The 226,677-nt window shown below is 45.1% G+C and overlaps 5 protein-coding genes, 1 long non-coding RNA gene, 2 other non-coding genes and 1 pseudogene across 25 annotated transcripts in view; 3 read left to right on the top strand and 6 right to left on the bottom strand.

Moving 5' to 3' along the window:
• Window positions 1-7,695: 7,695 nt before the first annotated feature.
• GOLGA3 (golgin A3) lies at window positions 7,696-53,946 on the bottom strand. 6 transcript variants are annotated; one of them, XM_043488268.1, is made up of 24 exons: window positions 53,723-53,946; window positions 47,464-47,783; window positions 44,968-45,207; window positions 42,680-42,792; window positions 37,219-37,877; window positions 36,498-36,609; window positions 31,344-31,650; window positions 28,789-28,991; window positions 26,597-26,734; window positions 24,834-24,995; window positions 24,226-24,594; window positions 23,389-23,466; window positions 22,326-22,589; window positions 21,088-21,182; window positions 20,161-20,377; window positions 18,406-18,549; window positions 17,584-17,781; window positions 16,669-16,785; window positions 14,492-14,631; window positions 13,769-13,901; window positions 13,432-13,554; window positions 12,524-12,688; window positions 11,571-11,734; window positions 7,696-11,025 (listed from the first exon to the last, which is right to left on the bottom strand). In XM_043488268.1, exons 2-24 carry the CDS (start codon window positions 47,594-47,596, stop codon window positions 10,809-10,811), a joined length of 4,491 nt encoding a protein of 1,496 aa, XP_043344203.1. In that variant the 5' UTR covers window positions 47,597-47,783; window positions 53,723-53,946; the 3' UTR covers window positions 7,696-10,808. The 6 variants fall into 6 exon arrangements, with proteins under 6 accessions (XP_043344203.1, XP_043344249.1, XP_043344211.1 ...); XM_043488314.1 differs by having other exon boundaries at window positions 45,088-45,207; window positions 53,723-53,945; XM_043488276.1 differs by having other exon boundaries at window positions 53,642-53,892.
• On the bottom strand, window positions 33,799-33,905 carry LOC122425057. The gene has a single exon (XR_006264671.1). It is a non-coding gene; the product is annotated as a U6 spliceosomal RNA (small nuclear RNA).
• An 11,997-nt stretch (window positions 53,947-65,943) lies between the features above and the next one.
• Window positions 65,944-92,110, bottom strand: CHFR (checkpoint with forkhead and ring finger domains). 2 transcript variants are annotated; one of them, XM_043488250.1, is made up of 17 exons: window positions 91,815-91,951; window positions 91,517-91,660; window positions 87,273-87,372; window positions 84,515-84,624; window positions 83,557-83,616; window positions 83,192-83,410; window positions 82,637-82,804; window positions 77,724-77,880; window positions 76,523-76,840; window positions 74,590-74,732; window positions 73,451-73,567; window positions 72,849-72,932; window positions 72,005-72,075; window positions 70,598-70,685; window positions 68,724-68,831; window positions 68,219-68,291; window positions 65,944-67,005 (listed from the first exon to the last, which is right to left on the bottom strand). In XM_043488250.1, the coding sequence occupies exons 2-17, from the start codon at window positions 91,647-91,649 to the stop codon at window positions 66,963-66,965; spliced, it is 1,992 nt and encodes a 663-aa protein (XP_043344185.1). In that variant the 5' UTR covers window positions 91,650-91,660; window positions 91,815-91,951; the 3' UTR covers window positions 65,944-66,962. The 2 variants fall into 2 exon arrangements, with proteins under 2 accessions (XP_043344185.1, XP_043344179.1); XM_043488244.1 differs by lacking the exon at window positions 87,273-87,372 and having other exon boundaries at window positions 91,815-92,110.
• Window positions 92,111-92,235: 125 nt separating this feature from the next.
• LOC122453925 lies at window positions 92,236-121,353 on the top strand. The gene is made up of 3 exons (XR_006273229.1): window positions 92,236-92,372; window positions 102,851-102,931; window positions 119,524-121,353. It is a non-coding gene; the product is annotated as an uncharacterized LOC122453925 (long non-coding RNA).
• A 15,560-nt stretch (window positions 121,354-136,913) lies between these two features.
• Window positions 136,914-175,926, top strand: ANHX (anomalous homeobox). Of its 10 annotated transcripts, XM_043488171.1 has the most exons (13): window positions 136,914-137,080; window positions 141,344-141,405; window positions 158,614-158,847; window positions 159,164-159,308; window positions 160,497-160,766; window positions 162,976-163,103; window positions 165,835-165,958; window positions 166,728-166,944; window positions 167,332-167,452; window positions 168,594-168,886; window positions 172,367-172,514; window positions 174,959-175,043; window positions 175,314-175,926. In XM_043488171.1, exons 5-13 carry the CDS (start codon window positions 160,518-160,520, stop codon window positions 175,398-175,400), a joined length of 1,452 nt encoding a protein of 483 aa, XP_043344106.1. In that variant the 5' UTR covers window positions 136,914-137,080; window positions 141,344-141,405; window positions 158,614-158,847; window positions 159,164-159,308; window positions 160,497-160,517; the 3' UTR covers window positions 175,401-175,926. The 10 variants fall into 10 exon arrangements, 9 of the variants coding, with proteins under 9 accessions (XP_043344106.1, XP_043344123.1, XP_043344113.1 ...); XM_043488188.1 differs by lacking the exon at window positions 141,344-141,405; XM_043488178.1 differs by lacking the exon at window positions 141,344-141,405 and having other exon boundaries at window positions 136,914-138,789.
• Window positions 175,927-180,760: 4,834 nt separating this feature from the next.
• Window positions 180,761-180,867, bottom strand: LOC122425117. The gene has a single exon (XR_006264705.1). It is a non-coding gene; the product is annotated as a U6 spliceosomal RNA (small nuclear RNA).
• A 3,641-nt stretch (window positions 180,868-184,508) lies between these two features.
• LOC122439984 lies at window positions 184,509-187,140 on the top strand (annotated as a pseudogene).
• A 5,200-nt stretch (window positions 187,141-192,340) lies between these two features.
• MBD3L1 (methyl-CpG binding domain protein 3 like 1) lies at window positions 192,341-201,635 on the bottom strand. Its single transcript, XM_043488161.1, has 2 exons — window positions 201,524-201,635; window positions 192,341-192,946 (listed from the first exon to the last, which is right to left on the bottom strand). The coding sequence occupies exon 2, from the start codon at window positions 192,926-192,928 to the stop codon at window positions 192,341-192,343; it is 588 nt and encodes a 195-aa protein (XP_043344096.1). The 5' UTR covers window positions 192,929-192,946; window positions 201,524-201,635.
• A 12,745-nt stretch (window positions 201,636-214,380) lies between these two features.
• LOC122453792 (zinc finger protein 268-like) overlaps window positions 214,381-226,677 on the bottom strand; it is a 46,134-nt gene continuing 33,837 nt past the window's right edge. For all 3 annotated transcript variants that reach the window (XM_043487991.1, XM_043487981.1, XM_043488002.1), the window contains exons 4-6: window positions 221,472-221,598; window positions 221,104-221,190; window positions 214,381-217,351 (exon numbers count right to left, since the gene is read on the bottom strand). In XM_043487991.1, coding sequence (XP_043343926.1) covers window positions 214,875-217,351; window positions 221,104-221,190; window positions 221,472-221,598 — 2,691 coding nt within the window. In that variant the 3' untranslated portion in view covers window positions 214,381-214,874. The remainder of the gene's footprint in view (window positions 217,352-221,103; window positions 221,191-221,471; window positions 221,599-226,677) is intronic.

Below are 226,677 nucleotides of genomic sequence, written 5' to 3'. Positions count from 1 at the left end.
CTAAAGTCAAAAGGCAGAATAGAGAGGGAGAGATGATTAGGAAGTAAAAAGGGCCAGAGATACAAAACATCTCTGAAAATGGCCAGTCTTTGGAAGGGATGTGTTAATCTCTCTTGCAGCCATGCGCAGGTGGGCAGGGTCAGACTCTCTCTCTCTGAGCTGAACAAACCCACTTTAACAGTCAGGCAGAGGAGCAGGGCCCTTTGAGGCGTGCCATTTATGTATGATTATAATAACAGCAACGAAAAGCAAGTCAAAGAAACAGTTCCAGCATGGAGTCAGAATTGGTTCTTCTGTGCAACAATTCCTTTTAACTTGGCAGCAGACTCATGTCTGCATTTGGCTTGTCTAGCTTATCTGACTCGCCTTACTTTCTTAGCCAGTGTAGGTTACTTTCTCACCATCCTATCCCTGGAGACACCCATGGCTTCCCAGACACAATGGACAGATGTACCTGAGGTGACCAGATGACCCCATTCACTGGACTTCCACGCAGATGGACAGGCAGGGGAGTGATTGCTGCAGGCAGGGGAAGGGCTGACTATACAGTGGCTTAGGCAATTTTAGCGACTGGTGGAAGCATCTGTCTTAATAGTGATGGGGTCACACAACTACGCTTGTCAAAACTCTCAGGCATGTACAATACAAAGGCGAATTTTACTGTGTAATTTATACATTTACTTTTTAAATAGAAAAAAACCCTAAAGAAATAAAATTGACTTCCTTGGTTAAAAAAATTAATTGGACAGTACTAACAGTCAATTCCTCTTTCACTTTCATCAAGTGGCTTTTTAGTTCCTCTTCACAGGTCAGGCAGATAATCTGACTCTGCCCATCTGAAGAGGAACTAAAAAGCCTCTTGATGAAAGTGAAAGAGGAGAGTGAAAAAATTGGCTTAAAGCTCAACATTCAGAAAACTAAGATCATGGCATCTGGTCCCATCACTTCATGGGAAGTAGATGGGGAAACAGTGGAAACACTGTCAGGCTTTATTTTGGGGGCTCCAAAATCACTGCAGATGGTGATTGCAGCCATGAAATTAAAAGATGCTTACTCCTTGGAAGGAAAGTGATGACCAACCTAGATGGCATATTAAAAAGCAGAGACATTACTTTGCCAACAAAGGTCTGTCTAGTCAAGGCTATGGTTTTTCCAGTGGTCATGTATGGATGTGAGAGTTGGACTGTGAAGAAAGCTAAGCGCCGAAAAATTGATGCTTTTGAACTGTGGTGTTGGAGAAGACTCTTGAGAGTCCCTTGGACTGCAAGGAGATCCAGCCAGTCCATCCTAAAGGAGATCAGTCCTGGGTGTTCATTGGAAGGTCTGATGCTGAAGCTGAAATTCCGGTACTTTGGCCACCTCATGTAAAGAGTTGACTCATTGGAAAAGACCCTGATGCTGGGAGGGAATGGGGGCAGGAGGAGAAGGAGACGACAGAGGATGAGATGGCTGGATGGCATCATCGACTCGACGGACATGAGTTTGAATAAACTCTGGGAGTTGGTGATGGACAGGGAGGCCTGGCGTGCTGCGATTCATGGGGTCACAAAAAGTCGGACATGACTGAGCGACTGGACTGAACTGGACTGAACTGAACTGAACTGAACAGTCAATTGAGCACAACAATTGAAGAGTCAGTGAATTTGAGAATGCGTGAAGTCCAAATCAAACCCACAGTGATATTGCTTTCTACCCACCAGGAATGGTTAAAATTAGAAGACTGACAGTATCAAATATTTGTGAGGATGTGGGGCTGTGTTAGAATTCTCATACACTACTGGTAGGAGTGTAAAATGAATCAACCACTTTGAAAACCACGAAGCAGTTTCTAGTGAAGTTAAATGTATGCCTCCCTGTGGTTCAGCAGTGCGGGCCCGGGTATTAAAAATGAAAGTTCTCAGAATGTTCACAGCAGCTTTATTCAGAATAGCCAGGCAAGAAACACCCAGGTTGTTTGGGTAAACCCCAGAAGAACGGATAAACAAATTTAGAATCGTCATATGATAATCCTGCACAGAGGTTTATTATTAGCTACAAGGTGGCTGAATCAAAACCTTGCTGAGAACGCCACACAAAAACAATACTGCATACTTTCATTTATAAGAGGCTCAAGCTCAAGGCAAAGCTTCTGGTGATAGAAGTCGGACCAGGGGTTGCCTCTGAGTGGGGTGGTGAACTGGGAGGGACATGAGGGACTTCCACTGAGTGAAGCGCTCTGCATCTTACTTGCATTGATAGGAATACCAGTACACATTCGATTAACATTTGTCAAAACTCACCAAAATATACACTTAAAATCTGTGCCTATTTTAGCATAAGTTTTGTCTACATTTAAAAAGGAATAGGGACTTCCCTGGTGGTTCAGTAGTTAAGACTGTGCTTCTACTGCAGAGTGCTGGTTTGATCCCTAGTAAGGGAACTAGGAAGGAAAGTGATGACTAACCTAGATAGCATATTAAAAAGCAGAGACATTACTTTGCCAACAAAGGTCCGTCTGGTCAAGGCTATGGTTTTTCCAGTGGTCATGTATGGATGTGAGAGTTGGTCTGTGAAGAAAGCTGAGCGCCGAAAAATTGATGCTTTTGAACTATGGTGTTGGAGAAGACTCTTGAGAGTCCCTTGGACTGCAAGGAGATCCAGCCAGTCCATCCTAAAGGAGATCAGTCCTGGGTGTTCATTGGAAGGTCTGATGCTGAAGCTGAAACTCCATCCAGTACTTTGGCCACCTCATGCGAAGAGTTGACTCATTGGAAAAGACCCTGATGCTGGGAGGGATTGGGGGCAGGAGGAGAAAGGGACAACAGAGGATGAGATGGCTGGATGGCATCACCGACTAAATGGGCATGAGTTTGAGTAAACTCCGGGAGTTGGTGATGGACAGGGAGGCCTGGCGTGCTGCGATTCATGGGGTAGCAAAGAGTCGGACACGACTGAGCAACTGAACTGAACTGAACTGAAGGGAACTAGGATTCCACATGCCACAGGGTGCAGACAATAAAATAACCACATTTGAAAAGGGATAAAGAGCACTCTGTTAGGTGAGATCTTACCTTATATTCTCTTTAATTTCTAAGTACTTGAGGATGGATCTCTATCCCCAGCCTCTCCTCAGACTTGACATTTCTGAGTCTGTGCCATTGTTCAGTGATGAGAGCTCCAAGCACTGGGTCAGACCGCCCCTGCCTGCCAGGTAACTTTAGGTGAATTCTTTAATTTCCCTGTGTTGTGGTTTTTTTTCAGGGATAAAATAGAATGATAATTGCACTGTCTCAGAGATGAGGATTAATATGTGCCAGGCTCTTGCTACAGTGCAAGACTTTATAAACATTAGCTGTTACTACCACGTCTATACTTTTTAAAAATTATAAAAGTTATATATATGACTTTAAGGGCTTCCCCAATGACTAAGTGGTAAAGAATCTACTTGCAACGCAGGAGGCATGAGACCAAGGGTTTGAACCCTGGGTAGGGATGATCCCCTGGAGAATTGGCAACCCACTCCAGTATTCTTGCCTGAAAAATCCCATGGACAGAAGAGCCAGTCCATGGAGTCAAAAAGAGTTGGACATGACTGAGCAATTGAGCATGCACACAAGCAGTAGCAGCATCAGCCTCCTTTGTGAGGGATTTTGTTATAGTAATCATAAGTCCCAGTGATTCAGAGCCGAGAGGACTGATCTGAGAGATTGTATATGGTGATAGAGGCTGTTGCCAGTAGCATCCATTCTTTTAATAACAGAAGTCCCAGCTGGAGCTGGACACACTGTTGTCCAGCTAAACACACATCCTATGGCCCAGTGACTAAGTGGAGGCAACAGACAGTGTACACTGCTAGGGAGCGGTACCCTTGGATGAGGGTATGCAACATGTCTTCCTTTTGAGAAATGCAGACAGGAAGTGGGACCTGGAGCAGCTATCCTAGACCACAGGTGGGGCTGGAGGTTAGAAGGCACTAGAAGCTGCCCTTATCAGTTCTGTTTTACTGCTCGGGCTGTTTCATGAAAGAGAAACTTCTCCCATTTAAGCCACTAAATTTCAGGGTCTCATAGCAGCTTTACCAGCCTAACAAGTATCTTAATACCAGGATTTTCTGTGAAATCCAACTAACAATAGGAACCCTATTATGGCTGGATCCTCCTAACTGCCATCTAATGCAGTCTACGGTCCATTAAACAACACTGGGATGGTGTGGGGGTGGTGGTGGTGATGCACAATTCCACTGTTAAAAGAAGCCAACACTGTATTGGCCACTATTCACCTTTGAGGTAGAAATGAATTTGAGATGTAAATCCCTGTAGGTAGAAGTGGATTTCTACAAATGAAGAGAAAATTAAGTTTAAGAGACTTGACGGTCTTTTGGGAGAGAAGCTGGTTTAATCTAATTCATGATTGCAGTTTGTCTCCCACCCTGATCCCTACCTCCATTTTTCTTTTTTTAAAAAAGATTTATTTCTTTTGTTGTTGGCTGTGCTGGGTGTTCATTGCTGCATGGACTTTTCTCTAGTTGCGGTGCTCGGACTTCTCATTGCAGTGACTTTTGTGAGCATGGGCTCTACGCACTTGGGCTTTAGGAGTTGCAGTGCATGGCCTCAGCGGTTGCAGTTCCTGGGCTCTAAGAGCACAGGCTCAAAAGTTGTGGTGCAAGGGCTTAGTTGTTTCATAGCACGTAGGACCTGGACCAGAGATCAAACCTGTGCCTCCTGCATTGGCAAGTGGACTCTTTACCACTGACCGCCCCCGCCCCCCGCCCCCCGCCCCCAGCCAGGGAAGGTTTTACAAAAGCTGACCCGGGTCTATTTTCTGCTTACCTGTCCCATCACGAGGGGACAGCCTGGTGTGCCAGTCTCCCGTGACCGCCCACAACCCTCCCCAGCTCCAGTGACTTCCCAGTGGTCGTGTCCCATCTGCCCCAGTGGGGTTCTTAGACCTCATCAGATGCTAGGCATCAGGCTTCTTCCTCCTGCAGAGCTGGTTTTTTTTTTTTTTTTAAATTTTTTTATTTTTTTGGCATGTGGGATCTTAGTTCCCTGACCAGGGATTGAACCTGTGCCCTCGGCGTTGGGAGCACCGAGTTCTAACCACCTGACTACCAGGGACGTCCCCAGAGCTGGTTTTGAATAGCTCTGGGAAGTGGGTGACTGCCCAACCTGACCTGTGGTTACTGATCAAAAGGCAAGGCGGCGGCAGTTAGCTACAAAGGGAGAGGGCGAGTTGTCCAAGCAAGGCCCAGGGCACTCTGGCCTGTTGTGGGCACTTGGACTGGCCAGGACAGGCTAGGTCATGTCACCCCAGTCTCCAGGGGCTTGAGAGAACAGGTTCACTGTTGCTGCCACCTGCCACCCATTGTGGGTCAGCTGCTGGCACCGTCACTCAGGTGTTCACGCCGACTGGGAGTACCACCCAAGGATGAGGCTGTCACCTTGGGGAAAGATTTGCAGCAGGCGGCCGATGCTGTGCACCCTCTCTCCGGCTCAGGGAGCTAAGCCTGCCAACTTGCCGTGTGCGTGTCTAGGGAGGCAGAGAACAGCACTGGTGAGGGCTCTGGATGGAGTTCAGTCAAACAAAGCTCCACCGAGAAGTGAGAGAGGCCAATCAGGGTCATGTGTATAGAACTTAGTCCTGCAGGGTAGCAGGCCACCTGCAGGACCAGCAAGCATGTGTTCCGGGCAGCAGAGCGAGGAGGATGCCTCTGAAGGCCTGGACACCGTCACAGGGCTGGGTCTATAGCTAAGCCAGGTTCCAAGCTGATGCGGAGAAGGAAGGGGGCATGAAGCAGAGACCTGGGCTGTGAAGGAGCTGTGGGCTGGGCCAGACCAGCAATGAGACCCTGAGGGTTAGGAGGTCAGGGGGACTATCACTGTAAGTCAGTCAGTCAAGGGAAGGGGCCATTTTCTGGATGAAGGCGAGCCCTTTGGCTTTCAACACACCAAGGCTGAAGTATAGGAAAATCACTTTGAAATGTCCATCAGGTATTTAGAAATGCACACTGAAAGCTCACAAACAAAATGAAGGTCCTGTGAGAACTCACGAGCCCAGAAATGTTCCTGTATCATGTTCTGACCTGCAGATTATGTGTAAAAACCCCGTGGGTCACTTCCTCCAGCAACTCCCAGACCAGGTGAAGGAAGGCTGACTTGATGAGAACTTCTAGGTGCTTCCACCTCCAGATGCCACAGTGATCCACACGTTTCCAGTTCCAACCCGGCCCAGAAGCATGCTGCTTGGGGCAGAGGCTGCTCTGAGCTCCTGGAGGCGCCCACTCAGCACACGGACGGGCTGGGATGGGAGAAGAGGCCTGGCATAGGCGTGCAGCCGCCGCCCCCCCACAACAGGCAGACAAAAGGATCAGCAATACAGTTTAACACCTCCTTTGTTTCCAGGAAAAAGGCACTGCCAAAGATAACTTTTTTTTTTTTTACCAGAAGCTGCAACATTCTTCCTTAAGTGAAACAGGCATTAAGCAAGCAGAATTCCAATAAATGTTGCTTCTGGTTTGGGCCGCTGCTGATAACTAAGAATTCTGCCTCATCTAAGGGGAAGGCTTGGAGACTCTTCCAACAGCTACCATGCTTATCCACGACACTGGGCACCATGGCCAGTAATCCTCTCTCTACTCCCAACCTAGTCTGCATGACGACAGAGGAGCCTGGAGGACTCAGCGCCACATCCTCGATCCCGCACTCAGCACGTGTTTCTGCTGGTACTCAGGCCCCCCTGGAGACAGGAAGCAGATGCCCATAAATCTTCACTTGGACCACTCCTGTAACACCCACTGTACGACTGTTAGGAGGGTACAGCAGAGAACCTCTATGTGATGAAGGAGATACAGCTTAAAAATACATCCATCAACTCATTTGTTCAGGGCCTGCAAATGTGTAGCAGCTTTACAGGAAAAGGAAAAAGTTAATACCTATGATCACCCCCTTCATGACTATTGTAGAGATGAGAATTTGCATCGCAATGTTTCAGGAAGTTAAGGTCACAAAAGGAGGCAGTCAGAGCAGTTTCATTTAGGTCTGGGTGGTACACAGAATGCCTGACCCTGAATTGCTCATAGACACTAATGAGGCAGAGGCACAAGAAAACATTTATCTGTCCCATCACAAAATCAAATTCTGTGATCACTGATTAACTTCTCATTTTCTGTACATTTTTTTACCATGCTGATATGATAACATTTAACTGAAGAATGATAACATTTAAGTGAAGAATCTACATCCGGTTTACTCTCATTGATTGAAAACAAAGTGTGAATGAAAAAGACGGGTGAGACTGGGGACCCACAAGGCTGAGACTGCGGTGGGCAAGGGATGGTCAGCAGAGGCCGGGGCTGGACAACACTCCAGGCCAGGAAGCACGTGTGCGGCGCGTCCGCAGCCTTGAGTGGTTTATTCAGAAGTGTCTCCCCTGTGAAGGAGTGTTACTCTGTGAACGCTTCCCACCTCTATGATCACAGCACATGGAGATGAGTGAAGCTACAAAAAGAAAGAAGAGATATGGGCCAGGTGCTGCTCTTCTGCTTGGTCAAAAGCAGTCACAAGAAGCTAGATTTCACAGCCATCTGAAGCTTTGGCAGAATAAAATTTTTTTAAGTGTTTGAACAGAGTTGGTTAATAAAATGAGGTAAAAGTTACTCCCAGATATGACAAAATGTATAGCTGAAAATGAAGCCACCCCCAATGAAATATAAAAATCTTTAACAAAAAATAGTTTATTGCACAAAATTCAAGGAATTCCCAAGCACACTTAAATTTATAAAAAAATCAACATGCTTTTTAAAGTTACAATTTGTTGTGCATGGTGACACCTTTCCCCTGAACAGCCCCAACTTGAGGACTCCCTTTTAATGAGGAAATTTTTAATAGACACGAATAACTTAACACCACCGAGTTTTCTAGATCCTCTAAACCATGACCCTCAAGGATCTGATCATAACCTGAGACCACCATATGCTGAGAATCGCCTGGCATGGGAGTGAGTGACTTGTTTGAGTAAGGCTCAGAGTGTCTCACACGTCCCTGCACTATGCACGTCATGGGCCCTTGGGGAGGCTCCGGGACGTTTCTCTTTCAGATCCGCTGGTCCCTTTCACTACTAGCAGTCTTTACATGACATTTAATTTTTGTTAAAAAAATACTCATAGGATTATATGTCCTGATGACTCTGCAGGCCCATGGCTTTAGCAGTATCCTTAAGACCAAGAAAAGTCTTTAAACTGAGGAAGAGTTTAATGAGAATCTTCCTAACACAGCCTTCCACGGGCTGTCTTCTTCAAGGCCCATCTTGGTACCTGGACCCCAGGCCAGAGAATGAGCCAGTTTCACATCCTACCAAAAACAATGCCTGTTACACCTCACGAATAGTAGAACAAAGGCATGTAAATCCGTGGCATCTATGTGATGGGTACCGTGGAAAAATCAATGATAACCGCCTTGCGATGAGTTATTTTTGGAACATAAGAAAATCAAGTCATAACATCATGAAGTGTCCAAGCTGACACGCCCTCTAGTGAGGACACGAGGTACAAGATTAACAACATACACAAATGCAACGTGACGACGAATGTGTTTCTACAAGTACTCCAGAGTTGACTGTTGCTTTCCATGAGGAAATTCCTAATTCCCACTTCTGCCCACGGAAGAAGAATATTTCAAATGCTGGGAGGCAGGAGTGCCAGTAAAGTCCCTCAGAGGAAAAAAAAGCCTTAACAAACCAAGAGCAGGTGACTTCAGTCCAACTGCCTCCTTCAGGATGATCTGTTAAGGAAGCCTGGACACAAGGGCCCCAGCTCGGGAACTGCAGGCCAGACACGACGGCACAAGGGGCACACAGGACAGGGCAGGGGGCGGGGGCATCCAGAGCGCTGGGGCCAGAGGCAGGCCAGGCTGGCACAGAACTACGGATGGGGCTGGTGCAGGAGGTTGGCAGGAGCCCCAAGGGGGTGCTGCTGCTGAAACAGGGTGATTCCACAAAGGAAAAGGGGTGAAAGACAGACACTGGCTTTCTCTTGACAGACACACTCAAGATTCGCTCATCGTTTCCTAAGGAAGAAGATGCACGATATTCTAGAAAACCTTAGCAAGGAGCGAGAAAGCAGCTACAAAGTGAGGCTAAGTGACTTCTTGGCTCTAAAATTAAAGGATAACGCAGCCAAAATAAATAAGAACGTAAATTACCATTTTTCTTTTCCAATGGTACAAAATCAGTTTTTTCAAAAATGATTTCCAACTTAGAAGGAAAAGTAGAATATATTTATAATGAAGTTTCAAGTATAATTTCCAAGAATAACCCTGTACAAATGATATACGTATTTTAGAAGTTCCAATACTTGCTGGAGAACTTTTTAAAATGCTAAACATCTTTCTGGTTAGTGCTATTTTAACCTTACTGGTTAACCTTCTAACAGCATATTGTGAGAGAATGCAAGCAGCTTAAAAACACCACGCTGTTTTCTCCACAAGAGACCCAGGTGATGAGGTCACACGAGCGTGTCTGGCCTGATCAGTAACACCGCAGGCTTCATCTTCAGACCAGTCGCCCTGCATGGGGGGCACACAGACCCACTCTCTCTCTCTTAACTTGGAACAATAACATTATTTGACATCATCTTAGCAAACTAGTGACAGATTTTCAAACCTCGAGTCTCAGTCATTCTAGGTGGGACCTCACACACTTGGGGTGTCTGGTTTCCAATAAGGGGTCCCACATGGGAGGCTCCAGAGACCCTCTTCTGCTGACCTGCCCCTTTCAGAAACCTTGCTGCTCTGTAGATGAGAGGGGAAGGCCCTTCTGAAGGCTGTCACACACAGAGGCTGGCAAATCTCTTGATGACCACACAGGTACTGATGGACACTTCCACACAAAGGCAAAGTGGGAGGCCTGGGGAAGCCTTGCTTCCATTTTGGGAGCCTGCAGGCAGCCCTACCTTCTTCTCCTCACCTCCCCTCCTCTCTTCTCCTGAAGCCCCTCCCCACACCTCACGCGTCAGGTCAGCACCTGCTGACCGTGGTATCTGTGTGGCATCCTGGTGGTCATCAGGCCTGCCCAGGGGTTGGCTGGGGTGAGCGAGGCCATGCAGGACCAGGGCTCGAACAGGTGAGCGTTGTGCACTCATGACAAGGAAAGACCCTCAAAATAAAGTGAAACTAAAATAACAAAGAACTTCTGTCTAAGAATATTTGGCTTTGGGAGGTAAATACATTTCTTAAAATATAATTTTCTGACATTCCTAAATCCTACATGTACATTATTTCCTAACAGCAGATTTTCAAAAGGCAATCAATAAAAAGACAATTCGGATCATTCTTAAATAATATAAGGATATACTTTTTAAAGTTTAGATTATGATTTTCAGTATTTATATACATATCCTATGGAGAGATGGCTTTTGAAATCAAAATAAAATAAAATAAAAACCAAAGGTGCAAATGAAGCCTCACTCCTGCAGGGTAGTAAAACTTACTGAATCAGGCAGGAAAGTGAGAAATCGGACTCAGCTGTGCGACGTCTCTACCAGCGACCGTCCGAGAGCAGCGTCTATGGCCGTGCCTAGATACCTCCTTCTACACATACGCTTCAGACACATCCAAAAATGTCTCACTGAGACCTAAATTAGGTTTTTAAGATTTGGTCACTTCATGGGAAAAGCTGGTTGTGATCTGCAAATGATTATTTCTCAATCCTTGGCTCCTGTTTTGTTATTTTACTCCTTGAAAAGGCAAACGCAAAACTTAAATTTCACCTCTTAGAAAAACATAGAGCACACAGTCAAATAAATAACATTGATGAGAGAACACTCCTCGGGGTAGTTACAAACACTGGGGGTGGGGATGCTCGGCGGTCACTGTTCCAAGCCCTTCTCGCGGGGCCCTGCCCTGACCATGCTGCTGTGTGTCTCCTCTAGGGTTGGCGTGATCTCCCGGCAGTGAGGGGCTGGCAGGGTCCCCCTGAGTCCATGAGGACAGCGACTCATGCACAGTGACTGCGTGTGCCTCCATCTGGCGCTGCAGGCTGTCCATCTCCTGCCTGGGGAGACAGGGGAGGGAAAGGAAGGGACGCGGTCAAAGGAGAGCCAGGGAGGGCGCTGCTACTCCCCTAGAGACAGCCCATCACCTGGGACTCAGCCCTAACGAGCCTCAACTGGACGGCAGGTGCTCACACTCAGGACTCATTGAACCTCTCTACTGGGACCAGCAAACTGATTGGGTCACAGAACAAAAAGGACTCTGGGCATTTTCCTCCGCCCACAGGCCAGGCAGCTCTGCACACACCGGCCGCTGCTCGGGGAGAATGTGGGCAAGACAGAGCTGAGTCTGTCCTTCCTGGCTTCTTCGGGGTCAAAAACAATACCTGCCCACACTCTCCAGACACGGGCTTCCTGCTGCCTGGCCACTGAGGGTCATTTAGCTCAGGACAGCTCCCACCTTAGAGACCCCATGTTCCCCTCCCACCCCCCACCCCCAGAGCTGCTCAGCCTCTGCTGGACAAGGGGTGCTGTAACAGGAAAGATTCTTCCAAGTTAAGCAGTTTATCTGTAAAGAGTAAGCCGCGGAGCCCAGTGTGGGTCGTACTTGAGCTGCTGGAGGCAGCTGTTGAGGTTCTTCAGGGGTTCCTTGCTCACGGCAGGTGGGGGCCGCAGCAGCTCCTCCAGCAGCGAGGCCGGGACAGGGCAGTCAGGGATCTTCACCGGTGTCACAGGGCTGGAAGAGCTGGCTTCTCCTTTTGGCTCCTTTCTCTGTTTTTCAAAGCACATGGCTAGTTTCCCACTTGGAGGCTTACCCCCCAACCCCTTCCCCAAGGGTCCCTGCCATCACACGGGGGGTTCAGGAAATGTCTGCTCAATAGAAAATCTTCTTCCTAACCATGTAACAAATACTACAGTCCTGCCTCTTCAGGGGCATGGACCTGACCGGAAGCCCCCTAATGACAGCTCACAGGTGGGGCTTTCCAGAGAGACCAAGGCCTTGACTCTGAGTCTCCCTGAGAAATTAAGTCAATTTTCCAACTTGTAAGACTCTCCTTCCTTGGACTCCCAACTTTTTCCACAGATAACCAAACCATGCTAAATAAACCTCTGAATCTGAGTGAGTTCTTTGTACCAGCTAAGTATTTACATAGGTTGAGGAGAAAAATAAATTGTGAGTAAACAGATAATTTGAAAGAGCTCATGACAGCAGTTTCAGGGGTTCCTGGGCCCCCGAGCCTGTTCTGGCAGCTGTGTGTCCCAGCTGGGCTCACCTAGAAGGCCCGGGACTCTTGTTAACACAAGCAAACCATGCCCTCATTTGGTTTGTAAAGCATATTACAATAAAATGGCATCTGAATTCATAGAAAGAGGCCAACGTTCTGTTAGAAAAAGCACTAAATTAAAAAGATTTGGCCGGTGATCCAGAAAGAATATGCCATCATCACCTCACATGGTAGCAGCCCAACGCTGGTTAAATGTAACTTTATGACTGGATGCCTGCCGACCATCAGCCAACACATCTACAACGGCCTGCTGATGGCCTGGGCGGCCTCATACCGTCTTAGCTGCTCCTCGCCGCAGGTCCAGCTTGAGCTGCTGGTTTTGCTGGAGCAGTGTCTTCATGTTGTTCTTCAGTTCTGACACTTTAGCTTGAAGCATAAATTTATCTTTCTGGGTCATGGACAGGTCTTCCCGCACCATCTCCAGCTCAGATTTAATATTCTAAAGAAAGTGGAGTCATAGATTTTCAAAAACTGAAAGATCTTAAGCACCCTGCACAAATCTTAGTTTGTATGTCACAATTCTAAGGGGCTGGGGCTACTAGCCTGGCTTTGTACACCAAAGCTTTCATGTGACACTCCCCTCCCACCAACACACCTCTCTAGGAGTCTACACTGAAGAGAATCCAGTTACAATTCTGTCCTCAACCTTCCCATGCAAACTTTGGAGCTTCTGTCAAGGAACCAGTAACATTCCCACAACCACATTTGACAATGAACCCAATCCTTGTTTAAATTCCAAGGTCAGCTACTAGAATAAGCTTAACTGTTCCCGGGACAGAAGACAAGGCAGTTCTGATGATTACTCAAGCTGTCCATCCACATGTAGGAATCTCAGTCAGAGTCACCCCCCACCCCACTACCCCGATCCCATCCTTGAGCAGTCAAGAGTATATGTACATAGGCTTCTTCTCAGAGAAGCTCATCACACACTGCTGAATGGCACTCTCATATACTGGACTCAATGAGATCTCGTTCCTGGGACAATTGCACAGCTCAGCCCAGGGGCTCTGGTCTCTGCTCGGTGTCCCTCAGCTGCCTGATCTGGGCTGCTTTCTGAAACATGAACGATCTGGTGAGAGGACTCAATCCATCAAAAACTCTTGCTGTGCATGTAGCAGGGTGCTTGGCACGGTACTGGGAAGAGCTGGGGGAGTGCTGCTGGGGCCCTGACACGACCTGTACCTGCAACGACTGCTGTATTCCATCCAACTCCTGTTTACTCTGGTGTTCGGTCAAGTCCAGCTGCTGCTTCAAGGACTGGATTTCTCTCTCTTTCTGATCCACCTCCCATTTGAGATTTTCCATCTAGAGACAGAAAATCATCACATGACCCAAAGAATTTTAAAATGGCTTTCTTGCATTATAAAATTGCTGTAACTCTATCTCTTCGTATCATTTAATACACTTAGAAAAAAAAAATTCCCTTTCCAAGAAGACAGGGAATGAAATGAATGTGTCAAGCAGAGTCTTGCTCTGTAAGCCCTGTTAACTGGGGAGGGAAAGCTGCCCAGTGAGTCACCTCTTGGTTTCCTACGGGCTCTTTGCTCAGCTGCTCATCCAGCTGTTTCTGCAGCAGCTGGAGCTGGGTCCGGGCCTCTGCCAGCTCCGCCTGGAATTCTGCTATTTCCTGCGAGTGCTTCCCCTCCTGTATTCTAGCACAAAAAACAAGAAGGAATAAAATTACACAGTTCTTCCAACGACCTTCCCACTCAAAAACGCTTTCAGTTGACTGTTAGATGTCCCAGGTGACATTCATAAGGACAAAACTCGCATGTCGCACCCCCTGGATGGGGACTGTTTAAGGAGTTGTGAATGAACTCACTCAACTAACGCTCACAACCCCTGGGAGGGCTTCTCCATGAGCGCCCAATCATAGATTACAACGGGAGGGAAAGTGTCGCAGAGTTCAATGCATGTGCACTGCCCAACACATGTGCGCTTACACATGTTCGAGCCGAGGCCCCCCAGTGGGAGCCCACAGTGAGCATCGCTGGTGGGCACAGCCCCCAGGGCTGTCTGTCCTCACAGAAGGACCAGCAAGGCACAGAGTGGGAGCACACAGCATCAGGGCTAAAGTCTCAGTGTTAAGCTGCAGGCATTCTGAGATAGCAATTGGATGTGTTTCTCCTCCTTAGATCTACCTCCAGAGATCTGCCCAGCAATTTGCTCAAACGTAGGGGACCCTGGTGTACTGAAGGTGCTAACTGGAGATGAGATGGTGGCGGCACCCACTCCCACTTACTGGAGCCCGTCGGCCTCTGCCTGTAGCCTCTGCACCTCCTGCTCCTTGGCCTGCAGCTCCTTCTTCACCTCGCTCAGCTCTAGGGTGGCAGCCTTAAAGTGGCGGCGGTTGTGGCCCGCTTCTGCCTTGGCTGCAGCAACCTAAAACAAAAAACATTAGCACTGTCAAGGACAGAGGCAGAACCTCGCAGCACGTTTGGAGGCAGTTGCCCCAACCGCCCACCTCCTAGCCGCTCTTGCAGGCCTTCTTTCCACAGCTTTTCAAGGTGCCTGTCAAGGATGAAAGTACTGAACACACACTTGGCCTGAAAGCATGCAACATGGCAGCAGCACCTGCTGAGCAAACAGTTAAGTTCAACTTTCTTGGCCTCAGTGGTTCTTACAGTCTTTCTCAAGTGTATCTGCTTATTTCTTGTTACTTTTGTTCATAATTCATGTACTGAGGAAGAATCTACCTTTCCATCAGACCGTCTAAGTGTAATAATGCTACTGCTCATTTTCCTTTTAGGATGTAACTAGCTTTTTCATGGTTACCAACATTTTATCTCAAGGTTTCTGAGAAGATAAGCAAATTCTCAGAATATAACAACATTTTTCATTTGCCTTTCCAATATTTTAGTTTTCTTGTCTAACTACACTAGCAAGTACTTCATGTAAAAGAAGTTTAATAAAAATATTTATAGTATATGACAAATGAATATAGAAAGAACTCATATATACCTGGAAAAAACTCCAATAGAGGGTATTAGCAGTGGTTGTCACTAGGTAGAGATTCAAGATACTTTAATCTCCACACACACTAAAAATTTTTGCTAGTATGTACTATTTTTACAATGAGGACTATCAGACCAAATGTACTTGGAAAAATAAATAGGCATCATGTACAACTACTGCCCTTAAAAAAAGAAATCAAAGTCAAATATACATCATCCCCCCAGCACTTCCAGTTAAAAATTGCCTAGTTACAACTTCTTTAAGGTGAGAATAAAACTATCAAGTGATACCTGAGTACAGATCAAAAGACAGGAAGGTGAGGGACAGAAAAGCAGGGAGTGTTGCTGATTCAGTTTAGAACCACCAGATGTGCAGCAACTGCAAGCAAGGATTAAATATGGCAAACGAGGCACATGTGGGTGAAGAAGCAGCTCATAATTGATCACATTACAATATTCTTAACGTATCTTAAAACTAGTACTACTTGAAAAGGATGTCTGGGGACTTCCTTGGCAATCCAATGGTTAAGACCCTGTACTTCCAATGCAGGCGGCATGGGTTCAGATCCCTACTTGGGGAACTAGATCCCACATGCTGTGCAGTGCAGCCAAAAAATATTTTATAAAATAATAAAAAAATAAATAAAAGAATGTCTTACTGTCTCACTCATGAAATAAAAAAAGCTATTTCCTTCTATCTCCAGTACATTATCATGGAGAAATGTAAAAGTGGCAAAGCCCAGGTGACATGCACCTACACACACAGGAGTGTGCCCACGACAAACGTGTTCTGCCATCTGTTCTGAGAAGGCGCTGGGGACACGACGGCCAACAAGCCACAGACCCTGTCCCAGGATGCTGATGTTCTCATGAGGAAAGAGCTACACAGAAACCACAGATGACACATCATGATGGTAAAGCTTTAAGTCTACAGCCTGAGGTCCACTCTGCTTGTCGGGTGGCTGGGGCAGGCCTATCTGTGGGTTGAGCCAACTGATGCAGTGGTGAACATCTGAGCGTGGAAGGCGGCAGCCAGGAAAACTGCTCGAGATGTCGAGAATGGCACACATCTCCAGAACCACTGTTCTTGGATGCTTCTTCAACACAAATGGGGTCATCATATACTGTTCTTCAGTTTGCTTTTCAGCTCCACACCACATGCAGGGCATTTTTCCCAGCAAAGACACAGCTGTGGAGCTCTGTGCACACATCTTAGACCCGCACGACTGCTCCTTGATCTAAGCCCTTTCTTCCACTGATGAGTACGGAGACTCCCTTCAGGCTCTGTCACCAACCCTATGACGACACCCAGTCCTTGGACCCACTAGCCAAGGTATTCACAGAGAAGCTCCTGGAATGGAACTGATGGGTCAAGGGTACTAATGCTGAGTTTTTAGACATTTACAAGTTACATTCCAAAAGGCGCTGGGAGGCTGCAGTCTGATACCAGCTGGAAGCCACACACCTGCTCCTCGAGGCTGTGCACCATCACCTTTTCCTTCTGTAGTGCGGCCTGCAAGGCCTGGACAAGCTGCTTCATCTGGCGGTCCTCTTCTTCCTTGCGCTGCAAAACTGCCTGCACCTACAGCACATTCCAAGAGGGTTAAGGAAGGAAGGACATCAAATTTCCAAAGCCTGAAGAGCCCTGGGAGAAAGCACAGGCCACTCTGATCAGGGTCACGTGAGGGAATCAAGCATCACATGGGAACAAGACATCATGACATGTTATCAACAAAGGCACAAGCCAGGAAAGGAGTGAGATTTCTACTTCTGGAGAACACTGTTCTCAAAACTGAAATCTCAGATCACATGAGCACAATCATACGATCATATTCAAACATAGGGTTAGGAGCCCAAAAGATGCATATAAATCAATGCAGTTGTCTTCATGGCGAGGCAGGTAACTCAGATGGTGGGTACCAGCACACAGGAAAAACTGGAAGCTCTTTAAAGTCTGGATTATTCAAGGCAGGGGCGGGGCTGGGCTGGGCTGGTAAAAAACCCAGAGGGGCTGCAGAGCTGAGGAACTGACAGTGGGCTCTGTAGGGTGACATCCACCACAGTTCGAACCCCAGTGCTGAATCACAGGAGGCCCTCAGGTTGGAGCTAGGAAAGGGTCTCCTCTGCACCCCCAGAGTCGCCCACCCCCAGGGAACCTTAGGGACTGAGTCTAGTTCCTTTACAGCTCAGCTCCCCTGCTCCACCCCTACCTCAGGACAGGCAGAGGGGCTGAGGCTCCAGCAGATCCTCTGGGCCTCCGTCTCCACGCCTCTACTCTGCAGGTGTCTGTGATGAAGCACAGACGATGCAGCCAAGGCCCTGAGAGTCTGCCTGGCCTGCAGCAGGTCTCCTCCTGCTTCTGGCAAATGAGTTCCAATACCTGAAGGTTCAGCTGAACTAGGTCTGCTTCCCTCTTGGCTAATGCTGTCTCTAAGATGCTGTTGTGCTCCCTCAAGGCCGCATTGGACTGCCCAAGGCCTGTGAGCTTCCCTCTCTCGTGCTCCAGTTCCAAAGCTAGCTTCTTATTTGACTCCTCAAGGCGCTTTATCTTCCTCCTGAAGCCTCTGGACTCTTGAAGCTGAAACAAAGCAAAGTTGCCAGTTTGTGGAGCCACTGCACTCCAGGCACAGAATGATTAATACCACAATGCAACAACACACAGCTGAGCACCAGATGCAGCGGACCCTCGCTCCACAGCTGGCAAGGCTGCCATGGCCATGCCTGCTTCTCTCCTAGACCCACAGCCGACAGCCAGTCCTCTCCTGTGGACTTCTGGATAAGCACATCTAGGTTGGAGCCCAGGCGGGCCCGGAGCTGAGTGTGGCAGAGATGACCATGAACTGTGCATGCAGCCTGCAGCTCCCGACAGTCACCTTGGGACTCTGTGCAGAACCCAGGGGACATTACCATGCTGCAGCGTGTGGTATCACCTGAAGCCACAACGTCTCTGAGTCTGAGGGTTATATGGAGATCTTCCGGGCTGGGTTTCTTATTTGCCACACTGCAGCGAGAGCAGGCACAGCAGGCCTCACTGAACTGCATGCAGGGTGTCCAGCAGTGCAGGTGGTCAGACCCAGGGGAGCGGTTGGACAGCCCCCAGAAGCACAGAGTGGAGGCCAAGCACTCAGGCTGGGCTGCGCCCCGACCCTGCACATGGGGCGGCGCTCGTCCCTGGGCAGTGCAACAGCAGGGCTTGGCCTACCTCATCCTCCAGCTCCAGCACCTTCTCCCGCTGCTCCTCCAGCTCCTGGCCGGTCAGCGAGATGACCTCCTGCAGCTCCCTCTCCAGCATCATCTTGCTGTGGCCGACAGCCTGCAGCTCCGCCTCCAGCGCCTGGACCCGCTCCTGATAGCCGGGACGGAAGGTGCGTTTGGTCAGGGTTTCACCAAAGCCCCCCATGTAGCCCAGCTTCCCACCAACGGCGTGAGCCTGCCAACCACATGAGACAGGCAACAGGCTCTCTATAGCCTTCCCTCTCCTTCAAGAGACGCAATCAAGTACCAGGTGTCACAGAGTAATCACTCATAAACTAACTTTTTCAGTTAATGCTTTGAAAATACAGAAAAGTAACAGCTATAAATTATTGTCTTTGGCAAATAAGTGAGTAGATTAAACAGACAGATACTTTAAAACAAAAAAGAAACTGCAAGTAAGTTCTCCTCCTGATACTGTATAAAGTAAGCATGTGAGAGGGAATACTGAATTTATGTATTTTGGCAAGAGAATAACACACTATGCTACAGTGTCCTCCAACTCAGGATTTCTCAAATTGAGAGACGAGAAAAACAAAATATGAGAAAAAAAAATACAATTACTAAGCTTAAGTGAAATGACTCAAATCTGTGGGTAATAAATGAAATGCAAATTAGCTGAGGCAGAGTTTCATACCTACGAGCGGGTGTGAAGGGAGGTGGTAGGCTCACATTGCCGGGATCTGGGGAACCAGGGCACTTGTGACTGACAGACTGACAGTGCAGCACCCAAGGGAAACCCGAGAGCCTTCACATGTGAACACACCACACACAAGACACACACACACACACACACACACGACAAGCACGCCTGTCCTGCTGCCCTGTCCTACACACACACACACAACAGGCACGCCTGCCCTGCTGCCCTGTCCTCCACCCTAAAGGCTCTCCCTCAGGATGCTGGAGTAGGAAGAGAGGTTCCAGAGGACTCAGCCCTCGACCCTTGCCATGTGCACATTCCCTGCTCCTTCTGACCCCAAGCGTTTCATAGCCACTTCCATCCACTATGCTGCACATGCTATCTGTCCCATGGGCTTGTCTCCAGCACCACCCCCACCCCCATCCCCCTGGGGCTGGCTTCCGCGAGGCCTCCCCATCAGCTCCTGCTGTTACCATCCTGCCACCTCCACTCAGCTCCCAGCACCTCAGGTACCATTACTACCCCTGCCCGCCCCCGCCCCCACCTGGGGCTTTCCGACAGGGCAGTGGTCAGGTCTCAGCCTGCTCTGTCTCATGTAAGAGCCAGTCCAAACTACCCCTAGAGCCAGACACCCACCCAGCCCCCCAGACCCAGCGCACAGCACAGCTGGCACAGGAGCACCCCTCTGCTGAGATGCCCCCTTTCACTGAAGACGAGTTCAGATGTCACCTTTCCCAAAAGCTTTTCTGGACTCCCCAACCCTCACCCTGAACCCTTGCATGCCACACTCGTGTGCTCACAGAACTTTACCTACTTACAGAGCCTCTTCCCCACAATGAGGCAGAGGAGGACTGGAGTGAGCAGGGGGCACTCCACTCGCTTCATCAGGGTCCCTGGTCATATCACGACCACAAGCTATTTTAGAAAAACACTGCCCACATGCTTGCCCCACACTGCTTTTTTTCTAGACCCTCTTAAGAGGGTTTCGGAGGGGAGTTGCCTATAAACGTCATGCCCCTACACCAAGTCTCTGCAAGTGGGCGAAGCAAACGAGTTACTCACATGCAAGGTGAGGTCGCTGCCGCCGGCGGCCGCCTGGGCTCTCAGCTGGCTGAGCTCGGCCTCGGCCGCCTCCTTGGCTGTGAGCGCCTCCTGCAGGCGGCGGCTGAGGATGCCCACTGCGCTCTCGTAGGCCTTATGCTTGGTCTTCATCTCCTTCTGTGCGCTGGTCAGGTCCGAACCCAGGCGCTTCATCCTCTGCTTCTGCTCGGTGATGGCCCTGGGGCGGGCAGATGGAAGGAGGTCTCAGCTCACCTCTGAACTCACATGCCACACCAAGCAAGCGCGAGCACATGTGCATCCAAGCCCCATTCCTCCTCCTCCAGGGCTCTGCAGGGAGACTGTCTCGGCTCCACCCTGTCCAGATCTGCCTCCCTAGGACGTGGCTGGTGGGTGCCCCTGAGGAGCCCAGCACTACATTTCAACTGCCCTGCTCCCCTTTTGGAGCTGTTTAAATGATTTGGTGGAGGCAGAAAGAGTCCTCTCCTACCAAAAAGAAAGGCTTCCAGCGATCCTCCTGATCAGCAGCAAGAAACTCAACATTCAGGCTCACAGTAAAGCAGCGGCTGACCAGAGCAGAGCGCTGTGGGACACGCCTTGGGAGTGGAAGGGCCTGGAGTGGGCTGAGGGGGACCAACACAAGCGTCCACCCTGGGCAGGGAGCTGGGGCAGGAAGGGCACTGCAACAAGTTCTTGACACAGAAAAGTAACAAAAACAAAAACAGACAGGAGTATTTGTGAAAGGATATGTTAGCACATCCATGTATAACTGTCAAGTCTGGACGGAATCACTTTTGCAGCTTTAAATCTGGACTCTGACATCTAGGCCTCCCAGGGAAGACCAGTGAGGGCTGGACACAGAGTGCTGGGGTACCCTGCATGGCTCATAACCCCGCCCGGCCTCCCCCAGGACACACCCCACCCGCATACTTCGTGGCTTCTTGCTGCAGCTCTTCTATCTGTTTCTTAAGTACCTCGTTGGCCTCCGTCAGAGCAACCATCTGCTCTTTATCAAACTGCAAAGACTTCAAATAAAGACAGGAAAAGACAAAATGAGGAGCGTTAGGCCCTCGACCCGAAGCCCCAGTGTTGGGACCGGCTTCCTCGAGGGTAAACGGCGCCCTCTCAGGGCTGCCTTACAGGACATGGGTTTTAAGGAAGATTTGGACAGAGGGTCCTGAAGTAAGTGACCACTTTAACAAAGGTTAGGAGCACCCTGAGTTGCCTGTGCCAAGGACTGCGGTGGAAACAAGTGAGAAGAACTGGCCAGGGGGAAAACCTCTGGCCTCCAGATCCCACCTGGGGGCCGCACTGGACTCCCTGACAGAGCCCCCAGGCCCCTCCCTGGTTTCTCCCAGCACTCTCGTGGACTTGTGCCCACTCCTGGCCTCACCCACTGCCCTGTCTCCTCCTGTGCAGTGAGCACCAGCCCCCAGGCCCAGCTCGTCCCTCACAGACCGAGCCCCTCAGTGAGCCCCGCGCTCCCATAGCTCCCAGCTCTCTTGTCCTGCCAGCACCCTCACAGCTCTCAGCTGTGGCCTCCGGCCCACCTGCCCCCCTAGACCCTGCCTGGCCTGCTTGTGGGATTTCTGACACATCACATGTAAGACCAAGCCCTTGGTCTGACTCCCCACTGCTCTCCCCAGGTCTACTGTCTGCCTCAGTTTCTCACACTTGACATGCTCCTCAGCTGCAGGAATCTGGCCTGAGGTCGCCCTCTCCCTGTCCCGTTCCAGAGACCCTCTCTGACACTGCCACCACCATCTCTCATGGGCTCCCGCCTCCACGCTTGCCTCCCCTCGACCACAGGGGCCTTCGGGCACGCACAGCAAATCCGGCTGCACCACACTTAAAACCCAGAGCACAAACCAGCGTATTCCTCACGCACCCTGCCACCCGCACAGAACTCTCTGCCATCCCACACCCAGCAGCTCCCTGGCTTTCTGCTGACTCTCCAGCTCTCAGACGCTGGTTCCAGGCCTGTCTCAGTAGCTCCCTCACAGCTGTATCTCTGCCTGGACCACCCCTCCCAACCCCCCACCATCTGAGCTCCAGGAGAACCTTTTCCAGGCTACTTTTCTAAAAATCTGTTCATGTGTCCCTGCCCACCCACCATACAGCCCCAGGCACGTTCGGCTGAACCCTCACACATCAAAGACGCCCCAAACCTGTAACTGCGTCTCCATCTCATCACGCTCCCTCTGTGCGGACTGCAGATGCCCTTCGAGATCCACCACCTGCTGCCGGACCTGCGACATCTCCTTCTGCAGGCGTGAGTGCTCCACCTCCACGGACTTCTTCTCCCCTTGAAGTTTCACCAGCTCCTGCCGCAACTCCTTCACCTCCGAGTCAAGCCTCTTCTTCGTGGCCTTCAGCTCACTGATGAGCTGGTCTTTGGAGGTGGCATCGCGGCGGTAGGCCTCCACCATCACCTGCCCAACGAGACAGAAGCTGCAGCCAGGGTGGTGGCACTTCCAAGGGGTGGAATGGCGTAAACAAAAACACTCACCGCTTACATCTACAACACTTTTGGGGAGCTAAAGATAATGTATTTCACCAAGTGCAAGATACCACCCACTGAGACGTCACAATTTTACACTCCTCAACAGGTCTGGGTGAGTAACATAGCAACTACGCCAGCCGCTGGGGGTCCTGACCATATCACCTTCTTGGGGGAATATGGCCATTCCTTCTCCCTCTACTTGCCCTGCCTGACTTAAGGCACCCCGCTTGCATCTCAGTGATAAAATCCCCCACCACTTATAACATTCTCAGTCGCCCTTCCTCAGACCCTTGGTGACACTCTGTGTTCACTCCTCCAGAGCAGAACTGGCTTCACTAACGTGTAACACCTTATTTCAATGCTAGACTGTGGTGTGACTGTTATCAAAGACACGTTGAACAGGACGCTTGGGGCTCTTTGGAAGCAACATGTGCTCATGCTACGTGATGGTAGGGTACACGATCCGTGAGATACAGATGCCAAGCCCACCCTGAACACGATCCGTGAGATACAGATGCCAAGCCCACACTGAAAATGCACCTGACTTCAGAGATATAAAAATGGGAGGGGTGAGATGCATGTTTTAGAATCAGTGAAGTGCCTTAAAAAACCTGGAGCCAAGATGTTACATTCCTCTTGAGTGATTTCTTTCCAGTGAAAAGATTAAATATATAGGATTTTCTTCACGCACTTGTTTCATGGCAAGAAAACTAACCACGCGTTCTTACCTTTTGTTGAAGAAACTGTTCCTTTATTTTCTGTGTCTGCTTTTTCAGAGCGCCAGCTTCCTGCTGCAGGTGCTCCACCTATGAGGGACATGAGTGCAGATGTTACACTGATGGCTCCAGGAGGGCCCTGTGTCTCAGGGGGACACATGTGCACAGAGGCATCAACAACTTGCCTCCAAGCATCCTGTCCTAGAAGGTAACAGTCAATCAGTGTCTTCAGAAAAAGTGCACCTACTCCCTGGAGAGAAAACATGTCACTGACTTCCTTTTGATGCTCATGAAACAGGATTTGAAGACAACATTGTTCCCGACACTAATTCTGCTTCCTCCACACCCTACAGCTTTCTTGTTTGGCATTCGTTTACTGGTTGCTTGCATCACAGCACGGCAGCTCCCAGGTGTGGGACCATCAGGCCATCTCCCCACCCTCACCCACTCTGTCGATGTGTCCGGGAGGTCACACTAAAGTCAAGCAGCCAGGAAGGAAAAAAAATTGAAGTTCTATGTGGCTTTTCCCAAGTCTGAGCTCCTCATTGTACGTAGACTGAAACCAGCATTTCTTGGCAGATTACTTTCAAAGCCTCAAACAACTCAGTTTTCTAGTTCCCAGCCATCTCCACACCCAGCCGCTGACCCAGGACTGGAAGCACCACACTAGAGGCTATGGACCCTTTCCCCACTGAGCCCTGGGCCCTGCCCTGCAAGTGTTCCTCCATGTTTACAAAGCAAGGTGTTCCAAAACAGGACCAAAGAAATAAAACGAATGGCCAGACAATGAGCATTACTTCTCGTATGCATGATTTCCATTCATAACAAACTGACAACAAACTGCATTACCTGGCTGGACTTGATGGCTAATTCTTGTCTCAACTGCTCTAAAGTGTCCGAGGTGTCCTGGGCTCCCTCTTCCAGGCGCTTCGCCCCTCTATCGAATTCCTCCCTGCTGCTCTGGGCTGCCTGCAGAGCCACCTCCAAGACGATCTTCTCGTTCTGCAGGGCCTGGATGGCGTCTTCTCTGGAGGCAGCCTCCCCCTGCAGCTCGTCCAGCCTGGCCTGCAGCTCATCGTAGCGCACCTGCAGGTCCCCGAGGGACTGCTCCCTGGTCTGCAGAGTCTCCTGCGTTGAGGTGAACTGCTTCAACAGGTCCAGGTGCTCCTGCTGCAAAGCCTCCAGCTGCTGGTCTCGTTGATGCAAAGTCAACTTCACCTGAAAAGGAACCAAAGTCAATGTGACTGCTCTTGAGCACACAAAAACACTGTGTGCTCCAAGAGTTTACTTTTTCTGTGCTCAGGTTTTAAACAATCTGGATGGATGCTCTGGAGACAGCCTTCTGTGTAAAGCTGTGGCACAGAACATGAGTAGAAGATGGACAGACCAGCACAAATGAGCACCGTGAGGACTGCCGTGGCACCGGGGCAGTGACGAGAGCCCCAGCGGGTGCTTGCCTGCTCCAGTTGCTGCTCCAGCACCGCCGCCGAGGCCACCATCTTTTGCAGCCGCTCCTTCTCATCTTCAAACTCCTCCAGCCTCCTCTGCAGGTCCTCCTCCACCATCGTCTTCGCCTCTTGAATCTGCACAAAGGCAGCTTCCTGGTCCAACATGTCAGCCTGGGCCCGGAAGAAAGAGCATTTCTTAAAAAGAAGGACTTGGACTTCCCTGGTGGTCCAGAGGTAAAGAATCCGCCTGCGAATGTAGGGGACATAGGTTTGATTTTGGGGCCTGGAAGATTCCATATGCCTCAGAGCAGCTGAGCCCGTGTGCCACAACTACTGTGCTCTGAAGCCCAGGAACTGCAACTACTGAAGCCAGTGCACCCCAGGGCCCATGCCTCACAAGAGAAGCCACGGCAATGAGAAGCTAGTGCACTGCAACAAAGAGCAGCCCCCACTTCCCACAGTTAGAGAAAGCCTACGTGTACCAAGGAAAACCCAGCATAGTCAAAATAAAGAGGTGTTTTTTAAAAAGTGAGATAACCTGATGGCTACAGATTCAGCAGACAAACCAATCATCCTGGAGAGAAGCCCTGGTCTCCATCACCAACCTGTCCATGACCCACAGACAGAGAGCCCAAAGATGACAAGAGGGCAGAAAGCTGGTGCCCTCCTGCTGCCCATGAGACAGGCTAGCTGTTTACTCCTCTACCTACAATTCCCCTGCTGACACTTGCCCTGACCCGGCTGAAGAGAGAAGCAAGCAGTCCACCCGGTTTTAAGAACTAGGATAAAGTGATGAATAAAACCGTCATGACGACCACTTGTGTGAAGACAGGCTGTACAGCGCGTCCCCACTTTGGGGTGTGATACATGGCACACTTTCTTCCACAAGATTATTTCCTGATGCCACTTCGTAAAACTAGAGATCAGGGCCAATGGGGCAAATACGGCAGTCATCACGACTATGTAGGTAAGACTGCACACCTGGGTGTTTTCTTAGGGAAAAAAACATGAGCTTATAACTTAAAATCTTCTCAGTTCTTTGACATTGAGCCTTTGAAACATATGTTTGACAATACATGACTGTCTTTTAATATCCACATCATCTGTGAGGACAAAGGAGCACGTGGGGAGACAGGGACCACCCTTGTCACAGGATGCCAACCTTCCACATGCTCCTAAAAGACCACTGATGTTCTCGGCATAAAACTGCCCTGAATACACTGCCGAGATGCCGTAGACCCTTGCTCTTCTTTACTTTTCCAACAAGCCTATTAAGCAGGTATTATTATCCATATTTAATATAAAGAGAACAAAACCCAGAGAGGTTAAGATATTAAGTCCAGGGCCTCAGAGCTGACAAAGAGCACAGTTCAAAGCCTCTGCATCTCCTTCCCTGGGAGTAATCCATGGAGATGTCTGAACATGGTCCTAACTACTCCTCGTGGCTGCTGGAGGGTGAAATGTTAATGCAGGCTGAGGGCTGAACTAGGCTGGCCTGGATGGCGGCTCAGAGAAGGGCCACAGGTTACCACTAACAACTCAAGAGACAAGAGACGGGATGGGCATAGAGTGAACATGAGGGACAGAATCCCGAAACCTTAGATCACTGCAGATGGTTCAAAAAGGACATTTTAAAAGATATACGGACATACATACATATATAGTACTAATGTTTACATATATGTGTGTGTATTGTTTTATTTTCTTGATCAACGTAAAGGAAAAATACCCAAACCCCAAGACAACATTGACCCAGAAGCAGCTTGGCCCACCTCAATGCCCTGGAGCTGGGCAGCAATGCGCTCCTTCTCCTTGATGGACCTCTGCTGGGTTTCAGTCAGCTGGTGGGACAGGGACACGTTCTCAAGCTTCAGGTGCTCCAGAAGGCCTGCCTGGCTCATCTGTCCAACCTTCAAAGAAAAACAACACAAAGTTTCAGGTTGCTAGACTCCAAACACAAGCCCAGCCCAGTCCAGCCCCTCACTCTGGTGGCCTCAGGGTCTCTGCACAGTGCTGGCACCCAGGAGGGCCGTTCCCCAGGACCCCTCCATGCAGGGCCTCGCTGCTGGCAGCCACTGTGACCCTTGGGCCATCCGGCTTCTGTGTGCCTAAGAGGGGCTAGCCGGCAGCCCAGACTCAGTGCTCATCACCCCACGACGGTGCAGTCTGTTGCAAGACCTGCACAACTGTTTCCACTGAAGGTGCATCCCTGAGCCCCTCAGGTGAGGGGCCTCATCGGGGCAGCAGGGACAGCCAGGAATCTACTCATCAAATGAACTGACCTATGGGGAGACACATCTTGGGCCCTGCCCTCTCAATGTCTGACTATCCTGGACATATCAGGCTGACCCTGGCCATTCCCAGGAAGAGGCACCGGCCATCCGCTGTGTCTGACCCAGACCTTCAAGCACAACCCTTCCAGAGCCAACGTGAACACTACAAGACTTGTAAGGTGCCAGGTGCGGCCAGACATTGTGAGCTTCAGGGTCTAAAATGGAAGGTGCCCAGAGCAAGGGAAAGCATCATTCGCTGGGATTTTATTTCAATGTAACAAAAGAATAAAGACCACCCTGCATTCTCCTCTCCCCTGAGCATTCCTGGGACACATCTATGCTACTGGGAAAAGAGGGCAAAAACTTATTACACACCCTAATTAAGGAATACTGAACTTGGGTGCCAAAGGTATTTGAATAAAGCAGCTATGGTTCTCAAACTGCCATTCCCTTGGAATCTTCCTTTTTTGTCTTCCAAATGCCATTTCTGACTTATGTCAGGACACATAAATCTGGCTTCTTTAAATTTTTTTATGCATCAAAAAATCCACAATAGCTTCAAAATTGCATTGATTTGCAATGATTTATTTTCACCTACACTGTACGCAAACAAATGCTTATCTATATGGTCCTCTTTTAAACAGCGCATGTTGAATCACATTCTGTGCTACTGTTTTATAATTGTTCTCATTTAGCAATATATTTTGATAACTTTTTCTGATTGAAAATTAATTTTTGTGTTAGAAAACTTATGAAAATAAAAATGACCCGAAAGGGTACTGCCAAAAAAACATAAATTTTAAAAAACAGATTTTATATTTGTAGATTACAGATTTTTTTAAAAAGGAGTTTTTGGAGGAGTAAGTACTTCATATCCTCCACATAAGAAATAAAGTTTCAATGTTTTAAAAAGTTAAATTACAATATTTAATCTGGACCCCCCCAAAAAAAGGGAGGCTATAAAACCCACAGCAAAATTCAAAGAGAAGACAGGCTGACCAGGGCACCATCAGCACCTTCACAATTGGTCCAAACCCTGAGATTTGGGGCAAAGTGTATTATAGCAATTTGCTACTACTCCCAAGTGCGTCCAGAGCACCTGGCAGACCTCGACCCACAACTGCTCCCACTGACGCAGAATCAGGGGCCAACACACTTGCACCCTAACAACACGGAAAGACAGAGTGGGAAGTGTTTCCTCTGGGGTCTGGGAAATGAATGCTTTCTGGAAGGATCTGGTGATCACGCAGCTGGAGGGAGGAGCAGCTCTGCTGGGAAGCAGCATGTACCGTGCTCTCTGCACATGAGAAACACGAGACAGGAGGTAGTGATAGGTGAGAGAGCCAGGGTATAAGAGGTCCAGGACCCCAGCAGGCATGGATTTGACAGCTGGGTTCAGACACCAGGCGCCCCCCCAGAGAGGGGATGGGATGGACTAGTCAGAGCCAGGAACACAAGACATCCCAGAAGAGGGGGACTTTACAATTTAAAATGCTCTAGCAGAAGCTGTGTCAGAAGATCACAGAAGGCAGTGACTACACGTCATGGGGTGTGAGCTAGATGGGTGGTCAGCAGATTTTAACAAAACCTCTCTGTGAAATATAAACTCAGAAGTCTTTTCAATATGGAGGAAAAGCAAGTGTTCCACGTGAGCATGCAGTGTGGCCCTCTGACCATGGTGGGGGCCGTACCTGGATGTGGGCCATCTCGCCCTGCAGCCTGACCCGGGCCTCCTGGGCCAGGGCGAGCTGCTGCTGGTACCACTGCCGGACACTCTGCAGGGATGCAATCTCAGCCTGGGACGCCTTCAGCTTGCTGGTGAGTGTGGCACGCTCCAGCTGCACCTGCTGTAGCTGGCTCTGCAAGGCTGTCATCTGCTGCCGCAGGTTGTGCACTGAAACAGGCAAGCACAGCACTCAGGCCGCCGCATGGCCTGGGAAGCCCGGCCTTCGCAGAGAGCGGGGACCCGCTGGTTCTCCTCTTTAGCAGCGACGTCTTAAGTGCAAGCGAGGGCACTTAACCCTGGAGCAGGGCCATCCAGGTTGGGGTCTGGTCAGTTCTCATCAACTAGTAACACAAAACCTTGTTTTACATGGGCTTCTGTTGAAAGACACCTGACTTCACTTTCTGTGGATTCATTAACACTGAACTGACAGCCGACAGCACCCAACCTCTGCCTGGATGAAGCTTGTCTAACATAAGGATTTTCTCTGAAAAGCGCACCAAAACCATCCTGCACTTAGGAACACCACACAGTGTTGGGGTTTATTGTAAATAGCAAAACCACCCCCAAAAGCACAAAAATGCAAAAACAAACAAAAAATGGCACTAAATCGACCACAAAAGGGCACTTGGGGAACAAGAAGTGACCTGGGCAAACTGAGCCTCATACATTAGGCAACCCCCACAGTTGTCTGCTCTGCACCTGTCTGTAAACAACCGGAAAGAGCTCTGAGTAGATTAAATTCAGTGAGTCAGTGAATTCACAACTAGGGAATCTGCAAACAGGGAGAGCGACTGTGTGTCTGGGAGCTTTCTGGCTTGAGACTTTGGCCTGATGAAGTCTGTGAGTCATTCAGCAAACTCAGGAACGGTATCCACAAGAAACTCCACTGGTTTGCTGATATGGTCAACTCTTAACACGGATGACGGCAGGGGGAGCAGACAGGAAATCACAGCACAAACCCAAATCATAGTCCAAACAAAACCAGTCAAATATTTAAAAAATAAATTTCACCAAACACTTAAGAAAAAACTTAAATTTTAAATTCTAAAAATTTAAGATGAAACAAAAAAAATGACAGGATTCATGACCCCTAACCTTGGGAAATCCAACCTCTGCTCTTGAAATCCTTGGGAACGGATGTGCCTCAAAGTTCAGCATGGCAGGGCTTTAGGAAGGCAACTGGAGCATTCCCCCTGCACCCCAAATCCCCCACCCAGCTGGTGCTGCACTGGGTGCAGGCCACTGTTGACCTGCTCCAGTCAGGCCAGACCTTGCAACCCGAGCAACACACAACTTTTTGAACATTATATTAATAATTTTCTTAAGGGACTGGGTATCATAAGATGTCCAGAAACCAGAAACAGTCGGCTGTTATATTTCTCAGCTGGTGCTCCCCGCCTCTCCCCTGCTCCCCCAGTATCAGGATAAAGCTCTTGGGACAGCAGTTTGTCACTCTTTCTTTTATGTTATTAGATCCGAAACCTAGTCTCACAAGTCTTACGACCAAGACTCCACGTGGGCAGACCTGGTCCCTCACAGCCACCCCGCTGCACCACTCCCCATCCTCAGGCTCCCCGAGCTCAAGGATGAGGGTGTCATCTATCCAGGCTTCTGGAGGACCAGGATCTGGGCTGACACGCCCCTGGGCTCTGAGTGCCCTTCTCTGCATCCCCAACCCCTCACCCTTCTCCTGCCCGCAGTGCACAGGGAGATGTTGAGCCCACAGACCAGGTTCTTGGTGCCTGGACGTGTGTGGCTCATGGACTCTGGGAATGGAGTGTGCATCCCCAGGATGAGCAGAGAGCACGAGGGAAGGATTCCACAAGTCCTTCACTTACCACTAAGGCTCCCCGACTCCACTGTTTCATTTGTCTATCATTCCAAAGGGGGCTCCCTTATGGACCCAGCTAGACCCAAAATCTGAACTTATGGAGGAAAAAGAAGTATTTACTAGTCACTGGTCTCAGTGTTGCTTTTAAATATTCCAAACAGCATCTGCAATGCTGGAATAAGCAGGCAGATCTAGCCCTCCAAGCAACAAACAACCGTGGAGGCAGAAAGAGTGGAAACAATTACATCTAACCATCAAGGGTCCAAAGTCCATTTCTAAGACCTAAGCCACGCCTTGATGCACATGCAAAAACATGCAGAAGTCCACAAGTTCAACCAAAGATAACACTCCATTAGGCAAGTGGACACTTCATGTACAAATTAGAAAGGACAATAACCCCTCAGCACATTGAATTGACAGTAGGTCAGTTCCTAGAGCAGACAGGGAGAAGGGGATGACAGAGGATGAGATAGTTGGATGGCATCACCAACTCAATGGACGTGAGTGTGAGCAAGCTCTGGGAGATGGTGAAGGACAGGGAAGCCTGGCGTGCTGCAGTCCATGGGGTCGCAAAGAGTCAGACATGACTGAGCAACTGAACAACAACCAGAGCAGATGAGACGAAACCTCCAGTGGCATAGCCCCTGGGCACCTGCATACAACTAAGGGGCAAACGCGGGACCACTCACCTGTGTTGTCCTTACTGAGGATGCTTCTCTGCATCTCCTCCACTTTGGCCATTAGTCTCTGATATTGCTCCTCTGCCACCCGCAGGTCACTGTTAGAGGATGCCAGGCTGGCATTTTTGGCTTCCAGCATGTTCTGCAGGTCAGTCATTGCTTGCTCGAGGTCCCAGCAGGACTGCTTCAAGGTGTCCACCTCTGAGCTAAGCGAGTCTTGCCTCTGCTGGCTGCTGTGGCTGTGCTCCAGCTGCGCCTGCAGCCTCGTGTGCAGAGCGGCCAGCTGCGCCTGCAGCTCGGCCTTTTCTTTAAGTGCCTGGAGAGACCCACAAACAGCCACACTGACTCTTGGAAAAATAAGTCACTTCCGCCCTGCCTAATAAGAGCTGCCAAAACTCAGCCAGTGAGACAAAGAAAGGTGTCCAACAGGTGGCCTTTACAGGAAAGCACCACACTGTACAAAATATTCAGGAACTCCAGCATTACAGCTATCCCCAAAGAAGGGGTTTCTCCAACCAGGCCCAGCAGGCAGGTAGGTGGGATGAAGACAGAATGTGCTCGTTTTCTGCACCTGAGCAGGCCAGCATGGGGGGAAGGCTCTGCGATCACCTTCTCATCCACAAGGATGTTGGAAAACATGTTTGTTCAAAAAAGAAAAAAGCGCACAAGCATGTACACACACACACACACACACTAAACATGTTTGTTCAAAAAAGAAAAAAGCGCACAAGCATGTACACACACACACACACACACACACACACACACACTACCTGAGAGCTGAGGGATCTCTAATAGATGAAGAGCAGCCAGATCCAAGTTTGGGGAAAACCAAACCCACAGAACATATCAGCCGGGAAAGGGCACCATTACATGAGGCCTTGAGGGCTGCAGCCAGGGGCATACAGCAGCCTGAGGCACCATCTGTGCTAGGTGGCAGGACCACAGGGACCCCTGTCTGATGGACACGGCAGGAAGTGACAGGAAAGGTGGGGCCAGCAGAAGGTCCAGGCGCCTGGAGCACCAGAGAAGAGACAGGGAGCAAAGGGCACAGTCCCTGCCCATCAGCATCTCTCACCCACCCTAAAGTCAGCCTATCAGGACGTGCATGTACAGCAATTTCAAAATGCAAAAAGGAGCAGACAGCTGTACCTCAACATACAATAGGAGAAAAACAACTTTGCCAAGACAAACAACAGATACAACAAACAGAAGAACAAATACCCCAAGAAAAGCTAACTGAGCAGATGCAGTAAGATTTTGTAGTAAAAGTATAATTAGTGTCTTCACAGAAATGCCAGCAAGTTTTGCACCCCTAACAATCCACAAAGATCTTGGCTTGGACACAGCCGAACAGCAAACCAAATTCCAGGAGGATCAGTTCAGTTCAGTCGTTCAGTTGTGTCCAACTCTTTGTGACCCATGGACTATGGCACATGAGGCTTCCCTGTCCATCACCAACTTCCGGAGATTGCTCAAACTCATGTCCATTGAGTCGGTGATGCCATCCAACCACCTCATCCATCTTCTGCCATCCCCTTCTCCTCCTGCCTTCAATCTTTCCTAGCGTAAGGGTCTTATCCAGTGAGTCAGTTATTCACATCAGGTGGCCAAAATACTGGAGCTTCAGCTTCTGCATCAGTCCTTCCAATGAATATTCAGGACTGATTTCCTTTAGGATGGGTTGGTTTGATCTCCTTGTAGTCCAAAGGCCTCTCAAGAGTCTTCAACACAACAGTTCAAAAGCATCAATTCTTCAGCACTCGGCTTTCTTTTTCTTTTTTTTTTTTTCTCATAGTTTCTTCTTTTTTTTTTTTATTATTATTATTATTTTTTTCCAGTGGGTTTTGTCATACATTGATATGAATCAGCCATGGATTTACATGTATTCCCAATCCCGATCCCCCCTCCCACCTCCCTCTCCACCCGATTCCTCTGGGTCTTCCCAGTGCACCAGGCCGGAGCACTTGTCTCATGCATCCCACCTGGGCTGGTGATCTGTTTCACCATAGATAGTATACATGCTGTTCTTTTGAAATATCCCACCCTCACATTCTCCCACAGAGTTCAAAAGTCTGTTCTGTATTTCTGTGTCTCTTTTTCTGTTTTGCATATAGGGTTATCGTTATCACCTTTCTAAATTCCATATATATGTGTTAGTATGCTGTAATGTTCTTTATCTTTCTGGCTTACTTCACTCTGTAAAATGGGCTCCAGCTTCATCCATCTCATTAGGACTGGTTCAAATGAATTCTTTTTAATGGCTGAGTAATATTCCATGGTGTATATGTACCACAGCTTCCTTATCCATTCATCTGCTGCTGGGCATCTAGGTTGCTTCCATGTCCTGGCTATTATAAACAGTGCTGCCATGAACATTGGGGTGCACGTGTCTCTTTCAGATCTGGTTTCCTCAGTGTGTATGCCCAGAAGTGGGATTGCTGGGTCATATGGCAGTTCTATTAAAAATATGGAACGCTTCACGAATTTGCGTGTCATCCTTGCGCAGGGGCCACGCTAATCTACTCTGTATCGTTCCAATTTTAGTATATGTGCTGCCGAAGCGAGCACAGCACTCAGCTTTCTTTATAGTCCAACTCTCACATCCATACATGACTACTGGAAAAACCACAGCTTTGACTAGATGGACCTTTGTTGGTAAATTAACACCTCTGCTTTTTAATATACTGTCTAGGTTGGTCATAGCTTTTCTTCCAAGGAGCAAGTGTCTTTTAATTTCAAGGCTGCAGTCACCATCTGCAGTGATTTGGGAGTCCAAGAAAATAAAGTCTATCACTGTTACCATTGTTTTCCCATCTATTTGACATGACGGGATGGGACCAGATGCCATGATCTTCATTTTTTGAATGTTGAGGTTTAAGGCAGCTTTTACACTCTCTTCTTTCACTTTTATCAAGAGGCTCTTTAGTTCCTCTTCACTTTCTGCCATAAGGGTGGTGTCATCTGCATATTTGAGGTTACTGATATTTCTCCTGGCAATCTTGATTCCAGCTTGTGCTTCATCCAGCCCAGCATTTTGCATGATGTACTCTGCATATAAGTCAAATAAAGAGGGTGACAATATACAGCCTTCAAGTACTCCTTTCCCAATTTGGAACCAGTCAATTGTTCCATGTCTGGTTCTAACTGCTGCTTCTTAACCTGCGTACAGATTTCTCAGGAGGCAGGTAAGGTGGTCTGGTATTCATTCCCATCTGTTGAAGAATTTTCCACAGTTTGTTGTGATCTACAGTCAAAGGCTTTGGCATAGTCAATAAAGCAGAAGTAGATGTTTTTCTGGAACTCTCTTGCTTTTTCGATGATCCAACAGATGTTGACAATTTGATCTCTGGCTCCTCTGCCTTTTCTAAATCCAGCTTGAACATATGGAAGTTCTCAATTCATGTACTGGTGAAGACTTACTTGGAGAATTTTGAGCATTACTTTGCTAGCATGTGAGATGAGTACAATTGTGTGGTCGTTTGAACATTCTTTTGCATTGCTTTTCTTTGGGATTGGAATGAAAACTGACCTTTTCCAGTCCTGTGGCCACCGCTGAGTTTTCCATATTTGCTGGCATATTGAGTGCAGCACTTTCACACCATCATCTTTTAGGATTTGAAATAGCTCAGCTGGAATTCCATCACCTCCACTAGCTTTGTTCATAGTGAAGCTTACTAAGGCCCACTTGACATCACTTTCCAGGATGTCTGACTCTAGGTGAGTGTCACCCCATCATGGTTATCTGGGTCATAAAGATCTTTCTAATTTTCTTGAAGAGATCTCCAGTCTTTCCCATTCTATTGTTTTCCTCTATTTCTTTGCATTGATCACTTAGGAAGGCTTTCTTATCTCTCCTTGCTATTCTTTGGAAGTCTGCATTCAAATGGGTATATCTTTCCTTTTCTCCTTTGCCTTTAGCTTCTCTTTTCTCAGCTATGTGTAAGGCCTCCTCAGACAGCCATTTTGCCTTTTTGCATTTCTTTTTCTTGGGGATGGCCTTCATCACTGCTTCCTGTACAATGTCTCAAATCTCCATCCATAGTTCTTCAGGCACTCTGTCTACTTGTCACTTGAATCTATTTGTCACTTCCACTGTACAATCATGAGGGATTTGATTTAGGTCATACCTGAATGGTCTAGTGGTTTTCCCTACTTTCTTCAATTTAAGACTAAATTTTGCAATAAGGAGTTCATGATCTGAGCCACAGTCAGCTCCTAGTCTTGTTTTTGCTGACTATATAGAGTTTCTCCATCCTTGGCTGCAAAGAACATAATCAATCTGATTTTGGTATTGACCATCTGGTGATGTCCATGTGTAGTCTTTTCTTGTGTTGTTGAAAGAGGGTGTTTGCTATGACAAGTGTGTTCTCTTGGCAAAACTCTGTTAGCCTTTGCCCTGCTTAATTTTGTACTCCAAGGCCAAACTTGCCTATAACTCCAGGTATCACTTATGTTCCACAGGAGGACAAAGTGAAAACCATGTACAACCAAAAGGAACCTTGAAACCTTGGTAATCACCTCTTCAGTCTGGAGTTTATGCAGCAGAGCAAGCATTCTAGTGTGGGTGCCCTCCCCACATCCCCACAGCACAGGTTACTCAGGAGACAGCCCCCACCCCCTACCCCACTGCCTTGACCGGATACCTCCCAGGCCCTTGCCGTCTCCCTGCCAAGTGCAGAGGGTCAAAGGCAGCTGAACTGATTTACTCTGATTGTTGATAGGAATGCTGAAAATTAAGGGATGGAAAATGATTTTTCAGGCATATGCTAACCAGATAAAGCAAAATTCATATCAGAAAAAGCAAAAACTACTAAAGGGACAAAGATGACAATTTCACTGGGCCAGAAAAAGGTGAAATCCACTCCAAAGATTGAACTGTTATGGACTGTTGGGTCTCTAATAGCAGAGCTAGGAGGTGTCCAAGGCAGATCCTGACAGATACAGGGAGAAATCCCACAGTCAGAGTGGGAAACTAGCATACCTCTTTCCAAGGCTGACAAATAGAACACAGAAAAATAAATGGCTACAGAGGACAAGGCTGCTAATGATGATAAAGCTTCTTCTTAAAGACATGTGTAAAACTTGGTGTGTAGTGAATAGGAAATTGCACATTCTTTCCAAAGACATGACACATTAATACATCCATCAAATTTCAATTACCTGACTAGCTTCTAATGATAAAGCTTCCAGCTGTCCTTCGAGTCTCATTTTTTCTTTAAGAACCTGCAACATTTCATCATGAGTTTCAGCAACAGAACTTTCCATGGACACACTAGAGGATAAAGACAAAAGGATCAGGTGTTGGGAATATAATTGATCATTATCTTCCTTTATGCTGTCCATACACTCCAGATTTCACACCCCTCTGGCTACTCTCCCCTAACTAAAAAAATTTTTTTTTCCTTGTGGTACAGGCTTCTCTCTAGTTGCAGCACTTGGGCTTAGTTGGTCCGAGGCATATGTGACCTTAGTTCCCTGCCAGGGATCAAACCTGTATCCCCTGCTTTGGAACATGAATTCTTAACCATCTTTTCTAATCTTTAAAACTAGGTCAAGTCCTTAGGTTTAAGCCCTTTCCCTAATTTTTTTTAAAAACAGCTAAGTAAAAAGATTTTGGTAGACAGTTAAAGCTCAAACTCTTGCCCACAGTAGGGCCTTTACAGCCAGCACAGGGCCAGAACACCTTTATGGAGATGTTGAGTCCATGTCACATCAATGCAACATATCCTGGAAAGCAGATACCTTAACATTGCAAGTGAGCACTCATCAGACCCAGTTCCTTTTCTAACAAAGCAACAGAGAGTGTATAAATGAAATGTTAAGTACTGAGTGTGGAACTCTGAGGGGAAGCTGGTGTCTCGTGGGCTCCAGCGTCACCCACCTGCTGCAAATGCTATTGGTCCGGCTCCGCGTCTCCCCGTTGACCTCCTGCCTCTGCTCTTGGTGCTCGGCTGCTGCAGCCTGCAGGACATCTGAGATGGAGGGGAACTGGCCCAGGGCTCCAACAGCGATCTCCCTGCCGCTGACCACATAGGGGGCCTCACGCGCACCCCCCATGTTCGCTGGGATGCCTGGTGTCCCTCGGGTGGAGATGCTGCTGTAGGAGGAGCTATCGCTCTCAGTTCCGTCAGCCTCGGACACGTTGTCTCCAGTCAGGGATGCATTCTCCAGGCGGTCGTCGGCCTCGGGGCTCAGGCTAACCTCAGACACCACTGATGTCCCGCTGCCTCGGTTCTGCTTCAGGGAGCCCCTGGTAGAGTCCGGAACTGGAACATTTCCACCAGAATTCCGAACGTCTGAATCTTCAGTTCTGTAATCAGCCAGAGACCGAATTTTGCTTGATTTGGAACTTTTTTTCTCCTTAGGATGTGCCAGGAGCCCTAAGCTGCCCACCTTCGGCCCCCGAGGGACACTGGTGCGCAGGAAGGAATATTCTTTTGTCATAGCCACGGCACTGGCCCGCGGTAAGGTTTCTGGGTTCAACATGAGTTCAGGATCAAGTGTGCTAAAAAGTCTCGTTTTAGTTACAGGTTGACTGGACTGAGGAGGAAAAAAAAGTACAAAAATTATGTTTAAAATTGACAAGCAGCATTCAAAAATCGCCACCCAGAAAGGCCATACCTTACATAAACAGAGCTCCCTCCCGCCATGCTCCCATGTCACGGGCCTTTCATTCTTAACTTCACTCCTCCATGTCCATCCCAGGGAAGGTCCAAGCACAGGCCTGTCATGACTGTGACCTGATGACATCTTAGAACACCTATTAGAGCAAGTCCTTCCTCATTACACTTCCTTCACAGAATTTCCCTGCCTATTCTCTCATTTATTCTTTTAGGTAAACTTTGAAATTTTTCTTCAAGTTAAAATATTAGTTCTGTTGAATTAGAATTACCATAAATTTATAATTACTTACGGGATAATGAGCAGTTTTTCTTCATTTATTCATATCTATTTGCATGATCGTCAACAGAGAAACTTATGCAGTGTTTTATCTAGATTCTAAACCACTTTTGTTGCCATTTTGATACTTAGAAATCATTTTGTTGATACTGTAAATATTATTTTTTCGCTCTAATTTTATAACTGGTCATACTAGGATACCTACTTTTCATATCTGTATTTTAAACTGACAATTTCTGAACCCCAATTATTTTATAGTATTTTTATGAATTTATAATAACAATTTTCAGTTGATTCGCCAGCATTTTGCTAAGGTGTTACCAGCACCTGCAAAAAACAATGTCATTTCTCTATTTTTTCCTTTTTCTAAAAAATAATTTTGTTTATATTTTTTGCTGCACTAGGTCTTTGTTGCTGCACAGGCTTTTCTCTAGTTGAGGCAAGTAGGGGCTTCTCACTGTGCTGGCTTCTCTTGTTGCTGAACACAGGCTCTGGGGCACGTGGGCTTCAGCAGGTGCAGCATGTGGGCTCAGGAGTTGCAGCTCTTGGGCTCTAGAGCATGAGCTCTATAGCTGTGGCACATGGGCGTCTGTGCTCCACAGCACGTGGGATCTTCCGAGACCAGGGATCGGACCCATGTCTCCCACACTGGCAGGCAGAATTCTTCACCACTGAGCACCAGGGAAGCCCTCTCCTATTTTGTAATACTTATAGCTCTCATTTCTTTTTCTTTTTTTTTTTCATTTCTTTTTCTTATATCATTGTGTTAGCTAGAACTTCCCAACTGGCCTTGAATGAAGCTGAGGATGTGGGAAGATAACATTCCTTGATGCTAAATCAACATGACTTTCTTCTACAAATTAACGTTCAGCTCATGTTATTCTATAAAGTCAGTGCAGTCCCAAAGTGATGAGGGACAAGGTGGGTGAGGATCATCTTGGAACGATGCTAGGACACAGCAGCAAGGATAAGTGGGTCAGAGCAGCGAGGAAGAGTAAGGGATGTGGGGCGACAGACTGGCCAGGCCTCCCAGACAGTTACACGCACTATAAAGCTGCCATAATTAGAGCCACAGAGACCATGAAAAGCAGCAGACGGACTGATGACACAGAACACAGCCCAAGAACTGGCCCAAGTATTGGTGGCGTCTATAGATATTAAGAGAGAACGCCAAAGAGGGAAAAGACAGACTACAAAATAAGCAATCTGAGATAACTGACCAGCAGTCCACAAAGAGGCTCATTCCTACCTCTCGCCTCCATCCAAGCAAGTGGATTAGATCTACATAATAAAATAAAAAATGTAACTTATAGAAACTTTTTAGATTATCTCTTACTTTTAGTATAAAAAAAGAGATGAATTTATGTCCTTCAAATGGGGAGATCTTAAAGTTGTATTTCATCAGAAATCTGTTCAAGCCCATTCTTTGTTTCAAACATCTTACTAAGCATTTTCTTCGTGTAGTTTCACATATGTATATATGAGTATATATATTTTTTAATGTCACAGTTATTGATATATGTGGTTGTTTTAAGTATCTTTTTTGCCTTTTTTTGTCTTTTATGTCTTTTTCAAGATAAAAAAATAAACCTTTAGTTTCTAACTAAAAAAAAAAAAAAGAAGAAAAAAAAAGAGGTGAATTTATGTCCTTCAAATGGGGAGATCTTAAATATGACATAAACCCTCAAAGAAGTTAACAGCAAAGACTGAAAGTTCTGACTGTAAACATTCAAATCCGATGTGCAGGGTCTTCCCTGGTGGTCCAGAGGTTAGGACTCTGAGCTTCCACTGCAGGGGGCTCAGGTTCAATCCCTTAAGATTCTGCCAGCCAAGCAGCCAAGCCAAAATGAACAAAAACAAAAAGCTGATGTGCAGCAAAAAATATACCAGAAAAGAAGTCATGGAAAATTAAGAAAAAATTATTTGCAAAAATACTAAAAGGGAATAATTTCCTCACATATAGTACCAACATAGCAAAAAGACAAACTGAAAAACAGACGAAGGCTAACAAAGACACTCAGTCAATGTGTAAAAAGGTGCTTATGGTTAGGAAGTACTTTTTTCTCAGCTATCAGAGAACAAAGAATCAATTTTTATTATTTCTAATGCTCCCAAAGATGAGAAGTCTAGCAGTCTTATAGATTGCTAAATGGAATGTAAACCAGTCATTATCAACTAACAAATACATAAAACCTTTTACCCAATAATTCAACAGTTAAGGATTTACCCACAAAAATATACCAAGACACAAAACATTCACTGCAGCATTGTTTGCAATTTCAAAAAATTAGAAACAACCTAACATGTTGATTAATTCGGGCTGGTTAATGCAATGCTGGTATGTACGCATGGTTACAAAGGATGAGGAGGGTCTCTACCATGCTGAGGCAGGACAGATACGTGAGAAAGGTCCCGTGAAGAACAGCACAGAAAAGGTGCTCCCCCTGCATACAATCTTCACCTCTACATGAAGGACCCTTGTAGTGATGCTCTCAAAGTATCTACCACACTACAAAACAGGGGGACTTTCACTCATCCTCTCTACCCTTTAAACATGAAGTATGAACTATACTCCTATTCTTAGTTTGGGCTTCCCTGGTGGCTCAGACGGTAAAGAATCCTCCTGCAATGCGGGAGACCTGGGTTTGATCCCTGGGTTGGGAAGATCCCCTGGAGGAGGACATGGCAACCCACACCAGTATTCTTGCCTGGGGAATCCCCATGAACAGAGACGCTTGGTGGGCTACAGTCCATGGGTGTGTAAAGAGTCAGACATGACTGATCGACTAAGCACATTTTTAGTGTAACTGTTTTTGCTTGCTTGTTTTGTTTTGTTTTTTAATTTGCTGCATTGGGTCTTAGTGGCACATGAGATCTTTGGTCGCATCCTGCAGGACTTTTGTTGCAGTGCACAGACTCTCTAGTTGTGGTACGTGGGCTCTATAGTTGCAGCTCAGGGGCTTAGTTGCCTGAAAGCACATGGGATCTTATTTGCCTGAACAGGGATCAAACCTACGTCCTCCGCACTGCAAGGTGGATTCTAAACCACCAGACCGCCAGGGAAATCCCATGTACATATAATTTTTAAAGATGGGAAATGATGTTAAATTTCACCCTGAACTCCTGACACATTAATTGCCTAATGTTGGATGACCCAGGCAGAGCTTGGACTTGCGATGCAAACCTGAGAAGCAGGTTGTGGACAGGACGGGGCATATGTACATTGGCTGGTCTGTATCTTGGTTCTGCTACTTTACTGCTAAGTAACCTCTGGCAAGTTCCTTACCTGCCCGAGTCTCACTAAAAATCTGTGGGGAAATTAACATTGCCTGGTGCACATAACTCCTGACTACTGACTGTCACTGTAAGGTTTTCTGACAGGCCATCTGGACAGATGCCTGAATGCCCCTGACTGGGTGGGAGCCTCAGTCAGTTCAGAGCCTGGTGCTGGCTCTTCCAGTCTGTTTACATTGGCTTCAGAGCAGTGACACTTGAAGAGCCAAGGTCCTCTCTTGGGAAAACAAATGGTCAACCCTGATGAGGACTTGTCACAACTAAATCATTCACTGAAAGTGTTTTTTTAAAATGTGTATTTTGTTAGTTCATTTAGTTTCAAATTCCTTTAATTTGAAATTTCTCAAGTTCACGATAAACTTGGATTAAGACTGAAGTGAACCTTCACACATGCCTTTCCTAGATTCACTTGACTGATTAAAAATACTGTTTTCATTAGTATCCTAGTGAGGATTTCATAACTGAATAAAACCGATTTTAGCAAAGCTTATGTACATACTTCGGAGAAGGCAATGGCAACCCACTCCAGTACTCTTGCCTGGAAAATCCCATGGACAGAGGAGCCTGGTGGGCTGCCGTCTATGGGGTCGCACAGAGTCAGACACAACTGAAGCGACTTAGCAGCAGCAGCAGCATGCACATACTTTGGAAAAGGAAATGGCAATCCACTCCAGTATTTTTGTTTTGAGAATCCTATGGATAGAGGAGTCCATGCGGTCACAAAGAGTTGGACATGACTGAGTGACTAACACACATGCACATACTTATCATGTGTGTGACATGCCACACAGTCTAATACCGTACAGCAAAGCTCAGCAGAAACTCTATCACTTACACAATAAACAAGTCAAACCCAGGACCGGCTGCTCAAGTACAGAGAGCAGTTACACCCACATGTTCGCTGCCTCTGCTTTTCTAATGGCAGATTTAGACATAAAACATGCCTGTCTGGAGGGAAGAAGGACCAGAAGGGTGGGAACCAGAGCCCGTGGAATCTCCTCAAAGGGTGGGAACTACATGAGAAAGATGACCTTTGTAGAGACACACACAAGCCCATCCCAGCAAAGAGAAATAAACAGCAGATCCTAGAATTATGTCTGACTGTCTGCTGTTTTTTCCATTAGCTGGTTCGAAAGAGGGAGACTCACTCTTTCCTGCTGGCGTTTCACCCTGTACTGTTTGAGCTGTTCTTCCAGTCGCTTCCGAGCCTGCAGTCGGACCTGCTCCTCCTTCTCCAGGGGCAGCGAAGCCTCTGTTGAGCCTGAGGTGGGGAAACGGCCATTTAGAAACTCACAACACAACAGCGGACAGAAGACAAATCAGAACAGCAGCTTGGCTGTCTTGGGTTTTATTACCGATATGATTTAGCTTTAAATAACACATGGCTGTCTAGTTTGAAAGAACTGTTTGCAGATGGAGAGAGAACTGTAAGCCTTGGACAGTGACCACAGACAGGACCCACCTGGGGGCAGACACAATGGCCCAGCACAGGGGTGGTGCCTCCGCCAGCAGCGCACTGCCACCTATGGGCATCCCGCCAGTAAAACAGGACGCGCGCAACATGCTCCTTTTAGTAATTAAAGAACTGAACTTGAAGTTGGTGCCAGTGTGAGTGTTCTGAGGCTCCCACCAAGCTCTAACTCTGCTTCCTTACATTACAGAGGAACATGAACAGCAATCCTGATGGAATGACAGGCAGCAGCGGCGAACAGGAACATGCTACCAAACTTGCCTTCTTTACTCAGTAACATCCCAGCAGATTACCTCAGTTTTCTACCCGAGGCGACTCCAGTCCAGAGGCCATGCTCAAGGACAAGAGGGGGACTACTCTGACAACTTTCGGGCAATTGACAAAATTTAAAATATCTAAAACCCAAAGTTTCACTTTGGGTATAAAAAAAGCTGAACAGTGAGTGAAAAGTAGGCAAGACCCAGGTCTCCCAGCTCAGGGCCAAGGGGCTGCTGAGAGCAGAGAAATGCCGTAACTGAGCCCCTTCCTGGGCAGCAGCATCCTCAATTATGAATTCTGGGAGGTAAGCTGCTGTTGTTTTAAATAATCCCTAAAACCTGAGCAGTCGCCAAGAATTTCACTAGGAATTCACCAGCATTGTTACTGACTGTGCACTCATACTCTTCATGCAAGTTTCATATGAAAGAGCTTACATACTTTTCACATCACTAAGTGGTCCAGATGGCAGAGACCACCAGAGGCATGGCCTCAGGGCTGGGCACATTCCTGGGAGGGGCAGGCAGGGGAAAAGCAGGAGAACCTGGTGCCAGAGCTCACAAATCCCTCAGGTCAGGACCCAGGATTTCACACAGCATCCGCTGACATGCTAACAGTTTGTTTACAGAAATGTTTAAAGTATACTATGACCCTAACAGCATAATGAAATTATTCCTGTGAACACCCTCTAGTGAGCATGAGAGTACAAGTTGCAAATGAAAGCATCAAGGCGGCATTGCTGCACACCCAGCAGACTGGTGAAGACCAAAAGGAAAAGCATCTTTGTCCTCTCACAGGGCATCAGCACCCTTGCAATGTGACCACCCATGATGGAGATAGACACACCCACTGCTTCTGACCAAGAGTTCTGCCCCTGGGATGGAGGGCATAGAAATGAAAACACCAGTGCTGCAACATGCATGGAGAGATGCTCACTGCAGCACTGGTCCCCTGGCCCTGACCCGGCCACACTCGGGGCTCCTCCAGCCTTTAAAGAATGGACATGGAGCTGCACCAGCTGACGCGGGGCAATCGCCAGGCGACAGCGCGGGGTGAGAAGAGCATGCAGCGATGTGAAGGACACGGGCCCACTTTAAGAACAATGATCGTCCAAACCTGGCTGTTTTCAGAGGCCTGTAAGGGACCATGTGAGAAGGTGGCTGACCCAGAGGGGAGGGGAGGAAGTATCCAAGCGGGGACGAGGTGTAACAACAGCAGCTGTGAACTGACCCCATTAGGTAAGATTACACAAGTCTGTGTGTGAAAACTTGCGTGTTAGAAAAGCCTGGAGGCTTCAGGGCTCTCAGGCTGACAGTTCACAACTTGGTCGCCCCTGAATCCCCAGGGATTAGCACAAAATAAAGGCTGATTAAAGTAACTCATAAAAGAAAGCCTTCAAGCTGTAACTATTAAGATCAAATCCCCACTGCTGCTTGCTCACCAGCCCTGGTGACGGAAGACATGCACGCACAGGCCCTTCAAACTTGGGCCTCAAGCGCCGCTGTCACCATCAGGCTGTGACAAAGCGTATCTTCCCTCTGAAATGGAGCTATTTGTTAAACGCACAACCCACCATGGTGATAAAACAGCAACGGCGGAGAGGCAAGCCCTTCAGGACCTGTACCTATCAAGGACAGTGAGTGACAGGGGCCCGGCGGGGTGGGATGCGGGATGAGGGGGTGGGGGAGAGCCCGGCAGGAAGATGCTTACACAGTTGCGTTTCTTGCATAGGAAGACTGAGTCTGAGGGACTGCAAAGCTTCTTTTCTAACAATGCCCTCAGCACTAGTCCCCTGAGACTTCCTTAGGTTGTCATGGAAACCAGCCACACCTGGAGACGCATCAGGACTCGCTGGCGAGGGAGGCTCTGGGAACTGTGGTGTCGGCCCATTCAGACAGGTGTCCCCCTGGTGTCCTTCATCTGAAGTTCTGTTTACCTTGGCACTGGCACCTGGAAAAGAGGGTGTGTTTTAACAACTAAAATAGGACAAGAGGGAATCTAGACATGGGAGCACTCTCCACATCCCAGGAACCTGCTCACTCTTCAAGGACAGCAAGCCTGTCCTTCTGAAGGGCAGGTGATGTGGGACAAGTGACTCAACCTCGCAGAGTAATACCCTCACCTGCAGGACGCCCTCCTCACCTTCCGCACTACAGCTGTAGAATTTCAGTAGTCATGTTTTCTTTTCATTTAAACAAGACCAGTAAGAAATCTTATGAAACTCTGTTTTTAAAAAAATAGCAAAAAAAACTTCCACAAATCCTTAAAACGTGGCCAACAATGTTTCTAATGAGCATTGTTAACAGCAGTACTAACCAGTGTCACAGCCTCACATTTACAAAGGGCTGATTCCAAAGTTATTTCAAGGCATAAGTTTATCATCCAAAATGAGATATCAAAGGTGAAGAGTTAGAACAGCTGATGAGAATGATTACCCCAAAGCTGAGGAGAGACCCAGAGTCTATGCTTCTGACTGACAAACACCTAACAGGTAAAAACCCAAGTTAACCAGTGATGACTATTCACCTGCGTATCAAGCTCAGTCTCCTCTACTAACATTATTGCAAGTTACTTACACACTAACTGAAACCTACTTTTGTATCAAAAGGAAAGTGCTCTCCCCCGATGGGCAGCCAGTTGGCAGCCAACGAGTCGAGGAGATACCTGGAGGGGCTCCCAGGCACATTCCGGGGGCTCCCAAGCACTGCAGTGCCCCAGGTCTCCATAAGATTAGCACCACTTGGATCTCATGATGTACCCAGTATGCAACTAGGAAATTCCCTCTGTACCCAAGCAAACTGAAAATGGGTTTCTGTCACTTGAAATGTGAGTCCCAACTAACGTAGCCACTTACTGTCAGGCCTCCCTGAAAGGAAAACTAGAATACAAAGTAGGGGGAAGGGGGCAGACATAAAACAGAGTGGGAGGACCCCACCACAGCTCTGACACAACCATCTGTTCTCTTACACAAACAGCTGAGGTGAGGGGTGGGGTGGGAGTGGGGAGGAAATCGTGGGGAGGAAATCGTGGGGAGGAAATCGTGCATTTCAGATGCAAGTTAATCAGGTCAATATCATTTCCTGATGGGCTTATCAAATCTGGGAGAGTCTCTAAAGCATCCTGCTTACATATGAAAGTAATTATTTGAGTGTCACACTGCACTTTAAAAAAAATCTAAAAGAAGGCCTAATAAATAATAAGACTTGATTGTTTCCAAACACAAGTCTCATTATGAATAAACAAATAATGATGACATAAAAATTGGCCAGCTCCACCTCCTGGGTGCTTCCCAAGTGCTCACATTTCACATGGGCCTTCACCACCACCCTAAGATGCAGGGTGGAGAAGAAAATGGTAACCTACTCCAATACTCTTGCCTGGAGAATCCCTTGGACAGAGGAGCCTGGAGCGCTACAGTCTATGGGGTCACAGAGTCGGACATGACTGAGTGAGTGACACACACAAGATGCAGGGACCATTCATCTTTCCATTTTCCCAGTAAGAGAGCAAGGCGGAAATAAATTAAGGATCATGGTTAAGGGCTCATTCCTGTTAGCGGCAGACCTAGGAGTTGTTCCAGTTGCAGAACCCTTGATCCTGGGCCAAGCCGCATCGGCCTCACCTGGCACTTAAGGAACAGGAAGCAGCAAAGCCATTTCAGGTGCCTGAGCACTGTTTTCCCAGAAGGGAAACGCAGTTTCTGCTAGTAAATCAGTGCATACACATGTTACAATGTTAAAGCACACACTGCCCAGGAAGGGGCATGAGGAAGCAGTCATTTATTCTGTGCTTCCAACACACGAATAACCCACTAGCTAACATGGAAATGTGATCCCGTAATCCTCAGATCACTAGTGGCACACTTTCCAGTTAGTAGAAATCTGACAACCAACCAACCAAAAAGGTAGAATGTTAGGCACGGGACAGTGATGTGTCAGTGAAGATCTGCATGAGCTTTATGGGTAAACCATGCTGCTCGGTCCCTCTGGAGCAGAAAGCCCCAGAAAGTTCCCATTTCATTTAACACGCATGGTGTTTGAATAAAGGTTGGCCTCAACTAAAAAAAAATACATAAGAACATACTCTGAATGAATTATAAAGTTCATTAAGCTCTTAGACGCCACTGTCTTCTTCCAAAGGCAAGACAACCTGTTCTCCTGTTTAAAGGTAAGGTGTGAGCAGAACACAGAGTAACTGGCAACTTACACTGGGCTTCGTCCCACTGATCCAGCGGCGCCAGTGAGCCAGGGGGCCTTGGGGGGCCCTCAGGTTGACCCGAGGTGCCACTGCCGGATCTGTCCTCCACCAGGCCCTCCCGCACAGCCGCCGCACCGTCCATGGTCAGGGTGACACGGGCTGGGCTGACACTCAGAGGCTACAAGTGAACTGGGAGCGAGTTCAGTTTCTGCCATCAGCAACGGCCAAAAGCTCCTGGGACGGACCACACTAGGTTTGCCATTTTGGGGAAGAGATTTACAGTCTCACAGATGGCCTGAAATCAAACCGGGTGATATCATGCATGATACCTGACAGGAATAAAAAGAGAAAGAAGGTATTATGAATCTTCATTTGTCAGATTTGAAGTAACAAGTCCAAGACTAACATTTGGTTCCCAACATGCATCTGTATAATAAATGTATTCATACAACAAATAATCTTTGAGCACCTACAGCATCCTATTTTTTGAGGATAAAAAACTGACCCAAACCCATCTGGCCCATCCCTGAAGGCCATCTGCACTGATGACTGCTGAAAACTATCCCCCACCAGGGTGAGAAGCTCCTCCATCAACAATGTAATCCGCAGAGCTGGGAGTGGGGCTTGGATGACTGAGGAGCCGAGTCTTTATTTATTTAAACTTAACTGACTTGTATGTAAACAGCGCATGTGGCCAGTGGCTTTAGTATTGGACACAGAGGCCCACATGCTCACAGGGGTCAAAGGGTGAGCTCCTCTCCCAGGAGACCCGGCATGTCACAGCCCAGGCCATGCCTCAGAACCAGAGGTCAACAAGGAAGATGTAACAGCATGGAGCATGGTAAACTGGACACTAACGGAGGAAGCATGGGGGGACAAGGACACAGGGAAAACAGCCACTGGGGTATGGGGGGCAGAGAAAGGACCTCACGCAGGTGACCAGACACATTCTTCATTTCTCACAAGATCTGCTATCTTTCAGCTTGTTCTGCCAAGCTGAATTGAAGGGAGCCCAAAGCCTGGCAACTGGTTACTGCTTTTGAAGTGTAATGAGGATATTATCACCTCGTTTCCTCCTCAACAGATATGGTGCTGCTGTTATTCTGCAGAAATGGTAGCATTTACTTCCTTGAAGATAAGACTTCATATTATCCTATGTACTGTTTGGTGTTTCACAGGTTCCGGGACAAAAATTTACAGGACTTTTCTCCACGGCTTCCAAATGTCACATAGATGTTTTTGAAAAGAGCCTAAGCAACAGCTGGACTCTCACTGGACGATACTGTTTCTCCACAGTTCTCTGTCTCCCTGTCACCCATGAACAGGCAGCCCTTAGTGGCTGGCACAACATGTGAACACCTAGTGATGGGAACCCAGCAGTGTTTGGCCTGCAGCTTCAATCATCCACACATTTTCCTCTGCTGTCTAGCACCTGACAGGCCAGCAACATCATGGATTAATAAGTGTTGTTATGAATATAAAAAGGCTATGCCGACTTTTTGGTGGCATCATGGCTTGCAGGATCTTAGTTCCCCAACCAGGGATTGAACCCAGGCCCTCAGCACTGAAAGTATGCAGGCCTAACCAGTGGACTGCTGGGGGATGTCCTATGTCTACTATTAAGTGCAGAGCTAGTACTAAGACTGTACTTGAAAGGACCAGAGATAGAATTGCGTGAAAACATGAATAGCTACAATCCAATGTAGTTAATCAATAAGTACCGGGTGCTGCTGGCTCATGGTGCCTGGTGTGAGGAAATATTTGAGGACTGAAATGATGTCTGAAGGGAGGTACCAAGGTCAACCAAATATGATCCTATGTGCAATGAGGTCTCAACTTAGTTTCTGTCTGTACAATATTCGGTAACCTCTTTCATCCACAGAGACACTTTCCAGGTTGCAGGGTGGGAAGACAAACAGGCCAGTCCACAGGTCCCTCTGAAAATCACCATCTCACAGGGACTTAGCTGCACATGACACCACTGTGACACCTGCTGAGCCTGCCCTCACTCCATGGGCACAGCTGGTGGTAAGCTGGCCAGCGTGACACCACAGAGGAGGTGATGCCCGCAAGGCCAGGCAAGGGCACACCCAGGCTGTCCCCTTACTGCAGGCTTCACTTCACAGACAGGTGACTACAGATGGTCAGGCTGGGACACACACAGTGGGCTGTGGAATCAACTGTCCCTGCCTATGGTGTACGGTATGTGCTGGCCATCCTAAGATGCTCCTTAACAAAGGAAGGCATCTGCATTTTGCTTTGAAATGTCTTTGTTTCTGTCTTGTGGGGGTGGGGTGAAGCTGCCTACATCATCACATGCTCCCTAAGATGCCTGCCTGAGAGGGTAACAACAGATAAGTGCTTTTCAGAGTTGGTCCCTTTGTTGCCAATGTCCTTTTCCCTTTGACCAGCAGGCAAATCCCCCTGGATCCTTCCATGTCTGCCATTAGGCACTGCTCTCAAGTCTCCTGGGTCTCAGGTAAAGCACTCCTCCCTGCCATCATGATACCCCTGCACGCATCAGTTCAGTTCAGTTGCTCAGTCGTGTCCAACTCTTTGCGACCCCATGAACCGCAGCACGGCAGGCCTCCCTGTCCATCACCAACTCCCGGAGTTTACCCAAACTCATGCCCATTGAGTCGGTGAATATCACTCCGCAATTGCGTGTGTGCCTATCTCTTCCATCACCCTGTAAGATCCTAGACACAGGAATCACCATTCCAGGTCTGCCCCTACCCCCTCGAACATCCCCTACACAGAGTGGTGATCAATGTAGGCTACTGACAAATAAGTCTCTGCCTCCACCACCAATAAGTCACTTGCCTCCACCAAGTCCTAGCCCTTAGCAACCAAGCTAGTGGTTCAAAAACAAAATGATACAGTATTTGCATCCTTGAATATCCACAATGCTTTGTCAAATATAGAATAACTCTACTACTCAATGCAGTTGGGAGTCACAGTTCTGGGAGGGCAAAGAACACCTGGGAGCTACAAACTGGGAGAGCAGCATGTAAATGGCCACAGGTCAGAGAAGCATCTAAGGAGCCACAGGGAATGTGTTACTGAGGCAAGCAGTGACAACACCTGACCCTGACACTATGCAGGAAAGAGAGCACTGGCCGAGATGTTTGTGTCCACTGAGGAAGGTACACCAAAGACAGAGAGAAATGTGTCAGGCTGTTTAAGCCTAATACCAATGCATAGTCCGTGCATTTGCTTGCCTTTATTTGGATTTCTTGCTAAACAAGAAGTCTTCTAATTCCCAAGGAGCCCTAACTGACCCCCCCAGCCCCACCCCTTGAGATGAATGGTGCAGCCCTGGAGACCCTGTGACTGTGACTTGTTCTGGTAACTTATGAAGGTGGCTCCTGTTCACACGCAGCTCTGCCAGAAGCCAGACAAGAGAGGGGATTCACAGAACACCAGAAGCAGTCTCTGGGGAAGGGACATGTCTCCCTATCCATAATACACTGGCATTCTCCAAGTATCCTCAGCCTCATGTGAATTTTACTTAGCATGACTCAGTCATCCAGGCTTCATTATTTCAGACTGCTGACAAAAACAGGACAAGGAGGGTTAGACAGCTGGGAGTACATCACAAGGAAGCTGTTATTAGTAACATGCACTCCATTTTGGGATTTAAAAAAACACAGATCAGTCTAATCACAGTACCATTTCTGACCACCTGCATTCTGTGTTTCCCGGAGGGAAGAGATAAGCAAAGGTATCACTTAGAACTTCAAAAAGTATGTAACTCTAGGTTCACTGCTGTCTGACATTAAGAGACTTCAGATTGAGAAACTACTATCTCAGGAAACTATGTGATCTCCAACTTCCCCCAGACAGCAGATTACTTAGATCTGGTATAAGCACATCAGCAGGTCCATCTACTCCATCTTAAGATGTTCCTACTGGCAATTTAGAAACATCAGAGCATGGGAATTCCATGGCAGTCCAGTGGTTAGGACTTTGCTCTTTCATTGCCGAGGTCATAGGTTTGATCCCTGGCTGGGGAACTAAGATCCCGCAAGCCATGCAGCACGTCCCAAACAAACAAACAAACAAAAAAAAAAACCAACAGAGCATGGCCAAAGTGAAAACCCAGAAAGTCTCATGTCACTGCAGAGCCGTGTAATGTAAAGAACAGACTCAGGCATCAGACATCTTGGCTACAGGTCCTGAGTCCTCCACACTCAGCTGTGAGATCCTGGGCAGATTTCTTAACCACTCTTAGATGCTGATCCCATCAGTAAGATGAGGAGACCAAAACACCTGTGCCAGGATTAAGTGCAACAAGGCACACGCCCCATGACTTCAATAAATGACAGCTGTTATTATTAGCATTACTTTTTCCTTCAATTGTTGCTTATCAAAATCAACAGGTAAAAGCCAACTGAAGATATTCTCATTCAAGAAAGTATACTGCTTGGATAAAGAAGATACGGTGTACACACACACACACTCTGTAATATTACTCAGCCATAAAAAAAGAACAAAATTTTGCCACTTGTGACAACATAGATAAACGTGAAGAGCACTATGCTCAGTGAAAGAAGTCGGACAGAAAAAGTCAAACATTGTATGTTATCACTTGCGGAATCTAAAAAACAGAACAAATAAAAACGAAACAGACTCGGAGATACAAACTACTGGTCACCAGAGAGGAGAAGGGAAGGGGGATGGGCAAAGTAGATAAAGGGGATTGAGAGAGACTAGGTATAAATAAGTTACAAGGATGCAATGTACAGCACAGAGAATACAGCCAGTATTTTATAATAACCTTGTATGGAATGTAGAGTGTAATCTACAAAAACATCAGGACCCTGGTCATCCAGCGGTTATGACTCATGCTTCCACTGCAGGAGGCACGGACTCGATCCCTGGTTGGGGATCTCACACGCACGCCTCAGGGTGTGACCCAAAAAAACAAGAAAATTTAAAAAAAAAAACACCCATCAAATTACTATGTTATACACCTGAAACTACCATAAGATTGTAAGTTAACTATACTTAAAAGTTAAACTATACTGCTGCTTAAGGCAATGGGCTTAAAAAAAAAAGGCTACTTTAGAATCTGAGTAATGTTAGATGATTTTTATTTCCTTTTCTTGCCATTCAAGGTCCATTGTAACTGAAGGCCATCACTCCAATAAAAAGTTATGTTTGCAATATTTAAGGGACAATTTAAAAAGTAAAAAAAACAAACCCATGAGTCACTTGTAAATAGCTTACAATGTCCCAGTGGTTTCCAATCACACTGACAATAAAATCTAAGCCTCTTACCCTGAACTAGGAAACTGCATATCATCTGGCCCCTCCCCACACTGCATCCTTGTCCCTTATCACTTTCTTCCTTTTTCATTAAACATTTGCCATACTTCTCGAAGAACATCAGACTTACTCCTCCCTCGGGGTCTTCACACTTGTTGTTCATTCTGCTTGAAACACTCTTATCCCACCGTTTTTCATGACTAATTTCTTGTCATAGAAGCCTTAGCTCAAAAGTCACCTTCGTGGACAGGCTTTCCTACAGACCCACCCCAAGCACCGCCTAATACTCTCTAAACAATGTCTCATTTATCCTCCACTACGACGTAAGCTCAGTGACAGCAGGGATGCTGACACGATTTCAGCTCTGGATTCCAGGACCTACAATGAATGTTGCCCATCACACGACCAACAGTTGTTGAATGAAGGCGGAGCTGTTCACGCAACACCTGCACACTAGTGACAACGCCTGGCCTCACTACCTCTGGAAAAGTATTACTGCACCGGTGAAACGCCTCTAAGCACCCAGGATCGAGATGGAATCGAGGTGGACTGAGACGCTGAGATCACACGCGTTCTTTAAACCAGGCTTCACACTAACCACCCGACAGGATATCACGCATGTCATCTTGACATAACTTCTGCAAAAGGACAAGAGCTGTTTCTCAGCAGCTCCAACAGCAGCTGCGGGTACCCCTGAACATACCTCTCCCTGGCACGGGTGGACAGAGCTCCGGAAGGGCTCGAATGTATGTTTATTTATGAACCCAGTTCCCTAACAGCTGCACAAGCCAGCTTCCAGGCCCGGAGGCTACCAACGGTGAGGAGCCAGACTAGCGCGGGGCGTTGCCGCTCGACACAGAGTTGCGGTCGGCCTCCCCGTCCGCTCGGGCCCCGCCGCCCTTCTCCCAGCCCATACCCCGACTGTGCTGCGGTTCCCTGGATTCTCGCGCCCTTCGCGACCAGCGCTCCTACCCAGGCACCACCCCGCGACCCTCACCCCGGTGGTGCGTAAGCCGCGGCGAACGCCCGGCCCGGCAGCTCTGGTGGAGACGTGGCCCCTCGAGGGGCGGAGCGCGGTGCAACGACGTAATCTGCCCCCCCCGGAAACAGCTTGTACGCAGTGCCTCCGTTCCGCAAGACAGAAGGTGACTTTCTGCTAGCCCGCAGCCGCCCACGGGTGGGGACTGCTTCAACCTCAAGGTCTGGATAGAGCCCACTCAAAACTGGTCCAAAAATGATTTCAGAAAGTAAATCTGGGGCGCCTTTCCTTTTCAGAAACGCAGCTCCCAGACTTGCCGGACCAACTCCAACAGGAATCCGGGCAGCTAAGCTTCCGGCGGAAGTGGCGTGGCCAAGCTCCGGTCCCGCCCCCGCCCCGCCCCGCCCCAGCTATCAGTGTATGGGCATGGTCGTTCTGGCCCCGCCTCTACCTTATTGGCGGCATTGCTTGTAAGCACTCTGGTGGGCTTGGGTCAATGTGGGTGGAGGTGGTGGTGCTGGCCGCTGTCCCTCTTCTAAACCCTCCACAACGCTAGTCCTTCTCTTTCAGGTACAAATGCAAGAGACTCGTGGACTTTCCCAGAATTCCGGTGGTTAAGACTCTTCCCTTCCAGTGTAGGGGGCAGCAGATCCCATCCCTGGTTGAGGGACTAAGATCTCACGTGTGCAGTGAAACAACTCCCTCCCCGCCCCCAACAACTGCTGAGCCCTCCCTCAGCAACAAGAGAAGTCTGAAAGCCACATCTAGAGAGTGGCTCTGCTTGCCGCAGCTAGAGAAAGCCTGTGCACCGCAAAGAAGAGGCCATCTGCTGCAACGAAGACTCAATGACTGAAACATTCGCTCAGTTCTGTCCAACTCTTTGCTACCCTATGGACTGTAGCCTGCTAAGTTCCTCTGTCCATGGAATTCTCCAGGCAAGAATACTCGAGTAGGTAACCATTCTGTTTGCCAGGGGATCTTCCTGACCCGGGGATTGAACCTGAGTCTCCTGCATGGCAGACAGATTCTTAACTGTCTGAGCCACCAGGGAAGCCTAACAAGGACCCAAAGCAGTCAAAATAAAAAGGAAGAAAGAAAGAAAGAAAGAAAGAATTGTTGGCATAGGGCATGAGGTAAAGGTCCTTTCCTTTCTTTTTTTGTCCATGGATATAAAATAGCTGCACTCAATATGTCAGCAAATATGGAAAATTCAGCAGTGGGCACAGGACTGCAAAAGGTCAGTTTTCATTCCAATCCCAAAGAATGTTCAAACTATTGTACAATGACACTCATTTCTCATGCTGGTAAGGTTATGCTCAAAATCTTTCAAGTTAAAACAACAACAAAGTCTTTCAAGTTAGGCTTCAGCAGTGTGTGAACTGAGAGCTTCTAGATGTACAAGCTGGGTTAGGAAAGGCAGAGGAACCAGAGATCAGATTGTCAATGTTTGTTGAATCATAGAGAAAACAAGGGAATTCTAGTAAAACATCTATTTCTGCTTCAATGACTGCATGAAAACCTTTGACTATGTGGATCATAGAAAATGTGGAAAATTCTTAAAGAGATGGGAATACCAGACAACCTTACCTGTCTCCTAGGAAGCCTGTATGCATGTCAAGAAGCAGCAGTTAGAACAGGACATGGAACAATGAACCGTTCAAAACCAGGGAAGGAATATGACAAGGCCGCATACTGCCACCTTGTTTACTTAACTTACACGCAGAGTACATCATATGAAATGCCAGGCAGGATGAATTACAAACTGGAATCAAGATTGATGACAGAAATATCAACAACCTCAGATACGCAGATGATACAACTCTAATGGCAGAAAGGGAAGAGGAAATAAAGAGCCTTTTGATGAGAATGAAAGAGGAGAGTAAAAAAAGTTGGTTTAAAACTCAACATTCAAAAAACAAAGATCATAGCATCTACTCACATCACTTCATGGCAAAAAGAAGGGGGAAAAGTGGAAACAGTGACAGATTTTATTTTTTTGGGCTCCGAAATCACTGGGGATGGTGACTATAATCATGAAATTAAAAGACCCCTGTTCCTTGGAAGGAAAGCTATGACAAACCTAGACAGTGTATTAAAAAGCAGAACCATCAGTTTGCTGACAAAGGTCCGCATAGTCAAAGCTATGGCTTTTCCACTAGTTATGTATGGATGTGAGAGTTGGACCATAAAGAAGGCTCAGCACCAAAGAATTGATGCTTTCAAATTGTATTGCTACGGAAGACTCTTGAGAGTCCCTTGGATTGCAAGGAGAGCAAATCAGTAAATCCTAAAGGAGATCAACCCTGAATATTCATTAGAAGGGCTGATGCTGTTGCTAAAGCTCCAATGCTTTGGCCACCTGCTATAAAGAGCCAACCTATTGGAAAAGACCCTAATTCTGGGAAAGATTGAAGACAAAAGGAGAAGAGGGCAACAGAGGATGAGACGGTTAGATAGTATCACTGGCTCAGTGGACATGAATTTGAGCAAACTCCAGGAGATAGTGAAGAACAAGAAAGTCTGATGTGCTGCAGTCCATGGTGTTGCAAAGAGTCAGACATGACTTAGTGATTGAACAACAAACAACAACAACAATCAAATTGTTTCAGACTGTTCATTGAGAAGTCTATCCTTCCCCCGTTAACTTGCTTTAGCACATTGTCAAAAGTCATTTGGATTCTTGTTGGCTCTATCAGGGTTCTCTGCCCTGTTCCATTGGTTGACATGCCTCACTCTCCACCAATACCACAGTCTCCACCATGGTAGCTTTACAACAGGCCATAACATGGGGGAGATGATTCCTCACACTTTACTTTTTTGTGACTGTTCTAGCTATTCTAGGACCCATGTCCTTTCATATAAATTTTAGAAGAAACTCTATCTCTACAAAAATTGTCTCTACAAAAATCCTTCCTGGGATTTTGATAGGAATTGCATTTAAACTATAATAAATCAATTTGTGGAGAATTGGCATCTTTACTATGTTGAGTCTTTCAACCCATGGACGTGGTATGTCTCTTCTTTTATTTAGATCTTTGATTTCTTCCATCAGTATTTTATACTTTTCAGCATACATGTCCTAAACATGTTTTGTTAAAGTTTATACCTTGTTGTGCTTAGTCGCTCAGTCATGTCCAACTCTTTTCAACCCCGTGGACTGTAGCCCAACAGGCTCCTCTGTCCATGGGGATTCTCCAGGCAAGAATACTGGAGTGGGTAGCCATGCCCTCCTCCAGGGGATCTTCCCAATCCAGGGATCGAACCCAGGTCTCCCAAATTACAGGCAGATTCTTTACTATCTGAGCCACCAGGGAAGCCCAAAGTTTGTACTTAAGTATTTCATTTTCTTTGGAGTGGTTATAAATGATATTTTGTTTTAAATTTTGCTTTCGACATGTTCATTGTCAGTATAGTGTAAGTCCCCTATATACAACAAGTTTTGTTTGTAAGTTCAATTTATTTGTGAGTTTGACAAAGTTAGGCTAGGTACCTAATTAACACAATCAGCCATATAGTACTGTCCTGTAATTGGTTTATAATATTGATTACACAAATAGTAATCTTTCCCTGTGGCTCAGATGGTAGAGTCTGCCTGCAATTCAGGAGACCCAGGTTCAATCCCTGGGTCAGGAAGATCCCCTAGAGAAGGAAATGGCAACCCGCTCCAGTACTCTTGCCTGGAAAATCCGCTGGGTGGAGGAGCCTGGCAGGCTACAGTCCATGGGGTTGCAAAGAGTCAGACATGACTGAGCAACTTCACTTTCTTTCACTTTCATTTCTTTACATAAATAATACATAAAAAAGCAAACACAAAAAAATAAGAAAATAAAAAAAAATAAGAAAATATTTAAAATTTTACAATGAAGTACCTTTAAAAGTACAGTAGTACAGTACAATGGCTGACAGACAGGGGTTGGGATCAAGTGAACAGACAAGAAGAGCTACTGACTGGAGGAGGAAGAGGAGGTGGAGTTGAAGGGCAAGCTGCAATTTCAGTGACACCTGATGCTGAAGCACAGGTTCTGGTTCTTTGCAGGATTCATTCAATTCTATCTACCCTCCTGAAAAAAAAAAAAAAATGATGCCAGTGATGTCTGGGTAGTAGTCCTTTTTTTCTTGTCATAGATGGCACAGTAGCACTAGATTGCATTCTGAACGTGGCTGCAACCTTCATGCACTGTTCTATGTTTGAGTCCAGTGTCTCAACAACTAACGGTGCCTCCTCAAATAAAGAAAAGCCTCTTGCCATTTCCGGCACACTGAGAAGTTTCTCCATCTCCTCCATTATTTTTCCATGCTTCTTTGATATTATTTTCGATGTCGTTGACACAGCAGACTTCACCTGTTCTGTGATCTTGTCCTTGTTCTTTAGAATCGTGCCAGTGGTTAAATGATTAATGTTATAAGAATGAGTGAAGTCTACCATCATTTCGCCTAGCTCCACTCTCCCAGTTGTTTTCACCTCTTGTTTCCATCGTTGTTGCTTGGTGCTTCTTACCAGTACCGACTACATTGCCACAGCTTTTATGCTTGCTTCTGGACATCCTGGGCTTAAAATAAAGATAATGCACTACTGTACTCTGTACAGTGCTGTCTGGTGAAGTACACATGAGCACAACACTTGTAGACAATGCACACACGTGACAATACATGCCAGACATGGGGTTAACTTCTATGGTTGGATATGTGAACACACGTTTGCATATTTGGAACTTTGCAACTTGAAGATTCATATGTTAGAGACTTACTTTTTTGATACACGCAACAACTTGGATGAATCTCATAGGCATCTCATCAACATTAAGCTGAGAAAGGAAACAAATATCCAAAGGAATTATATTGTATGATAGGATCTCACACATAAAACATTCTTGAAGTGACAAAAGTACAGAGATGGAAAAGAGATTAGTGGTTGCCAAGGAATGGTGGGGGTGAGTGTGACTAGAGGGGTAGGGTGAAGGAGGTCCTCATGGTGATGAAGCAGTTCAGCACCTGAACTGTAGCAGTGGGTTCACGAAACTGCACATGGGATAAAAGGACAGAGGGCTGTGCCTGCACTCTGGACCAGTGTCAGTTTCCTATTTTTTTTTTTTAAATTTAGTTTTTATTTTTGGCTGTGCTGGATCTTCGTTGCTCTATGGGCTTTTCTCTGGATGTGGCGAGTGGAGGCCACTCTCTAGTTGTGGTTCTTGGGCTTCTCATTGTGGTGACTTTTCCTGTTGCAGAGCATGGGTTCTAGGGCACGCAGGCTTCAATAGTTGTAGCACGTGGTCTTAGCTGCCCTGTGGCACATGGGGTCCTCCCAGATCAGGGATGGAACCCACTGGCAGGCGGATTATTTACCACTGAGACACCAGGGAAGTCCCAGTTTCCTGGTTTTGATGTATGTAGTACCACAGCCACGTATGACACAACCAGTGGGGGAAACTGAGGAAATAATTAAATTAGCAATTAGGGTATGACAAACACTGAATTTAAAAACAAACGGAAACAAATGAGCCTAATTATATATTAAATTGATAGAATATCCACACACAAGAAAAAACTAATCTAATACATTATAAAAGTTTTACTAAAGTATTATTTACATACCATATACATTATTTATACTCTGTGTGCACTTCAGTGATTTCTAAGTATTGATAAATTCAGTTATACTCACTAAATTTTAGTAGATAAACTGGGTGCATCACATTTAGTAAGTACACGAGATTTACTACAAATTGTTTCAGGACATTCTGATAAACCCCAAAGGATCCCTCTAATCCATTTACATGCAGTCACTGCCCATTCCTCCTTCTCCCAGCCCCTGAGACCCACTAACCTATTATCTTTCTCTACGGGTTGGCCTATTCTGGATATTTCATATAAAAAGTTTCACACACTATGCAGTCTTTTGTGACTGCCTTCTCTTTTAATTAGCATAATGTTTTTAGATACATCCATGCTTGATGTGTATCAGAACTTTGCTCCTTTTATGGCTATGTAATTCCACTGTCTGGATATACACCATTTTATGATGCATTAATCCATGGATGGACCCATTCAAGTGCCTCAAATGTGCTGGTCAGTGTTCTCAGGTGGGGGTTTACATGAGGGGTACAGGAGACACAAGATCCCTGCTCTGATCCAGTTTCCTTTGTGTGGAGAAGAGCAGACCTTTAGAGTGATAACTCACAAAACTGGTAGTGTGTTAGGATGGGACAGACCGCCGCTTCCACTGCGTCATCCTTCCTTCCTTCTTTCATTGTGGTCTACTATATACCAAGTATACCGTGCTAGATGCCATACACAATCCTTGCTGTCATGGGGCTTACATTCCATTGCAGGAACAGACAATGAGCACAGAAATATAGGACAGGAAGAACTGAGTTGAGAAGAGAAAAGGGCAGGGTGAAGAGAAGGGTGGAGCTGCATGCTGCTATTTTAGATAGCAGTTTAGGGAGGCCCCCTAAGCTGAGTTGCTCAAAAACATGAAGAAAGTAAGAAAAAAGTTCATGAGGGTAATTGTGGGACAGCAAAGAGAACCATGTGCTTGGGATTTTTGTTTTTTAACTTTATTTTTAATTAAAAAAATCGAAATGTACCTAATTTACAATGTGTTAGTTTTGGGTATACACCAAAGTGATTCAGTTATACATATATATATTAATATATTCTTTTCAGATTCTTTTCCATTATAGCTTATTGCAAGATATTCAGTATAGTTCCCTTTGCTATACATAGGTCCTTGTTGTTTATCTGTTTTATATATATCACTGGTTTGTATATGTTTTTCTTTTCCTTTGGTGCTCAGTTGTGTCCGACTCTTTGCAACTCCGTGGACCAGGGAATTTTCCAGGCAAGAATATTAGAGTGGGTTGCCATTTCCTTCTCTAGTGTGCGTGTTTTTTTGTGTTATGGATTTACTTGGTTGCGCCAGATCTTAGTTACGACATGCGGAATCTTTGATCTTTCATGAGGCTTGCGGAATGGAGTGCCTTGACCAGGGATTGAACCCAGCCCCTTGCATTGGGAGCATGTGGTCTTAGCCACTGGGCCACCAGGGAAGTCCCTGGTGTGTATATGTTGATCCCAAACTTCAAAAGTTTCCTTGAGGAAGTCACACTAGAGTTGACCTTGCGTGATAAGGAAGCAGGCGTGCGCAGGTCTATGGAAGAGTTTTACAAGGAAAGGAGTGGGAGAGGTCTGAGATGATGCAGAGAGGGCACACCACACAGGGTCTGTTGGTGTGGTGGGGCCACTGGCAGGTTTCAAGCGAGGGGTGACATCATCTGCCTGGTGTTGGAAGAGATGGCTCAGGTGCCATGTGGACTTGGGTTGTGGGCAGCTTGAGACTGGCAGCCCTCATGACCAGAGCACAGGCTCAGCCACACCCTGCCAATGGATCAGCTAGCTAAGGCGTCCACTGGGGCTCAAGGGAGAGAGAATTCTTCACCTCTTCCTACAGTGCTTCAGAAAACATTGGCCCCTTCCTAAAGACTAAAAACCAAAGGAGAAGAGGGTGGGGGTGTGTCTTAGCTTCTTGTGGCCACTGTAACAAGTTGCACAAATTTAGTAGCTGAAAACAACACGGATTTGTTCTCTCATGTTTCTGGAGGTCAGATGTCCAAAATCCAGGTGTCACCGGGCCATGTTTCTTCTCCAGGCTCTCGAAGGAGCTGTTTCCTTTGCCTTTTCCAGTCTCTAGTGCATCTCTTGGCTCGTGGTTCCTTCCTCCAACTTCTAAGGCATCACTTCAGCCTGTAGTACTCTCACATCTTTTTCTGCCTGACCTTCTTGTCCCCCATTTATTAGGACCCTTGCAAATTCACTGAGGACTCACTGAACAGTCCAGGATGGTTTTACCTCCTGCAAATCCCTTTTGCTAGATAAGGTGACATTCACAGGTTCCAGGGGTCAGGATATGGACTTCTTTGGGGACAAGGGCAGAAAGCATTATTCAGCCTGCCACAAGCTGTTAATAGTATATAAAATGTTGTTGTTTAGTTGCTAATTTATGTGACACTTTTGCGACCTCATAGACTATATATATAGCCTGCCAGTCTTCTCTGTCCATGGGCTTTCCTAGGCAAGAATACTGGAGTGGGTTGCCATTTCCTTCTCCAGGGGATCTTCCAGACCCAGGGATAGAACCCACATCTCCTGCATTGGCAGGTGGGGTTTTTTTTTGTTGTTGTTTGTTTGTTTGTCTTTTTACCAGTGAGCCACTAAGGAAGCCTCATATAAGAGTTAATTGCTCAGTCATGTCCAACTCTTTGCCACCCCACTGACAGTAGCCTGTGAGTCTTCTCTGTCTCTGGAATTCTCCAGCCAGGAAAGAATACTGGAGTGGGTTGCCAGTTCCTTCTCCAGGGGATCTTCCAGACTCAAGGACTGAACCCGGGTCTCCCGCATTGTATGCAGATTCTTTATAGGATGTGGGGTTTGCAAAAAAAAAAAAAAAAAAACCATCTGATTTTATAAAACCCTGTGGTGCTTGATGTCTGAGGACAAAGTGTTGTGACCTGAACTGTGTCCCTTCCCAAATTCACATGTTGAAGCCCTGACCCAGGGGACCTCAGAATGTGACTGTGTGTGGAAACAGGGCCTTTAAGTGGTGATTAAGGTAAAAGGAGGCTGTATACGTGGACCCCAACCCAGTGGACTGGTGTCCTTATAAGAGGAGGAGATGAGGACCCAGGCACACAGGGACGACCATGTGAGGGCATGGGGAGGAGACAGCTCTCTGCATGCCAAGGAGAGAGGCCTCAGTGGGAACCAGCCCTGTGATACCTTGCCTCCAGAACTGCGGGACTGTAAATGTCTGTTGCTTCAACCTCCTCACCTGAGTGTTACGCAGGCCCCAGGACCGGCACACAGAAAGGCTACTGAGAGCAACCCCCCTCACAGCACAGCATACGGCCATGTAACCCCTGGTCCCATCAGCACAAAACCGGCTTCCCACACTCGTCATGCCAGGCTGCTCCATGTGGGCACGGGAGCACCAAAGATAAGGGTGTGTTCCAGGCTCACGGTCTTCAGAAGGAAACACACAGAAAACAAAAGAAGAGGATGCATTCACTCCACAGAGACGGGGGAAAGAGCCATCGCCTGTGCCTCGGGGAAGAGACCCAGCCGAGGGATGTCTCAGCAGGGTCTTTGCGAGGACCAGTCAGCCAGTGATTATCAGACATTTCTGCTAGTGAGCAAGCCGGGAGGGGCCCTGTTCTGGAATTCTGAAGGGGAGAAAAACAGTCAGGATATGCTTGCTTTCAAATGATTGGTCAGCACCAGGAAGAAAGCCAAACAGTCTGGTGCTAGAACGCTGGTTGGGAGGCTCCCTCCATGAGCAGGTCTGAGGTGAGCCCAGAGTGGGGCAGAGGCCAGGCCACCACTGCAGAAGCGGGCGAGGGCCCAGCTTTGAGTGGAGCTTCGGAAGGTCCTGGGGTGGGCTGGGTGGGAAGGGCGGGTTGCTCAAGGAGGGGTGGGGGCTTTGCAAGGGCATGTTTCTCATAGTCAAAGACACTAACCCCAAATGCAACCTTCTTTGTTTCAATGTCATTGAAACAGTGTTTAACAACCTCCTCTCCAGAAAAAGAAAAAAAAAAAAAATGACCCTATTTTCAGCATTTATCAGTTTCCATGTTGTGAATATTCATAGTGTGGTGGGTGTCAAGCTGCCAAAGGTGAGGTCCACAGACCAAACCAAAGGCAGCACTGCAGAGAACCTGTAAGTCCAGACAGGTAGACGCCTGTGGGAGCAGAGGAGCAGTCAGATGCAAGCTTCATCAAGAAGGGCTGAGTCCTGAGTGCTCATTACCTTTAATTATAATTTGGGAGTTCCAAGTTTATACAGCTTTTACGACAGTTGTATTTAAGTTACTGGTTGGAGTCATTCCTGGGATGGTGACATTTGTTTCCTGGTTGCTGGCTGGGTGGCTCATCTGCAGGTCAGGACTTTCAGCCGGTGGATCCGTGGGCCTGGGCCTCCTTCCAGGTTCTCCGGGGCCTGGGGTGGCAGCTGAGAGTGGGAGGGAACGCACACAGCTCGTCTCTGTTGCATTCTATTTGCTCACGTCCCAAGGGACAGGATGGAAAGGGTGTCCACTTGAGACAGAGAAATGAGCCAGCAGGTGGCACAGCCGAGCAAGTGCTGGGCGGCTTGGCTGGGAGGCTGGGCAACCGCCAGCTCGGCCTTGGCCTCGCTCCTCAATACCTCTCACAGTGAGTTCTGCATGACTTCATCTCACAGAGGGGCCGGGAAGGGGTGGGAATGAGGAGACAGAGCCACGGAGGCCAGACTGGGTGGCACCCCTGTGACCCAAGGACCTTCGACTTACTTCTGCTGGAACTACAAACGCCATCCCAGGCTGGCACTTTCAGGGAGAGTAGCTGAGACCCAGTGGCACATTCCCGTTAGGGTCAGGCCTGGGAGAGCAGGCCTGAAATGAGGATGGGCTGAGCTCTGGTGGGCTGTCTGGCCCACAGCAGCCAGTCCGCTTTCTTCATGGTGACACTGGAGCCTGCCTTCTCCAGCCCCACCTGCTTCCTGGGTGCTAGTAGCCAGAAGGTGGTGAAAGCTCGGTCTGCCAGGTCGTCAGCTTTGGGGTCAGGGATAGCCTTCTAATTGAACTGGTGGAGAAACCACCAGTTCACCTGTATCTGCTAGGAGGGAACCTGAGGTCTGGGAAGCTGCCACCATACACAGGAAGAGAAGGATCCTGCATCCAGCCACCCTGGGCTTTCTAAACCCAATCCACCCCGTTCTCTTCCTTTCTCCAGAGCACAGGTCAGTTGTCTGGTGCGCTCCACAGCAGCAATCCTGATTCAGAACCTGAGCTTCGTTGGGTTTCTTCTCTGTCTGCTGTGTGAGAGCTGGTCTGGCTGCAGGGCCGCCACTGGTAGAGGCCTGGCTACTCTGCTCTCTCCGTGGGGTACTTCCCCTGGGGCAAGATCCACCAATGTCATGCTGGGACTCTTAGACCTGGGCCCGTGATCCCAATCCTATTGTTGTTTAGCTGAAAAATCATGTCCAACTCTTTGTGACCCCATGGACTGTAGCCCATCAGGCTCTTCTGTACATAGGATTATCCAGTCAAGAATACTAGAGTCAGTTGCTAGTTCCCTCTCCAGGGGATCTTCCTAAGCCAGACATTGAACCCATGTCTCATGCATTGGCAGGTGAATTCTTCACCACTGAGCCACCAGGGAAGCCCCCAATCCTGTTAGCTATGTGGTATTAGGATGACCTACTGGGTTCCTGGTCGCTGGCCCAAAGAGGAATCCATTTGGTCATCTGGGAGCCAGGACCCCGGCCAGAAAGGGCTGGTGTGCAGCCCTAGGAGGCCCAGCAGATGGGCGGTGTGGGCAGGGCCAGCCTCTCTTGACATAGACACCAGGAGCCCAAGAGGGACTTGGGTCTTGGGTAGCGAGGCTGTGAGAGGACACGAGCTGGGTCCAAGGACACAGGAGTCGCCCAGTGCCAGCCAAACCACCAGGATAGGAGCACACAGCAGGCTCCAAGTCACTGTAGGCTGGATGCTGGAGGGGTGGTGGTGGTGGTCGGGGAGGGTGTCAAGGAACAGGAAGTACACAAAGTGATAAAAAACACCGCATGGTGCCCAGCCTATAAATGAGCTGGTCAGCAAGGCTGGGTCCGGCGGCTCCTCTTCAGGTTAGGGCTGACAAGCTCTGTTCTGACCCCGTGTGGCTCATCAGAAACAGGGAATCTGAGTTCCACTGGAGTTGGCACGCACCATGGACCAGCTGTCTGAGGTGGTGTGGGCCCTTCCCTTCACCTACAGATCCAGTGTAGTCCAGAGAAGGTTGCACGTTTAGGCCTCAGCCAAAAAAGCGGCTACATCTGCTAAGGGTCCTGCATCTCTGTTCTTACTTCCGGAGGAGAGGTCCGGGTCCGAAGTGAAGGGGGTGATGTGCCAAGGTCCTAAGCTTGGAAGGCAGCCTCGTGCCTGCATGAACTGAGCCAGAGCTTAGACACAAAGCTGTGGCTTTAACCAGGGACCAATAGGCTAAGGCTTGGGCTGGTGGATCCCAGGGAAGACATGCCTTTTCCCAATTGTTCAGACCTGGCCCCACCCCCAGGTCACCCACTCCGGGAGGCAGGAGGCGAGGCTAATAAGTGCAGCGGCCCCCCCCGCCCCCCCACCGGGGGTACACTCTGTTAGTTAAGCAGGTTACCAGTGACCTCCACAGGTGGTCCTACCAAAGGAACATATCACAATCAACACAGATGAAGGTGCCAGGGAGAGAAACAGACACAGCGTGTTTATTAGAATGCGGGAAGGAGGCCTTCTTCCCCAGAGCACTGCTTCTCAGAGTCTGTATCAAGAGCAAGACAAAGTTGAAAATCGTATTCCTGAGAAGAAGCAAAAAAGGTACAATTTTGCAAACAAACGGGTGGCTTTAACAAATGATAAAAAAAAAATTTTTTTTTAAACAACAAAATTTCAAGTATTATTCCAGATGACACGGCAAACCCAACGCAGGAGGAAAGGCTAAGGACTCGCAGAAGCTATTGGCAGGAAGGGGCTGCTCCGGGCGGGCTGGGGTGTCACCAGGGACAACCTGCAGCCTGGCCCCAGGCCACCCCAGCCCCGAGGCTGGGAGAAGTGAAGGCGGACAGCTCGGTGGACTGCAGTTGTGCCAAGGAGGAGTCCTGTGTGTTAGTGACCCAAACACCCCCTTGGCGCTGGGGAGTCCTGGAGGTCTGATGATTTTTTTTCATAAACAGAAACATATGCTTATTCTTTCAAATATCAGTGTCTCCAATTTTAGTCAATTTGTAAATATAAATTATATCATTTGTGCTACAGTTCGTGATATTTAAGTCTCATTAGGAGATGAGCACCGAAGCTATGAAAACACACACGTGAGCTGCTGTGCGTCCTGTGGCTGGAAAATTGTGCTCCCTTTCCTCACAGCACAGTGTTTCCGACAAACTCCCCTTCCTCTCCCAGGACACTCTTCTTGAAGAGAGATTTCTGCTTTGACTGTGGTTGTGGGACAGATACACAGGGGACAGCTGATGGCTCTTGTTCCGGCCCCAGGGCTCTGGGTGCCACAGGTGGGGGGCTTCTCACTGAGAGGGTCTCACTCTACAAAAGAAAGGTCACACCAGAGTGCCCTATGCCAAGACCCCAGTGTCCCCTGAGGGGGGGACTGTGAAATGCCCTTAAAATGTCTGTTTCAGTATTTTCTGAGACACGTGTCACTGACTGCCAACACTCCTGAGCCATCGTGGTGCCTCCTTGGACGCTCAGTTCTTGAACCTCGTCTGTTCACAGATGTGATTGAATTTCCTGTGGGGAAAAAACAGTCAAATCATACGAGAGGGCATCACAGATGCATTCAGTAAAGGAATTCTGTACTTGCACCCAAAGGCACTACAGGAGACACTGACCCTGTGCTTGGGGGTTTGCAAGGGCATGTTTCTCATAGTCAAAGACATTAACCCCACATGCAACCTTCTTTGTTGTTGTTTAGTCTAAGTCATGTCTGACTCCTTTGTGACCCCTCCTTTCTAAATGCAAAATATAAGTGGAACATTTGGGTAATTTCCAGAAACTCAGACCTGTGCCTTGTGAGCATCCCCAAGGTACCATGGGTGACCTCCTGAGAATACGAGGGTGCCTTTGCTGCCCCCCTTCCCCATGCTTTAATAGAGCCAGGTTAGCCTGTTACAGTGAAATCTCTTTCTTAGAATAAAATGAGCTCTTCCACACAGTTTATGCTCAAATACAAACCAAGATTTTTATTCTACAGAATCACTCTCTCAGGGGCGGCTGCCTTTACCTGAGTCCTCATGATGACTCCTGAACCAATTCCTTAAATTTGAATCTCTAATGACTGTTTGGGATCACAGTCACCGCAAACAGCATCAATCCATGAAACTGACTTATGTGATCACTTTCCTCATGGTTTCAAAGCAGAGGCCGATCTACTCCTATGGGCGACCGCACGTGGTGACGTGAATGTCAACATGAACAGCCTCTAAAGACCCTGTGGGAAACTCCCAGGGAGAGCTCTAGCCATCGCATCACCACAGGTAGATCCAGGTGCAGGGCGACGTCGCACCTGGATCTTGGGAAATGGTTCTCAGTGACCACAGCCACGGATTCGGAAAGCCCTCAGCCCTGAACATGTGGGCTGGGGACATGGAGGTGGAGAAGGAGATGAACGTGTGTGGGCCAACATTTCATGAAATGACATAACGGAAGAGCAGAATTTCTAAGTGATGATGACTTTTTTATATACTACATGACTTTATAAAAGCATGACGACTATTAATGAAATAGTATATTTTTTTTTTTTTTAATTTTTATTTTTTTTTTTGAAATAGTATATTTTTAAGTAGAGAACTGACTACTTCATGAACATCCCTAAAAGCTTCAAAATCAACATGGCCAAAAGATTTGAAGAAAAGCAGTTCCTGTTAGGAAACCGCGGGTTTGTCTGCCTTTCTGCACTCACTCCTCCAGCCTGGCCCAGCCCCCACCCTGCATGCACACTCACATTGCATGGTGGGCCTTCACCTGAGTGCGGCAGTTGCGGCCCCAATAGCAATCAGGACGGGATGTGACGGCCACTGGGAAGAGAAAAAAACGAACACACGTCATGCACATGTCTACAGACTTGGCCTAGTGAATTTAAGCTGAGAAACAAAGAGACACTGCAGCTGAGACACACAACGCTTTGTCCCACTTCATAGTCTGCTTCCTTGTTCTCCAGGAAAGGAAAAGAATCCTTAATTGAAAATCCAGTTTAGAAATGAGATGACGCCAGTTGCCATCATGTTTCAGGAACCCGCCTCACCAATCCAGAGCCTGTGCAGGCACCAGGCAGGGGCGCTTGAGTAAAGCGTGGCCTTCGTGCCCCCACCCACCAGGCTGTGTCCCTGGCCCTGCTGTGAACTCAGAGCAAAGGCCCACACAGGGTATTGAGCTACTGGAAAAGAGTGTGGGAGCCCACGCAAGCAGAACTGAACTGTGGGCCTGGAAGGGGCCAGGTGGCTCCTCACCTGGTAGCTCAGAGGCAGGAATGTTCTGCCGGTACTGGTAGGTGAGCTCGCGGAAGCTCCGCAGGCCGCAGCAGTAGCACAGCACGGTGTTCCCGGTGATTCTGTAATCTGGAAGGAACACAGCCTCTTACAGGCGCAGCCCGCCAGTGGGTAGCATCATGTGGGCAGCACAGCAGAACAGACGTGGCTTGCACGCTGCTGGGGAACTAATGCACCGATCCATAGACAGGGTGGAGACAGAGGGCTGGGCATTTGGAAAACAAGAGCAAAACCAACCTAGACGCCAACTTATTTCCTTATAGCAAAATCATTCCATCTAGATAAAAAATTTAAATATTTAGAACAATCTAAAAAAGTACTAAGAGGAATGAATATTCTTCTCTTGAGCTATTTCTAACTATGACATGAAAACAAAATGGCACAAAGGAAGGGATTTGTAAATGTGACTGCCTCCAGTTTATACATCACAATGGAAACACATATAACAAAAGAGAAATACTAATGAAACAGTAATGAAATAGTAGAAATGACTAACATCACTTTTAACACAAATGACAATGTGTTGTACCCTTAATTAACAAAGATATCACACAAATAACCTCCCAAGTCCAAAAATGAACCAAGGACACAGACACGCATATATATGTCCCATATAAGAAAAAGATTTTCAATTTCATTAATCATCAAACATGGGCAGATAAAATATCCCACCGTTTGCCTCTTTCATATTTACAAGACCTAGAGAGCAAACATTCAGCTGATGGGCTTAGGGGATGCTGGCACTCAGGCCCCAGGGCATGTCTCAACCATGCAAGCCAGTGACAGTAGTCCTGTTTATTATTCTAAGGGGACAACTGTGTTTTTTTTAGGGGTGGGGGTGGGGACGGGGACTGATTGTGAAACCTACAGGACTGCACGCTTGACAGCTTCAGTGGTGGTTCAAACAGTGAAAAGCTGGAAAGAACTTAAATACCCTTTAGTAACAAACTGGCTAAATGAACGACGGTATCAGAATGCTAAGTAATAACAAAAAAAAAATCAAGGCCTAGATCTTTGTTGACGTAGGAAGAGTCTGAGGTATACTGTTGAGTGAATAGGTTATTAAAAGTATATCTGGCAAGATCTCATTTATGAAAATGATGCACAAACATGGGTACATGCACTTAGAAGGGTGGCTGTCAAAGTATTATGACTGGGTATATTTTAGGTGGTGGGATCTCCAATGATTTTCACTTTATCCTTCAGACTTTCTTATACCACTTACGTTTTCTTTGTGAACCACATCATTCTTATAAAAATAGCCGTTAAAAAGCAAAAGAAGTTAAGACCCAACCACATAGAGCTGTCCCAACAGAGAAAACTCAAGACACTATAATGTGTCTGTGAGATAAAATAACTTAGTACCTTTCAAGTCTTTGATAATAATTTATGTGTTAGGGAAAAAAAAAAATCACTCACTGATTTTTCTGCACCCTCCATTAGTGACAAAAGTTCACATTTCACAAAGCACTAGGTGTCCCTCGGAGAGGGGGCAAGCCTTCACTGAGTCACTTGATGCACTGAGGGAGAGGCCAGCAAAGACCCTGACAACCAGCCCTAGAATGTCAATGCTGACCAGTGGTGGGGCCAGCACCTCACCAGCTGTGCCCCTTCCCTCTCCTGTGCAAGAAAAGACTCTGGAACATGTCATGTCCAGAGGACCTTTCTGTCTGTCTCTGCCAGGGTGGGCAGAGGTTGCAGGAGTGAACGCGGGAAAGCCAACAAGCAGTGCTGCCAGTGTGTGGACAGGCAGGAGGGACCGCTTGGCCAGAGGCAGAGGTGCCCCTGGAAAACACCACTATCAGTGGGGGGCAGGCAGGCACAACAAGGCTTACCAGACAGCAGGAATACTCCCCTCTGCAGAGCCCCAAGGCTCTCAATCAACATGTTTTTCCATGTCAAACCTCTGGTGGCCAGGTAATTCTGTAACAGGCAAATGGGCAAAAGAAGAAACATGAGCTTGGAGAAGGAAACATTAAAATGGCAAAGAGGGAGCTTCTCTGATGGTCCAGTGATTGAGAGTTCGCCTTGCATTGTTGGGGGACACTGGTTTGATCCCTGGTCTGGGAAGGTCCCACATGCTGCGTGGCAGCTGAGCCCATAGGGCCACAACTACGGAGCCCATGTGCTACAACTACCGAAGCCCCCATGCTCTACAGCCTGTGCTCTGCAATGAAAGAAGCCATGGCAACAGGAAGCCCATGTAGTGCAACTAGAGAGTAACCCTTAGTCTCCGCAACCAGAGAAAAGCCTGAGTAGCAATGAAGGCCCAGCATGGTCAATAAATAAATATTAAAAAAACCCAAAAAAACCCCACAAAAAATCAAGAACAAAAACAAACGGCAAAAAGGATTGACATGTCATAAAAGGCCCTGGAAGGTGGGTAGAGCCAAAACACCTAAGTGTGGTGGGCACTTGCAGAGGGTGAGTGTTGCATGAAGTTAGGGGACCTGCTTCCAGGAGCTCAGCTGGGCAGCCTGGATGGCCTGTTGGAACAGGAGGCCTGGGACAGACATGGTATCACACCCACACACAGAGGCACAAACTTTTCGACCAAGGAGCTTCTTCTCAGTCTCAAAGGGCAGGCTAGCTTTAGAACCTCGAGTGTAAGAGTTGGCACTCTCTTTCTGAAATTCTGCAAAGACATTCCTATAGCATAGGAGCAGTGAGACCTAATCTTAGCCAGAGCGGCCACAGTGTGGTGACAGGCCCATGACCATGTGACAAGGAAGCCAGGGTCTACACCTGGGTGGGCTCTGCCCTCAAGACACATGGAGCTGGTTGGTTCTGCCTGTGTAAACCTACAAGAGCGTGCCTGTGAACACCTAGCCAGAGAGCAGTGGGGTGGAGGAGGTGCTGTTCAGATGAGAAGGGCCTTGCCCTGGGGGTGTCATACCGCACATAATTGGGGTGAAGGGAAGACCCCTGGCAAGCGATGCATGTGCATGTTAAACCCTGAAGTTCGAAGAGCCAGCTGCCTCCTGAAATGTATGAAGAGGGCCAGAGGGCAGTCCTGGTTCCACCCAAAGCCCAGCCACTCCCCCGGGCCTGCCACGGGCAGGCTGAGCAGGAGCTGGAACTGTGTAACACAATTCCTGTGGCTTCTCAGTGTGAAAGGCAGGGAGGAATACCTATCTGAGGGGATACAGGGTAAACAGACATGCAGAGTCACAACAGACATGCAGAGTCACAACACTGGACAGTCCTGGGAGGCCTCCCACTGGCCTCCACCTGGCCTGTACCTTCAGGACGTCTGACTCGTAGTTGTTGTTGCTCAGCACCCCATCCAGACACCGGTCACCCAGGTTGAGTTCTGTTGGGATGGAGGGAAGCAGCATTACCCATTTCATATACACTTTATGAAAGCACTTGTTCACCTGACAGGATAACCAAATTTCATTCATTATGGATTCTATGAAGAATGAAAAGTTATGTGACATTATGGTCATGGCGTGGGGGGGGAGGATGGGGGAGGTGATAGTAAGGAGTTTGGGATGGACACGTACACACTGCTGTATTTAAAATGGATAACCAACAAGGACCTATAGTATAGCACAGGGAACTCTGCTCAATGTTATATGGCAGCCTGGATGAGAGAGGAATTTGGGGGAGAAAGGATACATGTATATGTATGGCTGAGTTCCTTTGCTATTCACCTGAAACTATCACATTGTTTGTTAATCAGCTATATCCCATAATGAAATAGAAAGTTTAATTTAAAAAAAAGTTCTGTGATGAAGTATAATTTCAAACAGAGAAAAAGTAAAAGGCATTCTATTCCACTCCCCCCAGAAATGGTCCAGTCTGCACAGTCCCTGGTCTGGAGTTGTGAAGTCCAGACGTGTGTTTTTAGTGGGGGTGGTCCTTGTGCACGGCTCAGAGTTCCCCTGTTGTTGTTACTGCTAGCTTGGAGCCAACACTCACTGACACTTGTAAACCTATGCAGACCTCCAGGAAAAAGTAGCTAACTCATGGCGACCAGCGTGGCCTTTGCCTGCTCAGGCACACGGCCAGCCCACCACTGGCCTCAAGTGCACCAAGCGAACAAGGAAAGGTGGTGGTGATGGGTGGTGGGGCCGGCATTACCGCAGAACGGGGCCAGGCAGCCGAGGCAGCCAGTCCGGGCGCAGCCCCAGTATAGGTGGCAGAAGGGCTGCAGGCAGATGGCACCTGTGGACACACAGCACATGCACCAGTCACGCCACATGGCGAGGAGGAAGCTCATGTAACCATTAAATAAATGACACGCTCGACTTTCACCATCATCTGGAAACTGTTAATGTGCCGTGTAGTTCAGCTGTTAGATTTTAAAATGACACCTTGGACCAGGTTCAAACCTTGCTCGGGGAACTGAGATCCAACAAACTGGGCAGCCAACAGAATAGAATAAAATGAGACACTAGAGAACTACTGGGGTGACGTGTCAGATACAGGATCTAGAAAGAGAGTCCCCTGTGTGTATGACAGGGGCGGGTATCAACTGGTGACCAAAGATAAGATTATCAACACAGTCCTGCAGGGATACGTGGTGACACAGGTGGAAACACAGAACTGTATCTTTAGCTCAAATCACACACAAAAGGCCATGACACTTTGAAAACCAGGCTGGAAGAACACATAGGAGTGGCCCTGAGGTGGGGAGGGGCCCCAGGCAGACGGTGTACACACACACCCACACCCTCACTCACACTGCTGGGGGGCGATGCGGGGGTCCCGCTCGCGCTCCGCCCTCCGGTCGGGCATGGGCTGGAAGCAGCAGGTGCATATGGCGTGGCTTCCTTGCAGGGCGCACACGTAGTCCTGGGCTGTGGGACAGACAGGCCGCTCAGGCTGGTGCTGCCAGCGCCGTAGCAGCAGCACGAGGGTTCAGCCACACCTGGAGGGGCAGCTACAGGATGCACGAGAGGACACAGACCTACAAGAAAGCCTGGACAGCTCTCAGGCAATTTTCCTAACAGCCAAGTAACGGTCTACCACTCCAACTAAAAGGTTTAACGATGGAGAAGTGACCGAAGCTATCTTTTGGTTCAGTAGTTGGAGCAAGATTTCAAAGGCCACTTGAAGGTTTTCTAGTATTTCCTGTAAAGGAAGGACAGATCATAAAACAGTAAAGTGATTTCTCTAGTCTCTGCTGGCTAACTCTGCACCAGGAGCTGTGTCAATGTGGCCTGGCCCCTGGTCACTCACGCACCACGTGAGGCTCTGTCTATGCACTCGCCATGGTCACAATGGGGCCTTCCACGCATCGCCCTGGCCATCCCCACCTGTAGGGGCCTACAAGGACACCCCCGAGAGCCACAGCACAGCACACATGGCAGATAGTTAAGAATGTGGCTCTGCGTCACAATCCTGAGGTCAGTGGCCTCTAGACAGGCTCAGGCTGACAGTGGCAAGGAGGCCAGGCCCTTCAACGTAGGGCCACAAACCACAGTCCACACGTTCACTTTCCGTTTCTTAATGGCACCTAGGAACTCACCCACTGAAATGGACAGTGAACAGACAACTCAGGGCAGCTCTGGTAACATCATGTACTGTTGCTGGAAAGAGCCCAGTCCCTCACTGGAGGGGCCCATGTGTGATGGTCACTTCGGCTTTGGCAAGCATCCCAGGGCATGCTGACTGCCCCAAGGTAGTAGCGGGGAGGGGTGGGGTAGGGTAAGTGTCAGAATTAGGACTGTGTGTTCAAGAGCAGAGATCCACAATTAGAGCTGATTATCTGGTTCTTAGCTCATGAAAAGCAATGAGTTATCCGAGCAGAGAAGAGCCAGCAGAAGCACCACCTACACCCGGAACGGTCAGGACAGCAAGGAGGGAGTGGCCGTCTCACCTGCCGTGACGTTGGCGGATGTGGATGGTGCATCCCCAGGGGCCTGCGGTGCCCCTGGCTCGCTGCCGGGCCCTGGGTAGGGAAGGGGCTGCCCCGCCTGCCTGCGGTACTCAGGGCACTGTCTGCACACGATGGACGGCTGGCTGCAAGAAAAGCACAGAGCTCGGGGGGTTGAGAGGACAGCCACTCTGGTTGGTGTGTGAGGCTGAGGGCAGCGACAACAGCCCCAGCCCGAATGACAAGCCAAGACCCAGACCCCAGCTCACGGGCCTCGTCCCCGCTCCATGTCTCAGCTCTGCATCAGCTGCTGGGCCTGGTGTGTGCAAAGGGCAAGGACAGCTGCCCTCGTCTGGCACTGGCACCCCCTACACTCACCCTGCAGAGCAGCAGTCGAAGGCTCTGCTCCCTGCCACCTCCCAGCCCCTCTCTTCCCGTACTTCTCCAGCGCTCTCTCCCTCAGACACTCCTGGGGTCTGGAGACATCTCCTGCCTGCCCCTCGCCCCCCTGAGCCATCCCCTGGGGTGGAGCCGTCCTGTCCCCACACTGGGCAGGATGCCCTCTCGTAGGCCTGACGCCACCCAGTGCACACCATTCCCCTCATTAAAATCTGAGAATGCGCCAGGGCTGGAGGCCGCTGTCCACAGGGGCTTTCAGCTGTTTGCTCTTCAGCTGAGCCTTCAAACCTGCAGACGGTAAAACACAATCCTCAGGAAAGGCACATGTGGACTCCCCTCTGGTCTCAGTCAGAGGATACCTGCCCAAGTCTGCCACCCATGGGAAGGACAGGCAAGACACGACTAGAAAAGGCAGAAATGCTGAAAAGATGCTCAGCCATGTTTGTAAGAAAAACATGTAAATGGGAATAAGTTACCTGCCTGTCCCAATACCCCGAGTGTCTCGGGGATCATTGCTGTCCCTCCGCACACCCTGGGGAGTGCCGCCACCCGCACTCAACAGCAGGCATTTGATGACAGACGTCAGAAGTACAGCAAGGTATCCTCTCACTGAGACTCCTGACACGAATATCCTACTTCTGCATGCTTGTCTCCAAGAAATAACTTGACATGTGCACTAAACTGTAAACACAGAATGTGCATTGAGGCTTTGTCCCAGGATTCAAAAAAATATTACCAAAAAATGCCTTAAATGGTAAAAAAAAAAGAAAAAGATTATGTATGACTACACGTGTGTATGACTGGATGAATATATAATAAAAACTTCACACTAAAGTGATTTTTGGTTTTCTTTTTGCTTGAACATTATGTGCTAAATTTTGTGAAAAGAGACAAACTGGGGGTGGGGGGTTGTCTTTTTAAATATTATGGCCTCGACACAAAAATTCACACCCTGGACTTCTAAGTCAGGAGACATCAGCGATAAAATCAGGTCTCCTAGGGCTGCATCCTGTCTACCAGGTGGCTGTGGCTTTTCTGCAATAATACCCTGACAGATGATAAGTAACGCAAGTGAAACTCTAGGACGTGTGTTCACTAGGTAAGCTGTGGAGAGTGAGTGTGCTTATGTGGTATTTATATTAGCTGGTGAATCAAGGCACTTGAGGACTCAGCAAATCAGAGTATCATTTCCTGTGGTCAGTCTCTCACAATAATTAAGCCCAAGCATTATGCTACACACCCTGAACTTCTATAAGGCTGTATGTCAGTTACATCTTAAAAAACTGGAAAACAATACAGATAAACAACAAAAAAATAGAATAAATGTTCCACTGCATAACAAAAGAGAAAAAAGAGGCTATCACAGGAGGCAGGGCAGTGAGCAAGCCTCACCACGGTCACCTGAATGAGTGTCATGCTTGGCAGAAGGCAGGCAACACGACTGCCGGGTTGTGCCTCGGCAGTGGCCTGGACCAGCAGGTCCTGGGGGGCGGTCAGACTGGGGCCGCCCACCCCACTCCAGGCCCAAAGGGCTCACCTAACGTCCGAGGACTCGCTGTCCACGTCCGACAGCTCCAGCAGGTCCTCGGAGCTGCCCTCCTCGTCAGAGAAGGCCCTCCTGACCTTGGGCTGCAGCATGTCCTGCGTAATCTTGTTCCTGGCGGCCATGCTGCGCAGGTCCTCCTCGCTGCGCCTCTTGTCTGGGTGCTGCAGCAGGTACGCCTCCACCAGGTTGTTGAGGATGTGGTTTTTACAGATGCGCTCGACCGGACAGCGGCAGGTGGGGCACAGGGCAGAGCGCTCCATCCAGCCCGAGTAGCAGGCAGCGCAGAAGGTGTGCATGCAGGGCTGCAGGCTAAGGGCACACGACGGGTTTCAGAGGCCTGGGGGCACTCGTGGGCGAAGGTCTCCCCAGCAAGTACAGCAGCCCCTCGGATGCCAAGGCCCCAGGGGCACGGCTGGCCTGGGGCGTGAGGAGCAAGGACCCAGGGTCATGCTGCATCTTTCCTCGGAGGAGGAAATGGCCCTGCTCAGACTGAGGTTCGGGTGCAAAACAGAAAAATGAGCCAACTGCCCATCCCCAGCCCTCATGCTCTTTTGCCTCAGCAGGGCCTCGAGGCTGTGCTTCCTGGGCATTCCATCCACACCATGTGTGAGGTCTGCTGCTGGGGGGCCTGCATCCTCAGCTGATGCTGGGGGAAGTCACCTGCCTTCCAAAACCCGCTGGAGAAATAGTCCCTGCGCAAAAACATGGCACCCACCTCAACTGCTCTAACTCTGAGCCTGTCAACTACAAGAAGCTAGAGAGAAAAAAAAGAAACTAGAGGTCACATGGCACCCTAGGGAGGACCAGGGAGGAAGAGTGGAGACACAGGGTGTGGGTGGAAAGGACACGCATTTCAGCTGAACTTCAGACAGATTAATTCCAAGTTCCCACAGGGAAGCAAGGAGTGATCTCCATTCTGGGAGGCTTGCTCCATGCTAACCACCAAGCTTCCTTTGCCAGGAGATACCGAGCCCTCGGTGCAGCTCTCCTGCTCCTCCTGAGGCCAACCCGAGGTCAGAGCCACCACACCTCAGTCTCTCAGGCTCCTCTGTAGCTTCAGTCAATGGCCCGGTTTCTGGCTTGTCGGCCATACAAGGAAAATGTCTATGGCACCCTCAGGGGGTGCAGCCCCTGACCTGACCCTAAGGTCCGCCCCACCCTTGGCTTCCCACAGGACCCCACTTGGGCGCACCTCACACAGTCATGCAGCAGGTCCTGGCAGATAATGCACGTGAGTGTCTCCTCCATCTTGTCTGGCTTCATGGCCTCAGCTCTGACGTCGAGGGCAGAGGGAGGGTCTCTGCCAGGGTCTGTGACCAGTATGGGCAGGTTAAGGTCTGGCTCCCCATCTGCAAGGGAAGGGACACATTCTGACCGTCATGACCATGGAGGCAACACGTCTCTTGGATTTATAGATGTCTTAAACTGTGGACAGAAGACCCCGTCCTCCGTGTATTTCAAAGGGCATTTTTAAGAAGGTTCAAAATAAGTCTCATAATTTGGTATATTTAAGTTTTGTTTTACAACAGTTAATAGCATAAGAAGACACTCAGGATACATAGGTAAGAGAAAAGGCCAGTTGTCAAATAGCATTTGTGTATGAAGTCATTTTTGCTTCAATAAAAAAACATATGCATATATTCATACAGCAAAGTGCTGGAGAATACAGACCATCAGACGTTACCAGGAGCACTGATAAACCTATTTGCAGGGCAGGAATAGAGACAGAGGCCTAGAGAGACTTGTGGACACAGTTGGGGAAGGAGAGGTAGGGCGAACTGGGAGAGTAGCATTGATGTATTTTACATGTTACCATATATAAAATAAATAGCTAATGGGAAGCTGCTATGTAGCATGGGGAGCTCAGCTGGGTGCTTCAGTGGTGACCCAGATGGGTGGGACGGGGTGGGGGGTGAGTAAGAAGGAGGCTCAAGAGGGATGGGATGTATGTACATAAATAGCCGATGCACATTGCTGCATAGCTGATACCAACATAATGTAAAGCAACCATACTCCAATTAAAAAATAATTAAATTTTAAAAATGTTACCAGGAGCTTAAAATCTTTTTTTTTGCTGGTGTGTGTTAATTTTTCTATATCACAGAATAATTTTTAATTTATTAGAGAAACATGATTTAAAAAGTCAAATATTTAAAAGAAAACAAAAGCAGCAGCCCTCTGCCCCAGCCTCTGCTCACCTTCACCATCCCCACCTCCTCTGAGGAAAGGGCTTTCTTTCTTCCTAATAGTGTCTTTTAGCTGTTTCTTTTGTTCCCAGCCTCTGTGTTTCTGGACTGTCACGCTACATTTAGGCTGAAGATTTTAGGTATCATCTCCTGATATCCATTAAACAGAGAAGGATTTTGCCCTCTGAGTAGCCTTCCCAATATTATTCTAACACAATTATTGGCTCAGTATATTGTATGTATATTATTATGCTTAAATAGTCTGTTCAGTCAAATAGCATATTAGAATTTTCTTATATAATTTTTCATTTCTGATAATTAAAAATGGCTTCATTTTTACATACTTGTTTACGTATCTGTTGCCAACTGTTGGACTGGATTCTGTGGGCAAGAATCCCTTAGAAGAAATGGAGTAGCCATCATAGTCAACAAGAGAGTCCAAAATGCAGTACGTGGATGCAATCTCAAAAACGACAGAAGGATCTCTGTTCGTTTCCAAGGCAAACCATTGATATCACAGTAATCCAAGTCTATGCCTTGACCAGTAATGCTGAAGAAGCTGAAATTGAACGGTTCTATGAAGACCTACAAGATTGTTTAGAACTAACACCCAAAAAAGATGTCCTTTTCATGATAGGGAACTGGAATGCAAAAGTAGGAAGTCAGGAAACAGGAAACAGGCAACCTGGAGTAACAGGCAAATTTGGCCTTGGAGTACAGAAGGAAGCAGGGCAAAGACTAATAAGAGTTTTGCCAAGAGAACGCACTGGTCATAGCAAACACCCTCTTCCAATACCACAAGAGAAGACTCTACACATGGACATCACCAGATGGTCAACACCGAAATCAGACTGATTATATGCTTTGCAGCCAAAGATGGAGAAGCTCTATAGTGTCAGCAAAAACAAGACCGGGAGCTGACTGTGGCTCAGATCATGATCTCCTTATTGCCAAATTCAGACTTATATTGAAGAAAGCAGGGAAAACCACCAGACTATTCAGGTAGGTATGACCTAAATCAAATCCCTTAGGATTATACAGTGGAAGTGACAAATAGATTCAAGGGATTAGATCTGATAGACAGGGTGCCTGAAGAACTATGGATGGAGGTTAGTGACACTGTACAGGAGGCAGGGATCAAGATCATCCCCCCAAAAAAGAAATGCACAAAAGCAAAATGGCTGTCTGAGGAGGCCTTACAAATAGCTGTGAAAAGAAGAGAAGCCAAAAGCAAAGGAGAAAAGGAAAGATATGTCCATCTGAATGCAGAGTTCCAGAGAAGAGCAAGGAGAGATGAGAAAGCTTTCCTCAGTGATCAGTGCAAAGAAATAGAGGAAAACAATAGAATGGGAAAGACCAGAGATTTCTTCAAGAAAATTAGAGATACCAAGGGAACATTTCATGCAAAGATGGGCATAATAAAGGACAGAAATGGTTTGGACCTAACAGAAGCAGAAGATATTAAGAAGAGGTGGCAAGAATACACAGAAGAACTATATAAAAAAGATCTTAATGACCCAGATAACCATGATGATATGATCACTCACCTAGAACCAGATATCCTGGAATGCGAAATCAAGTGGGCCTTAGAAAGCATCACTACGAACAAAGCTAGTGGAGGTGATGGAATTCCAGTTGAGCTATTTCAAATCCTGAAAGATGATGCTGTGAAAGTGCTGCACTCAATATGTCAGCAAATTTGGAAAACTCAGCAGTGGCCACAGGCCTGGAAAAGGTCAGTTTTCATTCCAATCCCAAAGAAAGGCAATGCCAAAGAATGTTCAAACTACCGCACAATTGCACTCATCGCACATGCTAGCAAAGTAACGCTCAAAATTCTCCAAGCCAGGTTTCAACAGTACGTGAACCGTGAACTTCCAGATGTTCAAGCTTGATTTAGAAAAGGCAAAGGAACCAGAAATCAAATTGCCAACATCCATTGGATCATCGAAAAAGCAAGGGAGTTCTAGAAAAACATCTATTTCTGCTTTATTGACTATGCCAAAGCCTTTGACTGTGTGGATGACAACAAACTGTGGAATATTCTTAAAGAGATGGGAATACCAGACCACCTGACCTTCCTCTTGAGAAATCTATATGTAGGTTAGGAAGCAGCAGTTAGAACTGGACATGGAACAACAGATTGGTTCCAAATCAGGAAAGGAGTACATCAAGGCTGTACATTGTCATGCTGCTTATTTAACTTATATGCAGAATACATTGTGAGAATTGCTGGGCTGGATGAAGCACAAGCTGGAATCAAGATTGCCGGGAGAAATATCAATAATCTCAGATATGCAGATGACACCACTCTTATGGCAGAAAGTAATGAAGAACTAAGCCTCTTGATGAAAGTGAAAGAGGAGACTGAACAAGTTGGCTTAAAAGTCAACATTCAGAAAACTGAGATCATGGCATCTGGTCCCATCACTTCATGGCAAATAGATGGGGAAACAGTGAGAGACATCTTTGGGGGGGCTCCAAAATCACGGCAGATTGTGACTGCAGCCATGAAATTAAAAGATGCTTACTCTTTGGAAGGAAAGTTATGACCAACCTAGACAGCATATTAAAAAGCAGAGACATTACTCTGCCAGCAAAGGTCCATCTAAGTTAAAGCTATGGATTTTCCAGTAGTCATGTATGGATGTGACAGTTGGACTAAAAAGAAAGCTGAGCACCGAAGAATTGATTGTTTTGAACTGTGGTGTTGGAGAAGACTTGAGAGTCGCTTGGACTACAAGGAGATCCATCCAGTCCATCCTAAAGGAAATCAGTCCTGAATATTCATTGGAAGGACTGATACTGAAGCTGAAACTTCAATTCTTTGGCCAGCTGATGTGAAGAACTGACTCATCTGAAAAGACTGTGATGCTGGGAAAGATCGAAGGTGGGAGGAGGAGAGGACGACAGAGGATAAGATGGTTGGATGGCATCACTGACTCAATGGACATGAATTTGAGTAAACTCTGGGAGTTGGTGATGGACAGGGAAGCCTGGTATGCTGCAATCCATGGGGTTGCAAAGAGTCAGACATGACTGAGTGACTGAACTGAACTGAATTGAATGTATCTGTTGCCAATTCATTCCACAGCTTCCCAGGCCAATCAACTCATTTTCCACTCAATACACTAGACAATACAGTTTCTTTCTAAGGCCCATCCTCCTTCCCATCACACTGCTCCAATTCACGGGCGGCCCTCAGGTCTGCCTTACAACTACTGTCTTACCAACTACATTCCCAAACATTTTTTACAATCTTTTTAACTTTGGCTTTTAAAGCATAGATTTTTCTCTAAACTGTCTTTAGTGTGAAGTTTCAAACTATCACTTAAAGATAACATACTCTTAAAAATTGGCTGTTGTATCAGGACAGAGTCGCAACTCAAGAATACAGTTTCCAGGGGCTTCCCTGGTAACTCAGTGGTAAAAAATCCGCCTGCTAGTGCAGGAGACATGGGTTCAGTTGCTGATCTGGGAAGACCCCTCATACCACATAACAGCTAAGCCCGTGCACCACAACTACCGAGCCTGTGCTCTGGAGCCTCAGAGCCACAGTGACTGAAGCCCGCAAGCCCCAGAGGCTGAGCTCGGCAATGAGAAGCCACCACAGTGAGAAGCCCACAGATGTCACTAGAGAGTAGCCCTGCTTGCTGTAACTAGAGAAAAGCCTGTGCAGCAACGAAGACCCAGCAAAGCCAGAAAAGAAAAGTATGCTGTTTGCAGACTGATAGCATACCCTGACAGTAAACACAATTCAATCCCAATGGTACAAACAGGAAACAAAGGGCCCAGGCTGCCATCTGCTGTCAGCCTAAGACAGCATCCTCAGGCTTTGGCAGACAGTGGGGCCTCAACAGGTGCAGATCAGATGGTCCTGCTGGGGCCCTGAGGTTACATGAAACCTCAAGATTCTGACCTGCTTTTACTCTCTTCTTAACAGGCTCCAAATCGTCCTGATCCTGGGGTTCCGAAAGAGAAAAGGAAGCCCCCTCTCTGTCTGGGAGAGTCGAAGGGAAGCTGGAGATTTCATCACTTGTCACAGATGGACCACACCCCTTTGGAGAGACGTCTGCACCTCTGGAGCCTGTGAGAGGGACAAACAAGAAAGTCTGATTCACCTGCCTCAGAAGAAGAGACAGCAGATCGAAGTGTCACTGATTCGAACGAGGCGCAGGTGACACAAGATGCTGTTAAAAAACCAGAAAACTGGAAGGGTTCATTCTATGAGATTTTTACAGTATATGAATTACATAACCTGTAAAAAGTACCACACTGCTATAGTCCCCTATCCCTAGGCTTTCTCTTGAGGATGGAGCAAGACGGTAACTGCTGCAGAAACCTTACTACTGACAGTCTGATGCCTGACGCCACCTCTGAACTCCTCAGAGGCTTGTCTGTCTCTGTAACAACACAGGGCAGGACTAGTGAATAGAAAGCACTGTAGCTACCGCCCCGAGACCCCCATTCTCACTGGAGCTGGAGGGAGGCCCTCGGCCTGCAGAGGTGGGCTCCATGGAAGAGGTAGAGGCCGTGGGGAAGAGGTCCGACGTGGACGTTGATGGCTGTGGTTCCTCAAAGCACACCTGAGTGGCGGGAGACGACAGCAGGACCTGGGGATCCTGAGGATCGTCACCTCGCGCTGCACCTGAGGTATCTTTGGTCACGTGGAACACATTTTCTTTATTAGCTTCTGTGAGCACAGAAGGAGCAGGAGGAAAATACAGTCAGGGCACAGATGGGCACCACCGCCTCAGGCAAGCTATTCCTGTTGACGGAGACAGTCAACACACGGACCCACTTTACACACACCCACTCCTCTTGGAAAATCCCACTTACCAAAGGAGTCTTGTGTTACACCTTGCTTTTCACTTAGAGATTCGTAGAGGTATGCCACGTCTAAAAGAAATTAACCAAATCAGAGCACTGTCAGTCATATGCCAGGTGAGAACTCACATTTCTCTTCTGTTCCCTCCCATTACCTCACAGTCACTTTGTCCTTGTCGACTATTTTGACTTCTCAGCTAGTAACCACAGCTGCCAGTTTAAGGGAATTTAAAGCAAGTGATCCCAAACATCTGAACCAAAGCCAAAATAAACAAGCCTCAAGAAACTCATCTGGCATGAAGAGGCTGACTAAGGGAAGCAGAGCAGCAAGGAGGGATGAGTCTATGCCTCGCTTATGTCAAACCACCAGAAGCAGACACGATATCCTTCTGTGTGGCCACAGGTGGGTTTGACTATGCTGAGGACAACCTGGGGAACACCCGCCCCCTTCTTCCTATTTTGGGGGCACCATGTGAAGGACTTCCCTAATTCTGTCCTGCATCATTCTTCTTCCACAAACACAAACGTGGGTGCTCAGATCAGGACAAGCTCCAGTAGAATGCTGTCTGACCTCTGCTGTCTACTATCAAGTGTCCCAAAGCAGAGCCATCTGTGGCCTCCAGTCCCCATTCTAGGTCTTGTTCTCAATTTAGACGTCTTTTTCTGCCAGCTCACCTCTCCCCATTCACTCACTTCTCCTTGGCTACCATTTTGAGACCCGTGGCTCATGACCATGGTGGCATTTCTGAAGAATGGCTGGGGCTCAGAAACTGCAAGGCCAACACTCCCATTCTTCAACAGACACTACCCACACCAAGAATCCACATAAACACAAAAGGGATGCAGGGAAGCTAACATTCCTTCAGGAAATACTGGCTTCAATAAGCCTCTTCCCACAGTGCTTTCCAGCTGTCGCAGGGCCCCGGCCACACCTCACCTGTGGGTCCAGCCCAGGAAACCCCCCTCTTACTGTGTTCTGGCTCATTCTTCCTGTACACCAAGTAGATGACATCCCCAGTCTGTAAAGGGCAAGTTTGCTTCTTAACAACCTTCAGCTTGTTAATGACAGTTCCATTGGCACTGTAAGGGCAACAAGATGGAATTTATCTTACTTAAAATAACTTGGAGTTAAAAGTTTCCTTTTCTACAACCAGTAGGAAAGCAGTTCAATATTACCTTTTTTTTTTTTTTAATTTCAGTAAGTTTTTTGGCGGTGGTGCACAGCACACGGGATCTCATTCCCCAACCAGGGACTGAACTGACACCCCTGGCACCGGAAGTGTGGAGACTTAATCACTGGGCCACCAGGGAAGTCCCTACCACTTTGAAAATGATAAATACCCTTAGGAATAATATAAACATTTGTGCCACCTTACAGTTCTCTCAAGAAAAACCTTGCCTGTTGCTCTGTCACTCACAGCCAAATGTCGTCGTCAAGTGTTTGAACGTCTCTACTGTTCCAAACTCATGTTCTCCTCCTGGTGAAGCCCTAGAATCCACCAGCAGCAGGTGCTTTGACTTCCAGCTTCTCTTCTGCTTCCGCACCAGACTCCGTCCACAGACCTACCCCTTGCTCCAGCAGCCTCAGCCCCTCAGTTCATTCCTCACATGAGCACCGATGCCCACCATGAGACAAGCTCTGCGTGCTAAGTCGCTTCAGTTGTGTCCGACTCTGTACAACCTTGTAGACTGCAGCCTGCCAGGCTCCTCTGTCCATGGGATTTCCCAGGCAAGAATACTGGAATGGGTTGCCATGCCTTCCTCCAGGGGATCTTCATGACCCAGGGATCAAACTCATATCTCTTCTGTCTCCTGCACTGGCAGGCAGGTTCTTTACCACTAGTGCCACCTGGGAAGCCCTGAGACAGGCTCTGGGCAGAAGCAAATCAACACACAACTACCGACGACAGGACAACAGCGTGCTTCCTGCGCTCGGGAGGCCACTCCAGTTCATCGGGGACCATGGGCCTTCCCTGGTGGTCTAGTGGTTGAGAGTCCGCTGTGAATGCAGGGGACACAGGTTGTATCCCTGGTCCAGGAAGATTCCGCGTGCCACGGGGCAACTAAGCCTGTGTACCACAACTACTGAGCCCGGTCTCTAGAGTCTGTGTGCCACAACGATAGAAGCGGAGGAGCCCCGTGCTCCACAACAAAAGAAGCCACTGCAATGAGAAGCCCACACACAGTAAGGAAGAGTAGCCCCCACTCGCCACAACTAGAGGAAGCCTGGTACAGCAACAAAGACCCAGCAGAGTCTAAAATAAGTGAAGAAATATTTAAAAAAAAAAAATCAGGGACCACCCTGCTGGGTGGGAGGGCAGCGGGTACTACTGGGAGAGACAGAAGCCTGAGTCAGACGGGACAGGCGGGGCCTCCCTGAGGAGGGCCTCCTGAGTGGACAGAGGCTAGACTGCCACTGAGGGGAAGAGCACCCCTGAGCAGCCTCCTCCCCCTTAGCCAACTGTGGGCACTCACTCCCTGGCTGCACTCTTAAGGCCCCCAGGGAGGAAGAGGCTCTAGCCTGGCCTCCGAGCAGGCTTCCACTACCCTAGATTTCTGTTTAGGGCCAGACAGTAAATAGTGCGGGCGGTGCTGTCACACCGTCTCTCTTCCGAGTCCTCAGCAGCTAGCAGGGTCCCCGGAAGGCTGGGCTGCCTTCCCAGTAAAAGCCCACTTACAGAGACCCGCAAAGCTGTCTCAGCACGGCCACGGCTCTGCTGCCAGGCTCTTCTCAAGATCCACCCTCAAGCTCCTTTTAACCCAAAAGCCTGATTTCACTTTTCTGCTTAAAAAGTGAAAGGTAAGTCACTCAGTCGTGTCCGACTCAGCGACCCCATGGACTGTAGCCTACAGGCTCCTCTGTCCGTGGGATTTTCCAGGCAAGAATACTGGAGTGGGTTGCCATTTCCTTCTCCAAGGGGTGGTTAATCCCCTTAGTGACTCCTTACTGTTCTCAGGCTAACGTCTGGTCTCTCCAGCATGGACATGGGGGTCTTCCTGCTGGTGCTTCTGGGCCTCTGCAGCTGCTGTTCCTTCTGCATGGAACACCCCTGACCCTCCAGCCACCTCGGCCAAGGGAGGCAGTGGCTTCTGGAAGCGGGGACAGAAGACAGCTTCCCTCTAGAGCCTCCAGAAAGAGCTGACACCAATGAGACCTGAGGTGGACTTTGGGCCCCCAGGCCTATAAGATCCCAGATTTCTGTTGTTTTCAGCTACTGAGCTTTTGGTTATTACAACAGTATAATAGCATAATCCCATTAATACAAAATAAATGTGTATACATTTTCAGTGGGTGAGTGCAATTTGGAAAGCTTTTCACTTTTACACACTACTTATGTGGTGTAATAGTAAAAAAGAAAGGGATACTTCACTCTGTATAATGGGCTCCAGTTTCATCCATCTCATTAGAACTGATTCAAAAACTTCTTGATTTGGGGAAGTCTAACTTGCATATGTTTGTAAACACCCAAAATGTATCACTCCCTTTTAAGTCTTAGTTCTGAGACATTTTTGCTTTAATCTGAAAATATTCAAGAACTGTCACAGGTACCAGTGTCACTAAGTAGCCCATCCTAGAAACCAGAAAATATATCTCCCAATACCCAGAGACCCGAGCAGTCTTCTGAGCTATAGAAAGTGGGCCTATGTCTCTTCTCTGCAGTCACTGGCTAAAGTTGCCTTCCTGAAGCTACAAGAGGAAATAGGAAAGAAGTTCAGAAAGAGCTTACCTGGTATCTTCCAGTGATACCTGACCAGATTTTTCATCCACTGTAATTTTACAGTGATCTCCAGAGACCAATTTATTGCCAGGGAATGAAAGGTCACAACCTAAAACAGAGAGGGAGGTGTGCAGAGAAGGGGAATACAATTGTGGGTACTGGGCAAAACACTACACTTGGTTTAGTGATATCATACGACCAGAAGTCAAGACCCACAAAACATTTAAGTGTTAATCCAAAGGGAAAAGGGCCTATGTCTTGAACCTTTCTGCTTCCTCATTACCCAGAGGATATACCCCATCAACACCTCTAGCTACACATCAACTGCTTCATGGTGATGTTTTTACAATATGCACATGTATGCAGACAACCTGATAAGTATTATAGAACTTTAAGAAAAACCTAAGGGGCTTATTAAATATCTTCAGTATCGTAGTCCTGAATTTCTTCTGTGTAATCTAAGGTTTCATAAATGGTCACAAAATTGAAGCAGTGACGGAGTAACAAAAAATATGACTGAGTGAGTTATCACAGGCACACGTACATGTTTAAGAAAATTTAAAACAAAACGGGGATGTATCTATAGCTGAATACAATCACTGTATTCTCATTAAATCCAAGGGGGAAACCCTCAAATACTTTGTTCTCTCCTAAAATCAAAAGAATAAATGCTTTCAGGAGTGTTTTAATACCAAGTCACTAATCTGCCTATGATAGGTTTGCACCATAGCTACTAAGGTTTATAGTAGCTTTATTTTATTGTTTTTGGGGCCATGCCCTGCAATTGGTAGGATCTTAATTCCTCAACCTGGGATTGAATCTGCACCTTCAGTAGGAAAAGCACACAGTCCTAACCACTGGACAGCTAGGGAATTCCCTACAGTAGCTTTATTTTTAATAACCAAACGTGGGAAGCAGTACAGTACAAGTATCCATCAACTGGTGATGAATTAATACACACACTGCAGAACACCACCCAGCAACAAAAAGGAACACACTTGATACACATAACTGCCAAGGATGAACCTCAAAAGCACCAGCCAAGAGAAAGAAGCTGGACCCAAAGACAGTGTTGCGATAATGTGTGATTCCCCTTAGATGGCTTTAGATGGTCTTCTGGAAAAGGCCAAACTACAGGGAGAGAAATCAGATAGGTGGGTGTCAGGATTTGAGGTTGAAGGGGCAGGGACAGACTCCAAAAGACCAACAGGAACTTTCGAGGTGATAGAAATGTTCTGTATCTTGATGGTAGTGGTGCCTCCATTTCTCAAAACTCACTGACCACCTAAAAGGGGCAAATTTGACTAAGTGTTTAAGGTTCCATAAACCTTAAATTTTATTTGCCCAAACACTCCACATTATGGGAAGTATTTTGTTACATTTATCTGAGGTGAATTTCACCTGTGCTCAAGACTGTCCTATTACACTGGGCAAAACCAGCAGGATGGTCTCACAGCCCCAGAGCTGGCTGGTCACTGTGGCACTGGAGTGGGGTTTTAATAGGCTTCTCCGTGCCAGAACATCAGCATTCCAATTGAGAACTGGAATATTCTGCGCTTGTCTTTCAGTTGGTTAATCTCTCCATGGCTGGTATGCATTTCTGTCACTCCCCAAGAATGGGGAGCTCTTTGGGAAGGCGAGGACTCCCACTCCCCCTTACACATCAACTCAGCTCTCCCTTTTTCTCAAAATAATGCCTTGTACATAGCAGGTGTGTAACAGTTTTAAAATAATCAAGTTCTATAACCTGTGTGCCCCCCAAAATTATACACTGAAACCCTATCCCCTAAAGTGAGTGTATCTAGAGAGAGTGACTGTGGAGGATAAATAAGATCATTAGGGTGGGGCCTTAATCTCAGAGGGTTGAGGTACTTATAAGAGGGAGACACCACAGGTCTCGTGGTCCAGTAGGAGCGGACAGAAAGAGAAGGCAGCTCTCTGGGATCCAGGAAGAAGAGTTCTCATCAGGAAACAAATTGACTGGCACCTTGATCTTGGACTTCCTAGACTCTAGAAGTGTAAGAAATAAATTTCTGTTGTTTAAGCTTCCTGATCTGTGGTATTTTGTTATGGAGGCCTGGGCAGACTTTTAAACTCTATATTTTGCTGGAAAGGTTAATACATTTAAGGAAAGGACTTTCGATAGAATCAGCTCAACTACATATTTATGTTCCTTGCTGTTGTTGTTCAGTCACTAAGTCATGTCCTACTCTTCGCAACCCCATGGACTGCAGCACACCAGGCCTCCTTGTCCCTCACGATCTCCCGGAGTTTGCCCAAGTTCACGTCCACTGAATCAGTGATGCTATCCAACCATCTCACCCTCTATTGCCCTCTTTCCCTTTTGCCTTCAATCTTTCCCATCATCAGGGTCTTTTCCAGTGAGTAGATGATTGGTCGCATCAGGTGGCCAAAGTATTGGAGCTTCCTTGTATTAACATGTAAAGTGATACTATAGTGTTGTGTTATAATAACAATGGCTAACATTAAGTGCTAACTCTTAGCCAGGCTTCTTTAATCTTCACAGTGACCCTATGAAGTAGGTACAAAGGCACTGAAACGTAAATTTTTAACCCAGAATAAGTTGTCCTGTGCTGGTGGTGCTGCTGCTTCTGCTGGTGTCATGGTGAGCCTGGAGGTGGCGGTCTCCAGGGCTTCTGCTCTTCATCAAACATCCATTTACACCAATTAATGCATCTTGAAAAGTTTCTAATAATGCATAAATATTTTTAAAGTTGTAAAAAAAAATAACTTGATGCTGGGGTTTAAGACTGTTTCCCAAAAGACCCCAACAGAAAAACAGGTACAGGTACATCGTACTGGGTAAAATGAGGCCAAAAAATACTTGCTTTTAAGTAGTAATCTTTCTCATTCTCTCTCATTTAAAGTATAAAGTCAGAATAACAATGTATTATTTTCATTTTTAAAAATATTTATTTATTTATTTGGCTGCATCAGGTCTGAGTTGCATCATGTGAACTCTTAGTTGCGGCATGTGGGATCTAGTTCCCTGACAAGGGATGGAACTCCAGTTTCCCTGCATTGGGAGTGCGGAGTCTCAGACGCTGCACCACCAGGGAAGTCCCAGAGTCACAATTTATTCATTTGCATAAAACCAAAATATTTTTGTTGGCCTCAGTGCACTGCACTCTTAGTATGAAAGCTACAAGGGAGGTTAAATTATCAGAGGTCTAGAGGCAGTAAGCATCGAGGGTGAGGACTCTTCCTCTCACTACTTGTGTGACTTTCTTCAAGTCCTTAGCTTCCCCTTTCATTAAGTCAACAAATAATTGAGCAACTCTATTCTAAGAGCTGGGACTTGAGATCTTTTTTTAATGTAGTGGTTTACAGCTATGCACAGTGGTTTACAGATAAGCACTGCTTATCTGCATCCCCTAAGTTTTGGTACATTATAGTTTGGGGCTTCCCTGATAGCTCAGCTGGTAAAGAATCCTCCTGCAATGCGGGAGATCTGGGTTTGATCCCTGGGTTGGGAAGATCCCTTGGAGAAGGGAAAGGCTACCCACTCCAGTATTCTTGCCTGGAGAATCCTGTGGATGGAGGAGCCTGGTGGGCTGCTGTCCATAGGGTCGCACAGAGTCGGACACGACTGAGGCGACTTAGCATGCATGCATATAGTCCATGGGGTCGCAAAGAGTTGGACACGACTGAGCGATTTTCACATATGATATTTTTACTTATGTCAAGATATTTTCTAATTTCCCTTTTGATTTCTTCTTAGACCCACTGCTTCTTTAACAATGTTATTTAATTTCCACCTATCTGTGGATTTTCCAGTGTTCCTTCTGCTTTGCTTTCTAATTTCGCTTCTATTAAGGTTAGAGAAGATGCTTTGGGTAGTAATAAACTTGGGAAGACTGCATTCCCGTGGATAAATTATTATATCTACTTCATAAATTTGTAGGGAGGATTAAATAACCTGAATGAAGCACTCAGAAGTGACTGGGCAGACCATTAAGTGAATACACGGCAGCTGTTACACGAAAGCCCATTCCACTGGAAAAACTGGACGGCAGAATGCGCCCCGCCCAGGGGCCTCCCATAGCCTGGTGGGCCCGGTCTCGCCCTGCTCCTATCACCAGGATTCCGCTCTCAGCCCCCGGCTTCTGTCCTTCGGTCCCCGTCCCCCACCCCCATCCCGGGTCCCTGGTCCCCGCCCCCGTGCCCTGACCCATCCCCAGGCTTGTCCCCCGCCCGTCCCACGATTCCCATGCCCGCTCGCCGCCGCGCACCTCTTCTTCGCCCGATGGTCCACTCCCGTTTCCTCAGGAGGACGTGCGGCTCGCCCTCCTCGGCGCCCAGGCGAAGAAGCCTCCCCCAAGGCTGCTGCTGGGGCGGCTGCTCGCCTTCCCCCGGCCGCTCCATCGGATTCACATCTGACGAGACCGGGAAACGTCGGGTGAGACCCGGACCGCAAGGGCAGAGGCTGCGGCCTGCCGCTCCTCCTCGGCGCCCGCGCCCCGCCGCTGCGGCCCGCGCCGCGAGCCTCCCCAGCGTCCCGCCGGACGCCCGCGCCCGTCGCCAGCTTACCCCCCGCCCCGCGCCGAACCCGGAACCGGCCGCGCAGCCACCGCTGCTGTCAACAGACATCGCAGATCCCTCAGCTGATCCACTGGGCGGGGCCGGCGGCGTCCTTGCCCTGCGATTGGCGGGCGGTGGCCACCACTGAACGCGGCGGCTAGAGTGGAACCTGGGGGACGGGCATCGAGAGTGGACACGTGGAGGCTAGCAGAGCGTGCGCAGAGGATAGGCTGTGGGCTTGGATGCCATCTTTGATGCTGGCCGGGACGACTAAGTCGGCGCAAAGAGGACAGAGTAACGAGCATTGGGCACCGAAGCAAATTCCCAAAGCTGCGTTGGAAGTATAGATGGCGTTTAGAAGTGCGAAGCGACGGTCTGCCTTACATCTGACGAGGTACATGCAAGTTGAAATTTTCCAAAGCCAGTTTTCCCTGGGAGAGCTCTGGGAAGCGCGAGCATCTCCGCATTGGTCGGCACCTCTTGGAGGCGGTGATGCTGTCTTTCCGTTTTAAACGCACGTTTCCTGGACTCAGGCGATTCCGCGTTTTGGGATCTGGTGGCTCTGCGGTGAGTGTTCCAAAGGAGAATGATCTGCGATCGTCCGTGCTGGGCGCGTGAAAGTGAAGGTGCCGAGTCCTGGGAGCCAACCGTGCGGCCTCGGGCCGTGTGGTTCAGAGCAGCGAGGCCACGTCTGACCGACCAGGACGTCGACAGGGAAGTAGCCACCCGTTTGTGTAAGAATAAATGGGTCCATAGGCTCACAAAAACAATGTGAAAGGACAGGAAATGCCTTGTGAAGAAAGAGTAGCAGTCACGGGAGTGAGGGAGCCATCTTACATCATTTGTAGTTTTTACCGTTTTCTTTCATTACATTTTCCCCTTCAAATAAGAAAATGTAAATATTTTTTCTCTGAGACTGTTTCTCAGTATTATTTTGTGGGGGACTTAGGCTACTGCACTCGTTCTCTGAACCAGGGCTTAGCCTGGCATCGTGAGTTCTTTGAGGGCTTTTTTCAGTCTACACAAGGCAGACCTTTCATAGAACCAGGATGAAGCTGAGCCGAAGGAACAACCCACTGTTCATGGGTGACAGTTTTCTGAACCTTCGGGGACAGTGAGCCAACTCAGGCTAAAGTCCCGTGTCAGCTAGTGGTAAAAAAAAAGTGCATCTCTCTTGTTAGTCTCAGATTCAGTACATAGGAAAGGCCAGAATTGAAAATTCCTCTTTTAGATGGAAGAGAATCAGATCACAGCACCCTATTGGACGTTTTGGGTATTGGAGACACTATTGAGAGGCTAATCAGGCCTTTTTGTTCAAGTGAAAATACCATACTCCATAACATGGCTGGTCTAGCTCCAGCAGCAACTTGGCTTTACAAGAACTGGCAGCTACTGTCAGGTTGAAACCTTATCCTCTCTGCCCTTCCACCCCCCACCCCCACCCCCAACCCCTTTCATCTCAAGCAAATTCACTGGGTCAATAGGGTCCTTGATGCACAGACATTCTCTTAAAGTCTGGACTTAATTCACTCATGGTTTGGTTTTGGTGTCGAGCAGGTCCCAGTGGCTCACCAGCTATGTAGATATGAAAGCAGTCATACTCTACTTAATGGCCAGAACTGAAGACTGTTCTCAGAGCTCTGGCCAATACTCACTTTGATTTTTTTTTTTTTTTCACCTTGATTTTTTTGATCCTCAAATTGTTGCCAGTGGTGTAGTTGTCTGATCTGTCACTTTGAAGAGTAGACCGACAGATTAAGGACATTAGTTTTTGGGGCTGCAGTCTATTACAAATGGTGGCAGCTTATCATACTGTCTGGGGCTTCCCTGATAGCTCAGCTGGTGAAGAATCTGCCTGCAATGCAGGAGACCCAGTTTCAATTCTTGGATTGGGAAGATACCCTGGAGAAGGGATAGGCTACCCACTTCAGTGTTCTTGGGCTTTCCTGGTGGCTCAGATGGTATAGAATCTACCTGCAATGCAGGAGACCTGGGCTCGATCCCTGTGTTGGGAAGATTCCCTGGCAAAGGGCATGGCAACCCACTCCAGTATTCTTGCCTGGAGAATCCCCATGGACAGAGGAGCCTGGTGGGCTACAGTCCATGGGGTTGCAAAGAATCAGAGACAACTGAGCGACTAAGCACAGCACTGCTTCAGACTGTCTAGATCAGTTATAGATGTATTGGGGCTTCCCTGGTAGCTCAATTGGTAAAGAATCTGCTTGCAGCGCAGGAGACCCGGGCTCAATCCCTGTGCTGGGAAAATCCTCTGGAGGAGGGCATGGCAACACACTCCAGTATTCTTGCCTGGAAAATCCTAGGGACAGAGGAACCTGGCAGGGCGCAGTCCATGGGGTCGCAAGAGTCGGACACGACTTAGCGGCTAAACCACCATTTTTTATGACAACAAACAGAATTAAGCTCTCAAGCCTGCCCCTTCCTGATCACTGACTACCACCTGCAATAGAAATCACCCTCGAAATTCCAGGGTACCCCCCATCATAGGCTGGCAGACATAAAGGATTTTATGTTCCTGATGTAGAAGCCAGCAGGTAACTTGGGAGGTGGCAAAGCTTATGCTTTGTTCTGTTGAGGGGGACTTGTATCTCCTGGCAAAAGTTGCCCCACTGATTTTGTGTTAAAAGAGGACACATAACTTGGGGTGCTGACCTCCCTATTCCTGGGAAACAATCTGTCCTTTGACCCCTTCTCAGGGCTGCCAGTGATGTCTCACCACTGTTGACATTTTTTCAGAAGAAGGTGGTTTTTCATCTGATCAGCCAATTCTGGACACATTGACTTGGCCTTTGAAATGAAATGAAACTGAACACATGGTTTTTTTTGTTGTTTTTTTTCATTTATTTTTATTAGTTGGAGGCTAATTACTTTACAATATTGTAGTGGTTTTTGTCATACATTGACATGAATCAGCCATGCATTTACATGTATTCCCCATCCCGATCCCCCCTCCCACCTCCCTCTTTACCCGATCCCTCTGGGTCTTCCCATTGCACCAGGCCTGAGCACTTGTCTCATGCATCCAACCTGGGCTGGTGATCTGTTTCACCATAGTTAATATACATGTTTTGATGCTGTTCTCTCGAAACATCCCACCCTCGCCTTCTCCCACATAGTCCGAAAGTCTGTTCTGTACATCTGTGTCTCTTTTTCTGTTTTGCATATAGGGTTATCATTACCATCTTTCTAAATTCCATATATATGTGTTAGTATACTGTATTGGTCTTTATCTTTCTGGCTTACTTCACTCTGTATAATGGGCTCCAGTTTCATCCATCTCATTAGAACTGATTCAAATGAATTCTTTTTAATGGCTGAGTAATATTCCATGGTGTATATGTACCACAGCTTCCTTATCCATTCATCTGCCGATGGGCATCTAGGTTGCTTCCATGTCCTGGCTATTATAAACAGTGCTGCGATGAACATTGGGGTGCACATGAACACGTGTTTTTGATTGGCCCATTTGCCATCTAACAATGATCCATTTTTTGTAACAAAGTTTATACAACGATGACTGATAGTCAAGGTATTTAAGGGACCTACCAAACTCCTTCATCATTTCCTCTTCTACTCACCTAAATTGGATTGTTTGGTTACTGTATTAATTTCCCATTACTGCTGTAACTAATTATTGCAAATTCGTGGCTTAGAATAGTACAAATTTAACAGTTTTTGAGGTTAGAAGTCCAAAATGGGTCTCGTTGGGCTAAAATCAAGGTATTGGCAGAATGTGTTCCTTCTGGAGTTTCTAGGGGAAAATATGTTTCCTTGTCTTTTCCAGCATTCCTTGGCCCATGGCTTCTTCCTCCATCTTCAAAGCCAGCATTGCCCAGCTAAGTGTTTTTCAACATGCTATGTCTCTGTTTCTGACAAGTACCTCTATCTTTCACCTATAAGGACACTTGTGATTAAATTGTACCCACCTGGATAATCCAGAGTACTCTCCCTATCTAAAGGTTCATAATTTCATCACATAAAGAGTTACTTTTGCTGTGTAAGGGAACATATTCACAGAGAATAGGAAGTGGACATAGTTGGAGGTCACTATTCTGCCTACCCCAGTTTCCAAACTCTGCTGTTTTTAAATCTCTACTTGCCTGACTCCTGAATAATACTTAAGAAAAAACGGTAGGGAACTTCCCTTGTGGACCAGTGGTTAAGAATCTGCCTGCTAGTGCAGGGGACATGGGTTCAGTCCCTGGTCTGGGAAGATTCCACGTGCTGTGGGGGCAACTGAGCCCATGCTCTAGAGTTTATAAGCCACGACTACTGAAGCCTTCGTGCGCTAGAGCCTGTGCTCTGCAATAAGAGAGGCCACCACAATGAGAAGCCCTCACACCACAACAAAGAATATCCCTTGCTTGCTGCAACTAGAGAAAACCTGAGTACAGCTGCGAAGACCCAGCACGGACAAAAATAAGTAAATAAAGTTAAAAAAAAGAGAAAAAAGTGGTAGGGAAATATGTGAGATTATACAGACTATTTTTTAGGTTTCCACCCTAACCGTTCCCTGGAATGGTGCTTCCTTGTTTCACTGATGAGCAACAATAAGCAGGCCTGAGTGTTATCCCTTCCAGGTGGCTATCCAGAAAGAATCCTAAGGGATGAAAACAAAGTTTAATTCTGCTTTGTTCAGCTGAATTTTCTTGTTGGAGTAAGACAGTCTTGAATCATGAGAATAATTATCACTTGATTAAGTGCACTGCTTTCTCACTCCCCCTTCAGTGGCCCACATAGGTGAAAGTAGGAGATACGGTGAGTCTCTGAAATTTTTGTAAAAATGCTTTTGTCTCAGTCTGTGACTTCATATGAAAAGCCTGGGTGTGAAATTGAATTAATTGTTGGAAAGATAAAGATATAACTTCTGAACTGGAACACACTGAAGAGAGAGCAGCAGTATTGGTAATTTGGAGCAGGGTGACCCTTATGTCCTGGGAGGTCCAGGGAGTTAATGGAGGTAGCCAGTGTTCTCTTTGCCCCCCTCATTCAGCACTGATTCAACAGCTGTAGCTGGCAACCTGACCTGCAGGCAAATTTGTCATGTTCACCCGTATCCTTTAAAAACAGAAAAACTGATTTCTAGATTCCAGGCAGTGTGTAATGAGTTTCAAGTTGTCTCTCCCAGCCTCACAAACAAGAAAAAAGCTGAAGAAGCTGGGAATCAACCGTTCTTCTCAGATCTAATAGATAATCGATCCTAAAATTGTAGAGACAGGCAAATAAAGGGGATCAAAACTTACTTGTGCAGAAGCCACTACTGGAGGCAGTGCCTGTGTGCCTGCTAGGTTGCTTCAGATGTGTCCTATTCTTTGCGACCCTCTGGACTGTAGCCTGCCAGGCTCCTCTGTCCAGGGGGTTCTCCAGGCAAGAATACTGAAATGGGTTGCTGTGCCCTCCTCCAGGGGATCTCCCTGACCAAGGAACTGGAGGCAGTACCAGGATATTAAAACTACAATTTAATTGGAAAATTTCTGGAGGCTTAGTGTAGACAAGCTTGAAAGTTAACAACTCCAGAGAGTGCCAGGTTTAGAGGTGCCTTTACACTCATGAATTTTACCCCCAGCAACCAAAGCGCTCCATGTGCTCCTTGTAGGGGTAGGAGAAAAGTAACCATTTTGAATACACCCTGAGTATTCTGTTCTCCTTAACAAAAGTCTGCCCTCCAAGGGGAACTGTTCTACTAGAATTTAACCTACTGCGGTTTACTGGTACCTACATGACATAGGGGAAGGAAAAAACCCCAATTTCAACCTCCTCCAGCCTGCCTGGCACACGTGGGAAGAAACACCCAATTCTAGTCTTCTCTAGCCTGCCTATCTCACCTGAGGTAGGGGAGCAAGGAATAGAACAAAACCTGAGAAATACTTGTAAGATCAAAGCCCAGGAATACAGACTCAGTTAAATACTGAGACTTAGTCATAAGTTATATAGAGTGCCTCCCCAGCCCTACACATTAACTACACTCCATTAGGGACCCTGTATCATAAGAGGGGATTATAGTTGCAAGAACTGCAGAGCTCAGACCTTAAGAAGTAGTCTCTAGGGAAACCCAAGGACGAAAGGGGAAACAGTAAGGAATACACCAGAGAGAAAATTTTAGCCTCTATTACCTACACCTATAGCAAACAGTAAGTAAGTACCTTCTAACCAGATAAACATAAAACCTCACACTAAAAGCCTATTTACCTCAATTTCTTTTACCCAATATGTCATGTTCCACTTTCAACCAAAAATCTACAAGGAAGACTAAAAGACAAAAACGGGTTGAAGAGACAGGGTAAGCATCAGGTTCATACTTGGACATGGCATAGATTTTGGAAGTACAAGGGCTCTAATGGAAAAAGTGGATAACATACATGCTAAATTGCTTCAGTTGTATCTGATTTTTTGCGACCCTATGGACTGTAGTCCATCAGGCTCCTCTGTCCATGGGATTCTCCAGGTAAGAATACTGGAGTGGGTTGTCATGCCCTCCTCCAGGGGATCTTACTGACCCAGGGATTGATCTTCCTTCTCTTACATCTCCTGCAGTGGCAGGCTAGTTCTTAAATGGGTAATATAAACAGAAGTGGAAGTTCTAAGAAAGAATCAAAATGAAGTGCTAAATGTAAAAACAAAACAAAAACCAGAGATCAAGGATGCCTTTGATGGGCTCATCAACAGACTGTATACATCAAAGGAGAGAATCAATGCACTTGTAAAGATATGCCAAAAGGAATTTCCAAAGCAGAAATGAAAAGAGAAAAATGTTTTAAATGAAAGAGACTATCAAAGAACCTTGGTGAAATAACAGGTGTAGCATACATGTAAAGGAAACACCAACAGGAGGGGAAAGAGAAAAGAACAAAAAATATTTGAAATAATGATGGCTGAGACTTTCCAAAATAATGACACCAAACCACAGGAATCTCAAAAAACACCAAGCAGAATAAATACCCCCCCAAATCACGAGACATATATAAAGAAAACAAAAATGAGAGAAAACCCTGAGGCAAGTAAGAAAAAAAAAAATCTTACCTATTGAGAATCAGCACAAGAATTGCTTCAGATTTCTCTTCAAAAACCACAGAAGGAAGAAGAGAATGGAGTGAAATATCTAAAGCGTTGAAAGAAAAAAAAAAAAAAGCCCCACCAAATTAGAATCCTGTACCCTGAAAAGTTATCCCTCAAAAGTGAAGGAGATACAAGGTTCACTACACTAACAGCTCCAGGGAGATTCCTGAATTCCCAATTGCACCTGAAATTGCACTGTAACTGCTGATGGCTGTGAACTTCCTAAATTGTTAAATAAAATAAATTACACTAAACTGTTAAAAAAAAAAAAAAAGTGAAGGAGAGGGACTTCCCTGATGGTCCAGTGGCTAAGACCATGCTCCCAATGCAGAGGACTAGGGTTCAATCCCTGGTCAGGGAACTAGATCCTATATGCGATGACTAAGACCCAGTGCAGCCAAAACAAAGTGAAGAAGAAGTAAATACTTTTTCAGGAAAAAATTGAGAGGATTTGTTGCCAATCATCCTGCCTTGTGAGAAATATCAAAAGTTTTTTAGAGAGAAAGAAAATGATAAAGGTTAGAAACTCAGATCTAAATGAAGATTATTAGAGAAGAAATAAGTGAAGGTAAAATGAAAACCATTTTTTTTTCCTATTCTTCAAAGAGATAACAGTTTGTTTAAAATAATAGCAACAATGTAGTTAGTAACATAGCTGTAATAGAAGCTAGGAAGAAGGAATTGGGAGTATTTTAAGATTCTTGTGTTACCATAAGGCAGTACAGTGTTATTTGAAAATGAACTTGATTAGTTATAAGTACTTGTAGCAAACTCTAGGGCAATCAGTATAAAAAGATTTAAGTATAATATGCTGAGAGGAGAATAATCTTGTAGAATCCTCTATTAAATATGGTAGAAAAAGAATATGATAAAAAAGGAAAAAACAGAATAGTGCATAGAAAACAAATGGTATATATTAGCCCAGCTATATCAATAATCTATTGTCTAACTTGTCATCAATTAAAAGAGACTATCCTTGTGAGTTAAATCAAGACCTAACTGACGACTACAAGAAACCTTTTATTATTAAGACACAGATACATTAATGGTAAATGAATGGAGAAAGATATACTACATTAACACTAATCAAAAAGAAATGAGTAGTTATATTAATTTCATACAAAGACTTCAGAGCAAAGTAAATTATCAGAGGTATTAAGGTATGTATACTAACAACAACATCAAAATATGTGAGGGAACAACTGATAGAGTTGCAGGGAGAAGTAGATTAATCCACTATTATATTTGGAGATTTCAACACTATCAGTTCAGTTCAGTTCAGTCGCTCAGTCGTGTCCGACTTTTCGACCCCATGAATCGCAGCACGCCAGGCCTCCCTGTCCATCACAAACTCCCGGAGTTTACTCAAACTCATGCCCATCGAGTCGGTGATGCCATCCAGCCATCTCATCCTCTGTCGTCCCCTTCTCCTGCCCCCAATCCCTCCCAGCATCAGGGTCTTTTCCAATGACTACCAGTAATGGGCAAATCCAGGAAAGGCATAGTTGAACTGAACAGCACCGTCAATCAGCTGGACTTAATAGACGTTTACAGACTACATCATCCAATAAGGGCAGAAATCACATTCTTCTCAAGTTTGTAGGGAACATTCACCAAGATTCACCACATTCTGGGCAATAAAACACACTTGAACATATTTAAATGAAAGTAAATCATGCAAAATATGTTCTCAGACTACAATGGAATTGAGCTAGAAATCAGTAGATAGTTGGAAAATCCCCAAATACTTGGAAATATGAACACACTTCTAAATAACAAATGGGTTAAAGAAGAACTCTCTCCAGAAATATTTTTTAAATATTTCAAACTGAAAGTGAAAATACAGCTTATCAAAATTCATGAGATGCAGTGAAAGCAGTGTTTAGAAAGAAATTTATAATATTGAATGAATATACTAGAAAAGAAAAAAGAACTAAAATCATTAATATACCACCTTGAAAGTAAAAGTGTGAAAGTGTTATCATCAGTTGTGTCCAACTCTTTGGGAACCCAGGGACTGTAGCCTACCAGGCTCCTCTGTCCATAGGATTCTATAGGCAAGAATATTGGAATGGGTTGCCATTCCCTTCTCCAGGGAATCTTCTCAACCCAGGGATTGAACCTGGGTCTCGGGTCTCCATTATTGCAGGCAGATTCTTTACCGTCTGAGCTACCAGGGAATCCCTAATATAGGTAACTAGAAAACTAAACACAAAAACAAACACAGAGTAAGATGAAGGAAATAAAGAATTAAAATTAGATTTGAAGTGAATGAAATTGAGAACAGGAAAACAATAGACAAAATCAATGAAACCAACAGTTGTTCTTTGGAAAGATAAAATGTCTAAACAAGCTGTGTAAGGAAGAAAAAAAAGGCTAGAAATTACTAACAATCAGGAAAGAAGAGCCATCACTACTCATCTTACAGACAGTAAAAAAATTAGGAATAGTATGAACAACCCTATGCCTACAGAATGAAGACCTAGATGAAGGAGACCAGTTCCCTGAAAGAAAGAATGCCAGAACTCACCAGAAGGAGAAATAGTTCTATGAAAGACTGAATCAGGAGAGCCCCCTGGGAGGGAAAGGCTCTCTGCTGCTGTGGTGTTTGTTCTGTTGTACAGGAAAGATTTCCAATCACACAGGTGATCACAAGCAGAGAATACTCCTTCAAATATCCTTCCTCCTATCAACCCAGTGGGATATAAAGGTGCCGAGACAGGTGTCTGTGGGCCATGGGAAGAATTACCTTGATAAATCATTATAACCAATAATATTAGTCACCGAGTCCTTTTAAATGGTGTTTTGATTCAGTTCCAGTGTCTACTACACAAACAATGAAATTTGGCCATCATATGCCATGACACATCCACACTATATGCTTTCACTACAGCAGCCCATCTTTAACTGAGTCATATAATCTAACACAGTCTCATATGTAATGCATATACCAACGATATACTTAGTGCATATAAACTACATTTTGTGAGGGTTTTTGCAGCCAAACTTGTATAATCTTGAGTGTGTGTCATCACACATTCTGTAGATTTTTCCTTTTCCAAGATCTGCATGTAGGATGGAAACAATACATGTTTTAGGATTTCACTAACAACACTGTACTCGGAGGAGGCAATGGCAACCCACTCCAGTCCTCTTGCCGGCAAATCCCATGGACGGAGGAGCCTGGTAGGCTGCAGTCCATGTGGTCGCGAAGAGTCAGACGACTGAGCAACTTCACTTTCACTTTTCACTTTCCTGCATTGGAGAAGGAGACGGCAACCCACTCCAGTGTTCTTGCCTGGAGAATCCCAGGGACAGGGGAGCCTGGTGGGCTGCCGTCTATGGGGTCACACAGAGTCGGACACGACTGAAGCAACTTGGCAGCAGCAGTAGGACTTAGAGGAAAAAATGGGGGAAGAGGTCTTTTTAAACTTATTTCAGCTGTTAGTTATAAACTAGTGAGTTTTAGATTATAATATCTTATTCATGACTAAGTTTTAAAATACAGCTATGAGGGCTTCCCTGGTGGCTCAGTGGTAAAGAATCTGCCTGCCAATGCAGGAGACACGACTTGCATCCCTGGTCTGGGAAGATCCTACATACCGTGGAGCAACTAGACCTGTGCACCACAACTACTGAGCCTGTGCTCTCGACCCTGGGAATTGCAACTACTGAGTCCTCACACCTCAAGTACTGAGGCTCATGTGCCCTAGAGCCTGTGCTCTGCAACATAAGTCACCGCAATGAGAAGCCCACGCCCTGCAACTACAGAGTAGCCCCTGCTCTCTACAACTAGAGAAAAACCCACGTGGCAACAAAGAAGCAGTACAGCCAAAAAAAATAAATGAATAAACAAACAACCAAAAAGATAAAATGCAGGCATGAGATCAATGTCTGGATGTATGTATGCCTTAAGTGATGAGATGTCCATCTTGATTCTTGACCCTCTGATTTCTTTCTGATTCCAACAGAGTACACATACTTCGAGTTCTGACACCAGGACTTTAATTTCTTCAGCTGTTTTGATGTTATCTTACACAAAGCATACTGAGGTCAGTAATGATTACTCATTGAATTTACTTCTGTTTTTGAGAATATAACCCAGGAAAATGAAGGATTTTTTTTTATCTTTAATTCATTTGCTTTACCAGAGAAAATTGTATTGATTTATTTAACATGTTTCTTTGCTTCATTAGTATATATATCGTTAAAAAAAATTCAACTGAGTAAATTTGAAGATCTAGTTGGCTTTATTCAACAATTCGCAAATGGGACAGCATCCCATCTAGCAACTAGGATGGAGCTCCAAGGTACTGTACAAATGGAAAGTTTTAAAAGGCAGAAAGGGAGTGGGACAAGAAAGTCATAAACAAAAGGAAGGGTTATTTCAGGCAACATCACCTTCCTTTGAGGGAAGGCAGGGAGGCAGATTACCTCCCTGGTGCTTGCCAAGAAATTTCATATTGACTGGTTAAAGGCCACATTCCTGGGAGTAGCTGAACTGCAATTGGGCTAGGTATTAAGTCTTGCTTTGCTGACTTGGGGCTTAGCACAACTGACTCCATTTCAGGCTTGTTCTTTCTTTCTTTAACAATACAAATATGTTAAAAGAAGGATTTAGAGCTCAAAGATAAAAATTACAGTGGTATCAAAACCTCCCCACAAGTGGATGGGCCCTTTCCAAACTGAAAAGTGTGGTATTGCTACTCAGAATAGAAGCAGCAACAGAAGAGTCAGCTAATATCTTCTGGAGAGGGCAAAATATGCTTCCTGAACCCCTATCGTTCCTAGGAAAGATCTCTAATTATATCATAGTGTCATCCAGTAAGGACCATCTTTAAACGCCACATAAAATAAAAGTTTCTCATTATCTGGAACATATTTCTTTTTTCAAATGTTATAAGTGATGCCATAAGTAATGTTGAGGCCAACCCAAAAGCTTGTATAAAAGTTTTTTACATATTATATATATATATTTATATATTTTATGTATTATAAAAACATAATAAAGGAATATAATTGCAGTAAGGAAACATGTCTTTTATTTATTTTTTCCGTTTATTTTTATTAGTTAGAGGCTAATTACTTTACAATATTGTAGTGGTTTTTGCCATACATTGACATGAATCAGCCATGGATTTACATGTGTTCCCCATCCTGATTCCCCCTCCCGCCTCCCTCTCCATCCCTTCCCTCTGGGTCTTCCCAGTGCACCAGCCCTGAGCACTTGTCTCATGCATCCAGCGTGGGCTGGTGATCTGTTTCACCCTTGATAGTATACTTGTTTCAATGCTATTCTCTCAGAACATCCCATCCTCGCCTTCTCCTACAGAGTCCAAAAGTCTGTTCTGTACATCTGTGTCTCTTTTTCTGTTTTGCATATAGGGTTATCATTACCATCTTTTTAAATTCCATATATATGTGTTAGTATACTGTATTGGTCTTTATCTTTCTGGCTTACTTCACTCTGTATAATGGGCTCCAGTTTCATCCATCTCATTAGAACTGATTCAAATGAATTCTTTTTAATGGCTGAGTAATATTCCATAGTGTATATGTACCATAGCTTCCTTATCCATTCGTCTGCTGATGGGCATCTTGGTTGCTTCCATGTCCTGGCTATTATAAACAGTGCTGTGATGAACATTGGGGTACACGTGTCTCTTTCAGATCTGGGGGAACATGTCTTTTAATGTTGTAGGAAAGTGCATACAGGAAGGTCCAACCTGGAAAATCATGGCTGTTCCTCAAACCTTCCATTCTTGCTCTTGAGACAGCTGGCTTCCTCTATTCCACTGCATCTAACCCCCAAAGCAGGGGCCATTGGGGTGGAGTGACCAGCAGGGAACTGAAAGTGAACATGGCTCCCAAGAGCAGTGCACCACAGCTGAGGGCATGCTCAGAACACACAGCCACTGGCCCCATGAAAGTCAGAGCTGGGGTTGGATGTTCCAGCAGGAGAAATGAGATGGAAAATCGGCAGTGCTTGCTCTTTCCCAACTGCTCTGTTTGCCTTGGTGTTCTGTGTTGACCCGGCTCCAGAAGGAGCACCTGGCGGGGAGGGGGAAATGTGGGTGTATGCAGAGCTCATGAACAAAAGACGCTACTTTTGCCTGGAGTCAGAAATCATTTCACTGTCTAAGAGTGAGTTCAGTTCAGTTCAGTCGCTCAGTTTTGTTCGACTCTGAGACCCCATGGACTGCAGCACGCCAGGCTTCCCTGTCCATCACCAACTCCTGGAGCTTACTCAAATTCATGTCCATAGAGTTGGTGATGCCATTCAACCATCTCATCCTCTGCCATCCCCTTCTCCTCCCTCCTTCAATCTCTCCCAGCATCAGGGTCTTTTCAAATGAGTCAGTTCTTTGCATCAGGTGGCCAAAGTATTGGAGTTTCCACTTCAGCATCAGTCCTTCCAATGAATATTCAGGACTGATTTCCTTTAGGATGGACTGGTTGGATCTCTTTGCAGTCCAATAATCTCTCAAGAGTCTTCTCCAACACCACAGTTCAAAAGCATCAATTCTTCGGCGCTCAGCTTTCTTCACAGTCCAACTCTCACATCCATACATGACCACTGGAAAAACCTTACCTTTGACTAGACGGACCTTTGTTGGCAAAGTAATGTCTCTGCGTTTTAATATGCTATCTAGGTTGGTCATAGCTTTTCTTCCAAGGAGCAAGCGTCTTTTAATTTCACGACTGCAGTCACCATCTGCAGTGATTTTGGAGCCCCCAAAAATAAAGTCTCTCACTGTTTGTATTGTTTCCCTATCTATTTTCCACCTTCTGTGGATAAAAATTTTCCTGCAGCAATTTTTCTTTCTCTGTAGTTTCAAGGATCCTGCAGAGAAACTCCTGGTTTTCACTCTTTTTCTACTTAACATTAGTTCATGAGCCTTTTCCATATCCTTAAATGTCTTTGAAGCATACAATTTAGGAGCAGTCCAATATTCCACTGTAAAGATATATAATGATTGAATAGTTTCCTTACTATAGATCAAACGCCACATTTCCAGTCTCATAAATACTGTTCCATTACAATTCTTATATCAAGTCTCTGAATGCACCCCTGCTTAAATCTTTAGGATAGATTTCTGGAAGTGGAATTTTACATAGTAAAATAATATAAATATTGTTAAGGCCCTAGATACATGTTATGAAACTGCCTTTCAGGATGGTTGTTAAGAATTCACAATTCCACTAACAGTTTAGAAAAGTACCTGCCTAACAAAATAGTTCATTTTTGTTAGAAAATATTTTTAAATTGATGTTTTCTCTTTGAGATTACATCAATTGACATTGTCTTGTGCACTGAGTTGTCTGCTTAAAAAGATTAAACTAGATTATTTTATATGGTTAACTTCATTTTCAAGGATTAATTCATAGTCATGTTAGTAATAAAAGGTCATGACTGTAAAACTTCTTGCTTCTCTGTGACTCAGTCCGTGCACACTAATTTAATACACTCACATCTGGAATAACTATGAGAAAAAATGGCAACAGAAATAAACCCCAGGGAGGCTGCCATATGGATATGTTCCTTGACTGTTCTTAAAAGTCAGGTCCAGGTTGAAAATTGACAGGAAGAATACTAACTAGCTGAAATAGCCATGTGTGAAATAACAGGAGGTCTGGAGATGTTCAGTACAGCAGACACAAAATATCATCTATAGAAATCTTAAATTAGCCACCATGCCCTTGAAAAATCTCCAGTGGATTTTACTGCTTCTAGAAAGATCTGGGGAATTCCCTGGCAGTCCAGTGATTAGGACTTTGCTCTTTCACTGCTGAAGGCCTGGGTTCAATTCCTGGTTGGGGAACTAAGATCCCACAAGCAACTTGGAACAGCAAAAAAAAAAAAAAAGTTGGCAACTTTGTGTTTTGTAGTTGTTGGGCAGTGTTAGAAATTGTGGATTTGGGCACCTCTAATTAGAACACTCATTTTCCATGTCTGTTTTCCAAGATAATGAATTAACAAGTGGCGCATGTCCAGGTAATAGATTAACAAACAGAATACAACCCAGCAATAAAAAGGAACAAATTAATACACCACCATGGATGAATCCCAAAATGATTATTTTGAGTGACAGTCCAGAAAAGGAAAAGAGAAGTTATCTAGTGTATGATTCCATGTATTAAAAATCTGTATGATAAATATTAAATGTTATTGGTAGAAAGCAGATCGCCAGTTGCCTAGGGATGTGGTGGGAGTGTGTGGGGCGGGGCAAGGAAAACGAGCAGAATATATTACAGAGGTGCTTGATGTTTACTGTCTTGAGTCAAAAATATTTTAATGGGAATATACATGTGTAAAATTTAACAAATTGTAGGTTTAACATAAATTCAATAGTTGTGTATCACTTATAGATCACAAAGCAGTAGAGGACTTCCCTGGTGGTCCTATGGTTAAGAATCCACCTGCTAATACAGGGGACAGGGGTTTAACCCCTGGTCCAGGAAGATTCCACATGCTGCAGGGCAACTAAGCCCTTGCCCCACAGCTACTGAGCCTACATGCCTAAAGCCCATGCTTCGCAACAAGAGAAGCCACTGCAAGTAGAAGCTGGCCCACTGTAACTAGAGAGTAGCCACCATTAGTGCAACTAGAGAAAGCTTGTGCACAGTGATGAAGACCCAGAGCAGCCAAAAATAAAAAATGCAGTTGAAAAAAATCTGAAAAAAGCTGTAAGAGCTTTTAACTTTCTTGACAAAAATAATAGCTTTCAAAAATAGAATTAAGCTTATGAATTTATAAACCAGTTTATAATAGGGCATACAGATGAACACATAATTTACATACTAATGAATCTGGTGTTTCATTAGTAAAGTCTCAGGCCACTGAAGACCATTGGAAAATATCTGAATGCATTCAGCATGGATGGGAAGCACACACTGTCTGAAAGGAAACAGTGGCTCTTGGAGGTGTGGGCCAAACACACGTTCTGTCACTGATTGGTCATGTCTAGAATATCTGGCAGCCGTCCAGATGCCAATCTCTACATTAGGTTAGACTGGGCCTATGAAACCATGCTTCTGGTGACTAATATCTGACAGTCTAAGAAACTTAAAAAATGCTGCAGGATGAAAACTAAGACACAGAAACAAGAATTATTTTAAAGGTAAAAAAGGGAGACATTAAAATTCGCTCAAGTATAAGGCTTGCAACGTGAGAGAGGTGACTGAGGGAAAATACTTTTTCTTCTAAGGAAAAATTTAATGAGAATCACTGCCCATGGCGACCGTGAACCTCCCGTTGCTAGGCAGGATGCTGTCTCCGGGCAACGCAGCTGGCCGGGAATTGGCCAACGGACTTGCAACGATTTTAGCCAATGGAGTCTTGCGGCAGTGGGGCATGGGTGCCCTGGTCAATGGAAAACGTGAGCGATAAGTAACTAAGCCGAAAATGATCTCTGTATAACGCACTTGTGAAAGATGGATCCCAGAAGGCACTAGCTGAACATTTATAAAGGGGAAGAAAATACTCTGTGAGCCAGATTTAAGTTTTGCTTGCCTTCCTAAGCCTTCTAGGCTTGCAGTGTTGTTCAGCCACGCTCATGTACTGCTGTCAGTTCGGTGGCCTTTGTGCCCCAGACCACCCTCATCCTGACCTGAGCTTATACAGGAAGAGCCAGCAGGGCTGGGATGCCAAAGGATCCCTGCACTGAGAAGGCAGCAGCAGTGACTTCAGAGGAACACTGAAATCAGTGCTCTTATTTATGCTTTAATTTGAGTTCTACGTTCTTGGTACAATAAAGGACAGAAACAGTATGAACCTAACAGGAGCAGAAGAGATAAAGAAGAGGTGGCAAGAATACACAGAAGAACTATAAAAAAGAGATCTTAATTTACCAGATAGCCACGATGGTGTGATCACTCACCCAGAGCCAGGCATCCTGGAATGCAAAGTCAAGTAGGCCTTAGGAAGCATCTCTATGAACAAAGCTAGTGGAGGTGATGGAATTCCAGTTGAGCTATTTCAAATCTAAAAGATGATGCTGTGAAAGTGCTGCACTCAATATGCCAGCAAATATGGAAAACTCAGCAGTGGCCACAGGACTGGAAAAGGTCAGTTTTCATTCCAATCCCAAAGAAAGGCAATGTCAAAGAATGTTCAAACTACTGCACAATTGCACTCGTCTCACACACTAGCAAAGTGGTGCTCAAAATTCTCCAAGCAAGGCTTCAACAGTATGTGAACCATGAACTTTCAGATGTTCAACCTGGATTTAGAAAAGCTGGAGGAACCAGAGATCAAATCGCCAACATCTGTTGATTCATAGAAAAAGTAAGAGTTCCAGAAAAACATCTACTTTATTGACTGTGCCAAAGCCTTTGACTGTGTGCATCACAACAAACTGTGGAAAATTCTTCAACAGATGGGAGTACCAGACCACCTGACCTGCCTCGTGAGAAATCTGTATGCAGGTCAAGAAGCAACAGTTAGAACCGGACATGGAACAATGGACTGGTTCCAAATCGGGAAAGGAGTATGTCAAGGCTTTATATTGTCACCCTGTTTATTTAACTTATATGCAGAGTACATCATGTGAAATGCTGGGCTGGATGAAGCACAAGCTGGAATCAAGATTGCCGAGAGAAATATCAAAAACCTCTGATATACAGATGACACCACCCTTATGGCAGAAAGTGAAGAGGAACTAAAGAGCCTCTTGATGAAAGTGAAAGAGGGTAATGAAAAAGCTGGCTTAAAACCCAACATTCAGGAAACTAAGATCATGGCATCTGGTCCCATCACTTCATGGCAAAGAGTTGGGGAAACAATGGAAACAGTGACAGACTTTATTTTCTTGGGTTGCAAAGTCACTGCAGATGGGGACTGCAGCCATGAAATTAAAAGATGCTTGCTCCTTGGAAGAGCTATGACCCTTTGCCAACAAAGGTCCATCTAGTCAAGGCTATGGTTTTTCCAGTAGTCATGCATGGATATGAGAGTTGGACCATAAAGAAAGCTGAGTGCTGAAGAATTGATGCTTTTGAATTGTGTTGGAGAAGACTCTTGAGAGGCTGTTGGACTGCAAGGATATCAAACCAGGCAATCCTAAAGGAAATCAGTCCTGAATATTCATTGGAAGGACTGATGCTGAAGTGGAAACTCCAATACTTTGGCCACCTGATGCAAAGAACTGACTCGTCTGAAAAGACCCCGATGCTGGGAAAGATTGAAGGAGGGAGGAGAAGGGGATGACAGAGGATGAGATGGTTGGATGGCATCACCGACTCTATGGACATGAATTTGAGTAAGCTCCAGGAGTTGGTGATGGACAGGGAAGCCTGGTGTGCTACAGTCCATGGGGTTGCAAAGAGTTGGACATGACTGAGTGACTGAACTGAACTGATGTTCTTGGGAAGGAAGTGCATTCCTATAGGTTATAATTTAAATGGGCCTATGCTCAGTAATAGAAACCTGGCTTCCTGTGATGAGATGCCTTAGGCTTGCAGGATGGGGACTGGGGTGTCAGAGAGGTGAGCTCTATTGGCCAGTTAAGGGTCTCATTTGCAAATAGTAGGAAGGTAAGAGAAAAAGTAACTCATCTTGTCACTGACCAAGGTTTGTGGCCTTCCCCAATCAATAGAAATTGACTAGCAGCCAGATAGGAAATTGAGGCAAGGCTTTATTGGGACTCCTGCTGTAGCAGGATGGAGCAAAAACAAACAACAGTTTCCCTTGCTTGTTCCTTGAACAAGGTTCCAGGGTGAGTTTGTTCCTTTTATGGCGGTAGTCCGCAGCTTTTTTGGCAGCAGGGGACTGATTTTGTGGAGGACAGTTTTTCCACGGACAAGGACAGGATGGGGCTGGGGAATGGTTTTGGGCTGATTCTCATAAGAAGCCCGCAACCTAGATCTCTCACAGCCCCAGTTCACAGCGGCATTTGCATTCCTATGAGAATCTAATGCCCTTGCTGATCTGATAGGAGGTGGAGGTCAGGTGGTAATGGGAGTGATGGGAAACAGCTTGAAATACAGATGAAGCTTTGCTGGCTCCCTTGCTGCTCACCTGCTGTGTGGCTCAGTTTCCTAACAGGCCACGGAGTGATCTGTGGCCCCAGGGTTGGGGATCCCTGTTACATAAGGTGAGGGTAGGGGTGTGCCCAGGGCTGGAGCCAGAGGAGTGGCTCAGGTGTTTTGTCTCCCCCGAGGTGGTGGTGTGTGCAGGAGGCCTGCACAGTACCCTGTTTTGGGTCCAGGATCTTCAAAAGTGGCAGTTTGGTGTTTTTGGTCTATTTGTATGTTTTTGTCCAGAATTTGCCCCAGCTGTTCATGCATGCAATTATTTTTAGCCCCATACAGTTTCTTTATTCTGTTGCTTGAGGAGAGGTGTGTCCATGTGCAAGCATTGCACTAAAGGTTCCCCAGGTCCCAACCTGTCTCATTCCCCACTGAGTGACTCCACACCCTTATTCTTAAGGGATAAGGAACTGAAGGTCTCTTCTGTTGAAACTTCTTCCTGCTGGGCAGGAGCTACAGACCCTAGCCTATCCTAGAGATGTAGTCAGTCCCTCGCTGACTGTTCCAAGGACTGTAGGCACCTGGCCCACTTTGCACTGGAATGAGCTGCATTCCTTGAGCCATCGTGTGCCTTACTTCAAACTGTTGGAGCCTAAAAGACACAGACTTAATCAAAAGGTTAGACACACAAAGGCTAAAAAGGAGAATAAGAGCAATAGCCATTAAAGGGCCTAGAAAGGGAAGGAACCAGGGTTAATTCGGGCTTCCTTAACTGTTAACCAGACAAGGGAAGTGATATTGCTCCTGCCAAAATTATGAAGCCACTCTGCTTTGTTCTGCCAGAAGGCAATCAAGGGCCAGACAGTCGCTAAGAACCACATTAGCCAAGGAAATGAGAGGTCCCAAGTCCCGTTAAGGCTTCAAATAGGGGCCAGTCCACTACATCATTTTACTTAACTGTTGATGATGCCTGTTTTATGAGAAAGTATCTCAGATCTTCCACCGACTCACAGATGTATTCTTCTGTTGTGACCTGTGGGATTTCTGGAGGTAAAAACTTTAGTCTGGAGAAAGGGAACTGGATATCCCTTGCAGTTTGACAGCACTGGGAGTGGTTAAAACTATTTTATAGAGGCCCTTTCATTTTGGCAATACTTGGTCTCTGGGGCACCCCTCTTTCCAGGTTTTGAGAAGAACTTGGTCCCAGGGTTTATTTGTGAAGGAATTGCTCCTTCCTCTGCAGTTTTAGTGGGAGTTGGCAGTGTCTTGTGGTTATAGCCCTGGATTGCCTTCTGAACTCGTCCTAGATTAATACTGTACCTCAGGGTCTGGCTCAGGTCCTCATCCAGTAGAGTGTCAGTAGTCAGAAAAGGCCTCCCATAGGTCATTTCAAATGGGCTAAGCCTCAGACCACTCTTTGAGGGCTACACAGATCCCGAGTAGTGCAATAGGAAGCAAGTTGGTTCAGGGTTCATGAGTTTCTTCACAGCTTTGCTAAAGTTTTCTTTTAAAGTATGGTTCATTTTCTCTGCCTTTCCTGAAGACTGGAGGTGCCTCGAGGTGTGTTGCTTGTAGTCTAGGGCCATTGTGAGCCCTTGTGTGATTCTGGCTAAAAAAAGGGTCCTTGGTTGCTCTGGAGGAATTTTGGAAGTCCACACCAAGGAATACCTGTGGTTAATTCATGTTGGTGTATGACAGAAATCAAACTGATATTGTAAACCAATCATCAATTAAAAATAACAATACTTTTTTAAAAAAGAGAAAAAAGTCGCGGGGGGGTGGCATACAGATGTCCATAGCCTTTTCAGATTGGGTGAGGGTGGCTGCAACCCATCCTGTAAAAGTATCAACAAACACCAGAAGATAACTGATCATCAGGGCATTCAGGTGAAATCTAATTGCCAGTCTCCCCCTGGATATGTCCCTCAGCATTGGATTGACCTGAGTAACTAAGGGGGCGAAGACATGACTGAAATGACTTAGCATGTGGGTTATTATGGGCACATAAATCATAGGCAGGTGTTACTTCTTTTGCTGTTATTTTAAGTCCCTTCCCTGAAAGAGCCTTTTGCATCAAGTCTCATAGTGCATCCCTCCCATAGTGGGTGGCATCATGTAGCTCTTAGTGAGTTTCCATTGTTGGGCCTCAGGGATTAGAAGCTTATCCCCCTTTTTATACCAGCCTGTGTTTCCTTTTGCATAGCCCCATTTCTCAGCATTTTCTTATTCCTATGGGGAACACTGACTCCTGAGAAACCTGTACGCAGGTCAAGAAGCAACAGTTAGATCTGGACATGGAACAACAGACTGGTTCCAAATCGGGAAAGGAGTATGTCAAGGCTGTACATTGTCAACTTGCTTATTTAACTTATATGCAGAGTACATCATGAGAAATGCTGGGCTGGATGAAGCATAAGCTGGAATCAAGATTGCCAGGAGAAATACCAATAACCTCAGATGCAGATGACACCACCCTTATGGCAGAAAGCAAAGAAGAGCTAAAGAGCCCCTTGATGAAAGTGAAAAGAGAAGAGTGAAAAAAACAATCAACAATGAAATCAACAATCAGAAAACTAAGATCATGGCATCTGATCCCATCACTTCATGGCAAATAGATGGGGAAACAGTGGAAACAGTGAGAAACTTTATTTTTAGGGTCTCCAAAAACACTGCAGATGGGGACTGCAGCCATTTAATTAGAAGATGTTTACTCCTTGGAAGAAAAGTTATGACCAACCTAGACAGCATATTAAAAAGCAGAGACGTTACTTTGTCAACAAAGGTCCATCTAGTCAAGGCTATTGTTTCTCCAGTAGTCATCTATGGATATGAGAGTTGGACTATAAAGAAAGCTGAGTGCCGAAGAATTGATGCTTTTGAACTGTGGTGTTGGAGAAGACTCTTGAGAGTCCCTTGGACTGCAAGAAAGATCCAACCAGTCCATCCTAAAGGAGATCAGTCCTGGGTGTTCATTGGAAGGACTGATGTTGAAGCTGAAACTCCAATACTTTGGCCACCTGATGCGGAGAGCTGACTCATTGGAAAAGACCCTGATGCTGGGAAAGATTGAGGGCAGGAGGAGAAGGGGATGACAGAGGATGAGATGGTTGGATGGCCTCATCAACTCAATAGACATGAGTCTGGGTAAAGTCTGGGAGTTGGTGATGGACAGGGAAGCCTGGTGTGCTGCAGTCCATGGGGTCACAAAGAGTTGGACATGACTGAGCCACTGAACTGAACTGATGGGGAACACTGAACAAAGCTGAGGGCCAAGGAATTGATACTTTTGAACTGTGGTGTTGGAGAAGACCCTTGAGAGTCCCTTGGTCTGCAAGGAGATCCAACCAGTCCATCCTAAAGGAGATCAGTCCTGAATATTCATTGGAAGGACTGATGCTGAAGCTGAAGCTCCAATACTTTGGCCACCTGATGTGAAGAACTGACTCATTGGAAAAGGTTGAAGGCAGGAGGAGAAGGGGATGACAGAGGATGAGATGGCTGGCATCGCCAACTCAATGGACATGAGCGAGCTCTGGGAGTCGGTGATGGATAGGGAAGCCTGGTTTGCTGCAGTCTGTGGGGTGACAAAGAGTTGGACATGACTGAGCAACTGAACTGACTGATGGGGAACACTGAGAAGGCTAGAATAGAAAGTTCAGGGGGACCAGTCACTAGAGCCATACCTTGTTCAGCTGCCTGTTTTATGATTTGATCAGCTTTGCTGTTCCCTTGCCTCACAACAGATCCATCCCTCTGATGGCCCCTACAGTGCATGCTACCTAGGTCGGAAGCTGCACTGCTTCTAGAAGAACCAGAATCTAACTTCTATGTTTTATGGCAGAATTTCTAGTGGTTAACATTCCTCTTTCTTCCAAATGGCAGCATGAGCATATAGCACATGGAATCCATGTTTAGAGTCAGCAAAAATATTTAATTTCTTATTCTTCCCTAATTGCAAAACTGTCATTAATACAGTTTGTTCAGCCTTCTGGGCTGGCAGGACCTTGGCTTCTATGAATTCATCTGGACTAACTATGGAATACCCTGCCTTTTGGGTTCCCATATCTAGTTTTACTGCTCTCATCAGTAAACCATTTGACCTCAGGGCTGTCAAGAAGCTCATCTAGAAGATCAGAGCTGCTGAAGTTAGTTTGTTCTATGGTCTCTATATGTTGATACACTAAGCCTCCACTCTCAACCACTGGGCAGAGTTGCTGGGTTCAGGGTTCAGCACACCTGTAAGATAATATTTTGTTAACCTTCCTCCAGTTAACCAGTGATGTCCTTTGATCTCCAGCACAGATTGTACCAGATGATGAGAGAGCTGATTCTTAGGTAGGTTGATAAGGTGTCCAGGACCCTCAAGGAGGAAGAAGTCCAGGGCCCTTGAGGTGGAGAAAGGGGTCTGGGGCTCTCGAGGAGGAGAAAGGAACAGTTTTCTTTCTGCATTGCTTTGTCTTAGTCATGTAAGATGTTTTTTCTTAAACTGGGTTTTTATGACAACAGTCTTTAACACTAAATTTCTTTAAGCCCAGTAATGATTACACAACAAAACAACTCATCTTGCTCAAGGGTATGTTTTTCCTTAAGCTCTGTACTAATGATTATATAACAACAATGTATCTTGCTCAAGGACATGTTTCTCCTTCTTAACAAGAACCTTCTGCTTAATCTTGTTATCTTAAAATGTATGTTGTGGGAGGGGGTCTGGTAAGACCTTTCTATTGTTAGTTCTAATCTTGTTAATTTAAGATGTATGTTGTGGGAATGGGTCTGGTAAAAGTATATAAGTCCTTGCTAAGACTACCAAGTGGGGCTCTCTCCATCCCCCCTTTTTTGTCTATGTCCAAAACTTTCTCTGTCCTTTTCCACTGTAATAAAACTTCTGCCACACAAAAACTCTGAGTGATCAGCCTGACCCTTGATCCTGAAGCTAAATCATCTTTGGAGATCACAAATTCGACATTGTTCACCATAAGCTGTCCGTGAAAGGTTAACAGATCCAAGTGTTGTCCCAGGATGAGCTTGGTCGCATCATGACCAACAGGGCTCTGGTTGCTACTGCCTGCAGGCTGCTTGGCCATCCCAGGGCCACTGGATCCAATTATTTTGAAAAGTAAGCCACTGGTCTCTAACTCAGTCCCAGCTTTTGGATCAAGACTCCTAGTGCTACCTCTGATCTCTGGTGAACGTATAGGGTGAAGAACTTGGCCAAATTTGGAAGCCCCAGTGCTGGTGTTCTACTCAACTCAGTCTCAGGAATTTCAGAGGCCTGTAGGTGGTCCCTATTCCAATGAAAGGGCTCCCTTTCTTCTCCCCTTAGAGCCTCACATAGGGGTTTTGCTATAAGGCCATAATTTGGAATCCAGATACAATAGAACCCAGCCATCCCAAGAAAGCCTCAGAGTTGCCTCTTCGTGGCTGGAGATGGTAATGTGCCAATTGCTGCTTTTCAATCAAGGGCCAGGGCTTGTGCCCCTGGGGGAAAATTCCTAAATATTCAACCCATTGCTGTGAGATCTGAGCCTTGGTTTGAGAGACTTATCAATAAATCATCAACATGTTGTAGCAGAGTTCCCTTCTCCAGGCTCAGTTCCTTCAGCTCCCTTGTTAACACGTTTCCATACAATGGGGGCTGACCTGAATACCCTACAAGACTGTCCATGTGTATTGGGTAATCTACAGGGTATCAGTTCAGTCACTCAGTCATGTCCGACTCTTTGCAACCCGATGGACTGCAGCACTCCAGGCTTCCCTGTCCATCACCAACTCCTGGAGCTTACTCAGTCCATCAAGTTGGTGATGCCATCCAACCATCTCATCCTCTGTCATCCTCTTCTCCTCCTGCCTTCAATCTTTCCTAGCATCAGGGTCTTTTCAAATGCGTCAGTTCTTTGCATCAGGCAGCCGAAGTATTGGAGTTGCAGGTGTCAAGGTCCCTCCATTCAAAGGCAAAAGCTATTGAGAGTCTGGATGCAGGGGAATACAGAAAAATGCATCTTTGAGGTTCAAAACAAATAGTGCTCCCTGGCACTTGTGTGAGGAGGGTGTCTGGGTTTGATACCAGTGGGTGAATAGGGATGACTGCCCCATTCATTGCTCATAAGTCTTACACCAACTGATACTCCCTGTTAGGATTCTGAACAGGGAGGATTGGGATGCTTCAAGGGGATTGGCAAGGCCTAATGGGTCCGTGTTTTAGAAATTTGCTGAGCAGTGGTTGGGTTCCCTTCAGGGCCTCAGGCTTCAAAGGATACTGTCTCTTCCAGGGGTATTTTCCCCCAGGCCTTAATCTTATTTTTATTTGGGGAACACATTTTCCCTTCCTGGCACTGAGGTATCCCAAACTGCACGATTTATTTGTTCTCTAATTTCTTAGGGGATGTCTTGGGGAATATTTTGATGATCTGCAGGTGGGTGATCTGGGGCTACTAACAGATGTACTCTCTGTTTAGATTTTTTTACTTCCTTGGACTTGACCCTGTCCTAAGAATATGCTTTTTGTCATTGTTGTTCAGTTGCTAAGTCATGCCCAACTTAGGACTGCATGCCCAACCCATGGACTGCAGCATGCCAGACTCCCCTGTCCTCTACTATCTTCTGGAGTTTGTTCAAATTCTTGTCCATTGAGTCTGTGATGCCATCCAACCATCTCATCCTCTGTTGCCCCCTTCTCCGCCTGTGCTCAATCTTTGCCAGCATCAGGGTCTTTTCCACTGAGTTGGCTCTTTGCATCAGGTAGCCAAAGTATTGGAGCTTCAGCTTCAGTAACAGTCCTTCCAATGAATATTCAGGATGGATTTCCTTTAGGATTGATTGGTTTGATCTCCTTGCAGTCCAGCAGCCTCTCAAGAGTCTTCTCCAACACCACAAGTTGAAAGCATCAATTCTTCAGTGCTCATCCTTCTTTATGGTCCAACTATCACATCTGGTACATGACTACTAGAAAAACCATAGCTTTGACTATACAGACCTTTGTCAGCAAAGTGATGTCTCTGCTTTTTAATTGGCTGTCTAGGTTTGTCATAGTTTTCCTTCCAAAGAGCACGTGTCTTTTAATTTCATGGCTGCAGTTACCATCCACAGTGATTTTGGAGTCCAAGGAAAGAAAATCTGTCACTGCTTCCACTTTTTCCCCTTGTATTTGCCATGAAGTGATGGGACTGGTTGCCATGGTCTTAGTTCTTTGAATGTTGAGTTTCAAGCCAGTTTTTTTCACTCTCCTCTTTCACCCTCATCAAGAAGTTCTTTAGTTCCTCTTCACTTTCTGCCATTAGAGTGGTGTCATCTGCATATCTGAAGTTATTATGCTAATCTCTCCTGAGAAGGGGGACAGAGCATTGTGGCATATACAAAAACGAATGAATAGTAATAATGGAGCAAATTCCACAGGCAAGGGGAGACATAAATCGCCATACCTTTGACTTTCCATCAACTCCCATCACAGTACAGTCATGGGTGGAGAGGGGGCCAGCTGGCCAAGACAGAACAGGGCAGATGGCTCCAGTGTCTATAGGAAATTTAGTTCCCTGCCTGCCACATCAAGGGTGACCTGAAGTTCTGCTGGGGTGATAAGGATGGAGTGAATGGGATCTGAAGCCAGGCAGGTGGTTGGGTCCCATCAGCTGGTGTGCAATAATCTCTCATTTGCAAAGTGATTTGCAAGGAACTGGGGCTGGTTGGGGGTTGCCCCTCAGGTGTCCCGCAAGATAGTGCTCAGGATATCCCCCTGCCAGCAACCTACTTTCCAACGAAGACATACTGGTTCATGCCCAGGTAACTTCTTGGTGGTCTGTACAGCCTTCTTGGCCCTCCAGGTTACCCCTGAGGTGGTGGGTGGATCAGCAGCCAGAAAGCTGGGTTTTATTTATTAGCCTCTTATCCTTATTGGCCTTCTCCACTAAGTCTTGGTTGTTACAGACCTTGAAAGCTTCCTCTACCAAGGTTGACAACTGGGTTTGTGATCCAGCCTCAAGCTTTTGTAATTTTCTCCAGGTAGCAGGAGTTGCCTTGGTGGTAAAATTCATGGCCAATAGTGTCCTCCTTTCTGCAGGCTCCGGGGCTGTATTGGTGCCCTTCCTGAATGCCTCTGTCACCCCACTTGAAAAACTGCCAGATTTTCATCTTTTCCTATATAACTTTTCAGACCTTATCATAATTTACAGGCTTCACCATACAGCCTTTCCTTCTGATAAATCAAAAGTAAATGTAAAAAAAAAAGTAGATGTAGATCACTTAAATGTACAAGAACTCATGACCTGTTATCTAGAGCAGCATTCCAGGAAAACTTGTTCTTTTATGAGAGAGAGAAACCAATTACAGTCTTGAATAAACCTATGCTTAATAAAATTCATTTACCTAATTAAAGTTAACCCAACTTTAGCAACCTCTAACCACATACAAAATTCTTTTCTCAATGTTCCTTTTTCACAAACCTGCAACTTTCTGTAGCCATATTATGTCCTTTATTCTTTACATTCAGAAATAGCTAGCTCCAGGAGCAGCTTAGGTGTTTTGCTTAGGTGGTGGTGTGTACAGGGGACATGTGTAGCACCCTGCTTTTGCTCTTGGCTCTTTAAAAGTGGCATTGGTCTCTCTCTGTATCTTTTGTCCAGAATTTGCTACAACTGCACATGCATGTAGTTATTTTTAATCTTATATACTTTCTTTGTAGCTTGTTGCTGGAGCAGAGGTGTGTCCAAGTGCAAGCATTGCAGCATTGTAGTGAAGAGTCTCAGGTCCCAGCCTATCTTACTGCCAACACCTTGATTTAGCCCAGGAAGACCTCTGTCAGACCTCTGACCTTCAGAAGTGTAAGATAATAAATGTGTGTGGTTTTAAGCCACCAAGTTTGTAGTAATTTGTTACAGCAGCACAGAAAACTAACACAACATGAGAACTTAGCAGGTAACAGATCGGTTAACAAACCAGTGGGCAAAGGATGCTAACTCTACACTTCAGTGTAAAACTTCTAGAGTCTTCCTTTCTATGTTTAATAATCAATTTAGAATTTATTTTAAATATACTGTGTGACAGCAATCTTTTTTTCTATTCTTGTATAGCTATCTGACTGTTACTACACAATTTATTGAGAAGTTTCTCTTCCACAGTATTTTCCTCCAATATTTTATTATGAAAATTTTCAAGCATACAGAAAAGTTGAGAGAATTTTATAGTGAGCACTGACATTCCAAACTTAAGATTTTACCCAGTGTGTTGAACTTGTGCCGATGGTGCTAAAGAAATAGGAATACAATTGTGGGCACTCAGCGCACATCAAGGATGTGGCACCAAAGTCTGTTTATTAGTTGCCATCGTATTCTTCATCACTACACTCCCAGTCAAAAAAAGGAAAAGGACAAATTTCACTTCTGGATGTCCTTGACGGAGCAGTGAAAAATACTTTTTTATTATAAAAATCTCAAATCTTGAGTCCATATCTTTTTAGTATCTTTTAAACAAATATCCTGTGCTGCATCCTGAAGTTCCATAGTTGTCTCCCCAAAAAGCACTGGTGTGATTATTTGAGTTGGGAGCTGAACTCTGCATGAAAGAAGAACTGAAAGATAAGATGTGGGGATGTGGAAGACATCTCAACAATCAACCAAGTGAGTTGTCATTCAAAAGAAACAAGGAACAACATTTTTTGCCAACATAAAACTAGAGTGTTCAAATGAAAACAGAATTTTGGAAATCTTGTATCTGTTACTGTGAACTTCACAGATTCCCAACACTTAAAGTCAATGATGATATTTACCAGCTTTCACCAGTATCCACCAGCTTTCATACTGTAGAATGCAAGTGTCAACATTTGGAAGATCTGCATTAGAAAGTGAAAGGATATTTTCCAAATGACCAATGCATGATATTACAAAGTCATGCTTAATAAAATTATCCATTCAAAGAGCAAACCAGACCAATGAGTTTTAATATAATAGAGTAGAAAAAGTTCACTTAACTGGTTACAAATGGTACACTGCAACTGACCTATTCCTTGTCTACCTTTTTCTGAGAAGAATATGCACAATCATTTAAGTATATTAAAATATTCTGTCCTTTTCCAAGGACATACCTATGTGAAGCCAGATTTGTTTATATACTTCCAGAAGCACATGTAAGAATCCAGCTGTTTTACGTTAAGCTAGACATTTAAAAGATTCTCCCATCCCCATCCCCAAAGGAAAAACTGCCACTCCCAAGTTTCTGGAAAATTAATTTTCATAAAAATTTCACTCAGGGAGGGAACATGGGTTAACTTATGGCTGACACATGTTGATGTTTGGTAGAAACCAACACAATACTGTAAAGCAATTATCTTTCAATTAAAGATTAATTTAAAAAATTCACTTATACAACAGAAGGAATCTTTTCATTATTAAAGTATATATTAGGCTCTTACTGAGAGGGTAACAGGCAGGAAGGCCAGGGGTCTCCAAACGGAGGAAATAGGCTGCAAGTGCCAGACATTTTTATCTCTCTTAAGAGGCAGGAGGAAACAAACCAGCGATATTTTTTCTTCTCTGTACAAATTTAAAAGAAGGTTTCTCTTAAAATGCTGTGTTGCCATGACACTTGGTTTCATCTGAAGCTAACTACTCTCAAACCTTGAGTTAACCAATACATTTTTTTAATGGAAATATTTGTCTTAAGATATGTTAAGTTACCCCCGACTCTGTAAGTTCTGCCAAATGTCCTAACCTACTTACTCAGCTATTGTTCCCCTAATCTATGTAAATGAAACTATTTGTTGGTAATCTGCCCTTCTACAAGATTCGAGTCAATCGTTTTATGGCCAGGGATGAATTATCTGGTGCCTTTCTAAATTCTAAGACATTCCTTTCTTTTCATTAACAGACTGTGAGTGACTATATAACTTACAGCTAAAGACTAGGAGGGGGTACTCTTTTGCCCCCTTCTGATGCCTATGTCAGAAGCTTTCTCTATCTCCTTTATACTTAATAAAACTTTATTACACAAAAGCTCTGAGCGATCCAGCCTCGTCTCTGGCCCCGGATTGAATTCATCTCCTCCGGAGGCCAAGAATCCCGGCGTCTTATCGTTCAGCAACAACCTTTCATTACCATTCAGAAAAGCAGGAACCTTAGAACACTTTAAACTCAACTTAGACCCCTCCCGCCTTTGTGCTACTGATGTCAACTGTTTTAATACTCCTTATTCTTGAAAGCCCGAGTACCCCCCGCCCAAGGTCGCTGCTTCACTGGTCTGTGCCTCTAGGCTGCGGCGCGCAGTTCGGGTGGTCGTCTGTCAGAAACGCAGGCGCAGGAGGAACCACCGCGGAGGCTTCTAAGAGTTGTGGTTTGTCCTGCCCCTGGTTGCACTGACGCATTTCATGTACATCCCTAGCGGCAGCCGTCTACTCGGCACCTGCTGGGAGAGCTCTGTCGGCCTGCAGCGTCCCTGATCCGGGGCGATGACCTGAGCTTGAGCAGGCCCACCTCGTCTGCCAGAAGGCCGTCCCTGAAGCACCCCGGAGGGGGAGACGCAAAGTCGAGAGCGAGTACCGACCGGATCTGCGTGCAGATCCGGGAGGTCTGCTCCCAGCCGGCCTCCCTCCAAATTCCCGCGCTCCCTCAAAATCCCTCAGAGGAGCCCCATGCGCCAATTCCCTCCCGCGTCCAGGCGGCGGGACAGTGCAGACCAGTCTGGCCTCCTTCGCGTCTGCTCTGACCTGGTCGCGTTTGTGTAGGTGGGGTGGGGTAGAGGTGGGGAACCCCGTGGCTGCCTGAGAGAAGGGGGCCCAGCCATAGGAAGGGAGGTGCGGGTTCTCTGGGTGGTAGAGGGGTCCCGCGTGGGCATGGACGCTTCACGGAGTCTGGTGTCCTCAAGGTTCTCTCAACGCGGCCATCTGGTCCTGTAACCCCTCCGCAGGAAGCTCCAAACTGGCCGTGGGGATGGCCATCAGGGTCTGGACAACAGCTGTCTGGGTGTAGAGTTTCAGTTTTGTCAGAGGATGTAGAGTTTCAGTTTTGCAAGATGAAGAATTCTGGACTGCCGGGCCAGCCGGAAGATTTCAGTGAGCAACACGACGTGTTCCTTTAGGTTAAGAAATAAAGACACAGAACAGATGGGGTCGAGAGGATCGCTGCAGTCAGCGATGATTCTTTATTTCTCAGGGTTACATTTATACTAAACCAAGAAGAGAATCTTGAGAAAATATTTTTCCATAAACATCACTTTGAGATAACAATCACCAGAACTCTCTGATAACGTCAAGGGATAAGAAGGTCATCCCGTTTATCTTAAGGGTGGTCGTGAAAGGCTTATCCATCTGCGTCATGTGTGCATTCAAGGCTTGCTAATGTTCTGTTAAGATTTAACTTGGATAATAAATTCCAGAGAGGGGTGGCGGGACAGAGAGCTATGTCTGCGAACAGACCCTTGAGGATCAAGGCAGCTCCCAGAGCCAGCCTTTTGGTTCAGGCCGCTCCCCGCACTGGACAGAAATATGAATGCGGGTAATGGTTACACAACACTGAATGTACTTAATTGCAGTTAATTGTCCACTTAAAAATGGTTAAGATCATAAGGTTTACATTATGTATTTTGTGTTATCACAAGATGATCTGTGACTCTTAGGTCACCCATAACAAAAAATCTACTCAAAATAGAACATAGACTTAAAGAGGAAAAGCTATAAAATTTCTAGAAGAAATCACAGAAGAAAATATTCATGACCTTCTCTGAGTCTAAAGTTCTTAGAAAGCTCTTTTATAGATTTGCTTTTAGAGTTAGAAATTGGACTGCATTAAGATAAAATCTTTTGAACTTCAAAATCACCATTCAGAGAATGAAGAGAGAAGTCACAGACTGGGAGACAGTATTCACAAATCATGTACCTAATAATGGATATATCCAGAGCTTATGAAGAAAGCTTACAACTCAGTAAAAAGACAACCCAATTTTAAAAATGGGAAAAGGATTTGAACAGACAGTTCATAAAAGAAGACGGATAGATGGCAAGTAAGCACCTTAAAAAGATGATTAATATTATGAGTCATTAGAGAAATACAAATTAATGTCATAACGAAGTCCTACTTTATACCCAGTAGAATAGCTATAACCAAAAAGAAAGTGTTGACAAGGGTGTAGAGAAATTGGAACCACTATAGACTGCTGGTGGGAATATAAAATGGTGTAGTCATTTTGTAAAGATTTTGGCAGTTTCTTTGAAGGTTAAATATAAAGTTAAATACAAACTTACTGTGTAGTGCAGCAATTTTACTTCTAGGAATTTACCCATGATAAAGCAAAACATGTTCACACAAAGATTTGTATAATAACTCAAAAATATAAGTAATCTAAATGTGGATTAAAAGCAAGAAGAACAACAACCCTACAACCTGAAGAATGAAAACCACAATCACAGAAAGTTAGACAAAATGTTCCAAAGGCAGAGGCTTATATCCCAGCTGAATAAATAAGATAAAACCCCAGAAAAACTACTAAATGAAGGCAACCTTCTGAAAAAGAAATCAGAATAATGATACTGAAGATAATTCAGGATCTCAGAAAGATAGAGGAGGCCAAGATTGAGACGCAGCAAGAAATGCTTAACAAAGACAGAACTAAAGAACAACCAAACAAAGATGAACAATGTAAGAAATGAAATGAAAACAGAAGGAATCTGTAGCAGAATAACTGAGGCAAAAGAATGGATAAGTGACCTGGAAGCAGAATGGAAATCACTACCATGGAACAGAATAAAGAGAAAAGAATGAAAAGAAATGAAGACAGCCTAGGAAACCTCTGAGACAATGTTAAATACGCCAACATTCACATTATAGGAGTTCCAGGAGGAGGCCAGAGAAAGAAAGGACCTGAGAAAATATTAGCTAATATTAATGAATAACTAAATATTAACATAATAACTAAAAAGTTCTGTAACACCGGAAAGGAAACAGTTAAGTCCAGGAAGTGTACAGGATACCAGGCAGGACAAACAAGGAGGAATGCTCTGAGACACATAGTAATCAAATTGACAAAACTTAAAGAAAAAAAACCAAAAGTAACAAGGGAAAAATGACAAATAATATACAAGGGAACTACCATAAAGAAAAAAAAAAAAAAGATATCAGCTGATTTCTCAACAGAAACTCTGCAAGCCAGAAAGGAGTGACAGAATATATTTAAATTGATAAACAGGAAGAACCTATCACCAAGAGTACTCTACTCAGCAAGACTCGCATTCAGATTTGATAGAAAAAAAGTGACAAGCTTAACAGACAAGTGAAAGCTGAGAGAATTCAGCAACACCAGACCAACTTTGCAACAAATGCTAAAGGAAGTCCTCTAGGTGGGAGAGAGACTAGCAACTGCAACAAAAGAAAACATTGCGCATATATAGACGGCTGTATGAAAACCTCATGGGAAAAGCAAGCCCCCAAACTACAATAGATACATACACAAAAGAGAAAAGGCAACCCAAACACAACACTGCTGCTGCCGCTAAGTCTCTTCAGTCATGTCCAACTCTGTGCGACCCCATAGACGGTAGCCCACCAGCCTCCCCTGTCCTTGGGACTCTCCAGGCAAGAATACTAAAGAGGGTCATTTAACTGCAAGAGGAGAGAATAAGAGAGGAAGGGAGGAAAACAGACCTACAAAAACAAACGGAAAACATTTAAGAAAATGGTAGTAGGAATGCATGTATTGATAATTACCTTAAATGTAAATAGATTAAATAGGCCTACCAAAAGACATAGACTAACTGAGTGTATGCGAAAACAAGACCTATATATATCCTGGGTTTGCCAGGTAGCTCAGTGGTTAAGAATCCTGCCAATGCAGGAGGTTCAGGAGATGTGGATTTTATCCCTGGGTTGGGAAGATTCCTTGGAGGAGGAAATGGCAACCTGCTCCAGTATTCTTGCTGGAATAATCCTATGGACAAAGGAGCCTGGTAAACTAGAATCCATGGGATTGCAAAGAGTCAAATGTGACTGAGCAACTGAGTGCATGCACATACGCACGTGCGCCCTCTCTCTCTCTCTCTCTCTCTCTCTCTCTCTCACACACACACACACACACACAAACACACACACACACACACACTTCCTGTCTACAAGAGACCCACCAAAGACCAAGGTACACATACAGACTGAAAGTGAGGGCATGGAAGAAGGTATTCAACCCAAATGGAAATCAAAAGAAAGCTGGAATAGCAATACTTATATCAGACAAAATAGACTTTAAAAGACAGACTGTTATAAGAGCCAAAAAAGAACACTATATAATGATCAAGGGATCAATCCAAGGAGAAGATATAACAATTGTAAATATATATGCACAGAGCATAGGAGCATGTCAATATATAAGGCAGATACTAACAGCCATAAAAGGAGAAATTGACAGTAACACAATAATAGTGGCAGATTTTAACACCCGCCTTTCAATGGACAGATCCTCCAGACAAAACAGTAAGGAAACACAGGCTTCCAATGACACATTGGACAAGATGGTGGACCAGATGGACTTAATTGATCTTTATAAGACATTCCATCCAAAGGCAGCAGAATACACATTCTCAAGTGCACACAGAACATTCTCCAGGATTGATCTCATGCTGGGCCATAATGTGATTCTTGGTAAATTTTAGAAAATTGAGAACATATCAAGCATTTTTCTGACCATAACATTATGAGATAAGGAATAAACTACAAGAAAACAACTATAAAACACAAACACACAGAGGCTAAAAAACATGCTACTAAACAGCCAATGGATCACCGAAGAAATCAAAGATGAAATAAAAATACCTAGAGACAAATGAAAATGAAACAATCCAAAACCTATAGGATGCAGCAAAAGCAGTTCTAATAGGGAAGATTAGCAATATGTTCTTACCTCAGGAAACAATAAAAATCTCAAATAAACAACTAGCCTTACACATAAAGCAACCAGAGAAAGAAGAACAAACAAAGCCTGAAGTTAGGAGAGCGATCATAGGGATAAGAGCAGAAATCAATGAAATAGAGACAAAGAAAGCAGTAGCAAAAATAGCAAAACTAAAATCTGGTTCTTTGAAAAGATAAACAAAATTGATAAAGCTTTAGCCAGACTCATCAAAAATAAAAAGGAGAGAACCCAAATGCATAAAATTAGAAAGAAAAAAGAAGTTACAATTGACACCACAGAAATTCAAAAGATCATAAGAGACTATTATGAGCAAATGTATGCCAATAAAATGGACAACCTGGAGGAAATGGACAAATTCTTAGAAAGGTACAGATTGCCAAGACTGAACCAGGAAGAAGTAGAAAATATGAATAGGCCAGTCAAACACTGAAATTGAAACTGTGATGAAAAAATTCCAAACAAAAGTTCAGGACCTGGGGACTTCACAGGCAAATTCTATCAAACATTTAGAGAAGAACTAACTCCTATCCTTCTCAAACTACAATGAGACATCACCTCACATCAGTCAAAATAGCTATCATCAAAAAACCCACAAACATAAATGCTGGAGAGGGTGTGGAGAGAAGGGAACCCTCCTACACTGTTGGTGGAATGTAAACTGGTGCAATCACTATGGAGAATAGTATTACTGCTTAGTCACTTCAGTCGTGTCTGACTCTGTGCGACGCTGTGGACTATAGCCCGCCAGCCTCCTCTGTCCATGGAATTCTCCAGGCAAGGGTACTGGAGTGTGTTGCCATGCCCTGCTCCATGGGATCTTCCTGACTCAGGGGTTGAACCCGGGTCTTCTGCATTGCAGGCAGATTCTTTACAACTGAGCTGCCAGGGAAGCGCAGGAGAGCAGTATGGAGGTTCCTTAAAAAGTTAAATGTAGAGCTACCATATGATCCTGAAATTCTAATCCTGGGCATATATATGACCTGGGCATAAACATGACCTCAAATGATACATGCATCCCAATGTTCATTGCAGCACTGTTTACAATAGCCCAGACATGGAAGCAACCTAAATGTTCATTGACAGAGGAATGGATAAAGAAGCTGTGGTAAACATACACAGTGTAATATTTCTCAGCCATTAAAAACATTAAATAATGCCATTTGCAGTGACGTGGATGGACCTAGAGATTGTCATATTCAGTGAAGTAAGTCAGACAGAGAAGGAGAAATATTGCATGAAATCCCTTACATGTGGAACCTAAAAAGAAATGATATAAATGAACTTACTTACAAAACAGAAATAGACTCACAGGCTTAGAAAACAAACTTATGGTTGCTGGGAGAAAGGGGTAGTTAGGGAGTTTGGAATGGACATGTACACACTGCTTTATGTAAAATGGATAACCAACAAGGACCTACTGTATAGCACATGGAACTCTGCTCAGTGTTATGTGGCAGCCTGGATGGGAGTGGAGTTTGGGAGAGAATGTATGTGTGTGTGCATGCATGCCCAGTTGCTTCAGTTGTGTTCAACTCTTTGTGACCCTGTGGACTGTAGCCTGCCAGGCTTCTCTGTCCATGGGATTCTCCAGGCAAGAATACTGGAGTGGGCTGCCATGCCCTCCTCCAGGGGATCTTCCCAACCCAGGGATCAAACCAGTGTCTCATGCATCTCCTGCATTGTAGGCAGGTTTTGTACCACTAAGTCACCAAGGGAGCGTGTGTGTGTGTGTGTGTGTGTGTGTGTGTGTGTGTGTGTGTGTGTGCATATGTATGTATGACTGAGTCCCTTCACTGTTCACCTGAAATTCTCACAATATTGTTAATCGACTATACAGAAATACAAAATAAAAAGTTAAAAAAACAAACTCCCAACAAACAAAAGTCCAGGACCTGATGACTTCACAGGCAAATTCTATTAAACATTTAGAGAAGAGCTAGCAAGTATCCTGAAACTGTTCCAAAAAACTGCAGAGGAAGGAAAACTCCCAAACTCATTCTATGAGGCCACCATCATACTGATACCAAAACCAGACAAAGATATTGAAGAAAAAAAAGAAAATTATCGGCCAAAAGATGGGGAAGCTGTATATAGTCAGCAAAAACAAGACTGGGAGCTGACTGTAGCTCAGTTCATGAACTCCTTATAGCAAAATTCAGACTTAAATTGAAGAAAATAGAGAAGACCACTAGGCCATTCAGATATGACCTAAATCAAATCCCTTATGATTTACAGTGGAAGTGACAATCAAATTCAAGGGATAGATCTGATATAGTGTCAGAAAGACTATGGACAGAGGTTCATAACATTGTATAGGAGGTGGTGATCAAAACCATCCATGAGAAAAAGAAATGCAAAAAAGGTTGTCTGAGGAGTCCTTACAAATAGCTGAGAAGAGAAGTAAAAGGCAAAGGAGATAAGGAAAGATATACCCATCTGAATGCATAGTTCCAAAGAATAGCAAAGAGAGATAAGAAAGCTTTCCTAAGTGATCAATGCAAAGAAATAAAGGAAAACAACAGAATGGGAAAGACTAGAGATCTCTTCAAGAAAATAAGAGCTGTTAAGGGAATATTTCATGCAAAGATAGGCCCGGTAAAGGACAGAAATGTTATGGACCTAACAGAAGCAGAAGATATTAAGAAGCGGTGGCAAGAATACACAGAAGAACTATACAAAAAAGATCTTCATGACTCAGATAACCACGATGGTGTGATCACTCACCTAGAGCCAGACATCCTGGAATGCGAAGTCAAGTGGGCCTTCACTACGAACAAAGCTAGTGGAGGTGATGGAATTCCAGCTGAGCTATTTCAAATCCTATAAGATGATGCTGTGAGAGTGCTGCACTCAATATGCCAGCAAATTTGGAAAACTCAGCAGTGGCCACAGGCCTGGAAAAGGTCAGTTTTCATTCCAATCCCAAAGAAGGACAATGCCAGAGAATGTTCAAACTACCACACAATTGCACTCATTTCACATGCTAGCAAGGTAATGCTCAAAATCCTTCAAGCTAGGCTTCAGCAGTACGTGAACCAAGAACTTCCAGATGTTCAAGCTGGATTTAGAAAAGGCAGACAAGCCAGAAATAAATTGCCAACATCCACTGGATCATAGAAAACACAAGGGAATTCCAGAGAAACATCTACTTCTACTTCATAGACTACGCCAAAGCCTTTCTCTGTGTGGATCACAACAAACTATGGAAAATTCTTAAAGAGATAGGAAAACCAGACCATCTTACTTGCCTCCTGAGAAATCTGTATGCAGGTCAAGAAGCAACAGTTAGAACTGGACATGGAACAATGGTGGTGGTGGTTTAGTCGCTAAGTTGTTTCTGACTCTTATGACCCCATGGTCATCTGTCCATGGGATTCTCCAGGCAAGCATATTGGAGTGGGTTGCCGTTTCCTTCTCCATGGAACAATGGACTGGTTCCAAATAGGGAAAAGGAGTACATCAAGGCTGTATATTGTCACACTGCTTATTTAACTTATATGCGGAGTACATCATGTGAAATGCCTGGCTGGGTGAAGCTGTAGTTGGAATTGAGGTGTCCAGGAGAAATATCAATAACCTCTGATATGCAGATGATACCTCCCTTATGGCAGAGAACAAAAATGAACTAAAGAGTCTTTTAATGAAAAAGTTAAAGAGTGAAAAAGCAGGTTTAAAACTCAACATTAAAAAAACTATGATCATGGCATCTGGTTCCATCACTTCATGGCAAATATATGGGGAAACAATTGATATAGTGACAGACTTTATTTTCTTGGGTTCCAAAATCACTGCAGACAGTAACTACAGTCATGAAATTAAAAGATGTTTGCTCCTTGGAAGAAAAGCTGTGACAAACCTAGACAGTATATTAAAAAGCAGAGACTTTACTTTGCTGACAAAGGTCCATATAGTCAAAGCTATGGTTTTTCCACTAGTCGTGTATGGATATGAGAGTTGGACCATGAAGAAGGCTGAGTGCCGAAGAATTGATGCTTTTAAACTGTAGTGCTGGAGAAGAGTCTTGAGAGTCCTTTGGACAGCAAGGAGATCAAGCTAGTCAATCCTAAAGGAAATCAACTCTGAACATTCATTGGAAGGATTGTTACTGAAGCTGAATCTGCAATACTTTGGCTACCTGATGCAAAAAGTTGACTCAGTGGAAAAGACCCTGATGCTGGGAAAGATTGAAAGCAAGAGGAGAAGGGACACAGAGGATTAGATGGTTGGATGGCATCACTGATTCGATGGACATGAGTTGGAGCACACTCCAGGAGATAGTGAAGGACAGGATAGCCTGGTGTGCTTCAGTCCATGGGGTCACAAAAAGTTGGACACGACTGAGTGACTGAACAGCGATCATTGATGAGCATAGACCCAAAATTCCTTATCAAAATACTAGCAATCTGAATCCAACAATATATTAAAAAGTTCATACACTCTGATCAGGTTGGATTTATCTCAAGGCAAACCAATCACTGAGTTATATCACATACAAATTGAAGAATAAAAGACACATGAGCATCTCAATGGACTGGCATGCTGCAGTCCATGGGGTTGCAAAGAGTCAGACATGGCTGAGTGACTGAACAACATTTCAATAGATACAGAAAAAACTTCTGATAAAATTCACCCATTTATGATAAAAAAAAAAAACCTCTCCAGAAAAGGGAGGTAGAGGGAACATACCTCAACATAGTTAAAGCCATATATGACAAAGATATAGCTAACATACTCAATTGTGAAAAGCTGAAAACATTCCTTCTGATTTCAGGACCAAGACAAGAATATCCACTCTTATTCAACATAGTTTTGAATGTTCTATGGGAAGTCCTACCAATAGAAATGAGAGAAGAAAAGAAGTAAAGGAAACCCAAAATGCAAAAGATGTTAAACAGTCACTATTTGCAGTTGACATGATACTATACAGAGAAGGTACTAAAGATGCTACCAGAAAACTACTAGAACTCATCAATGAATTTGGAAAATTATAGGTTACAAAATTAATCCTTAGAAATCTGTTCTGTTTCTATACACTAACAATGAAAGATCAAAAATAGGTATTCAAGAAACAATCCCACCTACCATCATATAAGAATAAAATAACTAGGAATAAACCTACCCAAGGAGACAAAAGACCTGTGTTACAAAAAGGACAGATGCTGATGAACTTGAAGAAGACAAACAGATGGAAAGATATACCATGTTGGAATGACTATATTACTCTGGGCACCAATGAGTGCCTTGAGAATGAGTATATTACTCAAGGCAATCTGCAAACTCAATGCAATCCCTATCAAATTACTAAAGGCATTTTTCACAGAAATGAAACAAAAATCTTAAAATCTGTATGGAGACACAAAGCACCCTGAATAGACAAAGCAGTCATGAGGAAGAAAAGCAGAGCTGGAAGAATATTCATGACTTCAGACTATAGTACAAAGCTACAGTCACCAAAACAGGATGGTACGGGCACAAAAAATAAGGGCATGTATCAATGGAACAGGATAAAATAAACTCATGCACCTGTGATCAATTAATCTGTGACAAGTGAGGCATGACTACACAGTGGTAGAAAGACAGTCTCTTCAACAAATGGTCCTGAGAAAACTGGAAAACATGTAAAAAACAAGATGATGATCGTCCTGTAACAGCATATACAAAAATAAGCTCAAAATGAATTAAAGACCTAAATGTGAGACTGAACACTGAAAAATCCCTACAGAAAACTTAGGCAGAACACTGTTGACATAAATTGCAGCAATATCTTTTCTGATTTATCTCCCAGAATAATGGAAATAAAACCAAAATTAAATAGACGGGACCTAATTAAACTCAAAAGCTTTTGCACAGTAAAGGAAAAAATAAACAAAATGAAAAGACAGCTCACAGATTGGAGAAAATATTTTCAAATGATATAACCAACAAGGGATTAATCTTGAAAATCTATAAACAGCTTATGAGACTTAATATCATCAAAAGAATCCAATCAAAAAAATGGTGGGAGATCTAAAAAGACATTTCTCCAAAGGAGACATACAGATTGCCAAGAGGCACCTGAAAAGATGTTCAAAAATGCTATTTTTTAGAGAAATGCAAATCAAAATGACAATGAGGTATCACTTCACACTAGTCAAAATGGCTACATCAAAAAATTCACAAACAATAATGGAGAGGGTATGGAGAGAAGGGAACCCTCCTGCATTGTTGGTGAGAGTATAAACTGGTGCAGCCACTATGGAGAAGAGTATGGAGGTTCCTTAAAAAACTAAAATTAGAGCTACCATATGACTCTACAATCCCACTTCTGGGCATATATGTGGAGAAAAACGTGATCTGAAGTGATACATGAGCCCCAGTGTTCATTGCAGCACTATTTACAGTAGCCAAGGCATGGAAGCAACCAAATACCCATCAACAGAGGAATGAATAAGGAAGATGTGGCACATACATATAGTGGAATGTTACCCAGCTATTAAAAAAGAATAAAACAATGCCATTTGCAGTAACACGGATGGACCTAGAGACTGTCATATTGAGTGAAGTCATACAGAGAAAAAGAAATATCATATGACATCCCTTATATGTGGAATCTAAAAAGAAATGATATAAATGAACTTTTAAAAATGTATTTATTTTTGGTTGCACTGGGTCTTTGTTGCTGCTCTCAGGCTTTTTCTAGTTGTGCAATGAGGGGCTACTCTCTAGTTGTGGTGCATGAGTTTCTCTTTGAGGTGGCATCTCTTGTTGCAGAGCACAGGCTCTGGAGTGCTTGGGCTTCAGTATTTGCACCTCCTGGGCTCTAGAACATGGGCTTACTAGTTGTGGTGCCCCAAGGCATGTGGGACCTACTGGACCAGGGATCAAATTCATGTTTGCTGCACGGGCATGCAGACTGTCAACCACTGGACCAGCATGAAGTCCCCAAAAGAGCTTATTTACACAAGAGAATCAGACTCACAGACTTGGAGAACAAACTTATGGTTGCAGGGAAGGATGAGGGGAAGGGATGGTTAGGGAGTCTGAGATCAACATGTACACACTGCTGTGTTCAAATTGGATAACTAGAAGTGTCTACTGTATAGCACAAGGAACACTACTCAATGTTTTGTGGCAGCCTGCCTGGGAGGGGAGTTTGGAGGAGAATGGATGCATGTATATATATCGCTGAGACACTCAACTGTGCATCTGAAACTGTCACAATATTGTTAACTGGCTATACTCCAATATAAAATAAAAAGTTAAAAAATATATAATAAATGTGGGCTTAGTGGTGAATGTTTAGACAAAATGGAACAGTATTCAGCAATAAAGGAGCAAACCAGTGGTGTGTCTGTAACATGAATAAATCTTCAGAGCATTGTGCTGAGCAAAAGAAGCCAGGCACAGTATCTAGTATGGTCCCCATCATATAAAATGTCCAGAAAAGGCAGGTCTATGGAGAGAATCAGAGTAAAGATTGTCTGGGGGTCAGAGATGAGAATGGATCTTGGCTTCAGAGGATCTCTGAGACAGTAGGCATGCTGCAAACATGGATGAGACAACTGTTGCAAAACTTCCTTTATGAAAAATAATTGAATTTAAAAATTACTTTTTTTTTTACATTTTTTAAAAATTTTATTTTATTTTATTTTTATTAGTTGGAGGCTAATTACTTCACAGCATTTCAGTGGGTTTTGTCATACATTGACATGAATCAGCCATAGAGTTACACGTATTCCCCATCCCGATCCCCCCTCCCACCTCCCTCTCCACCCGATTTAAAAATTACTTTTAATAGAAGCTTTATTGAGGTATGATTTATATACCATAAAATTCACCCTTTTAAAGTGTAGCTTCAGTCATTTTTAGTATTCTCAGACTTGTCTACATATTACCATGTCCAGTTCCAGAACATTATCATTCCTTCCAAAAGAAACCCTTTCCCCATTCACAAGCCACTCTCCATCCCCTCCTTCCCCACCCCCTTGACTGCCATTTAATCTACTGTGTTTTCATGAATTTCCCCATTCTAGATATTTATATGTGCTTTACTCAGCCATGTCCGAGTCTTTGCCGCCCTAAGGACTGTACCCCACCAGGCTCCTCTGTCTGTGGAATTTTCCAATCAAGAAAGGCTCCTCTGTCCTTAGAGTTTTCCCGACAAGTATACTGGAGTGGGTTGCCATTTCCTACTCTAGGAAATCTTCCTTACCCAGGGATTGAAACTGTGTCTCTGGCATCTCTTGCATTGGTAGATGGCTCTTTACCACTAGCACCACCTGGGAAGACATTTATACAAATAGAATCATATCACCTATGGACATGTATATCTGGCTTCTTTCATTTAGCACAGTGTTTTCATAGTGGCTTTGTGTTGGTCTCAGCCTGTCAGTAATGATGCTGTGACTAGGAATATCTGAGACGGGGGCTTACCTGGGCCCCTACTAGTCACAGCCCCCACAGACATTTCACCAATGAGCCATTGCCATGGCTGGACCCATCTTTATTGTTCTTACTGTGATTGCAAGATGCATCTCAGCAACAACCATCAGGGATCTTTGAAAACATAAGGTTTATTACTGAGGATCCTGGGGAGTAGGGCCACACCAGGGCCACACAGCAGAGAGAAAATGAGAATGTGGACTGGGAATTCTGCCCATATTTGGATCACGGGGGCTTACAGGTTCATTATTTATTGATGAATTTAAGATATAAAGCTGAGGATTAAGGCACAGGAAGGGAAGAGCAGGGTTCACTTCAGGGAGCAGTCATTCAAGTCACACAGGGCTTTCTATGAGGAGACCATTGGGCGGCGGCGGTGGGGGGATCCCATCCTGGCTCTTTATCTAGTTGTGTGGCTAGAAATGAACTTACCCAAGATTGATGTTTAGTCGTGCCTCAGAAATCGGAAGCTTTCAGTACAATCAGGTATTTGCATTATGGTCAAAAAAAGGTAATTGTCAGATACCCATATAATGTAGTACAGAAGTTCATCATGTAGTACCATTCTTCAGTGCTTCCTTCCTTTTTATGACTAAACAATGTGCCTTTGCATGTATAGATCACTTTTGGTTTATCCATTCATCCATTGATGTTTATTTGGCTGTTAGCAGTCAAGCCATTAAAAACATTTGTGTGCAATCATTTCTATGGACACAGGCTTTTAATTCTCTTGAGTGTATACCTTGGAATGGGATTGCCAGGTAATACAGTGATTCTGGGTTTAACACCTTGAGGAACTGCCAAGCTAAGTCCAAAAAGGTTACTCCATTTTACATCCCCACCAGCTGTGCAGGAAGGTGAAAAACTCTACTCTTGCATCTTTTTGTCATGTGCTAGATATCTTGGTTCTTAATAACAGTGATATAACTGTCATGTCCTATAGCAAACACAAGATGGTTTTAAAATAATAACAATTTGTTACTATTAACTAGGATACTAAATGAAGTTCAGTTAGTCTTTATACCTCATTTTATCCAAAGAATACATAGTTAAATACCACATGTTAAGGTCAGGTAGAAAACTGATTGTCTCTTGTAGTTTTGTTTCCAATTGCATAAACAAAAAGTATTTGTTGACATTTATTTTCAACTTTAGGGATTGCCCTCCCTCCTCCTTTTGATCATGTAGCGCATTTACATGATTCAAAAGTAGAAAGTGTATAATGGTGCATTCAGACAAGTGTTTATTTCCACTTCTTTTCTTTATTCCTTTTTAATTTTTTTGGTGGGGAGAGATGCTTAGATGGGAGCATTTAGTTAACTTCTCCTTAGGTCGTGGAAGGTCCCTGAGGTCCCTGTTTCCTGGTTTCCCCAGACTTGATTTTTAGCTCCTTCTCCACCCCCACAATTTTAAAATGCATATTGTTCTTTTTATGTGTTTACAAAATGTGTATTGTTGTTGGTGTGAATGCATTTTTAATTTATGTTCATGGCATGTACACATGTGTCTCCTGCTCTATTGCTTATATTTTTTGTTAAGAACTTTGTTTCACTAAGCACCATCCTCTTATATGGCCATAAGCAATGTCTGGGTGTCCACTTGCCTCACATTCTCTACCAACTACTGCTATTCTTTTTTTTTTTTTAATTGGAAGGTAATTACTTTATAATATTGTGATGGCTTCTGCCATACATCAACATGAATCTGCTATAGGTATACATATGTCCCCTTCCTCTTAAACCTCCCTCCCACCTCCCTTTGCCTCTAAACTGAGTCTTCCCTGTTCTTCTGAATCCCTGAGTCCCAGGCAGCCTTGGTCCAGGTTGTCTGTGATTTTCCATTCACAGGGTATCAACACACCAAACCCAGTATCATTTTCCAGTTGGAACAAGAAGAGCTATGGATGATGCAAATCCTGAGTCGGGGCCATCCAGGTGAGTGACCAGGACATTTAGATCTTTTCCTCCTTCCTCAGAATTGCTGTGAGTTCTTATGTGATGTTTCCTTTGTGTTTGTGTTTTTGTGTTACTTGTGACCATTTTCTCTTCATGCTCTCTTTTCTGGCATTCTCAGCTTCCGTCTTACTTTCCCGTGGTGATACTCATTTCATCCTGCATTTAAGCAGCTTTTCCTCTTTACTTCACTGGATGTGACTTTCACACCTCTTCTACTTTCTTTCTCTTTTTAAAAATTAGTCACATTCATATTTAACAACCACAGGTCCAGTTTCCTTCTCCTTGAAACCTGTTAGGAGATTCTACCCCTCTGTTTCTCCTTGCTTGTCACTCTGTCACCACTGTTCTTTCTGAGGTTATCCCTGCCTCATTTGATGACACTCGTTATCTTGCCTGAAGCCTTTCCCTCTCTCCATACTCAGGTGACACCCCACTGAACACCCTCTCACACTGCATGACAGAGTGCTTCTCTCCTTGTGCTTTACTGACCCACGTGCTCTTCTCTCTGAGTTCAGAGGGGTCTTTTCTATATTCCCTACTTTTGTCATATGTTTTAAGTTTTAGCAGACTCCCACCCTGAAGGTTTGAGCTCTTCCTTCCTCTGTTTGTGACTGACAGTCCTGTCTACCTCTCATCTGCCCTTTGGTACCGGGTTTAACTGGTTCACAGGGTGTCTTCCCTACATGGGCCGCTCCATTGTCTAATTTTTCAGAAACTGGAATTGCAATGTCTCTTCCCTGCCCCATAGCTGTATGATAATGTCTTCTTTCCTTCCTCATTGTTAGTTCTGCTGTGCTTTGAATTCTTTTTCCTGACGCTGGGGAGTGAGCTTAAAACTCCTTTGTGTGCAGTTGTCTTCACTAGTCTTGTTATAATCTGCTGTATTTTACTCCTTTAAAAATAAGTCTTTTAAAGCACCATCTTTTCAATTCTTACCCCCAACAAGGCTAGTATTATTTCATTTCTCACTTGTTCTACTTACCAGCCAAATTTATAGCTTATACTCTTTTTATACTATTAGTTTGTCCTGATGTGACTGTCAGATATGTTTCCCTAAGCACCTATGTATTTTTTAATAAACGTGGCCGGGTAAATCAACAGTAAGTCTTTGTATTATTAGGATTGTTTCACCTGCAATTTTTTATTAATCCTGAATGAACCTGTTTAAGCAGAAGTGATTTATTACTACACATCACAAAATGTCCTCATGTGGAGCAGCTCTAAGGATGACTAAATCCTTAGTCATTGCCTCACTAAATCCCCGAAGGTCTGTGTCTTCCTTGCCATTATAACTATGTCAGTATTTTCCTCAGATTAACTCCCTCATGGTCATCAGATCATTACAGTTCCACCTGACACCTGCAGATATACCAGTGGCCAGTGGGGCAAGAAAGACTGTTTCTTCTCATGTGGCCCTTTTTTATCAGGCATTAAAATCTATTTCAGGAAACCCTAGCCGACTTACCATGTTTAATAGGCTAGATTTTTATCACCTACCCTGTCTAAAGAAGACTCAGGCAAGGGAAATGAAACCATCACTGTTGGCTCAGATAAATCATGCTTCCCCTTTGGCAGGGGGTATGGAGATGGGTCTCCAGTTTCCTAACTGAAGCACATGGCCTTACGGATGGAGGTAGGATATAAAATCAGATCTCTGCCAGCCAGGAAAAGGACAGCAGAACTGTCAGGTAGGCAGCACTGTATACACCTTCATCTTCCTCTTTGGTGAGGGAGCATCCAGTCCCATCCTTCTTTCCATCCATCCACCTCCAAAAATATTCTATCACACCTCTATCCATTCCTAACCATATTAGTACAAGTCTAGGATTATTGTTTCTAATTAGACCTGGTGGTGTGTCTTCATGGTCTGGTGATCCATAATTAAAGATAAGTTATCCACATACAGCTAGCCAGACAGGCTGAGTGGTAGAGAGACGTACAGAATGGTTACAACAGGAACCTTGTTCTGGGAGAGCAGCAGCGGCACCACAGGGAAGCCACTGGTTGCATGCATTGGAACTGGGCTGCACAGGCTGTTCCAGGGCATCTGCCACGGCTGTGGCCTGGTGAGCCCCGGGTTCTTCTCTCTTAGCCTGAGTTCCCCTTCCTTTGTCTTCTGTAGCTAAACTCAAGATGAGCCACAGCCAGTAATCATGTTTAATATAGTCTTGAATCATGTTTAAACAGTTTTCAGTCTTGTGAATTCCTGTCTTCTACTCACTGACTCTGGTATTCTGTGTTTATTTCTTGAATTCTTTGTGCTATCCCTTGAGATACCAGCAATGATCTGATTTTCTGAAATTACTGTTGCAAAAAAAAAAAAATGCTCAGTAAAAAATTCATTAGATTTCCTGGGAAATAAAATGAAGGAAACCAGAGATGTGAGAACCAAGGAAAAACAAGGAGTGTGGTGCTAGCAACAGAAAGATTGGAAGGGTAAAGTATAGAAATTGACAGATTCAGTATCCATGAACTTTGAAGTCTATAGTAACATCACTGACAGCCAAACGTGAGCAAATCTGATTCAAAGGCAAAGATTACTTACTCACTGGCCTGGTTTTTCCTGATGGAAACATTTATGACTTTAAGACCATTTAATTGACAGTAATACTCCCTTCAAAGCTATTGTAATAGTCAAACATGCTCATATTCATTTCTCGGTACATGGGAATGGATATTGTCCCAGCTGGCAATCGGTGTTTAGGAACATAACTTGGACGTTGTATACAAAATGAGTAAGAGAGTTCAAGTTTAGGCTTTAGAGGAACTTGGAATGAGGTATTAAGATTCTGTGATATTGCAGTTTTCAAACCTGACCTGCTTCTGTCTTCTCTCAATACCCTGTTCTGTCCATCACTTTGGTCAGCATGTTACTTTGAGATACCTAGGTCCACTCTACCCATTCTCTCTTCTCTTCAGCCTCCATATATTTGTCATTGTGCCTGAGGACTTAGTCTTGTGTTTTGCTCTTTATTTATTTTGTATATTTGGAATTTGGCAGCAGTGCAGGGTGGTTAATGTTTAACCAGTGTCTGTTCACCTTGCCCTTCTGTTTTTCATTCCTCTTGGAGAAAAACAATTTCACCTCTTAGCCCTTTCTTAGTGAATTTTCCTCCATGATTTCTGAATAACCAGTGCTTATTCTACTGTACCTAGATTTTCTCCTAATTACTCAGTGTGAAGGATAGATTTAATTCTCTTTCCTCCTCCTCCCCTCATATTCCCTGTGACATACACACTGTCTTCTCATACCCACATGATCCTAATAAAGCTACTTCATGCTTTTGCTTAGAACAGTCTTCAGTTTTTGCATCTTCATGACTATGTAATTTCCATTCACAGGCAAATCATACAAGTGTACAGTTGTTAGTTTTCATTCATAAATCACTTTTTCTGTTGGGTTGTTTTACTTGCCTTTCCAGTTTTCTCTGTTATTGCTCATATTTTTAATTAATTTAGCCCAAGACTCTTCTTCACGTGTCTAAATATTCTTTTGGTACATTCAGCTATATTAGGGATTCTGTCAATTTCATCTTCCTGGTGACATCACTCTCAGGTCTTGTGGCTTCCTCTGGTGTAACCTAACTTTTCTCATCACCTGGTTGTACAGTTTTTATCCTGGAATCTCCTTTCAAATTTTCTGGGTTTTGTTTTTTTTTTTTTTATGGTGTGTGTCCTCTCTTTTCTAGATTTGTTTTGCTGGAACACCTCTCACAGTAGCTTCCTGTGAAAGGGTGCATTTGATATAAATGTTGGACCTGCACCTCTGAAAATGTTTATACTTTACTCCTGAATGCTCTGTTTTCTTTATTCTACTGATGCTAGTGAGAAGTTAGATCCATTGTAAATTTTGATTTATTATATGAAACGTTTTTGGATTCTCTGGAAGTTTTACTGGCTGCTGCTTGACAGTGTTCTGAAACATCATGATGATGTTTCTTGTGAGTTTATTTTCACCTATTTGGGTATTCAGTGGACCTTTATTCCCAAGAGGAGTGTAAACCAATCTGCAATGGTTCTGCTCTTTCTCCTGAGCTTAACAATGTTTGGCATATAATAGGTATTTAATAATTATTTGTTAAATAATGCTAGTGCTTAGAGATCTTTCCCACTTTATGTTTTCCTCATTTTACCTTGTGTTTCCTAAAGAAGGTATAGTACAAAAATTTGAAACTCAGGACTCTTTTTATTGGCAGTTCCCTATGCCTATGTTCATGTTTTGAGTTGCTTTGTTTTCCTCAGTGTCCAGGAGTTGTCCAGGTACCAGTTGTCCAGGAATCCAGACACTGGAGTCCAGTGTCCAGGTACCTTAACTCTTGAGATTTTATTCATGTTCAGAACTGATATCAGAAACTAAGGAAAACCTCATGACATGGCATTTTTAAGGTAATTTTATGCTATACCAAGATCATGTTACTATTCACAACATGAGTATTTTCATTTCTAGATAAAGTCTGGGAAATTAATGATTGTATGGAATGGCATCAGGAAAATTAAGGCAGAAGACTATCCCTGTACTGCATTTGGAAAACTATTTTCTTAGTGAAGATTATATTTCTTCAAGACAAAGACTTCAAAAAAAAAAAAAAGACAAAGACTTCATAAATGTGTCACAAATGGAAAGAATTTGAAATATAATATAGATTTTAGTAGCAATTATGCTGGAAAGAATCCTAATGGATTTTGTATACAGAGAGAATCACCCTTCCATTCTAAACATGAGCAAGCTATTATTGGCATAAAACACTGTGGAAGTATTGAATCTGGGAAAACTGCCAACAGAAAGTCACAGCTTATTTGCCAACAAATGCATATAGGAGGAGAGCCCTTTGACTACAGTTCCCGTGGGAAGGCCTTCAGCAGCAAGTCATACCTTGGGGTGCATTAGGAAACTCATGCAGAAGAAAAGCCTTACAAAGGTGATGGACGTGGGAAAGACCTCAGCAGCAAGTCCTACCTCATTGCACATCAGAGAACTCACACAGTAGAGAAGCTACATGAATACAGTGACTGTCAGAAAACTTTTAGTTTCAATTCACAACTTGTTATACATCAGAGAATTCACACACGGGAGAATCCCGCATGTTGTGAATGTAGAAAAGTTTTCAGTAGAATAGACCAGCTTGTTTCCCACCAGAAAACTCATTCAGGACAGAAACCCTGCAAGTGTTGTGCATTTGAAAAAACTTTTGATTTGAAATCACAACTCATTCTACACCAAAGCATTCATACAGGAGAGAAACCCTATGAACGCATTGATTGCCAGAAAGCCTTTAATACAGTCTTAATTCATGGTACATCAGAGAACCCACATGGGGGAGAAACCTATGGTTGTTGTGAATGTGGGAGATTCTCCAGTGAGTCATAGCTCATTGTACGTCAGAGAGCACACAGTGGGGTTAAACCCAATGGATGTAATCAGTGTGGAAAAACCTTCAGTTTGAAGTCACAACTCATAAGTCATGAGAGGGTAACAGGCAGGAAGGCCAGGGGTCTCCAAACAGAGGAAATAGGCTGCAAGTGTCAGACATTTTTATCTCTCTCTTAAGCAGCAGGAGGAAACAAACTAGTGAGATATATATATATATATATATATATATATATATATATATATATTTACTTTTCCCCTTCTCTATACAAATTTAAAAAGGTTTCTCTTAAAATGCTGTAATGACACCTGGTTCCACCTGAAGTTAACTATTCTCAAACCTTGAGTTAACCAATGCATTTTTCTTATGGAAATGTTTGTCTTAAGCTATGTTAATGTACTATGCATTTACCCCAGACTCTGTCTTCAAGTCGGTTCTGCCTAATGGCTCAGAACTTACTTGACAACCATTATGTTATACTCAGACATTGTTCCTCTAATCTATGTAAACAAAACTATTTGTATGGTACCCCGCCCTTCTACAAGATTCAAGTCAATTTTTTTATGGCCCGGGATGATTCATTTGTTGCCAAGATTATCCCAAAATACATCTTATGGATGAGGGGCCTGGTGTCATTCTGAGTTTTAAGACATTCCTTTCTTTCATTAACAACTGCTAGTGACTGTATAACGTCCAACTATATAAGACTAGCAGGGGGGTACTCTTTCTGCTCCTTTCTGATGCCAATGTCAGAAGCTTTCTCTATCTCCTTTATACTTTAGTAAAACTTTATTACACAAAAGCTCTGACAATCAAGACTCGTCTCTGGCCCCAGATTGAATTCTTCTCCTCTGGAGGCCAAGAATCCTGGTGTCTTTTTGTGGTTCAGCAACAACCTTTCAGTCACACAGGAGTGAAACCCTATGGATGCAGTGAGTGTGGGAAAGCTTTTAGAATGAAGTCCTACCTCGTTTTACATCAGAGGACTCACACAGGAGAGAAACACCATGAATGGTGTGAATGTGGGAGAGCCTTCAGTTTGAACTGACAACTCGTTATACATCAGAGAATTCACACAGGGGAGAAGCCCTATGAATGCAGTGACTGTGGGAAAACTTTTGTTTGAACTCACAACTCGTGATATATCAGATAACTCATACAGGAGAGAAAACCTATGAATGTAGTGAATGTTGGAAAGCCTTTAAAACAAAGTCTAACCTTATTATACATTGGAAAACCCACACAGGAGAGAAACCCTATAGTTGTAATAAACGTGGGAAAGCCTTCAGTTGGAACTACCATCTCATTTCACATCATAAAACCCACACAGGAGAGAAACCCTATGGTTGTAGTCACTGTGAGAAAGCCTTCAGTTAGAAATGCCATCTCATTTCACATCAGAGAACTCATATAGGAGAGAAACCCTATGCATACAGTGAAAGTTGAAAAGCCTTCAATACAAAGTCAAACCTCATTGTACATCACAAAACTCACACAGGAGAGAAACCTTATGGTTGTACTGTATGTGGGAAATCTTTTACTTTCAAGTTATGGCTCATTGTACATCAGGGAGCACACACTGGGGTAAAACCTATCAATGTAATCAATGTGGAAAGGCTTTCAGTTTGAATTCATACCTCATTGTACATGAAAGAAGTCAGACAGGATTGAAACTCTATGGATGCAATGAATATGGGAAAGCTTTTAGGAGGAAGCCCTACCTCATTATACATACGAGGACTCACAGGAGAGAAACCACATGAGTGCAGAGAATGAAGGAAATCTTTCAGTTTTAATTCACAACTTGTTGTATGTCAGAGAATTCAGACAGGAGAAAAGCTCTATGTATGGAATGAATGTGAAATGGCCTTTAATAGAGAAGATCAGCTCATCTCACATCAGTGAACTCACACTGGGGAAAAATCTTATGGGTGCAATGAGTGTGTGAAGACATTTAGTAGCAAGTCATACCTCATTATATACATGAGAACTCATTCAGGAAAGAAACCATATGAGTGTCACAAATGTGAGAAAGCCTTTATTTGGAAATCACTACTCATTGTACGTGAGTGAACCCATGCGGGGGAAAACCCTTATGAATATAGTCAATGTGAAAAAATCTTTCAGTGGAAAATTCTGGCTCCTTGTATATCAGAAGATGGAAACAAGAGAGAAGCCCTATGACTGCAATGATGTGAAAAAGCCTTCATTAGAAAATCTAAGCTCATTGTACATCAGAGGACTCATTCAGGGGAGAAACCCTATTGATGCAGTGAGTGTGGAAAAACCTCTCAGAAATCAATTCTCAGTGCACATCAGAGGACTCATACAAGAGAGAAACCCTATAAATGCAGTTCATTGTACATCAGAGAACTCATGCAGATGAGAAATTTACCAATGAATTATATGTAAGAAGCTTTCTCTGTAAAGTGAATTTCCAGGAATTCCCAGAAAATTCATGCAGGAGAGGAACTCTGTAAATCATTTCATTGTACACCATGTATGTATGGCATGTTGAAGGATATCCACAGAAAGCTGTTTTTTATACACACACTAAAAATAAGTAAACGTAGGACCCCTATGAATTCAGTGAACCCTATAAAAGTTCTCAGCAGGAAATTGTACCATTTCTTTAAGTTTGTTCAGGTGAGGAACAATATGAATGAAATGAATGTCAGAAAATAATTTTTAATATGGTAGCATTCATGGAAAGGAAATTCCATAATGCAAATGAATGTAGAATAAAATCCTTTAAAATTCATAATTTATTAATAATTAGGATTTTAGTGAGAGAAAATATAAAATGAATGAATTGTAGATATCAGAAACTTACACTTGGGAGAAACCAAGCCAAAAAAAAAAAGAAAAGAAAAGATGATTTATCATTGTTTTTGTTCAGATGAGGTAAAGCCTCAGTAGAAATGTTTGCTTCACTATTTTTAAAAATAAATAAATAAAAATAAATTTATATTTTAATAAATATATATTATTATTATAAAATTTATTATTTATATCATATAAAATAAATATATATTTATTTAAAAATAAATTAAAAGTGTGTTTATTCATTTATTTATTTGGCTACATCGGGACTTAGTTGCAGCATGTAGGATCTTTTTTGCATCATGCAGAATCTTTCATTGTGGTGCCAGGACTTGCTAGTTGTGACATAAAGTTTAGTAGTTGTGGTGTGAGGGCTCCAGAGTACCCAGACTTCAGTAGTTGTAGCAGGCAGGCTCTCTAGTTGTGCTTAATAGGCTCCCGAGTGTGTGGGTTCAGTAGTGTGGCTTACAGGCTTAGTTGCTCCACAGCGTGTGGGATATTACTTCCCCAACCAAGGATCAAACCTGCATCCCCTGTATTGCAAGGCAAATTCTTAACCAGTGGACCAACAGGGAAGTCCCTACTTCACTATTATTTTGGTTCACTTGGACAAAATAATTTCCTTTAGAAAGGACTTTAAGGTTATAAAGATGTCCCAAAATTTTAGGAAAAGATTGGAGAAAGTATACAACTATCAGTGATATACATGTTCATAATACAACATAAAGACTTTTTAAAGTGTATGATTGAATGTAATAACCAATATAACAGTAAGGATTGCATCATAAACCCTTGGATGTTTAGGATCTTTCTCTCTGTACTCTAAAATATGCTTTGTGTAGTTTGCTGCAATTATTAATTAGTTCCTTCTACTGGGTTACCCAGAATAGCTTAAATTATTATCACTTTTTAATCAAATTATCAAGTTAAAGAATGTTACACCCCTTTAATTATAGCAAGGTAATGGCAGTTCTAAGGGCTCCAGCTAGCTCAGTGGTAAAGAACCCAACTGCCAAGCAGGAGACTTGGGTTTGAAGATCCCTTAGAGAAGGAAATGGCAAACCCTCTCCAGTATTCTTGCCTGGGATTTCCCATAGACAGAGGAGCCTGGTGGACTACGGTCCATGGGGTTGCAAAGAGTTGGACACAACTGTGTGGCTAAACAACAATAACAACAATGGCAATTCTAGCCAATATATGAGAACAAAAAGTTGTAAGGAATTGGGGTTTAGGGCTAAGGCAAAAATCCTGTTGTTTGTGGATGTGATTGTCTATTTAGGAAAACCAAAATAAACTACAGGCTGTAAGGCAGGGTGATGTTTTGCAAAACTCTGAAACCAGGCAGCTTGGCTGTGAACACAATCAGATCTCTTCAACGTTTCCACACTCAGATTCCAGGCCCTGCTGAGGGAAACATCCTGGACTGCCCTTGAAATATCTGTAGACAGTTTTGTACTAATCAGCCAAAAGCTTCAGCAAACCTCAGACAACTGAAATACAGATCAGATTGATTTATCTGTACCTTATCTCCCAGCCTAAGAGCTCACATTGGAAAATATGTGCCCTTTTATGAAAGTAAATATATATTAAGCACAAAGAAAATTATCAGGAATATATAGGAACATTATATAAGGAAAAGCATCATTTTACAAAAAAAAAAAAAACAAAACTAAATGTGTGTGCTTAACAAGAAAACTTCAAATCATGCAAAAAAGAGCTGAAAGAAGAAATACACTCTACCATTTTACTTCAGCATTTATTTCTCAGTAACATAACTTGAAGATCAAATATCAGGAAGGCTATAGAAGGGCTTAATAATGACATCACCAAACTAGACCTGGTAGACATATCTAGAACATCCAACAGCAGAATACATGTTCTTTTCAATTACATATGAAACATTCACCAATACAGGTCATGTCCCAGATCACTAATCTTAAAATTTTATAAATAATTAAAAGCATACGAAATTTCTTCCATCTATAGTTTCCCTTGTTGGGGAATTAAGATCCTACAATCCACGTGGCATGGCCAAAATTTAAAAAAAAGAAGAGGAAGAATAAAACAAGATACAGATTGGAAAGGAAGATGACAACTGTGTTCAGAGACAGCATGATTGCTTTCACTGAAACTCCTCTTAAAACTACCCCCCCCCCCCAAAAAAGGGGCACCAATGTGGAGAGGGAATAAATTGGGAAATTGGGCTTGACATATATACGGTGCTATATATAAAATAGGTAGCTAATAAGGATCTACTATATAGCTCAGGAAACTGTACTCTGCAATGATCTATATGGGGACTGAATCTGAGAGTGGATATATGTGTATTTATAAGTAACTCACTTTGCTGTACAATAGCAGAAACTAACACAACATTGTAAGTCAAGTATGCTCCAATAGAAAAAAAAATTTTTTTAAGTCACAAGTCAATTCAACAAGATAGCAAAATATAAAATCAATACTAACAAATCAGTTCTTTTTTACATACTCAACAGCTTCCTTGGTGGCTCAGATGGTAAAGAATCTGCCTGCCATGCGGGAGACCCAGATTTGATTTCTGGGTTGGGAAGGTCTCCTAGAGAAGGAAATGGCTACCTGCTCCAGTATTCTTGCCTGGAAAATTCCATGGACATGGGAGCCTGGCAGGCCACAGTCCATGGGGTCACAAAGAGTTGGACACAACTGAGCAACTAACACTTTCACACTTTCAGCATTCGATGGGAAATCTGGCTTAAAATGCACCGTTATTTATGATAACACCAAAAAACAAACCAGCAAACTACCATGGAATCATTAAATGTAAGTCAAATGAAATGTATGCTAGGAACAACAATGAAGAGGGGAATAATGATGACCTAGATATTGGGAGGATATGCCCTGTTAAAGAATTGGAAGATTTAAAAAAAAAAAAAAAAAGAATTGGAAGATTCAATGTTGTTAAAGGTTCCGTGTTCTCCACACTGAATTTTAGATTGAATCTCTTTCCAATCAAATTCCCAGGAAGATTTTCTGTAAAAATAGACAAACTGATCTTGAAGTTTATGTGGAATAGCAAAGGAACTAGAATACTCATAATTTTGAACAGGAAGAATATTTGCAAGACTTGTACTATTTGATTTCTAGGCCTATCATTAAGCTGCGGTAGCTAAGACAGTGTGGTCTTCTGAAAGGACAGAAGATTAGTGAAACAGAAGAGAGTCCTGAATAAAATTACACACTACATAGTGAATTGATTTTTGTCATTATTATAAAATCAGTTCTTTGGAAAGTGGATAGTTTTTTTTTTTCTTTCAAAAATTGGTGCAGAAACACTTTCACATCTGTTTGAGAAAAATATGTGTCTTGGTGCATACTTACACTGTATACAAAAATGTAGAGGTTGAGCATCCAGCTAAAGGGCTGATTAGGACTAAAATGAGGGTTGAATAAAGATTGTTGTTGTTCAGTCACTAAGTCATGTGTGAATATTTGCAACTCCATGGACTGCAGCATGCCAGGCTTCCCTATCCTTCACTATCCCCTAGAATTTGCTCAAACTCATGTCCATTGAGTTGGTGATGTGATCCAACCACCTCATCCAGCAAAGATGGAAAAATACTATATAAAGATATTTTCTGATAAAGCAAGAACATGAGTTAAGCATAGGAAGAGAAGAGAGAAGGGTTGGGGGAAGTAATAGATTGCCATTGATTATTAGGAGGAAACCAAAGGATACTACTTTAACTGTTGTTGTTCCATCAGTCAGTCGTGTTCAACTCTTTGTGACTCCATGACCTGCAGCACGCCAGGCTTCCTTGTCCTTCACCATGTCCTGGAGCTTGTTAAAACTCATGTCCATTGAGTTGGTGATGCCATCCAACCATCTCATCCTCCGCCATCCCCTTCTCCCTCCTTCAGTCTTTCCTAGCATCAGAGTCTTTTCTAATGAGTTGACTCTTCACATCAGGTGGACAAAGTATTGGAGCTTCAGTTTCAGCATCAGTCCTTCCAATGAATATTCAGGACTGATTTCCTTTAGGATTGACTAATTTGACCTTGTTGCTGTCCAAGGGACTCTCAAGAGTCGTCTCCAACACCAGAGTTCAAACACATCAATTCTTCAGTACTCAGCCTTCTTTATGGTCCAGTTCTCACATCCATACATATGGAAAAACCATAGCTTTGACTGTATGGATCTTTGTTGGTCAAGTAATGTCTCTGCTTTTTAATATGCTGTCTAAGTTTGTCATAGCTTTTCTTCCAAGGAGCAAGTCTCTTTTAATTTCTTGACTGCAGTCACCATCTGCAGTGATTTTGGAGCTGAAGAAAATAGAGTCTGTCACTGTTTCCATTGTTTCCCCATCTATTTGCCATGAAGTGATGGGACTGGATGCCATGATCTTAGCTTTTTGAATCTTGACTTTTAAGCCAGCTTTTTCACTCTTCTGTTTAACAGTTAAGCTGATAATAAAAGATGGAGAGAAGGGGGATTCAAGGCACTATGAGAAAATATAAAAGTAGCAACTGCAACAAAACTATGAAGCTTCCTAAATTAAAAAAAATAAATTATTTGAAACAGGAAATATGACATGGAACACTGAAATAACAGAGGAGAAAGAGAAAAACTCTTTATAGAATTCCAACTGATAAATGTAGAAGAAATGATGAAATTACAAAAAAAAATTTTGGCTGCCTCTAATGGATTGTTTCAGGCAGGAATTAATTCATGCCAAACCTTGTATGTAAGAAATATTATAAGGAACAAATAGACTCAAAGTATTTTCCTCCTTGGTGCTTCTTAATTATAAAAAGTAATTTCAGAGTGATAAATTTTAGACATTAAGTATTTTTACATATATGATTATAAAATACAATTTTAAAAGTTGTTTGAAGGAAAATGCATGGTAAATGTAAATATGTTAAGAAAAAGGTTGAAAACCTATTATCTAGCCTTTTATTTCAGGAAGCCAGAAAAAGGAAATTAAACACAAAGAAAGTAGGAGGAAGGAAATAATGAACAGCAGAAATCAATTATATAGAAGCCAATGTACAGGCCCTTATAGCTCAGTTGGTAAAGAATCTGCCTGCAATGCAGGAGACCCGGGTTCAATTCCTGGGTCAGGAAGATCCCCTGGAGAAGGAAACAGCAACCCAATCCAGTATTCTTGCCTGGAAAATCCCATGGACAGAGGTGCCTGGCAGGCTATAGTTCATGGGGTCACAAGAGTTGGACATGACTTAGCGACTAAGCCACCACCAAAGTACAGAAGCTGATGGAGTGGGAAGACATAGAATCTGCATCTCCTCACCACTAGGGTACCAACCAGACATTGTTGGGGGACCTTGATACCCAGGTGGATGGGAGCAACCCCCAAGTGATGGGGGTCAGACATGGGTGGGTAGGAAAGGGTGGGAGAAGTGGAAATATGACAGGTGCCATGTGAATCCTGGGGGTGTGAGAGGGGGTTGGGAAGGAACAGTGGAGCTAGACAGGGAGGGATCCTCAGGGATTGGAGGATCAAGGGGAATGCATCTACCGTTTCCCCCATCCACTCTGCCCCTGGGAGCCTCCACACTTTGAAGCAGCAGGCACCCTGGGGTCCCCTCTGGGCTGTGCTGGGCCTCGGCCCTGCCCCCACCATTCCCAGGGCCTTTTCTGGCTGTACAGATCATGAGCCTACACCCTGCCCCTAAGCCCTGCTCCCCACAGCCAAGGTTTTTTTCCAGTAATCTTTTTTTCTTTTGTGGTTCTGTTAAAATTTCTGCTGGTTGTTTCATTTATGTTTTTATTTTTCCAATATGTCAGTTAATTTCCTAAATTTATTTTATTTTTTATGCTTTGTTGTTGTCCGCTCCCCCCTTTTTTGTTTTGTCTGTTTTTGTTTCTGTTTCATTTTGCCATGCTTGGTTCATGGGCCAGAGGTCGGGCCTGAACTCCTATGATTGGAGCACTGAGTCTGAACCGCTAAACTAACAGAACCTTAGACCACAGGGACTGTTAACTGAAGTGAGGTCTTCCAGAAGTCTGCATCTCAACCCCCAGACCTGTTTCTGCCCAACTGCCTACAAACTCTAGTTCTTGAAACTTCAGGCCAAACAACAGTAAGACAGGAACATAGACTCACCCATCAAAAAAAAAAAAAAAAGAGAGAGAGAACAAAAAAGTATATTACAGATGAAGGAGCAAGGTAAAAACCTATAAGACCAAATAAATGAAGAGGAAATAGGCAACATACCTGAAAAAGAATTTATAGTAATAATGATCCAAAATCTTGGAAATAAAATAGAGGCACAGATAGAGAAAATACAAGAAATGTTTAACAAAGACCTAGAGGAACTAAAGGACAAACAAACAGAGATGAACAACACAATAACTGAAATAAAAATACACTAGAATGAATCAATAGCAGAATAATTGAGGCAGAAGAACAAATAAGTGAACTGGAAGATAAAATGGTGGGAATAATTGCTGAGGAGCAGAATAAGGAAAAAAGAATAAAAAGAATTGAAGACAGTCTCAGAGACCTCACTAAGCTCACTAACATTCAAATTATAGAGGTCCCAGAAGAAGAAGAGAAAAAGAAGGAGTCTGAGAAAATATTTGAAGAGATTATAGTTGAAAGCTTCCCAAACATGGGAAAGAAATAGCCGCCCCAGTTCAGGAAGTGCAGGGTCCCACACATGATAAACCCTAAGACAAACACACCAACACACACCAACACACATATTAATCAAACTAACAAAAGTTAAGCACAAAAAAGTGTTAAAAGCAGCAAGGATAAAATAAAAAACAACATAGAAGGGAATCCCCATAAGGCTACAAGCTGATTTTCCAGCAGAAACTCTGTAGGTCATAACGGGGTGGCAGGATATGTTTAAAGTGATGAATGGGAAAAACCTACAACAGATATTACTCTATTCAGCAAGGATCTCATTCAGACTTGACCAAAAAACCAAAGCTTTACAGACAAGCAAAAAAGAGAATTCAGCACTACCAAGCCAGCTTTACAACAAAAGCTAAAGGAAATTCTCTAGGCAGAAAACAAGAAAGAGATACACAAAAACAAACCCAAAACAATTAAGAAAATGGTGATAAGAACATTCATATCAATAACTACCTTAAATGTAAATAGATGAAATGCCCCAACAGACAGACTGGTTGAATGGATACAAAAACAAGATCTGTATGTATATTGTCTACAAGAGACTTTAGACCTAGGGATACAAACAGACTCAAAATGAGGGGATGTACAGATATTCCTTGTAAATGGAAATTTTAAAAAAGCTGCAGTAGCAATACTTGTATCAGATAAAATTGATTTGAAAAGAAATACTGTTACAAGAGATAAGTAAGGACTACATAATGATCAAGGGATTACTCCAGAAAGAAGATATAACAATTATTGATATAAACATTTATGCACCCAAGGTGGCACTAGTGGTAAAGAATCCGCCTGCCAGTGCAGAAGATGCAAGAGATGCAGATCAGGAAGATCCTCTGGAGAAGGAAATAGCAACCCACTCCAGTATTCTTGCCTGGAAAATTCCAAGGACAGAGGAGCCTGGCAGGCTACAGTCCATTGGAATGCTAAGAGTCAGATGCAACTGAGCACAGCCAACATAGTAGCACCTCAATACATAAGGCAAATGCTAACAACCATAAAAGGGGAAATGGACAGTAATACAATAATAGTGGGGGACCTTAACACCCCATTCTCATCAGTTGGACAGATTATCAAATAAATAAGAAAACACCAGCTTTAAATGACAAAATAGATCAGATACACTTAGCTGATATTTATACCCCAAAATGGCAGAATACACTTTTTCCTCAATTGCACATGGAACATCCTCTAGGATAGACCACATTTTGGGTCACAAAACATGCCTTGTAAAATTTAAGAAAACTGAATTTATGTCAAGCATCTTTCCTGACCACAATACAACACTATGAAATTAGAAATCAATTACAGGGGGGAAAAGAACTGTAAAAATGCAAACACATGGAGACTAAACAGTGTGCTACTAAATAATCACTGAAGAAATTAAACAGGAAATAAAAAATACATAGAAACAGATGACAACAAAAACATAACAACCCAAAACCAATGGACCATAGCAAAAGCAGTTCTAAGAAGTTTATAGTAATTCAATCTAATCTCAAGAAACAAAAAATATTTCAAACAATGTAATCTTCACCTAATTCAACTAAAGAAAGAAGCATGAAGAAAACCCAAAGTTAGTAGAATGAAATAAATCATAAAGATCAGAGCAGAAATAAATGAAACAGAAATGAAGAAAACAATAACAAAGATCAACAAAAGTAAAAGTTGCTTCTTTGAGAAGATAAACAAAATTGATGAATCTTTATTTAGCCAGGCTATCAAGAAAGAGGGAGAGGACTCAAATTGATAAAATTAGGAATGGAAAATTTTCTAATAAAGGGAAAATTCCTAAAAGGAGAAATTACAACTGACACTACAGAAATATGAAGGATCTTAAGAGACTACTATAAGCAACTGTAGCCAATAAAATGGACCACCTGGAAGAAATTGACAAATTCTTGGAAAGGTACAACTTTCCAAGACTGAACCAGGAAAAAGTAGGAAATATAAATAGACCAATCCTAAGTAATGAAATTGAAACTGTAACTGAAAGTTCTCCAACAAACAACAGTCCAGAACCAAATGACTTCACATGTGAATTCTATTAAACATTTAGAGGAGAGCTAACACTGATCCTCCACAAATTTTCCAAAAAATTGTGGAGGGAGGAGCACTCCCAAATTTGTTCTCTGAGGCCACCATCATCCTGATAACAAAACCACACAAAGATAAAACAAAAAAAGAAAATTATAGATCAATATCACTGATGAACACAATCAGAAATTCTCGACAAAGTATTAGCAAAGAGAATCCATTAAATTAGCAAAGAAAACACATTAAAAGCATCCTACACCATGATCAAGTGGGTTTTATACCAGGAATGCAAAGGTTCTTCAATATATGCAAATCAATCAATGTGATACACCATAGTAACAAAAAATAAAACCAATATGTTCATCTCAATAGATGCAGAAAAATCTTTTGACAAAATTCAACACCTATTTATGAAAAAGTGTGTACAGAGGGAACCTACCTTAACATAATAAAGACCATATATGACAAACCCACAGCAAACATCATTCTCTAGCAAACATCATTCTCAAAGCTGAAAGCATTTCCTCTAACATCAGAACAAAGACAAGGATGTCCATTCTTGCCACTCTTATTTAATATAGTTTTGGAAGTTGTAGCCACAGCAATCAGAGAGAAAAAAGAAAAGGAATACAAATTGCAAAAGAAGAAGTAAAACTGTCACTGCAGATGATATGATACTATACATAGAAATCCTAAAGATGCCACCAGAATACTACTAGAGCTAATCAATGAATTTGGTAACGTTGCAGGATACAAAATTAATGCAGAGAAATCTCTTGCATGCCTATATACCAACAACAAAGAACAGGAATTGAAACAATCCCATTTACTATTGCAACAAAAAGAAGAAAACTCCTGGGAATAAACTTACATAAGGAGGCAAAAGACATGCACTAGAAAACTATAAAACACTGATGAAATAAATCAAAGATGACACAAACAGATGGAGAAATATACCATGTTCTTAGATTGGAAGAATCAATGTTGTGAAAATGAATATACTGCCCAAATATTCAATGCAATTCCTATCAAAATACCAGTGGTATTCTTCACAGAATTGGAACAAAAAATCTTACAATTTGTATGGAAACACAAAAGACTCTGAATACCCAGAGTAATTTTGAGAAAGAAAAACCAAAGTTGGAGGAACCAGGCTTCCTAACTTTATACTACAAAGCTACAGTAATGACAGTATGCTACTGGTACAAAAACAGAAACATACACCAATGGTATGGGATAGAAAGCCCAGAGATAAGCCTACATGCCTATGGTCACCTAATATATGACAAAGGAGGCAAGAATATACAATGGAAAAAAGACAGCCTCTTCAATAAATGGTTCTGGGAAAGCTGGACAGCTACATCTAAAAGAATGAATTTAGAACACTAACATCATATACAAAAGTAAACTCAAAATGGATTAAAGATCTAAATGTAATCAGACTGGTCACTATAAAAACTCTTAGAGAAAAACATAGGAAAAACACTCTGACATAAACCACAGTAAGATCTTTTATGACCCACTTCCCAGAGTGATGAAATAAAATCTAAACAAATGGGACCTAATTAAGCTTAAAAGCTTTTGCACAGCAAAGGAAACCATAAATAAGACTAAAAGACCACCCTCAGACTGGGAGAAAATATTTGCAAATGAAGCAATGGAGAAAGGATTAATCTCTAAAATATACAAAGAGCTCATGGAGCTCAATATCAAAAAAACAAACAATCCAATCAAAAAATAGATGGAAGACCTAAATAAGCATCTCCCCCCAAAAGACATACAAATAGCCAAAGGACACATGAAAAGATACTGAACATCACTAATTATGATCATTATGTTTCTATCTTATATTTCTATTATTTTACTGTAATTAGTATTATACTAATTATAATTATTAGAGAAATGCAAATCAAAACTGTAATGAGGTATCACCTCACACAGGTCAGAATGGCCATCATCAAAAAATCTACAAATAATAAATGCTGGAGAGCGTGTGGAGAAAAGGGAAACTTTTTGCATTGTTGGTGAGATTATAAATTGATACAGCTACTGTGGAGAACAGTATGGAGGTTCCTGAGGAAGCTAATAGAACTACCATATGATCCAGTAATCTCATTACTGGGCATATACCCTGAGAAAACCATAATTCAAAGGGACACATGTATCCCAATGTTCACTGCAGCACTATTTACAGTAACCAGGACACAGAAACAATCTAAATGTCCAATGGTAGATGAATGGACAAAGAAGATGTGGTACATATATACAATGGAATGTTACTTAGCCACTAAATGGAATGAAACAAGGTCATTTGTAGAGCTGTGGATGGACCTAGAGTCTGTCATACAGAGTGAAGTAAGCCAGAAAGAGAAAAATAGATATCATGTAACAATGCATATATGTGAAATCTAGAAAAATGGTACAGATGAACCTATTTCCAAGTCAGGAATAGAGACAGATGTAGAGATTGGACATGTGGACCCAGGGGAGGAAGGGGAGTGTGGGAATAATGGGGAGATTAAGGTTGATATGTGTGATAGCACTGTGCTATGCGGTGCTTAGTTGCTCAGTCGTGTCTGACTCTTTGCGACCCTATGGACTGTAGCCCTCCAGGCTCCTCTGTCCATGGGGATTCTCCAGGCAAGAATACTGGAGTGAGTTGCCATGCCCTTCTCCAGGGGATCTTCCCAACCCAGGGATCGAACCCAGGTCTCCCACATTGCAGGTGGGTTCTTTACCATCTGAGCCACTAGGGAAGCCCAAGAACACTGAACTGGGTTACCTATCCCTTCTCCAGGGGAACTTCCTGACCCAGGAACCGAACCAACGTCTCCTGCATTGAAGGCAGGTTCTTTACCAGCTGAGCTACCTGGGAAGCATGATATTATACACTAGCGTGTGTAAAGTAGATAGCTAGTGGGAACCTGCTACAAAGCACAGGAAGCTCAGCTCAGTGCTCTGTGATGACCTAGACGGGTGGGGTGTGGAAAAGAGGTCCAGAGAGAGAGGAGATAGATGTATGCATATGGCTGACCACTTCACTGTACGGCAGACATTAACCCAACATTGTAAAGCAATTTTATTCCAATAAAAAACCAATGTAGAAGAGAAAAATAGTACTGAAAGTTGATCCTTTGATTAGCAAAACTCACTTCTGGTCAAGAAGCAGCAAGAAAGAGTATGTGCTTAAGTTAAGAATGTAAGCTTTTGAGTCTTACATTTAAAGGAGGTTACTTATAGGTGGAAACGATTTTAAAATTCACTGGACCCATACTAAGAACATAATAAGAGTACATAACTCTCACCCAGAGGGGGGTTGGGAGGCTCAAATAAGAGAATGTTTATAAATAGTAACTTCTTATCAGGCAGCAAACAACAACAAAAACAACTGACTTTATAGAAACGAATTAGAATCATAACATCTGTTGAATTACATTTAAATTTAATTTTATGATGTAGGTACGTGGACATTTTGGGTTCCACTGACATTTTAACTTCACTGCTGCTTAATGGGTGGACGGCAACCAGGAATGTTGTCACTGAGCTCCCAGCTGGCCCTGGAGAAAGGACCTGGGAACACATTCCAACAGCCGCAGGGTTTCCTGCAGCGAACCTCTCATTGCCTCTGATCACCCATGTCTGCTCTAGTATACTGGGAGGTGGGGGTGGGGATTGCTTCCTCCAACCCTGTTGTCTGTGTTTTTCTTTCACTTCTTGCAAAGAACCTTAAAAGGAGAAAAACCAGTTATCTTTTTATAAAAAGTAGAAAACATGAATAAGCAAAAAGAAGAAAATTTAAAAGCCAAATAAAAATGATAATTTGTCACCCAGTGGCAACAGTGTTTACCAATGTAGCATGTATCATTTCATGTCTGTACTTTTCAGACTGCTCATAGCACTCACCTTGTTTTGTAACAGGTAGTTTTTGAGAAACAATGTATCACTAGTAGGGGTCAGGAGGCACTCTTTCTCTGCGACTACTAATTAACCTTCCTGAGCCCACCTTCTTTCTGAAGTTTGATGTATTTACCAGAAATTTCCACCAGATCTTGGATTGTTTCTAGATTGTGAACCAACACTGAAATGTTTCTCTTTCTGCCAAAGTCTTGCCCATAAGCTTAGGCGGAAGCTCTGGCGACAGAGAATTTTTGCCTCCACCTCCATTTAAAAACCAACTTACAGGACTTATCTATTGGTCCAGTGGTTAAGAATCCACTTTGCAACGCAGGGGACACGGGTTCTATTCCTGGTTGGAGAACTTAGATCCCACATGTCACAAAGCAACTAAGCCTGCCCTCAGCAACTACTCAGCCCACCTGCTCTGGAGCCTGCAACACACTCTGAAGCACTGGCATCACGAGAGAATTTGTGTGCCAATAAATAAAAATTAATATTAAAAAAAAAAAACACCAAAAAACAACTCGCGGGACTTCCCTGTCAGTCAGTCCAGTGGTTAAGACTTTGCCTTCTAATGCAGGGGGTGCAGCCACTCCCTGGTGGGGAAGCTAAGATCTCACCTGCCTTGGAAGGCGAAGAAACCAAAACTTAAAACAGAAGCAATATTATAACAAATGCACTGAAGACTTTAAAACTGGAAAAAGAAAGAAAAATCAACTTGAAGTCTTCCTGGCCTCATCTCTAGGGCGCCTTCCAGCTTGCTGTGCAAAATTCACGAGACTGTAACCTGTACCAGATGTGTCTCCGCAAGGACGGCGGCAGTTCAGTGATTTCCCCTGCGTGTGGACCAGGGGCGTGGAGAACTCGGGTCCTGAGGCCACCACCGTGTGAAGGCCTCTTCACGGCGCAGAGATGCACCCCCAGGATCACAGGAGGTGGGATCTACAGGGGCCTCCCCTACGATCCCGGCTCCTTGGAGGTACCCCCTCCCGCGAGGCCCAGGCTGGGGTGCGGATCCCTCCAGCACGAGGGGCAGGTGGGGAGTGTCTGCCCCACGGGCTGCGAGCTCAGCGGGGCTTTGGCTGCGCAGAGCTTCACGGGTTGCTTGGGGTCAGCCCAGGGTCACAGCTTCCTCCTGCTGCAGGGGTTGGGGGTCGCGACACCCTCTCCTCCAGCCTAAGGGCCTAAGGGCCTAAGGGCCAGGCTAGTTGGAGCCTCCGACGCCAGCCCCCCAAAGTCTTGGCTTCCGTGCAGCCCCCCGCACCAAGGCTGATCCCCAGGCCCCCTGGATTTAGGAGGAGAGGGCGAGGCCAGGGACGCCGGGCCAGGTACTCAGGGATTGGCCAAGTCCTCGATACTTTGTAGCTACCGCACCTCCGAACCGCCTCCGGGGATTTGCGTGCTGAGCCTGAACGCTGGGAGCCGGTGCCTGGCTAAGGGGTGAGTTGGGGGCGTCTGGATGAAGGTGGGTGAACGGGGGCCGTCCGGGAGGGAGTTTATGGGATACTGTGACTGAGTTCAAGTCCTGGTGGCGGGCCAGGGAGGCCTATTGGCCCCCACGGGGAGCAGGGCACCCGGAGAGGTGGGGCGGCGCAGGGCCACAGCCAGGCAGAGAGTATTCAGGCAGGCCGGCGCGGTAGAGCCGTCTATCCCCGCGGAGCCGGGTCCCCTCAGTGTTCCGGGTGCCCCTCCCCAACCCATTTCTTTCCCCAACTCCAGGATTCTCTACGTGTGAGTTTGGCCCTTAGCCTCCTCCCTGCCCTTCCTGCAGCCCGGTGGGGGGTGGGATGGGGCAGTCGGCCCGAGAGGAAACCTGGGTCTCTCGAAGGATGCGAGGTCTCGGACCCCCTGCCCGTCGTGCTGGGAAGAAAGGTTGGGTCCTGAGACAGGAGCCCGTCTCAAGGCGCTGAGGTCCGGGAGCGGCGACGAGGGCGCGTCCTGCGTCCCTTTCGCGCGCGCGTTCCTGTAGGTGGTACAGGGCGGCAAGAGGTGGAAACAGGCCAGACCCTTTGCCAGGGAGCCTGGCAAGTCTGTTCAGATTCTCACATCGTGTGTGGAAAGTGTTTTGGTAGCATCTGCTAAGTACACCTTTAATTTGGCTGCCAGCAGCCTGTTCCATAGCCCTCAGGTAGTTGGAACACAGGTCTCGACCTTATGTTTGAGACAGTGCTCACTAGTGTGGGGCTGGGGAGGTGATTACAGCTCCTCCTTCCACCGGTCGTTTTCAAGAACCCAGTGGAGACTAGGGGTCCTTCCTGCAGTGCTGCCAGACTTAAGTATTGCCATAAGGCATAAGGAGGCTCTCTCCATTTGGTGTAGTATATACATAGTCAGATTGTAGTTTTAAAATATGAGAAACAGAGAGGTGGTAATGTGGGCAAGGGGCACGAAGGGAACAGAGGTTCCAGGAGTGAGGAGGAGTCTTGCAGCCACAACACGCAGTCCAGGATCTGGACTGTTGTGGAGACTCATGGGAAACTCTGCCAGTCCCTGCTGCCCCTGCCTTCTCTTGCTGTCGCCACAAGTACCTATGGCAGGAGAGGTCTGGCAGACTTGGCTGAATACAGATGTGCGGCCAGCTGATCAGCATGGGCAGGCCATGGTCCTGACTTGTCATCTTGTTTACAGAGGGGTCCAACCCGCCTGGCGATGCAGAGCTTCCTGCAACTGCTGAGGGGAAATGGGGGCCCCAGCCTGCCCTTGCCGGAGCTGGTGACCCTCGCAGGCAGGCTGTGCCGGGACCTCCAGGATGACCCCATCCAGGTGCAGCCCTTGGTCACGGCTGTGCTGGACAGCCAACTCCGCCTGTACCTCTTGGACAATGCGGATGTGGCCCTGGTGTGCGCCAGCGTGCTGGCCCAGCAGGAGCAACACCAGGCCGCCTGTCGGCTGCTGGAGGTAGAACTGGTCTGTGAGATGGGGGTTGGGGGGATGTGGGGGTTGAAGAGAGGGGAAGCAGCCACCACCATCCTAAACACCGCAGAAATGCCCAGAGTCAGCAGGAGCTTGTGGAGAGGTGCCATAAACCAAGCTGGGATGGCCCACTCTCTCTCTACTAAGTTTTAACTTGCCTAGTAACTGAAGATGAGACTGTCCAGTTTTGGAATCTTCGTGGTCCTGGCTTGAAAAGCTGGCATCCCAGTTAGTGAGACAAGCAAACAGACCCAGTCTCTCAGCCCCCTGGCTGTGGGACTGCATTCAGGAACTCTGAAATCACAAGTATGTTTGTTAGTCCTCTGGTGGCACTTTGAATCTCAAGTCTTTTGACATGAAAACCTGAGCTATGTCCACATGAAGCTCTTGATGTCTTTATCCACTTTATGTTACTACGGTATGTTTTACTATCCAAATGTTGGTATGTTTGGTTGTACGATGCTGCCTGCCCCAAATCATACTGGAGTGGTGCAAATTCTGTAGTGTATACCTGTGTTACTTCCTAAAATGTGTGAAGTTTTGAATTCCAAACTATGTGTGGCTCAAAAGGTTTTAATAAGAGATTTGGGGGCCAGTGTTTCTCTTTTTCACTCCATATACATGCATGCATGTACATCTATGCATAATTCATGCTGTGTTTACTTTCAAGATATTCAGTTCTTTCCAGTTCTTTCTGTTTCTGCTCCCTCTCCCCCAAGCCCTGCGGCATCCACCTGGCTCCCTCTCCCGCCAGCCCCCGCACCCCCCTGCCCCCAACCATGTTCTCTCCTGCCCCCTCCATCTGTTCCTCACCTAGCAGCTAGAGGGAGTTTTAAAACTGCAGATGGGACCATGGTGTGTGTTGAGGCGGTGGCCCCAGAGCCAGCCGTCAGTGCTGGCTTGCTCTCCAGTCTTTGGACCCTTCCTGCCCCCCTTTTGTCATGCTGGCTTTCTTGATGTTTTTGGAACTCCTGAGATCCTCTTCTTTTGAATTTTGCAGGTGTCATTTCCTCTGCCAGAGGAAATGGAGCCCCATTTTGTGTGGCTGGAGCTTTCCTACGTGTCTGGTTTCTGCTTTAAATGTCACCCTGTATAGCTAGTGCCTCCTTTATTGTCAAGGATATAAAGGAGCCCTCATCCCCCTCTATGGCTCCTTCCTCAGCTCATAAGTAGAAACCTGTTTATTTTTCAACCTGTGTTTTGTCTGCCTCCCCTCCTGCACTGCAGGCCTCAGGAGCAGGGGGTGCATCAGTTCTGCTCCTTAAAGGATCCCCAACACCTGAAACATAAGAGAACTCAGATTTCCAGTGATGTCAGACAAAATGAATGAACACATAGAGTTGTCATAGCTGCTGTGTCGGCAGTCAAGGATGAAATGTGATGAAAAACTCCCAGGAGAGGGACCATAACTCACTTGGGATTGTCTAGAAATAACGTGTTCCGAGACCTGAGAGAAGCCATGGGGCCACCACCTCAGAAAAGGGCATTTCCTGCCAAGGGCCACTCCTGCAGGTGGGGAGGCCCCAGGTAGTTTCCCTGCCCATACGTTGTGCCCTGGGTCCGCTGCTTTATCCTGGCAGGAGACTGCAGGCTTCGACCCAGCAAAATGGGTTTTTTCTGTTGCTGTGGAGAGAAAGCCAGATGATTCTCAGCACCTCCCTCACCAAAATGGTCCTGAGAACACGGGTTAAAGCACAGGGGCTGTGTCTAGGGGAGGCCTGTCCTCAGCATCCTTGGCCATCTCAAAAGTCTGGTCACATGACCATGTCACACTGGGGATGCCATCAGTGGCATGACCATGACCTCTTTATCCCCTTCAGCTCAGAATGTGCTCTCTGAGACCCAAGGACCCACCCAGCTGGTGGGAAAGACCTCTCATACAAGACGGGGGTCATGCCTCAGGCCTCTCAAATCTGATCTTTCATATATGGTCCTTAGCGCAGCTCTGCCTCCTATATGCTGTGGCCACAGCCCAGAGGTGGCCTTCCCCTTGCCTGCTCCTCATCTGTGGGGGTGGAGGAGAACTGTGCCCCCCGGGGGCTCCCCAAAATCCTGGTGGGGACTGGAGCCCAGCCATGGAGCTCATGCCCTCACTATTGGGCGCCAGTGGGAGGCTGGTCTTAGGCTCAGGCAACTGGATGATGGGGCTCCAGGGCAGGGGAGGGTGTGGGTCTCAGGAGGCTCTTGTCCACAGGGGTGCCAGGTGCCGGGCGGCAGCCCCAAGCTGGTGCAGCTCTGGAATGACATCCACTACCGTCTGGCCATGAAGAGGCTCGGCGTGTCCACACTGACGCCGGTGCAAAAGTTCCGGTGCAGGAAGAGGTATGTGCTGGTCTTGGCGCTTATTCCCGAGGGCTCCTGAGGGATTTGCCTTCCAGAACCACAGAAGGGCTGAGGCGAAGTAGAAGGAGGGAGGCAAGATGAAACAGTGATGTCAGTGCCCGACACTGAGCCTCCTCGCCGCCTGCTCGGCTGTGGGAACTCTGTCCCACCTCTGCCCATAGGGCAGGATGGACAGCCGTTCCCAGGACCCAGGCCAGGAGCTGCTGCCGTCAGTGAGGACCTTGCAGGGAGGGAGTCAGTAGGTGGGCACCCCGACCTCACTTTCTCCTATGGGAGGGATGCCCCTCATGTCAGCTAGTCCCCACGGTCAGGCTCTGCCAGTCGCCTGGCTGGGATTTCCGCGCAGCTCCTCAGGGCCGCAGGACCTTTTAAAGACAGATGGAGATGCGGGTGCTGTAAGCACCATATGAGATGCATGTAGTGCTTAGAACAGTGGTCCCCAATCTTTTTGGCACCAGCTGCGGGTTTTGTGGAAGACAATTCTTCCGGGGACCAGTGCATGTGCAGGGGTAAGGGGGATGGTTTCGGGATGATTCAAGTATATTACAGTTATTGTGCACTTTACGTCTATTATTATTACATCAGCTTTACCTCAGATCATCAGACATTAGATCCCAGATCATCAGACATGGGTACCCCTGGTTAGAAGACAGTCTGCCACATGATAGGTGCTGAACAGATGTTAATAACAATCACCACCATGACCATAGTCAGCACTAAGTAAACGTTATGACTACCAGTTATAACCATCACCAGCATCACCATTCGTGGGTGAGGACACCGAGGCACAGACAAATTAGTGACTCACCTGGTCACACGCTGGAGAGACGCAAAGGCAGGATTCCAGCTTGGACGCTGAGGCTGCAGAGCCTTTGTTCCTTATTTGGGTGTTCTCCACTGGCCAGAAGAGGCTGCCGGTCTCGCTCTGAGCTCCTGAAGGCCCAAGTGACAGGAATTGCTGAGCCAAGAGCCTGGTTGATGGAGGAAGAGATGGATGGATTCCTTTTGGATCAGACAGAATTTTTCTCACAGTGCCCACCAGATGCATCCTCAAAACCCAGAAGTTAATCAGCCTGGAGGTTGTCAAGGGTTGCCGTCCGTCCCCTCCCTATAGGTTTTTAGGGCCTGCCTGAGGGTGGTTCAGCAAAGGGACCTGGGGAGCAGCTTGCCATGTTTGTGAAGAGGCCCCTGGGGCTCTCCTGGAGCTGCGCCTGGATGTGGATGACGGACAGGAGACTGTGAAACAAAGCAGATCCCCTAATTCAGAGCAAGGAATGCCAGACAGGACAAGCTCAGCAGAGGGCTGTGGGTCGGTGGTCCTTTGCTGTGGGGGCTGCAGCACAGGGCCACAGAACCCGAGTGAGGCCTGAGCACAGGGACGGTGCTCCCTGGGCATGAGGTGGGTTACACATTACAGCTGGTGGTCAGTGCGGGGGCAGAGACAGGAGGTGCTTGGAGGTTCTGAGAGGGGCGTGGCTGGGGAATGGGTTGTGTCAGGATGGACTCAGGAGGATTTGCAGATAGGGTGAATGTATTGTAGAAGGTAAGATAATAAACCCAGGCTCTTGGTCTGATTGGCCGGGATGTGGTGGTCTCTCACTGGGATGGGCAAGACAGGCTGGGGGTAGATGTGAGAAGTGGGAAACTGAGCTTCCTTGGGATGTATGGGGTGTGTTCTTGACAGTCATGGGGATTTTTCAATCGGTATTTGGAAATCAAATCTTGTAGAAAACTGGTGTTGTTCACTTATATGTCATTTTTAAAAAAAATTTTTTTTTGGCTCTGCTGGGTCTTTGTTCCTGTTTGGGCTTTTCTTTAGTTGCAGTGAAAGTGAAAGTCGCTCAGTCGTGCCCAACTCTTTGTGACCCCATGCAGTCCATGGAGTTCTTCAGGCTAGAATACTGCAGTGGATAGCCAGCCATTCCCTTCTCCGGAGGGATCTTCCCAACCCAGGGATCTCACCCAGGTCTCCTGCATTGCAGGCGGATTCTTTACCGGCTGAACCATGAGGGAAGCCCAGGAATACTGGAGTGGGTAGTCTAGCCCTCCTCCAGGGGAACTTCCCGACCCAGGAATCAAACCAGGGTCTCCTACATTGCAGGCAGATTCCTTACCAACTGAACTATCAGGGAAGCCTTAATTGCAGTGAGTGGGGGCTACTCTCTGGTTGTGTTCGGCAGGCTCCTCATTGTAGCTTCTCGTTGCAGAGCACAGACTTTAGGGTACTTGGGCCTCAGTAGTTGTGGCTCCCAGGCTCTAGAGCACAGGCTCAGTAGTTGTGGTGCATGAGCTAGGTTGCTCCATGGCATGTGTGTTCTTCCCAGACCAGGGATCAAATCCGTCTCCTGAATTGGCAGGCAGATTCTTTACCACTGAGCCACCAGGGAAGCCCCCTGTCACTTTTTCTTTTGCAAAAAATTTCCATTGTACAGTCAGTAAAGCAGATAGCATAACCCACCTCAATATCTTCATCATCCAGCTTCAGCAGTCAGGGCCACTGGTCAGTGAGGGGTGCTGGGAACCCTGATGAGAGTGTGGAGTGTGGGCCCAGGCACCACCAGGCCCCTCCCTGCTCAGGGCTTGGATCCAGGGCCTGCAGCACACGCTGGGGAGGAGGGTGGCTGGTGAAAGGAGCAGAGTCCAGGAGAATACAACAGGTGCATCCAGAGGAGCAGGGGTCTGTTACCACCTCCTCAGTGTCCTCCTCTAGGAACCCACCACCCGCCTCCCTCTGCCCCGACGGCCTCAAGAGCCGGAACTTCCCCAGAGAAGTTCGCCAGAAGCTGCAGGACTTTGCCTCGGGCGTGAGCACCAACCCCAGCAAGGCTGAGCGGGTAAGAGCAGATACGAGCGTGGCCAGGCACCCTCCCCTTCGTCAGCACTCCCTATCCTTAGGGGACGCCCACCCTTGGGTGGTTCACCCCCACTGTTAGGTGGGGGACTAACACCCTTGGGGGCCTGCCACCCTTAGTGGGGAGAGCCACATCACCACCTTAGGGGGTAGATCCACACCCTCCCTAGTGGCCTATCTGCCAGGGCGGTGGTGGGCTCTGACCACCCTGAGCTCCCTTGGGGATGGTGCCCTTTGGCCGGCAGCCCTTGCATGTCCACCCTGCACAGGCTGGGGAGTGAATTTCATCACAGGCATCTTAATACCCAGTCAGCCGGTGTGACTTCAGGAGACACTCACTGAGCGCTCGCTGAGGCCGGGGCTCCAGCAGGAGGGGTGGAGGGGGGCGCCCTCCAGGAGCGGGTGGAGGGGGCAAGAGTCTGCCCCCTCAGATCCTGCTGCTCAGAAAGCTGGCTTGCTCCCTCCTCCCCGCGTCCAGTCAGCTGGGCTCCCCCAGAGCAGGGCACTGTGGCCAGTGGTTCCAGTTCACATCTGAGAGGTGCCTGGTCGCAGGGTTGGTCGTGGCCAATACACTCTGGCACCGGCGGGCGGAGGGTGAGTGGTTGGGTGGCACCTCGGGAGGATCTGGTGTGCCAGCTGCTCGGAGCCCCCCTGGCTGTGAGTGGCCGTTGGCTGGGTGGTGGCGCGCCCTTGGTGCCCCAGCCTCTCGGCTTGGGAGTGGGCTGGGCTAGTGGCGGGTTGTTTTGGGGCAGGAGGACCTGGCCTCTCAGATGCGCCTGACCACGGAGCAAGTCTACAACTGGTTTGCCAATTACCGGCGGCGCCAGAGGGCCCTGATGCAGCGTGCGGCGCCAGCCCCAGACTCAGGAGAAGACCTCACGTCGGGGGAGGCGAGTCGGCACCGCCCCCCGCAGCCGACAGGCCACCCCCACCTTGGCTCTGGGCTTGTGGACAGGCCTCAGTGGTCGAGTGAGTGGCCCCTCTGACAAAACTGGTATCCAGGACCAGCCAGGCCCCCTCCTCCAGCTCCAGTCTGCACGTTCAGCACCTCACCCTGTGGGAAGTGAGATCACTGACGCTAAGGGTCAGATTGGGCTCAGGGTGGCCTTGGTGGGCTGCAGCAGCATTTTGCGTTGAGAGATTACTGTGAGGTCAGGCCCAGGAGTTGGGGAGGTGAGCCAAGCACCAGAATTGGGGTGGCCTGGGTTCATAATCATGGGTTTCAGTTCAGAACAAAGACAGATAAAGGGTCAAACAGAGCACCAGGCAACCAGCGTGACTGCTCTCAATCTGCTGGGAAGGAGGCTGGGACTCCAAGCATCACCCAGCCTCCCCTCCCTTTTGATTGGCTTTTAGCAGGACCTGAGGAAAGTGGGCCTCTACAGACCCTGGAGACCACCCAAGGGCCGTGGGAGCCGCTGGCTCTGACCCCAGACTTCTCTGGAGGCGAGACTGTGCCCAAGTCACTGGCTCCCAGGTACTGCCACGCACATAGGCCAGGAGACTGTCTCCCTGTTCAGTTCCCCACCCTCAGTGGGAGACCAGGACTGGGGTGGGCGTAGGAACGCCAGCCAGACCCTGGGACCAGGTCTGTGATGGCTGAGGGCAGACGGCTGTGACCCTAGGTAGGAGGGGGAGCCACGGGCAAGGATCCCACGTCATGTGCAGCACATTTGCTTCCTGGAGCCTGACTCACAGCCTGACTTCATGTAGATTTTGGAGAATGGGGAAACAGACTTAGAAGAACATGCAGACCTATCTCCTAAAGGCAAATGGCCGTCCTCTTGGTTTGTTTCTCTCTAACATTTGGTGTGGTTGGTGTATCTCTAAGTCCGTAACCCCTAAGTTAGTAAGTTCCTCCCACAGCCCAGGCAGCGTCTCACTTTACCTTGCCACTCCTGTGACGCTGCTCTGACTGCTGTGAGCCAGCAGGAGTGCTGGCCAGCGGAGGGGCTGAGTCTAAGTGAGGGGTCATGTCCATGCTGTGTAAACCATCAAGCTGTGCCCACTTTTCCCTGTTACCCTTGTGTTATTAGCATCTCGCATGACATTACCTGGGCTGGCACCTCACATTCAGGCCAGTACTGCCCATGTGGCCTTAGGCAAGTTCCCATGACCTCTTGGTGTCTCACTTTTCTCATCTGTGAAATGGGGACAGTGATAAGCCCTGCCATGCAGGTCGTCACACAGATGACAGAGGTGGGGGGTTGTTAACAAAAGCCCAGAAGCACCATCTGAGACACAGTGAGCATTGGTGGAACATTAATTCTTTGAATTATTAATTTCTGCCTAATAGTCCTTTAAGATTCACCTTTACATAGTCACTCAAATGTTAGGTTGTTCCTAATCATTTTCAGCTTTCAGTATTGCGGAACCTTGCTTCATTGAAAGCACTTGTAAATAAACTGCTAATGTATCTTAGGTTTCTAGCAGTAATATTTTTTACTCTTGCAGCCCTAGGGAGGATGGTGAAGGCAGCATGACTGGGAATGTGGTGGGCCCCATAGCCATCCAAGCCCAGATTCCCAGACTGAGTTGGAATGTCCTCCCAGGCCCCCCTACCCCAGCCTGGGGGACCCTCTGCCCACCAAGGGGTGGTGTTCCCTGTGTCCCCCCAGGTCTCTGCAGGGTGGTGAGATGTACCAGGAGGGGCCTAACCGTGACCCAGACATTCTGCCCCCTGTCTGCTCTGGCCCTGGTCTCTGTCCTCTGGCTGCTGCCAACGATATGCTGGACCCCTCTCTGGCTGCCCCTGAGTCGTGGCTGATGTCTCTCGCACTGGCATCCTCCAAGGAAGCTTCCTTCCAGACTGGGCAGCTGATCCACAGTCATGGGCTGAACCTCACCATGCACCCTACAGATGCTTCTCTGGCTGTGTCCCTCGCCACCCTCAGGGAGCCCAGCCCCTCAGGTGGGTCCACTCTAGACAGACCACATGTTTCTACATCAGATGCTTTGATGGCTTGTGTCTCATTTGAAGGAGCAGGATTTTGAGGGGCGAGGACTTTCTGCTTGAATCCCATGTATTTTATTAGACCCACAAATCAGTGCAGTTGGAACAGGCTCTTCCCACGAACAGCTGGATGTTTTTTTCATTTATTTTTGTTTTCAAAGTAAAATGTGCATGTGACTAAAAAAATAGGATAGTGCAGAAAGAGTTGAAATGAAATGGAGTGGCTGCCAACCCTGCATCCAGTCCCCGTGACTAGCTTGTCCATGTCTGCTAGCACAGAGGAGGGCTGAGCTGCTCGGACTTCTACCCTCTTGTCCGGGTTTCTTTCTTAGTTGTGATTGTAGCTATACATACCCTTAACGAAAATGTAGTCAGGTATATATTTTGTGCACCAAACATGATAGCATCTTGTGACATCCAAGCATATAAGGAGGATATTGGCACTGAATTCAGCCTGTCACCTAAATTTCTTAGTCTTCTGTGGTTATGCATGCGTGCTAAGTCACTTCAGTCATGTCTGACTCTTTGTGACCCTATGGACTATAGCCCGCCAGGCTCCCCCGTCCTTGCAATTTCCCAGGCAATACTGGAGTGGGTTGCCGAGCCCTCCTCCAGGGGATCTTCCTGCCCCAGGGATCCAACCCACATCTCTTATGTCTACCTGCATCAGCAGTCTTTACCACTAGCACCACTCGGGAAGCCCTCTTCTGTGGTGTTTTATATATATATATATAAAACATATATGTATATATGTCTTAATATAGTTTCTCGTGGCCTTTCTTTTTTCTTACATTGTCTGCTTTTATCACGTCCTTAGCTTCTCCCAGTGTTTGAAGCATCACCTCTGAAGACTTGTTGCTGGGAGCCTCCTTCTCCCTGTCCCCATCCAAGTGCAGTCTCCCTAGGCCTGGGATGGAGCCGTCATCCTGAGAACACCTGGGTTTGCTTCATTGTTGAATCTTAGTTCTCCGACCAGGGATCAAACCCACGTTCCCTGCGTTGGAAGGTGAAATCTTAACCATTGGACCACCAGGGAAATTACACTTCAGTGTTTCCTTAATTGCAAGTCTTGTTCTTTCTTTCTTGACTCTTGTTGTTAGAGAGTGTCTTTAACTTTACAAGAAAGGGTGACTGTAAGGTAAATTTTCTGATTCCTTGCATCTTCTGAAATTGTCTTTAATCTTCCCTCTTGCTTGATTTACGATTTGTCAGGGACAGAATTCTGAGGTCAAAACACTTTTTTCCCTTAGAAATTAGAAAGCAACATATTACAGCATCCAATGTTGTCATTTTAAGTCAGATGTCATTCTGATTTGTACATGTTTTACATATTTTTCCTTTCTTGAAGCTTTTTATTTTTTAAGTCTTGGTGTTCTGAAATTTCACAGTGATGGTCCTAGGTGTGAGTTTTTTAAAATCACTTTGTTGTTAAGCCTTTCAATTTAAAGAGAGAGCAAGGTCTTCTTTAAGCTCCAGGCATTTTCTGTAACTTTCTTTGATAGTTTCCTGATGATTTCCTCCTTCTAGTTCTCTCTTTACAGCACAAATGTTATTTGGATGTTGGAAATCCTGGGCCAATCTCCCAAAATGCTTACCTTTAAAAAAGTTGCTTTTTATTGTATGTGCTTTTGTCTTAAACTCTATCTTCTGAGTTTCTTAAAAAAAACATTTATTTACTTATTTTTGCTGCACTGGGTCTTGGTTGTTGTGTGCAGGCTTTCTCTTGTTGCAGTGATCAGGGGCTACTCTCTAGTTGCAGTGCAAAGGCTTCTCATTGTGGTGGCTTCTCTTGTTGCAGAGCACGGGCCATAGGCGCACGTGGGATTCAGTAGTTGTGACTCATGGGTTTAGTTGGCATGTGGAAAATTCCCAGACCAGAAATCAAACCCATGTCTCCTGCATTGGCAGGTGAATTCTTAACCACCAGACCACCAGGGAAATCCTATCTTCTGATATTATGACAGTTATGTATTTTAAGAGAACTCTAAGCTCTCTTTTCTTAATTCTGATTTTCCTTTCTTCATAGATTGTGTTACTTTTTGTAGATGCAATATCTATACCTCTCTGAGTATCCTGCTTACAAGCTCCAGTAAATATGTTTTGTTGCCTGAAGGAGGAAATGTGAAGATGGTGGATTGAGGTCCTTCCTTGGAAATAGGAAGAAGTGGGGCCTGAAAGTGGAAGAGCCTGGAGACTTATTTCTCTGAGGCAGTTTTTCCATCTGAACGGATTGGTCTTTCATTTCAGAGACCTTTTCCTGTCCATGTGTACTAACAAGGCTGGAGTCAGGACAGGCAATGGCCAGCCTCGTACTGGGAAGAGGGGAGCTGGTCTTCACACCATGTCTAGCATATGTGAGGGTGATGTTCTCTGGGAATTGGTGAGCTCCCTGCTGACCACCTGAACACCTCACTTTCCTTCCCCTTCTGCAAACTCCTCAGGGTCCTTGACTGCTGCTTACGCCCTGGCTTCCCTTCAGACACCCCACCCACCACCATGGCCTTGGACGTGTGCCCTGCATCTGCCGAACACGGACACCCCCCACCTGCTAATTGCCTTTCCCATGACACTCCCTTTGTCCTAGGCTTGGGGCTTTTTATTTCCCTTACTCTTAGAGGAAGAAGCTATAACCCATTGATCTATTCTGTGTGAATTGAAATGTTCAAATTTGCACTTAACCATATTTCGTGGACCTCAGAGTATCTTTGAAGTTCTGTGGGAAGCAGACAAAACAGAGGTGGAGGTATTCATACACCAAACGGTTCAGCAGGTCTGAGCAGCTGACAGTTTAGATGGTTGCTCTGGCAGACAGGAGGAAGGACTGTTGTTTGGGGTCTGAGATCAGGACACTTGCTAGTTTTATTGCCCGGATGGACTTAGGGCACAAATGGACCTCCCTTCTTAGCTTACTTTGCTCCTAAATGTCAGCCTGGAACTGATTGAGTCCATGTGGCTTTCCTTTTTAGAGTGAAAGGCACCCTGAGAGATTTGCTACAACATTTTAAGTAAAGAGAAAGGGTGGGGCAAGGGAGTAACACCTTGCACTGCCATGAAGTCAAGGTGGAACCCAAGGAGAAAGGGGAGGGAAGTGGCGGGTGGCTGGGCTCAGCCTGTGGTGAAGCAGGGAGGCACCGAGGAGTCTGTCCTCATACGGCAGCAGTGAGTGTGGGCAGATTGGGATGCTGAGTCTTTGTTGGGCTGGTTTGAGGTCTAGAATGACAAAAACTTGAAGCCAGTGAAATTTGACATTGTTTTGGTCTCTGGAAGCCTGAAAAAGCCACTGAGATGGACAGAAGTGTCTTCTCTTTCCTCAACGCGGAGCTGAGGCGGGGGGGCTGGCAGACTGGACGCTGCCTTTCTGCGGACGTCTGTGTTGGGCTGCACGCGGACTGTGCTCCCGTCTCCCAGCTCTGGGTTATGGGGTTTCCTCCCCTGTAGGATTCGCTGACCCTCCCAGCATCAACCCCCAGGGCACATACCTGGAGGAGGATCCGGGTTCCCGCGGTAGCCAAGCAGAACGACAGGCGGGCAACCTCCTGGTGACCCAGCCCCCACCACAGGCTCCCAGCTTCATCCTCACCCAGAAGTAAGTGCAGAGCCACGGGGCTCAGGTGACACTTCCTACAGGCCACGCATGGGGTGGTGCCTGGTCGGGAGACTCACCATCTCCCACGGGGCAGATGAGGTCCTTTCCTTATGGATTTCTGGAAATCTCAACAGTTCCCCCATCCTACATGATCATAGTTTTTCCCTCGGACAAAAGAACACCTGGAAGCACAGGAGCAGATACAGACATGTGGATGGTGCTTCCCCAGAGGTCTCCCTGGGCTCCAGCAGCCTCTTTCAGGCATTCTCTTTTCCCCAAAGATTGTTTCAGTTTCTGGACAGCATCAAGAGCCTGCTTTTATACTCCAGATTATAATTTTAAAGGCGCTTGGGAGGGCTGTGAATAGGGGATGTGCTGCAGACTGTGGCATGGGGGCGTGACAGTGGTTCAGATTTCACAGGAGGAGAGTGTTGGGCCTCTGGTGGAGGGGGAGCCTATGATAGAGGGTCACAGGACAGGGTCCCCAGGGTTTGGGGTCTCCCAAATCTAGGAGCTGAAGATCAGGTGCCCAGTGAGGGCAGAATTACTGGGGGACATGCGAGAAGAGGGGGGCAGCCTCCTGAAGAAACAGGCTTTGCTTGTGGAAACAGCCAGACCATGTGGGTTTATGGCAGAAGACGGATGGAGTGGAGCAGCCACAGGGCCACCTTGGGCCTGCTTGGCCGCCTCTCCATTGGTTTTCTCACCTTTGGACTCCGGTGCTCCAGCTCATCCTTGATCTGATCTGATAACCTTGATTCCTTGTTTAAAAGCAGCTTCGCTGGGGCGTAAAGTACGAACATGTTTAGATGGTACAAATGAAAGTTTTCTGAGTGTGACATGTATTCATCACAAACCATAACTATGCTTTAGGTCATGGGCCACAGAGCTGTTTCCATCTGCCTCCACCCCTCACCCCCACCTTCCCAGGACCAAGGATCTGCTTTCTTTAGCTGCATTTTCTAAGAATTTCATATGAGTGAAATCATACAGCATCTGCCCTTTTTTTATTATATGGCTTCCTTCACTCAGCCTGACTGCTTGAGACCTGTCCCTACTGCTGTGTATATCAATACCCCTCCTCTTGTGTGTATCAGCACCCCCTTCCTCCTGTGTGTATCAACACCCTTTCTCCTGTGTGTATCAACACCCTTCCTCCTGTGTGTATCAGTACCCTTTCTCTTGTGTGTGTTAACACCCCCCTGTGTGTATCAACACCCTTCCTCTTGTGTGTATCAACACCCTTCCTCTTGTGTGTATCAACACCCTTCCTCCTGTGTGTATCAACACCCCTCCTCTTGTGTGTATCAACACCCTTCCTCTTGTGTGTATCAACACCCTTCCTCCTGTGTGTATCAACACCCCTCCTCTTGTGTGTATCAACACCCCTCCTGTGTGTATCAACACCCCTCCTCCTGTGTATATCAATACCCCTCCTCCTGTGTGTATCAGCATCCCTCCTCCTGTGTGTATCAACACCCCTCCTCCTGTGTGTATCAGCATCCCTCCTGTGTGTATCAACACCCCTCCTCCTGTGTGTATCAGCATCCCTCCTCCTGTGTGTATCAACACCCTTCCTCCTGTGTGTATCAACACCCTTCCTCCTGTGTGTATCAGCATTCCTCCTCTTGTGTGTATCTACACCCTTCCTCCTGTGTGTATCAACACCCCTCCTCTTGTGTGTATCAACACCCCTCCTCTTGTGTGTATCAACACCCCTCCTCCTGTGTGTATCAACACCCTCCCTCCTGTATATATCAACACCCCTCTTCTTGTGTGTATCAACACCCCTCCTCCTGTGTTTATCCGCACCCCTTCTCCTGTGTGTATCAGTACCCCTTCCTCTTTCTTGCTGAGTCCTAGTCTTGGTATGGATTGACATCACCTGCTAGAGGCATTTGGGAGCTCCTGGTTTGGGGCTGCTGTCAGCCTTGCTGCATACACAGTGGCCTGCACATTTGCCTTCGTGTCTCTGGGGTGTATTCACCCAGCAGTGGGGTGACTAGGTCACAGGGTGGATGTGGTTTGACTTCAAGGGCCTGCATGACTGTTGTCCTGAGTGGCTGCACCTGTCCCCTGCCCTGCTCCCCCTGCTGCTCTCCATGATTTGGTTCTAAGGGCCTTTTGAGCTCTGCGTGCCTCAGGCCTGTCCCTTTGTGACCGTCTCTTCCTTTCCGTCTCCGCTCACCACCCCATCTTCTGTGAGCCTGCCCTGGTGTGCTTGCCCCCTGACTACCTGAGCCCCATGCTTGAGGGGTCCTGAGGCCCCTCCAGCATCCTGCCCACCTGAGTGCCTTGCAGGAGGAGGCTGTTCCAGGAGAGCCTGTCACCTGGAAGGGCTTCAGACAGGTAGAAAGCTCTCCGAGTATGGGGCTCATGGGGGACAACGTGACCCTCAAATAGGGCCTGGCAGAGGGCCTGTCCTGACACCGTCCCTGTTCCAGCCCCTCAGACCTGACTCCGGCCCCATCAGGCTTCCCTGGCCCCATGTCTGCCGTGGAGCTGAGCCAGCCCCCTCCCTCCAGCCAGGTGAGACCCTCCTACAAGCACTGTGGGCTTCCTTTCTGACTCCTGGGTCCCAAGCTTGGGACTTCAGAGTGACTAAAGTGGGCAGAGCTGAACATGAGCCAGGGACGTCTGGAGGCCGGACTTCAATGAAAGGGGAGCTGGGAAGCAAGTGTCCTGGGGCAGGGTTTCCTACTGAGTCCAGAGGGGTGAGTCCCAGGGTTGGGAGTGCCAAGTGGGAGGGCAGAGCCGGCAGAGGGCGTCTCCGTGTGTGACACTGTGTTGGCTTCCCAGGTGCAGTGGTCTGAGGGGCAGACCTCCAGCGACGCCTTCTGGGGAGCCAGGATGCTCCTGGAGCTTTCAGGGGGTAGCCTGGACTGAGCTGCCCCTTGGGAGCCTGGCCAGTGCTCCAGGGGAGCAGCTGTGGACATCCAGCAACTCGAGTAACAGAGCGTTATCCCTACTGAAGAAGGAGGTCCCCAGAGTTCCCTGGGGGTTCTGCTGAGCCCCCCATGCCCTGTTTGAATAGTTTGGTTGTCAATTTCCTGTATTGGAAGAAGTGTCTGAGAAACATTCCTGAAGTCAGAAGTCAAAGATGGGTCTGTTCTATGCAGGCAGCAGCAGATTGCAGTCAGGTTCCAGGGTGGGTTCCGGGCAGCAAAGGCCTTTCTCAGAGCGGGGATGTTGCCCTTTGGGCCTCCCACCTGTCCTGTGACAAGGCCAGACTTCTCTTCCCAGTAGATGTGGTGAGAGAGGTGTGGGCAACCTCTGGCATCTCTGAGTCTGGGGTTTGCACAGAAGCACGTGCCCTGGGGGAGAGCCTGCCAGGCTGGGGGGGTGCCTTGCCCAGGGTTGTGATTCAATGTGTTTGCCCAGCAAATGTTCTGTTCAATTAAAGTTTACTGTTCTGACTCTCTGCCCTTCATTCACTTAACTGTCCTGGACACCTGCCCCTCTCAGGCCGGGCCCACATTTCACAGTGTGAGGGCTCTAATCCATGCATCAGGACGCTGGTGATGGACATTCAGATCCTTTCCAATGGCTCTGTTTTATCAGCAGTGTCACATGGGCATCTCTGCCCTCTGCCCCTCACCTGGTGTTGTGTCCCGGGAATGAGAAATTGCCCCAGAGATGGAAGCAGTGGTCAGGGAAGCCCAGGCCCCAGGGCTGAGCTGGCTGCAGCTCCTGTCCTCCCGTGACTCGTTTGGGAACTTTGACACCTAGGACTGTCACCTCCAGGAACGGGCCCTTGACCCACCCTTGCCTTCCCATCGTGTTGGTTGACAGAGGTAATATAGTGGGTAATAGAGTCAGGTTTGTGCCCTTGGGGCTCACAGGATAGTGGGGGAGGCAGAGGAATAAAGGGGCACTTCTAGGTAGTTGCTGGAAGGTGGGGTGAAGTGGGGAACAGCTGAGAACCCAGGACACTTGAAGAGACCCTGTGAGCTTCCCTGGAGGGGACGTCTCAGCTGAGACTGCCTGTGCTCAGACCCCACAGCCCAAGGGCCCCCACGCTTACTGCTCCCCCCCGTAGCCCCATCCCATCCCATCTTCATCCCCAGAACCACAGGGCCGAGTGTCAGGAGTGACAGATGTGCAGCTCAGCCAGCCACTCACCTTCTAGGTCCCTAAAACTAGGGCCTTTCAGTTTTAAAGCATTTCTTTGGAAACAGTAAAAAACTTGAAAATGGAAAACAGGTATCTTGTTTTCTTTGAACCATTTGAGAATAAGTGGCCAGATGATGGCCAGATGCCCATCATCCCCCTAATGCTTCTGTGTGTTCCCTTCAGATAAGGCATTCTGCATGTCCACAGCTCCTCCATCGAAATCTGGAAGTCAGTCCTAATTGCTAGACCCGGAGTAAGTCGTTAGTTGTCCCAATATTGCCCTGAATGAAAGAATGCGCATCCACTCCACAACACGTGCTGCATTTACTCAGCAAGTTTCTCAACGCCCTCCCTCCTGGAACAGTCCCTGGTTTCTCCTGGACTTCTGGGACCTTGACTTGGGGATTACAGACCAGTTTCTGTGCAGAATGTCCCCCAAAGGGGCCATGGAATTTGGGGTATGCATTTGGAAGGGATGTCCTAGAAGTGATGCTTGGTCCTTACTGCATCCTCTGGGCCTCACGTGAATCTCGCTCACCCTGTCTCTGCTGGTGTTCATCTCCATCACTTGGTTAGGGTGTTCCCAGCCAAGCTTCTCCACTATAAAGTCACTCCTTTTCTCTTTGTGTAAGTATTTTAGGGGGTGGTGCTTTGAAGCCATGCAAATATCCTGTTTCTCATCAAAGTTTGCATTAACTAATTCACAAGTCTCCCTAATCTGCTTCCCTAATTCTCAGAATTCATGAGCACTTTCCTCTCATTTCCCAGTTCTAGGATCTCAAACATCACCAACTTGTCCCCACATGCCCATACAGTGTTCACCCCATCACTAAGAGTCACTCTTCAACTTTATGGTTTACCCTTCACCCCATGGTGGTTGGTGTCAATAACTGAGTTCCACGCGCATCATTAACCTGCTCTTATCCACACAGGCTGTTCCCACATGAAGCACACTCTTTAGACTCACTCACCCTCATTCATCCAAATTCTGCACAAAAGGGCAGCACAGTTAGGGTTAGGGTTCAGGTACCCTGGGCTGCTAAGGGATGTGCCACCCCTCAACCTTCCCAGGAAACACGCAGAGCTCTGGGCCCGTCCAGGTCTCTCCTGTCACCAGCAGAGCCTGGATGCCCAGGAAGGAGGTACCTGTGTGGCAGCTGGTCAGATTAGAGGCAGGACCGTGGTGAACAGGTTGCATGAGGACCTCCATGGCATTTTTCTCCTTCCCACCTTTGCAGACAGTGGGCTCTATCCTGAAAGTCCTAGAGTCCTGACTTGGCAGCTGCATCACGTCTGTTTTGGAGAAAATGGACCAAAGTGTCTAGAGCTGACTCTTGACAGACTGGACGTCATGAAGAGGGCCACCTATGTGGGGTCAGGTCTGTGGGTGGAGGCAGGAGGCTTCTCCCTCTACCCTCCTCCACTCAGCATCTGGGGGGACGGGGCTCTGCCCTTAGGGTCCTGCCAATCAGGCTGCCTGCCCACCACTTCCCTCCCTGCTTTCTGGCTTGACCACAGGCCCCTCTAAGAAGAGGAGTGTTGGCCCCACAGTCAGTCCTGCCAGCCTGTCTATAAAAGGCCATGGACACCAGTGAGATGCCATGACCAGGCGGAGTATCCTCTGTCTGCATCTCCCCTACTGATATCAAGACACAGCGGCCGTTCCAAACTGCTGATGGCAGCGGGAGGGGATTGGAGGGAGGTGAAGAGTGGAGTTGGCTACTCCTGGACATTCAGAGCTCCAGGAGTGTGGGGATGGGGTGCAGGGTGCAGTGCCAAGCTCCAGGGTGCCACCTTCTTATCCTCATCCTCCCATGGCCCCCGGAGGCAAAGAGCTGTGTCCAGAGCTCCCAGTGAGTCAGGGCCAGAGGGCCCACTCAGCAGTGGGCCTGCCTCTCCCACCACCCACCCTGGTCTGGAGAGAAAGGAACAGAGCAGTGCTGGTGTCCATCCCTTAGGGCTGCTGAAACAAAGTACTGCAAGGAATTCATTCGCTGGTGGTGCAGTGGGTAGGACTCTGAGCTCTCACTGGCTAGGATGCAAGTTCAGTCCCTGGGTGGGGAACTAAGATCCCACAAGCCATGTGATGCAGCCAAAACAAACAAAAAACTCCCAAGGTTCCACAATTTTGGTGACTTAGAACAACAGGAATTTTTGGTCTTATGGTCCTGGAGGCTGGATGTCAATCTAGGTGTTGGCAAGGCCTGAGGGCACCAAGGGAGGATCTGATTCAGGGCTCTCAGCTTCTTAGAGTTCTTGTCATAGGACAGCATGACTCCAGTCCTCACAAGACATTTTCCATGTGTGTATGTGTGTCCAAATTCCCCCTTTTTATACCAATACCCCTAGGGTTAGGGCCAACTTGAATGACTTCATCTTGACTCATTTCCATATAATGTCAGTCATAGGTACTGGGGTTAGGACTTCAACACATGCATTTCTGGGGTTCATCATTCAACCTGTAACAGTTTCTGTCTCTGCCAGCAACCTCTCTCTCCCTGCTGGCCTGAGAGCCCCTTCCTGGAGCAACCCCATCAGGCTTACTGGGGGCTCCAAGCAGAAGACCCCACCCCTCCTGGCTGCAGGACTTGGGTCTGGGGCTGGGATCCTCTGCCCAGTGAGGGCTGGAAGGAGACTGTTCTGGAGTTGGAGGTGCTGAAGTATTGAAGGTGCTGAGCCAGAGGGCACCTCCCCGGGGGCTTCAGGGTCCCCTGTGACCTGGACAGAAAGCACTTGCAGCTCTAGCCCCCAAGGGGAAAGGAGGGGAAAGCTCCTCCTTCTGTCTCAGACAGGCGGCCCCTCCCACGTACAGGCCCTGGGGCACAGTGGGAGCATCAGCAGAGCTGCATCCACGTTGGTGCGGCCAGAGGGCTCAGACCACGTCCTTTGTACCTATAGAGAGTGGAGGGTATGGCCGGAAGTGAGGTGCAGACACCCTCAGCTCTAACCCAGTATAAAAACACTAGCATGGAGCCACCTATTGGAGCCACCCCTGGGGAGTCCCAGGTCAGTGTGTCTATATGCGGGGCTTCAAGTGAGTCTGGACCCCCGCAGAGTTAGACCACTGGGAAGCCTCTTCTGTGTGGCCAGCAATGGTGTTCATTGGACTCACATGCTTGGACCTTGAAAAGTGAAAGTGAAGTCTCTCTTGAAAAGTGAAAGTGAAGTCTCTCAGTCACGTCCAACTCTGCGACTCCATGGACTGTAGCCTAGGAGGCTCCTCTATCCATGGAATTTTCCAGGCATGAGTACTGGAGTGGGTTGCCATTTCCTTCCCCAGAGGATCTTCCCCACCCAGGGATCAAACCTGGGTCTCCTGCATTGCAAGCAGATGCTTTTACCATCTGAGCTACGAGGGAAGCGTGCTTGGACCTTGGTGGTGCCCAAGTGAGAAGCCACCCAAAGCTTTGTGGTTGTGGTTGTGGTGAGCCATGCCCCCGACACGTGGGCCCTAAGGCACCTCCGTGTCATCACCTGAGCAGGATACTACCCTCCGACAGCCGTGCTGTCCCAACCCAAGCTCAGGGACACAGGCGGGAGGGCAGACTGCAGGTGCGGCTCCTGTGGGACACGTGGTATCAGACGCGGGCATGGGACCTTCATCCTTGGGTTTTGCCCCAGGCTTCTCTTTACTTTCTCACTAGAATTTCAGAAGGACGACAGGCGACCCTTGAGTCAGGGGATTGGGCAACCACCCTCTGTGGTTGTAAGGGAGTGATGATTTATGGTCGCCCTCCTGCTCCTGGTTTTGCCTTGGCGTATCCAACCAACTTGCATTGTGTATCAGTATCAGTTCAGTCGCTCAGTCGTGTCTGACTCTTTGCGACCCCATGAACCACAGCACCCCAGGCCTCCCTGTCCATCACCAACTCCCGGAGTCCACCCAAATCTGTGTCCACTGAGTCAGTGATGTCATCCAACCATCTCATCCTCTGTCATCCCCTTCTCCTCCTGCCTCAACCTTTCCAAGCATTATGTAGTTCTGCACTATTTCCTATTGGAAAAAATCTGCATGTGAGTAGATCCGAGCAGTTCAAACCTATGTTTTCAAGGGTCAACAGTATTTTACAAAAGCATCCCTGGTTAAGGTGTTCTTCCTCAGGGCGCAGAGTGGTGCTTCTTTTTTTTTTTTTTTTTTTCCTTAACGCTTCACGAATTTGCGTGTCATCCTTGCGCAGGGGCCATGCTAATCTTCTCTGTATCGTTCCAATTTTAGTATATGTGCTGCCGAAGCGAGCACCAGAGTGGTGCTTCTTACAGAAGCCATCACAGCCGTCCTCCTACAGAACTGTGCATGCACACGGGGACAGGCCAGTCCCACAGCACCTGAGGGCCAGTGCCCCTGTGTTCTTGCTCGAGAGAGTATTCTCGTGTTGATGCTGCTGAAAAAAAAGTTGACACATTGAAAAGTGTGTGTTAACACTCACAATATTATTTAAGTTTAAATGCAGGTTTTACACCAAAGTGAGACTATATTAAATTTTTTTTCTGGTTTTAATGGAAGTAAACTCATTAACAACTTTTCCTTTTTGTTGTGAAAGTCACAGTTTAATAGGCAGTATACTTATAATACTACATAAAGTGAGTCTGTTTTGTAAACATGGACATCCTACTCTAAATGAAATATATAAGCTTATCAAGCTTTGCTATTACACTCAGAATTTGTTAAAGGTCACTTAACACTCAGCTATTATCTGTGAACCCAAGTGGTCTGGGGTCTTTTCCAGTGGAAGGTTTCTAAGCACCATTCCAAGCTTTTCTGTACTAATTGATCTGTTTGTGCATGTGTGCTCCATCGCTTCACTCATGTGGTCTGCTTACACTGTCCTTATTTTTAGGTCTACTTTGTTAATGTGTGTTTTTACCAGAAAACCATTGTTTTTATGAGTAAATCATCATTATCGTCTAGGTTTCCAATTTGAAGCAGTGGATTTCTCTTATTTGACTTTAATTTTTCTTCTCTTTCTGGTTTTCTACAGAATTGTCACAATTGATGAGCACATACTGATACATTATTTTGAACTGCAATCCATATTTTATTCGAATTCCTTTCCTTCTACCTTTTTGTGTTCCAGGATCCCATCCAGGGCACCATATGACATGTGGTCATCATGTCTGTTCAGGCTTTTCTGGGCTTGTACAGTTTTCGAGACTCCCTTTGTTTCGATGGCCTTCACCCTGTGGAGGAGGACTGGGCAGGTCCTTTGAGGCTGTCCCATACTGGGATTTACTTGGAGTTTCTCTCATGACGGGTCATGGGTTTTGTGGAAACAGATCACAGAGGTCAAGGGCTTCCTCACCACTTTATGTCAAGGGAGCAGGCTCTCAAGACTCTCATCACTGCCGATGTTAACTTCGGGCACCGGGGTGAGGTCGTTTGTCAGGTTTCCTGCTGTGTGTTGAAGCCTTTCCTGACTGCTCCTGTCAATCCTGACCACTCCCTTTTCTGAGTTTCTGTAGTTCTAATATTCAAATCACAATGTAGTCATCTGCCTCCTTTCTGTAGTATTTGTTCTCTGGGAATCACGTGTCTGAGAGTCTCCAGAAAGTTGATAGTTTTGGGGAGGAGGCAATATTGTGCTGTCCCCTCCTGTCCCTGGTTCAGCCCTGCACTCGTGGTACGAAGGCAATGTGATTAAATCAAGCTTCTGAAACCGGGCATCCCAACTGAGTTCCCCTGCTGAGTTTATGACCCCCCTTTCTATCCTTTCTTTTTCCTTTTCTTGTCCCCTCTGTGCTTCCCTCAGGACTGAGAAGGATCAAAGAAAAGGGGAGGGGAGGTTGAAACCAAACAGGACTCTGCAGGGCCCTCCCAGGTACAAAAGACCCTCCATGTCCCCCATTTCTTGTTTGTAGAGAAAGGTTTATTCTCTTTGGCCTTTCCTGAGTTCCAAAGAGCAGACACATGTAGTTTCCAGTTAGGAAAGAGAGAGAATGCAGACAGAAAGGAAAAGCAGACCCAGATGGTCTTAGAGGAAACAGCCCTCATAGTTGATTTTTAATCTTTGTGTGTTTCACCGATTTCCATGTCATCTGAGGCAAAACAGCTAGCAGACAGGAGATGGAGAGGTTGGAGTTAATTGTTATCTTGTGATATTTCTTAATCATAGTTTTGAAGGTCAGAACGTCTCTGGGTTTGCAATCCTCTGGCCAAGTGGCCCATGCTCGGGCGTAGGTGAGCTCACCCTGCTCTGGAGAAACAACCTGACTTTGTATTCTAATGATGAAACCTACAACAATGCTAGTCATCCGACCCTGGGGTGAGTATTCAGTGGGCACAGGGTTGAGGTCAGAGGGGACAAGAAAGGGAGTGAAGTTTTAGAGAGAGAGATTAGTCATGAACTTGGCAAGGAAGCTCAGTTTTAGGGGACATGGTTTCGTGGAGGGTTGCTTCTGAGAACAAGATTAAAGGGGACTGCAGGAGAGGCAAGGGAGACACAGGGATTCTGGTGGTGGGAGAAGAACTTGTAGATCAGAGAGCTAAGGCAGAGTTTGGAAGTTTGGCTGATGTGGAGGAAGGAATTTCCCTCTGCCCTTCTAAGTTCTTCTGGCTGGTCCTAGATTTAAGTTGATATGAAAACAGATTAACAGGAGATGGTCACACAAAGGTTTAATAACAGATATACTTGGGAGAGACCCAAGAAAACTATGTAACTCTCCAAAATGCTCTAAAACCTCACCTTTTCTTTTTTTTTCAGAGATAATGCATTTGTAAACACAGAAATGGTTACAGATGAGTGGGTATATATACATATATGAATTTTTATATATAAATCTGTGGCTGGCAACTGACTGTGGGGCTTAGGAAGGTAAGTCCAGTCATCACATTTGCCCTAAACTCCCCCTTTTCTTCAGCCACCCTGTTGTGTGGTTTCACAAAACACCCACAGCTCCTTGGATTGGGAATGGGGAGATAGAGTACAGGGCCTCAGCTGGCAGAGAAGGGGAGAGGCTCCAAGGAAAACCATAACCCACACTTCTAAGCCCACTTGACCACTTTGGGGATCTCATGCCCCTTGGCAATCACGTCTAAGCCCTTGCCCCTTTACAGATAAAGGGCATCTGACTCCCCATCTCCTTCCAGCATTAGGTAGGAAGTGAAGTGAGATCATGAAGGGAGGACAATGGCCCCCAAGGATGGGGGTATAGGAGGAACCTCTATTCTTTTGCCAGCAAGAATAGAACACGAGGCTGCTTGCATTTAGGGCTGCCTTTTCTCTGACATCTGGGAGGACCAGCCTCTAGTCCTTTCTCAGCCCGAGTTTGGAGCTTTATGAGGGTAAGGAGAGAGTTAGTGCCCATGCTGGAAATGTCTCTGTGAGGTCATTAGCAAACCTCTTCCCTGAGCACCAGCCCCCAATTTTAAAACCTTTGTTTAGATGGGGAGGCTCCTGGATTACACCACCAGCTCAGAACACTGCCCATCAGGAGGGCTGACGTTCCTTCCAAAGAGGAGTTGGGAAGAAGGATGGTATCCTGGGAACCAAGGCTGTGCCTGCGGCCCAGGGAGATGGAGCCGTGGTCTGTCAAGAAGAAGAGGACTTTTCCCACCAAGAGGAGCTGGGGAAAGAAGGGACCAGGACACCCTCCCCTTCTTTCCAGCACACAGGTCTCTATAAGCTCGCCAGGTACACCACCTGGGTGGGGCTGCAGGTGACAGTGAGGCAGACGTCCTTATGATGCTCCACCGTCTTATACGGGTTTAGGTCAAAGGAACACTGGGATGGACGGTTGGGGTTGCTGTCCCCACATCCCCACCTTGCAAGACTGCCCCAGGGGACTGTTAGTTTGGTGATTATGGCTACTGCTGCTGAGGCAGCTGTGAAGCTTGGGGGGCCTGGCATGGGCCTCAGGACAGACTGAGAACATGCTCTTCATTAACAAGATGAAGGATCAGCTGTTGCCAGAGAAGGCTCGTGGGCTGTCTCTACACCCTCACCCCACCTTGCTGACAGTGCCTGCCTTGGTGTCCCTGCTCTTGGGCATCAGCATGGATACAGAATCCAAGTCAGAGCAGCTGATGCCACAGAATTGAAGACGGACCAGCCAAGTGTCCATTACATAGAACATTACAGTGGTCCCTGTGCCATCAACAGATCTGATGATCGCTGGAGTCTTCTGTTCTCAGAGGTGGAGAAGAGAAGTGAGTCAGTCAAGCATCCTGGTTTGGTTATCACGTCCCTCTCAGGCGCCCTTGTGACCACAGCCTCATCAGCTCAGACCTTCCCCATTTTGGCTCTCATGATGGTCTTAACTCTTCCCCCAGCTCACAAGCCCTGCAGGTAGTCCCTGACCTCTTTAAGAAGGTAGCGTTGACCCCAGCAGAGGAAGGAGGTGGTGGTGGAGCTGGCACCGTGGCTGCCTCTAGGGCTGAAAGAAGAATCAGGTGCTGGAATCAGGGCTGCTAAAATGAATGACCCATATGTCCTTTCCCCTAAGGATGAGGATGGTCATTAGAAAGACAGCAAGACCTCCAGGTGCTGGATGCACTCCCTGACTTTCTACTCAGGTCAGAGATGCAGATCCACTCCAAGTCACACACTGGGGCCAAGCCCCACAAGTGTCCACCCTGTTCCAAGACCTTTGCCAATAGCTCCCAGCCAGCCCAGCACATCTGTATCCACTCAGGGGCCAAGCCCTACGGTTGTAATTTCTGTGGGAGATCCTCCTGCCAGCTCTCTCACCTCCAGCAGCACACCCAAATCCACACCAGGGACAAGCCGTACCAATGTGCACACCCAGGCTGTGAGAAAGCCTCACACAACTCCAACCTGCAGGCCCGCAGGCTGGAGCACAACAAAGATAAACCCCTCAGGTGCCACAATAGTCACCAGGTGTACACAGTCGCAACCTCATTTGAGGGGCACCTGTCCACACACGCAGTGAAGTAGGCCAAGGTTTACTATCTGCACCCTCTGTGTTGGAAAGGTACCTGATGAAACACATGCACAAACACAACTCTCCTGATCTCCAGCAGCAGGTGCAGCAGTGGCAGAGACATTGGTGGCTCAGACCTTCCTGTTAAACATCACCTTCAGCTAAAGACAAAAGAGGAGGTGTGGGGGATGGTGGTTTGGGACCTCAAAGGGGAGGAAGGCAATTCACACGCAGATGGAAAAGCAAATGTTTGGTAAACAAATTGTCGGGGCTGCACCTGCAGGTCTGCATGCTCTGTGCTTGCCCAGCCTCAAGACAAGAGAAAAAGCCTGGAGTCAGAGATGGCCACAGAGACATCATTGGTTTAATGGATGGAAGATCTTACACGTGTGAAGTGAAGCCCTGGAGCAACACCCCACAATGTTTGGTAGAAGGCAGGCAGACAGGGCAGCAGTCTTCCCTATCAGGGAGGAGTGAAACCGTGTACAAGTCCCATTCTCTTGTTTTTTGAAGTAAAAGGCTGATTCAAGAGTTAACAAGTGGGAAATGTGAAGATGTGGAAACAAAGAATAGCTGTTGAGCTGTGGAACTGGTAACAATTTGGACTATAATTCCACCACACAGAATTACCCAACTCCAAGTTCCCTAAAAGATACAGATAAAGGCCTGACAGACATGCCCAGGTTGTTTTTACAGGAAGCAGACTCTCCTGACCGCAACACTGTAAACCTAGACAGGTTGAAACCGGAAGGTTGATGATGCTTCAAACTTTACCTTGATGCCAACCAATCCGAGAATTGAACATGGGCTGCTTATGCCCTGCTCTGTGAACACTATGAAACTCCTCACTAGCCCCTCCCGGTCGATCACACAGTCTTGAGGTCATTAGCCTGCTGTGGCCTCCTTTGCCTCAAAGCAATAGAAGCTACTTTTTTCGACTTCACCCAAAACTCTCTCTTGTTTCTATTCGGCTCCAGTGAACAGAGGCTGAGTTTTGTCAACAAGTCTTCATAAGCACAGATTAAAAACCAGTAATATTTTAGGCAAAATTAAAAAAAATCAACTAAATTTATCAGCTTACTTAGTCCTATATAATTAGTATTTTTTTTTTGACAGTTTTATGAAATCAGTTTCCATTAGACTTTTAAAATATCTTACCTAGTTTAGTAGTATGATTTAAAACTTATCAGAAACATCCTTTCAATGACTCTTCTTTTTAAAAAATTTATTTGCTTATTTATTTATTTTTGGCTGCACAGGGTTTTAATTGCTATGCTTTCTCTGGTTCTGGTGGCTTCTCTTGTTGCAGAGCACAGGTTCTAGGTGTGTGGGCTGAGTAGTTGGGGCACATGGGCTTAGTTGGTCTACCTCATGTGGAATCTTCTTGAACCAGGAATCAAACCTATGACCCTGCATTAGTAAGCGGATTCTTATTTACTGGACAGGGAGTGAGGTCCTCTGTGACTCTTTTGGAAGATATGGCAGTTTTGCAAAGCATCAGCTTAGCTGCTTATGGATGATAAAAGTCTTAAAAAGGCAAAGGTTAAGATCTGATTACAATTCTTTTTGGCAAAGAAGCTTATCCAAGTTGTGACATGTGACATTTTAAGATAACAACTAAAATTATAACATTATACCAGGACTATACAAATTTCAGGAACTTTAAACAATTTCTAGTGTATATATTAATAACATTTATTCATATTGTATAATTTGAGGAGGCTTATCATTCATTTGACAATGCTTTCTGTGCAATTTAACATACCAAGAAATTATAGTCAATTTAATATATATATATATATTTCCCCATCCCCCCACCCCACCCCTTCTTGTATTCAGGTCAAGAAGCAACAGTTAGAACTGGATATGGAACAACAGACTGGTTTCAAATAGGAGAAGGAGTACGTCAAGGCTGTATATTGTCACCCTGCTTACTTAACTTATATGCTTTATTTAACTTATATGTAGAAATGCTGGGCTGGATGAAGCACAAGCTGGAATCAAGATTTCCAGGAGAAATATCAATAACCTCAGATATGCAGATGACACCACACTTATGGCAGAAAGTGAGAAGAACTAAGGAGCTTCTTGATAAAAGTGAAAGAGGAGAGTGAAAAAGTTGACTTAAAAACTCAGCTTTCAAAAAACTAAGATCATGGCATCTGGTCCCATCACTTCATGGGAAATAGATGGGAAAACAATGGAAACAGTGACAGACTTTATTTTTTGGGGCTCCAAAATCAGTGCAGCCATGAAATTAAAGGACGCTTGCTCCTTGGAAGAAAAGTTATGACCAACCTAGACAGCATATTAAAAAGCAGAGACATTACTTTGCCCAAAAAGGTCCATTTAGTCAAAGCTATGGTTTTCCCAGTAGTCATATATGGGTGTGAGAGTTGGACTATAAAGAAAGTTGAGTGCAGAAGAATTGATGCTTTTGAACTGTGGTGTTGCAGAAGACTTTTGAGAGTCCCCTGGACAGCAAGGAGATCCAACCAGTACATCCTAAAGGAAATCAGTCGTGAATATTCATTGGAAGGACTGATGCTGAAGCTAAAAACGCCAATACTTTGGCCACCTGATGCGAAGAACTGACTCACTTGAAAAGACCCTGATGCTGGGAAAAACTGAAGGTGGGAAGAGAAGGGGACGACAGATGAGATGGTTGGATGGCATCACTGACTTGATGGACATGAGTTTGAGTAAGCTCTGAGAGTTGGTGATGGACAGGGAAGCCTGGCGTGCTGTAGTCCATGGGGTTGCAAAGAGTAGGACACGACTAAGCAACTGAACTGAGCTGAACATCTCAGTGGGGAGTGAGCATCTGGGCTGGCAGCAGCTGCACCCAGGGCCTCGGTAACGCTTCAGGCTGAGTGTCAGCCTTGGGAGTTAACAGCCAGCACTGTGGTCCCAACTCCACTGCTGATCAGTCCTGCCATGGGGAGACTTGCTCAGCTCTCTGGGACTTGGTTTTCTCCTTTGAAACAAGTGATGGTGGCTGGATGCTGGATGGCAGGAGCAACTGGGGTGGGGCTGGCCAAGCATTCAGCAAGGGCTTGGAGCACAGAGTGCAGGGCGGGCAAGGAAGCTGTGGTTCTGGGGAGCCCCCACAAGTTATATGTCTCCTCTACTCAGCAATAGTCCCCAGCACATAGCCCAGTTCCACTGGCAAATCACACTCCCAAAACCGGTTCAAGTGGAGCAGCATTGTCAGTGGTGGTGACAGAGCTGGTTACTCGGGGTGCACCAGGCCAGACCTCTCGCACGGATGAGGCTCCTTGAAGACCAAGAGGGAGGACATCTTCCCACCCCACCTTCCTGACATTTCTACCCGTGCACCTACTTACTGATTGGGGAAGGGTAATATTATTTGTTGTAAATAGTATGTACTAGGTTTGAATATTATATTAACATCCTGTTTCTTTCACAGCCTGGAGTTGTGATTTGGTTCTTTCACCATTCTGCGCCCATTGAAATGATGTGCAGACTTTGACATTCTTCTTTTAATTAAGAACTCTTGCAGGTTCATCAGCTTGTTGTGGGTGAAGGGAGAAGGGCCAGCTCTCTGGCTGATGAAGGAAGCCCCAAGTCTCCCTCCTCAGAGGGCGGGTTCATTTCATGTTATTCAGCTGGGTCAAGAGCAGAGGCTGCCCCTCAAACTTTCACAGATCGCACAAGAACCCCTGAAATGTTTGTGTGTTTAAATAACACCTCCTGGGTCTGGGTCCTGCACCTGGACAGTGGCCATCATCTGACAGCTCTGTGGGAAGAAGAGACACTTCCTGCTTCTTTTGTGGAGGTTTCTTTTGATCAAATAGGAGGAATTTATAGTTTTCTGGTTTAATATCTTGAATTGCATTAGCTCTAAGTGAGGTAAACATGCAAAGAAATCAACATATGCAAGTAGATAGGATGAGGCCAGAGGAAGGTCATTTGTAGAAAAACTAAAGGCAGTAGAACTCTCCATCCTCTGGCCCTTCTAGGCCTAGATTTGAGTCCTCCTGAGATCCTGTCCAAGACCTCAGAAGTCCTTTTCCCAATGATTTTCTCTTCGGGGGTAAAGATTTGTGATGCAGCTTTTGAGGCTACAGCTGGACCTCGTTACATAAACATCACAGTTCCCGGTGACCTAGGATTTCCAGCATCCTCACACTCCTGTTCTACAATCCCCTTTAGGGCAGAAGTTCCCTGAAGGTTTGCCAGCCAATCAGCTATGTCGTGGTCACTTTTCCCTGGCTGGTCTTGGTGGCTCCTGTTGAGCTCTGCTTCATACGGATAACTGACTGAAATCCTGGCCAGTGTACGATCCCATACTTTCCTTGCTGTCCAGTGGGTCTTCTGAGACCCTGTGGTTCTGAGGCCTATGATTTGGGACGATCGCTACTTTACATACTTAGTTATGTTGTTGCTAACTGGTCCTAATGGGGAAGCTGGGCCCAAGCCCATGAGCTTATAGCACCCCCCTGCACCCCCATCCCTGGGATGACTGTGTGCTTTTCCACAGTCTTGTGCTGTGGTTATCAGGGTGGTGTGGACCTTTCTTACTGGACCTTTGAAAGAGGAGGCATGAGAGGGAAGCACGTGAAGGTGCAACAGGGGAAACGCCACCAAACTGAAGATATGCATAGACACAGCACTGATGATTAAAAATACAGAATGCTTCCAATACGGCTGGTAAACAACACTGCTCCAAGCTTACCTGAATACCCACCCCATGAGCTGATACCCACCCCATCTAGCATTTTGAACATCACTTCCTGGAAACACCTTGTACGAGCAAGGGCCAGGTGTAGGAGGCTCAGCCACAACGCCTGGGTCTGTTACCTAGAAGAGATCTCCCGAGGCCCCTTTACTCCCATCCAGGGTTCAAAGGGCTTGGCTGGAACAGAATAAAGCAGAGGAGTTGGACACCGTTTCTCGGTCCTTCTTGACCTGGCTCCTGTCTAGTTCACAGGGATCCATATAAACATTATACCCTCCATCAAATCCTCAAGGAAACTGTGACCTGGGTCTTGTCAATTCATGCCATGTCATCCCTCAGGGATATCAGGATTGGTGAAACAGGCACAGACACGGCCTCAAATGAAATTAAAATGTGACCTCAAGGCAGGATCATCTCCCCTCCCAGGGATCCTTGGAGCATATGTGCCCCTGGACGCTATGCCAGCCGTGACCCACATCACTGTTCCTCCACACTTCCACCCCAAAGCCCCAACAGTCTCAAGCTGCCTAAGAGAGATTCCATATTCATCTGCCTTGATGCCTCCTCTCCCCTCCTGAGTCCTTCAAGATGGGAAACAGGCCAAGACAGGAGGAGTGAGTCATGAATATGGAGGCAGTCACCCTACTTATTGGGACTTGAAACTGGAATGACTAGGTCTCTGGGAAGCATGAGTCCCGGGGTAACACCAAGGCTATAAAAACAGTGTCTGTTTTGGATGTAAAGATGAATAAACTCAGGGAGGAAAATCTGAGGGAAAAACAAAGCAGTATTTCTTCATTTCTTCCACACAGAATCCATTTAGACAGTTAAAGCAGAGGCTCCTCTACAAGTAGTACAAGCATGCCAGACATAAGGCAAGCTGTACTGTTTTGCCTTGAGTTTACTGGAAGAGTCGGCATTATCTCTACACCTTGTGCAGACAACCAATGATGATAACAGCTATCATTGCTGACGCTTGGTACCTGCTAAGTAGCATGATGGGCAAACTCTGCCTGCATCATTTCAGTTATGCTCATCACCCCATGAGGTTTTATTTCCATTTTATAGCTAGAGATATGGAAGGAGATATTAATTTGATGAGGAAGGAAAAAAATTACTTAGAACATGAATTAAACACTCAGCCAAACGGTCAGAGAAAGAAATAAGGCATTTTCCAACATACTGGCAGACCCAAAGTTGATCTCCCTAGGGCCACCTGTGAAAGAACCAGTAAAGAGTGTACATCATGATGATGAAATGTGAACCCCCCAAAACGTAAAAGGAGTCATGAGGAAGAGAAAAAAATTAGTGTATCTAAATCATTACTGGTTTTAAAATAGGGCATTCTAACTAAAGTTCCAGATGATTGCCACATGACAGAGAAGATTCAATTTAAAAACGTCTAATTTTTAGGGAAGGCATAAATACAGATACTCTATTTTTTAAAAAATCTCTCTCAGAAATTGATAAATCCACCAGGAAGAAGTAAGTAATGATGAAAAGAATTTGAATAGTACAGCACATGTGGTCAGGCAAATAGACATATATATATATGTATATAAACAAGTCCAGGCTTATTAGATTAATGATGCTGAAAACAGTCTCTCTTGATAGCATCATTCTCCCAAATGACATGTCAATTTTCACAAATAAAATTTCAAACACAAGTAGGTCTAGAAAACAAGGGAAAGTCTGGTATTTCATTACGTGCACTTCTGAATTCATATGCAACAAAACTCAGAAAAATAGAAAGATATCTTATTTGAGAATATAGATGTAAAATTCTTTTAATGAAATGTTGTTTGGGAATCTATTGGGAAATATTACAAACACACACAAAAAATGTAATTCAGGCTAGGGAGTTTGTAACTGTGAGAGCAAAACCTTGAGTAATCTCATGACTTTGATAACGCTGTTAACTTTAAAATACAAATAACATACATAGTAATTAAAAATGAGAGAACTCAATTTCCCACCTCAAAAGGAAATCCCTGTCTATATTTTCTGTCACACAGAATTTACAATGAAGGAAAGTATTAGTATATCTTAAGTTTCAAGAACTCAAAGCAAGAACACTGCAAAGAGATGTTAATAAAGTGTTGTGTGAAATTTCATGTGCATCATCTTCTCTTCTTCACAGCATTGGCCCAGGGCATCCTTCTTGGTCCCACACTTTCTCTGCCTCACCAGCCAGTCTATCGGCAACCAGTGCTATTGCCAGTCTCTCTCTTGCTGTCTTCACTCTTCTTTCCTGATTCCTGATATCCTCCTCGGTTACCAGACACTGTTTGCAGAGGAGCTGTGGGGTGCTGGAATCAGCTCCTGGAATGGTCTGCGACAAATCTGAAGACCAGGCAGAGGCGGCCATGGGGTTGGAGTTTGGACCACCTGCATGTACCCGTGGAAGGGACTCACCTGGGCAACTTGGTGCAATTTTTCGCAAGACTTTGGCTAGATCCAGAGGACTTAACAGTTCTCCTGCACTGCTGCAGGCCTGGAGTCCTTGCAGTCTCTTCTGCCAGTAGAGCTGTTGGGGGTTGTCCAATGTTTCCTCCCAGGGATAACATCTGACCTCATTGCTGGGATGGGATGTGATTTTAGTCACTGGTCTCTTAAATATGTAACTGGACATCCTCAGAGGGATTGAGATGTTTAAACCAGGCTTTGGTTTGGATAGTTTTCCACAGTCATAATGCTTCCTCTGTGAAGTCTTCACCATCATACTTCTTGTCCTTGTACCCTATGAAAATAAACCATGAAATTGGATCCAAATGATAAATGAAATCTGCCTTCTTGGACCATTATTTTGGCTCTTTTGTACTCTCAGCCTCTCTTTGTCCCTCCAGGGTTAGATTGAACATCATCAAGCAGATCTGAGTCAAGAACAGAAAGCTCAAGGTCAAAACTCAGGGTTACCCCAGCTCATTCTTCCTTCACCAGTTTGTAACATCCCTTCTTTAACGAGTATGACTATATTCTTTTTTGTCCTCATCACTCTCAACTCTCAGCACAAGTTTGGGTAGCTTATGTCACATGGTCTTCAGTCTTTTTCTAAATCCCAAATGCTTCAGTGTCATGTGATTTCATTTGGTTAACCCACTGACGCTTGCTCATAGCTGCTTTAGAGCTTAAGAATATAGTGACATTAACAACTGTCCCACCCTTAGCAACTCACCCATATCCCTGATGTTTACATCCAACAAATTGGTCATGTTCTAAATAAATACATCAGAAAACTTACTAACTCACTACTAATTTCTGGTCCGTGATTTTTTCCAAGACTCCTACAACAGATACCTGCTCCTCAAGATCATGTTATACCAGATCACCATATCTTCATCTTAATTTCTTGCCTTCTAGTCATATCAATCCTGGGTTCTATGGACTATGATCTCAGTAATTCTCTTAGAATAATCCAAAATTCCTTACTGCTCATCACATCTGTCTTACAAAAAAAAAAACAAAAAAAACAAAAACAAACTTCAAACCTGGCACTTGACTGCCTTACACACCATAGCTACTGCTGGTCTTATGGTAACTGCTAAGAAAAGCACACAACATGATATTTTACTACCACTGCAAGTCCAAAATCATCTGCATACTCTGGAAAGCATTCATAATGCCTGGAAATTTCATTTTCTTTTTATGTGTTGGCATATTTACTTTTGAATTTTCCCCAAAGTCTGTTTCAGGTTTTCTCCACTTTCCTTTCTCCTTCACACACATCCCATGTCCCTTTACTTGCCTGATATTTCACAAAGAAGCTGTTAACTACTACAATGAAATTTTACCACGGTAGTTCCCAAATCTGCAAATATCTCTAAGATTCCATTGTTTTCAAAGTTTCTTTAATTATATTTAAAGAAGCATCTTTTGTCTTCCAATGCTGATCCTCATTTCTTCTTCCTTCTTAGTAAGTTCATGATCCCAATATATCCCTCTTTACTTTCAGCCTCTCCTTTTCCACTGAATCCTTCCTTCAGCATTTAATTACCTACAAATCTCTCTAAACTACACAGAAAGCCTTCACCTAGTCTTCCCAGGAACTTCCTGAACCACAGTCTTTCTACTACTGCCCCTTAGTCATGAACCATTGAGAAGGGTGATCTACATCACGTGTCTCTCACCTCCAACCAACTCCTCAGACCTCCTCACACTACTGTCTGACTTCACCATTCTATGGGGGCTTCCCTTGGTCAGGTCACAATGACCACTTTGTTACTAGGACAAGCATGGAGCTTTTCATTGTTCATCCAACATGGTCCTTAAGTGCAAAATGTTTAAGTATCTTTGGAACAATTTAAACACATGAATCTCATTTTATAGCTGTGAACCTTACAATAGCTAAATATGGAATAGGTATGTTGGATAAATGAAGTCTCAAAAATTGGAATTGTGCTGCAAGTGAAAAGCACAAAATAAATTTCAGGAACTCAATACTGAAAAAGTAAAATACGTCATTATTAATTTTTACATTGATTGCATTCACAAATGAAAATATCTTTAGCTGTAATGAGTTAAAATATACATTTGAAATAATTTCACTTGTTTGTTTTTACTTGTTAAGATGTGGCTACGAAAAATATAAAGTGCTTAAAGTTATTGTTGGACCGTGCTGGTTCAAGCCATGAGAGAAAATAAAGTCCACAGAAAGAGCTCAGCAAAGCTCTTCCCATGGGAAAGAGTCTATCTACCTCAACCTCACCCCAAGATGTAGCAGACTCTCTCATACACACACACACACACACACACACACACACACACTTTCTAAACCAAACATTATTCCCACCACTATGTCTCAAATGCCTTGAGGCTGCATTCCTACCAGAATAATCTCAAGAAAGAAGTCAGAAGTCAAGATAGTTTACCAATTATGATGAGTCAAAACCAGAGACTAAGGATAATTTCAGGGAGAATTTCCTGCTCATTGACTTCTGCTATTAATTCAATACACTTGAGAAACTTTTGAAGCAGGGTCATTTTAAAAAATCACTTCATCTTTACTATGTAAAACATACAAGATATGTAAAGAATAATAACTGTAGCCAATAAATGAAATTGGGATGATAGGATACAAACATCATTATTAGTGAATCAGTCAGAGGACAGATGGTGTTAATTTGGGCTTCATTAGGTTGATTCTGATTGGATGACCAGCACATCAACTGTATTATGCTGGCCCTCCTCTTAGTTAACCACCAAGTCCACCAACCAGACTAGTCCTTGCTGACAAATCCCCTGGCTCCACCCCTGTGATAGCACCTGGAGAATTTTCCCAACATCACACTGTCACTTCTCTCTCCTTCCTGCCACGGGCCAGGGAAACATTTTCTCCATGGCTCATCTTCCGTGTCTGCCCAGTTGTCCCTCAGGTAAAAGAGAGGACCAGGGTGCAGACTCTGTGAGCTGCAGGAAATAGGACAAGGACTGGGGTATGCTCACAGAAGAGGAGAAAATCTTTAGTGCGCTGGGTAACAGGGTCCAAGAAGCCCCAGTGAGTTCTGAACAGAATTGAAGAAGATGGTGCAGGACAGAGCAGAAATGTTTGGGTGGGAGGGATTCTTTTTTTTTTTTTAATATTTAAAAAATTTATTTATTTATTTGTTTAGGTTGTGCTAGATTTCATTGCTGTGAAGGTTTTCTCTAGTTGTGGGAAGCAGAGGCCACTCTCTAGTTGCAGTGTGCAGGCTTCTTATTATGTGGCTTCTCTTGTTGAGGAGCATAGTCCCTAGACACCAGGGCTTCAGTAGTTGCAGCATGTGGCCCTAGAGCAGGAGCTCAGAAGTTGCAGTACACAGGCTTAGTTGCCCCGAGGCCTGCGGAATCTTCCTGCATCAGGGATCAAACCCTGCATTGGCAGGTGGATTCTTATCCACTGCACCACCAGGAAAGTCCTGCTTTAATCATTTTTAAGTGTACTGTTCAGTGGTATTCGGCATACTCATATTGTTTCACAACCTTGACGACCACCGTCTCCAGAACTCTTTCCATCTTGCAGAACTGAAATGTTGTCCTCATTAAACACTCAATCTCGATTCCCCCTCACCCAGCCCCTGGCACCCACCATTCTACCATTTCTCTAGGAGTTTCACTCCTCTAGGGAACCTCATATAAATGGAATCATACAGTATTTATCCTTTCACGTCTGACTTATTTCACTGAGCATAATGTCTTCAAGTTCATCCATATTTTAATGTATGTCAAAAATTCCTTCCTCTTTAAGGCTGAAAAATATTCTGGCAGCAGGTAGTTGGTGTAGGGGAGAGGAAAGTGGCTGACAGCTCCCTCCCTCCCTCTCTTCACCTCCCCCAGTCTGAGCCTCTCTCCCCTAGGGGTGGCTGATTCCCAGCATTCAAGGACCATGGTGGTCTTGGAACCAGGAACAGCCCCTCCAGCTGCACCCGGGAGATGAGGTCCTTCTCATGGTCCTGTTGAGGCCTACAGCTCACACTCTACAAGAAGAAACCTTCTTTTAAGACAACTTTTAAGAAAGTTTCTTTTAAGAAACTCTTTTAAGACATATGTACACAGATCATTCAGAAAAAGATGAAAGTTGAATTTTCAAAGTCAAAAGGAATCATTCAAAGTTCTGAGTCTATAGCCTTCCAAGCAGTTGGCAAAATGAACCCTCTGGACTCCTATACCAAGGTCACAGGCATGGAGCCCTGTACCAAGCTCACGGGACAAAATTATCCAGAACTGACCAAGTCCCATAGCCACTGTTGCCATGAGCTCCCCTAACCTAAACTGACCTTCTTCGACTCCATATTAGGTGAAATATACACCCTATAGCATCCTGACCAATCACCTAATGCTCCACCTCTAGCAGGAATTTTCTTTGTCTTGAAGCTATAAAAATTGGCTAGTAGCCCACAAGAGGGTTTGGCTCTCCTTGAGCCGGCCTGTTGTTCTAACAGCATTTTCTACTCTAACAAATTCTATCTTCCTCTCATTCTTCCTCATATATGCTGTGCCTCTCATTATCTCTGCCCTTTGTTCTTAATAAACTCACTCCCTTCTGAAATACACCATGTCTGGAAATTCTTTTCCAATCCATACATAGACATGAACAGGCCCTAAGGTTCTCCTCCTAGACCCTGCTGTTCTGTCCGAGTAGGTGGTGTCTCCTTCCTCCTTTTGTCTTCCAGGCCTTGGGCTGTGGCAAGGGTCTGTCCTTGGCTCATTGATTCTGTCCATCCCCTAGAAGAGGCTCAGATGACCCAGAAAACCACCTCCAGTCCCACCCAGGGAGTCCCCTCCCTACCCAAGAAGATCCCAGGAAGACTGACTTATGGCTACAAACCATGAAAAGCCCCTTCTCCCCCCCAGATCTGGGGTCTGACTTGGCTTATCACATGTGTGTTGACAGGCCAGTGAGACATAAGATACTTCATGCCTTCACCGTATCAGTCATTCAAGTACCCATCGTGTTACATGGTGCCTTCTACATTCAGCCAGGCACTAGTCTCCACCCTCCAGAGCATGCAGACGGTGTTAGATAATAGTAAACACATATTTGTAACATATAGATACAGAGTTTGAGATGTACCAGGTGTTCCAAGCATTTTTTAGACATTCACTCTTTAATACTCTCCCTAACATTGCAGGAGGTAGAGTTAGCATTGCCAAGTATCAGAGACAAAAACTGAGGAATAAACAATATTGCTCCCAAACCTTGTATCTTCAGACAACACAAGCTCAACACCTCATTGTTTCTGTGACTCAGGAATCAGGATGTAGCTTAGCTGGGTGCTTCTGACTGACCTGCAGTGCCTCTCAGGCTGGGACAGCCATGTCATCTGAGGCTCTTCTGGGGGGATTTGCTCCCCAGTTCACTCACATGGGTGTTGTTAGGATTCTGTTTGAACTGAGAGCCTAGTTCCTATCTGTCTGTTGGACGCAACTCTCCCTCGACTTTCCCCGATGGGGCCTCCATACATACATATACAGGGCAGCTCAAAACATCTGTGGTTGCTCTTCCATTTCCAGAAAAAGACCGAGTGAGAGAGAGAGACAGAGAGAGACAGAGAAGGAGAGAGGAACAGAGGAACAGAGGGAGAAAGGGAGAACTCGAGAGCAAGTAAGAGGGGAGTGGCAGAGTTTTTATTGTCATAGGTGTGACATCCCATCACCTGGGCTGCATTCTTTTGCTCACACGAGGATGTCAGTGTCACATAGGGATGTACACACCTGGAGGCAGCTGTCACTGAGAGTCCTTGTGGAGCCTGCCCAGCACACAGACCAAGAGGCACAGGACCTGAATCTAAGCAGGGAGGGTTGGAAAGTTTATGCCAGTGGATGACAACATCTGAATCTCCTCTGATTTCTACCCTTTAAAGGTGCAGACCTGAAAATGAGACCAGTGGGCAATGACTTTTCCAAGATCACTTGGCTGGAACCCAGACCTGCTTCGAGAGGTATTCCCTGCGGTGTCCAACCCTTCTTGTAATAATGATCTGTGCCTCAGATACACGTGACACCAGCACACAGATGCTGAAGGCATTTTTTCACACCCACCAACAGTTTCCCCAGGAAGTAGACTCTGTCCTGGTCCCCACTGTGCAGGTCTGGAGACTCGGGAGGACCCAGGAGGCTTTTCCAGGATAGAAAACTGCCTTCTCAAAGCAGGATCCTGGTTCCATTACCAAGAAGCAGTGGGGAGGGCTGTGCAGTCAAGATGGGGCTTTGAGTGGGTTTGCATGAAGGAAGAAGTGACCTCACTTCCTCGGTGACACAGCAAAACAGAATTTGAAATGTGGTAACCCAGCAGCCACGTTCTAGAGCCAGCTAGCTATCCCTACTCACATGACCAGAGGTGCTCAACGCAGTGACCTGTTCTCAAGTTGTGGCCTGACATTCTGAGGCCCCAGCTTCTGGAAAGCTGAGAGTGGGGGCCTTTTCAGACATGGGGTCAGCCCTCACCTCCAATGCCTCTGGCCATTTGACAAGAGGCCCCCGAAGGTAACACAGGGCAGCCCTGGCCAGGCCTACCAGGCCACAGCTGTAACTCCACATGGGCAGCCCAACATATCTGGTCAGTTCCTCTGCATGTTTGAGAGAGAGAGGTGGGGGAAGGTAGGAGATGAGGGGGCAGGAGGAGGTTGTTAGGTGTTGGAAGTCTGTTCATCCATCATTAGCATCCCTGGCCAAGGCTGGCAGGCTGGGAAGGTCAGCGCTGGGAACCAAGTTCCTTGCCCCTGGTGTTATCCACACACCCTTGAGGAGTCATCTTGTTCCCTCTCTGGCTCGATTCTGTGCAGATGGTCCTCTGCCTGACCTGGGGAGCAAAACTATGGTGGAGGCGCCCTGTAGTGATAGCCAGGCTTACTCCTGATGCCTCCCGGCCTGACTACCTAGCCCAGGAGATCCTGGAGGAGCCGGTAGATACTTCAGCTACCCCATTGCCCTGGCTATGGGGCAGATGTCCCAGGCCACCAACCGCTGGGGTCAGTCTGATCTGAGAATGGTTGTGGAGGGCCTGAGATGACCAGGGCAGGCCTGGAATCCCATCTTGAATCTGAAGCCCCCCAGGGCCCTGCCAGGGTTTTCCAACTAGAGTGCCCCTCAGTCCCACTCCCAAGGGAATCGACGTCCACTCCTCCCTCACTAGCAATGTCAGAGGGTAGAAAGCCACTCTTCACAAATTTGTTGGATAGTAGAGAAAAAAAAAATTGTTTTCACTTAGCACTGGGCCATATGTATCTTTGCTTTTTTGTCCTTTTGCTGAACCTGGGATCTATATAAGGGAAGTCTCAAAATTCCCTACAATATGAAGGAAAACCCAAGTCTTTATTTGAAATCAGCAGGATCCCCATTGAGCACATCTGCCCTGTTCACTGTCTCCTAGCTGGGAAGGGACGAGCTTCACCCAGCCCTCTCCCTCCATGTCAGGGGCAGATCAAGCCTCAGGAAACTCAGAGGGAAAGGTGAGCAGTCCACACTCCGGAGGGTCCTCAGCTCTGACCTCATGGCCGTGAGCAGCCAGCTGACATCCCCAAGCCTCTGTTTTCTCAGCTCAGCGGGACTGTTTGTTGAGAATTCACTGGGATGACGGTCTTAGTGCTATTAACGCAGGGAGGCCTGTTGTTACTCAGATAACAAGGTGCCTAGACTGCAGCCATTGTATCACCCTTCTCTGTCCCCACCAAACCCAAATGGTCCTCCTAAAGGCCGCAACCTTCTCCAATGCGTGTGTGCCTGTCACTCCTCTTGGCCACGCCCCCGAGGGCCGGGGCCTCCTGGCTGAGCTCCAGGTCTCCACCCAGAGTGAAGGGAGGATGTGGTATCTGGTCATTAACTTGTTCTCAAAATTTTCAAGGACAAAAAGATCTTTGTTTACCATTTTCAACTTTGTGTAAATTTTCTATCGTTTCAAAACAAAGAAATGCTTTAAAACTGAAAGGTCTGAGTTTTAGGGACCCTAGAAGGTGAGTGGCCACATGAGTGGCACGTCTGTCGCTCCTGACACTCGGCCCTGCGGTTCTGGGGATGAAGATGGGATGGGATGGGGCTGCCGGGAGGTAGGGTTGGGGGGGGAGGGCGGAACCAGTGAGCCCGGGGACCCTTGGGCTGTGGGGGTAGAGTAAGATGCTCTCAGCTGAGATGCCCCCTCTGGGGAAAGTTGCCAGGGTCTCTTCAGGTGTCTTAGGTTCTCAGCGGCTCCCCACTTCACCGTACCTTCCAGCAGTTACGTGGAAGTGCCCCGTTATTCCTCTGCCTCTCCCACTATCCTGTGAGCCCAGAGGGCACACACCTGGCTTAGTTTCCCGCTGTATGACCTCTGTCGACCAACACGATCGGGAGGCTAGGGCCAAGGGCCCATTCCTGGAGGTGACAGTCCTGGGTGTCAAAGTCCTCACCAAAGGGGGTTAGAGGTGCTGGGAGCTGCAGCCCACTCAGCCCCAGGGCCTGTGTGCTTGACACCACTGCTTCCATCTCCAGGGAAATTCCTCGATTCTGGGGCAAAACGACCAGGTGAGGGGGCAGAGGGCAGAGATGCCCACAGGACGCTGCTGATAAAACAGAGCCATTGGAAAGGATTTGAGTGCCGATCACCAGGGCCCTGTTGTGTGGATAAGTACCCTCGGGCAGCGAAATGTGGGCCCGGTTTGAGAAGGGCAGGTGTCCAGGATAGTTAAGTAAACGGAGGGGCGGCGTGGCTCAGAACATTAAACTTTAACAGAACATTTGCTGGGCAAGCGCAATCAATTGCAACCCAGGGGAAGGCACTCCGCAGCCAGGAGGCTCTTCTGCAGCTCACGTGCCTCTCTGCAAACCCCAGACTCAGAAAGGCCAGAGGCGCCCACACCTCACTCACCGCAGCTATTGGGAGAAGCCTGGCCTTGTCACAGGACAGGGACGGAGGGTGGGGCAGCGCAATACCCTCTTCCCTGAGGAAGGCCTTCACCGTCAGGAACCTGTCCCGGAACTTGCTATGCTCCCGGCACCCCGCCATGCTCTGCGCGCGCTCCCGCTGCACCTCCGGAGAGGAGTTGGGCAGGCGCCGTCACTACAAAGTATCGAGGCCTCAGTCAATCCCTGTGTCAGCTCGGCCGGACAGCGCTGGCCTGTGCCCCCTAAATCCGGGGGCTTTGGGGGCCCGCTTGGGTTCAGGGGGTTCTGGTGGTTCTTGGTGAGCCGAGAGGTTCTCCAGGGAACGTGCGTGGAATTCAGGAGGGTTGCCTGAGAACTGAGAGGTTGGTGGTGAGGCGGCGGCGCCATCCAGCCTGGATCTGCGTATCCTTGGGCCTCAGAAGCAAGGGAGCCTGAGAGTCATGGGCTGGGGTGGAGGAGAGGGTCCCATAATCCCCACCGCTGCAGCAGGAGGAGGCTGTAATCCTGGACTGACCCCACGACACTGCCCTGGAGCTCTGCAGAGACAAAGCCCTGTTGGGGTCACAGCCCGTGGGGCAGACACTCTGACCTCCCTTGTGCCTGGGTAGATGCGCACCCCCTGGACTGTGCGGGAGGGAGCGCCTTCAAGGAGCCCAGGCTGCAGCAGAGGCCCCCGTGAATCTCACGCCCGCGGGATCCTGGGTGCTCAGCTCCGCCGGGTGGAGAGGCCTTTGTGATGGTGGGGGCCTGGGGACCTGAGTTCTCCAAGCCCCTAGTTCACATGCAGGGGAAACCGCTGAACTGCCCTCCTCCACTCGGACAATTCTGGGCTCTCCCCTGTGCAGGTTACAGTCCTGTGAGTTTTGCATAGCAAGTGGAAGGCGCCCTAGAGATGAGACCAGAAGGGGTGTTAGTCGCTCAGGGACTTTTTGTGATCCCATGGACTGTAGCCTGCCAGGCTTTCTGTCCGTGGAATTCTCCAGGCAAGAATACTGGAGTGGGTCACCATTCCCTTCTGCAGGGGATCTTCCCCAATCAAACCCAGGTCTTCTGCATTGCAGGCGGATTATTTACCGTCTGAGCCATTAGGGAAAGCCCTATACATAAATTCATTTTTGGCTCTGTGTGAGTGTGTGTGTGGGTCTTTCTTGATGCTGGGACTTTTCTTTAGTGGGAGAGGAGGGGAAGGCGGGGACAGGGCGGGGAGAGGGATGTGTGTGTTGTGCTACTCTCTAGTTGCAGTTCCCTGGCTTCTCATTCCAGTGATTTCTCTTGCTTCAGAGCACAGGCTCTAGGTGCAGGGGCTTCAGTAGCGCTCTGGGCTAACTCCAGAGCGTGGGTTCAGTGCTCAGCTGAGGCACGAGGGCTTAGCTGCTTCATGGCATGTGGGATCTTCCCTGATCAGGGATTGAACCCACCTTTCCTGCATTGGTAGGAGGATTCTTAACCATTGAGCCACCAGGGAAGCCCCTTCAAATTGGTTTTTAAATGATCGTCTAGGTAAAAATTCTCTGAGGTCAAAGCTCATGCCTAAGCTTATGCAAGACTTTGGGTGAAAGAGAAACATTTCAGCATCTGTTTACAGGACAATCTGAAAACAATCCAAAGATTTGGTGGGAGATTTGCTAAATAGATCACACTGCAGGAAGAGGATGAGCTCCTGGAGGATAATTAGTGGTTGTGCCCAGAAAGATGCTTCCTGACCCAACTTGTAACACATTGTACCCAGAAAACAGCCTGTTACAAAAACAGGGTGAGTGGTACAGAGCCAACTTGAAAAGATAGACATAAAATGATATATACCACATTGTTATTTTGTTTTTATTTATTATTTTTATTTACCTTTTAAATTTTCTTTCTTTTTTTTTTTTTTGCTTATCCACCTTTCCTAATTTTTATAAAAAGATAATCGGCTTTTCTTGTTTTAAGGTTCAAGAAGAGAAAAAAACAAACCATAGACCACGGGGTTGGAGGAAGCACCGCCCCCCCCCGCCCCCCCCCAGGGGATGTGGGTGAACAGAGGAAATGAGAGGCTTGCTGCGGGGAAACCCCGCTGCTCTCAGAATGCGGCCCTTTTTCCAGGGCCCGCTGGGAGCTCAGTGACAACTTTTCTGATTGCTCTCCACCCATTAAGCACCAGTGAAGTTAAAACCTCAATGGAACCCCAAATGTCCAAGTACCCATGTTATAAAATTAAATGTAATTTAACAAATGCTATGATTCTAATTTGTTGCTATAAAATCAATGACTCTTTTTGGCTGCCAGGTAAAGATTTACTGTTTACAAATGTCTTATGTGAGCCTCCCAAGCCTCCTCTGAGCGAGTGTTACGTTCCCTTGTTACTAATAAAGGAATAGATCTAGTGGATTTTAAAACACTTTCTACTAGTAAGTGCCTTATTTAACTGTCAGATTCAAAAGCTTACACTCTTAACTTAAGCACATAATAATTTTAAGTATTCTAAATCAGGGCAAACTCTTCATAAACTTCATTTTTGATAGAGGTTTAACCTTCCAACAAAAGGTAGGCCAAAATTTAGTTATCCAACACCCACTGTAAATAGATGCTGCCTTCCTTCTTCTATGCTCTCTAGTCTGAAAGGCAGTCATCACCACATAATGCATTCTAAAGCATACTGACCTGCTGTTTCCAGATTTTCTGTTCTCTTCTGGACCCAGGCTACCTGGTGTGGACTCCCAGTTCAATTATTTAATAGCTCCGTTACTTTGACCCTCTCCGTACCTTCTCTTCTCTTTGGTGAAGTTTATTATTTGTAAAAACAGGCCTTTCCTCATTGTGATTTCAGATGCGTCCAGCAGTAAGCAGCTGCGAGCAGCAAGCAGTGGCTGGAAGCAAGATCTTAGTTTTCTGAACCAGGAGTCCTAACCACTGGGCCATAGCAGTTAGGGCCAGAGCCCCTAGTGCTTGCCTGACTTAGTCAAGAATGAATTCAGGCAAGGAGGCAGAAGTTAAATCGCAAAGTAAAAAGTTTACTGAAAAGAAAAATACATGTGGAAAGGTACATGGGTGAGCTCAGAGAGAGAATCTTGACTTTAGGAAGTTTAAATCCCTGATAACGGGGCAGTTTTCCAGGTTTTTGTCTTCCTTCAGGCCAATCATCTTGCTTTGTCCCCCCTCACTCCAGTTAATTTGTCTCAGGACCCTCCCCTCCGGTTGCACATACACCTGTGAGCCAAGATGGATCTCAAAGTGAAGTTTTCTGGGAGGAGCAAGACTCAATATGGCCTGGAGATATCACCTGACTTTTGACCCCAAGGAGCTTTTCTGCTATGTGTAGTATCTCCCTTGTCCCAAAAAAGAGTGGGGGAGGGGCAGGTGCAGATCCCTTAATCCTTTATTCAAACAGGGTTTTGCATCTATTTGTCCTTGCCATGGTTATTACCTTGACTGTTGCCATGACTATTACCTTAAGGTGTTTACAAGAGACAAAGACTGGCTATCTGCCCTGTTTCTCTTGTTACTTCCATTTTGGAGGGCAAGCAGGAGGCTGATTGTAAATTCCTCAACTGGAGCCCACCCATCTCTTGTCTCAGAAAATGCTAACAGTTATAAGTATCCAACCTGAAGCCCACTTCTTCCTGCCCCATGAAAGGCAAACAGGAGGCCGGTTGTAAATGTCTAACCTGGAGCCTGTCTATCTCCTACCTCAACTGGATTGAGATCATTAAATGAGTCAATAACTCTTCACGTGCTATCTTCTTTTTTATCATTTTCCTACCTATGCTCTTCATTTTTAACACATTCAATATTTGGTAAGGTAACGTCTCCTTTATGACTTTTGTTCAGAAATTTTCTGGCCATTCACGTACTTTCCCCCATAATGATTAACTGAACACATTAAAAAAAATCCCTGATCCACAAGACTTTAAGCCCATCTGGATACAACCTCCTAAGAACCCCCTTTTGACCCTAAACCCCTCTCTTCCATCCAGGGAATTACCTTCATCCCCAGGGTCCCCCTGAGGGAGTTCACTGCCCCAGGATGCCTTCTCGAAGGTCCTAGGGTAAGTACCTCCGGGGGGTGGGGTGGAGGTATCAGATTTGTTGAATGTCTGTCTGCATATTGGGTACTTGTGGCTGTTGGAGACCAGTTCTTTGGCCCTTCCTTGGGTTCACAGAATTCCAGGGAGCAGGCCGTCTGGGGAACAACCTGGGAAAGCAATGCTGGACAGAAAGACAGGCATCCCGGGTAGAATGCTGTGAAGGACAGAGGAAGTGTAAGCAAGAACTTCAAAGAGTGACTCAGTTGTCCCTCCTTTCTTGGAAGACGGCAAGTGGCACATGGGGGCAGGGAACAGGAAGACCCTCCCCACACCCTGACCCAGAGGCAGTTGAGGCTGCCAGCCCTGCTAGAGGATTAGACCCTGTTCTCCTTCAAGCTTGGATGAGTTGCACTCCAGCTACAGGTCTTTCAAGGGAACAAAGGTGTATAGCCCCCTCCTCTGGGTCCTGTGCAGGGCCTCTGTGGCACACCTCCTTCATCACCCTGGGTGCCAGCATCACCACTCAGGGCCAGGACCAGCATGTGGGTGCCCGACACTCCCTGGAGTCTGGATCTGTAAGGCCCAGGCTGGAGAACTTTACTGTCCAAATAAGGCCTGCACCAGGGGAGGCAAGTGAGGAACCAAACAACTTAGTCATCAAGATAAATAGTATTTTAACACAGTATTTTTAAAAAACACTTTTTTTTTGGCTAGAGAATTCACAATGAACACACAAAAAATTTAAAGATGAGATGACTACTACTGATTTTTGCTTTTGCTTCAGGGTCAGAGGTGGCTGGGCAGTGGTGCTGTGCCCAAATAAGACCCACTTCACCTGCTGCAACCCTTCTCTCCCACTGGTGGTCAGTCAGGTATGAGGTGGGGACAGGGCCTTGGAGCCCAGGGACTGTTTACTGAGCATATGTGACTCTGTGAGGTGGGTATTTTGCCCTCATTTCCAAATGACTTTTGATTTTTTTTGCTGCATTGAGTCTTTGTTGCTTTGTGCAGCCTCTCTCTAGTTGGAGTGAGCGGGGGTACTCTTCACTGTGGTGTGAGGGCTTCTCATTGCAGTGATTTCTCTTGTTGTGGAGCACAAGCTCTAGGCACATGGGCTTCAGTAGTTGCAGCATGGGGGCTCAGTAGTTGCAGCTCACAGGCTCTAGAGCATGGGCTCAATAGTTGTGCTGCATAGGCTCAGTTGCTCTGCAGCATGTGGAATCTTCCTGGACCAGGGATCAAACCCGTGTCTCCTGCACTAACAGGCAGATTCTCATCCGCTGCACCAGGGAGGTCCTGCTGAGGTGTTTTTTTTCCTTTTGTTTTTTTAATGGGTGCTGTGGAACTTGAACATATGCTTCTACTACGCCTATTGATGTGATCATACGATTTTTTGTTATTCAGGTATGAATTAGTGATTGGATTCTGAAATTGAATCAGCTTTCTACTCCCAAGATAAACTCCAATTTATCATCATGTATTACCCTTTACATATTTCAGTAGTAAATTAACTAAATTGAAGATTTTTACATCTGTGTTCATAAAGAACATTTATAGTATCTTTTATTAAAAATATCAGAGTAATACTAACTTCATAAAATGAGTTAAGATGTACTTGTCATCTATTTTCTGGAAGAGTTTGTATAGTATTGGTATTACTTCTTTCTTAAATGTTTGATAGGAATGACCACTGAAATGATCTAAGCCTGGATTTTTCTTTGTTGGGAGATTTTAAACTGAATTTAATTTCTTTAATTAATGTAGCACTATTTGGATTAGCTTTATTGGTAGTTTCTATCTTTCAAGAATTTAGTCCATTTCATCAAAGTTGTCAAATTTGTGTTTTGTGTTGTTTATTCCCTTTTTGTTTGTTTGTTCTATTGGTCTCTGGTCTTATCCTTACTATTTCATTCCTATTTACACTGGGATCTACTTGTTTTTTTCTTGTTTATTATGCAGAGACTATTGATGTGAGACCCTTATTCTTTTTTAATGCAAGCATTTAGTGATATTCTCTCTCAGTTCACTTCAGCTCGGTTCAGTCACTCAGTCAAGTCAGACTCTTTGCAACCCCATGAATTGCAGCACGCCAGGCCTCCCTGTCCATCAAGAGCTCCCGGAGTTTACTCAAACCCATGTCCATCGAGTCAGTGATGCCATCCAGCCATCTCACCCTCTGTCGTCCCCTTCTCCTCCTGCCCCCAATCCCTCCCAGTATCAGGGTCTTTTCCAATGAGTCAACTCTTCGCATGGGGTGACCAAAATATTGGAGTCTCAGCTTCAGCGTCAGTCCTTCCAATGGAAACCCAGGACTTATCTCCTTTAGGATGGACTGGTTGGATCTCCTTGCAGTCCAAGGGACTCTCAAGAGTCTTCTCCAACACCACAGTTCAAAAGCATCAATTCTTTGACGCTCAACTTTCTTCACAGTCCAACTCTCACATCCATACATGACCACTGGAAAAACCATAGCCTTGACTAGATGGACCTTTGTTGGCAAAGTAATGTCTCTGCTTTTTAATATGCTGTCTAGGTTGGTTGTAACTTTCCTTCCAAGGAGTAAGCATCTTTTAATTTCATGGCTGCAGTCACCATCTGCAGTGATTTTGGAGCCCACAAAATAAAGTCTGACACTGTTTCCACTGTCTACCCGTCTATTTGCCATGAAGTGATGGGACCAGATGCCATGATATTAATTTTCTGAATGTTGAGCTTTAAGCCAACTTTTTCACTCTCCTCTTTCACTTTCATCAAGAGGCTTTTTAGTTCCTCTTCACTTTCTGCCATAAGGGTGGTGTCATCTGCATATCTGAGGTTATTGATATTTCTCCCGGCAATCTTGATTCCAGTTTGTGCTTCTTCCAGTCCAGCGTTTGTCATGATGTACTCTGCATAGAAGTTAAATAAGCAGGGTGACAATATACAGCCTTGACATACTCGTTTTCCTATTTGGAACCAGTCTGTTGTTCCATGTCCAGTTCTAACTGTTGCTTCCTGACCTGCATACAGGTTTCTCAAGAGGCAGGTCAGGTGGTCTGGTATTCCCATCTCTTTCAGAATTTTCCACAGTTTATTGTGACCCACACAGTTGAAGGCTTTGGCATAGTCAATAAAGCAGAAATAGATGTTTTTCTGGAACTCTCTTGCTTTTCTGATGATCCAGCGGATGTTGGCAATTTGATCTCTGGTTCTTCTGCCTTTTCTAAAACCAGCTTGAACATCTGGAAGTTCACGGTTCACATATTGCTGAAGCCTGGCTTGGAGAATTTTGAGCATTGCTTTACTAGCGTGTGAAATGAGTGCAATTGTGTGGTAGTCTGAGCATTCTTTGGGATTGCCTTTCTTAGGGATTGGAATGAAAATGGACCTTTTCCAGTCCTGTGGCCACTTCTGAGTTTTCCAAATTTGCTGGCATATAGAGTGCAGCAGTTTCACAGCATCATCTTTCAGGATTTGAAATAGCTCCACTGGCATTCCATCACCTCCACTAGCTTTGTTCTTAGTGATGCTTTCTAAGGCCCACTTGACTTCACATTCCAGGATGTCTGGCTCTAGGTGAGTGACCACACCATTGTGATTATCTGGGTTGTGAAGATCTTTTTTGTACAGTTCTTCTGTGTATTCTTGCCACCTCTTCTTAATATCTTCTGCTTCTGTTAGGTCCATACCACTTCTGTCCTTTATCAAACCCATCTTTGCATGAAATGTTCCCTTGGTATCTCTAATTTTCTTGAAGAGATCTCTAGTCTTTCCCATTCTGTTGTTTTCCTCTATTTCTTTGCACTGATCGCTGAGGAAGGCTTTCTTATCTCTCCTGGCTATTCTTTGGAACTCTGCATTCAAATCGGAATATCTTTCCTTTTCTCCTTTGCTTTTGGCTTCTCTTCTTTTCACAGCTATTTGTAAGGCCTCCTCAGACAACCATTTTGCCTTTTTGCATTTCTTTTCCATGGAGATGGTCTTGATCCCTGTCTCCTGTACAGTGTCACTAACCTCCATCCATAGTTCATCAGGCACTCTGTCTATCAGATCTAGTCCCTTAAGTCTATTTCTCATTTCCACTGTATAGTCATAAGGGATTTGATTTAGGTCATACCTGAATGGTATAGTGGTTTTCCCTACTTTCTTCAATTTAAGTCTGAATTTGGCAATAAGGAGTTCATGATCTGAGCCACAGTCAGCTCCCGGTCTTGTTTTTGCTGACTGTATAGAGCTTCTCCATCTTTGGCTGCAAAGAATATAATCAATCTGATTTTGGTGTTGACCATCTGGTGATGTCCATGTGTAGTCTTCTCTTGTGTTGTTGGAAGAGGGTGTTTGCTATGACCAGTGCGTTCTCTTGGCAAAACTCTATTAACCTTTGCCCTGCTTCCTTTCATACTCCAAGGCCAAATTTGCCTGTTACTCCAGGTGTTTCTTCACTTCCTGCTTTTGCATTCCAGTCCCCTATAATAAAAAGGACATCTTTTTTGCGTGTTAGTTCTAAAAGGTCTTGCAGGTCTTCATAGAACTGTTCAACTTCAGCTTCTTCAGCATTACTGGTTGAGGCATAGGCTTGGATTACCATGATATTGAATGGTTTGCCTTGGAAATGAACAGAGATCATTCTGTTGTTTTTGAGATTGCATTCAAGTACTGCATTTTGGACTCTTTAGTTGACCATGATGGCTACTCCATTTCTTCTAAGGGATTCCTGCCCACAGTAGTAGATATAATGGTCATCTGAGTTAAATTCACCCATTCCAGTCCATTTTAGTTCGCTGATTCCTAGAATGTTGACATTCACTCTTGCCATCTCCTGTTCGACCACTTCCAATTTGCCTTGATTCATGGACCTAACATTACAGGTTCCTATGCAATACTGCTCTTTACAGCATCGGACCATGCTTCTATCACCAGTCCCATCCACAACTGGGTATTGTTTTTGATTTGGCTCCATCCCTTCATTCTTTCTGGAGTTATTTCTCCACTGATCTCCAGTAGCATATTGGGCACCTACCAACCTGGGGAGTTCCTCTTTCAGTATCCTATTATTTTGCCTTTTCATACTGTTCATGGGGTTCTCAAGGCAAGAGTACTGAAGTGGTTTGCCATTCCCTTCTCCAGTGGACCACATTCTGTCATTCTCTCTAGGCACTGCTTTATCTGCATCTCAAAAAAAAAAAAAAAAAAAAAAAACAACGTTGTATTTTAACTTGTATATGTTTATTTTCCGTATTTTTCTTGAAATATCTAGGACTCTAATTGTGTTCATTTCTAAGTGTTTGGGGATTTTCCTGTTCTTTTTGCAATTGGTTTCTTGTAAAGTTGCATTACAGTCTGAAGACATTTTGTATGATTTCAATTATTTGAAAAATTTTGTAATTAATGTCCCAGGATACAGTCTGTATTGATGAATGCTTCATATGCAATTGGAAAGAATGTGTGTTCTGCTGTCAGATGTTTTAGATGTGTTACCAAGTCTAGTTTGTTGATGGCATTACCCAGTGCTTCCACAGTCTTGTTTACTTTTGGTCTCCAAGTTATGCTACTGAGAAATGTTGAAGTGTCCAACTAAACTGGTAAGAGTATATAAAGCTTTGTTTTTGCATGATTTTGATGCTTTAAGTGCCTGCACATGTAGGATCATCTTTTTGGTAAAATAATACTTTTCATTATATAAGGTGTCTATATATTCCTGATAATTTCCTTTGCTCTGAATATATATTTACTCTGCTCTGAATATATATTTACTTCCAGAAAAGGGTGTCAGCTTTTAGACTGGGAAATAGGGTAAGGATGACTCAATCTGATCTGTATTTCAACTAAGGTTGTTGAAGCTTTTGGTTGATTTACTGCAAAACTGCCTTCAGATATTTTGAGGGCAGATCAATCTGAGCACAGAGATGTAGAGGTCTGCTTGTGCTCACAGTCAAGCTGCCAGCTTTCACAACTGTACAACTTGCCTTAAAGCCTGTAGTTTAAGTATTTACCTATAGTTTATTTTGGTTTTTCTAAATAAGTCAATCACATCTGCACACAATTGGATTTTTGTTTCTGCCCCAAACCCCAATTCCTTACAACTTTTTGTTGTCACATATTGACTAGAACTGCCATTAGATTGCTGAATAAAATTGATGAGCATGCTTTAAATGTTCTTAATATAAAACATTTAATTTAAAGCTATACTGTTTAAATTACTGTTTTATTATAAAGTATGACAGTTGTCAGTTTTTGGAACGTACTGCTTGCAAAGGATTTAACTTCTATCTCTAATTTAATAACAATTTAAAATCATCTATAGGCATTCTAGCCCATCAACAGATTTATCTATACATACTGAGATACTACTCATGGCTTCCCCCTCCCCCCAAGTAGTGATTAATTTTACAAAAAGATTTTTTAATATTAAATGTTCCAAGCATCCTAATATGTTTTAATTAGGATCAGATTCAAGTGCACATAACAGAACCAAGTCTCCTCCCAACAACAAAAAAGACTTGGACAAGGCAGTTCACCTTTCTTTTGTGTAAAAACATGCCCAGATTTGGTAGTCTAGGGTTGGTATAGCAGCTCCATCATAACCAGAGAGCCACATCACTCTTCTCTCTCTACTATACTCAAGCAGATGGCTTCCATCCTCAAGAGGAATTCAGGTTCTAGGATGGCTGCTGAGTCTCCCAACAACCTGGCATACTGCATATTAAAAAGAAAAGATTAAAGGACACTAGGGGGCTTCTCTCACATGTTTTTCTTCAGAAAAACCTTCACTTTATTCCTCAGTAACTCCTATTTCCATTTCATTATTCAGAATTAGCAGCATGATTACACTTAACTACAAAGAGAATGGAAAAATGTAGCCAGGCACATTAACATTATGAAAAATACAGTGAAACTGTTGTAATAAAATATTGGGTTCACTACTAACAGTCTGCTACACTAAATAATGTCATGACTTAACGAAATAAAAACTATATATTATTGGATCCATTTTTGCTATAATTCCATTTAGGATTTTAAAATCTACTACATGTTCACAAATGACTTTGTCATTTTCCCCCAAAATGTCTAATTCCTGTGAACACTGTAAAACATCAGAATTATCATTCCCTTAATGTTCCTGAAAAATATCAACTATTACTGAAAGTCTCAGGAACGTCTTTCTTTTCTGGGGCTAGGGTAGAGTTAGAGGAACTAGGTAGATTTTCAAGCCAGAGATTCAATTTTTAACTCTTCTTTTTTGCTTACAAAAAATCTGTTCATTTTTGCTTAGTTTTATTCACTTGGAAAACTTTCCATTTAAGACCAAACCCAATCCACCAATATCCTTTCACACAGTACTTGATTTACATCTCCAACATTACATGGACATCTCTGGCTTCTACTGGAGGAGGCTGCATGTGAATGTGAATCACAAAACGCAGGGCCTTTAAAATCTAATAGATCTTGGAGAGTGGGACACAGAATATGTTTATTCTTTATTATGTGTATGTATCTTCCTTGGAACATCAATGACAAAATACATATTCATGACATTTTCCAAGTTTAGGGGATAGACGATAGCAAATATCTGAAATTCTTTCCTTATGCAAGCCTTCTCTTCCCTTCTGTGAGTCATCACTCTTCACTCCAAATTTCTTAACTTTGTATCCTACATAAGGATTAGGCATTCAGAAATCAAGTAACTATATCCTTCAAGGAAGAAACAGTTTCTTTGGGTAAGCAATGGGATTCCCCACTGAAGGGCACAAAGTAGTGGTTGTTTCAGAAGTATCCACAGTTTTAAATCCTCATATTCCTCCAAGATAGCCCTAAACTTATTTTCAGGGTTCTAGCTCTTTCCAGATTAATGCTAATACATAAAAGGTAATTGGTGAGGTTATGAAAAAAACTGATTTTGTAAGTAAGCCACTGGTAGAATGACTTTTCATGCCCTGAATCTACAGCTATACATGCACACTTCAGCAGCATCACTTAAAGGTATCATTTAAATGTACTGAGAAGGATACCAGATAGCTCAAATTAAGAGAGAAGTGAACTAGGATTAAGAAGTGACAACAACTAAAGCTATTCTGGGTAATCTATATAGAAGGAACTAATTAATATTTGCAGCAAGATGTTACCCGAGAACAAAAGCTAAGTTTGATTTTCTGTACTAAGGAGTCCATTAAAAATTTAAATTCTAGACTATCTCAGCCAACTCCTGGCAGGGTACCTTGAATGATGATCTGATCATGCATACATTGCATACATTGTCAATTCTCTTAAAGGAAATCAAGGTATTCTAATCAAAGAGGGCAGGACAGATTCCAGATATGCAACCACATGAAACGTGAGCTATACTGATTATATAACTAAAGAGAGAGCTTTCAGGTCCATTTACAGAGGGTACAAAACAATAGTAAAGGTTTAAAAGTACTGAAATGCATTTATATGCCATATTATTCTAGTAACAAGTTGTATTTTAAAGATGTTGCCATGTAGAGTATAAATCCCTGGGAAACAGTATTGTTATCTAGTTATTTATCAAATGTGGCATCCATAAGAATATGCCAAAGTCCACAAAACATATTTTATAGTATAGAAAGGAAGAAAACACCTAAACATCACTGCAGGTCTTCTGATGTAATCCTTATTGTTATCATGATTATTACATTTACTCAGGTTAGAAAATCTTTATATTCTATAAAATATTGATCATTGATAGTTGGATAGTTTTTTAGAGGCTTTTCCTAAGAGTTTAGAAGCATAATTTGGAGCATAATTTCCCCTAAATTTATAAAGGAAATTTTTTTTCCAGATGAGTCAAAATAATAAACCTTCCTGTAGAGGCTTAAAAAATACTCATAGATCTTCATTCATTCAAATTTTTACTTTTTTATTAGAAGCCTGTCACTTCTAGATGAAGAATTTCCCTAACTTTATACCGTGGTGTCTCCAACATATAAGCTTCTGATGCCTGCAATACATTCAATTTACATGTTTTCTCGTTAAAATCCTAATTCCAATAAATTATGAATTTCAAAGGACTGTATTCTATACTCATTTGCATTATGGAATTAACTCTTTGCAGATGTTAGCATGTCAAGGAATAAAAGGATCTTTCTTACACCCCCCCCCGAAAAAGAAATGAGTTTCTGATATTCACTTAATTCATATTGTTCCTCAACTGCACAAACTTAAAGACATGGTACGATTTCCTGCTAAGAACTTTCAGAGGGTTCACTGAATTCATACAGTTCCTGTGTACATTTACTGATTTTTTTTTTTGTGTGTGTGTATAAAAAACAGCTTTCTGTGGATTCCTTTCCACATGCCATATATACATGGTGTACAATGAGATGATTCCATTTATAAAGTTTCTCTCCTATATGAATTTTCTAGGAATTCCTGTGAATTCACTTTTGAGAGAAAGTTTCTTATATTTAACTCACCAGTATGTTTCTCATCTGCATGAGTTCTCTGATGCATAATGAGTTGTGACTTCCAACAAAAGGCTTTCCCACATTCAGTGCATTTACATGGTTTCTCTCCAGTATGAGTCCTCTGATGTGCACTGAGAATTGATTTCTGAGAGAAAGTTTTTCTGCACTCACTGCATTCATAGGGTTTCTCCCCTGAATGAGTCCTCTGATGTACAATGAGCTGAGACTTCCTAATGAAGGCTTTTTCACACTCATTGCATTCATAGGGCTTCTCTCTCATGTGCATTCTCTGATGTACAAGGAGCCGTAATTTCCCACTGAAGGATTTCTCACACTGACTGCATTTATAAGGGTTTTCCCCTGCATGAGTTCGCTCATGTACAATGAGTAGTGACTTCCAAATGAAGGCTTTCCTACATTTGTGACATTCATATGGTTTCTCTCCTGAATGAGTTCTCATGTGTATAATGAGATATGACTTGCTACTAAAGGCTTTCCCACACTCACTGCACCCATAAGGTTTTTCCCCTGCATGAGTTCGCTGATGTGAGATGAGCTGGTCTTTCCTATTAAAGGCTTTCCCACAATCACTGCATTCATAGGGACTCTCTCCTGTATGAATTCTCTGATGTACAATAAGTTGTGAGTTAAAACTGAAGGATTTACCACATTCACTGCATTCATGTGGCTTCTCCCCTGTGTGAGTCCTTGTATGTATGATGAGGTAGGACTTGCTCCTAAAAGCTTTCCCACATTCAATGCACCCATAGGGTTTCAATCCTGTGTGACTTCTCTGATGTACAATGAGCTGTGACTTCAAACTGAAGGCTTTTCCACACTGATTACATCCATAGGGTTTTATCCCAGTGTGTGCTCCCTGATGTACAATGAGCTGTGATTTAAAAGTAAAGGATTTCCCACATTCACTACAACCATATGGTTTTTCTCCTGTGTGGGTTCTCTGATGTACAATAAGGTTTGACTTTGTATTAAAGGCTTTCTGACATTCACTACATTCATAGGGCTTCTCTCCTGTATGAGTTCGTTGATGTATCACGAGCTGTGATTTCAAACCGAAAGTTTTCCCACAATCACTGCATTCATAGGGCTTCTCCCCTGCATGAGTTCTCTGGTGTGAAATGAGCTGGTATTTCCGACTGAAGGCTTTCCCACACTCACTGCATCCATAGGGATTCTCCCCTGTGTGAATTCTCTGATGTATAACAAGTTGTGAATTAAAACTGAAGGCTCTCCCACATTCACAGCATTCATGGAGTTTCTCTCCTGTGTGAGTTCTCTGATGTATAATGAGGTACGACTTGCTCCTAAAAGCTTTCCCACATTCATTGCATCCATAGGGTTTCACTTCTGTGTGACTTCTCTGATGTACAATGAGTTGTGACTTCAAACTGAAAGCTTTTCCACATTGATTACATCCATAGGGTTTGACGCCACTGTGTGCTCCCTGATGTACAATGAGCTGTGACTTGAAAGTAAAAGCTTTCCCACATTCACTACAACTATAAGGTTTCTCTCCTGTGTGAGTTCTCTGATGTACCATGAGGTTAGACTTTGTATTAAAGGCTTTCCGACAATCACTGCATTCATAGGGTTTCTCTCCAGTATGAATTCTTTGATGTATAATGAGCTGTGATTTCAAACCAAAAGCTTTCCCACATTCATGACATCCATAGGGTTTCAGTCCTGAATGAGTTCTCTGGTGGGAAACAAGCTGGTCTCTCCTAGTGAAGACTTTCCCGCATTCACAGCATTCATAAGGATTCTCCTGTGTATGAATTCTCTGATGTATAACAAGTTGTGAATTGAAACTAAAAGTTTTCTGACAATCACTGCATTCATGAAGTTTCTCTCCTGTGTGAATTCTCTGGTGTGCAATGAGGTAGGACTTGCTGCTGAAGTCTTTCCCACATCCATCACACTTGTAGGGTTTTGCTTCTTCATGAGTTTCCTGATGCACCACAAGGTTCGACTGGCTGCTGAAGGCCTTCCCACAGGAACTGCATTCAAATGATTTTCCTCCCATATGCATTTGTTGGCAAATAAGCTGTGGCTTTCTGTTGGCAGTTTTTCCAGATTCATCACTTTCACGGTATTTTATGCCAATAACAGCTTGTTCATGTTTAGAAAGGAAGGATGATTCCCTCAATGCCTGTAAGTCCCTAGGATTCTTTCCAGCGTAATTATTACTGAAACCTATATTACATTTCAAACTCTTTCCATTTGTGACACATTTATGAAATCTTTGTCTTGAAGAAGCATTACTTGCAGTAATAAGACACAGTTTTCCAAATGCAGTACAGGGATAGCCTTCTGCCATACTTCCCAGCTTGCCTTGATTTTCCTGATGCCATTCCACACAACCATCAATTTCCCAGACTTCGTCTAGAAATGAAAATACTCATATGTTATAAATAGTGACATGATCATAGTATAGCATAAAACTGCCTTAAAAATTCCATGTCATGAGGTTTTTCTTAGTTTCCGATATCAGTTCTGAATATAAATAAAATCTCAAATGTAAATGTACACAAACTCCTGGGCACCTGCAGAAACAAAACAAATCAAAACATGAAAACAGGCATAGAGATCTGACAATAAATATAGCTTTGAGTTTCAAAATTTTGTATAATAGCTTCTTTGGAAAGCACATGGAGGGACTTCCCTGGTGGCCCAGTGGTTAAGAATCAATCTTCCAATGCAGGGGATGCTGATTTGATTCCTGGTTGCGGAACTAAGAACCCACATACTGCAGGGCAACTAAGACTGTGTGATCCAACTGAATGCCACAATGAAGATTCTTTATGCAGTGCAGCCAAAATTTAAAAAAAAAGAAAGTACAAGGAAAAAAAATGAGCAAAATTAAAATTTTCATTTCTCATGGGGGTAGATACTGCCCTAAATGGGAATTGATGTTTGGGAACATTTATAATTTGGAGGTTTGTGTACAAATGAATAAGGGCTCAGATTTAGGATGTAGAGAAACCTGGTATGAGGGATTAAGACCCTGTGATGTTGCTTCTTCAAAGCTGCCCTTCTGTTGTGTTCTCTCAATGCCCTGCTCTGTCCTTCACCTTGGTCAGCATGTTACTCTGGTATATCTATTAACAGGTCAACTCTACCCATTCTCTCTTCTATTCAACCTCCAAATATTTCTCACTGTGCATAAGAACTCAGACCTGTGTCTTGATTTTATCTATTTTGTATTTTTGGAATTTGGTGGGGGGAGGGGGTAGTTAATGTTTAAACAGCATCTGTTCACCTTGCCTTTCTGTTTTTCATTCTCTTCAGAGGAAAAAAGTTTTGTCTCTTAGCTCTTTCTTATGGTATTTTCCTCCATATTTTCTAAATAACAGCCTATTCTATTGTACTTGGTTTTCTCCTAATTTCTCAGTGTGTAGGGTAGAGATTTAATTCCTTTCATCCTCCTCCCTTAATATTACCCATGATGTACACACTCTCTTCCCATACCTGCACCATCCTAATCAAGCTATTTCATATTTTTGCTTAAATCAGTTTTCAGGTTTTACATCTTTACAACCATGCAATTTCTATTCACAGGTAAATCATGCAAGCGTACCATGGTTAGTTTTTGTTCATAAATCATTTTTTTTCTTGAGTCGTTTTACTTAGTTGCCAAGTTTTCTCTGTCATCATTCATGAATTTAGAATTTACCCCCCCAGACTCTTCTTCACATGCCTAAGTAAATATTCTTTTGGTGCAGTTCAGTTCAGTCATGTCCGACTCTTTGCGACTCCATGAACTGTAGCACTGCAGGCTTCCCTGTCCTTCACCAACTCCCAGAGCTTGCTCAAACTCATGTCTATCAAGTCGGTGATGCCAACCAACCATCTCATCCTGTCATCCCCTTCTCCTCCTGCCTTCAATCTTTCCCAGCATCAGGGTCTCTTCCAATAAGTCAGTTCTTTGCATTAGGTGGCCAAAATATTGGGGGTTTCAGCTTCAGCATCAGTCCTTCCAATGAATATTCATGACTGATTTCCTTTAGGATTGACTGGTTGGATCTCCTTGCAGTCCAAGGGACTTTCAAGAGTCTTCTCCAACAACACGGTCCAAAAGCATCAATTCTTCTGCATTCAGCTTTTTTTTTTTTTTTTTAATTTTTTTATTAGTTGGAGGCTAATTACTTCACAACATTTCAGTGGGTTTTGTCATACATTGATATGAATCAGCCATAGATTTACACTTATTATAGTCCAACTCTCACATCCATACATGACTACTGGAAAAATCATAGCTTTAACTAAATGGACCTTTGTGGGCAAAGTAAGTATCTCTGGTTTTTAATGTGCTATCTAAGTTTGTCACAGCTTTTCTCCAAAGAAGCAACCATCTTTTAATTTTATGGCTGCACTCACCATCTGCAGTGATTTTGAAGCCCAAAAATATAAAGTCTGTCACTGTTTCCACTGTTTCCCCATCTATTTGCCATGAAGTGATGGGACTGGATGTCATGATCTTAGTTTTTTGAATGTTGAGCTTTAAGCCAACTTTTTCACTCTCCTCTTTCACTTTCATCAAGAGGCTCTTTAGTTCTTCACTTTATGCCATAAGGGTGGTATCATCTGTGAATCTGAGGTTATTGATATTTCTCCCAGCAATCTTGATTCCAGCTTGTGCTTCATCCAGCCTGACATTTTGCATGATGTACTCTGCATATAAGTTAAATAAGCAGCATGAAAATATATAGCCTTGATGCTCTCCTTTCCCAATTTGGAACCAGTCTGTTGTTCCATATCCAGTTCTAACTATTGCTTCTTGACTTGCATACAGACTTCTCAGGAGGTAAGTCAGGTGGTCTGGTATTCCCATCTCTTTAAGAATTTTCCATAGTTTGTTGTGATCCACACAGTCCAAGGATTTGGCATAGTCAATAAGGCAGAAGTAGATGTTTTTCTGGAACTCTCTTGCTTTTTCAATGATCCAACGGATGTTGGCAATTTGATCTCTGGCTCCTTTGCCTTTTCTAAATCCAGCTTGAACATCTGGAAGTTCACAGTTTATGTACTGTTGAAGCCTAGCTTGGAGAATTTGGAGCATTACTTTGCTAGCGTTTGAGATGAGTGTGGATAATTTTATTTTTTTTTTTTGGATAATTTTAATTAGAGATCACCAGACCATGAAGAACCACTACCAGCTCTGATTAGAAACAAGGATCTAGACTTGCACTAATATAGTGTAAGAATGAAAAGAGGGGTGGATAGAGTATTTTTGAAGATGGATGGGTGGAAAGAAGGGTGTGACTGGATGCTTCCTCACCAAAAAGGAAGATGAAGGTGGACACTGCTGCCTAACTGACAGTTCTGCTGCCCTTCTCTTGGCTGGCAGAAACCTGATTTTATGTTCTACCTCCATCCATAAGGCCATGTGCTTCAGGTAGGAAACTGGAGACATATCTCCATACCCCCTGCTGAAGGGGAAGCATGATTTATCTGAGCCAACAGTGATGGCTTGCCATTTCCCTTGCCAATCTTTTTTACACAGGCTATATGATAAAAATCTAGCCTACTGAACAAGGTTAAGTCTGCTGGGGCTTCCTGAAATAGATTTTTATGTCTGATAAAAAGGGCCACATGGGAAGGAACAGTCTTTATTTATTATACTGGTCACTGGTACATTTGCAGGTATTGCCTGGAACTGTCATAGCCATCTGATGACTATGAGGGAGGAAATTTGAGGAAAATACATAGTTAGAATGGCAAGGAAGGGGTAGACCTATGGCAGTTTAGTGAGTCAATCACTTAGTTATCCTAGAGCTGACCCACCTTCGGACATTTTGTAATGTGTGATAATGAATCACTTCATCTTATAGGTTGATTTAAGGTTAATTAAAAATTGCAGCTGAAACAATTCTAATATTAGGAAGACTAACTTTATTTAGAAAGGGTGTGAAAGTCACATGAAATGAGATAAACAGATAAAGGTGCTTAAATAAATAATGAGATGAGTCTACTACCTCAGAAAAGTAAGAAGGAAGCTGAGAATACCAAGGAAGAGATAATGAGCAAAAGATGGTTACAAATAACATAAAAGTACAAACACAAAAGAACATAATGTCAGACCTCACACTGATTCTGAGTAAGGAGGAAAAGATGTAAATGTTCTGGTCACTCACCTGAATGGTCCTGACTTGGGCTGTGCATCATCCACAGCTCTTCTTGTTCCAACTGGAAAATGATACTGGGTTTGGTGTATTGATATCCTATGAATGGAAAATTATAGACAATCTGGATCAAGACTGCCTAGGGATTCAGAAAAACTGAGAAAATTTAGTTTAGATGTGACATGATGAAGCTGCCCTTTTGCACTCAGCAAAGTAAACACCATTCAACCAGCATATTCTGATGCCAAAGGAAGAATAAGAAAACCTGGCCTCTAAGTATAAGCCCCAAATCACCCAGTATTTTACAAAAGTGCTCCAGTTTTCAGCCACCAAGAAGAGGAAGCCTGGAGATTTACTCCTTTCAAGGGGGAAGTACGTACCCAGGGACACAAAGTTTCTATAGTTCTCCAACATCACACTCCTGTACAGGTGCTTCTGAGCTGAGTCCAGTAGCTGCCACTCTTCCCAGGTAAAGTCCACAAACACATCCATGAATGACAAATGTCCCTGAAATAGCAGATCCCTATTCAATCTCAAATCATTTTACTGAGTTTGTCATAAAAGCCAGCCAAGGCTGTCCATTATTTATATTCTTTAATATTTTGGGAGAAAAGCAAAATTTATTGAAAATATCCCATCAATATGCATTAAATCAGTTAACCTTTCATTCAACACAAGAGAACACCATGTGTCAGGTATTCAACCTAGTGCAGGTAATATAAAATGGAGGAAAGGCAGTCCTGCCTGTAAGAAGTGTTCAGCATTGTAGAGAAAAACAAAGGTTAAATATGTAAAAACGTAATAGGCAGTCAAAGATGCTAAGACAAAAGAACATGTGGAGAACACAGGCATAAGGGAGGATACATTAGGCTGAGTCCATGAAAGGGGACTAAAGGAGCCACCACTGAAGAAAGAGATGTCAAAATTTGGTGGAATAAAGGCAAGAGCTATAAGTAGCAGCTACTTTGTCAGGCAACAGATCTGAGCATGATGATACACAGATGGCAAAGCAGCACATGAAAAGGTGCTCAACATTATATATCATTAGGGAACTACAAATTAAAACAGTGAGAGACCATTACATACCTAGAATGGCTAAATTTTTCAAAAATGGGCAACAACGAATTTGAAAATGAAATTTTAAATTTGATGAAAGATATGGACATAAACATCCAAGAAGTTCAACAAACTCCAAAAATGATGAAACCTTAAAGAAACATATGCACTCAAATTTTCAATAGATAAACACAAAGACAGAAAGAACCCTGAAAGTATCAAAAAAGAAATAATTTGTTTCATACAAGAGCTCCTCAGTAACATTATAAGCAGATTTCTCATCAGAACCTTTGGAGACCAAAAGACTATGAACCCATATATTCAAAGAGCTAAAAGGAAAAAAAAAACCAAAAAACTATCAGTCAAGAATTCTGTACATGACAAAATTGTGCTTTACAGTGAGGTAGAAATGAATACATCCCCAGAAAAACAAAAGGTAGTTTGCTACCACTAGACCTGTTTGGAAAGAAATGTTCAAAGGAGTCCTGCAGGTGAAATGAAACCACACTACACAATAACTTGAAGCTGTTTTGAAGAAATAAAGATCTGAACAAAGGTAAATACCTATGTAATCATTAATGGTAGTATTATTTTAACTTTAATTTGTAACTCTACATTTCGTCCTCTATATACTTATAAGAGACTAATGCATTTGAAATACTTATTAGTTTATGGTTTGGGGCACACAGTGTATAAACATGTGACATCAACAACCAAAAGGAGTTGGGACAGAGCGGTAAAGGAGCAGTGTTTGTATGTCACTGAAGTTAAGCTGGCATAAATTCAAATCAGAATGCTATAACTTTAGGAAGCTTATTAAAAAGATTATACACCATGACAAATGGGATTTATTTTTGGAATGCAAGAATGGTTCAACATTGGAAAACTGCTCAGTGTAATACATCACATTAACAGAATGAAGTTGAAAAAATGATTATCTCAAAGAAGATTATCTCAATTGAAGCACTGACAAAATTCCACACTCTTTCATGATAAAAACACTCAATGAAGTAGGAACAGAAGGAAAGTATTTCAACAAAATAAAAGTCATATCTTAAAATCCCACAGTGAACATCATACCCAATGGTGAAAGAAAAAGCTTTTCCTCTAAGGTCAGGAATGAGGAACCAATGCCTGCTTTCACCACTTCTATTCAACAGAGCACTGGAGGTTATAGTCAGAGCCACTGGGCAAGAAAAAGAAATAACAGGGATCCAAATTAGAAACGGAGTAAAATTATTTCTCTATTCATGGACAATATCATCCTGTACATAGAAAACCTTAAAGGTTCCACGCATATACACACACACACATAAAACCTCATTAGAATAAATGAATTCAGCAAATAACAGGACACAAAGTCACCTACCAAAATGAGCTGTGTTTGTATGCACTAACAATGATCAATCAGAAGAGCAAATTATAAAAATGATTCCATTTATAACAGCATCATAAAGAAGTAATAACTTGGACTTCCCTGGTGTTACAGTGGATAGGAATCTGCCTTTCAATGCAGGGGACACTGGTTCAGTTTCTGGTCTGAAAAGATTCCACATGCTGTGGGCAACTAAAGCCCACGTGCTACAACTAATGAGTCTGCGCTCTAGGGCCCAAGACATAACTAATGAGCTCCTGTGCCACAGCTACTGAAGCCAGGGCAACCTAGAGCCCACACACTGCAACTACTGAAGCCATGCACCTAGAGCCTGTGCTCTGTAACAAGAGAAGCCACAGCAAAGAGAAGCCCGTGCACTGCAACCAGGTGCAGCCTGTGCACTCTCCGCAACTAGAGAAAGCCCATGCGCAGCGACAAAGACCCAGTGCAACCAAACATAAATAAATAAATACATTTTAAAAAGGAAGAAATAACTTAACCTAGGAAGTAAATGACTTGTAAAATGAAAACTAAAAACCTTGTTAAAAGAAACAAGACATAAATAAACAGAAACATACTTTATGTTCCTTAATAATATGTTAGTAGTATCCAAAGTGATCTACATATTCAATGCAATCCCTAATAAAATTTCAATGCTATTTTTCTAAGAAATAGAAAACCCCATCCTAAAATGTATAAAAACGCTCAAAGGACCTTGAATAGCCAAAACAATCTTGGAAAAGAACAAAACTGGAGGACTCATACTTCATAATTTCAAAACTTAGTAGAAAACGAGTAACCAAAATAATGTGATACTGGCATAAAGACTGAAAGACTGACATACAACATGGTAACAATGGAATAGAAGAGAGTCCAGAAACAAACTCTTGCATATATGGTTAAATGATTGTTGACAATGGTTCCAAGACCATTTATGGGGAAAGAAAAGTCTTTCCACTAAATGCCACTAAATGATGCTGGGAAAACTGGATATCCACATGAAAAAAATGAAGTTGGACCCTTATCTAATACCATATATAAAAACAAACTCAAAATAGATCAAAGACCTAAATGTAAAACCTAAAACTATGTAAAACTCTTCAGAGGAAAACACAGCAACAAAAGCTTCCTGATGTTAGATTTGACAATGCTTTCTTGAATATGACAAAAGGCACAAGCAACAAAAGAAAACACCAATCAACTGGACTTCATGAAAATTTTAAAATTTTTTGCATCAAAACACAATATCAACGTTGTAAAAAGGCAACTCCCAAAATGGGAGAAAGTATCTGCAAGTCATGTATTTTATAAGGGGTTAATATCCAGAATACATAAAGAACTAAAACTCAACAACAACAAAAAATTCTTCAAAAGTGATCAAAGGATATAAATAGACATTTTCCCAAGGAAGATACAAATGGCCAATAAACACATGAAGACGGTGAACATCACTAATCATAAGGAAAATGCAAATCAAAATTATAATAAGATTCGTCTTACACCCATTAGGATGGCTCTCAAATACCATGAAAAAACAAGGGCTGGCAAGGATACGGATTAACTGGAACACTTGCACATGGCTGGTAGGGATGTAAAGTGGTGTAATTGCTGTGGAAAACAGTTTGATGGCTCCTCAAAAAATTAAACATTAGAATTACCATATGGTCCTGGAACTCCAATTCTGGGTATATCTCCAAAGGAAGTGAAAGCAGAGTCTTAAGGAGATATCTGTATATCCATGCTTATACCAGCATTTTCATTCACAGAGGCTCAAACGTGAAAGTAATACAAGTGTCCATTGATGGATGAATGGATAAACAAAATGTGATATATACATACAACAAATTGTTATTCTGTCTTAAAAAGGAAGAAAGTTCTGCAACATAACCAGGGAGAACCTTGAGAACATTATGTCAAGTGAGATAAGTCAGTCACAAAAAGACAATTACTGTATGTCTGTATACCTACAAGTACTGTATGTACTACTAGAGTAGTCAAAATCATAGAAACAGAAAGTAGAATGGTCCTTGCCAGGGCTTATGGAGAGGGGGGAGTTGGGAGTTATGGTTTTGATGGTATAGACCTGCAGTTTTTCAAGAGGAAGAGTTGTGGAGACAGATAATAGTTATGATTGCCTATTTTATGAAGGTATTTAAGGATTTCCCTAGTAGGGCAGTGGACAGGAGCATGCCTGCCAATGCAGAAGACATGGGTTCGATCCCTGGTCCAGGAAGATTCCCTACGTTGCAGAGCAACTAAGCCCATGCACAACTACTGAGACCACCACACTCTAGAACCTGAGAGCTGCAACTATTGAGTTAGTGTGCTGCAACTACTGAAGCCCATGCCTAGAGCCAGTGCTCCACAACAGAGGAGGCCACCACATTGAGAGGCCTGAGCATCACAACAAAGAGTGGCCCCCAACTAGAGAAAGCCCTCGCAAAAGCAACGAAGACAAAGTGCAGCCAAAAATAAATAAAAAAAATAAATTTAATACCACTGAACTGTCACTTAAAATGGTTAAGATGATAAAATATGTATGTAGAAATATGTATGCTCTAAAATACAAACAGTGCTTTAAGAAATCAAAGATCTAAAAAAATGAAAAGATGCAGGGTGTTCATAGCTTGGAAAACTCGGTATTGTTAAGATGTAAATTCTCCCTAAATTGATTCATAGATTTACTAACAAGTTTACTGTAGCTATCCACAAGCTCTTCCATAATATGAAAAGACAAAAAACTAGAACAGCCAGAATGATTCTGAGGGAACAAAGGTTAAGCATTTGTCACCAGCCTGATTTAAGACTTCCTATAAAATCTAGATAGCATGATATTAGTGAAAAATTAGACACAAAAATCAACGAACATTGTAAAGTAATTAGCCTCCAACTAATAAAAATAAATGAAAAAAAAAATCAATGAACAGAAATGAAAGCCTAGAAATAGACCCACATAAACACTGTCTCTTGAAGATTTTGTTGTTGTTGTTTAACATGACACAAAAGCATTTCAACAAAGGATCATCTTTACAACAAACGGTGCTGGACCATTGTACATCCACAGACATAAGAAATGAACCTCAAAACATACCCCATATGAACATTAACTAATGGATCATAGACTTAATGTGAAAACTAAAACCATACAAATTTCA

Source organism: Cervus canadensis, chromosome 1 (genome assembly GCF_019320065.1).
Source record: "Cervus canadensis isolate Bull #8, Minnesota chromosome 1, ASM1932006v1, whole genome shotgun sequence".
In the NCBI taxonomy this organism is placed as follows: domain Eukaryota; kingdom Metazoa; phylum Chordata; class Mammalia; order Artiodactyla; family Cervidae; genus Cervus; species Cervus canadensis.
The sequence above is the reverse complement of the archived record's forward strand: the minus strand, read 5'-3'. Positions and strand labels throughout refer to the sequence as shown.

Bases quoted from the DNA above. Each gene is read 5' to 3' on its own strand.
- MBD3L1 (XM_043488161.1), bottom strand. From the start codon at position 192,928: ATGATGGTGAAGACTTCACAGAGGAAGCATTATGACTGTGGAAAACTA.
- ANHX (XM_043488188.1), top strand. From the start codon at position 160,518: ATGCAGAGCTTCCTGCAACTGCTGAGGGGAAATGGGGGCCCCAGCCTG. The intron at 165,959-166,727 runs GTAAGAGCAGAT...GTTTTGGGGCAG, and splicing joins ACCCCAGCAAGGCTGAGCGG to GAGGACCTGGCCTCTCAGAT. The intron at 175,044-175,313 runs GTGAGACCCTCC...TTGGCTTCCCAG, and splicing joins AGCCCCCTCCCTCCAGCCAG to GTGCAGTGGTCTGAGGGGCA.
- CHFR (XM_043488244.1), bottom strand. From the start codon at position 92,110: ATGCTCGTTACTCTGTCCTCTTTGCGCCGACTTAGTCGTCCCGGCCAG. The intron at 72,933-73,450 runs GTGAGTGAGGGT...GTGTGTCCACAG, and splicing joins CCGCATCGCCCCCCAGCAGT to GTGCCATCTGCCTGCAGCCC. The intron at 67,006-68,218 runs GTGAGTGTGCAT...TTTTCCCCACAG, and splicing joins GTGAAGGCCCACCATGCAAT to GAAATTCAATCACATCTGTG.
- GOLGA3 (XM_043488268.1), bottom strand. From the start codon at position 47,596: ATGGACGGTGCGGCGGCTGTGCGGGAGGGCCTGGTGGAGGACAGATCC. The intron at 24,996-26,596 runs GTGGGCCAAGCT...TTCCGGGCCCAG, and splicing joins CCCAGCTCCAGGGCATTGAG to GCTGACATGTTGGACCAGGA. The intron at 23,467-24,225 runs GTAATGCAGTTT...TGTCCCTCATAG, and splicing joins TAGCCATCAAGTCCAGCCAG to GTGGAGCACCTGCAGCAGGA.